At 46.9% G+C, this 235780-nt stretch overlaps 2 protein-coding genes and 1 non-coding gene across 8 annotated transcripts; all 3 read right to left on the minus strand.

The window, feature by feature from the left end:
* Window positions 1–21266: 21266 nt before the first annotated feature.
* Window positions 21267–129969, minus strand: l3mbtl1 (L3MBTL histone methyl-lysine binding protein 1). Of its 6 annotated transcripts, none has more exons than XM_038803447.1 (22): window positions 129817–129933; window positions 105284–105454; window positions 103863–104071; window positions 99665–99815; window positions 82933–83083; window positions 81335–81482; window positions 76497–76614; window positions 72552–72646; window positions 68182–68286; window positions 58955–59090; window positions 56630–56721; window positions 51482–51633; window positions 48621–48697; window positions 40656–40741; window positions 40406–40516; window positions 38780–38894; window positions 37924–38023; window positions 32523–32720; window positions 29042–29103; window positions 23362–23531; window positions 22345–22407; window positions 21267–22011 (listed from the first exon to the last, which is right to left on the minus strand). In XM_038803447.1, exons 2-22 carry the CDS (start codon window positions 105417–105419, stop codon window positions 21877–21879), a joined length of 2610 nt encoding a protein of 869 aa, XP_038659375.1. In that variant the 5' UTR covers window positions 105420–105454; window positions 129817–129933; the 3' UTR covers window positions 21267–21876. The 6 variants fall into 6 exon arrangements, 5 of the variants coding, with proteins under 5 accessions (XP_038659375.1, XP_038659374.1, XP_038659376.1 ...); XM_038803446.1 differs by lacking the exon at window positions 129817–129933 and adding an exon at window positions 129350–129457 and having other exon boundaries at window positions 21844–22011; XM_038803448.1 differs by lacking the exons at window positions 103863–104071; window positions 105284–105454 and having other exon boundaries at window positions 21844–22011; window positions 129817–129969.
* A 2509-nt stretch (window positions 129970–132478) lies between these two features.
* On the minus strand, window positions 132479–147990 carry LOC119969609 (serine/arginine-rich splicing factor 6-like). The gene is made up of 6 exons (XM_038803451.1): window positions 147769–147990; window positions 143405–143586; window positions 142702–142820; window positions 142404–142606; window positions 139240–139335; window positions 132479–133707 (listed from the first exon to the last, which is right to left on the minus strand). The coding sequence occupies exons 1-6, from the start codon at window positions 147873–147875 to the stop codon at window positions 133335–133337; spliced, it is 1080 nt and encodes a 359-aa protein (XP_038659379.1). The 5' UTR covers window positions 147876–147990; the 3' UTR covers window positions 132479–133334.
* A 76074-nt stretch (window positions 147991–224064) lies between these two features.
* Window positions 224065–224136, minus strand: trnag-ccc. Its single transcript has one exon. It is a non-coding gene; the product is annotated as a tRNA-Gly (tRNA).
* Between the last annotated feature and the right edge of the window lie 11644 nt (window positions 224137–235780).

A 235780-nucleotide genomic window follows, 5' to 3' on the forward strand; every position in this document is an offset into this window, starting at 1 on the left:
CTGAAAGTTGCCACCCAGGTTAATAGGGCTGTTAAGAAGGCATATGGTGTGCTAGCCTTTATAAGCAGGGGGATTGAGTTTCGGAACCACAAGGTCATGCTGCAGCTGTACATAACTCTGGTGCGGCCACACCTGGAGTACTGCGTGCAGTTCTGGTCACCACATTATAGAAAGGATGTGGAAGCTTTGGAAAGGGTTCAGAGGAGATTTACTAGGATGTTGCCTGGTATGGAGGGAAGGTCTTACGAGGAAAGGCTCAGGGAATTGAGGTTGTTTTCGTTAGAGAGGAGAAGGCTGAGAGGTGACTTAATAGAGACATATAAGATAGTCAGAGGGTTAGATAGGGTGGACAGTGAGAGTCTTTTTCCTCGGATGGTGATGACCAACACGAGGGGACATAGCTTTAAATTGAGGGGTGAGAGATATAGGACAGATGTCAGAGGCAGTTTCTTTACTCAGAGAGTAGTAGGGGTGTGGAACGCCCTGCCTGCAATAGTAGTAGACTCACCAACTTTAAGGGCATTTAAGTGGTCACTGGATAGACATATGGATGAAAATGGAATAGTGTAGGTCAGATAGGCTTCAGATGGTTTCACAGGACGGCGCAACAGCGAGGGCCGAAGGGCCCGTACTGCGCTGTAGTGTTCTATGTTCTATGTTCTATGTTTTGGAGAGTATTTTAAATTCTCTTGCTCCCGCTCAACAGCCATGACATCCAGGCCCCACTTGGAAATGCTTGCAGCAATTCACGTCCATGTGGCTCCAGCGTGAGAGGAATAATGCTTCGCGGAAGGGCGCAGCATCGCGGAGGGGTGGAGCATCGCAGAGGGGTGGATCATCACGGAGAGGTGGAGCATGCTGTATCCAAGCGGCTAATGAGATTTTAATCATGGCAAATGGCGGTTTTGCATGGGCCGTCCAGCACGGGACGCGAGCTTGACTAACGCCGCCAGCGGGGGATTGGAACATGGCATCAGAATCGGCAAGGCGGGGGTGTGCCGACAGACGGAAGGTGGGAAAACCACAAAAGAGGGAAAATGAAAGCAAAACACAGCTGAAGCCAACGGGGGGACGGGGGACGGGGGTGGGGGGGGGGGGGGGAACGGGGGGGGGGACGCAAGAGGGGGGGCAAAGAGGGGGAGGAGGGTGGGTGGAGGGACCATCGACCAATCCAGAGGGCGGCGAAATGTATATAGGGTCAATTAAAATAAAGACAAAATAAACCTTCCTGTACAATAAAGTAAATTAACGTGGGTAAGAAAAATGCGATGCATATATACAATTGTTTATAAATATGAGAAAAAATATATTTAAAAAAAGAATCGGTAGCAGGAGTAAGTTACAATTTTTTCTTTACCCGCTATTCTCCACCCGACCACAAATCCAGCTGCCAGCATCGGGAGTCAAAGAATTCGGGCCGATGTGTTTTTCAGAGAGAACTGACTGCTTTATCATTTATTTGAACAAGTATCACATTCATGGGTCATCTTTGACCTAAATATTTGCATCATTTCATCTGCTAGTGATTCAGGCAACAATAATTCCATCAAACACTTCAGGAAATGTATATTTTGAACTTCCTCAGAGGAAATGCAACTTCTTCCCTCTTTGATTTGTCTTTTATAATAGACCACAAATGCAGTTTTGTTGTTGCATTTAATAATAATAATTGCTTATTGTCACAATGACAAGGCAGATAATACAGTGGATTTACAATATAAATCTTATAATTACGGTCTGAGGTGCTGAAATAAAATCCGGTGCATAAATCACATATTTTCTCAGAAATTAGTTGCAAAGGAGAAGCATAGCTTATTCCCCCAGTATAAGGCATGTTTTGCCACTTGACCAGATATGCCGTATGGGCGGCATGGTGGCACAGTGGTTAGCACTGCTGCCTCACAGCCCCAGAGACCGGGTTCAATTCCGGCCTCGGTTGACTGTCTGTGTGGAATTTGCACTTTCTCCCCATGTCTGCGTGGGTTTCCTCCGGGTGCTCCGGTTTCCTCTCACAGTCCAAAGATGTGCAGGTAAGATGGATTGGCCATGCTAAATTGCCCCTATGTGTCCAAAAGATAGGTGGGGTTACTGGGTTATGGGGATAGGGTGGAGGTGTGGGTTTAAGTAGGGTGTTTTATCGCAGGGCTGGTGCAGACCGGATGGGCCGAATGGCTTCCTTTTGTAGTGTAAATTCTATGATAAAAGTCATAAGTACAATGTTAAGACAATTGAATGTATCCACCAATTTTTAAAGTATATCTGAATGTTATTCTCATTCATAAACCTGCAATTTTAGTGTAGCCAGGAGAAGTCACTGAGATTCAAATATTTTCTTTGTGACAAAATGATTACAGGAGAATCATAGAATCGCTACAGGGCAGAAGGAGGCCATTCGGCCCATCAAGTCTGCACCGACCCACTGAAAGAACATCCCGACCTAGGCCCAATCCTCCACCCTATCCCCGTATCCCCACCTAGGGACAATTTAGCATAGCCAATCATAATAATAATAATCCACCTAACCTGCACATTTTTGGACTGTGGGAGGAAGCCGGTGCACCCGGAGGAAACCCACAGACACAGGAGAAAGTGCAAACTCCAGAGTCACCCGAGGTCTGAATCGGGCATGGATCCCTGGTGCAGTGGGGCAACAGAGCTAACCACTGTGCCACCATGCCGCCCGAAACAACTTAATTTTGAGATTGCCAGGAGAATGGAGAGAAAGACAACTTCAGCACATAAAGTACCAGGATTAAAGCAGGAAATCTTTATGGTTCATGGAACTGAAGATATGTAACCTAAGAAGGGTTCTAATGCACAAAAATAGTCTCTGTACTTATGGATGTGATATAAAGTCTGACCACATGAAGTCATCAAGTATTTTAGGTAGAATGAGTGTGCTTAGTCACATTGCTAAATGATGGATAAATAAGCTGTTTAACGATTTTAAAAGTCTTTATTAAAAACCCCAAATGGTTACCTCTCGTATCCTTGAAGATTTTCAGTCCCCCGTCTTACCTATCTTTAACATACTATTCCTCAATGATATTATCCATGGTGACATTTGGTAATTGAATCATGCTCTAGCTGCTGTGCCATGGAAATTGAGCTGAGAGTTCTGGCACTGCACAACGGACCCTTGTTCTGAAATAAAAGTTGGACAGCAAATTGGCTGATAACGCGGATGATTTCTTTGCTAACTGGAAAAGAGCCATAGCCAGAAGGTATTGAGGAGATAACCTTGATCACTGTTGACAATGTTGCCTTTATGGTGGAGGCACGTTTCTTTGCAGGAAATGACATAACTGTAAATTTGCCTCCATACTAACTTTTGAGGAAGTAAAGGATATTACATAGAATTACATAGAATCCCATCCCATGAACGAATATAAAAGATGGTGACGCGGTGGCACAGTGGTTAGCACTGTTGCCTCACAGCACCAGGGTGCCCGAGTTCGATTCCGGCCTCCAGTGACTGTGGATCCCCGTGTCCTCATCTGTTTCCTCTGCGTGCTTTGGCTACCTCCCACCATCTAAAGATGTACAAGTTAGGTGGATTGGCCACACTAAATTGCTCCTAAGTGTCCAAAATGTGCAGATTAGGTGGGGCTGCAGGTATAGGGTGGGGGAGTGGGCCAAGATAGCGTCCTCTTTCGGAGAGTTGCTGCAGACTCAATGGGCTGAATGGCCTCCTTCTGCACTGTAGAGATTCTATGGATCTTCTATGGAATTACTAGGAATATACACAACAGAAACATGCCATTCTACCCAACAAGTCTGTGCTGATATTTATACACTTGTTGCAAAGGTATGCTTATGTCCACTCCCCTCCTACCCTGCTGGTGGGTGCCAGATATCACAAAGTAGCAGAGCAAAAAAATTATTCTCAGGATGGAAGGGTGAGTCCTGAGTTTTTCATTGGAAGGCCCCTTCTGACTGGAGTGCGCTCCCATCACAGACCAGGCATCTCACTGCTTCTCTGTCCCTCCCCAGCCCATCCTATCCCTTGGCGACCCACTTACCTTTACCTCCCATGACCTCTTAAAGCATCCTCTATCCTCTCTTCTCCTAAACCCCTGCCACGTACCTTACACCAACTCCTGCACTTCCTCCTGGTCATGGTTTTGCAGTGCCTTGTCTGGCCACTGCAGCGTTGTGTCTGGAGACCTTTGGACCTATCATGTTGGCCAACATCTCTCCAAGGTGAGACTCCCTTCGACGTGCGGACAGAAGTCCCATCAGCTGAAATCACTGTTCATTGGAGCATAAAATAGCAGCAGGCCTGTCAAAATAAGTGGGGATGCATTTCCTGCTGACTTTCCAGATGGCAGGGTGATACGCTTGCCATCCGAAAATTTTAGAACTAGTATTGGAATAAATTAGTTTTTTTTCTGATTGGCAGGCAGTGACTAGTGGGATACCGCGGGGATTTGTGCTAGGACCCCAACTGTTTACATTATATATTAATGATTTGGTCGAGGAAACTAAATGTATTATCTCCAAATTTGGGTGGGAGGGTGAGCCGTGAGGAGGAGGCAGAGATGCTTCAATAGGATTTGGACAGGATGAATGAGTGGGCATATGCATGGCAGATGCAGTTGTTATGGGCCAGGGTTTAGAGAACCCCAAAATATGTTATGGAGTTCACCTAACCCACAACTTTTAATAGATTGTGATTATGGGGAGCACAAGGGCCTGCTTTACAGTTGTGATGCAAACAGAGAGTGAAAGTACTTTCAAATTAAAATAATGTTTATTTTATGAAACCAGTTAACACTTTATAAACCCACAGTAAACATCTTAACAATTATCAACACCAATCATCCCCACAAATACAATATTCTATAAGTAACCCTTAATCTTTCCTTACAACATCCATAAGACAAAGGGCCCTTTTTAACACAGAGATCAGGTTTTAATTCTCTACTGAGAGCGATTATCACTTTGAAATCACTCAAATGATCTGGAGACAGTCTTTAGATTGAAGGGAGATTCTTATACAGCTGCTTGCCTTTCCTGCAGCTATCCAGCTCTCAATATGAAATTAAAAACACCCTGTAGCTGCCTGCTCAAAGCGAAAGTGAAAGACAGACAGCCCAGCTCCACCCACACTCTGACACCACTGCAGCTATTCGATAAATACCCTTTTCTTAAAGGTACATCCATTACAGTTATTTAATAAACACCCAGTTTGTAAAGGTTCTCTCACATGACACAGTGTCATGTGGATAAGTGTGAGGTTATCCACTTCGGTAGCAAAAGTAGGAAGGCAGATTATTATTTGAATGGGTGTAAATAGAGAGAGGGGGATACTCAGAGAGACCTCAGTGTTCTCCTGCATCAATTGCTGAAAGTAAGCATGCAGGTACCAGGCAGTAAAGAAGGCAAATGGTTTGTTGGCCTTCATAGCGAGAGGATTTGAGTATAGGAATAGAGATGTTTTACTGCAGTTGTATAGGGTATTGGTGAGACCACACCTGGAGTATTGTCCTTATCTGAGGAAGGATGTTCATGCTGTGGAGGGAGTGCAACAAAGGTTTACCAGGCTGATTCCTGGGATGGCGGGACTCTCCTATGAGGAGAGACTAAGTTGGTTAGGATTATATTCATTGGAGTTTAGAAGAGTGAGAGGGGGTCTCATAGAAACATATAAAATTCTAACTGGATTAGACAGGATAGATTCAGAAAGAAATTTCCCATGGTGGGGAAGTCCAGAACTAGGGGTCATAATTTGAGGATAAGGGATAAACCTTTTAGGACTGAACTGAGGATAAAGTTCTTCACCCAGAGAACGGTGAATCTGTGGAATTCACGACCACTGAAAGTTATCGAGGGCAAAACGTGTTTTTCAAGAAGGAATTAGATATAGCTCTTGGGACTAACGAGATCAAGGGATATGGTGGGAAGGTGGGGTCAAGGTATTGAACTTGATGATCAGCCATGGTCATAATGAATGGCGGAACAGGTTTGAAGGGCCGAATGGCCTCCTTCTGCTTCTATATTCTATGCTTCTATTGGCTGACTGACAACCACTGTATTAATTTTCAAAAGACTGAGGTAACATTCCAGTGACTTGAAGTCACAGATTCAAAGGTGGCTGAACATTGGCATCACTGTACCCATTAAGTGGAGTCAACTTGTCTGCAGGAACACATCAAATATAATCACCTGAGAAGAATGTGTATGAACCACATCTCCTGAGTCATTCTCATGACATCCAGACTTAATTGGGTGGGAAACAGGCATTAGATATAATTAATTAAGATGAAAGACCGGCTAAGAGCTGAATTTACCCAGCCATAATCTACGTTAAAGCAATGTATTCTGAATCCACTAGCCATCACCATATTGGGGTTTCCGTTCAGTTCACAAGGGAGGATCATGTGACAAGCCAGCTAACCTTCATTCCCGCTCTCTCCAGATCAGACAGAAGCAGAAGGGATGCTGATGTAGCAACACACACTGCGTGGACTTCCCTCTTCCACCATCCAACGTGCAAGTTTCAGCTCAGTCTATTGTTTGATTATCCCATTCCTCACAAGCAAAGATTTTGAAAGCTATCAACTCTGCAACTGCTATGTCCAGAAGAAAAGGTAAATCAATCACCAACATCTTCCAACCACCTTGACACCAAATCCTGAAGGACCGCTGAGCTCAGCCTGGATCCACCCAAGTCATCAACCTACATATTAACTTTAATATTTATTAGACTTCCAAATATCATGTAATTTATCCTCCCACTCTATAATCTACATTGTCTTTGTGCCCCTGGTGCAGGTCTGTGTGAAAGTCGGAGCATTTTGATTATTTCTCTTGGATCGGATTAAGTACAATAAATTTTATTTTTCAAAGAATTGGCGAAAACCTGTCATTTTTGTTTTTTGCAGTCACAGCACGGCAAATATATCCTTTTTATTAAAAAGGTGTTGCAGTCAAAAGAGAAGTGAAAAAAGAGGGAAGCCACCCTACCGATCCTCACCAGCGTCCTCCCATTCCAGATACCCAATCCTGCCCTTTCAGCATATCGTTCTCACGATATTTGTCTCACGTATTTGCTGTGATTCCCTTTGAATGCATCTAAGCTACAGCATTTGTCTCCATGACTTCCTGCGTCCTTGAATTCCACATTCTGGTCGTGCCACGTGTAAAAACATTTCTCTTTGTTTCTCTATTGGATCTATTAGTGACTATCTTGTATTTATGGCCTGTAGTTTTGAGTTCACAGATAGAAGCATTGCCTCAACATTTTAACTGCCAATGGGAGTCAGGCTTGGGTGCATGTCGTGAGTCAAATCCCAAAAACGTTATGTTAGGTCATGCTCCTAATATCACCATTCCCACGTCCCAGTTTCATCCAGGTGAGTTTGCTGACAAATGAGGAGAATTGTCAGGTATGTAGTTTCAATATGCAAATAGGTAACTATCTGCTGTTTTACTCAGACATTCTGACTTTAACCAAAGCATCCTATTTCCCAAATCTCAGCAGGTTGCCAGGGTCAACCAAGCTAGTGCACAGCAGGGAGTGCTTCTTCAGTAAAACTGACAGGCTGGCAAGGATTGAATTGTTGAAGTGAAGAGCTCCAGCCATGGCCAGATGAGAGGCTGGTGTCCATGGTACTTCTGTAAATGTGTTTTCTCTGTTTGACAGGTGATTGACATTATTTTGGAAATCAATTCACCTGCCTTACACTTCACTCACCTCAAGCTGAACATCCCTGCTGTCAGACTTCATCTTAGCACGTGCGCAAGTAATGCAGCTTGTTATAAATGTATGGTTTTGTGAGATGATTACGTTCTGGACTGTCCCTTTAATTTTAGGTAAAATGGCGTAGCAAAAATCAACATGTGACCTGCTGCTATTTCTGCCTGGCGACAAGCTGATGTGACCTGGTTACCATGGACACAGGGGCCCAGGTCAAATGTTTTTGAAATTTACATGCCAGGTTTAAGACCTGAAAACAAAGTCCAGAACATCTGGATGTGACATGGGTAGGCTTACAGACTCTGAGGCAACTACTGTTACTTTGTCCAGTCTCATGGATTCCCAGGCAGTCTGATTTTTTTTTAAACTAGACAGTGAGAGAGGAAGACAGGGAGTCAACAGCTGATGCAAACAGCAGGGAAAAATCTGTTCTCTGCAAGCTACCAGGCAGAATGCAAGAGAAAGTTTGGCCTCTGGGTGAAGTGAAGGGACTTGGGAGAGATTTTTAGTCATTGAAAGATTGGCCCTGGAGATGCTGAGAGAAGGAATCACAGGAATGACCCTTGCTGGTGTTCAGGGATTCTCAGAAGACTAAGGAAAATAGTTTTTGATGAAGGCTGGACATTATGGCTCAGCAAAACAGGGAGAGGTGAGCCCATGATCGCTGCCTCTTCCTAAAGTTCTGCGATATCTTCTCCTGCAAGGACTGAAAGTGGACAGTTAGGAGTGTAAGAAATGGATTCTGTGGGAGGTAGGAAGAACAACATTTGTGGAGAGTGACTATGAGGCATGGGTGCAAAAGGACAATAGGATGAGTTTCGCTGTCCAAATGTAGATGTGGGAAGGAGCCCAGAGAAAGAGGCACGAATAGATCTGCAAAGTCTGTGGTTCTGAGGAGTGTTGTGCATGAAAATGCTGGGAAAGGCAGAATGTAGGGCTTCGTACCTGACATTGCTATGCCACTTATCTTTCCCATCCTTTTGAGGTCCTGATCCTCTAGATGAATTGACTCCAGCGTTGATGACTGCACACCTGCTCCTCACTTCCTTGGCCTCTAATATGCACACCTGCTTGGTTTGAAAGGCTGCCTCTTCCTGACATCCTCAGGAATGATTACTTCAGCCCCTCAGATTCCACAGCAACTCCACAAAGGACAGACGTGATTAACAGCCTTGCCCCTCAGCTTTCTCTCAAAAGGGAGAGCAACCTATGGTCCTCTGGAACTTAGGTAAGAAGTCTCACAACACCAGGTTAAAGTCCAACAGGTTTGTTGCGAATCACTAACTTTCGGAGCACAGCTCCTTCCTCAGGTGAATCATTCACCGGAGGAAGGAGCAGTGCTCTGAAAGCTAGTGATTCAAAACAAACCGGTTGGACTTTAACCTGGTGTTGTAAGACTTCTTACTGTGCTCACCCCAGTCCAACACTGGCATCTCCACATCATGGAACTTTGGTGACATTTACACTGGAGCCAGCCTCAACAAGCTGAGAGTGGGATTTCTGCCTCTTAGAGAAAGGAAGCCCCACGGTCCAGAGCTGCCAACCAATCTGATTGACTGCCAGCAGTGCCAGAACTCAGTAGTGGCCACTGTTGGGACTACAGGCAGTCCCAATGAGACGGTCTGTGGATGCTGGACTGACATGTGAGTCTGGGGTTTTGGTTAGGGCTGGATTAGGGACCCAATGGGAGAGGAGGAAGGGTGGGGGGAGGGATCTGGAGACCTTTGGGGAAAGGCCCAAAGGCCAGGGGAGGGGAAGTAGCATCCGTTTGTGTGCTCCCGATGGGCACATTCCATACTGCCCGGACCCCCCAGTTTCATTTAATAGGATTTGATCTCGGTGTCCATGTACATAGATCCCTGAAAGTTTCCACCCAGGTTGATAGGGTTGTGAAGAAGGTCTATGGTGTGTTGGCCTTTATTGGTAGAGGGATTGAGTTCCGGAGCCATGAGGTCATGTTGCAGTTGTACAAAACTCTAGTACGGCCGCATTTGGAGTATTGCGTACAGTTCTGGTCGCCTCATTATAGGAAGGACGTGGAAGCTTTGGAACGGGTGCAGAGGAGATTTACCAGAATGTTGCCTGGTATGGAGGGAAAATCTTATGAGGAAAGGCTGATGGACTTGAGGTTGTTTTCGTTAGAGAGAAGAAGGTTAAGAGGTGACTTAATAGAGGCATACAAAATGATCAGAGGGTTAGATAGGGTGGACAGCGAGAGCCTTCTCCCGCGGATGGAGGTGGCTAGCACGAGGGGACATAGCCTTAAATTGAGGGGTAATAGATATAGGACAGAGGTCAGAGGTGGGTTTTTTTACGCAAAGAGTGGTGAGGCCGTGGAATGCCCTACCTGCAACAGTAGTGAACACGCCAACATTGAGGGCATTAAAAAATTTATTGGATAAGCATATGGATGATCAGGGCATAGTGTAGGTTAGATGGCCTTTAGATTTTTTCCATGTCGGTGCAACATCGAGGGCCGAAGGGCCTGTACTGCGCTGTATCGTTCTATGTTCCATGTTCTATTATCATTTCTGAAAAACAATTAAAATTCACTGCTTTAATGTACACTTCCACACAAGCTATCTGAACACAGCTAAACAGGGTAATGTGCTAAGTAACATTTTGTAAATTTCTGTCACTCAAAAAATAGCCTAGTTTTTCTCATTACTAATGAGGTGAACTTTGATTCCAGATATTTATTTATTATTTGGATATGCCCAGTCTTAACGCAATCAAATTAAGGAAATAACATTAAAATGACACAGATAAATAATACTTACATTTTAAAACTTACTTTCAGTTTACATTTATATGAAACAAGCACAATTTGTTCCCTGGTATTGCATTTCTTTTCCATTTCTCTTTTGAGACGATCTCAGCCACGAGCTTGCCAAAATGCGCTGGCAATTTGAAGAAAAGTGCAAATCAAGCAAAGGCAGCAGTGCCATTTCTTTGATATAACATGCTATATTCTGAAGATTTAAAGCAGCTCTTAAACTATTCAATGCTTAGAAACAAGCAGCTCAAACAGAGCAGGGTAGAAATACCAGTTTCAGTATTATAACATCAATCTAGATCAATGAGAGATATGCCACACGACATAAACCTAAATGTGAAGAGAAAATAATACTGAATCATTGAACAAATTGTTAAGGAATTAAGGCATGTAATGCAATTTATTACTTTTATCAGTCAGAACTAGAGTTGAATATTTTGCTGCGAAAGAGTTGCACATAGTGAAATAGATCTGCCTCATGCATAAACTGAAGGACAACTAATGATTTAAGAAATATTACATTCCACAACCTTTATCACACTGATACCATTCATTTTGCAGTGGACCCCAATGCATTGTGGCACCATGCTTCAATTATCAAAAGGTTTATAGTCCAGAAAAGGACTTTTCACTCCAAGCAGATAGTGAAGCATTTGCGTAATGGTTCACATATTTATTTAACATCCGCAAAATCAAAATTTCAAAGCAAATTTTGCAATCTTAAACACGTTAAAATCAGAATATGGGGACAAGCCTGCGAGAAGGTGGTTCCTACCACTTCTTATATTTTTCAATGCTGCCCTTGTGTTTCTTTGCAGACAGCCAAACAAGATATCATCGAATTCAGGCACATCTGCATAATGTTAAAGTCACTCTACAGGTGCTGTAAGCAATTATGTTCAGTCCACATTCTTACAACTCATAAAAGGAAAATGTGAATCAGTAGCAGTGCATATAATTTACAACTATCCCCTCCTCAATAATTTTAATTTGTTATTTTTCCTGCCAATGATCCAAACAATATTGTGAACAATTACTTAATTAGATGAGACACATCTCTTACCTTCTAATAGATATGAAACTCAGAAAATAGTATTGTCGTGTCAGTTTTAATTCAGTGGAACGACGTTACCATTTTCAGTTTAAAGAAGACATGATCCAGAAACCTACGCTACCAAACTATGGCTTGCTTGCTTTATAGACGGTATTAAATCTTGGTCTTACTGGCAAAGTTGTTCTGCTGAGCCATTTGGGAATTGGTTTTCCTGGCTCAGGTTGCCCCTGCGTCTTTGTGACATGATAAGCTGGACTAAGGGTTGACTTCTGCCTCATATTGTATTCGTTTCGCAGATCACTTTTTCCTTGGCTGAGCATCATTTCTCTGTGCTACCCTTTTAAGCTCACATTCTGTTATTGAGCTTCTTCCAATTGTTTCTGAAAGACCTCATGTGGTTGAGTGAGAACTTCTATCTTTGCTTGCCATTCTATGGTCCTGATTTTCATCCCAATGTATATTTATTTGGGAATGTAATGTTTTTCCAAGGTTCCTTCCAAAGGTGCGACTCTTTCAGAGGCAGCACGGTAGCACAAGTAGCTAGCACTGTAGCTTCACAGTGCCAGGGTCCCAGGTTTGATTCCCTGCTGCGTCACTGTCTCTGCGGAGTCTGCGCGTTCTTCCGGTGTCTGCGTGGGTTTCCTCCAGGAGCTTCGGTTTCCTCCCACAGTCCGCAGACGTGCTGGTTAGGTGGATTGGCCATGATAAATTGCCCTTTGTGACCAAAAAGGTTAGGAGGGGTTATTGGGTTACGGGGATAGGGTGGAAGTGAGGGCTTAAGTGGGTTGGTGCAGACTCGATGGGCCGAATGGCCTCCTTCTCCACCGTATGTTCTATGTCTATCCTTCAGTGCTGCAGTCTCATTCTTACACCTCTTGGTTTCCTCCGAGAATAATGAACATTCCTGAGACTTCTCTGAATATTGGTGTGTCAGTTCTTTTAAAGTGGCATTAAATTCATTATGTTGCATTTCGTAATGTTCCTGCAATATTTTGACTGAAGTTTTCTTGTAATTTAACAGAGTCTCAATGAGTTTGTTCTACCCTTTTGCTGCTCAGGGTATTTTTATTCTGTCTTGAGGCTAAAGAGTAATGGACTATTTTTGAATCCAATCCTGAATGACAATTAGCTGCACTTTCAATTGTCTATTCTCTTGTTCAGTTCTCGTGTTCTCACTCTGTGTCTTAGTGTGTAGCTTTGTCATTGCTGCTAGCTCCAACACAACTTTTCCTGAAGTAGCATTCAAAGTCTTTTCCAACTTCTCGTATTTCCCCAGGAATAGATATTGAGTTGTCAAAACATCTTTCAAAGCAATGAGCTCTGTGAGTGCCTTCCCTGTTTGCTGCTATGCCTGGGTGTACTCGAGTTCTGTTCTTCCAACCCAGCTTTGATGCGAACATTATCAGATTGTGTTTCTGCTTTTCCTTGCTTGGCTTGGCGCAGGACTTTTTCCTTGTTGTTCACTAGTAGCTGGTGCTACAGTTCCGGAAATGTGCCCATGACTACAAGCGGGAAATCATTTGGGACTTTTCGCTCAGGCTTCTCATCAGAATATACTATTGGGTCTTCTGGAGAATTCTGTGCATCTCAGGCACCTTGTGTGGTTTGTTTGGGTGGTGTCGTTGGCCTTTTCATCCTTTCTTTGTTTTTTTTAAAATGCCTCTTATTACACTTATACTCTGTTCAGTTTGAAGATGAAAATATTCATCAAAGGCTGTTAACAATTCCCGTGGCTGGTTTCAGATTCATCAACGCCTTGCATCAGGTCAGCGTGATTTGCAAGGTCATCAAACCAGTAAAGAACCAGTAAAGAAAAAAAATCTGACCTTCCTCTGATTTTTTTACTGAGGCCTGATGTACCCAAGAAATGTGACAAGTCTCTTTTCATGGATGACAAATGTCTCTGTTGGATTTGGCCTTGGGGTTGGACCAAACTAATCTGCTGAGTTGTATTTTTGATCCATGTTGAAAATTTCAAAAGTGTGGGTACAGCTCCAAGAGCTTACCAGCTTCCACGATGGTGTCACCGTTCACTTCAGAACTCTGGATTTTCCACACTTCCCATTTCGGCGGGCTTCACAAAATGGCGGCAGTGGGTTCAGGTGCTGCAATACATTTTTAAACATGCATTTTTCATCTCTTACAATTAGACAAGGAGGGTTTTTCTGAAATTCTAATGGAAATATTAATACAAATCTGAATACCATATTGCCTAACATTTCTCCAGAAAAACACCTGGGCCACGATTTTGTAAACAGCGTGTCATTTGCATGTTGTGACCAGAACTGTGTCGCACTTCAGCTTTATATTTTTGCCTTTTCCACGCCATTACAATGAAAATTCATTGTGCCAGCGGCATGCATGCAAAGCATGGGCAATTTAGCGGCGGAAAAGCTTTCCATTGGTCAAACCTGCCATCAGTTCGCAATGCTGTATCGACGTTCAGCCTATTAAAGAGTCTTCTGTGCAAACAGGAAGAATCTGTATCATGGTCAAGTGTCTACACTTGTTGAGACTCCATATTGTTTGGAGATATGAGTAGGCACCAAAGCTGATTGGCCCCACCTTTTAGCGATGCTTTCCTGCAGGTTCTCCTTAAGGCCTTCAGGGAAAGGTGGGAGCTGATCTTCCTCAAGAATATCCATAGAATGCACAGAATCCCTATCATGCAGGAGGCCATTTGGTCCAGTGAGTGTGCACCATTCCTCTGAAAGAACACCCTACCTAGGCCCACACCCCTGCTATATCACCGTAACTCCAGAATCCCATTTAACACGAAGGGGAAAATTAGCATGGCTAATCCACCTAAGCAGCACACCTTTGGACTGTGGGAGGAGACCGGAGCACCTGGAGGAAACCCACGCAGACAGGGGGAGAAAGTGCAAACTCCACACAGGCGGTAACCCGAGGCGGAAATCGAACCCGGGTCCCTGGGTGCTGTGAGGCAGCAGTGGTAACCACTGTGCCACCGTGCTGCCCCTAGTGTAGGAAGGTCCCCCTGCCAGACCAAGACGGTCTGTAGAGGGATGGCAGAGGAGGTGAGCCACCAAGTGGACAACCAGACAAATCCAGCCCATAGTGTCCGTGACAAACAAAATAGCAAAAAGAACGGGCTGCTCATTTTAATTCCATTTCCCAGCACCTGGTGCACAGGTTACAGCACTTCAAATACAGGTAACCTTTGAATGAGTTGAGCTTTTCAGCTCCATCAATTTAAGCAGTGAATTCTAGATGCCCACCACTCTCTGGGTGAAAATGTTTTTCCTCGTGTCCTCTCTAATCCGCCTATCAATCACTTTAAACCTGCTTAATGAACCATCAGCTGGGGGAAACAAGTCTTTCCTGTCTACTCTGTTTAGGCTCTTCATAATTTTATGCACATCAATTAGGTCACCCTTTAGCCTCCTCTGTTCTAAGGAAAACAGCCCTAACCTATCCAATCTTTCCTCATTGCTGCAATTTTCAAGCCCTGGCAATGAGCTGCTCTGAGACACAACAGTGACTGTCATATCTTCAACAGGAGTCTTTCTTGGGGTCATCAGTAGTGTGTATGTGTCAGCTACGTCAGATGGCAACTAAAGCCTTATCTTTAGTCTGTGCTTGGATGCAATGTTTGAATGACAGGAACATATGTGAGGTGGGGATGCATGCAGACAAGGTTAGATGTCACATGGCAGGTCACTATCTATGCATTTTGTCACAGCAGGTCTGTAACAACGGGAGAGGAGATGGATAAGAGGAGGGGTGCACTATCTTTGGCTTCTCACACCAGCAGATGAAGATGCATTGGAGCAATAGCTAGCAAGTAGGAAGTGAGATCTTTGGCAAGTAGGAAGGCTTGACAGTCAGGCATAAGGGGGATGAGGTAATCATCTTGCTGGTGGCAAATGGCTACACAGGGTGCATGAAGTGAGATGTTATGTGCTCACACTGTGATGATGATTAATGGGATTATTTTTGTTTTGCACTACAGATGATCATCATCCAAAGATCATGGCTGGGATTCTCCGACCCCGCGTCAGGTCGGAGAAACCCGGAGGGGGGAAGGGCGAGAATCGTGCACCGCCGCCGGCTCGCCGATTCTCTGGCGCCGATTTTCAGGTACCTGCGGGATCACCGCCGCGCCGGTTGGGGGCCATTGAAAGCGGTGCCCCGGCTATTCTCTGGGCCTCGACGGGCAGAGTGCCCGCCGTGTTCAGAAGACTCCCACCGGCGTGGGTTACGTATGGTCCCACCTGGCAGGATCTCGGAGTTCTGTCTGCGGGGGCCGTCCTGGTCGGGTTTAGGGGGATCCGGCCCGGGGGGGGGGGGGGGGGGGGGGGGTGTTGGGCCTCCACGGCGGCCTGGCCCATGATCGGGGCCTACCAATCGGCGGGTGGGCTGGTTCTGTGGGGGGCCTATGTTCCTCCGCACCGGGCCCCAGTAGGGCTCCGCCATATTGCCCGGGGGCTGGCGAGGAGACGGGAACCCTCGTGCATGCGCGCACTCACGCCGGCCGTGGTGCACCAGCTTTCGGGTGCCGGTACTGCAGAGACCACTCCGGCACCGTACTAGCCCCATGGGAAGGGGTGGATAGCTGCCAGGTGAGGCCCGTCGACTAGCTCCATGGGAAGGGGTGGATAGCTGCCAGGTGAGGCCCGTCGACTAGCCCCATGGGAAGGGGTGGATAGCTGTCAGGTCAGGCCCGTCGACTAGCCCCATGGGAAGGGGTGGATAGCTGCCAGGTCAAGCCCGTCGACTAGCCCCATGGGAAGGGGTGGATAGCTGCCAGGTGAGGCCCGTCGACTAGCCCCATGGGAAGGGGTGGATAGCTGCCAGGTGAGGCCCGTCGACTAGCCCCATGGGAAGGGGTGGATAGCTGTCAGGTCAGGCCCGTCGACTAGCCCCATGGGAAGGGGTGGATAGCTGCCAGGTCAGGCCCGTCGACTAGCCCCATGGGAAGGGGTGGATAGCTGCCAGGTGAGGCCCGTCGACTAGCCCCATGGGAAGGGGTGGATAGCTGCCAGGTGAGGCCCGTCGACGCCGGAGTGGCTCGTGCCTCTTTTCACGGCGGCGTCAGAACTTGGCTGCAGGATTGGAGAATCCTGGCCCATGGCTACAGCCAAGGCAGTCTCCTCTGGAGCCAAAGCAGCCAATGTCCCAGAAAGTTCAGCATCATCTGCTTCATCCTTCACTCCAACCAGCTCAGATACATCCATACGGTCTGTGGACGATTTGTGTTAAAGTTCGGGAACACAATCTGTTGAGCACGGCACAGATATCCATGAGGCGGCACAGTGATTAGAACTGATGCCTCACAACTACAGGGATTTGGGTTCAATTCCAGCCGTGGGTGACTGTCTGTGTGGAATTTGTACATTCTCCCAGTGTCTGTGCGAGTTTCCTCCGGGTACTCGGTTTCCTCCCACAGTCCAAAGATGTGCAGTTTAGTTGGATTGGCCATGCTAAATTGCCCCTCAGTGTCCAAAGGTCAGGTGGGGTTACAGAGTTCCGGGGATGGGATGGTTGAATGGAATTTGGTGGAGTGCAATTTGCAAGGTTGGTATGTGCTGGGCCGAATGGCCTTCTTTTGGGCGGCACGGTATCACAGTGGTTAGCACTGTTGCTTCACAGCACCAGGGTCCCAGGTTCGATTCCCGGCTTAGGTCACTGTCTGTGCTGAGTCTGCACGTTTTCCCCGTGTCTACGTGGGTTTCCTCCGGGTGCTCCGGTTTCCTCCCACAAGTTCCGAAAGACGTGCTGTTAGGTAACTTGGACATTCTGAATTCTCCCTCTGTGTACCCGAACAGGCGCCGGAATGTGGCGACTAGGGGCTTTTCACAGTAACTTCATTGCCGGGTTAATATAAGCCTACTTGTGACAACAAAGATTATTATTGCACTGGAGAGATTCTATCATATGATCAAACAGCTGAGGGAGAATGTGATATCTGGGTTCCCAGTTTCGAAGGACTGCTGGGAACCAGGCTCCTCTTGGCCTCTCGTCATGACCACAAGAAGCCTGCTGGACATGTAGCAGAGTTCAGATTAAAAATATGAGAGAATGCCAGGGATATTGGGCAGCTTTGCACAGGGTATGGAGGAGGCCATGCTAGCCATGAGTTCTGCCATGTTCCAGAATTTGAAGCGCATGGCAACCGGCATAGATCGAGCATCCGATCCATATGCACTCAGGTATGCATTCCTTCACTACCCATGAGCTCAGTGGCTAGGCAAGAGGGGGTGAGGCCCCTGGGCCTCCATCCAGGAGCCACTTCCCCTCAGAGGGATGCCTCATGCACCCAGATGGCAGAGGAGCATATGCCACCTGGCCCAAGGCCTTCCTCTCAGGACTCCCTCAAGAGCTTTGACAAACGTTAGATCTTTTCTCTCCCTACAGATGCTGCCAGACCTGCTGAGATTTTCCAGCATTTTCTCTTTGGTTTCAGATTTCAGCATCCGCAGTAATTTGCTTTTATCCCTCAAGAGTCAGTCGCGTCTCCTCATCTCGTCCACCGCTGACTTCAACAGCTTCAGCAGGGAAGGTCAAGATGCTCCTGTGCCAGTGCAACGGACCTCCAGTACGCTGCAGCCCTCAAGGCCCCACACCTCCAGAGGACGGCCAACGCAGTCATCCAAGGCAAGAGGCATCATTGTGAAGCAAACTGCTGCCACCTAGCTGCTGATATCAGGGTAGCACCTAGACATTGTGGTCTGAAAAATTAAAACAATTACAGCACAAAGATGACACAGATTATATTTTTCCATAATATTTGACAAGTATAGGCAAGATTTAATTCATTCTCTGCAATTGTTTGATATAATTAAGATATGTTGTAGCCTCTCACAGTATCAGATGTAACGATCATGGCATGCCACATATTTCAGACAGTGTGATGGTGAGAGAGGAAATAGGGACACCAACAGTATTCCTGATTGACATGAGCTGCATTTTTGCACGCTCTTTATTGAATGTGAATTGTTACTTCTTTGATAAACACTCTGTGGAACATGGCTTTAAATGCAGGCACAGCGGAAGCGCAATTTAAGAAGGAACCAATGAGTGGTGAAGAAGTGCACTTGGATGGTTTTGGTGGAGGAATGAGTTTGATTGAAGCGCTCCTCTGCCTCACTCTGGGGACGTCTCACTCGTGTCGTCAGCCATGTATGCGGTGGATAACCTTTGTCACCAAGGATCCATCCAGAAATTGGACTGGCACTTCAAAAACCTCTAGGTTATGCATGATGCATAGTTAATGACAGCTCCCGTGGAAATTAGTACAGACCTGCATTATTCTCCTGTGGTCGCATGACAGTTGTATGATGATGGAGTGAAACCTTTTACAATTTACAAATGCAGCTGTCTGTTGCCAGGGAGCTTTTGTTGCCACAGCAGTGCTGTTGATTATACCTTGCACGCAAGGAAATTCAGCTATGGCACTGAAAATGGCTGATCTTGCAGTCTGGCTGTCTAATGGGTTGTGAAGTGGATAAAATTATTGGCCTGACGATCCAGGACATCGGTCACCTCCTTTACGTGCCTATGTATGACAGTCTGTGAGATGCCACATATTGCATCCATTGAGCCCTGGAAGTCCCCATGAGAAAGGAATTGAGTGCCGCTGTAACCTGGAAGGCCACTGGCTTGGAGTTCCCGCCAAATCCATGTGGCTGTATTTCTTGATAATCCAACATAATTCGATCACCATTTCCCGGGACATCCTCAGACCGTCTCTGGCATTGCTTCTCAGATATCTGAACATGGCTAGTTCTTGTCTTGCCGATGCCTTCCCTGGATATCTACGGCCAGACCAGCTTCCCCAACCTGCCTTGTCGCCTCACCTGTTGCACAGTAAGGGCTCTCCTTTTTTGCTTTCTCTTTTCCTTCTTCGGAGGTTGCATGAGAATTGGGTGAATGAGACCCATGGTTCTGGAAGTAATGGCACTGTATGAAGAGGGAAGACATAAAGCGCAATCTCATCCAGGATTTTCATTCATTTCACTGTTTATTTGGGAGTCAATACAGTGCAAAATAACATATCCACCCAGAACAACCTGCCTCCCACTTCAAACATCTGGCATTCAGAAAAGCTGAGTTTCACACAGGACCTGGAAAATATTGAGAGTGTTATATTCTACTCCACTATCTTCCACCCTCCCACTTTCCACCCTTCCTTCCCTCCTATGCACCGACCTTCACTTGAACACCACCATCTGTCCACCTTCCTTTCCCTCCTCTGCACCTACCTTCACCCAAACGCCAGCCCTCCAGCACCCTGTGCTACAGGAAATGTGCTTACCTTATGGTCAGCTGCACCAGGCTGAGCAGTGCATATTACCCTCAAACAATCCTGAGCTAGATGCCACGAGAGTAACGTGCGTCGCTGACTTTATCTGAAGGTAGGACTTAATTGTAAACTGTAACACTTTAATGAGTATTCATGGCACGTAAATGTATCACAAATAGGAACCCGACACAGACCGACATAATTTTCAGCACGCCACAAAGATGTCGCTGACTTTATCATTGCACCTGAACCCATCATCAGGAAACCAAAACTTTGCTTCCCGCCTAATTAAGTCACGCTGCATGTTACGCTTCCCACTCATGTGGGCTCCGTAAAATTCCACCCTTAAGCTCCAAATGATTATACCACTCATAAGTGTCACAATTGTCTACAAAGGCTGAAAGGTAATTGTAACAAATTATGCCCCGAACATTATACTTTTCAAATATAAATGATTATAAGTTGTTGCGAACACCATAGCAGAAGCACTGATGATGCTAACTGAAAGCGGGATACTGACTGTGTGAGTATCTTATGTAAAGTGGTAAGAAAGCCAAGAGGGAAAATTTCCTCTGCATTGATAAAGGTCCTATTTGTAACTTCATAATAATAATAATAATATTTGCTTATTCACCACAATATTAACCACATTAATACTTTAAACTTTTGCTAATTTTGTAAGTGATTTATTTTTTATACAGTGCAGCTCACATTTTACTTGAAATACTTTTTACTCGTCCAAATTGGAAAATAAATTATGATACACACTCCAAAGTGAAATTTGAGCTTTAGGAGGTAATTATCAATGCAGTTTTTCTAAGTGAGATGATTTATTCATGACTCTTTAACCCACGTAGACAATCTTTGCAGTAGTTAAGGAATACAGTTGAGAAACCTTAATCGGAAACATGCACTATTCAAACCAAACAAGCACTCTCGCCCAGATATTTACAATGTATTTAAATTAACAAAATGGTGGCCTTAATGCCTCCAGTAGAAATATAAGCACTTGGCATGGAACTGAAGTATCAAGTAACCATCGCCATATTAGCAGGCAATACTTGCCATCCTCATATGGAATGTCTTTATTCCCTAAATTAGCATCAATCTCGTTAACATAAATGGCTAAAAATCTGTTCTAAAACGGAAAGGGTACTAACCTGTGAAGTAGCTGATTGCCCACGATATATCGCCAACAATAAACATCAATGTTATGTTTGTTAAAGAGTAGAACAGAGCTGGAATATATTTTTCTCACAACGTAAGCAATGCTGCTGGTAACATTTACAGGTGAAGAGGGCTGAAATGTAAGTGCATCACCTTACACAGCGACAAAAAAAAAAAACACTTTCGCGGACTAATTGCGGACTTTTAAAAGCTAGTCGGCAAATAATGCCAACAGGGTTAAAGTCCCCTAATATATGCAAATTTTAAACAGAAGGAGACATGACGATTCAAAAAAGCAAAGTTTTCTCAAGCTGCCCACATGTCTCAACGAGGCAAAATACTTTTAATGGATTGATACCAAATGTAAACTCATAAACAATTACAAAAGTTACATTCTGATTTTCTTCATGTAAGGCTTTGCCTTTGAAACATATACAAAATACATCACATTTTCTTTAGAATGGTCACCTGTAATTAAATTAATCCATGATTTGTTCAATGATTCAAAACAGCAATGCAACCAAATATAATTTAAATGCATTTTTTTATCTGTACAGCAGTACTTCCACAACTTTTATTAAAAAAATTACTGATTGTTTCAATAAATTACATTTAAAATGCAAATTTTCACAGTTAAAATCCTTTCACATAATGTCTCACTGGGTTTCATAAATGGGAATATAATTGAAATATTCCATCACTAACCTAGAGATAAATCAAGCAACTTCACATACATACAGTCAACGACTAATACAACTTGTTTTGTTCAATTTCCTTGCCATTTAGCACAAATTTACCAGTGTAAAAGAAACATAAACCATTCATTTTTAACAAAACGCAATTCTCAGTTCTTCTGGAGAAGTTTCATTTTGCTTATACAGGATTGTGTTGCTCTTAACTTCACAGGAATGTCATGTTATAGTATCATCTGCACTTTTGAACACAAGAATTGAGTTATAAATCTTTAATGCTGGACCAAGTTTAATGCTCATGATCTTCACTATGTCCACCTGCGTTAGAAGAAGAAAAGCCTCCCCATCAATCGACTGTAAAATAAAAGTGCAGGAGTTCGTCAATACAGTGCAGGGTACAGAAATGAAAATGTCACATTACATGTCTTATTCCCAGAAATGTTCCTGAGAATAAATTTGAACAGTGAATCATGTTTTGGCTGTTTGAGAAAATAATCATGTTGATATTGAGCTTCGGGATATTAACTGCAAACTACAAACACTTGAAATTCTGCTGGTTTCAATGTCAGTTAGAAGAATTTCAGCCAAGCATTTATAGGCTGGCATCCAATAGCACCATCTCAGGCTTTAATAAAATGACACACTATGGTACAAACTATTGGGCGCACAAAGTATCTTGTCTCCTACCTCTTCTTTGAAGAGCTTTGCCTGTTGCTCGCAACCAGTGAGTGTCTGAATAAAGCTTCCCACCTACAATAAGTAAATAATGTTGCCATGTCAGTAATATACTAAATGAACAAAATATGCACAATGGATTACTTTTATCTTTTATAGAAGTTTATAGACGTTATATAGAAATATAACTAATACCGAAGTTATTTGATTTTGAGTAAGTTTGCATACTTAACTGAGAAACATTGAATATGTATAACAAAATCAGAAAATACTGGACAATCACAGCAGGTCTGACAGCATCTGCGGAGAAAGGAGGGAGCTAACGTTTCGAATCTGGATGACGCTTTGTCAAAAAAAACTCTTTTTGAGACTCTTTTTGACAAAGAGTCATCCAGACTCTAAAACTAATCTGTCTCCACAGATGCTGTCAGATCTGCTGTGATTGTTCAGTATTTTCTGTTTGTATTTCTGATTCCAGCATCTGCAGTAATTTGCTTCATTATTAAATATGTTCACTAGGATTTTCCTTCAGGCTACCTGCCAGACCGAATGCCAGAACCTGGCTGCTGCTTTGCCCCTTTACTCAATGGAAGTTCAGAAACTTCACACCAGTTCAGGAGATCCTTGTCTGAACTGCTCTAATTCTCCACCACCTCTCAACGTCTGATAAACTGTGTTCCCGCTCTAAAGGGGAGTCCACCAATCAGAGCCTGATGTTGTTCTGTTGCCTGCTGATAACTCATTCGAATTTCATGAGCCGATCTGCAAATTCAGAGTTACCAAGCCTCTGATTGGTGTTCCCACCACAACCATCATCTCTCTGTATAGGGCTCCCCCATTGTCCGAGGTCCCTCGCTGTAGTGCTGTGTGTTTCATTGAAAGTCCGCCTCTGTCTATGATTGCGAAACAGATGGTAAATAATTGATAGCAAGGTCACGCAGCTTTAGTTCAGAACAATTCCAGCATTCAAATATACGTTGCATAATTTTTAAACTGCTGCATCTCATCTACTTTTCTTTCACTTCTTACCTCTTCAGTGGTCCATTTGGCCACCCTGTTGGCACTAATTCCAGCTACGCCTGGAAGCAGCTTGCAGTGCTGTTCCCAGCACAAGGACAACGAACGAGCTGGGTGTGGGGACATGGCAGACATAAAGGCTGATCGATGCAAGTCTTGTTGCATACCATCTTTTGGAATGTCTAGAAATACAGCATTAGAAAAACACTAAGGCAATAATGATACATTTGAACCTTACTAAATATCCGTTACATTTATTCGCTCCTTTTAAGGTTAATTTTGCTTTTTTATTACAAGTTATGTAACTTCTATAACTTGCAACTTAACGAAACAATTGGTAAATGCATTAGTACAAAATTAAGCTGGAAGATGTTACACAGAATGACATAAGAGTGCACAACATACAAACCGACCATTCGGTCCAGCATTTCAATGCAATGTTTTTGCTCTTTTCAGGTTTTTACCTATCCTTCCTCATATAATTTTATCCGAATGACCGACTGGTTTCTTCACTCCTGTATACTTATCTTGATTTCCCTTAAATTAGTCTATTCAGTTCACCTCAACACTCCATGTTATGTATTCTTAGCACTCTTTGGGTAAGGAAGTTCCTTCTGAATCCCCTACTGTATTTCTTGGTGACTATGTTATCATGATGGCCTCTGGTTTTGCTCTTTCCCACAAGTGGAAACACATTCTCTCTGTCTACTTTAGCGACCATCCATTTTACTACTTCTCTACTGATTCAGCATATCTTGTATGTCAGCTTGTTAAAGGACTCCTTGCTGTCTTATCACTGACCATGGACGGGTGTTATAACCCTTAAGTACCTTACGGTGTGGGAACAATTCACTTCCCCATGGACAGTGCAGGATACGAACTCCCCCCCCCCGTTAAGGGGGTAGGGGGACTACTAACCAATGTATAGTTGTAGGATATACCAAGCCAGCCAGTTAGGCACCGGCAAGGCAGACACAGATGGAATCTACCGTGTGATATATATATATAATAGTTATTGTAAATAAACGAAGTCTCGTGGAACAGCTGTGTGTGGACTCCTTCGTGGCCTTATAAAAACGGATTCTCCGATCTCGGTTGAAATTCTTCAGAGTAGCCAGTTAGCGGCAGGATTCGCAATGGCCCGCTGAATCCCACGTCGGGCCATAATCGTGATTCACGCCGGCCCCGGCTGTAATGGGTTTCCCAACGTCCCCAACAAAGCGTCCCGCCCAGTCCCGGTGGGAACACGCAAATAGCCCATTGGAGCTGTTATGCATGTAATTTCCGGGTAGGACGCCCAATTCATCTGATTCCTCGGAGGCTCCCACTCCCCAGACGCGAATCCCGCTGGTGTGAATTGGTGTCAGTCCTGGGAAATGTGGACGTAGCGGCTCGCAGTCCGAGAAGTGGCAACTGGGCGAGTACTCTCCCTACGAGTGCCTCCAGGCTGCTGAGGGGGGCCCTGCAAAGGAGGTGGGGGTCAGGGGGGCCTATGCTGGGCTGGAGGAGGTCAGGTCGGGGGTCTTTCCTGGGATGGGGGCTCATTTGGCTGTTCTTCCCATCTGCAACCTTTAAACCCTTTAAACAGTCACTAGCTAAAAATTATGCTCTCTCATTATAAACTGAAAGTGCTGCCATCTGTACCTCTAAACCCTAGTTTAAACAGTCAGTATGCCAAGTTCAAAGATTGGTGAGGTGAAGGTAAAAGTAATCTCTTTAATATGGTGGAAACTTTTCAAGTGATTTTCTCACATGTCAATTTCATTGCCCTTTAAAGTATTAAAGGCTGTTTGTATGCCTGAGGGCTAAAACCTTGGAACTGCATTGTTTACCTTCAATTTCATGCATCCTAAAATTATTTTGATTGATGGGTGGAGGCAGTTTCAAATGGGGATTAAGTTTGTTTATTTGTAGAGCTTGCAGGGATCCATGAACTCAGGGGAGCAGGTGGTTTTCTAACGACAGTTTTTCTTACGAGGCTGCCTCGTTCTTCTCAAGTGCTTCCTATGAAGGACCCCCCCTTGCCACCCAGCAGGCATTTCTAGGGAAGGTACTCACCCCCCTTACCACCTCTCGGACTGCAAACCGCCAGGTTGGCACTGCCAAGCGGCTGGCCTGAACGGGGGAGGGGGGAATAGGGGGGCTGAAGAGGAGACCGGGATTCTCCGATATCTGGCGGGGCGGGCTGTACCGGTGCCAAGTAGCGGCGTGAACCACTCCGGCGTCGGGCCACTCGGAAGTTGTGGAATCCTTTGCACTTTCGGGGGACAGGCCGGCGTGAGTTGGCGCATGCGCAGGAGCGCCAGGGTGTTCCCAGAACCCCTTGTGTGATTCCTGCGCATGCGCAGGGGGTTTCTGCTCCGCGCCGGCCATGGCAGAGCTTTACACAGGCCGGCACGGAGGGAAAGAGTGCCCCACGGCACAGGCCCGCCCGCACATCGGTGGGTCCTGATCATGGGCCAGGCCACCACTCTCCCCCCCCCCCCCCCCCCCCTCCCGGGGGGCCAGATCCCTCCGTGCCACCCCGAGGATTCCGTAGACCGCCCTCAGGGTCAGGTCCCGGCGGTACAGACCTGGTCTAATCCGAGCCGGCGGGACTGGCTGAAAACGGGCGACCGCTCGGCCCATCGGGGACCGGAGAATCGTCGGGGGCGGGGGGGAGGCACTGGCTACGGCCCCCGACCGGCGCGGCATTATCCACGCCCCCGACAAAAAAACGGTGCCAGAGAATTCGGCAGCCGGCGTCGGAGCGGGTTTCATGCCGCCCCCCCGGGGATTCTCTGACCCGGCCGGGGGGGGGGGTCGGAGGTCGGGGGGCCCAAGGTGTGTGAAGGGGATTGAGGATTGAGGAGAAGAGTTCCAGTGCCAGTGATTTGGGGAGGGGTGCTGCAACGGCACTTTGAAATCAGCCGGTCTCGGAGGAGCAGGACCTGTGAGCGAGATTAGATTGAATAGCACTGAAATCCCAATTGAGGATTAAAAGCTTTCAAATGCCATGGAATGGCACGTCAGGGTCGTTCCTAGCACCAACGAAATTCACTCGGGTTTTGGCACTGGCGGAAGCACTTCGTCGCCGATCGGGCGAATGACGCCCCTCTTCTACTGTCGTTCCGCTGCAAGTGAGAATGGAGAATTTGGTGATCCAGCCAAAACTCCATTCACCTTCAGCGGAACCAGAGAATCCTAGCCACAGCGGAGATTTCCGGCACATATTTTCAAGAGCAAAAATATATCAGTGAGTACAATGGAGTTCCTCATACTGAACTTTTTTTGAAAAAATTGTCAACATAAAAACCTTCAGCTTGATAACTTATCGCCTGATTTAGTTGAATAACTAGAGTTGACTGAAAGTTTTTTTTTACAAATTATTTCATTTATGAAATAATAACATTGAATTGCTAAAAAGTTGATCAAAGCCAAAAAGAGGAAGGCAGGTGGTGGATGACCCAAGGGGTGAGGCAAGCAGGAATGGATCATGCAGCAGGGAGAGTGTGCAATGGATAGAGTTTGCAGGGGTTGAAGCGCATGGTGGGTGCAGCACACTGGGTTGGATCATGCTGGGAGTGAAGCTTTGTGGGAGGAGCATTGTGCGCAAGAGATGGAGCAAGCAGAGAGCGAAGTGTGCTGCGGGTGAAACAAGGGTGGTGGAGGAATGGGTGGAGCATGTAGGTTGCCAAGTGCACAGTGGGTGGAGCATGTAGAGAATGGAGCACAATTTGTACCCGCCTGTTAGAGTTGGCCAGTGCTGTCCTGCAGAACTCCAATTGGAGTTCAGGCACCTGAATATGTGCTCAAGGGGTGGCTCAGTGAGAGCTCTTGTTCTTGCAAAGTTGTCTTTATATCTGCAATCAATATCTCTTCCTGGGACCGTGATAGGATTCAAGAGCCAGATGTACGACCTCCAAGGAACCAACCTGACACATACTCATCTCGGTGGAGGTCAGGAGGAATCAAGGACTGGTGTAGGGTAAAGACATTCAGATTACCTGCAAGTAAAGTGGGCATGGAGCAGTATTACTCATTGCCCATGGCCGCTACCTTACGTCAAAGACCAGCTACATACTCAGTGAAACCCATTTCTGGTTCATGATGGGAACATTGTAGAATAATGTTTATACTGTCATTATTGACCTGCACCAGGGAATTGCAACAATGCAGTAAATCTGACAGTTCTTTTCTCTTGATCAGAAATCTGCATTGGGAAGACAATGTATTACTGTCTCCTTGAAAAGAGAGCATTGTCACCTGTTTGATGGTCATATGTAGAGCAAACTGACTGATATTGCTCATCTCTTGTAGCCTAGAATAAACCCATGGAATAGAAATTGAGGACCACTATAACAGTTACTTGTACAAGCAGTGCTGTGTGTGCTCTGGTGTTTTGCTCCAATTCCTGTGGTAATGGGCGACAGGTGACAGGTTTGTGACTGTCGACTTGCTAAAGTGCAGCCTCCCATTCACTGATCCCCTGCAATATTGCGGTAAGACTTCCTGCTGAAAATCATCCTGACGCTCAAAGGTATCCTTTGCTCTTGCCTCCTTTACCATCGTATTTGAGCCTGCGCAGGTCTGTGCTGTCATACTTACTTCTGATGGTAATTCTAACATCTCCCTCTTTCCCTATATTCCTGCAGCCAGTGAAGTGACAAGATTACATCTGCAGCCAAAAGTCAGCAATCCTACAGCTATTTTGCTGGAAAGGTTTTCCAAACAATGAGAAAAGCAGTCACAAAATGGCTACAAAGGTCCCCAACGTCAAGTATCCAGAGATGTACTTAATGGAGATTGGGACCTCTTTAAATATCACTTCTGCTCCTTGCAGTGCAGTGATCTTGCTTCCAAGAGTTGCCTGGCCTATCAGAGGGTCAACTGCGCTTCGGTCCCAGCACCCACACGGGAGTTGAATTCTGCCGAAGTGATGCCTTAACCAATACTGCGGCTGTCACATTTTGTGTACAATTCTCATGATTAGAATGCTTACTTTGTGCCTGACAACTGTGCAAAGCAGAGGCGAATTTCTGGACACCACAGCGCCAAATGTTAAACAACTCACCAGCACAGTTAAGACCAATACTTGGGCTATATGAAAGATTTTGACCTTTTGGTACATTTTTGTTCCATACCCCAGCATCAGTGTCTTCAAAAAGGGGCGGCGAAGAAAACACAGCAAAAAGGCATACATTCTACATTTGTTTTAAAATCAGAGCACAGTTTTGGCTTTTGTGTCATATGTTAAGGATAGTCTGTGTACTTTCTTTCACTGAATTCTCATCATAATTTGTGGGAGTTGAATTCTATATGTTCTGCTCATTTTTCATGAATAGACTACAAAATGGAAGTGAAATTTTCTTACTTGCAGAGTGTAAGGAAATACCCTTTCAAAAGTGCCATTAGAGTGTTCAGAAAACTATCAAGTTACGATCCAGGATGACAAACTTCATTTGAAAATATTAAGTGCCCTCACATTGCCTTGCTGTGTGTGCTATTTTTATTTGAAATGGCAAATGCCTGTATACCATGGAGTGTTTGTTTGTGAAGTTGACTGATTGGAATTTCTACTCTTATAAATAAACTGCTGCTGAGATTTCAGACAGGAAAAATTTAAATTTGTACTAAATCAAATATGAAATATATGATGCATCAAAGCTGCCAGAAATAATCACCGTGCAAGGCACCCTGCATTTCAACTCACTCTGAAAGCTGACTTTTAATTCCTCTTGCTGAAGCTTATGATACTTGGGTGGGCGACCAATCCTGGAAAAAAGCAGAAGAAAATTAATGCAAGATATATCAAACTGATGAGTGAATTCTTACTGATGTGGGGCCGGATTTCACGGCCGATCACGCTGGCCGGTCTCTTACGGTCCCGCCGACAGCCCAGCCCGCTACGGATGCGTCAATGGGAAGCCATGGTGACAATGGCGGGACCAGAAGATCCTGCTGGCAGCCACTGGCAAGCCGCCTTCTACGTCTGAGAAACACGCTGCGGATGAGGAGGAAAATCCCGCCCGTGGTCATTTGTGGCTGTTTCTGTTGCTTCGTTTTCCAGTGCAACGATCAATAATACATTTTTTTGTCGGTCCCACGTGTGTACGTATATTTCTGTGTGTCTCTGCGCGATGATAGACAAATTGAAAATAGACACCATCCTATTCACTAGTTGAAAGAGAGTATCTGATACCATGCTCCCACAAAGTGAGGCACAAAGATTTAAAACATCGATAACCAGCGTTTATTAAAAGAATCAAAGTACGGAGCGCTGTTTTCTTTTGACACTCAAGAGATCCAATGTGCTGCTTGCCAGTGTGGACATTTTAAGTTCATGTTAACTTTGCCTATAAATGAAGACCAACTCTGCATACTATTTTCAGTAAGATGGTTTGTTAATGGACAAGTTTCTAGATGTGGTATCCATGAGGAAATTGTTGACCGTTTCTCTCAATCACTTTATTGTCATGACGCACTTTAATGTTTATGTTATTCCTGAGTTTGGCTTTCTGACTGTGCAGTCAACTTTTATTTTAAAATAAATACAGAACTTTATCCGACTGCAAAATGTATGTGTTGGCGATCTGTGAAAGTACAATAAATACTGCAAAACAGACCAAGAATTTAAGCAGAGCTCAAATATAAGACATTTCATCCAAAAGTTCAAATGTTTACTGACTGTTGACATCTTTACTAAATTCTGAAAATAAAATGTCTGAACTTTGATTTTGCAGCAGAATTCAGAAATTTATGAATCACATTGAGATAAATGTATTTTTGTTAAAGCAACTGCTTTGTGTCAAAGAAAATTGACAGTACGATAAGAATTCCTCTTGTGCAATGATACTGTAAATGTCTGAACATTTCCCATTCGGACACTTCTACGAAAATGTTGAACATTTCATGAGAAAGATTAAACAGAGAAAATATAATGAATGTATTTATACTGTTGCTGCACGTAGCAATCAGAGAACTTTTTAATCCAATATTTTAATAGGAATAAATTTTCTCAGACAATTGTATTAAACCATATGGTCAGTGCCTCATAGCGTGATGGACCAGAGGATGGAATTGTCCCATCCTGCCTGGGGCGGGTTTCCAGGTGCCCACCAGAGTGTGTGGCCATGGAGTGCAGCACTCAGCGCGAACCCGGCAAGACCTGCTGGACCAAGGTCTCTGTGGTGATCACCAACTTTCCCTTGGTGGGTCTGAGGCACTCGCATGTCGGAGCCATGGCATCAAAACAGAAAGGGTTGGACTCCTCCATCATTTGCTCTAGTCTACTGAGTGACTGTTTAATCTCTGCCTGAGGCTAATCCAGAGATCTGCCCCACTGAGGTGTGTGTTTCTGTGCTGGTGGAGATTGTGGTGAGTGCTGTGACGGTTCTTCGAGAGGTTCCTCTTCAGATGTGGTCTGGGAGCTCAGGCTGGGGCTCAGCTGCCTTGTGGGTCTCAAAGTGCTGGTGCCTAGGAAATAGAGAACAGAGTTTCAGTTCAGCACGGTAGCACGGTGGTTAGCACAGTTGCTTCACACCTCCAGGGTCCCAGGTTCGATTCCCGGCTTGGGTCACTGTCTGTGCGGAGTCTACACGTTCTCCACGTGTCTGCGTGGGTTTCCTCCGGGAGCTCCAGTTTCCTCCCACAGTCCAAAGATGTGCAGGTTTGGTGGATTGGCCACACTAAATTGCCCTCCGCTCAGGTAGGGTTACTGGTTTACGGGGATAGGGAGGTGTGGGCTTAAGTGGGGTGCACTTTCCAGGAGCTGGTGCAGACGGGATAGGCCGAATGACCTCCTTCTGCACTGTAAATTCTATGATTAATGAGCATGAGTTATATCAGACTGCATGTGACTCACTGTGATTGTCAAGATGTGATGAGGTGGTGGAGCTGCGATGCATACTTGGTTGTTGGGAGAAGCCAATCTCCCCTTCCCACAGGAGTGATCCCTGGGCTCCCCAGTCAGCTCAGCTGACAGCCTCCTTGAACTCAGTGAGGGCAATGATATTGGTCACCCATCCCCGATCTGTGATGTTTCATGCCTGCTGTGTGTCAACATGGCCTGTGTGAAGACAAAAGATAGGCTCGTGATGAGAAGGGATAGAACAGAGTTTGAGTGAAATGCATGTCCCCTGTGTGTGGTGAGTCCTCCCCAGAAGTCAGAGGATAGAGTGTGAGCAACATGATTAATGGGATGGTGGTGATGTGAGAGTGCCTGTGAGAGAATGGGTGTTGATTTGTGTCCCGCACTAATGGACATGTGAGATCCGTGAAGAGAGTAACCATTTGACTGCATAATGCCATGATGAGAGTTTGATATTGGAGGTAGTTGAAGGGTGACTTACCCTGCTGGAGTGGGCAAGATCATTCCTCTTCCCGCATTGGATGGCATTTCGGGCATGGTTGCCAGCTGTGTTGATCTGTGGCACCCTCTTGAGGCCAGAGATGTGAGGTTTTGTTGGTTCTGGAGCCATCCCTGGGACACAGGACATACCTGTGTGCCCACATTCCTTTGATCAAGGCCTCAAGGGCCCAGTGAGTGAAGCAGGTTGCTGCCTTCTTCCTGAGGCTGTAAGCCTTGTTCTTCTGGCTGCCAGACATCTGTGGTGGTCTCCTGGAGACAGATGGACTGGAGAGAGTGAGATGCATACATTGGACTGGTGTTCAAATATGACGGCCAGATTTTTGACCCTGCCAGCTGACATCGATCAGTTCAATCAGCTCCTGACCCGCCAGGTGATTAAGTCCGATACTTGGCTGTACATAAATGATAAGCTTCCAAGCGAGGTATCGGGTGCGAGTCAAAACTGCCAGCCATTGCACTTGGCCACATGAATGGAAATATCTGCCCATAGAGTTTAAGAGTAAGACCTTTTATCGTGTCACTCTGAAACATGTCATATTCCTGATTGCAATTCCATTATCCAGGGAGGTACCAAACAATAGCTGGATATCTTCCTGAAGCCAATGGAATATCAGAAGACATTCCTGAAAACCTCCTTTGAACATTAATGGGCGATTACCTCCTCACTCCCTGAGCTATGGAATTGTATGGACCCTAAAAGGTTGAGTGAACAAAAACAATTATCTAACCATGATAAACACCAGTCATTAATCAACTTCCTTTGATGCAGTTGTTTGGTTATATCACTTATGTAATTCTAAATTATGGCATTTACCATTATTACCTCCCATGATGTCTAGATTTCTTTCTTCGACCAAAAGACAAGAGATTTCTTTTTTGGGAAGATCCTTCTGCATCTGCCATCTCTGCCTTCATCCTTGCTTGGTTCCTTTCAGCTAATGGACAGCCCGACTGACGATGATGGGCAGTGAACCTCCCAGTAACGTGGCCTGAGCCATCACAGCCTGGGGTTGGGCATTTCCTGAGGCAATCAAAGTGCACAAAACAGTTTCAGTCACTACACTGCGTAAAGCTATTCCAATAAGTCTCAGTGTGGGGTAACATTGATGGAAATGAAAGTTTAAGAAGTATCTGAGCATGGAACATAAAAACATAATGGGTGGGATTCTCTGCTACCTGGCGGGGTGGGCTATACCGGCGGCGAGGAGTGGCGTGACCCACTCTGGCGTCAGGCCGCCCGGAAGGTGCGGAATCCTCCACATCTTCAGGGGCAAGGCCGGCGCGGCGGGGTTGGCGCTGCAACAACCGGTGCCAAAGGGTCTCCGCCAGCCGTAGCGAGTTGGCGCATGCGCAGGAGTGCCAGTGTGTACCTGCGCCATCCCAGCGCATGCGCAGGGGGGTTCTTCTCCACGCTGGCCATTGCAGACCATTACACCGGCCAGCATGGAGGGAAAGAGTGCCCCACGGCACGGGCCCGCCCGCGGATCGGTGGGCCCTGATCGCGGGCCAGGCCACCGTGGGGGCCCCCCGGGGCCAGATCACCCTGCGCCCCCCTGCCCCCCCCCCCCCCCCCCCCCCCCAGGACTCCGCAGGACGCCCGCAGAGCCAGGTCCTGCCGGTACGGACCTGGTTTAATATACGCCGGCGGGACTGGCCGAAAACGGGCGGCCACCCTGCCCATCACGGGGTGGAGAATCGCCGGGGGACCGCTGCCAACGGCCCCAAACCAGCGCAACGCGATTCCAGCCCCCGCCGAAAAACTGGCGCCTGTGAATCCGACAGTCGGCGTCGCGGCGGTGGGGCAGGATTCACGCCACCCCCCCCCCACCCCCGGCGATTCTCCGACCCGGCGGGGGGACGGAGACTGCCGCCTATCGTATCTCTTTCACTGAGTTGGATTCAGAGCAGTAGCTGACTTTGTAAATGATAAAGAAGATTACAAGACACTTGAACTTAAAAAGACACCCGCAGCTGTTCATACCCTTGCTTCCAAGACATTAGAAATTTGACGATTGGGTAGGGAAACATTGCATGTCTGCAAGCATGCAGGAACAAATCTGTCTCCTGGAATTCACAGGACTTCACAAAGAACTCCAGGTGTCCTGAATTAGGACTCTGCCGGGTGTAAAGACAATAATTCCACATTATTCTTTCTGATTGTGTTTTCAGCCACAGTCTCTGGAAAGAGAGTATGGGCATTTCCTCTTGCTCCCTCCTGCAGATCTGCAGCAAGAGCTCCCAAGTGTTATAGGTTACATCGCCTAGGTATGTGCGACTCCTGGTTTGACATCGTAATGAGAGAGTAACCGACTTGGAAAAGACTTTTCACAACCCTAGTACTTGGAGTCAAGTGGAATTTAACTGCAATACATTTTCAAGCTTGGCTTACAAAGTGTCGCTGGTCCTGCACGTGGTAAAATAGCCACAGAGTCTAACAGGATGATGAAGTCAATGTTAACTCAAAGCAGGAGATGAGTGCCAAATGCCCACCCAGCAACCCCAACCAACACACCCACACTCTCTGACCTTGTTAGCGTAAGGTACGGGAAAATCTAATGCCCAGATCTCATCTGCATCCTCTTAGTCAGCTGCTTGCCTGAAACTGCGGCAAAAGGTTCAGTGACAGGTAAAGGGGACTTTGTGTGCCCTCACCAGCGTGTTTTTAGTGGGGAACACACTAAAACAGAGCAGGTGCTCTATCCACTGGTTGTGGGCAGCATTTTTTAAAATAATTTCTTCGAAGGACAGGATGAAAGATAGGGTTTTATCTTCGAGTCTGCCTTATGCCGAGTGGGAAGCATTATCCATCAAAGATAGAACTCCTCCTTTCTTCCTACTCACTCACATACTCCAGCTCCAAACCCCTGCTTGACCAGGCCAAACTTTCCCTGTCCAAGATGTCAGAGTTACCTGTCTCCAGAATTCATGGGCCTCCTTCCTCCTGCTCTTGCAGTCCCAGCAGTGCCTTGCTGCTGCAGGGTCTGTTGAAGCTGCCGGCCAATTGCATTGACCAACAGCTCCCGGGTTCGTGACTTCCTCCAGTGTGAGGGGCAGAGGTCCCACTCACCTCTTATTTAGCCCACCTGCAGCCCATTATAACTGCTCTATGCCGACTATTTTGGGGAGAGGAGGTGGGCTGTCCACTCCCTCATCATATTCAGCCCAGGGTTTCACATTTGGGAGAGGGAAGAATCAAGGAGGCCTCTTGAGATACCCTCAATTACAACTCGAGAGAGATGATTGGTAATACAAAGACTTTAATTAGCAGAGAACCAGACAGCTACCGAGAACTGCCCACTGCACATTACCTTATATATGGCTCCCTGGAGGGTGGAGCCGGAGGCGGAGTCCCCAAGGTTCCAAACCCGGTCTTAAAGGGATCATTACATTAAAGGTGCAGTAATCATTCATCACACCTACATTTTTTGAAAGCATACTTATTTGATGAGGGCCCTCATAGCTGATCGATTATGGATCCTCATTGTACTGTCTTCAGCAGGCAGGAAAGCTTCCCCACTCAGGCAACCATTTGAAATTACAATCAGGTCAGATGATGTTATCAAACCCAAATCAGGATACTTGAAAAACCTGATCAGGATCAGGAAATTGAAGATTGTTACAGAATTTCAAAGGCTTTGTTAGCGGGCCATTTTTAACTGCTTGGCTTTGGACAGTAGGATAGGATTAGAATCACCCTGAAAGATGCAAGAACTATAACTGCACTCTAATCTGTGTTTGGGTTATCTGAGTTAGTAATTGAACCTGTTTCCAAAGCCTCCTCTATGTTATGATTTACTTCACATAATAAAATGACAGCTTTACTGTTTGTATCAGTGTGTTGAATCTTAATGTTTACATGCTTTTTGCATTGTTGACAACACCTAGCTCAAGGTTCATGTTGATATTATAGAGGTAATACTTAGTTCTGGGAAGATTTCTACAGTTTAATTATAGAAAATGGCAACTAAAGCAGTTTGGAGTCAATTTTATTTAAAAGGTTACGGCCATGTTGACTTAAGGGGTTGACAGCTAGAAAGTTAAGATCCTAAGACAGCATGTGGGCTTACGTTGCTAGAGAAGTGGAGACGTCTGCTGCGATTTTGTGCCTCCATTCGATGTGAATGCAAACGGCAGCGTGGGCGCAAAATATTGCAAGACTCAGAAAACGGGAATCTCGCTGGAAAGATCTAATTTTCTGATTTTCCCCACTCCTCGCTAGTGATGTAATGAGGTTTCCATGGACGGGAACCTAACTTCAATGAATTGATATGTAACTAAAGGCCTTCCCCATTATATGGTCTCCTACTTGATCATTTTGTCGGCTTTACGCCATGTTGGCAAGGTTTACATCGGCTCTTCAAAAACAGGAACCAGGCAACGGGAACCCCCCGCCCTCCCCCACCCCGAGGGCGCATAGTTAGGTGCAGTGTCCAGGGGGAGTGCATGCTCGGCAGTACCCTGGGGTGCCAAGGGGCATTGCCAGGGGGTTCCTCAGGGGAGCTACATTGGGGGGAGTTCCCCTTATCTGTGGGGTTTTCCCTTGTGCATGTTGGTGTTCCACTTACCCGTGGTCATGGTGTGGAGATGCCGGCATTGGACTGGGGTGAGCACAGTACACAGAAACACAGACTTACAGCACCAGGTTAAAGTCCAACAGGTTTGTTTTGAATCATAATTGTCCCAAAAGGTACTGATTCAAAACAAACCTGTTGGACTTTAACCCTGTGTTGTAAGACTTGTTACTTATCCGTGATGGGGTGGGGGGGGGGCTATGTTTTTTAAAATCACAGATAAAATTTTGTGCATATGATTTAACGCTGTGGTCTCTGTCCCGCTGATCTGATGGTGTGAGCCATGCCGGGAGATTTCTTGTGTACCAGGTACTGCAAAATGTGGCAAGAAAAGCCACCAATGCAGCCTGCGAGTTGCTCACCGGTTTTCCCTTCTCAGCCAGCACTCTGTGCAGAGAATGGAAAATCCCATGTCTACACTGCTTGCAAAGAAGTGCCGCCCAGAGAGATGTTTTGCTTTGGGGGTTTGATCCAAATTAGTTTAAAAGCTTGCAGTGAACCCTGAAAAGCAGCGTCATCATGGAGGTGGGTGGAGCTTAAGAAGGTTCTCTTGTTTCAATTTCTCCACGTGTCTGCAGCAGGGGAAGAGACCATACTGAAAAGTGTTGCCAGTAGCAGGCCCCTGGCAGTAAGAGCTCAGAAACACCCTGGGATCTGTGCAGTGCAGCTGCAAATTGCAGTTTGGACCTGTAATGGGAGAAGGGTCTGGGAGCTGTTTGGTGCTGTTAGGACAGGGCGGGAAATACTGGGCAGCTGAAAAGTTGATGAAAAGTCGCTGGCTCCTGGGGTCAGAGAAGCTCCATCACCCTTTTAGAGTTCAATGCAGTTCAGAGACTGGAGTTCAGACACCTCAGGTGCAGTGCCAGCTTAGTGAAGCTAGTGGTGTTCGAAAGAGTTGGAATTGTTCCAGTAATTAGAGGTAGGAGTGCAGTTTTCTGAATTCCATGGAACACAGTATCAGGAGAAGAGTTTGAACTATCGGTGAGAGGGTGAGAAGTCATTAACACAGTCCTAAGTTGGAGTGGTTTTTGAGGAAATTCACAGAAAGTGAAGAGTTGAAATCTCTTATGAGAGAGACAGAGTTTTAAAAAACAAATTCTAATTAAGGGGCAATTTGACATGGGCAATCCCCCTACCCTGCATATCTTTGGGATATGGAGGTGAGACCCACGCAAACACGGGGAGAATGAGCAAACTCCACACAGTGACCCAAGGGCCGGGATCGAACCCAGGTCCTCGTGGCGTGAGGCAGCAGTGCCAACCACTGCGCCTCCCTGCCACCCGAGGGAGACAGAGTTTTAACGAGATTTTGCGACTCACAGTAGTCACTCACATCTGGGCAAGTTTCTAAGAAATCCATAGGATCTGTCTTGGTTGCATCTGCCATGCAGTGTGCAGTGCAGAGTGTTCGGCCACAGTTCGCCTGTTAATATTAATTCTAAGGTTTTAAACTTTGTCTACTTTAAACACAATGTAACTGATCTCCAACTGGATTGTAAAAATACACATGCTTTTAATAAAGGAATTATAATTTTTAATCCACTAAACTCATTAACACTGACTGAGATGAACTGGACTGTTAAGTGTGAGTGATGTGGTAGGGCACTGAGAGTCTTTGACCGTCAGCTCTTCCTAAATTTAGCAGGTACTCACCGATGATGGGTGGTGTATTTAGAACCTTTTGAATGACTAACAGGTTTCCACACTGGAGTTGGGCATTCTTCTTGCTCAGGTTCAACTTGAGAATCTCTTACTTTGTAAAAGAAAAGGAAGCATAATATTTAAAGAAAGCTCCTGATCAACATTTTAACAAATATGGCAGTTGTTATTCTGTGATACAATGGTACCTTCCAGTAATCTGAACATGATTTATTGAAAAGGCATGTTTTTTCTTGTCCAGGCATGAGGCACAAAATCAATGTTTCCTCTTGCAGGATAATCTAGAACTAACGGGAGGCCCATTTAAGTCAGAGATGAGGGGAAAAAAACACTCTGAGGGTCCTGAGACTTTGGAAATCTCTTCCCCAAAAGGTGGTTGAGGCAGAGTCTTTGAATATATCTAAGGCAGAAGCAGGTAGATTCTTGATAAGCAAGGGGGCAAAAGGTTACCAAGGGCAGGTGATCCTGTGCAATGTGGAGCAGGTTCACGGGGCCGAGTCGCCGACCTCTGCTCCTAACTCCTATTTACATATGTATGGTATGTATGTATGTTCATATTGGGAAAAATCTGCTGCGCTATACAGCCTAAAGAATAATAGCACCATATAGAAACAATCATTGCTTTAATCTTTGAAAAATACAACACTTCTATAGTTTCCCTTAGAAATGGGTGCGGACCAAATTGCAGAGGTAATCTTAAAATTATTGATATCACCTGAGCCTGCAATGATTTTGGTATAGAACATCATGCAGAATAAAATTCCAAAAACTACCTTTAAATTATACCCTGAAATGAATATGAAGAATTTTGATATTGGGAGCAGTGAGGAAGAAATGCTACTGTACTCACTAATTGGTAGTTGGAGAAAATGTCCTGTTCTGGCACACCACCCTGCAGGATGTATATCTGGATTATCAGTATCTACCCAATAATTGTAAACCTGGTTCGATCCATCAAAACAGATCTGCATAGAAAATAAATTAACAAAAAATAAATAAACTTAAAAGGAAAACTGAAAGTTTAGAATTGTTTTCTTCATTCTTTCACGGGATGTGGGTGTCGATAGCCAGCCCAGCATTTGTTGACCATCCCGAGCTGCCGTTGAGAAGGTGTTGGTGAACTGTCTTCTTGAACTGCTACAGCCCATGTGGTGTAGGTACACCCACAGAGCTGTCAGGAAGCGGGTTCCAGGATTTCGACCCCAGGGACAGTGATGATTCAGAAATTTAGTTCCAAATCAGATTGGTGTGTGATTTGGAATGTAACTTACAACTGGTGGTGCTCGCATGTGCCTGCTGCCCTTGTCCTCCTCTTAAGTGGTAGCGGTCATGGGTTTGGAAGTTGCTGTCAAAAGGGGTTTGGCATGTTACTGCGGTGCATCTTGTAGATGGTGCACCGTGCTGCCACTGTGCAAAGGTGGTGCAGGGAGTAAATGTTGAATGTGGTAGATAGGGTGCTGAACAAATGGGCTGCTTCGTCCTGGATGGCACTGAGCTTCTTCAGTGTTGTTGGAGCAGCACTCACCCAGGCAAGTGTAGAGTATTCCATCACACTCCTGATTTATGCCTTGTGGAGGATGGGAAGATTTTGGGCAGACAGGAAAGGGGTTACTCACCACAAAATTCCCAGCCTCTGATCTTCTCTTGGAGCCACTGTATTTATGGGGCTGGTCCAGTTAAGTTTCTGTTTGGTAATAGTGTGTTGATGGTGTGGAATGCGGCAATGGCAATAACATTAAATACAAAGGGGAGATGGTTAGATTCTCTCTAGTTGGAGATGTTGTTGCCTGGCATTTGTGTGACTTGCCACTTATCAGCTCAAATCTGAATGCTCCCAGGTCTTGGCTTCATGTGAGTATGAACCGCTTCAGTGTCGAAGGAGTTGAGAATGGTACTGCACACTGTGCAATTATCAGCGAACATCTCTACCTGACTTTGTGATGTAGGGAAGGTCATCAATGAAGTAGCTGAAAATGGTTGGGCCTAGGATATTATCTTAAGGAACTCTTGAAGCAATGTCCTGGGGCTGAGGTGATTGGCGTGCGGAACCACAATCATCTTCCTTTTTGTTAGGTATGGCTCCAACCAGTGGGGAATTCTATCCCTGATTCCCATCGACTTCAATTTGGCCAGAGCACGTCGATGCCACATGTGGTCAAATACTGCCTTTATGTACAAGGCAGTCACTCTCACCTCACCTCTGGAATTCGATCTTTTGTCCATATATGGACCAAGCTTGTAATGGGGTCTGAAGATGAGTGGCCCTAGCAGAACCCAAGCCGAGTGTCAGTGAGCAGCTGAGTGCTAAGTAAGCATCATCTTGTAATTTTCCATTTTTACCAGAAAAGAAAGGAACACTGATGTGACGAGATATCGACCCACAATATGTCTTGTAAGACAGAGAAATTCAATCAACTACTAAAACAAGGCATCAATTAAAATTGTGATTACTCCTGAGAAAATGCTTTTTGACTACCTTTAATCTGTGGTCATCAATATCTACAATTGTGGATACACGGATCAGCATTGGATTGCGCCTGTCTACAACTTCCAGCTTCATACTTTTCTGGAAACCATGTGGGGGTCGCTGAAACACAAGGAGAAAAGATCCAACTATGTATGAAACTTCAAAACCATCGTACAAAAAAAAAGTCAAATTTTCTTTGCAAAACTCTTTTTCGAAACACTTCGAGCAAGTTTAGTAAGAAGGAAAATATTCCACTTACATCTTTAAATGCACGAGCAGGAGCAGCAGCAGATTTGGTTTCTTCCAAATATTTATCCCAAGAAAATTCCTCCGGGTGAGGGTAACCTAGGATATCAGAAATTGAACGTGGTGTAGGTTTTCAGGTAGATTTTTATTTCTGAGCCGAATATACATGCCTCCAATCAATTTCCTGCCTGAAATCTACACTAAGTGACAGCTGGCCACACTCGGTTGCTGCCAGGGTCGAAACAAATTGTCCCACCACTTGGTCAGGGCAGAGAGAGGTCGGCTGGGGAGGTCTGAAATTTCTTAGTGGGTCCCCATGTCACTTCCGCCTGCAGAAGGAAAATCCAGAAATCAAACAAGATTTACTTCTCCTTGGCTTTATTGTCTCCTTGACTCTTCTTTCCTCTAAGTAGACCCTGCGCAAAAGCCACATCACTTGCTCACTCGGGCCAGTCTCAGTAATAATCCGAGCTCAATCTGTATATTTATGAGGGCCTCTCTATGGTTTCTGGCAGGTGTTGGTCTCACTTACAGGTTCAGTATGGGATGCTGCCTTACTGATTATTTTTAACTGTCCACATGCCTGCTATCTGCCAAGCAGACAGGTTTAAAAATCATCAAACTAAAGAGCTGGTCATCGACTTCAGGAAGCAAAGTACTGTACACACCCCTGCCAGCATCAATGGGGCTGGGGTGGAGATGGTTAGCAGTTTCAACTTTCTAGGGGTGCACATCACCAAAGATCTGTCCTGGTCCATTCACGTCGACGCTATCACCAAGAACGCACAACAGCGCCTATACTTCCTCAGGAAACTGAGGGAATTCGGCATGTCCACGTTAACCCTTACCAACTTTTACAGATGCACTATAGAAAGCATCCTATCGGGCTGCATCACAGTCTGGTATGGCAATTGCTCTGCCCAGGACCGCTGGAAACTTCAGAGAGTCGTGAATACCGCCCAGTCCATCACACAAACCTGCCTCCCATCCATGGACTCCATCTACACCTCCCGCTGCCGGGGGAAAGTGGACAGCATAATCAAGGATCCCTCCCACCCGGTTTACTCACTTTTCCAACTTCTTCCATCGGGCAGGAGATACAGAAGTCTGAGAACACGCACAAACAGACTCAAAAACAACTTCTTCCCCACTGTTACCAGACTCCTAAATGACCCTCTTATTGACTGACCTCATTAACACTACACCCTGTATGCTTCATCCGATGCCGATTCTTATGTAGTTACATTGTATATCTTGTGTTGCCCTATTATGTATTTTCTTGAATTTTGTTTAATTCCCTTTTGTTCCATGTACTGAATGATCTGTTGAGCTGCTTGCAGAAAAATACTTTTCACTGTACCTCGGTACACGTGACAATAAACAAATCCAATCCAATCCATCAAGGTGGGTGTGTACCGGGAAACTTGACAGAGGCCAATTTAGTATTGGGGCGGGATTCTCCGACCCTCCCGCCGGGTCAGAGAATCGCCTGGGGCCAGCGTCAATCGTCCCTCGCTATGTCCCGAATTCTCCGCCACCAGAGATTCGGCGGGGGTGGGAATCGCACCGCGCTGGTCGGCGCCCCACCCCCGCGATTCTCCGGCCCACGATGGGCCGAAGTCCTTCCGCTGTCAACCCTCCCGCTGGCATGGATCAAACCACCTACCTTACCGGCGGGAGGAGGCGGCGCGAGCGGGATCCGGGGTCCTGGGGGGGCGCGGGGCAATCTGGCCCCGGGGGGTGCCCCTAGGTGACCTGGCCCGCGATCGGGGCCCACCGATCGGTGGGCTGGCCTGTGTCATGGGGGCACTCTTTTTCTTCCGCCTTCGCCATGGTCTTTACCATGGTGAAGGCAGAAGAGACCCCCTCCCCTGCGCATGCGCCGGGATGACGTCAGCAGCCGCTGACGCTCCGGCACATGCATGGACCTACGCCGGACGGCTAAGTCCTTTCGGCCACGGCTGGCGTGGCACCATAGGCCGTCCACGCCAGCCGGCAGAGCGCCAACCACTCCGGCGCGGGCCTTGCCCCTCAAGGTGAGGGCTTCTGCACCTCCGGGTAGGGGAGAATCCCGGCCCAGATTTTTAAAAGTGAGAGAGAGATGATCAAGTTAATTACAGGTCAGTTTGCTTAACACCTATGGTAGGGAAAATGTGAGAGTATTTAATGAAGAACTAAATCATACCTGAATAATGACAAATAGAAACAGCAATTATTGATCTCAAAAATGATACAGAATTCATTGAGGAGTGTGGTAGTATGATTAGAGGTACTACCGTACCTGGGAGTGTGAGCTACTATTGGTGGAGAAGGCTCGCTGCTCATTGACCCAAGTGTTGCTTTCTCATTGGTCAAGACGAAGGTAGCTCCGCCCAATGAGGCGGGGTATAAGAACCCGTGTTTCCCAGCAACCATCGTTCTTTCTGTACTCAAGCTGCTGGGGAAACATCTTGTAGATTAAAGCCTTCAATTCGGACTACTCCTTCGTTTCAGTGGGTATTGATCGCGCATCAATTTAATCTGCAAGTTTTAAAGGATGGAGCTCCGCATCCAGCCGGAGAGTCTGCGACTCAGCCCCCATGCAGCTAATGCAGCAGCCACATTCAAGCACTGGCTGGCTTGTTTTAACAGCTACCTCAGTACGGCGGAAAACGTACCGACGAGGGAGCAGAAGCTGCACATCCTCCACTCGTGCGTCGGCACCGCCATCTACATGCTCATCGAGGACACGACCTACTGCGACGCAGCCATGGAACTGCTCAAAGGACACTTCATCTGGCCGGGAAATCAAGTTTACGCTTGGCACTTACTGGCTACGAGGCAGCAGATCCCTGGTGAGTCGTTGGACGATTTCTACCGTGCACTCCTCGTACTGGGGAGGAACTAAAGTCAGACCATCAACTGGTTTACGCAGCTGGACGCGTACCCTCTCCCCCGTACATCCGACCTGGTCAACAGGATCGCACAGTACAAGTTCTTCTCCATGATGGACCTCAAGTCCGCCTACCACCAGCTCCCCATCCGCGCGAGTGATCGCAAGTACACTGCGTTCGAAGAGGACGGGCGGCTCTACCACTTTTTAAGGGTTCCCTTCGGTGTCACAAACGGGGTCTCGGTCTCCAGAGATGGACCGAATGGTCGACCGATACGGTTTACGGGCAACCTTCCCATATCTCGATAATGTCACCATCTGCAGCCACAAGCAGCAGGACCACGACACCAATCTCCGCAAATTCCTCCAAACCGCAAAACTCCTGAATCTGACTTATAACAAAGACAAATGCATGTTCAGCACCGACCACCTAGCCATCCTCGGCTACGTAGTGCAAAATGGAGTGATAGGCCCCGACCCGGAACGCATGCGCCCCCTGCTGGAGCTCCCCCTCCTCCACTGCTCCAAGGCCCTGAAGCGCTGCCTCGGTTTCTTCTCGTATTAGGCCCAGTGGGTCCCCAACTACGCCGACAAAGCCCGTCCCCTCATCCAAACAGTCACTTTCCCCCTGTCGACGGAGGCCCGCCAGGCCTTCAGCCGCATCAAAGCGGATATAGCAAAGGCCACGATGGGCGCTATCGACGAGTCCCTCCCCTTCCAGGTCGAGAGCGACTCGTCCGACTTAGCTCTGGCAGCCACCCTCAAACAAGCGGGCAGACCCGTGGCCTTCTTCTCCCGTACCCTACATGCTTCCGAAATCCGCCACTCCTCGGTCGAGAAGGAAGCACAGGCCATAGTAGAAGCTGTGCGACATTGGAGGCATTATCTAGCCGGCAGGAGGTTCACCCTCCTCACAGACAAACGGTCGGTGGCTTTCATGTTTGACAATGCACAGAGGGGCAAGATAAAAAACGACAAGATCTTGCGGTGGAGGATCTAGTTATCCACCTCCAACTATGACATCTTGTATCGTCCTGGGAAGCTCAACGAGCCTCCCGATGCCCTGTCCCGCGGCACCTGTGCCAACGCACATGTGGACCGCCTCTGAGCCCTCCACGTGGACCTCTGCCACCCAGGGATCACCCGCTTCTTTCATTTTGTAAAGACCCGCAACCTGCCCTACTCCATCGAGGAGGTCAGGACAGTCACGAGGAACTGCCACATCTGAGCGGAGTGCAAGTGGCACTTCTACCGCCCCGAAAAAGCGCATCTGATAAAGGCTTCCCGTCCCTTTGAATGCCTCAGCATGGACTTCAAAGGTCCCCTCCCCTCTACCAGCCGCAACACGTACTTCCTCAACGTGATTGACGAGTACTCCCGCTTCCCGTTCGCCATCCCCTGCCGGGACATGATCACAACCATCATAAAAGCCCTCCACAGCATTTTCTCCCTGTTCAGATTCCCCGCTTACATACACAGCGATAGGGGAGTCCTCCTTTATGAGTGATGAACTGCGTCAATTCCTGCTCAGCAAGGGCATTGCCTAAAGCAGGACGACCAGTTATAACCCCCGGGGTAACGGACAGGTCGAGAGGGAGAACGGCACAGTCTGGAAGACCGTCCTGCTGGCCCTACGGTCCAGAAATCTCCCAGTCTCCCACTGGCAGGAGGTCCTCCCAGACCCTCTCCACTCCATCCAGTCGCTACTTTGCACGTCTACAAATCAAACGCCTCATGAACACCTTCTTGTCTTCCCCAGGAAGTCTTCCTCAGGGACCCTGCTCCCGACCTGGCTGGCTGTCCCCAGGCCCATCCTGCTCTGGAAACACGTCCGGGCGCACAAATCGTACCCGTTGGTCGAGAGGGTTCAGCTGCTCCACGCTAACCCACAATATGCGTATGTGGAGTACCCCGACAGCCGACAAGACACGGTCTCTCTACGGGACCTGGCGCCCGCCGGATCCCCACCATCGCCCCCGGCACCAGCCCCATCCACCCCCCTCCAGCCGCAACTGCTCCCCGCAGGCACTCCCCTCCCTGGCCCACCAACCCCCTCACCCGCGCTGCCTAGAGGACCAGACGCCCCCCTCTTCCCACGGCCCGGCCCTCACCAGCTCCGTCTAGGGGTGTTGAAACCTCGACGAGGGCCGGATCATCGCTCCCGGAGTCATGGACGCCCGCATCTCCAACATCTCCGATGAAGCTCAGTTGGTCGCAGAGGACGTCCAAGGCCCTCGATCGTCTGATTGGGTCGATATGAACTCTTAATGGACCCCTTTTTTTTCTCTGACTCTGTAAATAATTTGCCGTGTGATAACACAACTCTGTATATAGTTACGGGCCAGTGGGCAGCCGCCGTTGGAGAGGTATAATCCCATATCACTAGTCATACTACCAGTAAATTGTCCCACCTGCACCGGACCACCAGTCCTGGCTGGACGCCCCCCCCCCCCCCCCCCCCGCCGCCCCCTCAATGAGCAGACCCCCCCACCACACCCGGTTCCTTTCTCAACAAGGGGTGAATGTGGTAGTATGACTAGAGGTATTACGGTACCTGGGAGTGTGAGCTACTATTGGTGGAGAAGGCTCGCTGCTCATTGGCCCAAGTGTTGCTTTCTCATTGGTCAAGACGAAGATAGCTCCGCCCAATGAGGCGAAGTATAAGAACCCGTGTTTCCCAGCAGCCATTGTTCTTTCTGTACTCAAGCTGCTGGAGAAACATCTTGTAGATTAAAGCCTTCAATTCGGACTACTCCTTTGTTTCAGTGGTTATTGGTCGTGCATCAAGGAGTTAACATAGTTTTTAGAAAAGTCATGGACAAGGAAACACAGGGAGGGATGGTAGGGCATTCATACAAATGTATGCCTTTGGAGCAGGAGTAGGCCATGTGGCCCTTCAAGCCTGCTCTGCTGTTCAATAAGATCATGGCTGATCGGATTGTGGTCTCAACTCCACATTCCACCTATCCCCAGTAACCTTTGACTCCCTTGTTAATCCAGTATCTATCTACCCCTGCCTTAAAAATATTCAGTAACAGGGAAGAAAGTTTAAACCATTCAAGGCCCTCTGAAAGAAAAAAGTGTCTTCTCATCTCCATCTTACATGGGAGATCCCTTATTTTAAAAATTGTTTAATTTTATCTTATTTTACATAAGCTTGGGGCTGGTTTTGCACAGGGCTAAATCGCTGGCTTTGAAAGCAGACCAAGGCAGGCCAGCAGCACAGTTCAATTCCCGTAACAGTCTCCCTGAACAGGGGCTGGAATGTAGCGACTAGGGGCTTTTCACAGTAACTTCATTTGGAGCCTACTTGTGATTTGTATATAGTTGTATATAACTCTGTATATAGTTATAAGCGATTTTCAGCTTTTTCAGCTTTTTTCAGTTTAAAAGGAAGATTAGCAAACTGGATTGAAGGTTGGATAAAAAGGAGACAACAGAGACCGGGGCGGAATTTTCCATTTTCTGCAGAGCACTGGCTGGGGTGAGAAAACCAGGGTGCAGCTCGCAGACTTCACATCTGGGATTTCCCTCCAATAATCCAGCACTCCGCAGAAAATATCTTCAGGCGTGGCCTATGTTGCCATGCTAGCAAGTCAGGGCCAGAAAAAGCTGGGAATCCCAAAGTAAAAGAGGCCTTTTTACACACAGGAAACCGCCTTGCCCACCCCACACCCACGCACATGGAGATCCCCTTCCCCTACAGGCATGGGGGAATCCTGCCCCCACAGGCACAGGGGACCCCTTTCACGCACATGGCTCCCCCCACCCCTCCCAGCACACAGGTGGAAACCCTCCCAATCGATAAAGGGCATTCCCCCTCCCCAATGGAGCTTCCCAGAGGTAGGCCCAGCAATGCTCCCATCATTGCTCCTGGCAGCTTGGCATTCCCCCCCACCCCCCCACTGCCGGCATTGCCTCTTGGCACTGCCCCAGGTGACAGTGCCAGGGTACTGTCCGGGCATGACCCTCTCCCCTTGGAGGCTGCACTTAACTATGTGTCTCCAGTGGGTTCCCGTGGCTAGGTTCCCGTTTTTGGAAAGCAGTTGTGAAGGGGAGTGTCCCGAGATGGCACAGTAGCATTGTGGATAGCATAATTGCTTCACAGCTCCAAGGTCCCAAATTCGATTCCGGCTTGGGTCACTGTCTGTGCGGAGTCTGCACATCCTCCCCGTGTGTGCGTGGGTTTCCTCCGGGTGCTCCGGTTTCCTCCCACAGCCCAAAGCTGTGCAGGTTAGGTGGATTGGCCATGATAAATTGCCCTTAGTGTCCACAATTGCCCTTATTGTTGGGTAGGGTTACTGGTTATGGGGATAGGGTGGAGGTGTTGACCTTGGGTAGGGTGCTCTTTCCAAGAGCAATGCAGACTCGGTGGGCCGAATGGCCTCCTTCTGCACTGTAAATTCTATGATATCTATGATATGAGACCCCTTAAAACCGGAAAGCTAGGATAACACTAGAATAGTTCAACATAAGTTAGTTTATTGAGGATTGGAACTGATTATAGAAGGTATACCCAGTAATTCTTATTACTGGGTAATAAGTAGTGGCCGCAATGGATGATGGAATTTAAGCTAACTTGACAGAGTTCTCAAAATTAATTGCTCAAGTTAAAATTGACAGCTCCAAGGATTGGATCGAGTCCAACTGGGGTGGGCTATTGGGCAGGTCTTTGTGTTTAGCTGAGCTGTAAGTAATAGGTATCTTGATAGAGGATTGGGTTAAAAAGGGTCAAATGGAATTCAATGTCAGTAATAATGCAGTGACATATTCTGGTGGGAAAAGAAGCAGTAATTATACACTTAATGAAATTAGACTCAATGTTGTGGAAGAACTGAGGGATTTGTGGGCACAACGTTCCAAGGTATTAAAACAATGAACTTCTGCTCTATCTTCTATTTTTGAAACCAGCCCCAATCCAAGGTGCACTTTGTCACTTCCTTGGCTCTGGCGCACAACACTCCCACAAATCCTGCTTCTCTCCATTATTCTCTCACACGATAAATCTTTCTTCACCTGTTTGTGGACTGCCCTCAACTCAGTATTTGGGCCAAGGCTGAAATTGGAATTTTCAAATTCTGTGCTGTTTAGGTTTTCTTCACTTACCTTGTGGAGGTGTCAATGATTTACAATGCTGCTGGCACCAACCTACAGGATGAATGTATGGGCTGCTGGCATCACACCTATTAGAAGAAACTGTGAATTAGATGAAGATTACCAATCCATCTCTTGCTTCGATCTGCTGAAAAAATTGGCGTGCCGTTTTTAAGTAACAACTAGGAAATGATACAATCAAACTTATTAAGTTACAATGACAGCACAAGTTTGATCGGTGATCAAGAGCTGCTGTGTTGGAAACATAGCCGACAAGATACACGTTTTACGAGGGCTGGATTCTCTATTTCTGAGACCAAGGGCTGGATTCTCCGATATGGAGGCTATGTCCAGAGCATGTGTCCAGTCTTACAACCAAAAAGTCGGCGCCACCCCCGCACCGATGCTCCGCCCCGGGTGGGGCTAGCAGCCGCACACATAAAGCCACTGCTGTCATAATATCCACTCATGTATGTAATGAGATGCAGACAGGCAGTGATTGGCACACAGGATGACCAATGAACAAACAACACAGAACAACCAAGATGACGGTGCTCCCGAGGTTTTTGTTCCTGTTCCAGTGCCTCCCCATCCTTATCCCAAAGGCCTTTTTTAGGAGGGTCAACAGGAGTATCACGGGATTTGTGTGGGCGCATGGGACTCCGAGGGTTCGAAGAGTGTTCCTGGAACGAGGCAGGGATAGGGGGGGGCTGGCGTTGCCCAACCTCTGTGGGTACTATTGGGCTGCCAACGCAGCGATGGTGCGTAAGTGGGTAATGGACGAGGAAGGGGCAGCGTGGAAGAGGATGGAGGCGGCGTCTTGTGTGGGCACGAGCTTGGAGGCGCTGGTAACGGCGCCGTTGCCGCTCCCTCCAACGAGGTATACCACGAGCCCGGTGGTGGCGGCTACCCTCAAAATTTGGGGGCAATGGAGACGGCACAGGGGAGAAATGGGTGGCTCGATGGAGGCCCCGATATGGGGGAACCATCGGTTTGTCCCAGGGAGCATTGATGGCGGATTTCTGGGCTGGCACAGGGCAGGGGTTAGGAGGTTGAGGGACCTGTTTGTGGAGGGGAGGTTCGCGAGTTTGGGGGAGTTAGAGGGGAAGTTTGGGCTCCCCCGGGGAACATGTTTCGGTACATGCAGGTTAGGGCATTTGCCAGGTGGCAGATGGAGGGGTTCCCCTTGTTGCCCCCACGTGGGGTACGGGACAGGGTGCTCTCGGGGGTGTGGGTCGGAGGAGGGAGGATTTCGGACATATACCGGGTAATGCAGGAGGTAGACGAGGCCTCGGTGGAGGAACAGAAGGGTAAATGGGAAGAGGAGCTGGGTGAGGAGATTGAGGAGGGGACGTGGGCGGATGCCCTGGAGAGAGTGAATTCCTCCTCTTCCTGTGCGAGGCTTAGCCTCATACAGTTCAAGGTGCTGCATAGGGCCCATATGACTGGGTCGAGGATGAGCAGGTTTTTCGGGGGAGAGGACAGGCGTGCTAGGTGCTCGGGGAACCCAGCGAACCACGCCCATATGTTTTGGGCCTGCCCAACGTTGGGGGAGTTTTGGAAGGGGGTAGCAAGGACGGTGTCGAGGGTGGTGGGATCCAGGGTCGAGCCAGGCTGGGAACTCGCAATCTTTGGGGTTGCAGTGGAGCCGGGAGTGCAGGAGGCGATAGAGGCCGGGGTCCTGGCCTTTGCGTCCCTAGTAGCCCGGCGGAGGATCTTGCTCCAATGGAAGGATGCGAGGCCCCCAAGCGTGGAGGCCTGGATCTCTGATATGGCGGGGTTCATTAAATTGGAGAGGGTGAAATTTGCCCTGAGGGGATCAGTACAAGGCTTTTTCAGGCGGTGGCAGCCTTTTCTGGACTTCCTGGCGGAACCCACAGTGTCAACCCACAGCTGAACATGTACAGCAGTTCATAGTTAAATAAAACAGCATTGGATCATCTCCGGTGTCAGACGTTTGTTTCTAGCTTCCCTGCATCCAGTTGCAGTCGCTGTCGAACCAACCTGCCGAACATATCAACTGCTTGCCGATACGGCCGCAGAATGGCCGGGTCTGTGGCCCTGCATGTGCACGGCAGCGGCCGCACCGTACAACATGGCGCCAGCTGCGTGCAGACCTGGCCTGCCAAAAACTGCCCCCCTGTAACCCCGCTCGCCACCACCGGACCACCCCTGACCAGTTCCCTAGCCCCCGACGAAGCCCCCTGTCAGCAGAACGGCTCCCACCCAAACTGTGGTGGCACTGGACAGTCCGCAGCCGCAATGCGAGGTCCCCGAAAAGTGAGAGGACACCCGCCCCACGCCGTCGGGGACTCAGCCCATCGGGGGCGGAGCATCGGGGGAGGGCCTCAGGTGATGAGAGTGGGAAATAAGCAGCGAGAAATCTCAGGCTCCTCTTCATCACCTGAAGCACCTAATGGCTCAAGCAGTGCATTAACAGAACCTGCTAAGTTTTCCCAGCATTTTCTGTTGTTGTTTCAGATTTCAGCATCCGCTGTATTTTGCTTTTATTATATTAGCAGAGTCTGGGGTACAAGTCAGCTGCCAATCTTTTCCGGTGGGGTAATGTTTAATTATGATGCTTAACCACAGAAAGGCTAAAAAGAACATTTTGTAAAAGGACGAATATGAATAAATAAAACTCCCTCAGCATAATTTAATTAAATATTGCTCATATTTTAGAAGAAAGTTTATCCCACTCATCTGTGCCTACATCCCTTTTCTCAATGTTTAAAAGATCAGTCATGCTCTGGCAGTACTTTTCTTCCATCTATGTTCTTTTCTCCTCCATTTCATAATGCTTTTTCATCCTCCATTTTAATGTATTTTCCATGTTAACATTTCTGGACGCCATGACAAAATGCAAGACCTACCAGTAATCGTATGTGTCATCCCAGTTATCAAAATGCACCAGGAATCTGTTTTCAACTATATCGGTCACTGTAGCAACGCAGATCAGGGATGGATTCATTCTGTCAACTGCTTCCAGTTTCATTCCAACACGGAAACCCAAAGGGGTAACCAACTGAAAAAAAAAATGATCATTAAAACATGGTTAGGTTCAACCCCATTTAGTCCAAGATTAGTTGACTCTGCTGTTTTCCACATTCACCTTTTACCAATCGCATTTCAAGTTTCAAATTTCATTTTTGTCAGCATAAGGACAGGAATCGTGGAAAGGTTAAAATTACATATGTGCTTTTTGATTGTAATTTTTCAAAGTAGGTGCAGGAGGAAGCCACTCAGCCCCTCGAGCCTGCTCCGCCATTCAATAAGACCATGGCTGATCTGATTGTAACCTCAACCTCACATTCCTGCCTACTTCCAATGACCTTTCACCCCCTTGCTAATCAAGAATCTATCTCGCTCTGATTTGAAAATATGCAAAGATTTTACTTCCACTGTATTTTGAGGAAGACTCACAACCTCTGAGAGAAAACAATTCTCCTCATCCCTGTTATAAATGAGCAACCCCATGGGCTGGATTCTCCCAAAATGGGATTATGTCGCTACGCCGGCGTACAAACGTTGGCGTTGTGCTCCCGGGTTTCCTCAAAAAAATAACAGTCGATTCACTCACCTTCAGGGGACTGGCAGGGACCCGGAGTAATTCACGCAGCTTTAGCTGCGACACGGGCCCCCGCACTTCCGGTTTTGAGTCCGCGCATGCACTCGCCGACAGTGGCTCCAGTGGCCGCTACGAGTGCCATTGCGGACTCGGACCACAGAGGCAGTTCCGAAATGTAGGCCCCCCCCCCCCCCCCCCCCCGGATCGGCCACACGCCCTAGCATCAGACCAGCCCAATCTGTGACCCGGCCGCCCGATGCCTGATCCCCCCACCCCCTGCCATCAGGGCGGACGGACTGAATCCGCAGCCGCCATGCAAGGTTCCCGAAGGGCAATAGGTGGTTCGAGCCACGTCATCGGGAACTCAGCTGGCTGGGAGTGGAGGATCGTTGGGCGGGCCTCTGGCAATGCCCCCCACCCCCCACAGAGCAATAGGAGTAATTTGCGAACGCACGGATTTTCAGGGCCCAAGGAATCACCAGACCGCCGCCGGGTCCGGTTTCGTCGTGAAATTTGATTCTCCGACCCCGCGTCAAAACGCGATTTCGGTGCGGCTGTGGAGAATCCAGCCCCATATTTGTAAACAGTGACCCCCTAGTTCTAGATTCTCTGACAAGAGCAATCCTCTCACCATCCATCCTGAGAATACTCCTCAGGATCTTAAAGGTTTTGATCAAGCTGATTCTTACTCTTCTAAACTCTAGTGGGTACAAGCTTCACCTTTCCATCCTTTCATAGGCTGTTTGGAATAACATCAGTCAAATATGCATTAAAACTCCTCCGATTTGTCTCTTCTTCAAAGATATGCCTGGCTCCATTCAATTATTTTTTTTTCAATTTGACTCACCAGCCATCTTCATAGCCTCTCAGAGTAAGATTGTCAAATAACTGCCTACTGGTGCTGAAGCTCCATTCAGCTTTAAGCTCTGCCAGTGAAATAGGTTGTGGTTAAAAAGCTGATTTCTTTTGAATGCTGAGAGACTGGGCAATCTGTGAATTCAGAGGGACCTGGGTGCCCTTTTATATGAATCATGGGAAATTAACGTGTTTGTACAGCAAGACATTGAGAATACAAAAGGGGCGGGGTTCTCCCTCGGCTGACGCCACAATCGGGAAACGCGATTGGGCGGAGAATCAGTTTTGTTGCCGAAATCATACCGGGCGCCAGTTCCTCGTCAAATTGCAATTCTCCAGTGCCTCGACAGCGGCGTCAATGCTTTACAGAATGCATGTACAAAAAGCACCATTGGCATATCATTAGTGGGCCTGATCCAGTATTTTTGGCGCCCTCCGCTATGCTCTGCATCCACTGGGGTAAATTCCCAATGGCAAGGTTTACTTGTGTATTTAAAAATAGTTAAACAGTCGCTGTGGCTGCCAAGGGAGAGAGAGAGGTTACGGAATGTGTTCAACATCACTATAGTTTGCTGGCAGTCGTGCCACTGGCTGGGGAGCTTCTGGCAGGGCAGGGGGAGTAGTGGGTGGTGGCCAGGCAGTGGGCTGTGGAGTTGGGGTGCATGGGCATGCAGCACCATTGCCGCGACCTGCAAGGCAGCCATGCAACTGCGCACACTGCTGACTGACCACTGCGAACTTAGGGCCACAGGTCATATGGGTGTCCCCCCAGGGCAACCCTCCTAGGTGCCCTCTGGCCCCAGTCGACCCATCAGTGGGATGGGTGCGCTCCAGCGCAACCAGTGCCATCTTTTTGGATGGGATGAGTGTTCGTGGGGAATGAAATGTGCATATGCGACTGTAGCTTGTCAGCCTCCCGAGTGTCAATCACGGACCCAGCGAATCTCACACCGTTTCTCATTGGAATCGATTGTGTTCCATGTGGCACCGTTGCTAGCCCCTCAATGGTCACTGAATCGGTCCAGATCTGGCGCCAGGTTTGCTGTCTGGTATTTCAACTTTTGCTATGATGGGATTGGGCCAACACAATTGTACAGCGCATTGATGCCACACCCGGAATACTATGTGCAGTTTTACACTTATTGGGAGCGATTTTCTGCCCACGTTGCGCACGGCACACATTTCACTATTCTGGGCCCCTAAACAGGGCATGTGCCAGGTGGAAAATGGATGCAATGCTGCCAGCCCGTGGCACTGGGTGCAATCTGGCTCCCGCCCTCGCTGGTCATGAACCATATTTGCGTATGTAAATGAGCATTTAAACTAATTTAAATACGCATTTCCGGGTTTGAACTGGAATCTCCCAGCTCCCAGAATTCTCCACCACCGGAGGGAGACCAAATATGATGACCACGGCGGGGGGGGGGGGGGGGGGGGGCACTTGGAGACAACTGAAACCCCTGGTGGTCATAGACAGGGCAGGGCAATGCCCAGCACTGCCCCTGATACTTTGGCACTTTCATGTTGGTACTACCAGGTGTCAGGTTGGCACCATCAAGGTACCAAAGGGCAGTGCCAAGGGGCAGGCTCTGAAAGGGGGCGGCATGACCATTAAGAGGGGTATAAAGAGAGGGCCAAAAGGGTGGCACCTGAAGGGAGAACATGTAGGGGAGAGGGGCTTGATAGGGGAACATGGGGGGGGGGGGGGGGGGCCTTTATGGTTGTCTGGAGATCGGGACACAAGTAGAGCTATGTAAAAAGACCAGGTGCTCTGACTGAGTGCTGCCCCTGCACTTGGTCTTTCTTGGAAGCTCTTCAGAACAAAGAGGCAGCAACTTTAAAAACACTGAGGCTACAAAAACAGCTGCACAAAAGTGGAAGTACTGTTAAGAGAGTTAATGGATCCCTGTCAAGCTATATAAATAAACAATGGTAATTCTTTTTAAACTGTCAATCAAGTGGCTTTTAAAATGGTCCATGAAATTGAATGTAAATAATTCAGTTCAAAGCTTTTATGTTTGTATGCTTGCCCAGAGGCTTCAATAAGTTAAAAGGCAATTAAGTTGACTGAAAACCACTTCAAAGGTTTCCACCATATTATAGGGAATAATTTTACTATCATCTCTCAAATCTTTGAGCTTGACTTTGCTGACAGACTGGTTAAAAGGTTTAAGGCTGCAAATGGGAAGACTTTCAATTTATTCTCACACATCTTTCATCTTGACATGCTGACAGTTTAAAGTGTTTAAAGACTGTGGATGGGAAGACCAGCCAAATGGCCCCCATCCAGGAAAGACCCCCAACCCAGCCCTGCCCAAACTCCCCCAAACCCCACATTCCATGAAGGACCCCCCTTGGCACCCTAGAGGCAATTGTCAGAAGGGTATTCATCTCCTTGCTCCCCCTCACAGTGCAAGGTCCCTGTTTCTCAGGATTGCACCAATTGATGCCAGCGGGACTCCCGGTTGTGGGGCTTCAAGCATCATGCCAGGAGGAAAGTGAATAAGGTGTCCTGCCCACTAATGATATTAAAATTTAAGGTTTAATGAAGTATTTGCATGCTCCCACCATGCAAACTCGTCAGGGCCAGAGGGAACCTTATCGTGGCTGGAGGGGTGGGGGAGACTCGCAACGGGTTTGACACCTGGCGGAAAACCCGTTTTTCACCTTCCACCCGATTCATCGGGCCATCACAATTCCCACCGCTGGCCCAGAGAATCCCCTCCCCTTAATCATTGTTTGGGAGAATTCCACCCATTATCTAGGGAAAGACAGATTTATCCTAAAGGGAGCGAAATGAAGGTTCACTAGTTTGGTTCCAGGGATCAGGGGATTATTCTATGAAGAGAATTGAGTGCACTAGGCCTTTATTCCCTGGGGGTTGGCAGAAAGAAAGGTGATGTTAGGAAGGACACGGGGAGTCCACACTGAGTAAAATATGAATGAAGTTTTATTTACACAAATGATGTATACACTACTTGGTAGATCCCTACTGGGCTCCTTTCTGGTTGGTGCATTTCTGGCTGATATACATTGAGCCATTGAGATACCCTGCTCGTACTCCACAAGGAGGACATGGAAGACAAGCATTCCCACCCCATAGGTCCCATGCAAGATATTACAATGAACATGTAAAACTCTTAAGAGCCTTGGCAGGGTAGAAGCAGAGGATATATTTCCCTTGGCTGGTCTCAAACTCAAGAGTTGGCCATTTAGATCTGAGCTGAGGAGAAATTCCTTCACTCAAAAGGCTGTGAGCTTTTGGGATTCTCTGCCCCATAGAGCTGTGAATGCTCAACCACAGAGTATATTTCAGTCATGTTAGATTGTTGAACACAAAGGGAATCAGGGGGAGTAGGGTGAAACAGACAGGTATAGCTGAGTTGAAGGTCAGCCATGATCTTACTAAATTGTGGAGCTTGAAGGGCAGTAAGGCCTACTCGTGCCCCTGTTTCCTATGATCTTCTGTTAATTTACAGACTACTAAACTGGTTTTAAGTTTAACGATGTAACTGGAAAGCATTATTTTCAATATGAGGAGTAAGCCAATGTTGTTCAAACACCCCAACATCAGAATTTGCTTAAAAACGGTGCTCACGGTATCTTGAACGAGGAAGAGTTGCTTTGGTGCAAATTGGGACTTGGTTATCTTCAGATAGTCTGGCCAGTTGAACTCTTCCTCCTTGTAGCCTGAAAAATTAAAATAATGGCATTATGTATCCAGCTGAACAAATCCTCTACTAAATAACTCCTTCCAGTGAAATAACAACAAACCAAACCCTGAATTCAAATTCATTTTCATGTTTGTTCAGTTGGATTATTTATAATTTGTTTCAGCACCAAAAAATATTGATCGAATTTTGTGTGTTGGTGTGGCGCCATCTGTAGGAAAGTGTATATTTTGGTTGCTGGAGAAGTCTACCCCAAATGCTTTACATGACAGACAGATAACATTACAGTCTAAAAGTTTAATCTTATACAGGAAAACATGAACTATATAGTAGAGGACAGCCAACTTCTTATTTATTAATAGAGCAAATAATAATAGAGCAAATCTGCTAAAATCACATTATTGGTTCTGAATGACACTAATGCTATCTTATGGAATTTATCACAAATGGCTTCAAACAAGATAATCACACTGACTAATGATACTACATAAACTTTTGTCTCATCTGTATTTTCTCGCCAATCTATAATTGCACTTCAGGATGATGTTTATGATTGGCCCAGTAGTTTTGGACCAGGTCATTTTGATTTAACCCGCGCAAAGTTATTGGCCCAGTGGGGTAATAATTAACTCCAAAATCAGTTATGCTGATCATAGAAACGTAGAAAATAAGAGCAGGAGGAAGCCATTCAGCTCTTTGAGCCTGCTCTGCCATTCATTGTGAGCATGGCTGATTATCCAACTCAATAGCCTAATCCCGATTTCAAACCCCCCATAACCTTTGATCCCCTTCGCCTCAAGTGCTATATCTAACTGCTTCTTGAAACCATACAGTGTTTTGGCATCAACTACTTCCACAAGTGGTAACGAATTCCACAGGCTCACCACTCTCTGGGTGAAGGAATTTCTCCTCATCTCAGTCCTAAATGGTCTACCCCGTATCCCCAGACGGGGATATGGTTCTGGACATACCCACTATCGGGAACATCCTTCCTGCATCTACCCTGGCCAGTCCTGTTAGAATTTTGTGGCTTTCTATGAGATCCCCCCTCGTTCTTCTGAACTCCAGCAAATACAATCCTAATCGATTAAATCTCTCCTCATACGTCAGTCCCACCATCCCAAGAGTCAATTTGGTAAACCTGCGCTGCGCCCCCTCGAGTGCACACACATCCTTCCTCAGATAAGGAGACCAAAAATGCACATAATGTTCCAGGTGTGGCCTCACCAAGGTCCTGTATAATTGCAGCAAAATGTCCCTGCACCTGTACTCAAATCCTCGCATAAAGAAGGCCAGCGTCCCATTTGCCTTCTTTTACTGCCTGCTGCGCCGGTGTGTCCCGAGGGTCTTGGCAGCTTGACCACCACGATCGTGTTCGCCACCCTTGTTGCTGCACGTCCAGGTCTCATTGCACAGTCCTCTCTCCTAACTTATGGCCATTCAGATAATAGTCTGCCTTCTCGTTTTTGCTACCAAAGTGGATAACCTTGCATTTATCCAAATTATACTGCATCTTCCATTCATTTCCCCACTCACTCAATTTGTCCAAATCACACTGAAGGATCTCTGCATCCTCCAAACAGCTTACCCTCCCACCCAATTTGGTATCATCTTCCAATCTGGAGAAATTGGCCGTGTTTCTCCGTCCCACCTCACCAGATTTCTGGTGTGACAAAGCCACGGGATTCTCGGTTTCGCCAGCTGGTCAACGGAGTTTCCCATTGTGGGCCAGTCCCACGCCGTCGGGAAACCCCCGGGCTGCCGGCAAAACGGAGAATCCCGACAGCAGAGAATTCAGCCCATTATATTTTGTTTCTTCATCTAAATCATTAATATATATTGTGAATAGCTGGAGTCCCAGCACCGATCCGTGCGCTAGCCCACTAGTCAGTAGCTGCTAATTTGAAAAAGACCCGTTAATTCCTACTCTTGTTTCCTGTCTGCCAAACAGTTTTCTATCCATCTCAATACATTACCCATAATCCCATGCGCTTTAATTTTAATTTTATGCAGGACTTTGTCAAAAGCCTTCTGAAAGTCCAAATATACCACATCCACTGGCTCGCCCTCAACTCTACTACTTAAATCCTCGATGAATTACAGTAGGTTTGCCAAACATAATTTCCCCTTCATAAATCCATGCTGATTCTATCCAGTCCTGCCGCTATTTTCCAAGTGCTCTGCTTTAAAATCTTTGACAATGGATTTTAGAATTTTCCCCACTATCAGATTGATGCCAGAACATCTCTCACCTTTAGGAGGATGCAATTTGTGACCTGTCTTCTCACACCATCCCGAAGGATGGATGTCTGGAGAGTTAACATTCACCCAGAAATCATGGCACTCAGAATAACCATCAAAATGGAGTCGCAAGCGATAACCACAAACCTTCAGGAAACAAGATATTGTTATGATTCTCCAATTATAAGTAGCCTTTCTTGCAGTTTAATAATAGTTACTTACACAAAATCTTCTTGCCCTTTCTGGTAAATTAAATATTACCTTACAAAAACCATGGGCAATGTCAGGCATGCAAACTGGGCAGTTGATCTCATTCAGCCACCACTATTACCACCATCAATAAGTGGCAAACTAGAATTAACTGACAGTCCCAGCATCCATTTTCCTGAGCAAGATTATGGCCTCTCATCTTTTTAAAAAGTCAGAATGAATTGAGTGATAACAACTGAATTTCCAATTGTTATGCATTAGAATAAAAAAGTTAGTCACATGTAGTTAATCACATAATTAGTCGTTCTGCCTCTTTTTAAAGGGCAGTACAGTGGCACAGTGGATAGCACTGCCGCGCCATGCTGCCAGCGACCCGGGTTCAATTCCAGCCTTGGGTCACTGTCTGTGGAGTTTGCACTTTCCCCCTGTTTCAGCGTGAGTTTCCTCCGGGTTCTCCGCAGCCCAAAGATGTGCAGGTTTGGTTGATTGGCCGTGCTAAATTGCTCCTCAGTGTCCAAAGATGTACAGGTTATGGGGATAGGGTGGGGGTGGGGGGGGGGGCTTCCGCAAGGGCTGGGGGGACTGGTCAAAGGGTGTGCTGTGGAGTCGCGGATGGCGGGGTTGGGCTCGCATCCGGCCGGCGCCATGTTGTACAACGCGACCGTTGCAGATCGTCAGCCGTGCACATGCGCGGCCAGGGACCCAGCCATTCTCCGGCCATTTTCGGCGCGGGAGCCATAAGTTTCACCTGGCTAGTTCCTCACTGGACCCGGAATCAGTGGGAATTTCACGCAGAATCTTTGGTCGTGAAAGACCACACATGTTCCGTTGGCGTCAACATTTCATTGCTGAAACGGAGAATCCAGCCCAAGATCTCTCTTCCTCTGAATCCCCTTTCCACCAAACAAAAATAAACATCCTTCACCTGACATCAATTGCGATGAGATAACTTAAATTAGAAAACCAGAGGAACTCAGCAAACATTTCTGTATACCACCACGATCAAGCGTTAGTACTCTAAACAGGTCAGTGGTACGTTTTATTTGTGGTTCCAGATCATTAGCTTTCATAACAGTGCCAATAGCTGGGGCAACAGAAAATATAGCCACATGAGTGCTATTATGTATGAGATCAGAAGATTACACAGATATCATGGGAATTGGAATTTCTCCAATCTCATGGTGACATTGCTTAATTAACCTGTGGGCCACAGCATATAAAATAACCATCTTAATTAATATTTTCCATCAGATTTATATTTATATTAGAGTCATGGGGCTTTGCAGCACATAAAGAGGCCCTTCGGCCCATCATGTCTGTGCTGGCCATTAAGCACCTATCTATTCTAATCCCATTTTCCAGCACTTGGTCATTAACCTTGAATGCTATGGCGCTTCAAGTGCTCATCTAAATGCTTCTTAATGTTGGGAGGGTTCCCGCCTCTGCCACCCTTTCAGACAGTGAGTTCCAGATTCCCACCACGCTCTGGGTGAAAAGGGTTTTCCTCAAATCCCCTCTAAATCTCCTGCCCCTTACCTTAAATCTATCCTCATGTTATTGACCCCTCTACACAGGGGAAAGGTTTCTTCCCATCTACCCTATCTATGTCCCTCATAATATTATACACCTTTGTCATATTTCCCTTCGGTTTTCTGTGCTCTAAGGACAATGAATTCAGCCTGACCAACCTCTCTTCAGAGCTGAAATGCACCAACTAACGCAACATACAGATGAATCTGCTTTGCACCCTTTGAGTGCAATCACACCCTTCTTATAGTGCGGTGACCAAAACTGCACACAATACTCCAGCTTTGGCCGAACAAATATTTTACACAGCCTTCATAATAATCTCCCTGCTCTTATATTCTATGCCTCAGCTAATAAAGTCAAGTATACCATATGCCTTCTTAACCACCTATCTACCTGTCCTGCTGCCTTCAGGTATCTACAGACATTCACCTCAAGGTCCCTCTGGTCCTTTGTACTTCTTAGCATCCTACCATTCATTGTGTATTCCCTTGCCTTATTCGTCCTCCCAAAATGTAGCACCTCACCCTTTTCAGGATTAAATTCCATTTGCCACTGTTGTGCCCATCTGACCAGCCCGTCTATATCATCTGAGGCTTTTCACCACGTATTTACCATACCACCAATTTTTGGGTTAACCTCAAACTTACTGATCAGACCTCCTACTTTCACAGCTATGTCATTAATGTACATTACAAGCAGCAATGGACCCAGCACCAATCTCGGTGGTACACTACTGGACACAGGCTTCCAGTCACAAAAACAAACTACAACTATCACCCTCTGCCCCACTAAGCCAATTTTAGATCCAATTTGCCAAATTGCTCTGGATCCCATGGGCTTTTGCCTTCTTCACAAGTCTCCCATGTGGGACCTTGACAACAGTCTTACTGAAGACTACAACAACTGCCCTGCCATCGACATACCTAGTCAACTCCTCAAAAAATTCAATCAAATTTGTGAGACATCATCTCCCCCTGACAAAGCCATGTTGACTATCCTCTCTCAGTGAATATTAATTCTCCAAAAAATCCTCAGAATTCTTTCCTGTAACTCCATACCACTGATATTAGGCTCACTGGGCTGTAATTACCTGGTTTATCCCTACTTCCTTTCTTGAACAATGGTACCACATTGACTGTCCTCCTGTCCTCTAACACCTCTCCTGTGGTCAGAGAGGATTTGGAAATTAGTATCAGACCCTTTGCAATCTCATACGTCGCCACCCACAGCAGCCTGGGATCCAGCTCATTTGGACGTGGGGGTTAGTCCACCTTTAAGCCCACCAAAACCGCTAATACCTCCTCCCTCTCAATGTTAGTTTGTTCAATTATATAACAGTTCCCTTCCCTGATTACTATATCTACATTGTCCTTCTCCATAGTGGATATTAGCTAAAAAACAAATTAAGAACCTCACCTATATCTTCTGGTTCCACATACGGATTGCTACTTTGGTCCCAAATAGGTTCAACTCTTTCCCTACTCTGGATATGTTCATTATCCGGATATGTCCAGTTACTCTCCTGCCCTTAATATAGTTATCAAACAGCTTGAGACTTCCCCTTTCTTTGTTTCTTCATTGCCCCTCTTCACAATCCCAAATTATTTTTTAAGTACCCCCTGCACTTTCTTTACTCCTCCCAGGCTTCCACTATTTCGAGCTCCCTCTATCTGCCATAAGCCTCCCTCTTTTCTTTATCCGATCTTGTACATCCCTTGCCATCCAGGGTTCTCTGGACTTGTTGGTCCTAGCCTTTACCTTTACATGAAAATGTTGGCCATGTACTCTACTTCCTTTTCGAAGTTTTGACATAGATTTTCCTACAAGTAGCTGCCCCCAGTCCACTTTGGTTATTCATGAATGCCCCGCCTTCTCAACCTTGCCTCTTGCCTGAGGTGTGGTGATCTTCAGGTTAAATCACCACCAGTCAGCTCTCCCCCTCAAAGGGGAAAGCAGCCTAAGGTCATTTGGGACGACAGCGACTTTACTTTACTTTGGCCAGATCCTGCCTTATCCTAATAAAATCAGCTTTCCCCCAAATCAGACCACCATCTTTGTCCTTTTCCATAACTATGTTAAATCTTACTGAGTTTTGGTAACTGTCACCGAAATGTCCCCACCAGTGACACCTCTACCATCTGCCCGACTTAATTCCCTAAAATTAGGTCAAGTACCGCCCCTCTCTAGCAGGACTTTCCATGTGCTGGATCAAAAGATTCTCCTGGATGTAGCTTAAGAATTCTGCCTGCTTTCACACTTTGATTATTCCAATTAATATTGGGAAAGTTGGACTTCCGGTGGTGGCCATGAACTGATCAGTTGCACACAAAGTGGCTCCTACTTGGAGGCTTTGGTTTTGGCCCTTTCTGCCCGGTTAATGGGCGGTTTTGTTGGAGATTGTGCAAAATAAGTGGTAGGAGTTGAATTCTCCACCAAAGTGGAATGTCGGCAGGTTACCACACCCGGAAGAAATTGAATAAGAGTTAACACGAGGATGTTATTAGTGAGTACTAGCTTATTGATATAGCTCAGTAGCGAGTGCAAATTTAATTTAACTAATCGTGATACAATAAATTAGTTTTATTTCAATCTGATGATTGGTGGATTCTTTGTCATCAACTCGACTGACCATTCTGGAACAAAAGACAAAGAACCCGACATAGTACCACCAAGGGTAATATAACATGGTACTGAGCTATCGTTATTAATAAAGTAATATTGAATTTGTCGAGCAGTAATCAATAATCTCGTAGTCACTAATAATATCCTTGTGTTATATCTCTCTAATCTAATACTCTCCTAGTGCTGTTCTCAGATTTTCTCCTTCACTAATACCACCCAGAATTCCCTGAGGTCTGATTTATATACAGAGAAATGGTGGTGCCCTCTAGTGTTTGAATTACACAGAGATGTAATAATTAACTCTTCACTAGCTTGCCTATATACATATCATTACAAGGGAGGTCTGGCGGCATCAGCTAGAGATGTAAGAGGACTGATCCAAGACGATTGAGGGAGCTGTAGACCCTCTTCACAGGACTTGAGAGGATGGAGATGCGCCTGGAATCGCAAGGTGCCACGATCCGTGAAGTGGAAAGGGTGGCAATGGATCACAGAGATTGGATTGTGGAGTTGGAGGTGATGTGGGGACCAGCCTCTGAGGAGTTGAAGGTAAAAGTCGACTATCAGGACAATCAGTCCATGCAGCAGAAATCAAGAATTGTGGGCCTGCAGGAGGGAGTGGAGGGATTGAGGGCCACGGCCTACCTCTTAAAGATGTATATGAAGCTGGTTGATGGAGGGATCTGTGAGAGGGCCCCGGAGGTGGACCAGGCCCACCAATTGCTACGGCAGAGGCCGAGAGCTGGGGAGGTGCTATGGGCGCTGATAGTCCAAATGGATAAATTCCAGGAGAAGGAGGAGATTCTGAGATGGGTGAGAACGAAGCAACACTGCAGTTGGGCGAGTCAACGGATCCAAATATATAGGGTCATTGGGACCAACCTGTCCAAGTGGCCGGCAGGGTTTAACCAGGCCAAAGCGGTGCTCTTTTGGAAAGGTTCGATTTGGGGTGTTGTACCCGGCCAAACTCTGGGTGACTTTGAAGGGGAAGGAACAATATTTTACGAAGTCAGAGGAGGCGAATGACTTTATTAAGGAGCATGGTTTGGAGAAAGGGTAATGGTGGGACTTTCTTAGTTTATGACCTTCTCAGAAAACTGCACAGAGGACTGATCAGCAATACCAGGAAGTGGTCCGAAGCTGAATTTAAAGAAGATTCCACCTCTATCAAATCTCTGGTTAGTTGTTTCGTGGGTGCTTTGGGGCTACATTTTTAGATGTTGTGGCAAGTGGTTCTCCGTGCGATACTTCTATGGAGTGAATTCTGTGGCAGGCAGGAATTGTCTCATGGGATTTTCCTGTTCTCAACTGGTGAACGTGGGAATTCTGTTGAGCTTCACCTGAGGCTGCCGAGTCGGGAGGAGGAGCAGGAGCAGCAAGGAAGACAACATAAACCTGCTCAAGCTGCAAGTGGGCAAAGGAGGCATTGTAGCGCGAGTCTGCAGAAAGAGGACTTCACACCTCAGCCTCACAGAGAAGCAATGTGCAAGGTGGCTGCGTGCATGCAGGAAGAATGTCACCTATTTGTGCCACATGTTGGAGTGAGAATTGGAGCCCAACATTAACACATGCACTGCTATGCTCGTGGCAGTTGAGAGCTCTGTGGCTTGAAACCTTTATGCCTCGGGTTTCTTCAAAACTGCTTCTGGTGATCATACAACAATCTGACAGCAGTGATGTTGCATTTGTGAGGCGTTTAGGTTCCCCACGGTGACTGTCAAGCAGGATGAAAAAGCACTGGTATTTTCTCACATTACTGGCTTCCCTAGGCTATAGGGCATCATAAACTGCTTGGACGCTTGAATCACAAAGCAGGAATGTTTCTCAACGAAGAGAATTTCCATTCATTCCATGTTCAATCTTTTTATGATTCCAAGCAGTTTTTTCTCCAGTTTTTCCAGACAGCAAGCCTTTAACTTGCTCCCCTGCGCACGATTTCCATGGCTTGTTCTTCACGTGGGATCAGCATTTGGAAACGTGACCCTTTCTCCTCTGGTTGCCTGTTCCCTGTTATGGCAAGTGAGTTAGCTCCGCAAATAAGCAAGGAGTGGAACTCCATGTTCCATCAGTGAGTGAACTTGTGGTCTCAAAACAACAGTTACCGCTGTATAGCATCATCGGTACAGGGAATGTTCCAGGTATCTGACAGAGAGAACAAAATAAAAGGAATGGATGGAAGTCAAAGTGGAAATGATGAAATTTTTAAAAAGTTTATTCGTTCATGGGGTGCGGGGTGCATTGGCTCGATCAGCACTTATTGCCCTCCCTAATTGCCCTCGAGAAGGAGGTGATGAGCCCCCTTCATGAACCGCTGCAGTCAATGCGGTGCAGGAATACCTCCTGTGCCCTAAGGAAGGGAATTCCAGAAATATGCAGGATAAAGGACCAATCATTTAGGACTGAGAAGAGGAGAAATTATTTATCTCAAAAGGTTATGAATCGTTGACATTTTCATTCCCAGAAGGTTGTGGATGCTCCATCATTGAATACATTTAAGTCCAGGATAGATATACTTTTGGTCTCTTAGGGAATTAAGGAATGTGGAGAGTGGACAAGAAAATGGAGCTGAAGCCCAAGGTCAGTCATAATCATTTTGAAAGGCAAGGTCAATGCACAAGTCGTCTACTCATGCTCCTATTTCTTGTGCTCCTGCAACAATCAAGGAACGGCGATAAAGTTTCAAGTCAGGATGGTGCGTGGCTTGGAGGGCACCTTGTAGGTGGTCATGTTCCCATATGCCTACTGCCCTTGTCCTTCTAGGTGGTAGAGATCACAGGTTTGAACGGTGCAGTTGAAGAAACCTTGGTAACTTGCTGCATCTTGCGGAAGGTATTCTGCTGTAACTTTCAGTGGTGGAGAGAGTGAATGTTTAAGGTAGTGGATGGGATGCCAATAATGTGTGCTGCTTTATCTTAGATGGTGTCAAACTTCGAGGGTATTTAGAGCTGAACTCATCAGGGCAAGTGGAGAGTATTAGGCCACACTCCTGACTTGTGCCGTGTAGATAGTTGACAGGCTTTGGGGAGTCAGAATTCATTTCCCCTAACCTTCTCTTGTTGTCACAGTATGTATAGGGCTAGTCTAGTTCAGCGTCTGGTCGATGATGACCCTCAGGGAGTTGAAGTAAGTTCATCTAATAATTATTTTTTATTGTCACAAGTATGAAGTTACTGTGAAAAGCCCCTAGTCGCCACATTCTGGCGCCTGTTCGGGTACGCCGGTACAGGAATTGAACCCGCATTGCTGGCCTTGTTCTGTATTATAAACTAGCTGTCTAGCCCACTGAGCTAAACCAGCCCACCTGCAGCTTAAACAAAAAATTGAGATTCAGCAAGAGTTTTAAAGATGAAGCGATAGACAGGTTTAATGTTGGATGCAGCTAAAAGCAGTTTGCACAAGTCAAAATATGGATCAGAATTCTCCAGACATTGCAATTCAATTTTCTCGCCGGTAACGCACCCCCGCCAATGAGTTTCGCAGTGGCCTGGGGTGGTTGCAATGGGAAATCCCATTGGCATTCGGCGGGAAGATAGAATTCCGCCGCCAATGAACAACACGCACCTGAGAAATCCGCCCATGAATGTTCATATTCATGTACAAATTTCATATTTTTTATAGGAAAGAAACCAGCCAAGACATGAATCAGAAAGGTATAAAGGTTATATTTTCTGTAGTCCTCGGCAGTTAGGGTCTCATCTGAATGACACAAATCATTGTATATTCTAACTCACACATCTCCACACCACCCTGTGTGAATTGCTCAAACACGTTCCTCCATTTGCTGTTCACTACCTGTTCACAGTAGCTCGCTGCAAAAACAATTGTTAGCATCTGTCACAAAAAAATGCAATATTTAAGTACTAATAAAGTAAAACTATTACCTACACTCTTGTCACATGCTTGTGTTCTAGTACATATAGATGCACAAATCTATTGTGCTTTTCTAATTTGAGTTTTACTTTCAACAATCCTCAATTGGATCCTTCGCAGGAGGCTCATTTATCAAACAAAATCAACAGGTTGTGGGCAGCACGGTAGCACAAATGTGTGGGCAGCACAGTAGCACAAGTGTGGGCAGCACAGTAGCACAAATGTGTGGGCGGCACAGTAGCACAAGTGAAGTGAGCAGCACAGTAGCACAAGTGATGAGCACTGTGGCTTCACAGCGCCAGGGTCCCAGGTTCGATTCCCTGCTGGGTCACTGTCTGTGCGGAGTCTGCACGTTCGTTTCCTCCGGGTGCTCCGGTTTCCTCCCACAGTCCAAAGATGTGCAGGTTAGGTGGACTGAACATGATAAATTGCCCTTAGTGACCTAAAAAGGTTAGGAGGGTTATTGGGTTACGAGGATAGGGTAGAAGTGAGGCTGAAGTGGGTCGGTGCAGACTTGATGGGCCAAATGGCCTCCTTCTGCACTGTATGTTCTATGTTCTAGGTTATTATCTAAAACTAAAAGCCAGTTATCATATTCATATCTGATACATTTTAGATACTATGTAAAATGTTTTTTCAGGAACTGACAAATTTTCTGCTCGTTTCCTCATTATTTATAACCTGATCCTGTTCTTCCAATGTATCAGTTACTCAAATTTTTTAGTTAAATCAATACATGTAAGGGGCAGCACGGTGGTGCAGTGGTTAGCACCGCTGCCTCAAGGTCCGAGGTCCCAGGTTTGATCGCAGCTCTGGGTCACGGTCCGTGCGGAGTTTGCACATTCTCCCCATGTTTGCGTGGGTTTCGCCCCCACAACCCAAAAGGATGTGCAGGGTAGATGGATTGGCCACGCTAAATTGTCCCTCAATTGGAAAAAATGAATTGGGTACTCTAAATTTTTAAATCAATACATGTATATTAAAAATAAAGTGAAGCTTTCTGTACCTCAAACACGGTGAGTACGAAGTACATCGATGGATGTGTAGGATCAATACCTTCTAATTTCATGCCAGATTTGAACCAATTTTTATTCTGTGGGATTGCCTGATACTGTTAAAAAAGAAGAAAGTTGCAATCACATTATAGAATAGTACAATGTATTACCATTTTAATAAGGACTTCTCCAAAGTCCCGGCCAAGTGTTGACGCCGGCGTAAACACTGGAGTGTTGCACGCCGGCATCAACGGGCCTCTTGGTCCAGTGATTCAGTGGGCCACAGAGGGCCAGCATTGCGCCTGAGTGCTGTGCGCTGCTCCGGTGCCGATACGCGCCCCTGCATTGCCGGCGCGGGTCCACACTTGCACGTGGTGGCCGTTTCCACGCCTGCGCCACGTAACATGGCGGAGCCACACAGCGGGCCCGTGCAGAAGGAGGTAGGCCCCCTCCAAATTGCGCCCGCCGGCCGATCGGTTCCCCCGATCGCATGCCTGGCCGTTGTGCAGGCCCCCCCGCAGTCTGATCCCCCCCCCCCCCCCCCCCCCCGACCAGGACAGCCACCACGGCCGCAGGTCCGTGCTCCCGCTGGGTGGTACCAGGTTGGAACCACGCCGGTGGAACTCGGCGGGTCGACTGCGGGGAATCACCGTGGGGGCCTTTTTCAACAGCCCCCGACCGATGCCGCGTCGACTGCCGCCGATTCTCCGTTCACCACAGGCTCGGAGAATCCCAGCCGGGGAGTCCGCACCTTGTGAAATAAAGAAATAAAGTTTTTATTTACAGCATAGTATACAGCCCGGTAGATTGGTGTCTTACTAACCGACCTTTATACAGAGGTCAATAGAGATCCCCCGCCCCTGTATATCTGAGCTCTCTTATGGACAAATTGTAAAAAGGGAATGTTTGAATTCCCTTGAAGCTGCTGGGGTATTTGCTTTTCCCAATTATAGTTAATTAACATTTGTATGTGCCAGCCACACTGGTACAACCAAGGACAGTCAACCTATCCTTAGCATACTTAACGCCCTTTGGTGCGCTCTCATCTGTACGCACACCCAAGTACACTTTCAGATCTTTGGCCATAACAGGCAGAACACCACTGGCCCGCAGTAAGGAGTCACCAACATTCAGCTGTTTCCATAGGTCTTCATGGCTTCTTTCAAGTCCACTTTGTTTGCATTCTGTTCCCTTTGCAGTTTTCTTTAACTTTACTTCTGGAACCTTTCTCCTATCCCTGCTGTGTCCCACTCAGTGGGCCACCTCCTCTGTAATCGTGGTCCTGTTCAGGTCACCTTGCTGTAGTTTTGTGCCAGTCGGCTGAGACTTGGGCCCTTTGTGGTCTTTTCTTCTGCGCAATGCACGCAGTGCTGTTCTCCAGCAGAAGGAATGATAGAAGACAAACTGGCCGACGCTTGTGCAAACAACCTCAGAGAGGCTGCAGTCTGCCGGGAACTGTACTTCCACAGCAGCCATGGCAAGTTCCTCAGGCTCAGGGGGGAATCACGGGGCTGTTGGGGGTACTGCGAGGCTGTTCAGGGTGAGATCTTCAACCTTATCTCTTGTTGCCATTTAACCGGGTCCTTAAACAGACAATGTTAAATATGTTTTTGGGAGATAATGTTGTTCATTTTTGATTTACAATCTGGCCCAAACGTGGGAAAGTCACTCACGTGGCACAGCCCTGGCCAGCGATGCGTAGTATTTATATGCACCTTTTGCTTAACTCTCAGAGGCACCACTAAACTTGTCCATTCACGACGCCAGTCTTGCATGCTGATAACTAATTCTGCCTTGTAAGATACAAAATTATGTTGGCTAACTTTGTTTTTTCGTCTTTGTTCTCTTAATAAAATGCCACCAAGCTTGGTGATTCTGCTTCTGCAGTCATCTGGTCTTGTGAGACATATGACAGCATCAAAGTAAGAATTAAATTCCAGACCTGCTTACGGAATGCACATAGACCCTGGGTCTATCTTTAGCTAGGGAAGATGTTGCTATCTTTAGCAATGTAAGATTAATGCTTCCTTTGCAGTTAGTTCAATCTAAGGTGAAAGTGTTTGCAAACTGAACTACATGTGCTGGGTCATGATCTGAGGCAGCCATAACACAAATAAATGGCACAATGCTGGTAAAGTACGAGATCAGGAAACACATGTCTCTCCCCTAAGGAACTTGGGCACATACCTGCTTTAATGTATGAGGTCAATCTTTGAATAGAAAGTTAGTCAAGTAACCAGAAATGCGTTCGGGAAAAATGGAACTTTGTCGGCCGTGCAGAAGGAAGTATAGCAAAAAAGAGGTTCAGTTTACACCCCAACAGATTTTCTTTTGCAATGAGAAATTGAATCATACAGGAAATGAATCGAGCTGCTACCCATATTGTGCTGCGACTAAAGTTCAATTTTTCTCTGTTTATCGCCATTCGTGTGGACAACAAATGACTGGGGAAACTTACACTTAAGTATTTGGGCAAAATATGAGTGTTATCGAATCATTACATTGTTTTACATACCCGCACCATCTTTTTCTTTTCCATTGATTTCAATATTTGATTTCAAAATGAAAATCAGGTTGAATGTAAAATTAGCTACTATCCCCATTTTTCTGCCCAATGATAAAGTTGCAAATAGGACAACTGTTTATTGCAATTAACTTTAAATTGCAACTTAGGTATTCTCTGTGTAATTTCAGTGAATAATGCATGTTTGATAATCAATCTCCAAAAATATTGCTGAGGTTAACTGTGATTCATTGACTTACAGCTCTAATATATTTAAATCATTGTCATTTGACAGACATAATGGGTGGGATTCTCCGACCCTCCGCCGGGTCAGAGGATTGCCGAGGGGGGCGACGTGAATCCCGCCCCCGCCGGCCGCCGAACTCTCCGGCACCGGAGATTCGGCGGGGGCGGGAATCGCGCCGCACCGGTCGGCGGCCGCTCACAGCGGCCCCCCCAGCAATTCTCCGGCCCACAATGGGCCGAAGTCCTGCTGGTTCTTTGCCAGTCCGGCCGGCGTAAATTAGACTAGGTTCCTTACCGGCAGGACCTGGCGGCACAGGAAGGCTCTGGGGTCCTGGGGAGGGCGCGGGGCGATCTGGCCCCAAGGGGTGCCCCCCACGGTGGCCTGGTCCACGATCAGGGCCCACCGATCCGCAGGCGGGCCTGTGCCGTGGGGGCACTCTTTTCCTATGCGCCGGCCGTGTCAGCCTCTGCGATGGCCTCCGCGTAGGTGAACCCCCCCCCCCTCCCTCGCGCATGCGCGGGGATGACGTCAGCAGCCGCTGACGCTCACGCGCATGCGCGGACTCGCACCGGCCTGCAGAGTCCCTTCGGCCCTGGCTGGCGTGGCACCAAAGGCCTTCCACACCGGCTGGCGGGCGCAAACCACTCCGCCGCCGGCCTAGTCCCTGAAGGTGCGGAGGATGCCGCACCTCTGGGGCGGGCCGATGCCGGAGTGGTTCATGCCACTTCTTACGCCGGGAGCCCCCAGCCCCGCCGGGTACGGGAGAATCTCGCCCAATGTAATACTGAGATCCTAAAAGGTCACCATGGTCCCAGAATACCATAGGCTGCTTTCCCCTTTGAAGGGCAAGAGCTGACTGCTGGTGGTTTAACCTGAGGATCACCATACATCTGGTGCCAGGCAAGGTTGAGAAGGTGGTGCCTTCATGAATAACCTCAGCCGGTCTGGGAATTGAACCCACACTGCTGGCCTCACCCTGCATCATGAACCAGCTGCCTAGCCAGCTGAGCTAAACCAGCCCCCAATCTAACCATACATACAGCATCCTTGCTGAATAAGCATCATCGAATCACACTGAGCAGAATTCAGCAAAACAATTCTCCCTTAAGGGGATTGTTGAAGGCTGACATAACAAGGCCAAAGACAAGTTTGCTATTGATTTTTTTGGGGGGATGGGGGGCACCTCTCATTTCCTTTACTCCAGTTACCTTCCAAAATACTCTGACACATATTTGGTGATGGTGACCAAAACGTCTGGGAGAAAGGTGAGTCGGTCCATTCTATACAGATATTGAGTCATTTTGATCAAATTTCGTATTTCGGTAAATAATTGGATACTCTAAATCTATTTTAAAAAGGGGCGGCGCAGTGGTTAGCACTGGAACTGCGGGGCAGAGGACCCGGGTTCGAATCCCGGCCCTAGATCACTATCTGTGTGGAGTTTGCACATTCTCCCCGTGTTTGCCCCCACAACCCAAAGATGTGCAGGTTCGGTGGATTGGCCACACTAAATTGCCCCTTAAAAATAATAATTGGGTACTCTAAATTTATAAAATAAAAATAATTGTATTTTGGAAAATACTGAGGCCAATAACCATTTTTTTTAACAAGTAAATGTAAATTATTATTACCTCTTGAAAGAGCTTGACAGGAGCAGCAACAGCCTTTTCAGCTTCTAAGTATGATTCCCAAGACCAAATCTTGTTCTTTCCAATCACAGAAGCAGCTAAAAGCAAATACACTGAAGATTTAAGGGTTCTCATTGTGGTAATATGCATAGCAATGTATATAGTTGGATCTATATGACCGCCGATCAGCAGGTGGCGCTAGAGATCCGCCATGTGACTCCACAGATCAGCAATTGGTAGTGAGTCGTACTAGAGGACAGTCGCACTAGGAGTAGCTCCAGGAGAATTCACTTGTTAGTTACCGTTTGTATTGAAGTTCATCAGTTAACTTTTCACGTGTTCATTTTGCTGATAAACTATCTTACTCATCAAAGAACTAGATGTACATCTTTACCAGGCCACAACACAGAACATAACACTCACTTTACTTATAGACATAGAAACATTTATTTTTCTGAATTCCAAAAGAATATCCAAACATACTGCTTAATGGCCATACAGGATTTCCAATTTTCAAATTCTCTCCTGCGTCTAGTGGTGTGCTAAGGCAAACCTTTGTCTGTTTCCACAGCTAGCAATCCCTGGAACAGGTCGCTAGTCTTTCGGCAGAAGCTTATAGCTTTAGGGGCACCACTCCACATCAAGCTGACCAAGAGTCTCTCCTGCTCTTACCACTAGTCATTGGCACATGTGGAATGAATTGTAGGTTGGCGTTATGAACACACCTTCCTTGGCCATCAAGCCCTGGGGTGGGACTCGAACTCAGAGCTTCTGGCTCAGAGGTAGGGACTCTACCCACTGAGCCACAAGATCAATGGTGTAGCAGTACGGGAATTTATTAGGTCAGAATTGAGTGCTATATATTAAATTCCCTTAAACTATGAACTTAATCCAGGGTCAATTCACTCTAAGAATAATGTCTACACTGTAAAAGCTATCAGTGCAAATATGGGAGCTAGTTGAGACCAGAATGAAATATCACCCAAGGCTTGTGGATTTAACACCACTTCTGAGTTCTTCATCTTTCTGGAACAATGTGACAGTGCTGCACTATGGTAGCTATCCTGAAATTCGTTCACCACCGAGATTATGCCAGCACATTGATTTGCCAATATTTTATCTGGAATACAAACTCCTCATTGGGACAATTTCACACTTGAGCTTCAAGAAAGTACAACAACTCTGCCCCGCATTTTTTTTGTTTGCCCCGTGCATCTTTTCTTATTTGCAGTGCAAGTACTGAAGTTTCAGAGACTTCTGACTCAGGCCCAATTACAACGAAAATGGACTGTGTTGACACACAATGATTGGAGATTATTCCGCAGGCTCTCTATTATTTATGTTGCCAATTGTAGCCTGTTGCAAACTGGAGTAGTGCCTGATTCTACTTGCACTGCTACCCAGAGTAACTCAATGTAGTTTACTGTTGACTGTACTGATGTTTACCAGGCCATAAAATACCACCTCTCTTTCTGGTCACTGAAAGTTTATGGGCCCCAGATCTAAAGGTTTTATAGCACAGCCCATCATTTTATAAATCCTCGTGAGGAAAGGAGGTTCCTTAAAATGATAGCACTCGTACCTCTGATTTAAAAGGATGTGAGTTCCAGCTCCGCTGAAGGAGGTGTTCTAAGGAGTAGAAGAAAGGGTAACACCTCTCACAGGCAGGCTCAACACACTCTTTGGAGCGGCTCATTCTGTATCGTACCTCACCTTCATCCAGCTCTTACCTGTGGCTCAAAGTAGTTGTTGGCATGCGACAGTGGCTTCGTCCTGTAAATCACTTTGCTGGACAGGCCGAATCAAGTCAGGTAGTCAGTGTTCCTGTCCCAACAGCTTAACAATTTGTCTACTGTGGCATGCAAATACTGGGTTCCAGCAGACTGGGTGGGTGAGATCAATCTAACCGCTTTATAATTTCAAAGCAAAACATCAAGATCGACTCTTCTAGATGCTGCAGAGCATGAAATGTCTCAATGTCTCCTCAACCAGGTAGTCATGAAAGAAGCTCTCTCAGCGATATGTGAGAGTCACCTGTGTATAGTCGAAATGGACTCTCACTGCATTGAGGATGACTGGACAATCGTCAGCAGAATGTTGTACTCCACTGCTCTAGAGGTCCCTGATCCCACCTCCGATTAGCATCAGGAAAGCAGACAAACTTCAGTCATATTCAGACCAGAAAGACATGCTCTGAAATCCACCGATGACTCCCAGGCCACTGGTTCATCACCAATCCTCAGTATCTGCGGATCAAAACTCTCACAAAAAATGCCGAAGTTCTGGAAAGATGGGCAGAACACTTTAACCACATTGTCAACTGGCCTTCATCCATCAATGATGATGCAATCAATAGGCCGCCACAGGTTGCCATCAACTAATCTCTTGATGACACTCCCACATTGTTAGAAACAACACCTGTCCAGTGGCAATGCTCCATGAATGGATACTGCCCCAGCTACAAGGATGCAGGCTAATGCCTGGACAAGAGACTCATTGAAGGGAGAGAAAAGAATCATTCTGCCATAATACAAAGATGCCCCTTTGTCCATCTCTACAATCAGAAATGCACTTGCCAATCTTCCGACAATGTTAGATGAATCCCATTCTTGAGATCTTTGCCAGAGGCCTTCTGAACTGCTTAGTGCAACATCTTAATAAGGATCGGCTGCTAATGAGTCAGCGCGGTGGCAGAAAGGGCCAAGGAGCCACTGATATGGTGTTTGCATTTAGACAGCTCCAGGAGAAATGGCAAGAACAGAACGTGGACCTCAACAGCACGTTTGTTAGCTCACGCGACTAATTTCTGGGATGTGGGGGTCATCCTATGAGGGAAGGCTGGACAAGTTGAGCCTGTGTCCATTGGGGTTGAGAAGAATGGGAAGTGGACTTGAAAATGAAAATCGCTTATTGTCACGAGTAGGCTTCAATGAAGTTACTGTGAAAAGCCCCTAGTCGCCACATTCCGCCGCCTGTCCGGGGAGGCTGGTACGGGAATCGAACCGTGCTGCTGGCCTGCCTGGGTCTGCTTTAAAAGCCAGCGATTTAGCCCAGTGAGTTAAACCAGCCCCCTAGCTAAACCAGCCCCCTTTTTATTGAAACATATAAGATTCTGAGGGAACTTGACAGGGTGGATGCTGAAAGGCCACCCACACCCCACCACCCACCACATTCCACCAACCATGCCGCCCACCATGGCCCACTGCCCAGCTCACACAGGTCATGGTGGGCAGCCCCCTGTGATCCCCACATCTGAGTGCCTCACATGGTGCATTAAATGTCCCCGAGGAGAAGGCCGGCCACAACCACAAAGAGAGCCCACTGCCCCTGCATGTACACCTCCCATCTCCCCTCTGGTCCCACCTGCACACTCACCTCCAGTCGTTACCCACCCCCAGCCATTACCCTCAGAACCTGCCCTCTCTCCCCCAGCAAAGCCCCAAATTATTGCACGCCATCTGGCATTCCCTTCCTAAATCTCTCCACGTACCTCTCTTCCTTCAAGACTCTCCTTAGCACCAATCTCAGGAGTGTGATGACCAAATTTTAGTCATTTTCTCCTTCTTTTGTTCAGGATCCATTATTGTAGATTGATGCCTCTGAAGGATATTTGACTACATCAAATGTGCTTGAGAAATGCAAATTGTTCTCACCTGTTTTGTTCTCATGCTAAATCTTATGCACATTTTGACTTGTTAAAGCAGTTGAGAAGTCAGCTGAGGGATCTATGGTCTGCTTGGTTATGACAATTGAATTACTGCCTGGAGTTTTGTCTGGTAGTACTTTGGAGGGTTCTAACAGACTTGAGTAACATTGGACCAGGTAAACAAGGAATAACGACTTGTAAGAAGGCGAAAAGGGTAAACATAAAATAAACTATTTTGCATTTTTCCTCAATTGGATTCATTTGTTTCAAAGGGACACGGGTCATCGAAACTCAGAACATACTCGCTCCACTAACTGTGTCACTGGGTTCATTAAGTCGGCTTTGTGTGGAATCCATGTGACTGTTATCAATCGCGCAGTGATCGCTGGTATTTTTTAAGTCTTCTTTTCTCTTGTCCTGCTGTGGAATTCAAAGAAAAGTCAGATTTAGGTTTTGGCATATTTGGTGAATTTGATGATCAGAATGCAGATATATGTTTTACATTAATGCATGTCATAAGATGCTTTATGTTGACAAAGGTGTGACTTATAATTCAGGAGTCAGCCCCTGATTTGTATGAAATGCACAATGAAGCCAAGCCGAGATGAAACCTCCCTTAGAAAGTCGTGTCACAACAGGTGAAGTAGAACTATGAAATGGGTTAAATAAATACTCAGACAGTTCACTGTCAAACTGTTCAAGAACCTCACAGTCCACCTGTCTGAATTCTGCACCGACATCCTCCTTCTCCAAAGTGAAGACAGATGTGAAGTACTCGTTTAACACCCTACCAGTGTCCTCTGGTCCATGCACAGATTGATGCCTTGGTCCCTAATGGGCCTTACTCTTTTCCTAGTTATCCTCTTCCCCTTAATATACTTATAGAATATCTTGGGATTTTTCCTAGTCTTACATGCCAATGCTTTTTCATGCCTCCTCTTTGCTCTCCTAAATGCCTTTTGGTCCCCCCCCCCCGGCTCCGACACCCCTCCCCTGCATTTTCCAAACGCCACAAGGGCCTCTGTAGATTTTCTCCCTTTACACCTGTTAAAATCCTCTCTTTTCCTTCCTCTCCAGCCCTGAATATTCCTAGACATCCAAGGTTCTCAGGACTTGTTGCTCCTACATTTCGTCCTCAAGGAACCATATTGGACCTGTATTCCCGCCAATTCCATTTTCAACACCCTCCATTGTTCTGATGTGATTTACACCGAAGTAGCTGTTCCCAGTCTACTTTGGCCATATCCTGCCTTATTTTTTAAAAATCAGCCTTCCCATATTCCAAAATTCTTTTTTTGCAGACCATATTTTTCCTTTTCCATGGCAAATTTAAAATGTACAGTGTTGTAGTCGGTATCACTAAAATGCTCCCCCACTGCTACCTGGACTACCTGTTTGGATTCTCAGATCTAGGTCCAGCACTGCACCATCTATTGTTGCACCTTCGACATGTAGATATAAAAAGCTCTCTTGAATACATTTAGAATTATTGAATCACCACCATGCAGACGGAGGCCATTCAGCCCATCGGGTCTGCACCGACCCTCTCAAAGAACACCCCACCTAGGTCCACAACCTACCCTATCCCCATAACCCAATAACCTCACCAAACCTTTTGAATACTAAGGAGTAATTTATCTCAGCCAATACACCTAACCTGCACATCTTTGGACTGTGGGTGGAAACCGGAGCATCCGGAGGAAACCCACGCAGACACAGTGAGAACGTACAAACTCCACACAGACAGTGACCCAAGGTAGAAATTGAACCCGGGTCCCTGGCACTGTGAGGCAGCAGTGCTAACAACTGTGCCACTGTGCCGCCCAAGAAATCTGCTCCCTCTCAACCCTATACAGTGTGGCTATTCCAATTAATGTTGGGGAAGTTGAAATCTCCAAATATAATTACTCTATTACTGTTTTTACACGCCTCAGTGAACTGTCTACAGGGGCGATTCTCCAAAATGGAGGCCAAGTGTTCGCACCATCATGAACGCTGTCTGCCACTCCAGCCTCCGTTCCCAGCGCCAAATGGGCACCGTGCCAACCCACGCATGCGCAGTTGGCCCCCGCCAACCTGCGCATGCGTGGGGGATTTCTTTAGTGCGCCGGCTCCGACTCAACATGGCGTCGGTGTTCAGGGGCCGGGCGTGCAGGAAAGTAGGCCCGGGGGGGGGGGGGGGGGGGGGGGGGGGGGAAGAGGCCGGCCCTGCCGATCGGTGGGCCCGGATCACGGGCCAGACCCCATCGGAGGCCCCCCCCCTACAAATCTGCTCTCCTATTGCCCGCTAACTATTTGGTGGTCAATAATACAAACCGATCACTGTGATTGCCCCCTTTTATTCCTACCCACAAAGCCTCATTGGGAGAACTTCCAATATATTGTCCCTCCTCACTGCAGTAACAGTTGTATTAATTAATAATACAACAGCACCTTCTCTTTTACCCTTTCCCCTGTCCTGCTTGAAGATCCTTTTTCTTGAAATGTTGAGCTGCCAATCCTGCCCCTCCCTCAACCACGTCTCTGTGATAACAACAATATCACAACTCTAGGTGTTAATACACACCCTTAACTCATGTCTTACCTAGGGTACTCCTAGCATTAAAGTAGAGGCCATCCAGCCTCGTCTTACTCCCATAAAACTCAGTACGCTGTGTCCCTGTTGCATTAACACTCTGTGTCACCTCCCCTTGCCGAACTAGTTTAAATCTTTCCCAACAGCACTGGCAAACCCACCTGCAAGGATATTTGCCCCATTCTGGTTCAATTGCAGACCGTCCCACTTGTACAGGTGCCAGAAATGATCCCAATGGTCCAGGAATTTAAAACCCTCCCTCCTGCAACAATTCTTGAGCCATGCATTCATCTGTCCTATTTTCCTATTTCAATACTCGCTAGCACGCAATACTGGGAGCAATCGAGAGATTACAACATTTGAGGTACCATTCTTTAGTCTACTGCCTAGCTCCCTAAATTCTTGATGCAAGACCTCACCCCTCATTCTACCTATATCACTAGCATCAATGTGTGCCACGACCTTTATACTTGGTCCAGTTTAGATTGCAAATTGGTTTAGAACTTCTCCGAGTTACTGCTTCCATGTCACTATACACTATAGTGTTCAGTTTCTTTGTGGCCTGGCAATTCAGTGGACCCATTAATTGGCTCCTCGGGGTCAAGGGAAATGCCAATTGAACGGAATCATAGATTTGAACCTGGGAGGCGGTATGGGAATTTTCAGAGATGGGAGGAGATGGGAGTTAGGGCATTAAAGGATTTGTTTCTGGGAGGCCAGTTTGCGAAATTGGAGGGGCTGGGGGAGGGGCTGGGGGAGAAATATGGGTTGGGACAGGGAGAGATGTTTAGATATATGCAAGTCCGAAATTTTGCCAGGAAGGAAGCATCGAACCTTCCGATTGCACCGGCCCCCACACTGTTGGAAGAGATATTGACGGCGGGCGGATAGGAGAAAGAGGGGGGTGTCGGTGATTTATGGAGTTATTCTGGGAAAAAAATAAGGTATCACAGGATGGGGTTAAGGCTAAGTGGGAGGAAGAGTTGGGGGAGGGCATGGAGCAGGGGTGTGGTGTGAGGTGCCAAGGAGGGTGAATGCATCAACGTCAAGCACGAGGTTGGGGCTGACACAGTTGAAGGCAAGGTATAGAGCGCACATCACAAGGGCGAGGGTGAGCTGACTTTTTGAGGGGATGGAGGATGTTTGTGAACGCTGTGGGTGAGGGCCCAAAATCACATTCATATGTTTTGGTCTTGCCCAAAACTGGAGGGGTATTGGAGGGAGGTCTTTAGGGTAATCTCAAAGGTGGTGCATGTGAGACTCGAATCAGGTCCACTAGAAACCATATTCGGGGTGTCAGATCGGACGCTGCTGGAGGCGGGTGCGGAGGCAGATGTCTTGGCTTCACCTCGCTGATTGCCTGAAGGCAGATTCTGTTGGGGTGGAGGTCGCCTTCTCTGCCCTGTGCCCCGGCGTGGCGGGGGGACCTGCTGTACTTCCTAACACTCGGAAAAGTAATGTTCGAGTTGAGGGGGAGGATGGAAGGGTTCTACAACTCATCAACCTTGTTCATCATGCATTTTCATGAATTGGATGACATCGAACATTGGGGGCGGGGGGGTTGGGAATGTATACACTAATGATGATTCTTTTACGTTGGTATTTTGTATTCAAAATGTTAGGAGATGTTAGAGGGTGGGTGGGATGAGGGGATTGTTGGTTAGGGGTTTGCCATTGTATTTGTTGTTATTGTTAATTATTTGTTATTGAAAATATGATGAAAATGTTAAAAAAGAGAATAAATTTTTTTTTTTTTTAAAACATTAATTGGCTCCCTTTGTAGATTTTTACGAACTAGATTATGGCTTGAATGTCACTTTAAATTTATTAACAGGAGTTTTCTAAGAAATCAGAATACTCTGGAAGCCATCCAAAAATGTAAGTTATTTTCTCTTTGTGCAATGACAATTATGTCAATGATTACTACTGGATTTCTCAAATAGAGCCAGCTAACAGAAAATATTAATGCAGTTGCTATAGTGTGAGGTGGGGGAAGCACAGAAAACATCTGCAGGAGATGTTTGTCAGTACCTGAACAAGAATCAGAATGACAGCTATGAAATATATGCATAACAAGACAACCTTAGAGTGGAGCACATTATGGGATAGATTTGACAAATTTATGCTCTGGGCTCATGTGTACGTGTCAGGAATTCGGGTGTGGAGGTCAGAGTATCCTGTAGGATTTTCCATCCGTTAAATTCAGTGGACGCAAAAACTTGCCATGATCTCACAATGCAATTCTGGCAAGCAAATCTCTTTGTTGAGAGTGTAAAATATATCATCCCAAAATAAAGTGCAGTGTACATATGCCATGTGTTTCCCAAATGTAAGTAAAGAGAAAACTGGCAGAAATATTTTGGAAAAATCGCCATAACTCTATAATGTCAGTTACATGTAGTATGCCGAGAATTTCTCAGATGTATTTTTAATGAGCCGATCTCTAATTGCAGCACAGCACCATGTTTTGCATTTATTCCAAGTATTCCAAAATGCTTTTAAAATATCCGAGGTTTTACATTAAGTCAAATTACATCAGTTAAATATTGCATGAAGCATACCTACCACTTGCTCTGCTTCAATTAATTCCGAATCATATTCTTCGTCTGATTCTGAACTAGGGCTCAGGCACACTTTCCTTTTCCTCTTTTTAACACGTTTTAATATTGCTCCAGCACTCCTCTTGACTGCTGCACTCCCCATTCTGAGTGACCTATTTATTAAGCAAAAGGAATTTGCATATTTTTGTCTCTATCGTATAAACATATGCAGAAGTAAAGAATACATTGAGTTGTTTATCAGCGATTGTTAAAATGGGCAATCATATAACAAAGCAAGTTGATTAACACCGAGAAAGCTTAATATACCTATTCATATTTTAAGTTCTACACGTAACCAGATAGTAATCAACATAATTTTAGCTAGAAGTCCGTTGTGCGTATGCACTGACCTCTGGGGAAAGAATCTGTTAATTTAAGCTTATTAAAAGACCTTGCCACATCTCAAATCTCCTCACATAAAATGAATTACTCGGAATCCATTGAATTATTGTAAAGACAAAAACTACAGCTATTTTCCACAGTAATCCAACAAACAACCAAGTGATTAGCCATTTCATCAATTTTTGGTCATAATGGTTATGAGAGAAGTCCCTATTCAGTTCTGATAAATGCCTTGGGATTTTCAACACCTATCTCAATAGAAACAAACATTCAGTTTAACAACACTTCAGTATTACAGATATGCATCAGTTTAAGCACTCCACTTAGAGATTGATCCTTCAAGAGGCAAGAGGACCGCCAACAATACCAACTGTTAATTCCCTGCTCATTCTGTCTTATTCAATGAGAACAATCGAGGTTTAATGCCTTATTTACCCCCATTGTGCTCCATAGGTCTCAGAAGTTTAAGGATCGGAACTATACAGCCTCTGAATTCCCTTTCCTCCACTGAGATTAGGTTCAGTTTTATGAGTTTCTCCTCAACACTTAAGCTAAAAGGCTGAAATCATCAGTGTTGTCATGGTTACAGCCAGTATTCACTTAAAGAGAGCCACTGCACAGCTGGTTGGCTTATTTTTCAATTGCCAGCAGCTTGCTAGAAAATATTTCAAGTTGGGCTGTGATCTCAGGATGTGAAATTATTCCTGTGTTGTGGACTGTATACTTTCCCATGCAAGTATATAAAAAGCTGGAAATGTTCCAACGATATGAGCTTTTCTTAAAATTTTACAATGGTACATCAAATTTCAATCTTTCCATTATCAACGTCTGTTATTATCAATAAACCAGGCCTTGAAGAGTCAAGACTTCAGGTTGAATGGTATCATTTTGTTCTGGGGTTGTAACCGAAGGCTGGATATTAGAAGTACATTTTGTTCTAAATACACTGAGCTGCACCTTTAGGCAGATTGAGTCAGGGATTCAACGCCTTTTGGTGGCACCGTACCTACATGCAAATAAATGCACTGGTTTGCAACTTCAGGTTGGGCCAGGTTTGTTGTCCGTAAAGGTTGCACTCTGCAATTATCTGGCACTTTCTTTTATCCATCAAGTATAAATGCCCCACCATTATTATGCAAAATTAAGGATTTATTCTAGATAATATTAAAAGTGAAAGATCTGTATATTCGCAATGGGTAACTTTACATGTAAAAATCTTACTTCTCTTTAAACTGCCGCAGGCAAAGCTCACTGCAGAATCTCCTGTTGCTTCTGGCTTCATTCACTGAATAAGAGTGACCACAGTTCACACAGCAGCAGGCACTCTCTCCATTTGGCAGCTCATTCACGTGAGATACACCCGTCCGTTTCGCTGTGGGGGGCAATAGAAAAAATAAAAATATTATTTATTAAAAACATAGTCTTCTGATAAATATATGTGCAAAATTTATCAACAGAACACACTTTCGTTATTAACTGATTAATTGGCATTGATTAAATGAAGGCTGCGTAGATGGCCACACATGTTAAATGGACGGCCAGTGGTGCTACGAGGTCAAGAGACTGAGACAGGAGATCCTGTGGGTTTTACTCTACCTCAAGCATTCTCTGCAACAACTAACATTTAGTTTCCATATTCTCAAAGTTTTATGACTGTTGACTTCTATCTGCTGGTGAGTCAAGATCAAAAAATATTCTCAAGACCACAAATTGTGGGTGGAATCTTCCCTCCTTCCCCCCCCCCCCCCCCCCCCCCCCCCCCCCCCCCCCCACCCCCACCCACATGGCAGTGGAGGCGGCCTGCCTTGGCCAGCAGGAGGTTCTTCCAGTCCTGCCGCTGTCAACAGGTCTTCCTGCTGTTTACACCCTCCACTACCGGGTAACCCACGGCGGGGGCACGCCATCAGCAGGACCGGAGGATCCCGTCAACGGGAACGGCTGGAAAATGTACTATCATTTTCTACAACTATTGCAACAATTGGTTTGCTATCTTCTGTTACTAAGAGAAGCCCCAATGAAGGAGCAGCGCTCCGAAAGCTTGTGATTTCAAATAAACCTGTTGGACATTAACCTGGTGTTGTGAGACTTCTTGCAAAGATGTGCAAGTTGGGTGGATTGGCCATGCTAAATTGCCCCTTCGTGTCCAAAGGCCTGTAGGTTATGTGGGGTTACAGGGATAGGGCAGGAAAGTGGGTCTAGGTAGGGTATTCCTTCAGGGGTCAGTGCAGATGCAATGGGCCAAATGGCCTCCTTCTGCACTGTAGAAATTCTATGGTTCTATGATCTAGAAGGCACAAGTCAGGAGTGTGATGGAATACTCTCCACTTGCCTCGATGAGTACAGTTCTAACAAACCTCATAAATCTGTATACCATCTGAGACAAAGCAGCCCGCTTGATTGGCATCCCATCCACAAACATTCACTCCCTCCACCATCAACACGTAGTGGCAGCAGAGTGTACCATGTATAAAATGCACTGCAGCAACACACCAAGGCTCCTGCAACAGAACCTTCCAAATCTGTGACCTCTACCACCGACAAGAAAGGTTGGAGATGCATGGGAACGCCACCACTTGCCTGCCCCTATACAAGCCACACACCATCCTGACTTGGAACTATATCGCTGTTCCTTCACTGTCACTGGATCAGAAAGCCTAGAAATCCTTTCCTAACAGCACTGTGGTGTACCTACGTGAGGCGGACTGCAGCGACTCAAGAAGGCAGCTCGCCACCACTTTCTCAAGGGCCATTAGGAAGCGTCAACAAATGTTGGACTCAACAGCAACCGCTCACATCCCAAGAAAAGACTAAAAGAATGAAATTAGAATCCAGTAGCTTTGCAACAAAGTAGGAACAATTAGAAACTTTTTGTAGGGCTTTGTGTTAATGTAAGCAACAGAAGAATTCTCCTGCCTTTTCTCACATAAACATCATACCAGAAGACAATCTTAAATATTAGACGGAAGCATGAAGATGTTAGGTCACTTGCATGCTATAGAACAGAACCATACCATTCCTACACTGCAGAAGGAGGCCATTTGGCCATTGAATCTGCGCCAGCCCTCTGAAAGAACACCCAACCAAGGCCCACTCCCTCATCGCATCCCCGTAACCCCATCTAACCTGCACATCTTTGGACACTAAGGGGGAATTGATCAAGGCCAATCCACCTAACCTGCATATTTTTGGACTGTATATAAATGGCAGGTGCTCAATAACTACTGAGTAATGTACGTCTTTTTTCTCCTCAAGAAACAAAATAATAAGTGTTTTACATTGATGGACCATTAGCAGCAGGAGTATAGTTACAAACATCAGGTTAATTATCATTTTTATAGGACCAGAATGGACTACTCTTTTAATTAAAATCACCGAGCTAATTAATTGCAACTATATTAACATAACTATGCATTTATAATTAATTCTCAAAGTTTTTCTAATTAAGCAGAAATGTAATGCTACATAATTAAAAAACATGATTCCAATTAGTTACTTGCTCTTCACTGAATAATTAGTGAACAGATATATTAAAAATTAATTTCTAAATGAGAAGCAAATTTATTTTAATTTCTCTTCATCTCACTCCATCCACCACGGTAGCATTGTGGATAGCACAATCGCTTCACAGCTCCAGGGTCCCAGGTTCGATTCCGGCTTGGGTCACTGTCTGTGCGGAGTCTGCACTTCCTCCCCGTGTCTGCGTGGGTTTCCTCCGGGTGCTCCGGTTTCCTCCCACAGTTCAAAGATGTGCAAGTTAGGTGGATTGGACATGATAAATTGCCCTTAGTGTCCAAAATTGCCCTTAGTGTTGGGTGGGGTTACTGGGTTATGGGGATAGGGTGGAGGTGTTAACCTTGGGTAGGGTGCTCTTTCCAGGAGCTGGTGCAGACTCAATGGGCCGAATGGCCTCCTTCTGCACTGTAAGTTCTATGTAAAATTACAACCCCAACAGCAGAAAGATTCTTTTTGTGCACTGCTTATAACAAAATTGTGAATCCACAATTTTCAGCTACAAACCAAGTGCTGGAAAATGAGGTTATAATGGAATCCATATATAATAAGTTTGGAGTCCAGTGCGAATTTTATTAAATACTATTAAGTAGCAGTAGTCATATCTCTTATCACTAATCCGGCTGCTCCCGTGTCAACCTCCATAAATGTTGGGCGTCCATTCAACCTTATGGTTAATTTAATGCGTTTTGATTTAACCATCGTTACACAATTTAGTTGTTCCTCGTCGGAGGTAGTTGGGGCTTCCAGGATGTGCATTCTCCTGTCCAAGCCTACGGATCCTTCTCGGAAATGTTGGTTTTGGACTTCTGTTTCTTCTGGCTCCGAATTCTGACAACAACTACAATATCTTGCCAGGTGGAAGGCTGCAGGGACTGCCGTCTGTCTGGTCCTAATTTTCCCTTGCTTGGGAGTGGTTCTGCGAGTGGGTTCCTTAGTATCCGAGTTGTTCCTGAGGGCGGCTATGCAGTTGCCTATCCCCCAGTGGTAGTCCCTTAACTCGGTTGCACTGGTTTGGGCGTCTACTTCCATCGGAGTACCCTGTAGCACATGTGCTCCGCTCGGCGCTTTTTTCGAAGGACAAAGCCAGCTGCAATGCTTGTTTGCAATCCAGCTCGTCTCTGCTACCAGACATTTTTATATTGTTAAATTATTTATTCTGCACACCAACCGATCTCGGAGCATCTCATTTAGCATCAGGCCAAATTCGCAAGCCTCTGCTAATTGCCTTAATCTTGTTAAAACATTAGTGACTGACTCCCCTGTGTCTTGGAATGAAACCGGGACCTAAACAGGATCAGAGGTGGCTTAGGGTCATAGTGCTTTTTTACTAACTCCGTCAATTGCAGGAAACATTTTGTGTCCAGTGCCTCTGGAAAAGTGAGACTGTGCATAATGGCAAAAGCTGCCGGCCCACACGCGGTCAGCAGAATGGCCCGTTGCTTTTCATCCGGAACTATATCGTCACTCTGAAAAAGTACTTCATCCGCTCTACATATTGGGCCAAGTCTTGCACAGCAGGGTCAAAAGAATCCAGCTTTCCAAATAAACGCATTTGCCTGTCAATGGCTTACCCTCAATATGTGGCGGTTGATAATGAGCAGGTTCCTTCGGGTCATTCCATTTTCCTCATCGCCACTGTAATAAGGCCACAGAGGTAGAAGTCCCTTCACCAGAATTCCTTTTATTAACAAAACCAACAGCAGTACGACCATGTTCATTCAACTTGCTTTCTACACTGGGAGTGCAGATGATCTGACACTCCCTGTTTTCTATAGAGAAGAGGTTCTCCGATTGGGCCACTAATCAGGCGACTAATCAATTGGCCAATCTCAAAGGCCTCATGTAACTCATTACACCACATAATCCCTACAGTGCAGAAGGAGGCCATTCAGCCCATCAAGTCTGAATTGACGCTCCAAACGAGTACTCTACCACACGCACCGATCATGGTCAATCCACCAAACCTGCACATATTTGGACTGTGGTAGGAAACTGGATCACCGAGAGGAGACCCACACAGGCACGGGGATAACATGCAAACTCCACACAAATTGATAGGTGATTGATGGCTGGCATAGACACGATGAGCCAAAGGCCCTCTTTCTGTACTGCAAGACTCTTTAGAAATGGGTTTATACTATTCTAGCCCATAGCAGAAGTCTCCGCAGGAACTCACAGTGACAGAATAATATGGAGAAATGTACAGCCTAAAATGCATCCTGTAGGACACCAATGTACTTGTGTTCCAGAATTTGCCGTGCCCCTAGCCAAGCTGTTCCAGTACAGCTACAGCACTGGCATCTACCCGGCAATGTGGAAATTGTCCAGGTATGTCCTGTACACAAAAAGCAGGCCAAATGCACCCCAGCCAATTACTGCCCCATCAGTCCACTCTCGATCATCAATCAGGTGATGGAAGGGGTCATCAATATTGCTATCACGCAGTGCTTGCTCAGCAATAAGCTGCTCACTGATGCTCAGTTTGGGTTCTGCCAGTGCCACTCAGATCTGTGTTCTGTAGTCCTGCCACATCCAGCTGTGAATGTTGGTGAATAATTAAACAACTCACTGGAGGAAGAGGCTCCATTGCCACATTACAGCCTTGGCTCGATCATGGACAAAACAGCAGAACTCCAGAAGAGAGATAAGAGTGACTACCCTTGATATCAAGGCCACATTTGACAGAGTGTGGTATCAAGGAGATCTAGCAAAACTGGAGTCAATAGGAATCAGGGGGAAAGTATCTGCTGGTTGGAGTCATACCTAACATAAAGGAAGTTGGTTGTGGTTGTTGGAGGTCAGTCATCTCAGCTCTCAGACACCACCGCAGCGTTCCTCAGGGGACTGTCCTGGGCCGAACCATCTTCAGCTGCTTCATCAATAACCTTCCTTTTATCATAAAGTCAGAAGTAGGATGATTGCTGACGATTGCACAGTATTAAACACCATTCACGACTCCTCAGGTACTGAAGCAGTCCATGTCCAAATGCAGCAAGTTCAGGAAAATATCCAGACTTGGGCTGACAAGTGGCAAGAAATATTCATGTTGACAAGTGCCAAGCAATGAGCCATTTCTAACAAGAGAGAATCTAATTATCACCCCTTGGCATTCAATGGCATAGTCATGACTGAATACCCCACTATCAAGGAGGGGGGGTTTGTGCCTCCCTCCACCACCACCACTGATGCATAGTGGCAGCAATGTGTAACATCGACAAGATGCACTGCAGGAACCCCCAAGGTTCTTGTGATCGTACCTTCCAAACCAATGACCACCACCATCTTGGAAGGACAAGGGCAGCAGATGCTTGGGAATACTATCTCACCTGCAAGGTTCCCTCCAAGTCACTCACCATCCTGACTTGGAACTGTATCGCCTATATCTTTATATCCGTCACTGTTGCTGGGTCAAAACCTTGCCAGTCCTTCCGAACAGCACTCTGGGTGTACCTGCACCACAGAAACTGCAGTGGTTCAAGAAGGCAGCTCACTACCATAACCACTTTGGAAATTACGAAAGAAAGCTAACACAAAATATTAAAAAGGATAGCAAAAGCTTCTATAAGTACATAAAAGGGAAGAGCGTGGCTAAAGTGAATGTTGGTCCCTTGGAAGATGAAACCAGAGAGTTAATAGAGGGAAAAACAGAAATGGCGGAGATGCAAAATCAATATTTTGCCTCAGTTTCCACGGTGGAGTACATTAGTACTATCCCGATAGAAACGGGTAATTTAGAGGTAATAAAAGGGTGGAACTTAGATCAATCAGCATCACTAGGGAGACAGTACTCAACAAACTATTGGGATTGAAGCAGATTAGTCCCAGGACCTGGTGGCCTACATACTAGGATGTTAAAAGAAGTGGCAGTGGAGATAGTGGATCCATTGGTTATAATATTCCAAAATCCCCTGGACACGGGAAAGGTTCCAGTCACATGGAAAAATACTAATGTAAAAGGGAGAGAGGCAGAATGTAGATAATTACAGACCGGTTAGCTTAACATCAGGACATTTGGAAAGTCAAAACGCTGTCCATCAGAGTCAGCATGGTTTTGTGAAGGGTAAATCATGTTTGACTGATTTGCTACAGTTCTTCAAAGGTGTAACAAGCCAAGTGGATAATGGGGATCCTGTAGTTGTGATATATCTGGACTTCCTGTTGACATTTGAGAAGCTGCCACACAGGTTAATACATAAGGTTAGATCATAGAGATTAGGGGTAATTTACGAACTTTGCTCGAAGACATAGGGCGAGATTCTCCGCAAATGCGGAGAATCGTAAAGGCTGCCGTGGGACAGGCCGTGACCCATGGCAGCCTTCACGCCCACTTCCAGGGCCGATTCTCCTCCCCGGGTGGGGCTAGGAGCGTGGCCCCATGCGTCACGGCGGCACGGCCTTGACAATGGTCGTCAAGGCCGCACGTCAAGCATCACACGGGCTGACGCGGCCGATGACGTCGGCTGCGCATGCGCAGGTTGGACAACGTCAACCCGCGCATGCGCAGTTGCCGTCTTTTCCATCAGCCGCCCCTCAAGACATGGCGGCTTGATCTTGCGGGGCGGCGGAGGGAAAAGACATGGCCCCCCTTGGCACGGCCGTGGTACTGCCGAGCCAATCGGGCCCCCAGATGCCCCAAACGGGCATCTGGCGCCCGTTTCTCGACGGCAGCAAGCAGGTGTGTTTGCTGCCGTGTTGAAACGGGCGCGAAGGCCCGGCCGCTCGGCCCATCGGCCTTGGAAAATCGCGATTTGTGGCATGGGTTGGGCGTGGGGCGGGGGGAGAATAGCGGGAGGGCGTGAAAAATGTCGGGAGGCCCTCCCACTATTCTCCCACCCGGCGTGGGGGGCGGAGAATCGCGCCCATAGAGTCGGGATAAATGGGTCTTTTTCTGGATGGCAAGATGCAACTAGTGGGGTGCCACAGGGTTTGGTTCTTAGGTCCCAACTATTTACAATCCATATTAATGACTTGGATACAGGGATAGAAGGTTCTATAGTCAAATTTGCAGATGATACTAAAATAGGTGGGACAGTAAATTGCAAGGAGGAAATAAGAATCTTACACATGGATATAGATAGGTTTTCAATAGGCCAAAATTTGGCAGATGGAGTTTAACGTGGATCAGTGAGAGGTCATCCATTTTGGTCAGAAAAATGGAAAGGCAACTTATTATCGAAATGGGAAGATACCTTGGAGTGCTCCGGTGCAGAGGGATCTGGATGTCCTTGTGCATGAGTCGCATAAACCTAGCATGCAGGTACAGCAGGTAATAAAGAAAGTGAATAGAATGTTGGCATTTATAGCTAAAGGAATAGAGTATAAAGGTAAGGAAGTGTTGTTGCAACTGTATACGGCATTAGTGAGACCGAACCTGGAGTACTGTGCACAGTTTTGGTCCCCATATTTGAGGAAAGTTGTAGTTGCATTGGAGGCAGTTCAGAGGAGGTTCACAAGATTGATTCCAGAGATGAGGGGTTTGTCTTGTGTAGAGAGAACAGTTTATGCTTATACTCTCTAGGCTTTAGAAGAATGAGGAGAGATCAAGTTGAGGTATATAAGATGATAAAAGCTATGGATAAAGTAGGCGTGGAGCGAATGCTTCCTCTCGTGGGCATTCTAGAATGAGCAGTCACAGCCTCTGGATAATAGGTAGTACATTTAAACGGATGAGGAGAAATCACTTCTACAAAAGGGTCGTAAGTCTGTAGAATTCTTGGGGCCTCACGGTAGCATGGTGGTTAGCATTAATGCTTCACAGCTCCAGGGTCCCAGGTTCGATTCCCGGCTGGGTCACTGTCTGTGCGGAGTCTGCACGTCCTCCCCGTGTGCGCGTGGGTTTCCTCCGGGTGCTCCGGTTTCCTCCCACAGTCCAAAGATGTGCGGGTTAGGTGGATTGGCCATGATAAATTGCCCGTAGTGTAAGGTTAATGGGGGGATTGTTGGGTTACGGGTATACCGGTTACGTGGGTTAAGTAGGGTGATCATTGCTCGGCACAACATCGAGGGCCGAAGGGCCTGTTCTGTGCTATGTTCTATGTTCTAATTCGGTACCCCAGAGCGCGGTGAATGTTGGGACAGTGAGTAAATTTAAGGAGAAGTTAGAGAGATTTATAATTAGTAATGGGTTGAAGGGGTTACGGAGAATGGACAGGACAGTGGAGATGAAGCTAGAATGAGATCAGCCGTGATAATATTGAACCGTGGAGCAGGCTCGAAAGGCTAATTTGCCTCCTCCTGCTCCTAGTTCGTATGTTCTGAGAAAGAACTATTCTGTCTAATTCCACCTTCCAGCTGTTGGTTTGTAGCCCTTTAGGTAACAGCGCCTCAAGTACTAATCTGGTGTTCTTGATTAATAAGGGGATTTCTTGATTAATAAGAAGATCAGGACTTATGTAGAGAAGGCAGGAAAATGGGGATGAGGAACATATCAACCATAATCGAATGGCAGAGCAGACCCGATGGGCCGAATGACCTAATTCTGCTCTTATATCTCTGGTCTTATGGTCTCCTCAAGGGCAATTAGGGATGGGTGATTCCTATGCACAAGCAAAATTGTCTACACAGCAAAAATTGTCTACACAGCAGAGACTTTTTGTATCGTTACTCAAGCACTTACGAGTTCGCTAATTATAGCATTCCTAATGTTTATGGCATTATAAACTTAGCTAAAAGACTTCCTCTAATTCCTATGCTTATCATTTTGCTGACACATTTAAACTGTCTGCACTCCACATATTTTAGCCCCAGCTACAACAATACAAAGCAGCGAGAGAAAATTTCCATCCTAGAGTTCAGACAAATAATTTGTTCCCAGGCATCTGCTTTTGCTCCTTGAACCAATGATCAGAACAAGTAGCAGGGGAAGAAGGACAAGTTCAACCTCTTTTCAGGGAACATCGGGGGAAGTACTTCACCACCAATCATGGCCCATGTCAAGGATCATTGAAGAAACATGCATTCTATCAATACATTTTGAATGACAAACACAATGCAAAGAAACAGATTTTAAAAAACTTATTTTTAATTTTATCAATGCACATGTGAACATATGTATTTAAACAAAGATCACAGAGCAATCATAATAATCTCAAAAGCAGAATTAAAAATATATATAATTTCATGGGATGTGGGCAATATGAGCAAGGCCAGCATTTGATGCCCATCCCTCATTGCTCTGGGATAGAATGGTCCGCTCAGCTACTTCAGAGGGTAGTTGCTGTAGGCCTGGAGTCATACATGGATCAGATCATGGAACAATGCCAGATTCCAATTGCCAGGTGGCAATGCCTTCCCTCAAGGACATTAGTGAATGAGATGGGTTTTTACAACAATCAATTGATGGTAGTCTATCAGGATTACCAAGAGGATGGTAGTTTATAGTTTAGGCCATCACTGATCTACTCGGTTTGTAAATCCAGGTTCATTATTTGAATTAAATACCACCAGATATCATGATGGTATTTGAGCCCACATTCTCATAACGTTATTCTTGGCCATGAGATTACTAATCTAGAGACATTACTACTATGCCACCATCTTCCCCCCCCCACCTACCCAAATTAGAACTAGAAGCATAAACTATAGTGCATTGGCAGCACAGAAAGATAGGCCAGAAATGATTAAATCAAGAAACCCACAAAATATTTATTTGCACCAATCCCAAATTTGTCACCATCCCGCTCACTCCACCCACAGATTACAAAGGTTTATATGAAAATATAATCAATGCACTCTGGTCAACTGCACTGCCCAGAATGACCTCATTCATAAATAACTCTGGAAAAGGAGCAGACCATTTGAGCTTGTTCTATCATTCAATGAGAGCATGGCTGATCTGCAGCCTACCTCCATCTGTTGCCTTTGTCTCAAACTCCTTAATATCTCTGGACAACAAAAATCTATCAATCATAGCTTTAAAATGAACACTTGATCTGCATCAATTTCCATTCGTGGAAGAGAGTTTCAAATGTAGAAACGTTTCCTAATTTCACGGTTGGAAAGCCTGGCTCAAATTGTTACACTATTCCATCCAGTACTGGACACCCCACCCACCGGAAGGTTTACTCTCTATGTACCCTATCTGTTTTGCTTAATACCTTGGAGTCTTTGGTCAAACCACTGTTTAGCTTTCTAGATTAATACAACTGTGCAATTTGTGCAATCGTTCCTTGTAAGTTAGACCTTGAAGTATAATTCTGAAAAACCGACACTGCACTCCCTCCAATGCCTATATATCTTTCGGAAGGCATGCACGGTGCCAACAACTCACAGTTGTCCTGGTGTCGACGAACCAGGGTTTTCTTTAGCTGAAGCCTGAGTAGTTTGTTAGGCAATACTTTTTTATACAGTAGATAAAGTTTGAAATCTAAGAGAATAAAGCCACAAAATGGTTTTAAACAAACCAAAAAACTTAACAACACAAAGTCAGAAAAGTCAAACCTTATAATCTAATATTCAGAACTAACATGACGCAATTATGAATTAACAGGCAAACGTTGGTTGAACACATCACACTACACATTAAATTGTGAATGCAACCAAGACAAATTCCTTGGATTTCTCTTAATTCCCTCAAAAGCCCTTCCGACCCAAACAGCCTCTGCGACTGCTGACCTCCCAATGGTTCAATCTCGTCTCTTGAGCATGTGTTACATGGGATTCACAAAACTGTATTCCTGCCTCTAATGTCCAGCACAATTCCAGCTCTTTCACACAGGGCACTGCTCCTGGATTTCCCCAAACTCCAGTCCTCTGACTCCAGCACACTTTAAATAGCACAGAAGGTCTCTTTGAGCCCCTGCGGGCAACATGGTGTCATAGTGGATAGCACTGCTGCCTTACGACACCAGGGACCCGGGATCAATTCTGGCCTTGTCTGTGTGGAGTTTATATGTTCTCCCTGTGTCTGCGTGGGTATCCTCCGGGTGCTCCGGTTTCCTCCTACAGGCCAATGGTAGATTAAGTGGATTGACCATGCTAAATTTCCACTTCATGTCCAAAGATGTTCAGGTTAGGAGGGGTTATGGGGATAGGGCAGGGAAGTGGGGCCAGGGTAGAGTGCTCTTTTGATGTTCGGTGCAGAATTGATGGGCCGAATGGCCTCCTTCTGCACTGTAAGAATTCTATGATTCTAACTGTCCCGGCACAGAACCAGCAACCTCCACCTTCTCAGCTCCCCAGGAATTGTCCTTAGTCCAAACTGCACCAAATGGCTAACAGGATTTCCCGGTGAGCTGCAAACCACAATGAGGTCCAAACTGCAGCCAACAGCAGCACCAAGTGGCTCTCAGGGTTCCTCCAAGCCTGACTGTCTGCAGTCTGTTAAATGCAGCACCTTTTCCGTGTGGAACCTCTTCCCAAACACTCAGACAAATTGAAAGCAGAGAACCTTCTTCAGCTCCACCCAACTCCATGATGATGTAGCCCTTGGGGGATCACAATGCTTTTAAACTTACTGAACTTTAGCTTCTAAAACAAACCATCTCTAGACTGTACTTCTTTGCAAACAAACTGTAGACAGTCTCCAGCTCAGTAAACCCACCTGCAGTTTTATGGCTTTTTCCCTTCTATTCTGAACTGCCATTTTCTTTCAGGTGCCCCAGCAATCTCCAAGGCCCTAAATGTTAGTTACTTTACCTTCACAACAACAATCTTCCCAGAACTAAACACTGCCCCTAAAATATTAACATGAACGACGAACTAGATATTTGTCACATAGTTAAGCTGCATATTTCTAAAAGTCACAAACAGAATGATTATTTTAATATATTTGAACAATGGGGCTTCCATGATTTATAATACAATTATGTAGAAATGATTGCTCATGGAGAAATAAATACTGTGGATCTATTCTCGCAGTAAATTCTCCACCTGGCAAAAACTTTATTTGGGGATATATCTTCGTTTTGCTATGTTTCTTCTCTTCAAACCTTCCACCATATGTCATGAAAATGTATGGAACAAAATGTCAAAGAAAAGATTATCGAGCCCATCAATGTTTATTCTGTCTGTTCTACAATGCAGGTTTCTGCAACCCTCGCCAACTGATTAGAGGAAATGGTTCTCTGCACGCTACTGAAAAGACCAAATAGAACTCCTTATGTTGTACAATGGGCGCAATTCTCCGCACTCACGACGGGGCGGAGAATAGCGGGCGTCGTAAATTTTTACGGCCACGCTGGTCCGACGCCCTCCCGCTATTCTCCCCCCCCCCACCGCCCGCTTCCCGGCACGAATCGCTGCCCGCCGTTTTTTTACGGCGAGCAGCGATTCTCAGCTGGCCGATGGGCCGAGTTCCAAGGCCTTTACGACCGTTTTTATGAACATCAAACACACCTGGTCTGACCGTTCGTAAAAACGGCCGTAAAGTCCCGATCTGGGGAACCATGGCACCGATTGGCACGGCAGTACCACGGCCGTGCCAAGGGTGCCATGGGCCCGCGATCGGTGCCCACCGATCGCGGGCAGCGGGTACTTACCCCGCGCACTCTTTATCCTTCCGCCGCCCCGCTGTATCCATTCGTGGGGCGGCTGAGGGGCATACCAGCCCGCGCATGCGCGGGTTTCACGCAAATGCGTGATGACGTCATCCGCGCATACGTGGGTTGGAGTCGTCCAATCCGCGCATGCGCGGCTGACGTCATCTGACGCGTCAGCCGTCGCTAACTCTGGCTAGCGGGCTTAACGAAATTCGTTAAGCCCGCGATGCCGGAGTTCACGGCCGCGGGATGCTAGCCCCGACTGGGGACCAGAATCGGTTCCCGGTCGGGGGGGCGGAGGCTGGTGTCAAACCCGCCCGTTTTTGACGCCAGCATCACGATTTCTCCCGGGTGCGGAGAATCACGCCCAATGTTTCCGAAGTAAATCTAACAGAAAAATGTTTAAACAGAAACTCTATGATGAATTGTAATGTATTACTTCTGACATGATTCGTAACTTTGTGCAAGTCAAATGTTCTATAAACTGTTTACATACTCTTTTTACTGGCAGTTTAGAAAATTGACTATCTATGGAACTTTAGTGGGAAAGTCCCACAAGGTGACCAATAGGACATCACAAGATTACATAGATTACATAGAATTTACAGTGCAGAAGGAGGCCATTCGGCCCATTGATTCTGCAACGGCCCTTGGAAAGAGCACCACACTTAAGCCCCACACCTCCACCCTATCCCAGTAACCCAGTAACCCCACTTAACCTTATTGGACACGAAGGGCAATTTAGCATGGCCAATCCACCTAATCTGCACATCTTTGGACTGTAGGAGGAAACCGGAGCACCCAGAGGAAACCCACGCAGACACGGGGAGAACGTGCAGACTCCGCACAGACAGAGAATCCGGGAACCGAATCTGGGACCCTGGCCCTGTGAAGCAACTGTGCTGATCACTGTGCTACCTTGCTGCTCTAAAGATGATGTGTCAATGGCTCACTTCAGGGTGATCTGAATGGTGGGTAAAGAAGTTGGCCGGAATTCTCTGGCCACCATGATTTATTTTTCCCATCGGCAGCGCACCCCGCCGGCGGGTTTCCCGGAGGTGTGGGGTGTCTTCAATGGAGAATCCCATTGACAAGCAGCGGGAACAGAGGATCTCGCCACCAGCGAACGGTGCGCCACTGAGAAACATACAGCTGGGGGACTGGGAGAAACCAGCCAAAGATTAGTGAACTCACAGATATAAGTGCAAGCACAGCAAATAGATAAATGGGCTACTGCAATAACTATGCCGCACGATACTACAAAAGTATTTGCTGTGTACAATGTTCCTATATATGTGTTTGAATTTGCAGTGCACCGCAGTGGGTTTAATTAGGTGATTGCATATAGATGGAGTAATACAGCCAAGTTCTTCTTTGGCCTCTTTCACAGAATTGGTACAGGCACAAAGGGCATAGCTGCCTCTTTCCATGCTGTATAACTCTGTGATTCTCCCTTCTGCACATTCTGGGAGTAGGACAAGGGAGGTAAAGGCACAATACCAGTGAACCAATACTACAGTCAACAATCTGCTGCCCACATTTGAGTTTTGAGTTTTAACACCTTCCTCTACTTCTTCATGATGAGCTGCAACGTCAGCCTCCTCTGGAATCATGATGTGATGGGAACCTTGAAGACATGGATGCAGTAGAACAGGGGTTCTCAACCTTTTTTAACCCATGGACCCCTTTTCCTCTTAATTTTTTTTTGTGGACCCCCATAGCCATTCCACAGAAAAAAAGCTTCTTATATGCGTGGCAAACTAATCCTAAAGTCCATCTACCTTACCGTGAGGGTTGGAAACGGATTAGCGGTATTTTCGTACGTTGCCAAACTTATTCTAATATGAAAAGTAATGAAAAAAACTTTTTACTGACTAAATTGAATTAAATTACTCTAAAAATAACCAATTCATATCAAATATACACAGTTTCTAGTGATTACTGTGTTAAATCATTCATTAAACTTGTCAAGGAGAAACGTGGCATAAGTGTCAGGTCAACCGTGGGTATTTAATAAGCTGCTTCTGTCATTAAAGGTCCTCCAGGCTGTTCCTAGGGGACAATAGCCCGGGCAATCTTCAACAACAACTGTCATTAAAGCACAATAAACCCATTTGTCATCAACCGGTATGGATTTTTTTTTCTCAGAATACAGTACCACAAAAATAAACACAGCAAATGCACCTTTTTGGTTCTGAGCCCCTTCAGCCCTCAAGGTAAATTAGATAGATTATAATCTCTCTTTGACCTTTGTCAGTGCGAGAGAGAGAGAGAGAGAGAAAGGTGAATATTCATCATGAAAACAAACATTTTTTTCTTCTACTTGATTCTCAGTAATAACAATTGTTCTGAATTGCTCTATGGACCACTAAAATATCACCGTGGACCCCCAATTCGGTATTTTTTTGTGTGGACCCCCAGTAATGTTACATGGACCCCCAGGGTCCATGTGGACCCCGGTTGAGAACCACTGCAGTAGAATAATGCATGGCGATATGAGGACATGATTTTATTCAAGTGATATTGGACATTCTGCCACGAACTGTGGATTATATCACAAAGAAATTGTCCAAGCAGTGTAAACAGCGTAAGAAGCAAATGGTTCTAGATCACAAATACATGCTTTAAAGGAACTGCATATATATAAAATTGCAGTACGTAATATACAATGTGCAATGATAATGCTTGAGACTGTAATCACAGAACTTGGTTCCAGAAGACCATGAAATATTGACTGGAATCGACAGAGTCTAAGTTGGATCATTGTTTCACAACATGGAATGCTGCAGCTTCACTTCCTTCTCACCAGACTACTTACTGTCCTTTGGTACTTTGGTGTCTGACATTGCCACCCTGACCAAAGTAACTTTTTGTCCAGCTAAATGTTAGATAAATGAAAAAATGAAATGAAAATCACTTATAGTCACAAGTAGGCTTCAAATGAAGTTACTGTGAAAAGCCCCTAGTCGCCACATTCTGGCACCAGTTCGGGGAGGCTATTACGGGAATTGAACCGTGCTGCTGGCCTGCCTTGGTCTGCTTTTAAAGCCAGCGATTTAGCCCTGTGCTAAACATACCCTTTAAACATTCATTCAACCATAAAAATTGCCTTCTGAAACTTTGTTTATACTTCTACAGAAAATGTTTATCTACTCATATGGTAGAATTCTTAATTTGGTTCTTAGGATTAAATGTTTGTCAATTGCATGATCAGAATTTTTAGAGCCACTAGGATTATTTAGGTTTCTCCTTTCTATCTTGTGCCATTCATTTTCTGCTGTGAACCAGTTGTACAGTACAAAGGAATATTCATTTTCACAGATCAAGCAGCTTATTTCTGATCATTAAGTAGGTACTTAAATTAATTATAACTGACTCCAGATTGTATTCATTCTCCGTGGTCTTTGGTGTTGTGACAAACAATATAGCAGGAAATGAGAGCTGGTTCATTGAATTATCCACTGGGGAACTGAGTCATTTTGACTTGGAAAAGGAGTGGTCTCTGGTGGTTGGTCTAGCATTAGGGTGTTACAATCTCCGTACCACTGGGCAAGGAAGGGAAAAATTGCCCACGACTTCCAATCTTTATCCAAGAGCGCCTGCTGGACTTGCAGGCTGGGTGAAGGTACATCTAGATTCAGCCAAAATGTTCCTTTGCGGTACAATGGGCTGCAGATGTTCACTGTTGAGGCACGAACAATAACAATGACACTGTTATGACATTTAGGAGCAAGAAGAAAATTGTGGAAAAAAGTTAAAGGACTGGTGATTTTTCACCTTCCACCTGCAGAAGAGTCTAACATTTGCCTGGAAGACTAACTGAAGAATAATCCCCAAAATGTGTTGCATTCTGTAACACTGTATACTATGATTGAACACAATGGCATTGGTTGCACCACTGCAAAATTGACTTTAAGCTGAAGCCAGAAGCACCAATACAGATCCCAGTAGGTATATCTTACATTGATTGGGAGTGATTGTATTCCAGTCAGCCTCATTGCAAGCATCACTCGCGGCTTTCACTGTCGTCTTTACAGATACCTCTGTCAGTGACTCTGTCACAATGCCTTCTGTGCTGACAACCTCCAGGACGCCAAACTCATTCAATCGGAACTAAAAAGTAAACAATGCATTATTTAATGCTTATCTTAAAAAAACAACGGCACTGAGAAAGAAACAATAAATGGTAGTAATCAAGTAGTATAATTGCACTATGATGTTTTGTTCCATTTAATTCCCTTTGCTCTTAAAGGGAAATTAAAATAGTCTCCAAAATTATATTTTACTTAGGGTTCAAAAAACTCACAGAAAAAGGATAAAATCAGGTTCTTGATTTAATTCCAGCCAGAGAAACAGGGAGACCACACAATTAATGCACATGTAACCAATTTAGTGCAGCTACTTCCTGCTGTTGTCAGTATACATATATATTAACGGAGATCATAGTGTCACGGGAAAGCAGAGGCAGAAGCGGTATTATTGTTGGACTAGTATGCAGTTCCTTCAAATCCTACTATGGCAGGTGCTGGAGTTTGAATGAGATAACAAACATGAACAAGTCTATAACGAGAAGTCTAATGATGGCCATGAAACAATTGTTTCACTAATGTCCCTTCAGAGAAGGAAACCTACTCTCTTTACCTAGAACATAGAACAGTACAGCACAGAACAGGCCCTTCGGCCCTCGATGTTGTGCCGAACAATGATCACCCTACTTTAAACCCACGTAACCCGTATACCCGTAACCCAACAATCCCCCCATTAACCTTACACTACGGGCAATTTAGCATGGCCAATCCACCTAACCCGCACATCTTTGGACTGTGGGAGGAAACCGGAGCACCCGGAGGAAACCCACGCACACACAGGGAGGACGTGCAGACTCCACACAGACAGTGACCCAGCCGGGAATCGAACCTGGGACCCTGGAGCTGTGAAGCATTGATGCTAACCACCATGCTACCGTGAGGCCCCCTAGACTGATCTCCCAGACCACAACAATGTGGTTGACTCTTAGATGCGGAATTAGGGATGGGCAATAAATGCTGGTCAGTGCCACCTACATTCTGTAAATGAACTTTAAAAATACAGCACAGAAGGTGGCACATTCAGCCCAATGTGTCACTGGTTCTTTGATCAGTCCCAATCCTCTTTCTCCATAAGCTTGCTTATTTTCTCTTTTGAGAGTTACTACTGAATCTGCTTCCATCACCCCTTCAAGCTGTGCATTCCAAATTATAGCAACGTAATAATAATAATTCGCTTATTGTCACAAGTAGGCTTCAATGACGTTACTGTGAAAAGCCCCTAGTCGCCACTTCCGACGCCTGTTCGGGGAGGCCAGTACAGGAATTCAACCCGCGCTGCTGGCCTTGTTCTGCATGACAAGCCAGCTGTTTAGCCCACTGTGCTAAACGAGCCCTGAACCAACTTGCGGTGTAAATAAAACTTGTCAATTATTGTATCCTTTGGTTCCAGTGGAAATATTTTAGGCCCATAAAAGCATCAAAAGTATTGGTGATTCTTTTATGCAGAGTAGATTTGGCACTGTGACTCATACATAATCCGCAAAGATCATTCTTACTTTTACAGACAACTCCAGTTTGAGAAAAGCACCTGTAACCCTAATAAACATCATGCAAAGTGAAATCAAACTACCCTGGTAATCATACATCAAAACCATAAAATGGGTTTCACCAATGATTTTTTTTCATTAACAAAACTAAATTTTTAAAAGTGGCTGAGATAAACTTGGTCAGATATTTTGGGCCAATTTTTCTGCATGTTGCTCTTGGACAGTACTTATTCTCCAGGTGCAAAGCATAAGAAAAAGTTTTTATAGCCTTTACAATGCCTGAGGTTTTAAAAGATACCACCCACTGTCATCCTCTCCCCCTAACCAACCCCAGAGACACAACAAGACACCTTCAATAGGCATTTGCCAGGTGCCTCAATGGAAATAAGGTAGGAAGAACGCTTTCTCAGCTACTACTTCAATCTCCTGGCATTGCACGTGCAAAACAAAGGTATTTCAAGAAGTTGACAACAGGAATACCTCCTCCTCAACTCCCTCAAATTAAAGAATTTGAGGAGAATTGGCAACAAAGGAACTTCCGGGGGTGGCACGGCAGCACAGTGGTTAGCACTGCTGCCTCACAATGCCAGGAGGACCCAGGTTCGATTCCGACCTTGGGTGACTGTCCTAAGATGTGCAGGAAAGATGGATTGGTCATGCTAAATTGCCCCCTCAGTGTCATGGGATGTGCAGGTTAGGTGGGCTTGTGGGTTGTGGGATAGGGCAGAGGAGTGGGCCTAGGTGGGGTGCTCTTTCAGAGGATCGGTACAGACTCGATGGGCCGAATGACCTCCTTCTGAACTGCAGGGATTCTATGACCTTTAGGTCTTGTGAACCTCCAGTTTCCACTCTCCAACATCAGAGGAAAGACAAAATGCAGGGTCATTCTTCAAAATCGGTGCTGTCCAGTGAATTTTATATAGCCCTATCAAAAGCAGCACTTTGCACTTAGATCATTTTCATGTTGCTTTAGGTGATCTCCTGTATTAGAAACTCTCCAGTTTCATGCATAAGCAACCATCCCATGGTGCTTTGCGTGAATATGCAATTCGGCAAAGTGGTGACATCATGACATCATTATCTCTAAAATGCTTTCAGAATCCCATCCACAGCTGGTCAAGACATTTATTGAGGTGTCCACAATGCTCCAGTAATCAAAATCAAATTGGAAGGCCAAGTAAAAGTGGGATCTTTGCTCCAATCACATCTGAAAACAAGGGTAATGTTTATTGGGAGAACTGCCAGCAATTTAGGAACATAGGAACAGGATTGTTCTGGCACTCACTGAGGTCCTGGCTGATCTGTGGCCTATCTCCATATACCTGCCATTGGCCCATATCTTTCAATGACTTTGGTGAACAACAATCTATAACAATCTCAGTTTTAAATTGAACGATTGATCCAGCGCCAATTACTATTGGAGGCAGTAAGTTCTAAACTTCTACAACCCTTTTGTGTAGAAGCATTTTTTAACTTCACTACTGAGAGGTCATGCTCTAACTTCTAGGTTGGTGACCCTGGAACTATCGTCGATTGTCATAAAAACCCGTCTGGTTCACTAAAGCCCTGTAGGGAAGGAAATCTGCCCTCCTTGCCTGGTCTGGCCTACATGTGACTCCAGACCCACAACAATATAGCTGACTCTCAACTGCCCTCTGAAATGGCCTTGCCAGCCACTCAATTCAAGACCAATTAGGAATGGGCTGGCCTTGCTGACGATGCCCACAACTCATCAAAGAATAATAACAAAAGAAAAACTGTCCGTGTAATTTTAGTATCATTCTGGTAAATCTGAATGTGGCAGAACCTATGTTCCAGTATTCAGGAATATTGCCCCAATGTAACAGTCTCTTTAGTTTAGTTTCCACATCTTTGGTAAGCAAACTCAGCTGCTGTTTTTCTTCATAGAATCATCGAAACCCTGCAGAGCAGAAGGAGACCATTTGGCCCATCATGTTTGCATCAACCTTCCAAAAGAGCACTCTATCTTGGCCAACTCCCCCACCACGCCGTAACCCCACCTAACCTTTGGACACTAAAAGGCAATTTAGCATGGGCAATTTAACTAACTTGCACATATTTGGACCCTGGCAGGAAACCGGAACGCCCAGAGGAAACTCACGCAGACAAAGGGAGAATGTGCAGACTCCACACAAACAGTCACCTCAGGCCAAAATTCAACCTGGGTCCCTGGCACTGGGAGGCAGCAGTGCTAACCACCGTGTCACCCTGCTATTAGCATCGCCATTACCGCTAATGGAATTCTTAATTTGTGAAATTTGGATCATGTTTATCTCTGCTGGCCACACATCCACACAGCCAGCTGTCACTCATAAGCAGGCTCACACCGACAAGATAACAATCAAAACTGGGAGAGATATTATCCAGCCACTATACTTCCATGGGAGGTGTTGCCTCACAGAGAAGCAAGAGGGGAAAAAAACATCAAAGACTGAGGGAGAAAGGGAAACATTGCTGCAATAGAAAATACTCTATTTGCTTCACCAGCTGTGCCTGCTATTTCACACATTTTGGAGAAAGGACCAAAGAATGAATATCTTGTCATTTCAATCAGGAAAGCTAACCTTCAAGTTGCTCCCAGGTAAGGTGGCAATGCCGTCTTTCCATTCCAAAATACTGGTCACGTCATATTTGTGCACTCCTGTAATCTGTGGACTAATTGCTGCAGTCACTGGCACGGTGTTGTCTGACTGTTCCACTGTGACTGGCAAAGAAACACCTTGGCTTTCTCTGGAGAAGCTCTGAGCTTTTCGATTACTCTCGGCTATATTGACTGGAAGTTATATTTGAAAGAAAGCAGACAAGCAAAATCTGGCAATTTATATATATATTACATTTCACCACCTTATAACAAATGTGCATTCCTTGGCATCTACAAACATATAAAATAAAACTGTAATAACAGCTGTTATACTGAGTGAGTTATACCAATATCATAATTATTTTGTCGTAACAGATTTAGTATCGACTTTACAATAGTTACAAACATGACTGGATTTAAAATGTATTTTGAAAAGCTATTTATCGTTGTTTTGAAACAAACCAATATAATTCAGGTCGCTAATGTTTAAAGGCATTTTTAAGCTTTATACTTGATGGCTGATATAAATATATTTGATTGGGGTATTCAGTTTGCTTTGACCTAGACCAATTCACATCATACTGAACAGGAAATGCTAAATGTTGTTACTTTCCTAACTTGGCAACTCAACACAAGCCTACTGTACACCTCATAGTGTATTTTTCTTATTTTATCCACAGGAACATTTCTCCCAATTGCACGATGGATTCCTCCTGTGCCGATGGAGAGATAACTTATCAACAAAGTTATTCCAGGCTCCCAGTCCCACGTGCAATATGATGTGTAGTCAATTCTTTCTTCACACAATCCTCACAAGTTGATGCCACTTAAGCAACAGCCTAATATTCTCATACTCAGGGAGTCATAGCTTACAGGCAACGTACAGCACCTTCCAAACCCGTGAACATTACCATCTAGAAGGACAAGAGTAGCAGACATATGGGAACACCACCACCTGGAAGTTCCCCTCCGAATTACACACCATCCTGACTTGGAAATATATCGCTGTTCCCTCCCTCACTGTGGCTGGGTCAAAATCCTGGAAGTCCATCCCTAATAGCACGGTGAACGTACCGACGGCAGAGAGATTGCAATGGTTCAAGAAAGCCACTCACCACCACCTTCCCAAGTGCATTCAGGGTTGGGCAATAAATGCTGGCCTGGCCAGCAACACCCACATCGCAAGCATGAATTAAAAAGATCTAGAATATTGGAATGAGTGGAATTCAAAGCTTACAGATCCATATTTGAATAATTTTAATGTGCTCTTTAATAATTTGTCAAATATGGCAGACTGATCCACCTTACGACAATTAAATCAAACAAATATTGTTGAGTTAAATAATTTAATTTTGCAATCCTTTTTATGTACAGATGTCCTTTATTATTCACACAGTAGCATACCTGGAATAATGAAGGCTTTAGTTGACAGGCGATCCTTTTGAGGAGGGCTGTTGCTGGTTACCACGTGTAAGGTGACTTCTCTCTGTGCAGTCACACTGCTAGGCACCAGAACCTCCAAACCCACTCTGTTATTCATTCTACTAATGGTTCACCAGCTGATTGCACCAGATTCTGGAGTGAAGTTTGAAAAGATTCAACAATCAGTCTTGCTCACAAGGTCACAAGTTGGGAATTGGTTGTTCCTTTGTTTGTAGCTTGCTATTGTGATGAATGTACAAATTTAAGATGTTGTACTATGTGTATCTGGTGCAGCAATGGTTAAAAGCCTGGATTAATGTGTGTATGTACCTGCTGCAGTAATATTTTTTTAAATCCTGGTTTAAAAGACAAGCAGACACTGTGACAACAGAAGGGGTAATTAAGGCATCGTAGAAATTAGATCATCCTTATTTCAAAGGGTTGACAAAGGATCATCTGGACTCGAAACGTTAGCCCTTTTCTCTCCCTACAGATGCTGCCAGACCTGCTGAGATTTTCCAGCATTTTCTTTTTGGCTCCTTACTTCAAACCATGCTTATGTGATAAAGGACAAGCCTGATGGATTTTTGTTATGATTTTTGGGGAGTTGATAATTAGAGACATTGGGTGCAATCTAACTAAAAACAAAGTCCATTCTGGACGGTATTAATAGGGTCATTCCCGCCGCCTGTAGCCACCCCGGGAGCAACACAGCTACAAATGGCACTTTGATTTTTTTTTTAGTGCCGTGGTGGGGAATGCACCCCCGAGGTCGCATTCACAGTCATTTCCTGCACTGACGGACTCTGGCGAGCACTACTCCTCTGTGCAGGAATAGAGCGGGACGACATTTGTAAATAGTGTGCCGATCTCTCGAATCCAGGCCCAACACGGACCCCACCCACCTTGTAAGCTATATTTTTTGTGCTGTTAGAGTTTAATACTGTGTTAATAATAGTTTATTTACTATACCATGGTTGGAATACTCTGGTCATCAGGATTCATTTTTCCCACTGCCCCGCCAATGGGTTTCACAGCAGCCTAGGGTGATTTCAATGGGAAATTCCATTGAATTGAGAAACACAGCTGGGGAACCGGAGAATCCCACCCATATCCCTATTTGTGCACGGAGTCCTTCCTCGAGTGAAGTATTTTCTCCTCAGCTTTACAAATTAAAAAAAACATTGAGATTTCTGTCCGGTATCCTTGCCAATTTTGGGGTCTGGTCGAGGGTCGCAATACTATGACTATTTCATTTCTTCACAGCTTCAAAAATCACCGTATCCGAAGATTTCAAAATTCTTTGTGGATAATCACAATTTCCAAAAGACAAGGGCCGGGATTCTCCATACTCAGCGGGGCAGGTGTGTCCAGGCGTGAACCACTCCGGCATCAGGTCGTCCCAAAGGTGCGGAATTCTCCGCACCTTTAGGGGCCAAGCCCTCACATTGAGGGGCTATGCCCGCGCCTGAGTGGTTCCCACTCCGCCGGCTGGCGGAATGGTCTTTGGCGCCACGCCAGCCGGGGCCAAAAGGACTTCGATGGCCGGCGTAAGTCCGCGCATGTGCCGGGGTGTCAGCGACTGCTGACATCATACCGGCGCATGCGCAAGGGAGGGGGTCTCTTCCGCGTCTGCCATGGTGAAGACCATGGCGAAGGCGGAAGAAAAAGAGTGCCCCCACAGTACAGGGCCGCCCGCCGATCGGTGGGCCCCGATCACGGGCAATTCCACCGCGGGGGCACCCCCCCGGGGTCAGATCGCCTCGCCCCTCCACCCCCCCCCTCTCCCCCCCAGGTCCTTGGAGCCTGCCCCCGCCACCAATCCCGCCGGTCAGTTAGGTGGTTTAATCCACGCCGGCGGGAGAGGCCTGTCAGCGGCGGGAATTCGGCCCATCGCAGGCCGCAAAATCGCCACGGGGGGCCCGCCGACCGGAGCAGCACGATTCCCGCCCCCGCCGAATCTCAGGAGGCGGAGGATTCAGGACAGGGCGGGGGCGGGATTGACGCCGGCCCCGGGCCATTCTCCGACCCCACCGCAAAACTCAGGAAGGGTTTCAATTTATTATAAGATTAAAAATGGAAAGTTAAGGAAATGCTCAGCAGGCCTGGCAACACTGGATGAGGGAGAGAACCGGAGCCCTCACTGTCATCAGAGTCAGAATATGGGCTGTGTCATACCTGCAGCAAGGAAGCCGGCTTTGGTGGTGGTCTGTGGAGGAGCTTTTGCGAAGTGAAGCTGTCTGGGAAGAGTGTCTGTCCTGCAGTCAGCATTGCAGTGAAGCAGTCTGGGAAGAGTGTCCTGCAGTCAGCACTGCAGTGAAGCAGGCTGGGAAGAGTCTCCTGCAGTCAGCATTGCAGTGAAGCAGTCTGGGAAGAGTGTCCTGCGGTGAGCATTGCAGTGCAGCAGACTGCGAAGTGTGTCCTACAGTCAGCATCGCGGTGAGGCAGTCAAGAAAGAGTATCCTGCAGTAAACATCACAGTGAAGCAGTCTGGGAAGAGTGTCTTGCAGTCAGCATCACAGTGAAGCAGTCTGAGAAGAGTGTCCTGCAGTCAGCATCACAGTGAAGCAGTCTGAGAAGAGTGTACTGCAGTCAGCATCACAGTGAAGCAGTCTGAGAAGAGTGTCCTGCAGTCAGCATCACATTAAAGCAGTCTGGGAAGAGTGTCCTGCAGTCAGCATTGCAGTCTGGGAAGAGTGTCCTGCAGTCAGCATTGCAGTCTGGGAAGAGTGCCCTGCAGTCAGCATCACATTAAAGCAGGCTGGGAAGAGTGCCTGCAGTCAGCATCACTGTGAAGCAGTCTGGGAAGAGTGTCCTGCAGTCAGCATCACTGTGAAGCAGTTTGGGAAGAGTGTCCTGCAGTCAGCATCACCGTGAAGCAGTCTGGGAAGAGTGCCCTGCAGTCAGCATCGCAGTGAAGCAGGCTGGGAAGAGTGTCCTGCAGTCAGCATCACCGTGAAGCAGTCTGGGAAGAGTGTCCTGCAGTAAACATCGCAGTGAAGCAATCTTGGAATGGTATCCTGCAGTTAACATCGCATTGAAGCAGGCTGGGAAGAATGTCTTGAAGTCAGCATGACAGTGAAGCAGGCTGGGAAGAGTGTCCAGCAGTAAACATCGCATTGAGGCAGGCTGGGAAGAATGTCTTGAAGTCAGCATCACAGTGAAGCAGGCTGGGAAGAGTGTCCAGGAGTAAACATCGCGGTGAAGCAGTCTGGGAAGTGTCCTGCAGTCAGCATCACAGTGAAGCAGTCTGGGAAGAGTTTTCTGCAGTCTGGGATGAGTTTCCTGCAGTCAGCATTGCAGTGAAGCAGTCTTGGAAGATTCTTCTGCAGCCAGCATCACCGTGAAGTAGTTTGGGAAGAGTATCCTGCAGTCAGCATCACAGTGACGCAGGCTGGGAAGAGTGTCCTGCAGTCAACAACAGAGTGACGCAGTCTGGGAAGAGTGTCCTGCAGTCAGCATCACAGTGAAGCAGTCTGGGAAGAGTGTCCTCTAGTCAGCATCACAGTACAGCAGTCTTGGAAGAATGTCATGCAGTCAGCATCGCACTGAAGCAGTCTGGGAAGGGTGTCCTGCAGTCAGCATCACAGTGAAGCAGTCTGGGAAGAGTGTGCTGCAGTCAGCATTGTTGTGAAGTAGTCTGGGAAGAGTGTCCTGCAGTCAGCATCACCGTGAAGCAGTCTGGGAAGAGTGTCCTGCAGTAAACATCACAGTGAAGCAATCTTGGAATGGTATCCTGCAGTTAACATCGCATTGAAGCAGGCTGGGAAGAATGTCTTGAAGTCAGAATCACAGTGAAGCAGGCTGGGAAGAGTGTCCAGCAGTAAACATCGCATTGAGGCAGGCTGGGAAGAATGTCATGTAGTCAGCATCACAGTGAAGCAGGCTGGGAAGAGTGTCCAGGAGTAAACACCGCAGTGAAGCAGTCTGGGAAGAGTGTCCTGCAGTCAGCATCACAGTGAAGCAGTCTGGGAAGAGTGTCCTCCAGTCAGCAACGCAGTGCAGCAGTCTGGGAAGAGTGTACTGCAGTCAGCATCGCAGTGAAGCAGTCTGGGAAGAGTGTCCTGCAGACAGCGTCACAGTGAAGCAGTCTGCGAAGAGTGTCCTCCAGTCAGCATCGCAGTGCAGAAGTCTGGTCAGAATGTCTTGCAGTCAGCATCGCAGTGAAGCAGGCTGGAAAGAGTGTCCTGCAGTCAGCATCAGAGTGACGCATCTGGGAAGAGTGTCTTGAAGTCAGCATCACAGTGAAGCAGTCTGAGAAGAGTGTCCTGCAGTCAGCATCACATTAAAGCAGTCTGGGAAGAGTGTCCTGCAGTCAGCATTGCAGTGAAGCAGTCTGGGAAGAGTGCCCTGCAGTCAGCATCGCAGTGAAGCAGTCTGGGAAGAGTGAAGCAGTCTGAGAAGAGTGTCCTGCAGTCAGCATCACATTAAAGCAGTCTGGGAAGAGTGCCTGCAGTCAGCATCACTGTGAAGCAGTCTGGGAAGAGTGTCCTGCAGTCAGCATCACTGGAAGCAGTCTGGGAAGAGTGTCCTGCAGTCAGCATCATAGTGAAGCAGTCTGGGAAGAGTGCCTGCAGTCAGCATCACTGTGAAGCAGTCTGGGAAGAGTGTCCTGCAGTCAGCATCACTGTGAAGCAGTTTGGGAAGAGTGTCCTGCAGTGAGCATCACCGTGAAGCAGTCTGGGAAGAGTGCCCTGCAGTCAGCATCGCAGTGAAGCAGACTGGGAAGAGTGTCCTGCAGTCAGCATCACCGTGAAGTAGTTTGGGAAGAGTGTCCTGCAGTCAGCATCACCGTGAAGCAGTCTGGGAAGAGTGTCCTGTAGTAAACATCACAGTGAAGCAATCTTGGAATGGTATCCTGCAGTTAACATCGCATTGAAGCAGGCTGGGAAGAATGTCTTGAAGTCAGCATCACAGTGAAGCAGGCTGGGAAGAATGTCCAGCAGTAAACATCGCATTGAGGCAGGCTGGGAAGAATGTCTTGAAGTCAGCATCACAGTGAAGCAGGCTGGGAAGAGTGTCCAGGAGTAAACATCGCAGTGAAGCAGTCTGGGAAGAGTGTCCTGCAGTCAGCATCACAGTGAAGCAGTCTGGGAAGAGTGTCCTCCAGTCAGCATCGCAGTGCAGCAGTCTGGGAAGAATGTCTTGCAGTCAGCATCGCGGTGAAGCAGTCTGGGAAGTGTCCTGCAGTCAGCATCACAGTGAAGCAGTCTGGGAAGAGTTTCCTGCAGTCTGGGATGAGTTTCCTGCAGTCAGCATTGCAGTGAAGTAGTCTTGGAAGATTCTTCTGCAGCCAGCATCACCGTGAAGCAGACTGGGAAGAGTGTCTTGCAGTCAGCATCACCATTAAGCAGCCTTGGAAGAGTATCCTGCAGTCAGCATCACAGTGACGCAGGCTGGGAAGAGTGTCCTGCAGTCAGCATCACAGTGACGCAGGCTGGGAAGAGTGTCCTACAGTCAGCATCAGAGTGACGCAGGCTGGGAAGAGTATCCTGCAGTCAGCATCACAGTGACGCAGGCTGGGAAGAGTGTCCTGCAGTCAACATCAGAGTGACGCAGTCTGGGAAGAGTGTCCTGCAGTCAGCATCACAGTGAAGCAGTCTGGGAAGAGTGTCCTACAGTCAGCATCGCAGTGAAGCAGTCTGGGAAGAGTGTCCTGTAGTCAGCATCACCGTGAAGTAGTCTGGGAAGAGTGGCCTGCAGTCAGCATCACATTGAAGCAATCTTGGAATGGTATCCTGCACTTAACATCGCATTGAAACAGGCTGGGAAGAATGTCTTCAAGTCAGCATCACAGTGAAGCAGGCTCGGAAGAGTGTCCAGGAGTAAACATCGCAGTGAAGCAGTCTGGGAAGAGTGTACTGCAGTCACCATCGCAGTGAAGCAGTCTGGGAAGAGTGTCCTGCAGTCAGCATCACAGTGAAGCAGTCTGGGAAGAGTGTCCTCCAGTCAGCATCACAGTACAGCAGTCTTGGAAGAATGTCATGCAGTCAGCATTGCAGTGAAGCAGTCTGGGAAGAGTGTCCTGCAGTCAGCATTGCAGTGAAGTAGTCTTGGAAGAGTCTCCTGCAGCCAGCATCACCGTGAAGCAGACTGGGAAGAGTGTCTTGCAGTCAGCATCATCATGAAGCAGCCTGGGAAGAGTGTCCCGCAGTCAGCATCGCAGTGAAGCAGTCTGGGAAGAGTGTCCTGCAGTCAGCATCACCGTGGAGCAGTCTGGGAAGAGTGTCCTGCAGTTAGCATCACTGTGAAGCAGTCTGGGTAGAGTGTCCTGTAGTCAGCATCACCGTGAAGCAGGCTGGGAAGAGTGTCCTGCAGTCAGCATCACCGTGAAGCAGTCTGGGAAGAGTGTCCTGCAGTAAACATCACAGTGAAGCAATCTTGGAATGGTATCCTGCACTTAACATCGCATTGAAACAGGCTGGGAAGAATGTCTTCAAGTCAGCATCACAGTGAAGCAGGCTCGGCAGAGTGTCCAGGAGTAAACATCGCAGTGAAGCAGTCTGGGAAGAGTGTCCTCCAGTCAGCATCACAGTACAGCAGTCTTGGAAGAATGTCATGCAGTCAGCATCGCAGTGAAGCAGTCTGGGAAGAGTGTCCTGCAGTCAGCATCACAGTGAAGCAGTCTGGGAATAGTGTGCTGCAGTCAGCATTGCAGTGAAGCAGTCTGGGAAGAGTGTCCTGCAGTCAGCATTGCAGTGAAGCAGTCTTGGAAGAGTCTCCTGCAGCCAGCATCACCGTGAAGCAGACTGGGAAGAGTGGCTTGCAGTCAGCATCACCAAGAAGCAGCCTGGGAAGAGTGTCCTGCAGTCAGCATCGCAGTGAAGCAGTCTGGGAAGAGTGTCCTGCAGTCAGCATCACCGTGAAGCAGTCTGGGAAGAGTGTCCTGCAGTCAGCATCACTGTGAAGCAGTCTGGGAAGAGTGTCCTGCAGTAAACATCACAGTGAAGCAATCTGCGAAGAATGTCCAGGAGTAAACGTCGCAGTGAAGCAGTCTGGGAAGAGTGTACTGCAGTCAGCATCGCAGTGAAGCAGTCTGGGAAGAGTGTCCTGCAGTCAGCATCACAGTGAAGCAGTCTGGGAAGAGTGTCCTCCAGTCAGCATCGCAGTGCAGAGGTCAGGTCAGAATGTCTTGCAGTCAGCATCACAGTGAAGCAGGCTGGAAAGAGGGTCCTGCAGTCAGCATCACAGTGACGCAGGCTGGGAAGAGTGTCCTGCAGTCAGCATCGCAGTGAAGCAGTTTGGGAAGAGTGTCCTGCAGTCAGCATCACTGTGAAGCAGTCTGGGAAGATTGTCCTGCAGTCAATACCACCGTGAAGCAGGCTGGGAAGAGTGTCCTGCAGTAAATACCACCATGAAGCAGTCTGGGAAGAGTGTCCTGCAGTCAGCATCACCGTGAAGCAGTCTGGAAAGAGTGTCCTACAGTCAGCATCACCATGAAGCAGTCTGGGAAGAGTGTCCTGCATTCAGCATCACAGTGAAGTAGTCTGGAAAGAGTGCCCTGCAGTAAACATCACAGTGAAGCAATCTTGGAATGGTATTCTGCAGTTAACATCGCATTGAAGCAGGCTGGGAAGAATGTCTTGAAGTCAGCATCTCAGTGAAGCAGGCTGGGAAGAGTGTCTAGCAGTAAACATCGCAGTGAAGCAGTCTGGGAAGAGTGTCCTGCAGTCAGCATCGCACTGAAGCAGTCTGGGAAGAGTGTCCTGCAGTCAGCATCACAGTGACGCAGTCTGGGCAGAGTGTCCGACAGTCAGCATCGCAGTGCAGCAGTCTGGGCAGAATGTCTTGCAGACAGCATCGCAGTGAAGCAGTCTGGGAGTCTCCTGCAGCCAGCATCACCGTGAAGCAGTCTGGGAAGAGTGTCCTGCAGTCAGCATCACAATGAAGCAGTCTGGGAAGAGTGTCCTGCATTCAGCATCACAGTGAAGTAGTCTGGAAATAGTGCCCTGCAGTCAGCATCACAGTTAAGCAGTCTGGGAAGAGTGTCCTGCAGTCAGCATCGCAGTGCAGAAGTCAGGTCAGAATGTCTTGCAGTCAGCATCACAGTGAAGCAGGCTGGAAAGAAGGTCCTGCAGTCAGCATCACAGTGACGCAGGCTGGGAAGAGTGTCCTGCAGTCAGCATCGCAGTGAAGCAGTTTGGGAAGAGTGTCCTGCAGTCAGCATCAGAGTGACGCATCTGGGAAGAGTGTCTTGAAGTCAGCATCACAGTGAAGCAGTCTGGGAAGAGTGTCCTGCAGTCAGCATCGCAGTGAAGCAGGCTGGGAAGATTGTCCTGCAGTCAGCATCACCGTGAAGCAATTTGGGAAGATTGTCCTGCAGTCAGCATCACCGTGAACCAGTTTGGGAAGAGTGTCCTGCAGTCAATACCACCGTGAAGCAGGCTGGGAAGAGTGTCCTGCAGTCAATACCACCGTGAAGCAGGCTGGGAAGAGTGTCCTGCAGTCAGCATCACCATGAAGCAGTTTGGGAAGAGTGTCCTGCAGTCAATACCACCGTGAAGCAGGCTGGGAAGAGCGTCCTGCAGTCAGCATCACTGTGAAGCAGTCTGGGAAGATTGTCCTGCAGTCAGCTTCACTGTGAAATAGTTTGGGAAGAGTGTCCTGCAGTCAGCTTCACCGTGAAGCAGTCTGGGAAGAGTAACCTGCAGTCAGCATCACCGTGAAGCAGGCTGGGAAGAGTGTCCAGCAGTAAACATCACAGTGAAGCAGTCTGGGAAGAGTGTACTGCGGTCAGCATCGCACTGAAGCAGTCTGGGAAGAGTGTCCTGCAGTCAGCATCACTGTGAAGCAATTTGGGAAGAGTGTCCTGCAGTCAGCATCACAGTGACGCAGTCTGGGAAGAGTGTCCGACAGTCAGCATCGCAGTGCAGCAGTCTGGGAAGAATGTCTTGCCGTCAGCATCGCAGTGAAGCAATCTGGGAAGTATGTCTTGCAGTCAGCATCACTGTGAAGCAGTTTGGGAAGAATGTCCTGCAGTCAGCACCACCATGAAGCAGTCTGGGAAGAGTGTCCTGCAGTCAGCATCACCGTGAAGCAGTCTGGAAAGAGTGTCCTACAGTCAGCATCACCATGAAGCAGTCTGGGAAGAGTGTCCTGCATTCAGCATCACAGTGAAGTAGTCTGGAAAGAGTGCCCTGCAGTAAACATCACAGTGAAGCAATCTTGGTATGGTATTCTGCAGTTAACATCGCATTGAAGCAGGCTGGGAAGAATGTCTTGAAGTCAGCATCTCAGTGAAGCAGGCTGGGAAGAGTGTCTAGCAGTAAACATCGCAGTGAAGCAGTCTGGGAAGTGTCCTGCAGTCAGCATCGCACTGAAGCAGTCTGGGAAGAGTGTCCTGCAGTCAGCATCACAGTGACGCAGTCTGGGCAGAGTGTCCGACAGTCAGCATCGCAGTGCAGCAGTCTGGGCAGAATGTCTTGCAGACAGCATCGCAGTGAAGCAGTCTGGGAGTCTCCTGCAGCCAGCATCACCGTGAAGCAGTCTGGGAAGAGTGTCCTGCAGTCAGCATCACAATGAAGCAGGCTGGGAAGAGTGTCCAGTAGTAAACATCACAGTAAAGCAGTCTAGGAAGAGTGTCCGACAGTCAGCATCGCACTGAAGCAGTCTGGGAAGAGTGTCCTACAGTCAGCATCGCAATGAAGCAGTCTGGGAAGAGTGTCCTGCATTCAGCATCACAGTGAAGTAGTCTGGAAAGAGTGCCCTGCAGTCAGCATCACAGTTAAGCAGTCTGGGAAGAATGTCTTGCATTCAGCATTACAATGAAGCAGTTTGGGAAGATTGTCCTGCAGTCAGCATCACCGTGAAGCAGTCTGGGAAGAGTGTCCTGCAGTCAGCATCACCATGAAGCAGTTTGGGAAGAGTGTCCTGCAGTCAATACCACCGTGAGGCAGGCTGGGAAGAGTGTCCTGCAGTCAGCATCACCGCGAAGCAGGCTGGGAAGAGTGTCCTGCAGTCAGCTTCACCGTGAAGCAGTCTGGGAAGAGTGTCCTGCAGTAAACATCACAGTGAAGCAATCTTGTAATGGTATCCTGCAGTTAACATCGCATTGAAGAAGGCTGGGAAGAATGTCTTGAAGTCAGCATCTCAGTGAAGCAGGCTGGGAAGAGTGTCCTGCAGTCAGCGTTGCACTGAAGCATTCTGGGAAGAGTGTCCTGCAGTCAGCATCACAGTGAAGCAGTCTGGGAAGAGTGTCCGACAGTCAGCATCGCAGTGCAGCAGTCTGGGAAGAATGTCTTGCAGACAGCATCGCTGTGAAGCAGTCTGGGAAGTGTCCTGCAGTCAGCATCACAGTGAAGCAGTCTGGGAAGAGTGTCCTGCAGTCAGCATCACAATGAAGCAGGCTGGGAAGAGTGTCCAGTAGTAAACATCACAGTAAAGCAGTCTGGGAAGAGTGTCCGACAGTCAGCATCGCACTGAAGCAGTCTGGGAAGCGTGTCCTACAGTCAGCATCGCAGTGCAGCAGTCTGGGAAGACTGTCTTGCAGTCAGCACCGCAGTGAAGCAGTCTGGGAAGAGTGTCCTGCAGTCAGCATCGCCGTGAAGCAGCCTGGGAAGAGTGTCCTGCAGTCAGCATCACACTGAAGCAGTCTGGGAAGAGTGTCCTACAGTCAGCATCGTAGTGCAGCAGTCTGGGAAGAATGTCCTGCAGTCAGCATCGCAGTGAAGCAGTCTGGGAAGAGTGCCCTGCAGTGAACATCGTAGTGATGCAGTCTGGGAAGAATGTCCTGCAGTCAGCATCACCAGGAAGCAGTCTGGGAAGAGTGTTCTGCAGTCAGCATTGCAGTGAAGCAGTCTGGGAAGAGTGTCGAGCAGTCAGCATCAAACTGAAGCAGGCAGGGAAGAGTGTCTTGCAGTCAGCATCTCCAGGAAGCAGTCTGGGAAGAGTGTTCTGCAGTCAGCATCACACTGAAGCAGGCTGGGAAGAGTGTCGAGCAGTCAGCATCACCTGAAGCAGGCAGGGAAGAGTGTCTTGCAGTCAGCATCACCAGGAAGCAGTCTGGGAAGTGTGTTCTGCAGTCAGCATCACACTGAAGCAGGCTGGGAAGAGTTTCGAGCAGTCAGCATCACACTGAAGCAGGCTGGGAAGAGTGTCTTGCAGTCAGCATCACAGTGAAGCAGTCTGGGAAGAGTGTCCTGCAGTCAGCGTCGCAGTGAAGCAGTCTGGGAAGGGTGTCTTGCAGTCAGTATCACAGTGAAGCAGTCTGGGAAGAATGTCCTGCAGTCAGCATCGCAGTGAAGCAGTCTGGGAAGAGTGCCCTGCAGTGAACATCGTAGTGATGCAGTCTGGGAAGAATGTCCTGCAGTCAGCATCACCGGGAAGCAGTCTGGGAAGAGTGTTCTGCAGTCAGCATTGCAGTGAAGCAGTCTGGGAAGAGTGTCGAGCAGTCAGCATCAAACTGAAGCAGGCAGGGAAGAGTGTCTTGCAGTCAGCATCTCCAGGAAGCAGTCTGGGAAGAGTGTTCTGCAGTCAGCATCACACTGAAGCAGGCTGGGAAGAGTGTCGAGCAGTCAGCATCACCTGAAGCAGGCAGGGAAGAGTGTCTTGCAGTCAGCATCACCAGGAAGCAGTCTGGGAAGAGTGTTCTGCAGTCAGCATCACACTGAAGCAGGCTGGGAAGAGTTTCGAGCAGTCAGCATCACACTGAAGCAGGCTGGGAAGAGTGTCTTGCAGTCAGCATCACAGTGAAGCAGTCTGGGAAGAGTGTCCTGCAGTCAGCGTCGCAGTGAAGCAGTCTGGGAAGGGTGTCTTGCAGTCAGTACCACAGTGAAGCAGTCTGGGAAGAGTGGCATGCAGTCAGCATCGCAGTGAAGCAGTCTGGGAAGAGTTGTTCAGTCAGCATGCTCAGTTCGAGAAGAAAATCTACAGTGACGTCTCAGGAAAGTGTGAAGCTCATTGGTTGGTGAGTAGCTGACATTAGGAACTGTGACTAAATGGCTGTAACTTAAATTTTTATTTTTTTAAAATAATTTTTATTAAGGTTTTCACAAAATATAAACAACAAAACAATATTAACAGAACCACCATGGTAAAAACCCAAGAACAACACCCACACCACTACAAAAGCAACTACTAAAGCAAAAACAAAAAAAGAGCAAGCAACAAAAAGGAAAGGGATAACACCCGCCACATCCAACAAACCCATGCACACACTTCTCCCTCCCACCAAACCCAATCACCCCCCCCCCCCCCCCCCCCCCGGGTTGCTGCTGCTGCCGGCCTATTTCCCTACCGTTCAGCCAGGAAGTCCAGGAAAGGCTGCTACCGCCTAAAAAACCCCTATACTGATCTCCTCAGGGAAAATTTCACCTTTTCCAATTTGATGAAACCCGCCATGTCATGGATCCAGGCCTCCACGCTTGGGGGCCTCGCATCCTTCCATTGAAGCAAGATCCTCCGCTGGGCTACTAGGGACGCAAAGGCCAAAACACCGGCCTCTTTCGCCTCCTGCACTCCCGGCTCCACTGCAACCCCAAAAATTGCGAGTCCCCAGCCTGGCTTGACCCTAGATCCCACCACCCTCAACACCGTCCTTGTTACCCCCTTCCAAAACTCCCCCAGCGCTGGGCATGCCCAGAACATACGGGCGTGGTTCGCTGGGCTCCCCGAGCACCTAGCACACCTGTCTTCGCCCCCGAGAAACCTACTCACCCTCGTCCCAGTCATATGAGCCCTATGCAGCACCTTGAACTGTCTGAGGCTAAGCCTCGCACAAGAAGAGGAGGAATTTACTCGTTCCAGGGCATCCGCCCACGTCCCCTCCTCAATCTCCTTACCCAGCTCCTCTTCCCATTTACCCTTCAGCTCCTCCACCGAGGCCTCGTCTACCTCCTGCATTACGCGGTATATGTCCGAAATCCTCCCTCCTCCAACCCACACCCCCCGAGAGGGAACCCCTCCACCTGCCGCCTGGCAAACGCCCTAACCTGCATGTACCTAAACATGTTCCCCGGGAGGAGCCCAAACTTCCCCTCTAACTCCCCCAGGCTCGTGAACCTCCCATCAACAAACAGGTCCCTCAACCTCCTAATACCTACTTTGTGCCAGCCCAGAAATCCGCCATCAATGATCCCTGGAACAAACCGGTGGTTCCTCCATATCGGAGACTCCATCAAGCCCCCCACCTCCCCGCTATGCCATCTCCATTGCCCCCAAATTTTGAGGGTAGTCGCCACCACCGGGCTCGTGGTATACCTTGTTGGAGGGAGTGGCAACGGCGCCGTTACCAGCGCCTCTAGGCTCGTGTCCACACGGGACGCCATCTCCATCTTCTTCCATGCTGCACCTTCCCCGTCCATTACCCACTTATGCACCATCGCTGCATTGGCAGCCCAATAGTCCCCACAGAGGTTGGGCAACGCCAGCCTCCCCCTATCCCTGCCCCGCTCCAAGAACACCCTTCTCACCCTCGGAGTCCCATGCGCCCATACAAATCCCGTAATACTCCTGTTAACTCTCCTAAAAAAGGCCTTCGGGATAAGGATTGGAAGGCACTGGAACAAGAACAAAAACCTCGGGAGAGCACCGTCATCTTGACGGACTGCACCCTCCCCGTCAGTGACAGCGGTAACATATCCCACCTTTTGAACTCCTCCAATTGCTCCACCAACTTTGTGAGGTTGAGCTTATGCAGGGCCCCCCAGCTCCTAGCCACCTGGACTCCCAGGTACCTAAAGCTCCTCCCTGCCTGCTTCAGTGGGAGCCTACCAATCTCCCTCTCCTGATCCCCCAGGTGCACCACGAACAGCTCGCACTTACCCAAGCTGTAACTTAAATAACTGAAAAAGACAAAAGTTAGTGAACGAAGCTGGAAAGCTAAATGAGAAGTGAATCTAAAAGCAGAATCGGGAAATCAAAAGATCTGATTGGGTAAGTACATTTATATATTCTACAACAAGGAGCAGAGAAGAAAGGCCAGAGTTAATATCAGTTAATGCTAGTTATATTATTTGATATTAAAATGATAAATTTAACTGAAAGTGTTCGACATGACAGGAGAGCTCCAGGTCACGGTCTGCTCTTCTCTTCTTGCTCCATGTGAGAGGCCAGGAATATTTCCAGTTCCCTGGACTAGCAGGTGTGCCGAACGTGTCTCCAGCTGCAGCTCCTGAAAGCTTAGGGTTTCAGAGCTGGAGCGGCTGCTGGGGACAATATGGAGCACCCGCAATGCGGAGATTATCGTGTATAGCATGTATAGAGAGGTGGTCACACCGCAGGCTCACATTCCACAGGCAGGAAGGGAATGGGTGACCACCAGGCAGAGCAAGAGATCTAGGCAGTGAGCACAGGGATCTCCTGTGGCCATTCCCCTGCAAAACAGATATACCGCTTTGGATACTGTTGAGCGTAATGATCTCTCAGCGGAAAATAGCAGGAGCCAAATTTCTTGCATCGCGGTTGGTTCTGCTGCAGAGGGAAGGAGTCAACAATAGTTATCGGGGGATTCAATTCTAAGGGGAATAAATATGCGTTTCTGTGGCTGCAAACATGGCTCCAGGATGGTGTGCTGCCTCCCTGGAACTAGGGTCAAGGATGTCTCAGAGTGGTGACAAGACATTCTGGAGGAGGATGGTGAACAGCCTGTCGTCATGGTACAGATTGGTACAAGCGACATGGGTAAAAAAATAGGTCCTAAAAGCAGAATATAGTGAGTAAGTCAGCAAGTTGAGAGGTTGGACTTCAAAGGGAGTGATCACAGGATCACTCTCAGTGCCATCAGTGCTAGTCAGAGTAGAAATAGCAGGATATATTGGATGAATACTTGGCTGAAGAGCTTGTGTGGGGGGGAAGGTTTCAGATGCATGGGGCATTGGAACCGGTTCTCAAGAACAAGGAAAATAAAAGACAGCAAGGGAATAAGAAAAGTGTTCGGCAGAGAACTCCAGGACCTGTATCAGATAAGGACATTGTAAAAATTAGTAGGGATGGGACAAGGGATGTTAAAAGGACTCGCCTTAAGGTTTTGTACCTGAACGCTCAGAGCATTCGAATTAAAATGGATGAATTAGTTGCTCGGATAGATGTAAAGAGGTATAACATATTTGGGATTACGGAGATATGGCTCCAAGGTGACCAATCATGGGAACCAGACATATACGACTATTCAATTTTAGGAAGGACAGACAGAAAAGAAAAGGCTGTGGAGTTGCATTGTTGATTAAAGAGGATATTGTTGAGGGGTTCTGGTGTGAGGTGCTCCGGAGGGTGAACGCCTCCACCTCGTGTGTGAGGTTGGGGCTGATACAGCTGAAGGTGGTGTATAGAATGTACCTTACAAGGGCGAGGACGAGCCGGCTCTTTGAGGGGGTAGCAAATGTGTGTGAATGTTGCGGTGGATGCCCCGCAAACCACCTTCATATGTTCTGGTCCTGTCGAAAGCTGGAGGATTACTGGAAGGAGGTGTTTAGGGTAATCTCTAAAGTGGTGCGTGTGAAACTGGACCCAGCCCCTCGGGAGGCCATATTCGGGGTGTCGGACTAGCCAGAGTTGGAAACGGACGTGGAGGCAGATGTTGTAGCCTTCGCCTCATTGTTTTCAGATCAGACATTAAACCAATGCCCCATCTACCTCTCAGGCAGAATTACTTTGAAAAGGAGCAGCAGAGTTATGTCCTGGCCAATATTTATCTCTCAGTCAACATTACAAATTATTGGATCATTGTGGCATTACTGTTTGCAGGAGCTTGCCATACATAAATTAGCTGCTGTGTTTCCCAAATTACCTAATTGACTGTAAAGTGCTTTGGGATATACTCAGATCAAGAAAGGTGCGATACAAATCATAGAGTTTTACAGCATGGAAAGAGACCCTTCATCCCATTGTGCCCACGCCTACCATCAAGCACCTAACTATTCTAATCCCATTTTCCAGCACTTGGTCCATAACCTTGTATGCAATGGCATTTCAAGTGCTGATCTAAATACTTCTTAAATGTTGTGAGGGTTGCAAGGATGAGCCTTATACAGTTCAAGGTGATACACAGGGCCCATTTGACACGGACCTGGATGAGTGGGTTTTTCCGGGAGTGGAGGATGATTGCGAGAGGTGTGAGAGGGCCGGCGATCCACGCTCATAATTTTTCAGGGTGGTGTTTCTGGACGATTTCTGGGAGGTGGTGTTTGAGACTTTGTCAGGGATAGTGAGGGTCTGGATGACGCCATGCCCTTTGGTGGCGATTTTTGGGGTGTTGGATTTGGTGGGGCTGCTGGATGGGAAGGGAGCCTCTCTGATTGCCTGCCGACGGATTTAATTGAGTTGAGTGTCAGCAGCGCCATCGGTGGACGCGATGTGGTTGGGCGATCTGTACTAATTTTCAAGACTGGAAAAGATTAAGTTCGCTCTTAGGGAGTCAGAAGTGGTTGGGTTTTACGTGCAAGGGAGTCCTTTACTGTCCGTGTTTGAAGACCTGTTTGTCGCCAGTGTGTGTGTGCATGGGGAGGAGAGGTTGGGGGAGTTTAGGGGTGAAAAAGGGACAAAAGCAAATTACTGCGGATGCTGGAATCTGAAACGAAAGGGAAAATGCTGGAAAATCTCAGCAAGTCTGGCAGCATCTGTAGGGAGAGAAAAGAGCTAATGTTTTGAGTCCGATGACTCTTTGTCAAAGCTAACAGACAGAGAGAGTGGGAAATATTATACTAATATATATTATATTAAGAAAGACACATTTGTTTTCATTTCATTTTAACTGTCTTTTACCATTTCTTTCTTAATATACATTTAATTTCCGCCCCCCAATCTTATCCACCTTTCCTGCACCTTTCTCCTCTTTGCTTCCCCCTTCCCCTCCCCCCACACCTACAATTCATCCTCTGATGTTAGTTTCCCTGCTGTTTGACCTTTCACATCTTTTGTCCTCTCTGGGGACTGCCATTAACACTCTTTCCCCTTGGTATCTGTGGCCATTAGCACCCAGTTTCCCTTGGTTTCTGTGGCTATGACTCATCTTTCATTCTCATTCCACCGTATAAATATTTCCCACACTCTCTGTCTGTTAGCTATGACAAAGAGTCATCGGACTCGAAACGTTAGCTCTTTTCTCTCCCGACAGATGCTGCCAGGCTTGCTGAGATTTTCCCTTTTGTTCGTGAAAAAAGGACACATTGACAGACTGTGTGTGAGGTGTTTTTTGCTGTTTGTATTTGATTGTGTTTGGAATAAATGTTTTTTAAATAGTTGTGAGGGTTCACGCCTCTGCCACCCTTTCAGATAGATTCCAACCACCCTCTGGGTGAAAAGGCTTTTCCTCACATCTCCTCTAAACCTCATGTCCCTTACCTTAAATCTATGCCCCCTGGTCATTGACCCTCCTCTAAGAGGAAAAGTACCTTCCTGTCACCCTATCTATGTCCCTCAAAATTCAATCAAGTCCCCTCAGTCTTCTCTACTCCGCGAAAAACAATCCCAGCCTATCCAGTCTCTCTTGATAGCTGAAACAATCCAGCCCAGGCAACCTCCTGGTGAATCTTCTCTGCACCCTCTCCAGTGCAATCATTTTATTTCCGTGTGGTGACCAGAACTGTGCACAGTACTCCAGTTGAGGCCTAACCAGTGTTTACACAGCTCCAACATAACCTCCCTGCTCTTATATTTAACCTCTGTTAATAAAAGCAAGAATCCCAAAGGCCTTATTAACCACCTTATCAACCTGCCCTGCTGTCTTCAGAAATCTTGTGAACCTGCACACCAAGGTCTCTTTGATCTTCTGCACTTTCTGTGGTCCGACCAATCGTTGTACATTCCCTTGCCTTGTCAGTCCTACCAAAATGCATTACCTCACACTTTTCATAGTTAAACTCCATTTTCCAGTCTTCTGCCGATCTAACCAGCCCTTATATATCGCCCTATAATCTGAGGCCTTGCTCCTCAGTATTTTCCACACCGCCAATTTTTCCACCAAAAACACTTCATACTTTTCTTTTAACCAATAAGTCACAATGTGAGCTCGAGGAAAATCATCTCACCTTTCAACTGAACCATTCACACCCTTCTAGCCTTCACACGTTGAGTTTAACAACCAGGGATATTACCTGTACTCCAATTATCTCTGAGGCAGCAAGTTGCGAATGGAGGACGGTTGCTTCTGTAACACTAAGTATTGGAAGAAATGTTGGCTGGTATTTGCAGCGGAACATTCCCAGCAGGGTTCACTTCTGGGGTTTACCTGCCTTTCTTCCACCAGATTAAAGCCATGAAAGGCATGTTTCACTCCTCCTAGGTGTTCTTTAATTCACTAATGGTATGTGGGTATCGATAGCTAGGCCAGCATTTATTGCCCCTCCCCATTGTCATTAAGAAGGTGGTTGTGAACTGCGTTCTTGAACTATTGCAGTGCATGTGGTGTGGGTACCCCACAGTGTTGCTTGGGAAAGGTTCCATTTTGACCCAGCGACAGTAACAGAACAATATAGGCACGGTTTAGCGGCCTCGTCACTCCCAACTTGGTATCAGGGCGAACCTCACGAGATCTCGCAATCCGGATCTCGCCGTCACAGTGCAAGATCCAGGTATGCATATTCAAATTAACCATTGGGCTCATTTAAATATACATTTGCTGGATTCTCCCACCGCCTGGAACGTAATGGGTCTCATCTGGGAGACCTCACCAGGGCGTTGTTTCATGCAGGTCCACAAAAACGTGGGCCAGGCATAACGGTACCTGGGGGGGATCTTCCAGGCCATTGGAGACCCCTGTGTGGCCGGGACAGAGCATGGTGGCACCCAGGCACTCCCGCTGGCATTGGGCATCTTTGATGTGGAGATGCCGGCGTTGGACTGGGGTGAGCACAGTAAGAAGTCTTACAACACCAGGTTAAAGTCCAACAGGTTTGTTTCAAACACGAGCTTTCGGAGCACGGCTCCTTCTTCAGGTGAATGGAAAGGCTTGTTCCAGAAATGTTTATATAGACACAGTCAGAGATGCCCCGGAATGCGAGCACCTGCAGGCAATCAAATCATCAAAGATGCAGAGAGAGAGGTAACTCCAGGTTAAAGAGGTGTGAATTGTCCCAAGCCAGTTCAGTCGGTAGGCCTCTGCAAGTCCTTGGGACAATTCACACCTCTTTAACCTGGAGTTACCTCTCATCCGCATCTTTGATGATTTGATTGCCTGCAGGTGCTCGCATTCCGGGGCATCTCTGACTGTGTCTATATAAACATTTCTGGAACAAGCCTTTCCATTCACCTGAAGAAGGAGCCGTGCTCCGAAAGCTCGTGTTTGAAACAAACCTGTTGGACTTTAACCTGGTGTTGCAAGACTTCTTATTGGGCATCTTGGCATTGCCAGCCTGGTACTTTGACATTACCATGCTTGGCACTGCCAGGGTGCTCAGTTGGCATTACCAGGCTAGTAGGGGCACTGCCATAGTACCAGTGCCAGAGTATCCTGCTGTCAGGTTGGCACTGCCAAGGGTCGGGGCCTGAGGGGAGCCACGTCCATAAAAGGGTGGGTGAGGAGGGTTATGAAAGTAGGGGGGTAAACGGTGAGCATGCAGGAGTCTCATAAAGGTTTGGGGGGGGTGAAGGGTGAAGGCCCTGAAAAGTGGAGGGACCCAAAAGGGTGGGGGGGGGGGGGGGGGGGGAGGCCCTCAGAAACCCCATAGCGGGGTGTCCCCACTTGGTGGGCGGGGGGTGGGATGTAAAAATGCCCATGTGTGCTTGGGTGATATTGTCAGTGGGTGGGCAATGTGGCGGACCCTCAAGCACACTTAGAGATAGAAGTGCACTTTTAAAATGGCAGCCCAATCTCTGAGGAGCCGGTCTCACCAGAGAGTTCAGCTCCCCATTGCTGAAAATACTTCTGTGCGCATTTCAACTAAAAGGTTAACAAGGTCCCGTAGCGAGGGTGTTTAGCTGCGTGTTTACGCTAATAAGGGGTCTCAGAGGGGATCACACGTCTGAGGCCACACATAGCCCCGTTTTCAACACTGAACAGCTCTGCTCGCCAGAATTCCTCAGTATAGCAAGAGATCAGGCCATCTTTAAATGGCATCCCAATCTCCGAGGCTTTGAATGCGACCCTCAACCCCCCACAAGCCCAAACGCACTATAGGAGGGTCCCCTGCAGCCCCCCCTCCCCTGCACCCTCCAACAGCCAGACAGGACACCCCCGGCCTGATCGTCAAGAGACACAAAATACCAGCTTGGCAACTTGGCAGTGCCAACCTGGAACCCTGGCAGTGCCCCTGTCTGCTGGCAGCGTCACCTGAGTAGTGCTAGTCTGGCAGTGCCAGGGTGCTAGGCCGGCACCAGCAGTGCCAGAGTGCCACCGTGCGAAAGGGGCATGAACCTGGGGGTCTCAGATCCTCTGGGAGACCTCCACAAGTGCCGTTCCGTCTGATCCCTGTTTGCGCGGACTAGTGGTGAATGGTGTTCGCCCAAGGTTTCCAAGGCGCTTTACATTGCACCGTCTCATGAGACTGCGTTAGCTCTTACAAGATGTTGCGAGCCGGGTAGATCCTGAGAGCAGGGTCTCCCAGCTTCAATCGGCCACTCTGCACCATGCCGAGCCAAGCTGCTTTTCGGGCACAGTGTGGTAGTCGGATCGCACCCTCTAAGTGTGGGCTGGTCCAGGGAGAAACACCCCAAGGCCCAAAAAATGACTAAGGGAATGTGACCAAACGGCACCCACCGAAGTAGGTTTACCCTCCCCAGCGAGGACGAAGCCAGGAGACATTCAGTATTGGTACACACAAACATGGGCCAGGCGGAATGGCATTCAGGGGTCTCGCGGTCCATCGGAGACCCCTGGGTGGCCAGGGACAGTCAGAGTGCCCCCCCCCTTCCCCTGGAACACAGGCACATTGGCACTGTGGCACATTGGTGGGAAACACCCCACCAAACTCACCAAAATGACACTGAGACATTTTTTGGATGAAGTCCGCCCTATATTTCCAAGTTAGGATGGTGAATGGCTTGGAGAGAAACTTCCAAGTGGTGGGGTTCCCATGCACCTGCTGTTCTTGCCATGGGTTTCAGGAACCTTGGTGAGTTCCTACAGTGCATCTTGTAGATGGTACACACAGCTGCCACTGTTCGTCGATGGTGGAGGGAGTGAAAGTTTATGATTGGAGCATCAATCAAGCAGGCTGCTTTGTCCTGGATGGTGTGAGCCTCTGTAGATGGTGGACAGGCTATGGAGATCAGGAGGTGAGTTACTGGCAACGGCATCCTTTCCCTCTAAACTGCTCTTGTAGCCACAGTTTTAAATGGTGAGTCCAGTTCAGATTCTAGTCAATGGTAACCCCCCCAGGATGTTGATAGTAGGGGATTCAGCGATGGTAACATTGTTGAGTATCAAGGGCAATGGTTGAATTTTCTTTCGTCAGATATTACCATTTCCTGGCACCTGTGTGGCACAAATGTCACTTGCCACTTCTCAGCCCAAGTTTGAATGTTGTCCAGGTCTTGCTGCATTGCATGTGGACTGCTTCAGTGTCTGAAGAGTTGTGAATGGTGTTGAACATTGTGCAATCATCAGCAAGCATCCCCACATATGACCTTATGATGCAAGAAAGGTCATTGATGAAACAGCTGAAGATGTCTGGGCTGAGGACACTACCCTGAGGAACCCTTGCAGTGATGTCCCAGGCCAGAGTTGATTGACCTCCAGCAATCACAACCTCCTTCCTTTGTCCGAGGTTGGACTCCAAACAGACAATTTTCCCCCTGATTCTCATTGACTCCAGTTTTGTTCTGGCTCCTTGCTGCTACTCAGTCAGATGTTGCTTTGAAGTCAAGGGTGCTCACTCTCATCTCACCTGTTATTCTTCTTTTAACTACGAACACCCCTCTGGACCCATCATTTGTTTATTTGTCTCACTATTGCCTCATTTTGTCTCAACATTAGCATCACCTTTGCCATTTAATCACTCCACCAACTCTCTCTTTTGCACCTTTCTCTTCGCCTGCATCATTCACAGCTCCAGGGTCCCAGGTTCGATTCCCGGCTGGGTCACTGTCTGTGTGGAGTCTGCACGTCCTCCCCGTGTGTGCGTGGGTTTCCTCCGGGTGCTCCGGTTTCCTCCCACAGTCCAAAGATGTGCGGGTTAGGTGGATTGGCCATGCTAAATTGCCCGTAGTGTCCTAAAAAGTAAGGTTAAGGGGGGGGGGTTGTTGGGTTACTGGTATAGGGTGGATACGTGGGTTTGAGTAGGGTGATCATTGCTCGGCACAACATCGAGGGCCGAAGGGCCTGTTCTGTGCTGTACTGTTCTATTCTATAGAATACCTCCCACAACCACCCAACTTCTTCTGTCCACTCTGCACTTCAACAACAACTTATATTTATATAGAACCTTTAACAAAATAAAACACCCCAAAATACTTCACCTGAACAATTAAAATTTGGGATGCACAAAAACCCAGAATTATAGGACAACATATATCTTAGAGTGTTATTGGGCTGATAGGGATTGCAGACATAGGATGGGACAAGTTCATGGAGGAAGTTGAAAGCAAGGGTAAGAATTTTAAAATCAAGTCCTTGCTTGACCAGGAGCTAATACAAGTCAAATGCACAGTTATAACACGGGAATGGGGCTTGTTCCATAGAATCACTACAGTGCAGAGGGTGGTCATTCAGCCCATCAAGTCTGCACTGATCCTGTGAAAGAGCGCTCGACCTAGGGCCACTCCCCCACCCTATCCTCATAACCCTGTGCATTGATCATGACACTAAGGGGCAATTTAGCATGGCAAATCCACCTAACATGCACATCTTGGACTGTGGGAGGAAACCAGAGCACCCAGAGGAAACCCCCGCAGACACGGAGAGAACGTGCAAACTCCACAAAGTCACTCAAGGCTGGAATCGAACCTAGGTCCCTGGCGCTGTGAGTTCAGACTTGGGCAGCAAAGCTTTGGATGACTTCAAGTTTACGGAGGGTTGAAGTGGAAGACCAGCCAGCAGTGTGTTGGAATACTCAAGTCCAGAGGTAAACAATGACTTGAATGAGGATTTTAGCAGCAGATTGGCTGATACAGGGGCGAAAACAAGCAATATGACAGTGGTGGAAATAGGTGCCCTCAATGATGGCAGAAACAGGCTGCCAGAAGCTTACTCAAAAGCTGCCCAACTCTAATATCTTCTAGTTACGATGCAAGGGTCATCAACCTTAAACGTTTCTTCTACATTGACTTCCTGACCTGCTGAGTGTTTCCAGCATTTTTAAAATTTCAGAATACAAGTGTCCACGTGGTTCTTTTCTTTATTTGTTTTTATATTGTCATACTAGAATAAGATAGCTGATTTATCGATCAAAAAGTAAATATTTGTCAACAGCATAGCCCAGTTAATCGCTAAGTTTACCTTGGTCTCATATCTCTGAAAAGTAAACTACTGATTATTTTTCATTTTGTTTTACACAAGGGGTACTCCATCCCCCATGCCAATGAATTTAAAATCAATTATTCCCTGATTGAATCAACCACCGGGAGAATTTCATTGTTGCAATTAAGGATTTTTAAGCGTATTAAAAATACAGCAATTGAAATACAGCAATTTTTTAAAGCATTATAATAATTCGAGAATTTCCACAATCTGCTAATTTGCTGATTCTGGTATGTGCCTGTATTTAAACCACACATCTCACTGCACTGTGGGATGAGACACGGCATTCAGCAAGCACTAAATCTGCTTCGCTTTTTTTCCCACTGCACAAATAATGCACAACACACGAATTTACTTCAAAATATACCGACTGACAGAAACATAGACTTGCCAATACGTCCCTTCATTCAATGACATAAATGGCTGGAAAAATCAAATATCTCGTGACAGAATTTCTGAAAACGAATGCTAATTGCCTTAAAAATTACATTTACAGATTGCGGGGAGAGGGGGTTAAAGCCAACGATAATTATGTCACTAAAACGTTGCAATTTTAAATGGCAAAAAGGACCCTGTGATGTGATATTTTCCCCCTTTAAACCCTTCGATAAAATCAAGCATTAAATCCAGATATACCTGTGAATGTCATGACCATTCGTTAGGAATTATCACTCACATTTATTGACTACTAAAACCATGCAATGGGTTTTATTTCTTACCAAAATGGCGGAGCTGACGGCGAGCCAGAGAACAGAAGCCACAATAAAATTAAGTGGGATACACTTGGATACATATGAACGCCCTGAATTGAGATTCGAGTGATGGATCTACACTCTGTCGAGCCCCCCCCCCCCCCCCGCAATCTTCTGTCTATTAATTCTCAGCAGGGTTACAGTCAACGAAAAAGTTGCCAGCATTAGAAAGATATCGAATTGCCAGAACCGCGCACACACACATACACTGGAACAAACGTGTGCGGAGCTCCCGTTGATTCCCTGGCCACATGTGTATAAAAAATTAGTTAGAAACTGCCAGCCGCGATGACAATGTAACTGAATGAATCAATTTGGTAGGAATATGGAAACAGACATGGAAAATAAAAGCTGCCGCTATTTGACTGTCTTTCCTCTTAACTGAAGTCTTTTAATGTCATTTTACTAAGAGTGAAATAATTTGCTTTTCTTACCGGCACAATGTTCACTCGCCGCGTCTCAGCTTGCGGGGCTGAGTGCTGATAGGGCGCATGTGCCGTGCTCTCAGCGGCGGAGTCACCCCCTTTCTGCAGATTTTCTTTTGCAAATTTTGGAAGATCGGAAGCTTTCATCCTCAATTCCCATCGCTTCCGTCTTTTTTTGCTCAATTTGGCTTTTTTTTATTAAAGGATTACTTTAAATTTTCAACTCTATTCCTTAAATGCATTGGGAAACCAGGTGTTTATTTTTAACTTTTAAGCCGCCGGCATTTGATTTAATCGCCTGCAATTTTATGATTAACGAATGCACAGAAATTGTATCTGCCAACACCAGATTAAGTTGGATGCTGATAGCCTACCACCGCGCTACAGGATTTGCACCTTGAGTTTCCAGCCCAAAGCTGTGGGTATTCCCAGGGTTGTCAGATTTTTGCACTTTTAAGTTTACAATTTTTGGTGCTGCTGTGTCCAAAGAAAACCTTTCGTGGGCATTGCGCAGTTTTGTTTGATCTATTTGTCTTCGCAAGTTTAATGCAACACTGTACCTTTCCACCGAGCTGAAATGCAATTTAAAAAAAACAATAACACAACATTTCGTGTAATGTGCTGTACCCAAGCATCTCAACTTTCCGAAACAAAATCTTAACTTTTCTCAAAAAATCTCATCTCATACTTTCCAAAACTGATGCGACACACTCAGAACACCCTCGTCAACTTCAGTCACTGGGTTATTTTGTTAACATTCCTTGAAGTACACAAGAACAAAATTCAATTCTTGCAAATCATTTTATGCTAAACTGAGTTATAAAATGAGTCCTTTGATTGCAACTAGCATTTTATATTTGGGGAATTTCTCATGCAATACTTGGCACTATGCTTTTCAGTGTGTGCGAATATTGATTGTTGTGGCGTGGAGGGTATGGCCAGAGCAAACTTGACACTGTATCCAGCCATCTGCTACACTCAGGAATATATGCTCCAAGATTGCCTGCACCATATTGCTGTATTTTACATTTTTTAAATACTGACAAACCAGCTATGTAAGTGCATGGATGACTATGAATATGAAACTGGGCCATGAACTGGTCCCACTTGCAAATCTCAGCTGGGGAAAAGTCTCAAGATTATTCAGGAGCAAATCATATACCCCACCTTGAAAATAAAAAGTAAAGAAATACATTTGAAAATGTGTTGCTCTAATTATGTGCAATTATTAATGCACTTTACATGAAAGCAACTGTCTTCATTCATATTTTGCAACTGCTTAGAACAACCATCCTCGAGACAAACTACCCACTTCTCCTTGATATTCCATTACGCTTACTCTTTCACCAACGCTCAAGATGGCGGTGGGGGTGTTTAGCATCAACCAAATTAGGCTACCCACAAAAATGTACTGGCTAGTAGGGACCAGAAGCTGGGTATTTTAGAGCAAAGTGGGTCACCTTTCGTCTCCCAAGAATCTCTACTGTCCATTTATCTGAATGGAAACAATTGCAACTGGCAAAGATAACACCAGTCAGGACCACATGATCAGTTTAGTCAGCACCTCCTCCACGAGCCCACACATCCACCACTTCAGCACCACCACCTCAACATGTGCCGCCCCCCCCCCCCCCCCCCCCCACATGAAGGATACCATGATCTCCCAAGTCATACATCATCCAGACTTGGACACACCTGTCGGGGAAATTCCTGGAGCTTCCGACCCAACAGTCCTGCGGCTTCTTTACCAGAGACTACAATGTGAGCCTTGACCACTTTCACAAGGACACTTGAATGGACATTAAATACCAACCTTGCCAAACACCCAAATCCCAAGAATGTATTTCAAAATATTTTGCAGAACCATATACTGCAAAAATTTAATTCAATTGTTTAATAATCTCTCACCTTGCGAACTGGTGACTAACAATGCAAGATGCAATGTTTTAAAAAATTAAAATTCAAACCCGAGTTTCAACTGACAAACCTTTTTATTCAAGATAAAAGCTGGTGTAAATAAGGGTTTTCAGATCTTAGTACAAAGCAAGAAGCAAACACTTCATTTTTAAACAGTAAAAATCAAAACTGTTTTCCATCCACTTACAAATCACCTGAGGCCATGCATTATTGCAATTTCAGCTAATGTCTGTTCACCTACGATAAGAAATTAATGCAGGATTCAACTGCTGTTCCAAATTTACAGTAACTACATTAAAGACTAATAAAGTAGGTGGCACTTCTGAATTCTAGACCTCTGCTCAGCCAAATATTGTTCTGCCTGAGAGATGCACTGTATTTTATAATCAATGTTTTGCCAGAAAATGTTCACTCGCAGTGAACATTCCATTTGGAAAAGTGTGCTGTACATTTCATCCTGGATGATGTTGCAATGGGTATGTGGTTATAAGATGGTAACAGCAGTGTGCATGTGTGGTGAAATGGATGCTAATTAACTGTCAGCTGTACCTGTTACTTTCTGAATTTTGCTTTGAAAAAATGGCACTTTTGGAAGCTTCGTCCTAGGAATTCTTAGGTTTTATTATAGTGACTATCATTACTAGATGCTCCAACATGTCATCCCCACTGTGAAAAACTTGAAAATGTTAACTTTAAAGATTGTTATACTGTACTTATTAAACATTTAAGACAAAGCAGTGAAGTCTTCGTGAAATAAAATTACAAAAGTTGCAATCAAATGCTTTATTGAAACCATGCACATTTCAAATATGTTCCAGGTGTAAAAAAAAATCATGCATTTGTAAATGCTGGTCTGCACAAAGATCAACAATCTAAATTAGGATGGTTTACTTTCATTATAAGTGGAGGGTTGCACATATTCAACTGTGAAGAATATGTCCCATACAATATTTGCAATGTTATTCAGAAAAGTCATTTTCGCCTACAAAGCTCTTCACAGCTACATGTAAGTTTGACAAGATTACATTGTTAATATGTATGGTTTAACTACATATACACCAACCACCACAGATTGGGGTACACAAGCCTGACATTAGATACTTAAGGAAGCATGATACACAATTATAACCTTGCCACCTCCATAAAAGTACTTCTATGCCTGCTGCATACAAAGTCATGCCAGTGAGCAGAATCAGTTTATTCAAACTTTTAAAGTTTCAATAGCATTACTTGTATATTTAAAAAGTAGAGTTTGGCACTAAAATAAAGTGCAACTATCAAGATGTTTTGTGATAGTTCTTCATGCACAATATCTTGTGCAATACCCCAGCAATACAATAGGAAAATAAAATGAAAGCTACCCTCAAATATCACATTACATTTTGAAAAGGTTATTAATACAAGAAAAAAAAGCAATGGCCATATTTGCACTTATTGCTTAACAGAAGTCAGTCATGAAAGTTTTATGTACAATCACCCCTATACTGTACTCTACACTAGAAAGAAAGACACCATTTTGAAAAAAATTGCAGTCTCAAAGTTGCATTTACATATACAACTATTTGAAGGAAAACACCCAGCTCAAATTCAGCGGTCGTGAGCAATTGTTGCTAATCCTTAGAGCCTGATCTAGACCGAGACATTGATCTAGATCGGGACCTAGATACTGATCTAGAACAAGAGTTGGGTGGAGATGCATTTTCTGATCCTGGCAATGATTTAACTGGTGACATAGGAAGAGGCACTTCTCTTGATCTTGAGCGGGACTTTGAACGTGAACGCGACATTGATTTAGCATCTCCTTTACCATTTACTTGAGGGGATCTAAGTTTGCTGTGAGATTTATTATTCAATTCAGATTTCGATTTACTTGGAGACCGGGAACGAGAGCTCTTATCAGACATGACTTTGGAGTTACATCTTGATCTAGATTTCCTTTCTGGAGACTTTGATTTGGACCTCGAACGATCCTTGCTATGTGACCTGTAATCAGAAATACGTTATCACTGAATTTTAAAGCATCTGTTTTCTGCATAATAAACTTAGCAAGTCAGACATCTGCAAGATATGAGACAAAAATCAAAACAAAATAGAATGTAAATGACTTGCAATAGTTAAATATAGCAGGTAGAGACTCTGCACAAAGATGTAGATAAGTTAGATGAGTAGGCAAAAATGTGGCAGATGGAGTATAATGTGGAAAACGTGTAATTGTCCACTTTTCAGGAAGAATAGAAAAGTAGCATATTTAAATGGAAGGAAACTGCAGACCTCGGTCGTAGAGGGATCCGGGTGCCTGGTTCGCAAGTCACAAAAAGTATACCGGTACAGCAAGTGATCAGGACGACAAATGGAATGTTGGCATTTATTGAAAGGGTAATGGAATACATAAGTAGGGAAGCTTTACTGTAGCTGCACTGGCATTGGTGAGACAACATCTGGAATACAGCGTACAGTTTTAGTTTCATTATTTGAAAAATATGGAATTGCTTCGGACGCAGTTCAGAGAAGATTCACCCAATTCATTCCTGGGATGAGGGGCTTATCTTGTGTAAAAAGGCTGGACCTAAACCTATTGAAGTTTAGAATGAAAGGTGATCTTATTGAAAAGATCCTGAGAGGACTTGACAGGGTGGATGCAGAGAGGATGTTTCTATTTGTGGGAGAGACTAGAACCAGTTTAAAAATAAGGTCTACCAGTTCGGACGGAGAGAAACTTTTTCTCTCAGATGCATACAATCAGAAAGTGCCTGGTATGTTGAGCCAACTGGTATTTGCTTTAGCATTGGAATTATTCAGCTCCTTCTCCCACACAACTGACCCCCCCCCCCTCACAAAAAGGGCAGTCACCAAAGGTTCCGAGATTTTAAAAAAATAAATTTAGAGGACCCAATTCTTTTTTTCCCAATTAAGGGCAATTTAGCGCGGCCAATTCACCTACCCCGCACATCTTTTTAGGTTGTGGAGGTGACAGACACAGGGAGAACGTGCAAACTCCACTTGGACAGTGACCCAGGGCTGGGATTGAACCCGGGTCCTTGGCACCGTGAACCAAGGGTTCCAAGTTGACTACTATTCAACAGTTCTCACTGGACATATAAAGTACTATACCCGGTAAAGAGGGGGTGAAATTTAGCCCTGAAAGTTACCCCAACATTACTGCTGCTGAACAGTAATAACTATTCAGATAAGCAAGATCCCAAAGGGCACCCAGCAGGTTACATAATACAGCAAAAACCCCAGATGGGAGATTAGGCAAAACATCATAATTGAGCCTAATGAACAGTTGATGTTGTAATTCACAAATGTAGAAGAGAGCAGGAGAAATGCTTGAAGACATCAGAAGTAATAATTTGTTAACTGGAGGAAAAACAAGGCTATTTCCATATTCACTTGTACATGCATACTTTGCACCTGTACCAGTTATAAATGAACCAGCACACATCTACCCAAGTCCACAACAATTACGTTCCCATGCTAACTGTCAAGGTCTAAATCCTCAACCACTCACATTAATTACAAATTAGTTAAAACAAATAAAGGATAGAATAGTGAGACAGAAAGGGCATGCAAAATAGTTTTGTGGCAAACTTCATGTTTGATGCAACATTTGGAATTAAGTATCCTTCTTCTGGTAAGGTATGAAACATCAATTCCACAAATGATTTCTGAATAGATTATTTTATTAAACATGAACACAATCCCAACTGTTCTGGTGTCTTGACTCTCCTGAATAGCTGACAAATTGAGAATACGGACTTATAATTAACTACAAAAATAATCCCACCTCTTCACCTACTGCACCCCAAAAAAGATGAAAAAGTGGAACGCTCAAAGGTCAATGTTAGAAAACGGCCATTGGTACCCCGTTTCCCTGGGTTTCTGTGGCTATGACTCAACTTTAATTCTCACTCCACAGTATAAATATTTCCCACTTTCTGTCCTTAGCTTTGACAAAACGTCATCTGGACTCGAAATGTTAGTTCTTTTTTCTCCCTACAGATGCTGCCAGACCTGCTGAGAATTTCCAGCACTTTCTCTTTTAGAAACCAGCTGTTGATTTTGGACTGCATGGTGTCCAGCCTTGGGCATATTATTTTTATTTGGTAGCCGAACAGGCCTATTCCCTAAGCAACTGTTAAGGACAGAAGGTGCACTGATTACAATGACAGTGCCAAAAACAAAGTGTATAAAATTCAAGAAGGGGCAACCAACAAGATCGCCAGTGAGACTGAGTTTGTTGGATTTTAACAGTCAGACTGCCAGAGTTCAGGGTTGCATGTGATATATCCAATAGAGATTTGCTAGAATTTACTAGAATTCTAGTAAATCTCTATTGGATGTCACATGCATATTGGATTTATTAGAATTCTACTCATGGCCCCAATGTTATGTTCTATTAGATGATCAAAACAGGTTTGCATTATAAAAGCAAATTACTGTGTTGGAAATCTGAAATAAAACCAGAAAATGCTGGAAACACTCAGCAGGTCTGACATTTGAGGAGAAAAATATAAAATTTTGGGTCCTGAACCTATATCAGAAACAAGTTTTTTTTTGGGGGGGGGGGGGGTCACATGACATGAACACAGCAGTGGTTGCATTTTTGTGAACTCTGGCTCTGCTTACCTTTTCATCAGTCTTCCCATCCTTGTACACATTTCGTTTTTGTCTTTTGTTGGTTTACATAGTCCACACTATGACCTGTGAATTGTTGCCCTGTGCTTTTTGCACGGCAGAGCCGAGTTAAAATGTTTTAATCCTCGCTTGTTCATGGCGGCTGGAAGGAGTTAGGGTGGGGCCCTGCCTTTAGTGGCACAGCAGCTTTTGAGCGGGCTCCTGCCCTGACGTTATGGTGTGCAACGACAGATGATGGCTGCCAAAGAAGATGCTGTTTTGGCTGAAAATCTTAGCTTCAAGGTTCAGGTCGTCAAGGCCCAATACAAAGAGGGGCAGGGTATTTTTATGGAGGCACACAAGGAGGTCCTGGTGGGAGCCCTCCATGTTGATGGAGGAGGGAGAGGGGGAAAAACAGGAGAGGAGTACTGCTGAGTCTGGTGCTCGAGGTGAGGCGGTGGAGACGTACCAGCTGAGTTCCAGAATTGGTTGCCATGTCTTGGGTATCTCGACCTCGAGGCTGGGCAGATTTAATTTGATGAGAGTACATCTAACCCAGTCTTTGAGTCCTGCAGTTAGTATGGCCTTCTAACCCCTGGCTCTATTCCAGATGTTGGTCTTGAGAGGTTGGGGATGGCTGAACCGTCGAGTCATACCTCGCCCAGATGTGAGACAGCATGGTGGAAGTAATGGTGTCTCGGTCACTGGAATTCTCGAGAGATCCTGAAGCGTGCTCATTGATCTTGATCCTGCCTCATCCTTGATTTTGGCTTTCTTTGTGCGCAAGTGAAGTAATCTTTATCCTGCGGATTGCCTTGCATTTCTGTATATTGGTTATTATCCTGGACTTTGTTCCCTGTTGATCATATTATCTGCTCGATGTTATTTTTTCCCCCATTTACAGGGAAGTGAATAATGTTGGTGTGATGGCCTGTACTGTTGATTATCCTGATTAAACAAGTTCATATCATGTTAAGCCGAATGTTGGATAAAGGATTTGTCCAGTTTTTATTCTTTATCCTAAATGTTATTGGGCCTTATATCGTCCGACAATCCAATTTTTTCCCCCTCAACTTTTTCTATTCATTTCGATTCAGAACCGTGCATCTTTCTTTTTAGGCCCAGGCAGACTTCATGTGATCCTGACGAGGACTGGGTTATATTTGACTCTTCTTTTGGGTCGAGTCAGTCTTTTCTCCTGAATTGGGTTCCCGTCTTTGGCTGTTTTCGTTGCTGTTAAGGCTTCATTAAGGTCAAGGGTGGCCTTGAGTAACCATTATAGGATGGTAGTTCCCATGATCCGGCTGGGTGTCCCCTCTCCAGGTCTTCTTTTCTCTGGGTAGGTATGTTATTGGTTCTGGTGCGGCATGGCCTGGTGGAGTGGTTGGGGAGAGCCTTGGGAGAAGGGGCTGGCTTTCCCACCCAGGGTACTCATGATTTGGGCATCTTGACGGTTCTTCTTCCTCGGTGCTGAGGTTCCCCATTGGCTACAGCCATTTTGTATGTCCTTTCTTGCTGGGGGGTGCGCCTGCATGTGTGTGTGTGTTGTTGGGGGGGGGGGGGGGGGGGTCTGTGTGTGTGTGGGGGTGTGCTTGTGTGTCTCGGCAGGATGCAAGAGTTGGGGCTGTATGCATGTTCCTGGTGTCAGGTCCTCCTGAGATTCGTTTTGTGACGGTGCTGAACTAGACCAGGCCCAGCACTGTGACCGGTATCCGTTGTCCCAAAGGAATGGGGGTGCTCTGTCTCAGGGCACCCGTAGGAGCCCGGTGTAGCTGGACCTGGCACCCGGGTGGCCAGTGACTTTAGGATGGACCAAGCATTGTGCCCAAGAACCCACTCTCCCAGAGAGGAAAGGGATCCCCTGTGGTTCCGTTAACAGGCTCTCATCCATTTTGGAATACCTCGAGTAGTCAGATTACCTGAGCAATTCGTTCTGATAGCTCTTGTTCTTTCTCTTTATCCTTCTTCTTCCTTCCAAGACACCCCGGAGCTGTGGATTCTGTCATGTCCTTCATTTTGCACTTATTTCCACCCCCCCCCCCCCCCCCCCAACCAACTTGTGATGATGCTAAGATGACGGGCGGGTGTCAATGCCATGGTTAATTGAGTGGGCCTTTTTCTTCAATGGTCCTGGTTGTCAGGGTGGGTTCCCTGGTACTGAGGGGAGGTGGGCTGGCCCTCGTCTCTGGGACAGGGTCCCCCTTTCGGGCTGGAATCTATTGATAGCCTTCTTAACCTTGGGCCTCGTGGCGATTGGCCCAGCGACCTGTTCCTCCTTTAGGCCTGGGATCCGATGGTTGGGGTTTGGTAGCTCGGGTCTGTGTTCCTTACTCTTTGCTTTTTCTTAATTTTCGAAGAGACACCCTGGGTTTGAGATTTCCTTGGAAATGTGGTACCCTGTCCTCTCCTTTCGGTTATATGATGGTTCTCTGCTGTGTCCTGGGCCTGGAAGGGAGTTTGATTGTGTTGTGGATTTCAGTCTAATTCCCCCTTAGTTCTGGGGTTCCCAGGTTTTTTATTCCTCTCACTATGTTTCTTTGAAGCTCTGTGCTGTTGGCTATATCCTGCTTTGGTGCAGACGGATCTTAGATCAATGGACGGACTATCAGTCTTATTTGATCCTATATTTGCAATGACTTCTGTTATGTGCTGTACCTGCTTTGCATTGATACCTATAGCTTTTTTCTCTTTTTCTTTTGTTTTGATGTGATAATTGTAAAAAAAATACTCATTAGTCAATAAACATGCGTTTAAAAATCAGTTTCTACCATGCTGTATCAATAGCAATTGAAAGAACAATTTCTGGAAAGTTAAAAAGCTCGATAGACCCAACATACATAGGATATAGAATTTTCCACGCAACAACAAAATCTAGCCCACAGTCATTCAATAACTTACCGAGAACGGGATCGGCTCTTTGAGGCGCTACCAGATCTGCTTCGACTGCTCCTACGACTTCTACTGCGAGAATGACGACGACTTCGAGACCTAGATCTGTGAATTAAAAGATTACTAGAAAGCAATATGGCTACCCGCAATAACTGGGGTGTCTTTTTTTTTGCCAGCTGTTTTATGTTGAAACATGCACCTCAGCTCAATTTACTCCATAATCATATTTTCTGCTTGAGGACAGAATATTTTGCAAAAATGTTATCCCCACCTTTATACCCAGATCAGTTTAAACATTGAATGGACAAGCGAGCTCAACAAAATGCCACTGAATAGGGCAGCACGGTGGCTCAGTGGGTTAGCCCTATAGCCTCACGGCACCGAGGTCCCAGGTTCGATCCCGGCTCTGGGTCACTGTCCGTGTGGAGTTTGCACATTCTCCCCGTGTTTGCGTGGGTTTCGCCCCCACAACCCAAAAGATGTGCAGGCTAGGCGGATTGGCCACGCTAAATTGCCCCTTAATTGGAAAAAATTAATTGGGTACTCTAAATTTTTTTTTAAATGCCGCTGAAGTATACAGATCTCACAGACCAAAGTTAAACTGGTGTACTGATGTCAAGCCAGTCAACCACAGCTGGAGGCGAGCACCACCATTGACTTCAAGTGCCCAAGAAAGAGGATACATTTTGAAGAGGTACCAGAGCAAATTATTTCCAATGAATATTAATTATTACTTTATGTGGTTTTCTAGCCTTAAAAAGGCTATCCCACTATGAGAAGAAAATGTTTCCAGTGGTAGCCACAGCACCATGAAACAAAATATCCAGACTTGGAGACAAAAGTGTTTAAATGCACAGAGTTGCAATAACATAGTGACTTTAATCATGACCTTAGTTTGAAAAGTGAGTCACTATTGTAATATAGGAAACTCAGTAGCCAATTTTCACAGAGTACGCTGCCACTAACAGCAATGCAATAATGACTAGATAACCAGCTTTTGTGACGCTGGTTTGAGGGATAAATATTGAGCAGGATATTGGCGAGAACTCCCTTACTCTTTGAATATGCCATGTGATCTTTCAATTCTGTGCGAAAAGGCAGGGCTTTGTTTTAACATCCTGTTTGAAATTTTAAACTTCAGACATTTAAACACTATCAATAATGCACTGGCACATCAGATTAATATTGTGCTCAAGTCTCAGGTGGGTTGGTCTGAATCCACCAGTTTTTGACTCAAGACTCGATCATTATACCCATTAAACAGCTGTTTATCTACAGCCACCAAATCCAGAAATTTACATTTCTAATCTAGGCAAGATTTCAATGCAGCATGGGGGCGGGGGGACTGCATTTTTCAGAAGACATTAAAGCAAGACTACTTTCTCAGGTAGACAAAAAAAAGGCACAAGAAACACATCAGTGCCCAAAACAAAATTTCCTCCAACCAAGCAGATTTCCTGGCCATTTAACTCATCTAAAATACTGATGCGTGTAAATTGGCTGCAATTGGCTACAGGATCATGAGGCTGTGAAAGGCACTCGGAATGCAAGTTTCTTCTTTCAACCAGTCCATCTTCACATTTTTTCAATCTCATCTCTATCCTAACTGCAACACCAAGACTGCCATATCAACAATCCTATCTTGCATGGCTGAAACTTCTATTTTACTGCTACAATTAAATATTCTCAGCTCCTTTCTTGCAGGTCCAGCTTCATTCATTTCCTTTCAACGGTCTGCATTTTCACATTATAGGGAGATTTCCATGTTTTTGTGGCTCCAAATGCAATATTCGCACTGTGTACCCGTATTAGCCCCATCATTTTCAATTTCTAAATGCTCCAACATTCCCCTCATCATCTCTCCAAACTGGATTGCCCATTGGCACCACCGTTCTGGATGTAGCTGTTCAGAATCTATCTCTGCTGCTTCTCCAGTAATTAATTTCAGTTTACTTGGTTCAGTATATCATCTATCAGCCAGCGTATTCCGAACTTGACAAACTCTTCAAAGCCATATGCTTGTGATTTTCTCCCCTTCGTCTGAAGTCCCTCATATCTTGCCTTTTCCAAACCTCCTCAACACTGGGAGGAAAAAACATTTAAAAACACGTCACTCGACATCTGTACGGAAACATTATGACTGACTGGGTGTACAGAATTATGAGGGAGCTAGATCGGGTAGATAGGAAGAAACTTTCCCCTTTGTAGAGGGGTCAATAACCAGGAGGCATAGATTTAAGGTAAGGGGCAGAAGATTTAGAGAGGATTTAAGGAAAAACTTTTTCACCCAGAGGGTGGTGGGAATCTGGAATTTGCTGCCTGAAGAGGCAGGAACCCTTAGAACATTTAAGCATTTAGATGAGCACTTCAAACGCCATAGGAAGGGGCTGCATGATATAGCACAGTGGTTAGCACTGTTGCTTCATAGCACCAGGGTCTCGGGTCCGATTCCCACTTGGGAGACTGTGCAGTCTGCTCTCCAGATGCTCCGGTTTCTTCCCACAAGTCCCGAAAGGCATGCTTGTTAGGTGAATTGGGCATTCTGAATTCTCCCTCAGTGTACTCAAACAGGCACTGGAGTGTGGCGACTAGGGGATTTTCACAGTAACTTTATTGCAGTGTTAGTGTTCGCGAACTTGTGACACTCATAATTATTTTTAAAAAATAAACACCATAGCATGCAGACAGGTGCTGGAAAATGGGATTAGGGTAGGTCATCCGTCTAGCAGAGACACGGTGGGCCAGAGGGTCTCTTTATGTGTTGTAAAACTCTATGACTTAGGGTAGAATTCTTCAGATCTCAAAAAAAACTTGTCTTTTCTTTTTAACTGATGTTTCCTGCATCTTGTGTTTTACTCTCAATTCCAGGGACTGATCTTATAATCAGATTTTATAAACTGATTCTCATAAAGCAGTTACTAAAATCTTGATGGGGCAAACTAATTCCAAAGATGCAGACACTTGTAACTTCAGATGTTCCACCGTGTTAACCCAAACTATATAGGTGGCATTACTGTGCACAATGTCTCTTGGATTTTATAAACTGATTCTCATAAAGCAGTTACTAAAATCTTGACGGGGCAAACTAATTCCAAAGATGCAGACACTTGCACCTTCATAGGAAGGTTTATCAAGTAAATACTTAACACACTTGCACAGAAAAGAGCACTCACCGCGATCGACTACCGGAGGAAGAGCGTCGATTGCGAGGCCTGTCTTCAACTAATCGAATCTTTCTTGCATTAATTTCAGTGCCATCCAGCTTGTCCAGAGCCCGTTTCATATCAGAGTAAGACCTGAATTCAATAACTCCTTCATTCATACGCTGCTTATGAGCATCTGCGTAGGTCACTTCTCCCGCTTGTCTCATGAAATCCTCCAAAGTGGAAATAAAAAGGCAATCAGTCTGTGAACAATGGAACTTCAACGTTAAATATTAACTAGAAAATCATCTGTAGTTCCAATACCTACTTTTAGATCTTGCCAGCTGCAACGACTTGAAAGATTTTCAACAATGAGCCTGAACTCTGTTCGGACAGGTGGTCCATATTTCTCCCGTCCATTTCTTCGATATCCATAACCACCACCGCCTTAGAAGGTTTAACAGAAAGTCAGTAATCATTTAATTTACGACAACTCCAATATTTTAACTGAAAATACATTAGAATATTAAGTAAACTCAGTTAATTACAATTTCATACATTTTGTATTTACACTAAATTCTACAATTATGTTACCATGCATGTCTGCATATATTTTTCCAAACATTAAAACTAAATATTACATTATGTACTTACATTCTAGCAGATTTTAGAAGTTTGGTACAACACACATATGGTAACAGGCACCTAGTTCAGATTAACCAGTAATGTCTAACCCTTGGCATCCTCATCACCCAGGGTCTAATGGCAAAGGCAGCTGTCGTCATGGCTTCCATTAGGTCAGCCAAACGCCAAAGGCTACATATTGAAAGGTAAAGCCAAGGTCAATCGGAACGGGCAGACATCTTAGCCTCACTGGATTCTTTCAATTAAAAGATCAAGGTCTCGTTAACAAGGTTTGGATGAACACTTTCATTGTTACACAATTTAAACAATAAAAATACCATAAGAAATTTTTAAAAGCAAATTCAAAAGTTAAACAGTTACACGGAGCAAGATATCAAACCACTCACTGCGACCACCGCCGCCGCCGCCGCCGCCACCACCACCACCATAACCACCGCCATAGCTCCCATCACGACGTGGTCCTCTTGCATGCTCCACGATTATACGCTCACCACAAAGCTCTTTCCCATTCAGTTCATAAACTGCATCATCCGCATCACGTGCATCTTCAAATTCAACAAACCCATACCTGAAGGGAAACAAATCAATTAAAACATGATACAATACTTTCCCATACCAATTTGATGAACAGTAAAATCCGGACTCCATATCAGTCAGCAATTTCTGTACCCTCAAAACGGACTCAGTTTGATAGTTAAAAGTATGTCGATTTAAAATAAGGAATATGAATGAGCATAAAGAGGGCAGTAGCGTTGTCCCAAGTACAACTTAGAAAGTCAGTGAACTTAGGTCAAAATTGCAAATTTAAAATTCTTAACAAGCAATTTTCTTTTAAAATTAGTATCGTGTTAGCTCCCGGACAAGAGGAGCCTAAAATTTACAGCGCAGAAGGAGGCCATTCGGCCCATCGGGTCAGCCCTTGGAAAGAGCACCCCACCAAAGTCCATGCCTCCACCCAATGCCCGTAACCCAGCAACCCCACCTAATCTTTTTTGGACACTGCGGGCAATTTAGCATGGCCAATCCACCTAACCTGCACACCTTTGGACTGTGGGAGGAAACTAGAGCACCCGGAGGAAATCAACATGGACACGAAGAGAACATGCAGAGTCTAGACAGTAACCCAGCGGGGAATTGAACCTAGGACCCTGGAGCTGTGAAGCAACTGTGCTACTGGGAATAGGATCTATTCCCCATCCATTCCCCAAATCCAGATAATCCAAATACCCACTGCCCTTTTAGAAACCAATATGGAATCTGCTTTTCCCACCATCTCTGGTAGGACAGTTCATATTCCATCACTGCAAATACATTTTCCCCAGACATTCCCTTGTTATTTTGACGACTGGATTCTAACTTAAAAATTTGTGCTCTTTAGTCACGGAGTCTAAGCTAGTGAAAACAATTTTCACTATTTTCAGGGGCAGCACGGTAGCAGTGGTCAGCACTATGGATTCATAGCCACAGAGTCGCAGGTTCAATTCCCTGCTTGCGTCACTGTCTGTGCGGAGTCTGCATGTTCTCCCAGTGTCTGCGTGGGTTTCCTCCGGAGGTTCCGGTTTTCTCCCACAAATCTCGAAAGACATGCTATCAGGTAATTTGGACATTCTGAATTCTTCCTCCGTGTACCCAAACAGGCGCCGGAATTTGGTGACTAGGGGCTTTTCACAGTGTTAATGTAAGCCTACTTGTGACAATAAATATTATTATTTCCCCTTACTTAAAAACTCTGCATTATGCACATGCTATAATTTCAATGTTCAGAACTACCTTTGTTTTGCACTTCAGGTCAAAAATGCAAGTTTGAGATTAGTGTGGTTCTGTCCAACCACTTCCATAACCCCAGGTTTTGTAGCTGGTCAAATACTCCACACATTGGGGAATTCCACAAGTTTGAAGACCACAATTTGTTAAAAAAAAAAACCTGTGTAACAGTAAAGGCCAGAATGTAAATAAAAAGTGCCCAATTTTGACAATGGAATCGATCATTATCGTGGCTGCCAAAATCCACGCAGAAGCACAGACCACCGTTTTAATAATTGGCAAATATATTATGAGAAAGTGCTCACAGGCATAAGGTTGAACGCAAAAAAAGTTATTCTATACTTAAGAACAAAAATAGCAGTATACTAAACAAAGAAGAAGAGATGGGCTATTTTTATTGTATTTGTAAGGAAATGCATCAACTGCAATTTTCAATATTAAGGGCAGCATGGTGCCACAATGGTTAGCACTGCTGCTTCATAGCGGCAGGGGTCCAGGTTTGATTCCAGTCTTGGGTGACTATGCATGGAGTTTGCACATTCTCCCGGTGTGTGTGTGGATTTCCTCCGGGTGCTCTAGTTTCCTCCCACAGTCCAATGATGTGCAGGCTAGGTGGATTTACCATGCAGAATTGCCCCTTGTGTCCAATGGTTGAGTGGGGTTACGAGGATAGGGTCAGGGAGTGGGCATAGGTAGGGTGCTCTTTCAGCGGGTCGGTGCACGCGATAGGCTGAATAGTATCCTTCTGCACTACAGGAATTCGATGAAGTCAAACACATTTTACAGTCAAAGCAGAGCAAAAATGGGGCAGCAAGAAAGCCGAAGTTTATGCAGGATTTGACAACAGTTTTGATCTTCACTCAACCCTTGATTCCACATCTCTCTTCCCACCATTTATTCTCGTGCGCTACGGCCCCCCAACTTTGTTCTTGTGCTCTTTTTCTATCTATCCGTCACATGTTCAGACACTCTCAACCCTACCTTGTTCTCACGCTGTCCTCTCCCCCCCCCCCCCCACAAAAACTGGGTCTCGCGCGCTCTCTCTTCCACGTTCGACTCGCACACTCTCTCCCCATCTTCTTTTCACCTGCTCTCCACCCCCACTTTGTTCTCATGCTCTCCCCAACTTGGTTCTCAAGCTCTCTCCCACAACATTGTTCTTGCGCGCTCTCTCCCCCCCCACTTTGCTCTTGCGCTTTCTTCCCATTTTCCTCTTGCGTGCTCTCTTCCCCAAACTTTGTTCTCGCGTCCTCTTCCATCCACTTTCTTCTCGCGTGTTCTCTTCCCCCCACTTTGTTCTTGCACGCTCTTCCCCCCACTTTGCTCTTATGCGCTCTTTCCCCCATTTTGTTCTTGTGAGCTCTTCCCCACTTTGTTCTCTTCCCCCCACTTTGTTCTTGTGAGCACTTCCCCCACTTTGTTCTTGCTTCTCTTTTCACCCCACTTCGTTCTCACGTGCTCTTCCACCCACTTTCTTCTCACGTGTTCTCTTCCCCACACTTTGTTCTGGTGCGCTTACCCCCATTTGTTCTCCACACTCTCCCACACACTTTCTTTTCGCGTGTTCTCTTCTACCCCCCCCCCCCCACTTTGTTCTTGCGTGCTCTCTTCACCCGCACTTTGTTCTCTCTGGCTCTCCCTCATCCCCCCAATCGCTCTTGCGCTCTCTCTCCCCCCCCCCCCCATTCTTGCGCTATCTTCCCCCTTGTTCTCGCTCTCCCCTACCTTGCTCTCGCACTCTTTTCGTCACCTTGTTCTTGCACTCGCTCTTCCCACTTTGCTCTGCCTGCTCCCTCACTCTTGCACACCCTCCCTACCCAGTTCCCTCTCCTCTTCGCCACCTTGTTCTCACACATGCGCTCACCGGCCACCTTGTTCCCACACATGCTCTTCACCCTTGTTCTCGCACTTGCTCTCCCCCACCTTCTTCTCGTACTTGCTCTCCCCCACCTTCTTCTCCCGCATGCTCTCGCCCACCTTGTTCTTGCACACTTGCTTCCCACTTTGCTTGGCCTGCTCTCTGCCCCCTCGCTCTTGCACACACTCCCTACCCACCTTACTCTCTGCCCTCTCCTCTCCCCACCTTGTTCTCACGCATGTTCGCCCCCACCTTGTTCTCACAATCAGTCCCCCCACTTTTTTCTTGCACGCTCTCTTCCCCCTCACTCTTGTGCACACTTCCTACCCAAGTTGCTCTGCCCGCTCCTCTTCCCCACCTCGCTCTCATGCATGGTCTCCCCACCTTCTCCTGCTCTCCCACCCCCACCTACCCTCTACTCTCCACCCCCACCTACCCTTTACTCTCCACCCCCACTGTTCTGTCTCTCATCTCCTTTACTCTTCCTCTCTGATCCCAGCTTTCCCATCTCCTCCCTCTTTACTCTCTCTGATCCCTGCTTTCCCATCTCCTCCTTTACTCTCCCTCTCTGATCCCAGCGTTCCCATCTCCTCCCCTTTACTCTCCCTCTCTGCTCCCAGCTTTCCCATCTGCTCCTTTACTGTCCGTCTCTGATACCAGCTTTCCCATCTCCTCCCTCTTTACTCTCCCTGATTTCCCATCTCCTCCTTTACTCTCCCTCTCTGATCCCAGCGTTCCCATCTCCTCCCCATTTACTCTGACTATCTGATCCCAGCTTTCCCATCTCCTCCCTTCTAACTCTCCGATCCCAGCTTTCCCATTCCGCCCGCCTGCCCATCAGTCTCCAGCCGCTGACTTAACCCCCAATTCGCCACCTCCTGCCGCCATTTTATCCCCAATCCACGCGGCTGCGCCCCTCACACCCCCAGCGGCGGCGAGGTGAAGGGAGTCCGGGATTCCCAAACGGCCCCTTGCAGATCCCGTTAACCCCGGGGCGGGTACTCCCGGCCGCAGCAAGTGTGGAGCGAATGGGAGTGAAGCGTGCGGTGAGGCGGCTGTGGGAGGCCGAGGCCGGGTCTCCGACTCTCTCCGACTCCCTCCTCGGCCGGGCCGCCGTGCATCCCTCACCCGTTCTTCAGATCCACCTCCAGCAGCTTCCCGTAACCCTTGAAGAACCTCTCCAGGTCCTTCTCGCGAACTTGGTAGCTCAGCCTCCCGACGTAAACACGCGGCATCGTGTCTATTGACTAGTTTTATTTAGTCTCCCCTCCTCCTCTCTGCCGATCTCAAAGCCGCCGCCGCCGCCGCCTCCGGCCGCCGCTTTATTTCTCTTTGTGCTTCGTCAGTGACGTGGAACCCCACTCGACTCCCCCCCTCCCCTGGAATTTCGCCGAGTACGTCACCAATAGTTGTGTCTGGCCTTGCCGTACGTCATCACTTTGTGCGCGCTCTGACCTCTGGGTATTGTAGTTCACCCCCACACCTTTTTTGTCGCTTTTCTTTAATTTGACCCACGAAACGTCAGCTCCTTTCTCTCCCTACAGATGCTGCCACACCTGCTGAGATGTTTTAACATTTTCTCTTTGGTTTCAGATTCCAGCATCCGCAGTAATTTGCTTTTATATTTATTGTCACTTTTCTTTTTGCAACTGCGGCCCGCACTGCCACGAAGAAATGGGTAACTGCAGATGCTGGAATCTGAAAAAAAAATCAGAAAATGCTGGATAGCCTCAGCAGGTCTGACAGCATCTGTGGAGAGAGAAGGGAACTAACTGTTCTTTGGAGTCTGGATAACTCCTTGCCAAAGCAATTTGTCGAAGAAATAGGGCTTAGTATTACAATATGAAACTTTTTTAACTTCACACCCACAAAGAACAGCCTACAATTTGCACCTTAAACACTGCTGCTCAATTTCCCATCAAACAACTAGAAAAGAAGGGGCAGCACGGTGGCAGTGGTTAGCACTGCTGCCTCACAGCACTGAGGACCCGGGTTCGATCCCGGCCCCGAGTCACTTCTTCCCGTATCTGCGTGGGTACATAGATACATAGAAGACAGGAGCAGGAGGTGGCCTTTTGGCCCTCCAAGCCTCCTCTGCCATTTATCACAATCATGGCTGATCATCCAACTCAATAGCCTAATCCTGCTTTCTCTCCATAGCATTTGATCCCATTCGCCCCAAGTGCTGTCTCTCGCCACCTCTTGAATATATTCAATGTTTTAGCATCAACTACTTCCTGTGGTAATGAATTCCACAAGCTCACCACTCTTCGGTGAAGATATGTCTCATCTCTGTCCAAAATGGTTTACCCATAATCCTCAAACTGTGACCCTCATTCTGGACACACCCACCATAACCGAAAAAAGATGATAAGGATAGGTGGATTGGCTATGCTAAATTGCCCCTTAATTGGAAAAAAAGAATTGAGTACTCTAAATGCAGATCTCAATCATAAAATCCCTACAGTGCAGAAGGAGACCATTCAGCCCATCAAGTCTGCACCAACCCTTCAAAAGTGCACTCTACCCCATCCACCCTGCCCCACCCCCTGTAACCCCATAACCTAACCTGCATATCTCTGGACACTAAGGGGAAATTCGGCATGGCCATTCCACCTAACCTGCTTATTTTGGATTGTGGGAGGAAACCACAGTACCCGGAGGAATCTCATGCAGGCATGGGGAGAATGTACAAACTCCACACAGTGACCCAAGGCCGGTAATGAATCCGTCCCTGGTGCTGTGAGAGTGAAGAGCTAACCACTGTCCCACCATGCTGCCATATCTGCGTGGGCACAGAGATACACAGAAGATTCTCTCCTCCCCTCCCCCACACTCTTCCCCCACACTCTCCCCCCACTCTCACTCTCTCTCTCTCTCCTCCCTTACAGATCAGAATATAACTCTTCTCTCCAAAGCTACTCCTGAAATCCTCTCTCTAATGCTTTCAAAAATGTCTCTTTGCTTTCCTTGGCTCCAACCAGCAATGGCCTAATTTTCCAAAGCTGAAAAACAATTTATCTCTGCAGACTGCCAAGCACATTAACTCCCCAGGAACTTTCCCAGGCAAGTCACTATGAATTAGCCCAGACTGAAAAACACATCCCTTCGTCAATTACACCTGCTGGCTACTTATACTACCCAGGCCCTGCAGAACAGAATTCTTTTTAAACAAGCACATTCTAACCCCAGGCCTTTAACCCTTAAATTACCGAATACATTTATAACCCAATTATCCTAATATCTTAATCATCACACAATTGGAATATAAAATTATTCATTATCCAATTGGATAGTGCTTGGCAATCAGCCAAACAGCCTTTATTCCCCCTATTTCAATATTTTGATATCTTTGCCATACTCCCTGTATGGCAAGTATATCTTTTAGATAATGAGACCAAAGCTGCATACAAGAGTCAAGGTGTGGTCTCACCAATGCTGTGTGCCGCTGCAGTAAGACATCCTTGCTTATATACTCAGGTGCTCTGGCAATGAATACCAACATACCATTTACCTTCCTAACTGCTTACTGCACCAACATGCTGGCTTTCAATAACTGGTGTACAAGGACACCCAGGTTCCTTTGCACATCAACATTTCCCAAGCTATCACTATTTAAATAATGCTCTTTTATTCTGTCGTGTGAGTGGCCCTTTAAGAAAGGTTTTTGTCTGATCACATGGCTTCAATTATGTCATTTTGTTGGTGGAGGTGGGCTGTGACTGTGAGGTGTTTTGGGTTTCAGTTTTTGATTCAAAGGAAGAACAAAGTGTTTTGTGCTCATCCTAGCCAAATTCAACATAAAGTTATAGGTCAGGTGAATTTCATAATACACTTTGGCATTTCTAAGTTCTGGCCCATGACAAAATTGGGGGCTCGCGGGATAAAATGCTACCTTTCGTGATTGGGTTGGATTAATGAACCTACAGACAGTGAGGGGTAAGCATATTTGTGTTTGCTTTTCAGGTTGTACTCAAGTTTAAATAGGGAGTGTGTTGTGGAGAATGGCTCTTTCAGAGGCTCAGAAGTTTTTTTGGAGTGGAGAAGGTCACGCACAGTATTCTGTAAATGGAGACTAAAACAAAGCTTTTAGAATTGGCAAAAACATTACAATTAACATTGCCTGACAAAGTACGGAAAAAAGGGGTAATTGCGTTGGTAGCTGAGCATTTACACTTGCCTGAGACACCGTCAGAATCATTAGAACTGGCAAGAATTAAATTACCGATGAAACATCTTGAACATGATGCTTGAATTATAGATCAAGGCACAAGAAAAGGAGAGAGAGGAGAAGGAAATAATTGCCCTAGTAGACAAAAAAGAGAGAAAGAGAGGAAAGGGGAAAAGAAAAGGAGAGAGAGGAAAGGGAAAAAAACCAAAGAGAGAGACTTTGAACTTCGGAAACTGGCCATGAAAAGTGAACATCAGTTAAAATTGGCAGAGGTAAAGAGAAAAGTACAGTCTGAGGATAGTGATGAGGATAGTGAGAAAGAGAAAGAGCTTCGTAGTTGAAGTCTGGGTGGGGATCTATTTAAATATGTCCAAGCATTGCCAAGGTTTGACGAGAAGGATGCAGGAGCCTTTTTCATTTCATTTGAGAAGGTGGCTAAACAAATGAAATGGCCACAGGACATATGGGTAATACTGATTCAAACATAGTTGGTAGGTAGAGCTAGTGAAGTGTTGGCATTACTATCAGAGGAGGTAACTGAGAAATATGAGGAGGTGAAATAAATCCATCTTCGGTGCATGTGAACTAGTGCCTGAAGCCTCCAGGCAAAGGTTTAGAAATTTAAGGAAATAACCTGGTCAAACATACATAGAGTTTGAAAGCATCGTACAGAGTAATTGTGATAAGTGAATCAGGGCTTTGAAATAGACCAAACATATGAAGCTCTTAGATAAATTATAATTTTGTAGGAGTTTAAAAATTCAATTCCTGATGTAGTGAGAACTCATGTGGAAGAGCAGAGGGTTAAAACTGCAAATTCAGCAGCAGAAATGGCAGATGATTATGAATTAGTTCATAATTCAAAGTTTGGTTTCCGACATTGGTTTTAGCCTGTGGGGGACAGAAACTAGGGAAAGGAGAAATACTCAAGTGGTAAAGGTAAATGAGACCTGATGGGAGATAGTAAGGATAGTGTACCTCAGATTTAAAAAGAAATCCAGGAGGGTGGAAGAGATATGGAAAGTTTCAGATGTTTTTACTGTAATAAACTAGGCCATGTAAAGTCACAGCGTTAAGGGTTGAAGAAAAGCACTGGGAAGGTTGATGTGGTAAAACAGGATATGCCAGTGGGGTTTGTTAAAGTGGTACAGGAAAGCCCAATTGAAGTGAAGAAGGTGCAAAAGAATGTACAGCCTGATCAAGAGGTGATTGATAAGAAGGTGCCAGATCTCTTTGAAGAATTTACTTGTGTGGGTAAAGTTTATTAATGTGTACCAGGAGGAGTAGGTAAAGAAGTCAGAATTTTAAGAGCCAAGGGAGCTAGTCAATCTTTGATGGTAAGAGATGAGGAGTTATGTAGTTTGGGAGGTGTACTGCAAAAAAAGATGGCAATATGTGGAATCCAGGGCAAGAATAGTAGTGTTCCATTATATAAGGTGAGGTTGGAGAGTCTGGTGAAGAGTGATGAAGTGATAGTAGGAGTAATAAGGAAACTATCTTGTCCAGGAATACAGTTTATCTTGGGGATTGATATAACTGGATTGTATGTGGGAGTGATGCCTACTCTGATTGATCACCAGAGAAAATATTCAACAATTGAAAAGGAGACCTTGAACTTGGTGCTGGCCTTGCAACATTTTAACAGTTATGTTGCCAGTAATTATACTGATCGTCATCCATTAACGTTTTTAGAGAAGTTTAAGAATAAAAATGCCAGACTGTTTCGGTGGAGTTTTTTATTACGGCCATTTAATTTAAAACTTATACATGTGGCAGGACGGGAAAACCTGCTAGCCGATGCTTTGTCACGAATGTGATGAAGAGAAGTAGGTTTGATCGTGGCAGATAAAGAACTAAAATTGATTATATTATTGTAAATGTTTGCCTGTTTTCATGTTTTATAATGTATGTATGTTTATTGTATAGTGTTAGGAATGAGCAAGTGAAAAATGAATCCATCTTTGAATTTGTTGGTTTATTTATTTTCTTGGGGGGGAGGTGCCATATGAGTGTCCCTTGAATGAAGGTTTTTGTTTTATCACATGGCTTCAGTGATGTCATTTTGTGGGTGGAGCTGGGCTGCGGCTATGAGGTATTTTGGGTTTCAGTTTCAGTTTTGGACTCCGAGGAAGAAAGAAGTGTTTTTTTTCGTGTTTTTCTCTATTTTTATTTTTAAAACTGTTCCAGTGAAAAACATTGGCTGTGGCTTCCTGCTTGGTAATTAAAAGATATAGTTTGTTTTCTAGAAGGCGTTTGCATCTGCTGGTTGAGACTGGATCAAAATCTTAGGGAAAGGACCAGTTCCATTCAAGTGAGAATACAGAGTGCTGGACCACACCCTTGAATAGGGATTTGTTTTATTGGATTTTGTTATTGAATTGGAACAGTTATGTTTGTAATTGATAAAAATTCTTGCTGTGCGTTTATGCGTTCATATATATATATACATAAATATATATGTCAACTATATTCTTCGAATAAACCTTGTTTTTCATTAAAGTGTCTAGGGAGTCTGATGGCTCACACCTGAAGTGAAAACTTTTGTGCTCATCCTGGCCAAATTCAATGTAAAAGTTATAGGGCAGGTGAACTTCAGAATATACTTTGGAGTTTCTAAGCCCTGGCCCATAACAATTCTGTTTGGTAACTTCACATTTATGCACATTGTACTGCATCTGCAATGTATTTGCTCACGGACCGCACCAGAGGTTAGTAAAAAACCTGTTTCCTAATTACTTGCAGGACTTATGACTTGTTTCCCGATCCAAAATATATGAAATATTTGATGCTGGTCGACCTAAGAAGGAACATGACAAGGAATATGCACACTCGTCTGAATTATATGTCAATGCTCTTCAATTCAGTTTTTCCTCAAACTCTGAAATTAAATACATTAATTTGTTTATTATAATATTTGAATGTTATTTTCCTAGCCTTGGCTTAGTTTAGCAGCACTCTCATGCTTAAGTAAAAATGTTGAAGGCCCACCCTAGAGACGTGAGCCTATATGTAAGGCTGACACTTCAGTGATGCCCAGCGGGAATGTGGCCTGTAAGAATTTGCCGTCTCCCTATTGTTAATCACATTTCAAAGTGATTAGAATTTTAATTTGTATTCATAGCAATTATTTTTTTTAAGTTTAGAGTACCCAATTATTTTTTTCCAATTAAGGGGCAATTTAGTGTGGCCAATCCACCTAACCTGCACATCTTTGTGTTGTGGGGGTGAAACCCACGCAGGCACAGGGAGAATGTGCAAAATCCACATGGACAGTGACCAGGGGTCACTGGTCCTCAGCACTGATTCATATCAATTATTGGCCAGAACAATGGAAGAAGAAACAATAAGCAGACATGTGCCTACATCCCTCATCTGGTGTGAGTTTCGGGTATTGGACAGAACAAGCGAAGCACCCAAACAGTATCACTTGATTATGTCAAGATCTACCCATCCCTCTTGTGATATTAACAGTTGAACTATCAAAACGGCCATTAAAATCTGGTGATTGAAACTCACTTCAAATTACCTTCTGCATATCATGTGGTATAATTCACAAAGAAAGGGAATGCAAAATATCAGGGAATAGCACCTTGAAGGTGAGAACTCAAAAGAGGGAGGGACAACATCTACAGAGACCAAGTTTGATCACCATGGGTCTACAAGAAACAAGGTTATTACCTAACCAGAATAGTTATTATAGTATACAGATGCATGGGAGCACAATGGTTAGCATTGTTGTTTCACAGTGCCAGAATCCCGGGTTTGGGTCACTGTCTGTGCGGAGTCTGCACATTCTCCCCATGTCTGCATGGGTTTCCTACGGGTGGCTCCGGATTTCTCCCACAATTCACGAATTACATACTGTTAGGTAATTTGGAAGAGTACCCGAACAGGCGCCGGAGTGTGGCGACTAGGGGATTTTCACAGTAACTTCATTGCAGTGTTGATGTACGCCTACTTGTGATAATAATAACGATTATTATTATTGGAGTCTGCGTATTAAAGTTGCACTTAGACAACACACTCGAGTCTGAACCACGAGGAATCATTTAATTGAGTTTATAAGATTTCATATAAAATATTAAACTGATGCATCATTTACCTTTGAGTGAGACAATGGGACATCAATTTGAAGATCAGTGGAGTCCTCTCCAGTTACCTGACCAACATTTAATCCTCATTGAATGTCACATAAATATCTGGTCATTTATATCATTGTTATTTCTGGGGTCATGTTTTGGCTACTCTATCTGCATTCATTACAATGGAAATTTTAAAAATTATTATTTCATGGGATGTGGGCATTTCTGGCAAGACCAGCATTTATTGCCCAGCCCTAATTGCCCTTGAGAAGGTGGTGGTAAGCTGCCTTTTTGAACCACTGCAGTTCATGTGGTGTAGGTGCATACACCGTGCTGTTAGGGAAGGGGTTCCAAGATTTTGACCCAGTGACAAGTGAATGAATGGCAATATAGTTCTAAGTCAGAATTGTAGGTAGCCCAGACAGGATCTTGCCAGTAGTTGCAGCATTTGCTATCCTTGCCCTTCTCGGTGGTAAAGGTCACGGGTTTGGAAGATGCTGTCAAGGGATCCTTAGTGAATTGCTGCAGTTCATTTTGTAGATGAGATGCACTGCTCCTACTGTGCGTCAGTGTGGAGGGAGTAGGCGTTGAAGGTGAAGGATGGTGTGCCAATCAAGCCTGCTGCTTGGCATTGAGCTTCAGGAGGTGAGTTACTCTCAACGAACAAAGAACATTACAGAACAGGAACAGGCCCTTCGGCCCTCCAAGCCTGCGCCAACCATGGTATCTGCCTAAACTAAAACCGTATGCACTTACGGAGTCCGTATCCTTCCATTCCCACCCTATTCATATATTTGTCTAGATGCCCCTTAAATGCCGCTATCATACCTGCTCCCACCACCTTCCCAGGCAGCGCATTCCATATATTTACCACACTCTGTGTAAATAAAACTTGCCTTGCACATCTGTTCTAAACTTTTCCCCACGCACCTTAAACCTATGTCCCCTAGTACTTGACTCTCCTACCCTAGGAAAGAGCATCTGACTATCCACTCTTCCATTCCACTCATAATCTTGTCGACCTCTATCAGGTCGCCTCTCAACCTCCGTCATTCCAGTGAGAACAGACCTAGTTTATCTAACCTCTCCTCATAGCAAATGCCCTCCATACCAGGCAACATCCTAATAAACCACTTCTGTACCGTCTCCAAAGCATCCACATCGTTCTGGTACTTTGGCGACTAGAATTGTACACAATATTCCAAATTAGGCCTAACTAAGGTCCTGTAGAGCTGCAACATGACTTGCCAATTTTTATATTCAATGGCCCAACCGATGAAGGCCAGCATGCTGTATGCCTTCTTGACCACCTTACCCACATGCGTTGCCACTTTCAATGATCGGTGGACATGCAAGCCCAGATCTCTCCGTCTGTCAATACTCACAAGAGTTCTACCATTTACCGTATAATTCCTACATGCATTGGACCTTCCAATGTGCATTACCTGACACTTGTCCAGATTAAATTCCATCTGCCATTTCTCCTCCCAAGACTCCAGCCAGTTTATATCTTGCTGTATTCTTTGACAATCCTCCTCACTATCCACAACTCCACCAATTTTTGCATTGTCTGCGAACTTACTAATCAGACCAGCTACATTTTCTTCCAAATCATTTATGTACACTGCGAACAACAAAGGTCCCAGAACTGATCCCTGTAGAACGCCGCTAGTCACAGCCTTCCATTCAAAAAAGTACCTCTGTCTTCTGTGCCCAAGCCAGTTCTGTATCCAACTTGCCAGCTCTCCTCTGATCCCATGTTACTTCATCTTTAGTACCAGACTACTGTCATGTGAGAGTACCTTTAAGAAATGGGTGTTTATAAATGGGTGTGTATATAAATATATGTAGTGAGAGTACCTTTACGAAATGGGTGTTTATTACTGCAGTGATGTCAGAGAGTGGGTGGACCTGGGCTGTCTGTCAGCTTTTTACTTTCATTTTAGGCTGTTTGCTGCAGGTTATGTTTTAGTTTATTTTACAGTGTTGGAGCTGAAGCCAGACAGAGCAGGTGTATTGTTGATCTCTGTGCCGTGAAAAGACTATCTCTTGATCATTTGGTGAATTCAGAATTACAGATGTTCTCAGTAGTAATGTAAACCTAATGTGCTTCTGTTAAAAAGTGTTTATTTTGTCTTCTGGATGTTTGGGAAGTTATTAAGGATTACTTAGTGTTGTATTCTTTGGGGGTTGTATTTGAATTGATGGTTGCTAAGATGTTCACTGAATGTTTTAAAAAGGTTAACTTGAGTTCATAGAATAAACATTGTTTTGCTTTAAAAAATACTTTTTCATTTCTACTGTACCACACCTGTAGAGTGGGCCGTGTGCTCCCCATACCACAATCTATTAAAAGTTGTGGGTCAGGTGAACTCCATGATACACTTTGGGGTTCTCTAAACCCTGGCGCATAACACTACTACCATGAGGTACCTTGTGAAAGGCTTTACTGAAGTCCATGTATACAACATCTACTGCTTTTTCCTCATCTATCATCTTTGTCACTTTCTCGGAAAACTCGATGAAATTAGTGAGACACGACCTCCCCTTCACAAAACCATGCTGTCCATCACTAATAAGTCCATTTGTTTCCAAATGTGAGTAAATCCTGACTCTAAGAATCTTTTCCAATAATTCCCGTACCACTGACGAAAGGCTCACCAGCCTATAATTTCCTGGATTAACCCTGCTGCCCTTCTTAAACAATGAAACAACATTGGCTACTCTCCAGTCCTCTGGAACCTCACCTGTAGCCAATGAGGATACAAAGATTGCTGTGAAGGTCCCAGCAATTTCCTCCCTTGCCTCCAGTAATGCAACCCCTTTTGAGTCTCCCTCTATCCTTCCTGAAATATCTAAATCCTGGAATGTTTAGTTGCCATTCCTGTCCCTCTTTCAGCCAAGTTTCTGTAATAGCAACACCATCATTATTCCACGCACTAATCCAAGCTCTAAATTAATCTGTTTTACCTGAAATACTCCTCGCATTGAAACTAACGCACTTCAGTCAACCAGCCCTGCTGCGTTGAACAACCAATCCCTGCTCTTCCTCTTAATATGACTGGCCTTAGTCTATAGCTCTCCCTCAGTTATTTCTCCATTCTGACCTACTGCTCTGGTTCCCACCCCCTGCCATACTAGGCAGTTCAATCTGTTTCTCCGCCTTCCACTTTTCTCCTGACTAGCTTTTGTTTCTATCCCCTCTTTGCTACCCTCTGACTTCCTGCATTAGTTCCCCTCCCCTTGCCACATTAGTTTAAACCCTCCCCAACAACTCAGCCAAATTCCCAGTGTCTGAACCTGCGCTTCCGGCCGCAGTATTTATGTGGCTGGTCCAGTTCAGTTTCTGATTAATGGTAACCTCCTGGATGTTAATAGTAGGGGATTTCAGCAATGGTAATGCCATTGAATGTCAAGGGGAGCTCGTTGAATTCTCTCTGGTTGGAAATGGCCATTGCCTACCTTTTGTGTGGCACGCATGTTACTATCAGCCCAAGTCTGAATGTTGTTCAGCTCTTGTTGCTTTTTGGCAACATCTTCCTTTGTGCCTGGTATGACTCCAACCAATGGAGAGATTTCCCCCTGGTTCCCATTGATTCCAGTTTTGCCAGGGTTTCTTGATGCCACACTCAGTCAAATGCTGCTTTGATGTCAAAGACAGTCACCCTCACCACACCTTCAAAGCGCATGCTTCAAAAGTACTTCAATGACATTGAGCCATTTGTTTTCTCCATGTTCTTTATTAATTAAGAACCTAATTTATAAAACAAAAATCTCCATCTCTTAGACCAGGATTCTCTGCTCCCTCACGCTGTGGGCATCATGGTAGGCAGGAGAGGAAAATAACGGGGGCTAGAAAATTGGAATTACGCCCTCATAAAAACTTTTGCACTGCAGCCCTAAATGGTGAACTACGATTCCCCCAAAGCATGTTGGGAACATAATTTCAATGCATTATAAGGACTCCTCACCAGAATTATCTCCCACGTTGGGTCACCGGGGCATATCGGCAACTAGAATGACGGGTTTCAGAAAGGTGTAGAAGCGAAATGCATCTGGCAAATTACACTTTCCTCCAGGCTTAAAGGTTCGTTGCCAACCATGCATCGTGCAGCATTCGCGGTTATCATTGCCAGGATTCGCAGACAGCACCATATCACTTTAAGGAGGGTGTCACAAGCATGTTGCTTCCGATCAAACCTGCGGTAAGGCAGGAGCGGCTTTTAATGGCTCTACTGGGGGGTAAGAGTGGGGAAGGTTGCACTCAGCCACATAACTGGGTGGAGGGTGTGGGGAGAAAGTATTGACAGATTGACATAAGCCACTTGGGGCTGAGTGAAGAAGCACCTCAGTTTACAATGGTGAGTTTGCAAAGACTGTCCTTTCCCAGTCCAGGGAGATGGAGAGCGTGTCAGGCCAGTCTCAGTCATGTCCAGCATGTTGTGTGCAGGCTAGTATCATAACATCACGCACCTCGGTCCGTGGGGTTTCTGGCATCATACTGGGATGTAGATGGCACACTCATTTTGACGAGGCATCTGTAGCCTACAGATGTGGAAAAGATTATGATGGCATCCAAAGGCATGGGAGGGCCCTATGTTAAATATGTTAGTGGCCTTAAGATGGAGAGGTACATGGTCCACAGGGCATAGACACATCCACCTCAAAATGTCCAGGGGCTAACAAACAATATCCACCACAATCACAATGGGATCAAGGAATGCAGTGGTAGGATGGACAGGTATGTGAGGGAGGGAAACCTGAACATTAAGCTATTTTAGTACGATGGGAGGGTTTCCACACTCACACTCCAGGGAGGCTCAGCAACACCATTCTCCAACCTGTAGCAATGGCACAGTACAAAATTAAAATGAGGAGAGGCTCTGCTGGTGGGGGCTTTGAGGCTAGAAGGTTCATGCACGGGGGGGGGGGGGGGGGGGGGGGCAGCAATTAAAGGGGTACCCAACTGAATTGTTCATTCCTAAATAAGGAGAAAAACACAGCTGAGACATTTTAGGAACATTTCAATGACAATACAGGGAATCAGGTAAATAAAACACATTCATGCAAGACTAGTGCAGAAAGTGACATTGTCAATGTCTCTGAAAGTAATGGCAACACTGAGCTTTTATGCCAGTGGTTCTTTTGAGGGCTCCGCTTGGGACCTCTGTGGGATCTCTCAAGCATGGGTAGCACAAGTGATAAACGCTGTGGCTTCACAGCTCCAGGGTCCCAGGTTCGATTCCCTGCTGGATCACTGTCTGTGCGAAGTGTGCACGTTCTCCCCCTGTCTGTGTGGGTTTCCTCTGGGTGCTCCGGTTTCCTCCCACAGTCCAAAGATGTGCAGGCTATGTGGATTGGCCATGATAAATTGCCCTTAGTGACCAAAAAGGTGAGGAGGGATAATTGGGTTACGGGGATAGGGTGGAAGTGAGGGCTTAAGTGGGTCGGTGCAGACTCGATGGGCCGAATGGCCTCCTTCTGCACTGTATGTTCTATGTTTATAATGTTCAAGTTATCCATGCACAAATGCATACATGAGTTAATAGATGCCTTTTTTTTGCCAAGGCCAACAATTACATCAACTTTGATAGAGGTCAAGCAAGCCAGATTGCGAGACCACTGGGCTGTTCTGAGACTTTCAGTTTCGCACAGGTGCGGGGTGTCATTGACTGTACTCATGTGGCTAGAAAAGCTCCCTGGTAATATGCACCCCAATATATAAACAGGAAAGGCTATCAATTGCTTAATGTACTGCTGCTCTGTGACCATAAGAAGCTTAAGATTCAGATTTGCACAAGATACCCGGAAAGCCTCCACGATTCAGACATCCTGAGTCGATTACAGATCCCAGACATCCTCAGAGGATCACACATGATCCAGGACTGAATCCTCAGTTACAAACAGCACTCACAAAGGACATGGCTGCTGATACCCCAGTGGTGGCCACAGAATCCTGCAGAGAGAAGGTACAATGAAGCTCATGCCGCGACCCGAACATTGGTGGAGTATACCATAGGCATCTTAAAAATGTGATTCTGATTCCAAGATGCTGCACAACCTGATGCTGCAAATGGGTGAGGACTTGCCAGTTACCAACATGGAGGAGATGCATGTCTCCTTCAATGAGAAACAGATCGATGGGGTTGAAAGCACTGCGTTCGAGGAAGCTGATGCTACAGGAGAAGAGACCATAGCATGGACTAGAGGAGGGAGGCCTGCGTGTGAGACCCTCATAGCCACCAGATTCCATGAGGAGGATGACAAGTTGCAGTGAGTACCCACTTTGACAAGTGCTCTCCATCATGGGCCAACATGAACACCAACTTTGTTATTCCTCTCGTGCCAACCTTGTACTTTATATGAGAGTGAATTGTTCTGACCCTTTGAAGGATGATGAAGCCTCAGGAGCTGGTGTTCCTGCTGTAATGAGGCGCTAACTGGAGGAAAGAGTCTTGTGCAGCATCAGACGTCAGAAGGTGCTGTCTCTTCAAGCATATCTCCAGCATCCCAGTTGCAATGGCAGCCTATAAGAGACAGGAGCTGTTCCACTCTCCTCAGTGGGCTCGTAGCTGTACACCTTCAATCTGATAAAGTTCCTTGAGGAGACCCATCTGTAGGAGCGTTTCCAAGACCTGAGTATTGAGTGATCATTTACGTGGGGTTCCTCCCTCATAATTATGGCTTAGCTTAATACACAGCTCAGCAGACACACACCAACCTGATTAAGACAGCTTTATTACTCCAAGCTTGGTCATGTACATGGTGAAAGATCTGGATAAATGCCACAATCAATCTGGCTAACACTGATTAAAAACACACCAATTATGGCATTTCCAAAAATCAATAGCCCACCCGAGTTGGACTTGATCCAATCCTTGGAAATGTCACTTCTAAATTATCTAGTAAAATTTTGTTTAAGCAAAAGGATGACTTGTGATCAGCTCATGATTTAATCCCACCCGGTCATCTGTTGTTTACCAGGATCTTGTATCCATTCTAAAGTTTCTTTTCTGACATTCCCATCCTATGTATCGCAGTCAGTTCCTGTCCACCTCATTGTTCATCCAGGGGCAGGATGCCAAAGCTGGTTTCCTCTTTACTCCATGGATTGTTTGTGACAGGATATTGGGGCCACTGATAAGAACCGTTTACTGAGTTGACTGTGTTATTTGCTGACCACTCAATCTCGTTTGTCTCAAAAACATGGGCAAGTTAGCTAGCTTAAACCCAATCATGTATTGTGGCCAATGCTTGTAGCAAGAGTTTAAATGCTTATTACTGCTCTGTCCTAACAATACAGGTTTAATGGTTAATAATGATTACTGGGTATAGTTTCTATGATTAATCTCAATCCTTAATATACTAATTCATGTAGAGCTATTCTAGCGTTATCCTAGCTATTGGGTTTTAAGAGGTCTCATCTCTGGACACCCCCTTCACCATTTTCAGCAAGGGGACAATGCATTCTGAGTTACCTCGATGGTGAGACGGATAGGTGACATTTAGGCTAAGATAGCCAAGGACATTCCATAGGTGTGAATCTGTTCAGAGATGACTCAATCATCTGTGCCATCTTCTTCTCTATCACATTAATATCCATCACTCTTAGTTAGGGGTGCTGGCCTACTTTTATTCTCAGCTGACTCTGCATGCGGATCATCTCAGAATGACAATGTTCAACTGTTTGTACACAAGATATTAAAATGTTTCCTCTTTAAGACACCCATTGTGCCCTCATGACCAGCCCTGGCTCTCGCGAGCTCCAACATTTTCAAACACCCATGAATCCCTCAAAGTCACAGGTCCTTGCTAATAAAGAGCACACTTCAGCTTCAGTACATCCTTACTCATATCACTTTGCTCCTCTCAACATTATCTAAAGCTATGATGTGCATTTCCAGAGCATGCTCAAAGGTTCCATTGAACGCCAAATATCACCATTTGCAATTTGCATCACCTGTCTCGGTGACTGTCCAGATGATGGGTTGAACAGCGATGCATCCCAACTTTGTGATGCGACACATTCTCCCCATGTCTTCATGGGTCTCACCCCCACAACCCAAAGATGTGCAGGGTGGGATGATAGGCCACACTAAATTGCCCCTTAATTGGAAAAAAGAATTGGGTACTCTAAATTTGTGTTTTAAACTTTATGATGAGAGCCTTGTGGCTGCAATATAGACAATTACAGGTTGAGAAACACTCAAGGTTGTAGGTTTGAACACCAGGGCAATAATGGGATTGAGGCACAGAGCTTCGGCATCTTTAAGTGGCAAGGTGTTCCCACTTATTGGTGTTTTCGCCAGATGTACACTAGCTTGACAGGCAGGAGCGCACATGAGCTCTGAGTATGGTCTCATAGCCTGAAAATCCTGCTAAAAGACCAAGAGTACATAGAGGTGCATATAAAATGACCTTTCTTCATGGATAAACACATCTTTCCTGTACATTACACCATCACCTTTCAGGAATGCAGATGAGATAGGAGAACACCTCTGCCTCAATCTTACGCAGCCAAAAATAAACATGCCATGACCCTGCAAAGTATGTGAACGAGGTTCTTTCCACAAGTACATTTTACATTAAGGTCAAGGGCATCTCTGATGTTGAGAATTACCTGTAAAAGGGCCCCACACTGTGGTGATATGGGAGTAGACTAAACAGACTAGAGATCTATGTTTGCGACATGTGTGATAAATAGGGGGAGGGGACCATGGTATCACACCGGGTTGACAGCAACACAGCTCATCATATACAGGAGGCATACACAAGTGAATACATTTGTGAGTACCATAAATATGTGTGAACACCCATGCTACCATTATGCTCCTAAATCTTTTAAATTTCCTAACCCTGTAACTATGACTGGGTGAACCCCCGATCCTCAGTGGATTTGGAAGCAGCCTGCTGATTGCTAGGCCTTGTTGTCTGTAATGACCTTGGCTGGTGTTCTCTGGAGTGTTGAGACCTGGAGGGCTCTGGCCTGCTTTGGGTGTCCTGCTTTGAGGCGGGTGCACCCTCTTCGGCCTGTGGAGCTGGAGGTGATGGATCACAGGAAAAGCAGAGTGAGATTGGCTGGGCTGTCGTGGAGTCACCTGGCTGATGGCCTCAGGATGACCAGCTGCTGGTCTTAGAGTCATAGGGCTTTACAACACAGTAAGAGGCCCTTTTGCCCATCGTGCCCGTGCCAGCCATCAAGAGCCTATTGATTCTAATCCTATTTTCCAAGACTTAGTCCATAGCCTTATATGTTTTCAAAGAGAAAATGCTGGAAAATTTCAGCAGGTCTGGCAGCATTTGTAGGGAGAGAAAAGAGCTAACGTTTCGAGGCCAGGTGACCGTTTGGCAAAACTTTGTCAAAGCCTTATATGTTTTGGCATTTTAAGTGCTCATCTAAATGCTTCTTAAATGTTGTGAGGGTTCCCACTCTTTAAGGCAGTAAGTTCCAGATTCCCACCACCCTCTGGATGAAAAAGCTTTTCCTTAAATCCCCTCTAAATCTCCTGCCCCTTACCTTAAATCTATATGCCATGGTTATTAACCCATCTGTTCAGGGGAAAGTTCCTTTCTATCTACCCGATCAATGTCCTTCATAATTTTGTACACCTCGTTTAAGAGCCCCTCAGCCTTCTCTGCTCCAAGGAAAACAACCCCAGCCCAACTAGTCTCTCTTCATAGCTGAAACATTCTAGCCCAGGCAACATCCTGGTGAATCTCCTTTGCACCCTCTCTCATGCAATCATGTCCTTCCTATAGCGTGATGACCAGAACTGCACAGAGTATTCTAGCTGTGGTCTAACGAGCGTTTTATGCAGCTCCACCATAACCTCCCTCCTCTTGTATTCTATCCCTCGGCTAATAAAGGCAAGTATGCCATATACCTTTTAACCACCTTATCTACCTGTCCTGCTGCCTTCAGGGTGGACATGCACACCAAGGTCCTTTTGGTCCTCTCTACTTCCTAGCATCCTACTGTACATTGTGTGTCTCCTTGCTTTGTTAGTCCTCCCAAAATGCACCACTTTTCAGGGTTAAATTCCATTTGCCATTGTTCTGCCCGTCTGAAAAGCCCATCTACATCGTCCTGTAATCTAACACTTTCAATAATTAATGTGTTAATGGGCAGCACGGTAGCATGGTGGTTAGCATAAATGCTTCACAGCACCAGGGTCCCAGGTTCGATTCCCGGCTGGGTCACTGTCTGTGTGGAGTCTGCACGTCCTCCCCGTGTGTGCGTGGGTTTCCTCCGGGTGCTCCGGTTTCCTCCCACAGTCCAAAGATGTGCGGGTTAGGTGGATTGGCCATGCTAAATTGCCCGTAGTGTCCTAAAAAGTAAGGTTAAGGGGGGGGGTTGTTGGGTTACGGGTATAGGGTAGATACGTGGGTTTGAGTAGGGTGATCATTGCTCGGCACAACATCGAGGGCCGAAGGGCCTGTTCTGTGCTGTACTGTTCTATGTTCTATGTTCTAATGTATTAATGTACAAACATCAAGGGACCCAGTACTGATCCCTGTGGTATTCCACTGGACACAGGCTTCCAGTCGCATAAACAGCTTCAACCATTACCCTCTGCCTCCTCCCACTAAGCCAATTTTCAGTCCAATATGCAAATTGCTCTGGATCTCATGGGCTCTTACCTTCTTGATTAATCTCCTATGCAAGACCTGGTCAAAAGCCTTAGTGAGGTCCATGTAGACTACATCAACTGTGCTGCCCTTATCTACAAACCTGGTCACCGCCTCCAAAAATGCAATCAAATTTGTTAGGCATGATCTCCCCCTGTGAAAGCCATGTTTGCAATCCTTGATTAATCCTTGCCTCTCCAAGTGGAGATTCATTCTCTCCCTCAGAATAGTTTTCAATAATTTTGCTACCACTAATGTTAGACTCACTGGCCTCCTCCCTATGGGTGCCTGAGTCCCCTGGCTGACTCCTTGAGGAGAGGAGCAATTGAAGTGAGTTCTAGGTGCTCCACCACCCTCTTGTGCAGCCACGGAGGTGTCATTGGGACTCGAGCTAAGGTCCTGTTTTGTGGATGCCCTCAGGCACTTGGCAGCGGTACCTATGAAAGAAAGAAGAGATAGTGAGTGCATGGCAGGTAACTCTAAAAGAGGACAATACACTCACAGCATTGTTGTCGAGGGACGAGCTGCAGCAGGATCCTCATGTAGGTGTGCGCTACCGACCTCACCATCTACACCCCCAACGGCCAGCTTTATGGCTTTGTTCTCAAAGGCAATGAGAACCTTGAGTTCTGGCATTCCACCCCCAATTTGGAATCTCTCCCTGCAATTGTGTGTGAACCAGTGCTGCATAAAGACAGATGGAGAACGTGAGCAGGACCCATGCCAGTGCAGATGATAAGGATGTATGGCACGCGTGGATGGTGAGTGGAGCCATGGACGGGGTGAGGATGCTGTTATATTATGTAATATGTTGTTACTCTTTGCTTTATCCTTCCAGAATAGTCTGATGGTGTGATTCTAAAGAAACACCCAATCTTCAACTCAAAGCAAAATAGATTTAATGAATAACAAATTAAATAATGTTGAGTTTGTTCACTCTTACAGACTGATAAAGTAATTCCGAATAAAGTAACAGGTGATAAAGTAATTCCAAATAAAGTATTAACTATATTTAACTACACGTGCTAACTCTGCTATTATCTCTCTTTAATACAACTGCAGTCTAGTCACTCCTGGTTCGAAAAGACCCAAGATCCTTTGAGTTCACATATTTATACATTGTAGCCATCTGGGATGGCCACTTACAACTAGGGACAGAGAAACTCGCAAAGCTTAGCGGGTAAAATGGACAGGGCAAGACTCAGGCAGGCTCAGAGCGTGGAATGTATACAACAGTGAAAGTAGGGAGTCCATAGACATAGTCGTGGAACTTCAATATGCTTGTTAATAGTCCCGGACATTCTTTCTCGATTTGAGCATATTGACATTCTGTTGGTGTCATTGCTCTGGGTGCACATGCAACTAATAGAAATGAGGTTATGACAGGTGATGACCTTGAGAGGATTGTTATCACTAAGAAGGTAGTGATGGGCAAGCTAATGGGGCTAAATGTAGACAAGTCTCCTGGCCCTGATGGAATGCATCCCAGAGTGCTAAAAGAGATGGCTAGGGAAATTGCAGATGGACTAGTGATGATTTACCAAAATTCACTAGACTCTGGGGTGGTCCCGGTGGATTGGAAATTAGCAAACATGACACCACTGTTTAAAAAAGGAGGTAGGCAGAGAGCAGGAAATTATAGGCCAGTGAGCTCAACGTCGGTAGTAGGGAAGATGCTGGAATCTATCATCAAGGAAGAAATAGCAAGGCATCTGGATAGAAATTGTCCCATTGGGCAGACGCAGCATGGGTTCATAAAGGGCAGGTCGTGCCTAACTAATTTAGTGGAATTTTTTGAGGACATTACCAGTGCAGTGGATAACGGGGAGCCAATGGATGTGATATATCTGGATTTCCAGAAAGCTTTCGACAAGGTGCCACACAAAAGGCTGCTGCATAAGATAAAGATGCATGGCATTAACGGTAAAGTAGTAGCATGGATAGAGGATTGGTTAATTAGTAGAAAGCAAAGAATGGGGATTAATGGGTGCTTCTCTGGTTGGCGATCAGTAGATAGTGGTGTCCCTCAGGGATCCGTGTTGGGCCCACAATTGTTCACAATCTACATAGATGATTTGGAGTTGGGGACCAAGGGCAATGTGTCCAAGTTTGCAGATGACACTAAGATGAGTGGTAAAGCGAAAAGTGCAGAGGATACTGGAAGTCTGCAGAGGGATTTGGATAGGTTAAGTGAATGGGCTAGGGTCTGGCAAATGGAATACAATGTTGACAAATGTGAGGTTATCCATTTTGGTAGGAATAACAGCAAACGGGATTATTATTTAAACAATAAAATATTAAAGCATGCAGCTGTGCAGAGAGACCTGGGTGTGCTAGTGCATGAGTCACAGAAAGTTGGTTTACAGGTGCAACAGGTGATTAAGAAGGCAAATGGAATTTTGTCCTTCATTGCTAGAGGGATGGAGTTTAAGACTAGGGAGGTTATGCTGCAATTTTATAAGGTGTTAGTGAGGCCACACCTGGAGTATTGCGTTCAGTTTTGGTCTCCTTACTTGAGAAAGGACATACTGGCATTGGAGGGTGTGCAGAGGAGATTCACAAGGTTAATCCCAGAGCTGAACGGGTTGGATTATGAGGAGAGGTTGAGTAGACTGGGACTGTACTCGTTTGAATTTAAAAGGATGAGGGGGGATCTTATCGAAACATATAAAATTATGAAGGGAATAGATAGGATAGATGAGGACAGGTTGTTTCCACTGGCGGGTGAAAGCAGAACTAGGGGGCATAGCCTCAAAATAAGGGGAAGTAGATTTAGGACTGAGTTTAGGAGGAACTTCTTCACCCAAAGGGTTGTGAATCTATGGAATTCCTTGCCCTGTGAAGCAGTTGAGGCTCCTTCATTAAATGTTTTTAAGGTAAAGATAGATAGTTTTTTGAAGAAAAAAGGGATTAAGGGTTATGGTTTTCGGGCCGGAAAGTGGAGCTGAGTCCACAAAAGATCAGCCATGATCTCATTGAATGGCGGAGCAGGCTCGAGGGGCCAGATGGCCTAGTCCTGCTCCTAGTTCTTATGTTCTTATGTTCTTATGAACTCATAATGAGCTGTCGTCTCTTTAAAAGAGTACGGCTCCTATCCCATCCTGACTTACATCAGTGGATATTTTTGCCTCCCTATTAGGATCAAAAAAGGCTAATATCGGTGCAGTTGTTAGTTGAACTTTTAAATCTTGCCACTCTTTTTGATGGACTTGGGTCCACTCAAAAGGTGTAGGTTTCTTGATTAAGTGTCTCAGAGCTGTTGTTCCTGTTGACATATTGGGTATGAATTTGCCTAAGAAGTTGACAACGCCGAAAAATCGTAGTATTGCTTTTTTATGTTCAGGTACTTTCATGTCTTGAATGGCTGAAATGTTCTCATCTTCTGGTTGCATATCATATTTAGATATCTTATCACCCAAAAACTTGAGCGTAGAAGTTCTAAAAGTGCATTTGGATCGGTTTAATTTGAGGCCGTATTGTTTATGTGCTTAAACACTTGTCTTAGTCTCTCAATATGCTCTTCTTTAGTCAATGAGCATATTATTTTGTCATCTACGTATACCCTAACATATTCTATTCCTTCCGTCATTTGTTCCATGGAATATTTCAGATGCCGATATTATTCCGAAAGGCATATGATTGAAACAAAATCTTCCAAAAGGTGTAGTAAGTGTGCAGAGTTGGCTGCTTGAGTCATCCAGAAACCTTGTGAGGCATCTAATTTTGTGAAGATGCACGCATTTGCCATCTTGCTGGTAATCTCCTCTCGTTTTGGAATGGGATAGTGTTCCCGCATTATATTTTTATTGAGATCCTTGGGATCAATACAGATACGTAGATCACCTGACAGTTTCTTCACATAGACCATCGAACTGACCCAGTCAGTCGGTTTAGTGACTCTTGAAATTATCTCTTGGTTCTGAAATCGCTCTGATTCTTGCTTCAATCTTTCTCGTCATGGAGCAGGAATTCTCCTGGGAGGATGTACCACAGGTTTGGCATCCTTCCTTAACAGATCTTAAACTGAATGGCAGTGTACCCATGCTTTTAAAAACATCTGGATATTGATTTAAAATGCTCTGCATATCATTATTCAGTATGGGTTGAGAAGTAGTTGCAGCATAAATTTGCTGTATTAGGTGTAATCCTTGCAGGCTTGTGCACCTAAGAGTGATGATTTATCTGTCTTGACAATCTGAAATCTTAGTTTTGTGACAATATTTTTGTTGGAGGCTTTTAAATGGCATGACCCAATCGAAGAAATCAAATTTCATTGCAGTCCTTCAGTCTACAGGCTGCTGGAAGAATCTCAGGTGCGTGTTTAAGCTGGTTGAGATCCAGCTGTGAGAGCAAGTTCTCTGAAGCGCCAGTATCCAATTTAAATTGAATTGGACAGTTATTAACTTCAACAATTTGTTGAAGGTTCTTTGTTACTTCATTGGTTTCTTCACATTTCTCTATTATCCCAACAAATTATGAGTTTTCCAGTGTGTATGTTTCTGTATCGGATGAAAAATTCTCTTCTTCTTTTGATTCCACACTCCAACATTAATCGGTCTAGAAACGTGTTCAGCAAATTTAAATGTGAGTGAAGATCTGCTCTGAGTAGCAAAATGGTTTAATTCGCCGTATTGTGAGCATTCTTTTCCTTTGGCAGGAATTCTTTTTGGAAGTGGGAGTTTCCACACCTTGAACACGTCATTATGTTGACGTCATTTTGCACGACACTTCGTCGAGCATGCGCAGATCGGCTCTCATCCATCTCGCATTTTTTCATGAAGTGCGCATGTGTAGGGTTTTAGTGCGCGCCCGCAAGCTGGCTGCCATCTGAGATGTGCATCTTCTTCAACTGCAAACCGTTTTTACACACTCAACCTTGTGGTGGTTTTTCGCGCCTTTTTCACGGAGGTAATACTCTTGGTACTGATTCTTACATTGCTAATGAGCAAGGCATTTTCAATGGCTATTTCTAACGTTAAATCCTTTTGTCTCAGTAATCTTTCCCTGAGGTGCTCATCATTGATACCAAACACTATTTGGTCCTGAATTAAAGAATCATGCAGTGCTGAAAAATTACAGGATTGTGCTAGCAGTCTGTGATCTGCTACAAAGGTATTAAACGATTCCCTTGTTTTGCAATCTTTTATGAAAAATGAATTGTTCAAATGTCTCATTTGTCTGGATCTTACAGTGGTTGTCGAATTTTTTTTTTTTAACAAACAATTTTATTGAGGTATTTTAGGCATATAGAAAAAGTGACATTGTACAATACAAACAAAAAGAAGTCAGGACACAGATTAAACATAGTGCAAACCACGGCTCTGTTCACGCACGGACCTGTCTCAATATCCCCCTACTCTACTCTATTCTACCCTTGCACCCCCTCCTCCCCCCTCTTCCCCCCCCCCCCCCCCCCCCCCTGCTGACGCTTACTCCTCTGCGAAGAAGTCAATAAATGGATGCCACTTTCGGGCGAACCCTAATAGCGAACCTTTCAAGGCAAACTTGGCTTTCTCCAGGCCAAGAAAGCTCGCCATGTCCGATAGCCATACCTCAGCCCTCGGGGGCTTTGAGTCCCTCCATGCTAACAATATTCATCGCCGGGCTACCAGGGAAGCAAAGGCCAGAACGTCGGCCTCTCTCTCTTCCTGGACTCCCGGGTCCTCCGAAACCCCAAATATTGCCACCTCAGGGCTCACTACCACCCCAGTTTTCAATACCCGGGACATGACATCTGCGAATCCCTGCCAATACCCCCTGAGTTTAGGGCATGACCAGAACATGTGTACGTGGTCAGCCGGCCCTCTGGCGCATCTAGCACACTTGTCCTCCAGCCTGAAGAATCTGCTCATCCGGGCCCCCGTCATGTGGGCCCGGTGCACGACCTTGAACTGGATCAGGCTGAGCCTGGCGCATGTTGCGGTCGTGTTCACTCTGCTCAGGGCTTCTGTCCAGATACCGTCCTCCATCTCCCCCTCGAGCTCCTCTTCCCACTTAAGCTTCAGGTCCTCGGTCTGCGTATCCTCAGCTCCCATTAGTTCCTTGTAGACGTCTGAGACTCTACCCTCTCCCACCTCTCCCCTAGAAACGACCCTGTCCTGCCTCCCCATCGACGGGAGACGTGGGAAGGACGGCACCAGTCTGCGTACAAAATCCCGCACCTGTAAGTATCTAAAGTAATTCCCTCTCGCCAGCCCAAACTTCTCCTCCAACGCCCTCATGCTCGGAAAGCTCCCTTCCAGGAACAGATCCCCCATCCTCACAATCCCCGTCCTCCTGCACAGTCGATACTCCCCGTCCATATTCCCCGGGGAAAATCAGTGGTTGCCGCAGATCGGGGTCTACACCGATGCTCTTACCTCCCCTACATGCCTCCTCCACTGGCCCCAGATCCGAAGAACCGCCACCACTATTGGGCTGGTGGAGTACCGTGCCGGCAGAAGTGGCAGAGGTGCTGTGACCAGGGCTGCTAAGCTAGTGCCCTTGCACGAAGCAGCCTCCATCCGCTTCCAAACCGACCCCACAACCACCATCCATTTCCTTATCATCGCTTTGTTGGCCGCCCAGTAATAGTTGCTGAAGTTCAGCAACGCCAGCCCCCCTTCTCCTCTGTTCCTTTTAAGCATCACCCTCTTCACCCGCGGGGACTTCCCTGCCCATACAAATCCCAGAATAATTTTATTCAGCCTCTTAAAGAAGGATCGCGGGATAAAGATGGGGAGACACTGAAAAACAAACAAGAACCGCGGGAGAATTGTCATCTTAACAGTCTGCACCCTCCCTGCCAATGACAGCGGGAGCGCATCCCACCTCCGGACCTCCTCCCTCACTCGTTCCACCAGTCGGGACATGTTGAGCTTATGCAACTTTCCCCAGTCCCGTGCCACCTGAATCCCCAAATATCAGAAACTCTCCACCACTAGCCTGAACGGCAACCCCTTCAGCCTACTCTCCTGCACCCTCGCCTGAATTACAAACATCTCGCTCTTAGCCATGTTCAATTTATATCCTGAGAACCGGCCAAATTCCTTCAGGATTTCCATAATACCGTCCATCCCTACCATTGGGTCCGCTTTATATAACAGCATATCGTCTGCGTATAACGAGACTCTATGTTCCATTCCCCCCGGACTAGCCCTTTCCAGCCCCTAGAAGCTCTCAGTGCAATTGCCAACGGCTCTATGGCCAGTGCAAACAGCAAAGGGGAGAGAGGGCAGCCCTGTCTTGTCCCACGGTGCAGTCTAAAGTAGTCCGATGTTGTCCTGTTCGTCCTTACACTCGCCTCCGGGGCCTGATATAATAGCCTAACCCAGTCGATGAACCCCGCCCCGAACCCGAACCGTCCTAGTACCTCCCACAGATAATCCCACTCGACCCAGTCAAAAGTCTTTTCAGCATCCATGGCTACCACTATCTCTACCTCCCTACTCTCTGGGGCATCATAATCACATTGAGCAGCCTTCTTAGGTTGGCCACCAGCTGCCTCCCCTTTACAAACCCGGTTTGGTCCTCCACAATTACATCCGGTACACAGTCCTCAATTCTGGTCGCCAAGATCTTGGCCAGTAACTTGGCAGCTACGTTGATCAAAGAGATCGGCCTGTCTGACCCACAAGCCTCTGGGTCCTGATCCCGTTTCAGAATAAGCGAGATGGTGGCCTGCGACATCGTCGGGGGTAAACTCCTCTGTCTCTTGCCTTGTTAAAGACCCTGACCAGCACCGGCCCCACTATCTCGGCAATTTTTTTGTAAAACTCCACCGGATACCCGTCCGGCCCCGGGGCTTTGCCCGACTGCATGACCTTCAGGCTTTCCAATACCTCTTTGATCCTGACCAGGGACCCCAGTCTGACAACCAACCCCCTCCCCACTCTCGGGAAGGTCAATTCATCCAGGAATCGCCTCATTCCCCCCCTTGCCCCCCCCCCCCCCCACCTTTCCTGGTCCCCCGGGGGGTTCCGTAGTGTACAGCTTCCTATAAAGTCTCTAAAAACCTTGTTCAGCCCTGCCGGGTCACCCACTAGAGTTGTAAATTTCTATTGCAAGTTGACCAGCCATAGTTAATAGCAGTGCAATTTTGCGAGCATCTGTTGCATTAGTTAAATCTGATGCTTCCAGATAAATTTGAAATTGCTGTTTAAACAACCACCAGTTTGCATTCAAATTACTGGTTATCCTCAGGTATCGAGGAGCTTGAGCTTTGTCCATCGAGTCGTTTGTCTTCGAAGACTTTGTTTGCTGCGATGCTTCTCAAGTCGAATAGCTGCTAAGGCTATCTTCTTTTTCTGAGCATACTATATTACTCTAGCTAGTTTACTGAAGCCAAATCCTGGTACCATCTTATATTACTTGTTTGTAATATGTCGTTATTCTTTGCTTTATCCTTCCAGAATGGTCTGAGGGTGTGATTCTAAAGAAACACTCAATCTTCAACTCAAAGCAAAATAGATTTAATGAATAACAAATTAAATAATGTTGAGTTTTTTCACTCTGACAGAACTATAACTGGTGATAAAGTAATTCACAATAAAGTATTAACTATAATTAACTGCACGTGTGAACTCTGCTATTAGCTCTCTCTCTAACACAACTGATGTCTAGTCACTCCTGGTTCGAAGAGACCCAAGATCCTTTGAGTTCACATATTTATACATATATCTAGTGGTTGACTTGCTCTATAATGTATTCATTAACCCTTTATATTTCTTCATATATACATATCACTACAGATGCAAGCTCCAGAGGAGATGGATCCAGGTAGAGGTGTGAAAGTGTGAGTGAGAATGAGTGGTAATGTCCCTTGAGCTGACAGCATATGAGATGCCAGTATATATGTGATGTGCTGGTGAATGTATGCATTTCGAGTGATTGACTTACCTTGGCAGCATTGATGAGCTTGTTCAGCCTCTTTCTGCAGTGGGTAGCTGATCCCGTCTGTGCTGCGTTGGCGCTGACCGCCACTGTCACCGTCCCCCAAGTCAGACTGGTGAGGTTGATGGACCTCCTTGGACAATCGTGGCTGACCTCGACCGCATGCAGCAGGCATTCCAGTGAGGTGTCACCGGATTTTGGAGCATCATGGTTCTTCCCTTTGGGAGGCATGTGTTCTGTGGAGCAGTTCTGGGCTGCAGACATTGAGAATGCTACGCATGGGTGCCGTTTAAATATGACACCCGGCGTGAGGAAGCAGTAAGCTTATGGCGGGGTGGGCAAATCAGAGGCCGCCCTCCTGCAATCCGGCATGTTTCCTGTGCATGCATAATGAATGCAGCAGGAAGTGAACAATGTAGCGCAAAAGCCCGCCACTGCCGCCAGTGTGTCCCCCAATGGCCCCCCACTGCACTTTGTGCACAGAGGAGTAAATGTTTTTGCATTAAGCAGGTTCATTGAAGATTATTCAACAAAGAACTCTGCTGAAAGATCATCTGCGGGATTCTCCGTTGGTGGAAACCGCTGTTCCGTCGGCAACACACCAACGCCCGCGCGTTTTCCGACGGCGTGGGGCAGCCCACAATGGGAAGCCCCATTGGCCAGCTGCTGGAACGGAGACTCCCGCTGAAGGCGGGGGAATGCCGCACCGGAAAACAGGGCTGTCGGAACAGAAAATCCTGCCCAAAGACCTGAAACATTAACTCTGTGTTTATTTCCACTAATACTGCCTGAGCTACTAAGTATTTCCAATATTTTCTGTATTCATTGGTAATTTCTAAACCCTGTATGGGTTTGGCTCTGTTCTCTTGAATTATGTGCCATCTTGCTGAGAAAAGAAGACAATTAATCTTGACATTATTGCAAGTTCAAGGTGCACCACGTCAGAAGAAGTAACTAATCAGCAGCCACCCTAGGTGTCAGTGAGTGATCATGCAGCTACATTGTGTTACAAAGATTTTATCTGTCAAAACTTTCAAAAGATTTGAGTATGTCTAGGCTTTCGATTGCAGCTTGCATGTTTGCCTTGACGAAATAGATTATTCATGATAAGGACTGCAAAAAAACTGAATTTGTGTAAGGGCGTGACACAGACCAATGATGATCATGCATCAGGTTAATTAGTAACAGGTTTTGCCACACATACTTGGATCATCTACTTTGTGAATGGTACTGCTGTCATTACTCCTCATAAGCATTGATAGTTTGCTATGTTATGCCACCCTGGGAAAGTGTGTGGTCAATTCCAGCCCTGCATAGCCCGGAGTCACAAGACAAGTGAATTGTAGAATCGTAGAATTAGTGCAGTGTAGAAGGAGGCCATTTGGCCCATCGAGTCACCACCGACCCTCCAAAAGAGCACCCAACCTCAACACGCAGCCCAACCATATCCCCATTGCCCCACATAACCTTCTCAAAAGGAAGGGACAATATGGTGTGGCCAATCCACCTAACCTGTCCATTTTTGGACTGTGTGAGGAAACCCACGCAGACGAGGGGAGAAAGTGCAAACTCCAAACAGTCACCCGAGGCTGGAATTGAGCCCGGGTCCCTGGCGCTTTGAGGCAGCAGTGCCAACACTGTGTCACCGTGCTGCCCTGCGGCAATTATTAATCAATAATTCTTATAGAAATTCCCAAAGTTTTTGTTCCTTGGCTGCCCAATAAATTCATTCACCAGATTTGTCAGTTGAAACACATTTACAGTTTATTTATAACGAGAAAAATGCTGAAATATGCAGTAAATGCAGCTGAATAAGAAGCTAACCTACTGGCCCCTTTCACTGCCCCACCCGCTACCCACACACACGATGATGAGTTTAAAGGTCAAAAGATAAGAGTCTTTGCTTCCAATGGTGGTTCTGTCGCAAGCTTTCCTCACCGCACGTTAGTTGATCAAAGCCTCTGGTTTTCAGCTGGTAACGGTATTCTTTGCTGTGTCACTCATTCAACACAATACTTACAGGCAGCAGGCTTTCTGGAGATTTGCTTTAGTTCTTATCAAACTGGGCCTTCAGCTCGAGGTTCACACACATGCCTATTTCTTTTTTGAGACACTTCATCTCACATCAAATTCTGCTTGCAGCTCATGGTTTGACTTCAGCCTTTGCAGCCTCGAGAAAATGACACCTCGACCTACTGGAGAGAGAATCAACCCCCATAGTGGCCTTAGGGAGAATGTTCAGTTTGATTTTTATGGAGATAATTCATTAGAACCCTTCATCCCAGCTGCAGAAACAAAAGTGAAACGAAAAACAAGCTTTGTGTCTCTGAAAGACATATCAGCTAGATCAGATCCAATCTGTTACCAGGCAGAGCACATCCCTTTTGGTCAATTCATTGACTGTCAGCCAAATCAATCAAACTGAGACTCAGCCAATCTCAGTCATTTGTGAAGGTCAGTCCACAATTCTGGATCAAACCAGTAAAGGCTTCTGCTCGAATAAAAGGCACTCTCCACTTTCCTTAAAGACACACGCCCATAAATCATCATGGAATCGGACTTCCGGTTGCGGCTATGACTAGCTAAGCCGCACATTTGGAAGCTCCTGCGACAAAGGTGTTTTTGGGCCAATTGGAGGGCCCCAACGGTGCTGAAAAGACGAATCCCGGTGGGGGAAGGTCCCCGGAGGAGAACTAGACCGATTTTATGGTCGGTACCCGGAGTGGAGCGGCAAGAAAAACGGCAGCAGCTCCCCAAAAAAAGCGGGGGAAGAAAATCAATATGGCGGCCGGCGGCGCATCGGAGGAGTGGAAGAAATGGGCGGAGGAGCAGCAAGCCGCTCTCCTCCGTTTTTTCACGGAGATGAAAGTGGAGCTCTTAGAGTCCATGAACGCGACGGCCACCAGGTTGGTGGGAGCCCAGGCGATCCAAGAGGCGTCGATTAAAGAGCTGCAGCAGGAGATGACCGCGAGGGAGGAGGAGGCCACAGTCATCGGGGCAAAGGTGGAGGTGCACGAGGCACTCCACATGAAGTGGCAGAGCCGCTTCGAGGAGCTGGACACTCGGATGAGGAGGAAAAATTTGAGGATCCTGGGCCTGGAAGAAGGCCTGGAGGGGTCGGATCTCCCGGGATATGTGGCGGAGATGTTGAGCTCCCTGATGGGGGAAGGGGCCGGTCCGGCGCCCCTGGAATTGGAAGAGGCATACCGGGTCATGGCCAGGAGGCCTAGGGCAAACGAGCCCCCGAGGGCGGTGCTGGTGCGGTTCCAGCGGCTAAGTGATCGAGAGAAAGTCCTGAGGTGGGCAAAAAGGGAGAAAAGCAGCAAGTGGCAGAACTCGACGGTAAGGGTGTACCAGGACTGGAGTGCGGAGGTGGCAAAGCGGCGGGCCCGGTACAACCGGACAAAGGCGGTGCTACACGCGAAAAAGATCAAATTTGGAATGCTGCAGCCGGCGCGCTTGTGGGTCACCTACAAGGACCAACATCATTATTTCGAGTCCCCAGAGGAGGCCTGGACCTTTGTACAAGAGGAAAAGTTGGACACGAACTAAAACCTGGGAGCACCGGCGGTCGTAGCCGCCTGGGGACTCTTGATTGAGCAAGTGGCCCTTTTCTTTTTCAGGCCAGGTCGGAACTGGGTAACAGTTTCGTGGATTGTTTGGGGTGTTTTTTCTCGAACGGTTGACTTTTCTGAATATCTTGAAGGTTTCGAGTTGTTGGGTGTTTCTGTATATTTGTACTGTTGAAATCTCTATTGTGGGTCGTTGGCTTCTTATGGGGTGTTTCTTCCTGTTTCCAATTTCCCTTAGTTATTTACCCCTCTTACCCTTTTCCTTTGGGTGCTTGGGGGGGTTTTTTGTTCTTTTTTTCTTTTCGGGTTATGGTTATCTGCGGTTATTTATGCTGTTTGATGGAGGGTGATGGTTGGGCACACTGTTAGTTGATAGCTAGTTAATTATTTTGTTATTTAAGTATGTAGTTAAGTATTTATGTATTTAGTTGCCATTGGGTATTTATATCGTTAAGTTGGGGAGACGGGACGGGGGGGAGCGGGTTGATTATGCGGGTCTTTCTCTGGGGTTTTAAGGGGATCTTTCACGGGCGCAGATGGGGTGAACCGGGAGGAGTCGGAATGGGGCAGGAGCAGCCGGGTCAGTGGAGACCAGCTGACTCTCGGGAGTACGATGTTGGGTACATCGCGGCTAGGAGGGGTCCTAGCCGGGGGGGGGGGGGGGGGGGGGGGGGGAAGGGGGGGGGCTGGGGGGGGACACCGGGTTGCTGCTGGAAAGACCAGGGACGAGAAGGGGAGAGCCGGGGGGGTGGGGGTGGGGGGGGGGGGGGGGGGCCATCGCTATGGGAAGCGGGTCAGAAAAGGAGGGATGACCCGGGGCGAGCAAGGGACAAGACATGGCTAATCGACAGGGAGTAGGGACGGGTCGTTCTGCGATCCGATTGATCACGTGGAACGTAAGGGGGCTGAATGGGCCGGTCAAAAGATCAAGGGTCTTCTCACACCTGAAGGGACTGAAGGCTGATGTAGCAATGCTGCAGGAGACTCATTTGAGGGTAGCAGATCAGGTCCGCCTGAGAAGGGGGTGGGTGGGACAGGTGTTCCACTCAGGCTTGGATATCAAGAACCGGGGGGTGGCGATTTTGGTGGGAAAGAGGGTGTCGTTTGTGGCGGCAGAGGTGGTGGCAGACAAGGAGGGCAGGTACGTGATGGTGAGGGGTAGGTTGCAGGGAGAGAATGTGGTACTGGTAAATGTGTATGCCCCGAACTGGGATGACGCGGGTTTTATGAGGCGCCTGCTGGGCCTCATCCCGGGACTGGAGGCAGGGGGCCTGATCATGGGAGGGGACTTTAATACGGTGTTAGACCCTGGGCTGGATAGATCGAGTTCCAGGACGAATAGGAGGCCGGCAGCGGCAGAGGTGTTAAGGGGGTTCATGGAGCAGATGGGAGGGGTAGACCCATGGAGATTTGGTAGGCCTAGGGCGAGGGAGTATTCTTTTTTCTCCCACGTCCACAGAGTGTACTCTAGGATCGATTTTTTCGTATTGAACAGGGGGCTGATACCGAGAGTGCAGGACACGGAGTACTCGGCCATTGCGATATCGGACCATGCACCACATTGGGTGGACGTGGACATGGGGGAGGCGCGGGATCAACGCCCGTTGTGGCGCCTGGATGTAGGGCTGTTGGCGGACGAAGAGGTGTGCAGAAGGGTGAGAACGGGCATTGAGAACTATCTGGGTACGAATGACACAGGTGAGGTGCAGGTGGGGACGGTCTGGGAGGCCTTGAAAGCAGTGATTAGAGGAGAGCTGATCTCCATAAGGGCACACAGAGAGAGGAAGGAGAGGCAGGAAAGGGAGAGGCTGGTGGGGGAGCTCCTAGAAGTAGATAGGAAATATGCGGCGGCACCAGAGGAGGGGCTATTAAGGGAGCGGCGTAGCTTGCAGGCCAGGTTCGACCTACTGACCACTAGGAAGGCGGAAATGCAGTGGAGAAGGGCGCAGGGTGCGGCGTATGAGTACGGGGAAAAGGCGAGCAGGATGCTGGCACACCAGCTTCGTAAGCGAGATGCAGCCAGAGAGATTGGGGGAGTGAGAGAGAGGGGTGGGGACGTAGTGCAGAAGGGGCAAGAGGTGAATAGGGTCTTTAGGGACTTCTATAGGGAATTGTATAGGTCTGAACCGCCGAAGAGGAGAGGGGGAATGAAGAACTTTCTCGACAAATTGGGGTTCCCAAAGGTACAGGAGGAGCTGGTAGAAAGGTTGGGGGCGCCGATAGAGCTGCAGGAGCTAATTAAAGGGATAGGCCAGATGCAGGCGGGGAAGGCGCCGGGGCCGGATGGGTTCCCGGTGGAGTTTAACAGGAAATTTGTGGACTTGGTGGGTCCAGTGCTGGTGCGAGCCTTTAATGAGGCGCGCGAGGGGGGGGTTCTGCCCCCAACAATGTCGCAGGCCCTGATCTCCTTGATTTTGAAGCGGGACAAGGACCCGGTCCAGTGCGGGTCCTACAGGCCCATCTCCCTCCTGAATGTTGACGCCAAGCTGTTAGCAAAGGTCCTGGCAACCAGGATAGAGGACTGTGTGCCAGGGGTAGTCCATGAAGACCAGACGGGGTTCGTGAAGGGACGCCAACTTAACACAAATGTCCGGAGATTGTTAAATGTGATTATGATGCCAGCAGTGGAAGGGGAGGCGGAGATAGTGGTAGCGTTGGACGCGGAGAAGGCATTTGACAGGGTGGAGTGGGAATACTTGTGGGAGACGTTGGAAAGGTTTGGGTTTGGGGAGGGATTTATCAAGTGGGTAAAACTGCTCTATTCAGCTCCGATGGCAAGTGTGGTAACAAACGGGAGGAGGTCAGAATATTTTGGGCTCCATCGAGGTACTAGGCAGGGATGTCCCCTATCCCCCTTACTCTTTGCATTAGCGATTGAGCCGTTGGCGATGGCACTGAGGGGTTCAGGGGGGTGGAGAGGACTGACAAGGGGAGGGGAGGAACATCGGGTCTCGCTCTATGCGGATGATTTGTTGTTGTATGTGGCAGACCCGGAGGGGGGAATGCCGGAGGTAATGGGGATACTAGCGGAGTTCGGGGACTTTTCGGGGTATAAATTAAATCTGGGGAAAAGTGAGGTCTTTGTAATACACCCGGGAGACCAAGGGGAGGGAATTGGGAGGCTCCCCTTCAAAAGAGCAGTTAAAAGTTTTAGGTATTTGGGGGTGCAGGTGGCAAAGAACTGGGGGACTCTCCACAAGTTGAACTTTTCCAGACTGGTGGAACAGATGGAGGAGGAGTTTAAGAGGTGGGACATGGTGCCGCTGTCGCTGGCAGGGAGGGTGCAGTCAGTTAAAATGACGGTCCTCCCGAGGTTCTTGTTTTTGTTCCAGTGTCTGCCCATCTTCCTCCCCAGGGCCTTTTTCAAGAAGGTAACGAGTAGTATCATGGGGTATGTGTGGGCACATGGCACCCCGAGAGTTAGAAGGGTCTTTTTGGAGCGGAGTAGGGATAGTGGAGGGCTGGCGTTACCCAACCTTTCAGGATATTACTGGGCGGCAAATACATCGATGGTACGAAAGTGGATGATGGAAGGCGAGGGGGCAGCCTGGAAGCGCATGGAGAGGGCGTCCTGCGGCAACATAAGCTTAGGGGCACTGGTAACGGCACCATGGCCGCTCCCTCCCACGAGGTATACCACGAGCCCGGTGGTGGCGGCCACCCTCAAGATCTGGGGGCAGTGGAGGCGACACAGGGGGGAAGTGGGAGGTCTGATAGGGGCACCACTAAGAGGGAACCACAGATTTGCGCCGGGAAACACAGGAGGGGGATTCCAGAGCTGGCAGAGGGCGGGTATTAGACAACTGAGGGACTTGTTTATAGAGGGGAGGTTTGCGAGCCTGGGAGAGCTGGAGGAGAAATTTGGGCTCCCCCCGGGGAACACGTTCAGGTACCTCCAAGTGAAGGCATTTGCCAGACGACAGGTAGAGGGGTTCCCCGCGCTCCCCGACAGGGGGGTGAGTGATAGGGTGCTATCAGGGGTCTGGGTCGGGGAGGGGAAGATCTCGGACATCTATAAGATTATGCAGGAGGTGGAGGAGGTACCAGTAGTGGAGCTGAAAGATAAGTGGGAGTTAGAGCTGGGGGAACAGATAGAGGACGGGACATGGGCAGACGCCCTGGAGAGGGTCAACTCGTCGTCGTCATGTGCGAGACTAAGTCTCATTCAATTTAAGGTACTGCATAGAGCCCACATGACGGGGACAAGGATGAGTCGGTTTTTCGGGGGGGAAGACAGGTGTATTAGATGTTCGGGAAGCCCTGCGAATCATGCACATATGTTTTGGGCATGTCCGGCACTGGAGGAGTTCTGGAAGGGGGTGGCAGGGACGGTGTCGAGAGTGGTGGGGTCCAGGGTCAAGCCAGGATGGGGACTTGCGATCTTCGGGGTTGGGGTGGAACCGGGGGTACAGGAGGCGAGGGAGGCTGGAATATTAGCCTTTGCGTCCTTGGTGGCTCGGAGGAGGATCTTGATTCAGTGGAGGGACGAAAGGCCTCCGAGTGTTAACACCTGGTTAAACGACATGGCAAACTTCATCCAATTGGAAAGGATCAAATTCGCCCTGAGAGGGTCGGTGCAGGGGTTTTTCAGGCGATGGCAACCCTTCCTGGACCTCTTGGATCAGAGATAGAAACTGAGGTCGTGACAGCAGCAACCCGGGAGGGGAGGGGAGGGCGGGAGGGCGGGGGGGGGGGGGGGGGGAGGGGGGACAAAGACGAAGGAAGTACGGTAGCGGTGGTGGCACGGGCAAGGCCTGCCCGAGGACGCTGCTAGAAATGATAAGTTGGTCTGACTGTCGGTTCGCCGGCGGGGGGGGGGGGGGGGGGGGGGGGACGCGCGAGTAGGGGGGGGGGACTTTTTTCTTTTTTTTTTGTTAAGTAGGGGGGTTTGACTTTGTTTTGTTATAATTTAAATGTAAATGTAGGGGGGGTTAAAATGTTTGTATTTTGAAAAATTTCTTCAATAAAAATTATTTTTAAAAAAATAAATAAATAAATAAATCATCATGGAATCATAGACTCTTTACAGTGCAGACAGAGGCCATTCGGCCCATTGAGACTACAACGACCTTTGGAAAGAGAACCCTACCTAGGCCCACTCCCTGGCCCTATCCTTGCAACCCCACTAAGGGGCAATTTGGCATGGCCACTCCATCTAACCTGTACAATGTTGGACTGTGGAAGGAAATTGGAGCACCCAGAGGAAACCCATGCAGTCATGGGGAGAAAGTGCAAATTCCACACAGACAGTCACCCAAGGCCAGAATTGAACCTGGGTCCCTGGCACTGTGAGGCAGCAGTGCAAACCACTGTGCCACCATGCAGCCCCAAAGAGCACCCTTCCTAGACCTCGTCGTAACCCTACTTAACACTTTGACACTTGGGGCAATTCTGCATGGCCAATCCACCTAACCTGCACATCTTTGGTCCATGGGAGGAAACTGGTCACCTGGAGGAAATCGATGCAGGCATGGGGAGAATGTGCAAACACCTCACTGTGGAATCAAACCCGTGTTCCTCGCGCTGTGAGGCAGCAGTGATAACCACTGTGCCACCATGGATCAAAAACGTAACAGAAAAAATAAAAGAAAGCAAAAATAAGGGAATAAACAGGGAATAAACAGGAGCAAACAGGAAGGACCCTTACAGCTACCAGTCCCTTTAGAGTGCTCTCACTGATAGAAACAATACAGGGCAGGATTTTGCTGTGTATTTGTATTCCGAATTGACAGGAAATGCAAACTATTGGCCATAGAAAGCTTAATCAACCTCAGAGTTTGCTGAAGGCAAGTCCATCATTTCAACACTAAGACCAGTAAATGATTCCTATAAAAATACCCGCACACAATGTTGCCCTTTGACTTTTAAAAAAATGTATTCATGCACAGGACCTGGGTGTCCTGACCCAACCCTAATTACCCTCAGGAATGTGGCAGTGAGCCAATTTCTTGAACCACTGCAGTCCAGCATAATTGTTCGTGAGATAGCTGAGTGGCTTACTCGGCTATGTCGGAGGACTGTTCAGGGTCAACCACATTGCTGCGGGCCTGGAGTCACGTATGGGCCAGAATATGGCAGGCTTCATTTCCTAAAAGATATTGGTGAGCCAAATAGATTTTTTTTAACAACAATCCAGTAGTTTCATGACCACCATTACTGATACCAGCCTTTCATTCCAGATTTATGTAATTAACTGCATTCATGTTTCCCAGCTGCCACAGTGGGAAACAAACTAAAATCTATAAGTTATTAGACCAGGCTTTTGAGTCTGTGGTCCCTTCATAGAAGCACTATGTCACCATACACAGTTCCATGTCTCTGGACTGGCACTAGCTCTGATTTGCATCAAAGTATTAGTTATTTGTTCGCAAAAGAAAGGGAGCACTAATAGATAATCTGATTCAGACGAAGAAGGAAGGAATAACAGACTGCGATGAGCTGAAAATATGAAATAGAGAGTGCAGGCTCACGCACTACTGAGTTTTTGAACTCAACTGTGTGGCTATGTGGAAGGGCTGAGCAGATGGCAGGCGCTTCTCCAGAGGATGAGAATAGATTGAGCCAACAAAGGCTACTGCCAGATATTTCTTGCCCGTTGGCATGGAGTGCTGGTGGCAGAGAGCTGGGAACAAGGAAGTTGAAAACTCAGCTCTGGTTGGTGCATGTCAGATAGAGTACCATGTAAGAAAGAAAAGAGAAATTAACATGAAGAGGCAGTGGGCCTCTGATTGAATCCTTTAACTTATTTTGTACTTTGAACATTTGCCGTGATTAATACATTTAGTAATTTAGTAGTCTTTGATGAAATGCATTATATATGTTTCAGCTATGTCATTTGAAAAGTTGCCAACATTAAGACATGCTCATATTGATTAAAAGATCTTTGCTCTTTGGTTTCACTGTGCACATCATTGTGCTCATCGCCAGCTGTGAAAACCAAATTGGGTCATCTGTTAATTCCACATCAGTGTATGATTTTATCATTTGTTCATCCAAATTGATTCACTTCCAAAAAATTAAGTTGGATTGAGATCTTTATTAATACAACGACTGGATTCAAGTTGTAAATCTTTCATTTTGCACAAACATCCCTTTAATTCCAGCACAATTAATTTCCAGTGGTTACCTTTTCTGCCACTAGGTTCACAAAGATTTGATCAAGATTAATCGTTGTATCGAAGGAACTAATCAGATCACATGGAGGTACGCATGCACAGCATTGATTAGAAAAGTGAACTTATCATTCACCTTATTTTTGGTGATTAATAAACTGCTTGTTCCATTGCTCGCAGCAGACTGTTGTCAGAATCTGTCAAGTAATTATATCTAACTAGTAACATCTTTTCCTTTTTATGTTTAGACGCTATGTTGTTTTGTTGAAGGATCCATTCACATTATTGTGCAACTTTGGCATTCCCCATCTCAGAGGTTGTTGTTACTCCAATGTTAAAAAAAGAGTGGCATTGTTGCCTCACACTGCCAGGGACCCATGTTCAATTTTGACTTTGGGTGACTGTGTGGAATCTGCACATTCTCCCCGTGTCTGCGTGGGCTTCCTCCTGGTGCTCTGGTTTCCTCCCACAGGCTAGGTGGATTGGCCATGCTAAATTGCCCTTAGTGTCCAAAGGTTAGGTGGCATTACGGGGATAGGCGGGGGAGTGGGCCGATGTGGGTTGCTCTTTCCAAAGGTCATGCAATCTAGAAGGCCGAATGGCCTCCTACTGCACTGTAGGAATTATATGATTCTGTGATGATGTAAGCTCCCCTGGTAATACACCAGATCAACACACGGTACAGAATCTAGCGAACAAAACGTATCTGTTTGGGATTGTAAAACAGTGAGAAAGGATCGACAATTGGCTTGCCCTCGGTTACCCAATGGCTTCTGCAGAGGAGGAGCAATTTGGAAAGCTTTATTCTTTGTGTCAGTCAGAGTGAACATGTAAACCTATTTTTAAAGGTGGATTTACACTTGTGCAGTATCTGGTGCACAGAGTAAATGTTTTGCCTTATGTAACAACAGCTTAGCTATGACACTCCATTGTGTGCTACAGTATTTGATGTTCACTGTCTAACAATATATTGGGATTAGAATTTTTCCTCACCAAGAATCAAAGTCTTTAGCAAAGAGAAAACTGTATACATATGAAAATCGCTTATTGTCACAAGTAGGCTTCAAATGAAGTTACTGTGAAAAGCCCCGAGTCGCCACATTCCGGCACCTGTTCGGGGAGGCTGGTACATATAGAAGCCGTACTACCTTAGCTTTTTTAAACTCTTTGGCATGAGAGTCATTTCATATCAAAGCATCCTGTGTCACCATTGATGAATCCAAAGGTTCATCAAAAAATCCATTCTGTGAGTGGCAAACCCTCTGGTAGGGCATGTGTTTTATGGCTTGAAGTAGGATAATTGTACCACTATTCCTAGAGTTCAAACATTATTGCTAATATGAATTCCGACTCAGAAATGATTGCACGTGACTTTGTGCAGTAGAGGAGTTTTAATTAGATTATTTTAAAAGGTCAGAAGAAATGTTGTTTACCTTTGGCGAGGAGTAATTATGGCTGCAGGATTAACTGTAGTACTATGTTATGGACAGGAGGGGGGGGGTTTAATTCAAACAGCATTGATTTCATCCCTCACCACTTTTAAATGAACGGAAAGGTGTTTTCACTTATTTCCCCCTTTTGTAAGTATGTCCGAACCTTTCAGTTTTGGTGTGATCCAATTTCTATTAAAAGCCCTACCAAAAGTACACGATAGGATGACCTCAAAAGATTAGTTTATTTGCACACACTTAAAACGGCAGAGGGGGATCGCAATGTAGCCCACTGTGCACACATACAGTAAAAGATGGATAGAGAGACAAAAGATATACAGGGCAACAACCACAGAGAAAAAAACAATTGTTTCACAAGGATCCAAAGTCCAATGAGTTATTCCTTCGTTGAACTCAACAGACTGAAAACCGATGCTGCATAATTCACTTTACCCGTTGAGTTGACTTCACACAATGAGCTAGGCCGGCAGAGATGAATCAGTGTTTTAAACAATGGTACAGAAGTTCCAATAGAAACAGTGTAGGAGGGTCTGATATTCAGTCTGGGAAGAGCCCCTTTTATGTGCTGCTGCTGGTTAGATGGCAACATGCCAGACTGTGTTTGTAGTACAACAAGGCAACATAACTGGCACAAATGGCATGTGGTTCACATCAAATGATTCCCACCTCTTCATATTGTCTTTGAGAAAGCGTGTGTATCCCTCATGTAGGTTCCTGAGTGGTTAAGTGTTCCAACCATAAAAAATGAAACGAAGATTGTGGGTTCCTTTGACCTAGCAGACATATAGGCTGGGATTCTCCGAAATCCCGCCCAAGTGTTGAGGCCGCGTCAAAACCGGCGCAAGCGGCGCCCGTGTCAACGGGACTCCGGGTACATGCATTCATCCCTTCATCAGGGGCTAGAATGGCGCTAGAGTGCTGTGCCCTGCTCCGGCGCCGAAAGCTGGCGCGGCACGGCCGGCGCGGGTCCGCACATGCTGTCTCCGCGCCGGCCCCCGGGCAATATGGCAGAGCCCTACAGGGGCCCGGCGCAGAGGAACATAGGCCCCCCCCCCCACACTGAGCCCGCCCGTTGATCAGTTGCCCCCAATCGACGACCTGCAGTGCCACCCTGGCATTTGGGCACCCTTGTACTGGCACGCTGGCACACATGCATTGCTCCTGCTGGCCTGGCAGTGCCGGGTATTTTGGTAGTGCCAGGGTGGCAGTGCCAAGGTGCCAACTGGGCAGGTGCCAAGATGCCCACATTCCGGGGGAGGGCCGGGGGCCACCCTGAACTTATTCTGACTACCTTGGGGTCTCTGATGGCCAAGAAGGACCCCCCCCCCTTCCGCCCGCGGGTGCCGTTCCACGTGGTCAATGTTTGTGTGGACCAGCATTGATCGGCGGCCGGCTGCAGCCTCCCTGGAGAGGCCGGTGAATTGATGGAGGCCGGTGAACCCCAGGTGAGAAGGTCGTAAGTAGGTTTGAGTCCTACTTCCAGGAGCAGCGTTTGGTCACGCCCATTTGGGGCGGAGTTCCTACATTTCGTGGGACTCCGGTGAATCCTGCAGGCCTCTCCCGGCATTCTCCGGCCGTGTCGTGCTCTCGCTCGAGCACAGCGTGGCCAGAGAACCGCGCCCTATGTCTATTTTTTAAAAAACAGGGTGAAATCTTAGTCTCTTCACAAATAAAACAAAATATCACAATCCCAAATTTGTATGGACTAGGCCATGATAGATTTCTTGGGGGAAACACTCAATGCTCTCCATGGGCCAGACTCTAACTCAGTGGGTGGGGGTGGGAGAGTTTTCAAAATCAGGCAACAATTATATATTTTGGCATATTCCTCCATCAAAATAGGTTGCATCACCTTCATCAAGTCTTTTGGGTGCTTCTGTTTCAGTGGACTATCATTTGGTATCCATAAAATCCATAGAATCCCTACAGTGCAGAAGGAGGCCATTTGGCCCATCAAGATGCACCAACCCTCCAAACATACACTCCACCTAGGCCCACTCCCCTGCCCTACCCCATAACCCCATGCATGCACATCTTTGGACACTTTGGAGCAATTTAGCACGGAAATCCACCTAACCTGCACATCTTTGGACTGTGGGAAGAAATCGGAGAATCCAGAGGAAACCCACGCAGACATGGGGAGAATGTGCAAACTCCACCTAGACAGTCACCTAAGGCTGGAATTGAACCCGGGTACCTGGCGCTGTGAGGCAGCGGTGTTAAACACTCAGCAGTGTTATCCACTCAGCTTTCGGTAAGCTAGAGGATTCTGCTTGTTGAAATAGGTGGTGAAATAGATTTTGAGCAGTGGCAGTTATCAGTGGCAGCAACCGCCCAGGAGTCACCTTGCAAGAGGGTTTGGCCTTCTCCCAACTCTGCTGAAGATGACAGCGATGTGGACGTTAAAAATACTATTGAAAGGCTTTCACATTGCAGCTGAAGACATGGAGGAATCCTCCACTAGGCTATGTTGTTCTATGAAAGCTATCCTGGTGAGTGTCACCACCACCCGTGGATGCTGCAGCTGAGTTTTCACAACAGGAGTCAATGTTCATAACTGTTGCACATTTTATTAAAACTCAAAGAACTGTGATGCAAACTGTGAGCCTGAAACTGCGCATCACCTAGAAGAGGCAGATATTCTGCTTCGAGAAACAAATGTGCAAATGAATGAGGGATTTGAAGGTGACATCGCCTGCAGTCCGCTCTCCCCCAGGTTAATGGGAAATGCTGGGCTCCGGCACCTTGGGAGTGGCAGAGGGGCAGAAAAAAACGGCACCTGGTTTCCTCTCTCAGGAAGTTAGCAAATCTGCTCTCTCGCCTGCTCTTCAACCAATATCGAACACAATGCCAGAAAACTCCTGGGTCAGACTGCCCTGGCACCAACTGAAATGCTGCTGTCTGGGATCCTCATATCCTCAAGATGTCAATGGTTATCAGCGACAAACAGTTTAAGGATCACCATGTGAGCAGCAGCAACCTACCGTCAACTCTGCTGAAGCCAGTGGAAGGCAATTCATAGAAGTAGTACAATCGGTAAAATAGTACGCTTCAGTAAACCTTCCAAGTGATGCACAATAGGTTGATCAGAGGGCGGCACGGTAGCACAATGGTTAGCACTGCTGCCTCACAGCGCTGAGGACCCGGATATGATCCCTGCTCTGGGTCACTGTCCATTTGCACATTCTTCCCGTGTCTGCGTGAGTCTCATCCCACAACCCAAAGGTGTGCCGGGTAGGTGGATTGGCCACGTCAAATTGGTTCTTAATTGGAAAAAAAACCAATAGATTGATCACTTGGGTGACAAAATAAATATTTGGGGGAATTTTAACGCTCCCCAGGAGAGGCAGGAGGTGGGGGGGGGGGGGGGATGAGGATCAGAAATCAAAAAAATTTTAGTCGAACCCCAAACAGTCACACCTCATTTTGGGTTTTAACGGAGATAGTTTGGCCAGCGACTAATCTGGTCTTCAGAGAGAGTTTTTTTTTTAATGAAACTGTCCCAAATTTTAGCAGTTTTACTCAAAATGCTGGTAAATCAAGTTTCTCAGGTATTAGAAAGCCCAGCAACTGAAGGGAAGTGAGAATGGCTGGAGTGATCAGCTATGTGCCTTTATGGCACTACTTGTGAGCCAGGAGGAACATCCCCTGGCTAACCTGTTTCCCTCCCCATGAACAGAACCCACTCCCAGCATGTGATGGGAGCCCTTAGGCCAGTCCAAACCACCCCCCCCCCCCCCCCCCCCACCCCCCTCTCCCGATCTACTCACAGACCACAATCTCCTTTCTGGCCTGCCTAAAACCTACAGCCACGATCCCTTCTCTGCTCACAGAATCACAGAACGTACAGTGCAGAAGCAGGCCATTTGGCCCATCGAGTCTGCACCGGCCCTTGGTAAGAGCATCCCACTCACTCAAGCCCACACCTCTCCCCTATCCCCGTAACCCAGTAACCCCACCCAACCTTTTTTGGTCAATCCACCTCACCTGCACATCCTTGGACTGTGGGAGGAAACCGAAGCACCCGGAAAAAACCCACGCAGATACGGTGAGAAAGTGCAGACTCCGCACAGACAGTAACCCAAGCTGGGAATGGAACCTGGGACTCTGGAGCTGTGAAGCAACTGTGCTAACCACTGTGCTACCATGTTGCCCTATCACCCCTCATGCCCTCTCCAGCTCACACAATATTTTTCCAGGTCCTCCACTATATCTGCCCAGCCCATTATCTCGCCCTCCCTTCCTCCTTTCCTACATTCTCTTTACTTCCCAGCTGCTGACCTTCCCACTTGACAATGAGCCAGCCTCTTAATCTGCCAAGCTGCCGCAGGAAATGGGGTCAAAATATTTAGCTGATGTCCTGCCGTTAAGTTCAAGAGCCCCTCCTGGAATCTTGCATTTACAGATATACAAGCCATTGCATCTCGATCCCCTTGATGCCTTTACTCCCCCACCTCCTGTTACATATCAGGACCATTGTGAGTGGAATTAAAATCAACACTTTTATTACATTTGATACTTTTGGTCTGTAGTTTCTTTTCTCTCTCATCACAGCTTCTTAATTTACATTGTCAACATTTCATTGAATTAGTTTAATGATTTCAATATTGCTGAAAAAATAGATACTCTGTTGAAGCTTTTCGTCTTGCACTTATCAGCTTCCTCGCCAAAAGGTGATAGATGGCCAGAAGTTGCTGCTGAGATTGGTGGTTGAAGCAGAAACCATTAACTAATTTAAAAGTCACGATGTGGAGATGCCGGCATTGGATTGGGATGAGCACAGTAAGAAGTCTTACAACACCAGGTTAAAGTCCAACAGGTTTGTTTCAAATCACTAGCTTTCGGAGCATTGCTCCTTCCTCAGGTGAATGAAGAGGTAGGTTCCAGAAATATTTATATGGACAAAGTCAAAGATGCTAGACAATACTTTGAATGCGAGCATTTGCAGCTAATTAAGTCTTTACAGATCTAGAGAGAGGGGTAACCCCAGGTTAAAGAGGTGTGAATTTTCTCAAGCCATGACAGTTGGTAGGATTTCTCAAGCCCAGGCCAGATGGTGGGGGGGTGAATGGAATGCGACATGAATCCAAGGTCCCGGTTGAGGCCGTACTCATGTGTGCGGAACTTGGCTATAAGTTTTTGCTCGGCGATTCTGCGTTGTCCCGCGTCCTGAAGGCAACCTTGGAGAACGCTTACCCGAAGATCAGAGGCTGCCCTCAACTGCTGAAGAGTTCCCCAACTGGAAGGGAACATTCCTGCCTGGTGATTGTTGTGCGATGTCCGTTCATCCGTTGTCGCAGCGTCTGCATAGTCTCGCCAATGTACCACGCTTTGGAACATCCTTTCTTGCAGCGTATGAGGTATGTACGGGTATGTACCGCGTACCTGGTGGGTGGTGTTCTCGCGTGTAATGGTGGTATCCGTGTCAATGATCTGGCACCTCTTGCAGAGATTGCTATGGCAGGGTTGTGTGGTGTCGTGGTCGCTGTTCTGAAGGCTGGGTAGTTTGCTGCTACCCAGCAAACTACATGTTTGGAATCCAAGCACATGGCGAGACCATGCAGACGCTGCATTTTAACATTGAATATCCAATTAAATTTTCCAGTTAAGGGGAAATTTTGCGTGGCCAATCCACCTACCCTGCACATCTTAAATAATAAGAAAGATTTTAGTTTACTTAACAGGGGAAAATTATTTTCACTTTTGTTCAGAGTTCTCTGTCCAAAGGCGGGTCCGACCCACAGCTCCACGATGTCCACCACAGGTAGGGCAATGAAGTCAGGTCCCAAAATCACTCCAGCCGCAATAAGGGATCAAACCCCGTGCTGCTGGCAACAATCTGATCCACACTGGTTGTCCAGGCAACTGAGCCATCCGGCCTCCCAGAGAGCCTGAGTTGCTGTGACAACATATATTTACATTCTTTTCATGCATGTTTTACATGGAGCTGTGGATAGTGATGGGAAAGGCGTCAACTTTTTTTCCATCACACGTCTAACCAAGAATCTCTCCCACTCTTACTGCCTGCCATTGGCTTATGCTGGAAGGGTGTAGACGTTGATGCTCAACCTGTATGGCCACCTTAAGGACACACCTTCCTTGGCCATCAAGTTCTGAACCCAGAGCTTCTGGCTCGGAGGCAATGTGATATCCACTGCTTCACAGGACCACAGCTCACAGTAATGAGAGAGGATCAATTTACCGTCAATACTACAAGAACAAAATGAGAAGTTAGTGAAAGTACATTTTTGAAGAAGTAGAGAGTGCTGTGTTTTTATACTGACATAAAGTCACCAACCACTCATGAGGGATTGGGTAAACGTATTGTGCATTCATTTATTAAGACAAGGCACACAAAAACATATATGTGAGGATAGAAAGCTTGAAGGCATCATCTGCAGAGCTGTGTGCACTGTTTCCTGCTTGCAAGCCAAAGTGAAACTGAGACTGGATCACATGACACACTTCCCCTCAAGTGATGGTATGCCGCTATCCCTAAAAGGGAAGTTATAACAGACAGAACATGGAATGCCCTGCCAGAAACAGTGGAATTAGTATCTATTGAAACTATAAAATGGAAGATAAATAAATATTTGTAAGTGAATGAAAAATCTATATGGGAAAAGGTCAGGAAAATAATATTAAATCAACAGCTCTTTGTGAGAACTGTTGTAAAAAGATTAATGGCTTCAATTTGTGCGTAGAATTATACAATTCTTTGATTCTATTTATGTGCACTGCTTGGGAATTGGCAACAATGTGGATGTTTTTTTATTCCCCTGGGTTAGGGTTATACAGCAGAACATGTTCCACACTGACAAGTCTGCGGCAGCGTTTCAATTCTTCCAGCTTTCTTTCATCTCATTTGTTTAGATAGTTCAAGCTGATTTGTGGCTCCTTTTTCATCCCCTTGACACTATTTGGATTGAACATTATTAGGCAGTGAGCACCTTGCCTGCAGCTGCACCAGCTTCAAATTAATCTGGCCTTGTTCAGCATGACTTCAGTCAGAAGGAATCCCAAATCCTGCTGCCTGAAATGGGCTTTACTACTTTTCTTGGGGGGCCATTACTGCTGGATCTGCGCATTTAGGGCGGAATTCTCCGCTCCCGAGAAAAATCGGGAGGGCCGTCATGAACTCGGCCGAGTTTCACGACGGCCTCGGAGGCCGCTCCTCGCCCCCTATTCTCCCCTCCCGGCGGGGCTAGGAGCGGCGCTCCGTAATTCTCGGCCGCGGGTGCATCGCGCCAAGAATGACGCGGCCGGCGCGCCTAATGACGTCAGCCACGCATGTGCAGGTTGGCCGTCTCCAACCCGCGCATGCGCGGCTGACGTCATGATGCTGACGGCACGAACACGCGCATGCGCGGTGGCTGTCTTTCCCCTCAGCTGCCCCGCAAGATGTGGCGGCTTGATCTTGCGGGGCGGCGGAGGGGAAATAGTGCGTCCGATTTGGACGCCGGCCCGAAGATCGGTGGGCATCGGTGGGCCCCTCCCGAGCACAGTCGTGGTGCTCTTTCCTTGCTAGGCCACCTACAAGTGCCAAACGGGCTTCTCACTCCCGTTTCACGACGCCAGGGAGAATCGCGGGGTGCGCCGGGGGGGTGAAAATTGTCGGGGGGCCCTCCCGCGATTCTCCCACCCAGCGTGGGGAGCAGAGAATCGCGCCTTTAGTGTTTGCAGCTCCACACGGCAAATTTAAATGCAAAGCATTTCAAGGCTGACTCAAATCGTAGACCGGGTTTCTTAATAGACAGATGCTTCACTGCAAGCCGCTTGGACAGGAATATTACAAATACTTCATAAGTATACACTGTACGCTGTGTGGATCCAGCAAACTAACAGCAATAAGCCAGATGATTTCATTGATCTTTTTTATTCACATGCACGGTAGGGCTCTGCTGTCCTATCCAGCAGAGGGCAGCAGAGTGGAGCTACTGATTGGCTGTTCCGGGGAGATTTGCATACGTGTAGTGTGGTCAGCCTAATTTGAAGGTGGTTTGTGAAGGTTGCTGTTGTCAAGGTCGAAAACGAGACTCCCGAATGGTATGTTGCCTCCCGAGTGCTCGGGCCAGGGATGTCTCCGATCGGCTGCAGGACATACTGAAGGGGGAGGGTGAACAGCCAGTTGTCGTGGTGCATATAGGCACCAACGATATAGGTAAAAAAAGGTACGAGACAATAAACTCAATGTGACTAAGGGGAAGAGTAGACAGGGAAGAGATGATGAACACAAAGGTGGTCTGAGGTGCATTTGTTTTAATGCGAGAAGTGTAGCAGGTAAGGCAGATGAACTTAGGGCTTGGATCAGTACCTGGGAATATGATGCTATTGGTATTACTGAGACTTGGTTGAGGGAAGGGCAGGACTGGTAACTGAATATCCCAGGGTATAGATGCTTCAGGGGGGATAGAGAGGGAGGTAGAAGGGGTGGAGGAGTTGTATTACTCGTCAGAGATGATATCACAGCTGTGATTAAGGAGGGCACGATGGAGGATTCGAGCACTGAGGCAATATGGGTGGAGCTGAGAAATAGGAAGGGTGCAGTAACATTGTTGTGACTTTACTACAGGCCTCCCAAAAGCGAGCATGAAGTAGAGGCACAAATATGCAGACAGATTATAGAAAAATGTAGGAGCAATAGGGTGGTTGTGATGGGAGATTTTAACTTCCCCAACATTGAATGGGATTCGTGTAGTGTTGGAGGCGTAGATGGAGCAGAGTTTGTAAGGAGCATCCAGGAGAGTTTTTTTAGAGCAGTATGTAAATAGTCCAACTCGGAAAGGGGCCATACTGGACCTGGTATTGGGGAATGATCCCGGCCAGGTGGTTGATGTTTCAGTCGGTGATTACTTTGGGAATAGCGATCACAATTCCGTAAGTTTTAGAATACTCATGGACAAGGACAGGAGGGGTCCGAAAGGAAGAGTGCTAAATTGGGGAAAGGCAGAGTATAACAAAATTCGGCAGGAGCTAGGGAATGTGGATTGGGAGCAGCTGTTTAAGGGTAAATCCACATTTGAAATGTGGAAGTCTTTTAAGGAAAGGTTGATTAGAGTGCAGGACAGACATGTTCCTGTGAAAATGAAAGATAGAAATGGCAAGATTAGGGAACCATGGATGACGGGTGAAATTGTGAGACTAGCTAAGATGAAAAAGGAAGCATACATAGGATCGAGGCAACTCAAAACTGATGAAGCTTTGGAGGAATATCGGGAAAGTAGGACGAATCTCAAACGCGCAATAAAGAGGGCTAAAAGGGGTCATGAAATATCTTGGCTAACAGGGTTAAGGAAAATCCCAAAGCATTTTATTTGTATGTAAGGAGCAAGAGGGTAACTAGAGAAAGGATTGGCCCACTTAAAGACAAAAGAGGAAATTTATGCGTGGACTCAGAGGAAATGGGTGAGATTCTTAATGAGTACTTTACATCGGTATTCACAAAGGAGAGGGACAAGACAGATGTTGAGGCTAGGGATGGATGTTTAAATACTCTCGGTCAAGTTGTCATACGGAAGGGGGAAGTTTTGGGTATTCTAAAAGACATTAAGGTGGACAAGTCCCCGGGACCGGATGGGATCTATCCCAGGTTACTGAGGGAAGCGAGGGTCGAAATAGCTGGGGCCTTAACAGATATCTTTGTAGCATCCTTGAGCACGGGTGAGGTCCCGGAGGACTGGAGAATTGCTAATGTTGTCCCTTTGTTTAAGAAGGGTAGCAGGGATAATCCAGGGAATTAAGACCTGTGAGCTTGACGTCAGTGGTAGGCAAACTGTTGGAGAAGATACTGAGGGATAGGATCTATTCACATCTGGAAGAAAATAGACTTATCAGTGATAGGCAGCATGGTTTTGTGCAGGGAAGGTCATGTCTTACAAACCTAATAGAATTCTTTGAGGAAGTGACAAAGTTAATTGGTGAGCGAAGGGCTGTAGATGTTGTATACATTGACTTTAGTAAGGCGTTTGATAAGGTTTCCCATGGCAGGTTGATGGAAAAAGTGAAGTCGTATGGGGTTCAGGGTGTACTAGCTAGATGGATAAAGAACTGGCTGGGCAACAGGAGACAGAGAGTAGTGGTGGAAGGGAGTGTCTCAAAATGGAGAAGGGTGGCTAGTGGTGTTCCACAGGGATCCGTGCTCAGACCACTGTTGTTTGTGATCTACATAAATGACCTGGAGGAAGGTATAGGTGGTCTGATTAGCAAGTTTGCAGATGATACTAAGATTGGTGGAGTTGCAGATAGCGAGGAGGACTGTCAGAGAATACAACAAAATATAGATAGATTGGAGAGTTGGGCAGAGAAATGGCAGATGGAGTTCAGGTCCATTGTACCCTGAAGGTGGCAACGCAGGTTGATAGTGGTCAAGAAGGCATACAGCATGCTTGCCTTCATCGGATGGTGTATTGAGTACAAGAGTTGGCAGGTCATGTTACAGTTGTATAGGACTTTAGTTCGGCCACATTTGGAATACTGCGTGCAGTTCTGGTCGCCACATTACCAGAAGGGCGTGGATGCCTTGGAGAGGGTGCAGAGGAGGTTCACCAGGATGTTGCCTGGTATGGAGGGTGCTAGTTATGAAGAAAGGTTGAGTAGATTAGGATTGTTTTCGTTGGAAAGACGGAGGTTGAGGAGGGACCTGATTGAGGTCTACAAAATTATGAGAGGTATGGACAGGGTGGATAGCAACAAGCTTTTCCCAAGAATGGGGTGTCAGTTACAAGGGGTCACGATTTCAAAGTGAGAGGGGGAAAGTTTAAGGGAGATGTGCATGGAAAGTTTTTTACGCAGAGGGTGGTGGGTGCCTGGAACACTTTACCAGCGGAGGTGGTAGAGGCGGGCACAATGGCATCATTTAAGAAGCATCTAGACAGGTATATGAATGGACGGGAACAGAGGGAAGTAGACCTTGGAAAATAGGAGACAGGTTTAGATAAAGGATCTGGATCGGCGCAGGCTGGGAGGGCCGAAGGGCCTGTTCCTGTGCTGTAATTTTTTTCTTTGTGCTTTGTTCTTTTGTTCTTCTATTCAAATCTATAGATCGTCTCCAAATGCCCAAACTGCACTATTAATGATGGCAGAATTTTGGTCTTAAGGAGGGCCAGGGTGCAAAGGAGCCCCCCCCCCCCCCCCCCCCCCCTCCCCGTCATGCCCAATACCAGTGCAGGAAGTAAAAGCTGCAAGGCTACCCATCTGGCATGGGACGCCCATTGCTGTGGGTAAAATATCAGTGGGCCTGTCGTGGGATGAATCAATTGAGAGCCTCAGCCTGATGCCTCTCCTGCCCCAGCAAAATATGGGAGACCGGTCAGGTGGGTAGGAAAGTATCAGGTAGGCCACCCTCGGCCATCAAATCCACAACCAGGGAACCCTTGAAAAAACGGATCAAATTCTTACATTCTTCTTATTCTGAGCAGTTTGCCCCCAAAAATGGCGAAGTGTCGGGTTCAGTTAGAAAAGCGGTGCGTTTCTCCCCAGAGAAATAGACAGGTTTCCCGATGAGACTTTCCCAAACTTTGCCATTGTTTTGAAGGGGGGCATAGTTTGCTACGCCATTGGGAGGGGCAGAGCTTAATCATGCCTACAATCCTGGCACAACAAAGATGAGGGCACCCTTTTGAAACACCACCCCAAATCAAAGTGAAATTAAAGATCTTTCTTCACCCCCCACCACGGACATCAGGACCCCCCCCCCCCCCCCCCCCCCATTGATGGCATGTTTCCCCCCATGCTGAACATTGATTGCCTGCCTAATATCCCCATCCGCAAATATTAATTGCCAGCATTGGGGCATCAGGGCCTTCCTAATGGGCCACACCTCATGCCCTCTGCCCTTCAGGCCATGCCCCCTGACATGGCCCACTGGCAGTGCCAACCTGGCAGTGCCAGGGTGCCAGCGGTCATACCAGGGCATTGCCCTGCCATATCCCTGACTACCTGAGGATAAAATGGTCACCGAACCCCCCCCCCCCCCCCCCATCGGCATGGTCATCACATCTGGTCTCCACTTGTGGGGATCAGTAGTGATTCTCACCGGCACCACGTAACGCCAATGGGTGGGAACATAGCACATTCCCAGAAGTTTCAGCACCAAGCTGACTTTGCATATTATAGTCTATTTAAATGCATGGCAATCAAATTGACGCCCTCGCTGGGCATGAATCTGATTACATAGGCTGGGATAGCCCGGGAACATTTGCGAACTGTTTGGCGTCCGCCGCAAGTCCCGTTTCAGGGCTGTCCCAGCGTTTTCCCGACATAATGGGATTAGTGCCGGGCGCATTACCTTGCTTATTCTCTTTTCAAGATAAAGAGACTTCTCCACCATTACAATTGACAACAAACTTCATAAAATTACACCCCTGACCTGGAGTTCAACTTACCAGGGATGTACGTTGTCACATCCTGAAAACAGGAAATGAAATATAATTTATGTCAATCAGGCTATGTTCTAAAATCATGGTTGTGTTTTAAAAAGGCTTTAAACTGACATGCCTGACTCGCCAAGACTCATACCAAAGGAATTTTTAGCCTTCATCAAACCAGCAGGGGCCTTGGGTGGGATACTCCGACTGCCTCTGCTCTGTGACTGGAAATTCCTGTCAATGGACTTTTACATGGTCCACGCCCCACCTGTGGTGACCTTGCGGCAGGCAGGGTGGAGGTATCCAGCCCCTCGTTATCTGTGTGGCACTAATGCCCTCTGTGACTGCAGGAAATCAAATTCCAAGGAAATGCACCACCACCTTTTACGTTTCTACGCCAGGGCTCTGGCCAATGGGGACGGGATGGCTGCAAGGACAAAAGTGATCCTAACCCATCTATTAAACCTCTCAAAATTCCAGACGTGGACAAATACAACCTTGTCCAGTACCCAGGAGGAGCAGTGGGAGGTGTGTCACATGATCTCCCCAAGCTGCTAAAACCTGTAATATTGCCGCATGGAACTGAACTCAGGCGGCACGGTGGCATCGTGTTTAGCACGGCTTACAGCGCCAGAGACCCAGGTTCCATTTCAACTTTGGGTGACTGTCTGTGTGGAGTTTGCATGTTCTCCTCGTGTGTGCGTGGGTTTTACTCTGGGTGCACTGGTTTCCTCCCACAGTCTAAAGATGTGCAGGATAGGTGGATTGGCCATACTAAATTTTCCCTTTGTGTCTAAAGATGTGAAGGTTTACTAGGGTTACGGGGTCAGGACGTAGGAGTTGGCGTAGGTAGGGTGCTCTTTCGGAGGGTCAGTGCAGTCTCGATGGCCTGAATGGCCTTCTTCTGCACTGTCGTGGTTATATGACTTCTATGACTTGAACTGAGGTAGTCGACCCATTTTGCCATCCAACAGGTAGCAGCAGAAAAAGCTCTCTCCAGGAAAATTGCCTGACCCTCATCTACACTGTGTGCCACTGGACAGATCAGAACTTCCTGTATCAGTGCTTCTAAGACTAATTTATCTCTGCGTGCCTTCTCCCATCATGGTAGCACTCATTTCTGGAGATATGGATCACCCTGCAACAGTCAGTACGCAAACCTCTGAATGGATACACCGTTGGATTTTTGATACTGGACTCTGGACTCACGTGAAATCATAACTCGTATTTTATCATGGTCTGGCCCTGGTCCCCTTTCTTTTTCTTATCCCTCTTTTTACTTCATGAGCGCAAAAGAAGGGCAGCACAGTGGCACAGTGGGTTAGCCCTGCTGCCTCACAGCGCCGAGTTCCCAGGTTCGATCCCGGCTCTGGGTCACTGTCCGTGTGGAGTTTGCACATTCTCCCCGTGTTTGCGTGGGTTTCGCCCCCACAATCCAAAGGTGTGCAGGCTAGGTGGATTGGCCACGCTAAATTGCCCCTTAATTGGAAAAAATGAATTGGGTACTCTAAATTGAAAACAAAAAAAGAAAGAAAAGAGCGCAAAAGGGGTGGATGTTGCAAAACCCGTTCTCGCATTTTGTGCGTGCGCAAATTAAACGGGCCCTCTTATTTTGCCATATCTCAGGGTTGTTGGGGGGGTTACTGATAGAGAATAAGATCACTCCAAACTGAAGGGTTGGGGGAAATGCCTCAACACTTTTCTATTCACAGACGGGCAGTGAGAGGACAAATCAGGGCTGTTTAAATCAATCCTCCTCTTGCCTGTATCAACGTTAGAAAATCTTGTGAGCCTGCAATTAATTCCTATTTATCTTTCCTCTTTAGCAAGTCTGTCCACCAGCAAGGTTAAGCAATTAACAAAGAAAACAGAATCCGAAGATATGGAGTCATAGCCTTTTACAGCACAAAAAGGAGCCCATCGGCCCATTGTGTCTGTGCCGGCCATCAAGCACCTATCTATTCTAATCCCATTTTCCAGCACTTGGTCTGTATACTTGTATGCTCTGGTATTTCAAGTGCTCATCTAAATGCTTCCTAAATGTACTAAATCACTGGAGTACCGAAAGGTGTTCTATCAGTCGGTAGCTTGCATACTGCACTTCATTCTCACTACTGTAACAAAATTAAAACTTGCGGAAGTCTTTACCTTGCCTTTAGAAGAACTAAAGCTGACTGGTGGTGATTTAACCTGAGGATTACCACACCTCAGGCAAGGTTGAGAAGGCGGGGCCTTAGAACTATGACAATCTTCATTATCACTTGTATATCGAGAACTTCCTTTAACAGAACTTTTTTTTAAATTTCCCGTCTGTCGCAATTAACTATATATCTTTTCATCTGACATTATTGTCTCTGTGACAGCTTTTGGCTATGTTTTCCTCGTTATTTAGCTGTTTTATCAAATTGATTGCATTCCCAATTCTCAACCTTGTATCATCTGGTCAATTTGTATTGCTTTTCTGAATTGAGGCAATTTATGAGCATAAGAAACATTTTGATACATTTTGGTGGGAAGAATGCAGAGGGAGATGCCAAATGATAAAATTTTCATGCAATCAAAATTTACAGCACAGAAGTGGGCCGTTCCGCTCATCAGGTTTGTGCTGATCGTAAAACAGCAATCCAGCCTTAACCCACTTTCCAGCGTTTGTAGGTTCATAACTTTGTAGTTTAGAGCACTTCAAATGCATATCCACTGTTAAAACACCCACAGGGACCACGGATAAACCATTATTGATCTCCCCTTAGGACTCGTGCTGTGCGGGCCTCCCAAATAGAGGGAGGTGGCCACCCAGCTGGAGCGTGTTACAAACTAACGTAGAAGCCAGCCAAAGCAGGGCCTGGTGTGGTTAGTTATCCCAGCAAGGATTGTACCGGGAGCGAGTTGCTGCCTTGAGCAGAATATTGTATGTAGTTAAATAAACCTCTGTTCTGGGACTTCTGATGGCAGCCGTGGCGTGAATGGTCGCACACAGGGCAGCTCCGGCTTGACGCAGTTGGTCTGGGCACTTTATGCCTGTTAGTGGGGTAGCTCCAGCAGGGAAGTTGTGCAGAAGGGGTAGAGGGAGAGGTTCTCCCCAAGATTGGCATGTCTACTGGCTACCAGACCCGCAAAAAACAGTTAAAGTCCCGGCTGAGGAGTTGGAGGGGTCCTGTGGCGCAGCAACAATTGTGGAGCGGAAAGGGTCGTTGCCAGTGGGAAAGCCCCAGATGAAATGAAATGAAAATGAAAATCGCTTATTGTCACGAGTAGGCTTCAATGAAGTTACTGTGAAAAGCCCCTAGTCGCCACATTCCGGCGCCTGTCCGGGGAGGCTGGACCGTGCTGCTGGCCTCCTTGATCGGCTTTAAAAGCCAGCGATTTAGCCCAGTGAGCTAAACCAGCCCCTGGAGCAGCTAATGGCCTTCATCAAAGACGAATTTCGCCAGCAAAGGTTGGAGATGCATGGCGACTGGTTGAAGGCCATAAAGGAAGCTGTAGCATCTCTGTGAGGATCGATGGATCATGTGGAGAAGTGCCTTAAGGCACAAGGGGCGACGATACGCGTGGTGGAGAAGGTGGGGCGGAATTCTCCGCAACGGCCGACGCCGTCGTGAAACCTGGAGTGTTTCACGACGGTGTTGGAGGCTGCTCCTTGCCCCCTATTCTCTCCCCCCCCCCCCTCCCCCCCCCCCCCCCCCCCGGGGGGCTAGGAGCGGCGTTTTGTGAAGGCGGTGCGCCGATAATGACGTGGCCGGCAGCGCCTTAGTGACACATGCGCGGTTGCCATCTTCCCCTCCGCTGCCCCGCAAGACATGGCAGCTTGATCTTGTGGGGCGGCGGAGGGGAAAGAGTGCGTCTCTTGGAGACGCCGGCCCGCCAATCGGTGGGCACCGATCGCGGGCCAGTCCCCTCCCGAGCACGGCCATGGTGCTCAATCCCCTCTCCACCCCCCCACAGGCCCCAAACTCACCTTTCGCGCGATGTTCACAGCGGCAGCGACCAGGTGTGGTTGCACCGGCGTGAACCCGTCGGGGTCATCAGGCCGCTCGGCCCATCCGGGCTGGAGAATCGCCGGTCACCGGGAAAAATGGCGAGCGTCGATTCTCCGAGCGGGGGTGGGAGAATCGCGGGGGGTGCCAGAGCGGCCCTCCCGCGATTCTCCCACCCGGCGTGGGAGTGGAGAAACGCGCCCATGGTGTCTGATCAAAGCGATCGATCGTGTCTCTGGAGGTGGAGGTAGGGATCCTGGGGGATCTATGCATGTCGCTGAGAGTGAAATCCAAGAAGCTGGAGAACAGGTCCAGGCAGCGGAACCTGCGAACTGTGGAGCTGCCAGAGGGTATGGAAGGAACAAGTGCCACAAAATATGTGTTGAGGATGCTGGCCAGGTTGGTGGAGGCGAGGGTGCTGGACAAGTCCCCAGAAGTGGACAGGGCCCACAGGTCAGGTGTCTAAGGCAGAAGCCGACAACGGGGAAGCCGCCACAGGTGGTGATTGTGTGGTTGCACAAGTTTGTGGAAAAGGAGAAGATCCTGCGGTGGGCCAGGGAGAAGTGAGACTGTGAATGGGAGGAGAATCGTGTCCGAATATACCAGGTCATTGGTGCAGGGCCGGCACAGAGGCGTGCTGGATTAAACATGGCCAAGGCAGTGCTGTACTGAAGGAGATTTGGTTTGGGGGTGCTGTACCCGGCGAAACTGTGGGTCACATTTGAAGGCCATGAGTATTATTTTGAAACACCAGAAGAGACCAATGACTTTATAAGGGACCATAAATTGGGGGAGAACTGAGAGTCAGTGTGAGATGGATGAGCTATATCTGCAAAGGTTGGATGTTAAGACTGCTGTGTATTGCCAGAGGGCGGGAGGTTTTTTCTTTGGGCAGTTGTAACGGAGTAATCACCACCACCCTAACCCCTCTGCTGTTTTGTGTTGTTTTTCTTTTTGGAAGGGGAGATTTGTGATTTTGGGTGTTTTTCCTTTACGGGTAAGGAGTGTGTATAGTGGGGCCCATTGGGTGGGGTTGACGATAGAGGGGCATTCAAGTGGGTTGGGAGGGACATTTGCTCAGGTGGGGAGAGGGTCAGAGGTAGCGTGGGACATGCCTCCAGGTTTTATTTCTTTTCAGTGCTGGACAATATAGAACATAGAACAGTACAGCACAGAACAGGCCCTTCGGCCCTCGATGTTGTGCCGAGCAATGATCACCCTACTCAAACCCACGTATCCATCCTGTACCCGTAACCCAACAACCACCTCCCTAACCTTACTTTTTTAGGACACTACGGGCAATTTAGCATGGCCAATCCACCTAACCCGCACATCTTTGGACTGTGGGAGGAAACCGGAGCACCCGGAGGAAACCCACGCACACACGGGGAGGACATGCAGACTCCGCACAGACAGTGACCCAGCCGGGAACCGAACCTGGGACCCTGGAGCTGTGAAGCATTTATGCTAACCACCATGCTACCATGCTGCCCCTGTGAGAAAAGCCAGCCATGCAGCCAGAGTGCTGCACACTTCTTGTCTCTCTTGGTCCAGCACTAGAAAAAAAATTGGAAAAATAATAATCTTTATTATTATTGTCACAAGTAGGCTTCCATTAACTCTGCAATGAAGTTACTCGCACGCGCAAACACATGTACATGCATACACAGAGAGACTCAGATACATGCGCACACACAACAAGCACACACTCAGACATGCGTACACTCAGACATGCGCACGCACAGACACATGCAGGCACAACCATACACACAGACACACATACAGTAGTTGTCACACATGCAGACACCCACCCATGCACACACGGGCACACACACATACTCATGTGCCACACATGCACACACGTATGCACACACCGAGTACCACACTTGGAGGCACACACACAGTGCACTCACACATACACACGCAAACACAGACACAAACACACAGACATGGAGACACACAAATGCACATGCACACACACAACACACACACACAGATAAACATGCATACAGTGACACACACAATCACACAGAGATGTGCATACACAGACATGCACAAATAGATACGTGCACAGACATACAAAATCAGCTGCACAGAGACACAAATGCAAACACACATTTACAAATACACACACACTCACACACACACTTACACATTCACAAATGCACACACACTCATACAGAGATACAAACACACACAGAAACACACATAGTCACAAATACACACACAGAAACATAAACGCACACGCACACTCACACACACACTTACACATTCACAAATGCACACACTCACATATTCAAAAATTCACACAGAAACAGTCACAAACACACACACACACACACACACAGACACAAAAGTACTCGCACCCACACAGAGACACAAATTCACTCACACTCACACAGAGGCACAAACACACACACTCACACAGTGCCACAAATGCACATTCATTTGCACACACACTCACAGAGACACAAATGCACGTGCACTTACACACACACTCACACAGAGACACAAACGCACACATACATACACCCACAGAGACACAAATGCACCCAGACTTAAACACACACTCATGCAGAGACACAAAGGCACGTGTACTTAGACACACACTCCCAAAGGGACACAAATGCACACACACAGACACAAATTGAGACGCACTTACACACACACTCACAGAGACACAAATGCACACACACATAGAGACACAAATGCACACACAGGTACACATACACTCACACAGAGTCACCAAATCTCACACACTCACACCATCTCACACACACTCACAGAGACACAAATGCACAAACTCATAGAGACACAAATGCATACACACAGACACAAAGGCACACACACTTACACATACTCACTGAGACATCAATGCACACACACACATGCACAGAAATACAGGGACACAAACTCACACACAGACACACATATGCATATTTAAACACACGTGCACATACATACATGCATGCACACACACATGCATGTGTGTGCACGTGTGTTTAAGTATGCAGGCGTGCACACAACCACAAACACATATAGACACACACATGCAGGTACACACTCGGATGTACATAGATATATTTACACATATCTACAGCACACACATGCACACAGGCACACATAGAGACGCACACACAGGCACACACAGACACAAACACAAGACACAACACATGTGCACACATAGGCATAGACACAGACACAGACATGCGCATATGTAGGCACAGGCACACACACACACACAGACACATGTGCACGCACAGACACATGCACACAAGAGAGATGTACACAGACACACACACACAGACACTCACAGAGACATGCACACACATGCGCACACACAGGCACAAACAGACAGACACATCCACACATCTGCAAGCACACAAAAACACACACAGGTACACACACAAATGCACATACGCGCGTGCGTACATGGAGCGCGCACACACACGCATATATGCACCGGTATCAGAAATAAGGGGAGTGTGGTGATCTACCACTGTATATATATGTGTGTGCTTGCATTAGGGGATGTACGACAGTACCTGTATTACAGGTTTTCCGGTAAGCCCCTGTCGGCTAGCTCCGCCCACAGGGAGCAGTATAAATATTTATAAGTTTCCCTGAGATGCCATTCTACAGCTGCAGCCGAAGGAATAGCATCTCACTGTAATAAAGCCTCTCTTGTACCGATTTGAGTCTTTGTGTGCAATTGTTAGCGCCACAATTTATTACAGTGAGATTTTCCAACATCATGGACATCAGAATTAAGCCCGATCACCTACAGCTGGATCCGCAGTCGCCGCACGCCAGGAAAGACTTTAACTACTGGCTGGCTATTTTCGAGGCCTACATCACCTCAGCGGACCCTACACCATCGGAGGCTCAGAAGGTACAACTCCTATATTCAAGGTTGAGCTCCAGCGTGTTCCCGCTGATTCAGGACGCGCCTAACTATGCCCGTGCCATGGAACCTCTCAAAGGGAATTACGCCCAATCGATGAACACTCTGTTTGTGAGACATGTACTCGCCACTCGTGTTCAGCAACTGGGTGAGTCGATTGAGGACTTCTGGCGAGCCCTTATCCCTCTAGTACGGGACTGCGACTGCCAGGCCGTCTCGGCCACGGAACATTCGAATCTCCTCATGTGGGATGCCTTTGTGACGGGTATTGCATCGGACCCCATCCGGCAACGACTGCTGGAAGGGGCCGCTCTCGACCTTGCGGCAACAAAGGCTTTAGCGCTCTCAATGACGGCCGCTTCCCGTAATGTGCACACACACTCACATATTCAAAAATGCACACAGAAACAGTCACAAACACACACACACTCACACAGAGACACAAACGTACTCGCACCCACACAGAGACACAAATTCACTCACACTCACACAGAGGCACAAACACGCACACACTCACACAGAGACACAAATGCACGTGCACTTACACACACACTCACACAGAGACACAAATGCACACATACATACACCCACAGAGACACAAATGTACCCACACCCGCCCGCCGCACGGCCCACCCATCTTACCCCTCGTGGACCCCGCAATCGACCCCCCCAACTGGGGATGCTCCCGCGCAGTATGCCTGCGCTGCTCACCACACCGCGCACCCTGGGGGTCCCCGCTGCTACTTCTGCGGTCAACAGAAGCACCCCCGCCAGCGCTACCCAGCGTGCACCGCGACCTGCAAATCCTGTGGCAAGAAAGGCCACTGTGCAGCAGTGTGTTAGGCCCGCGCAGTTGCCGCTATCGCGCCCGAACTCTCTCCCTCGCCTCAGCCGATCGCACAATGGGCCCTGCCGTCCGCTGCTCCCGGGGCCACGTGCAATCAGTGGGCGCCGCCATCTTCCTTCCCCGACTCCACGTGCGACCAGTGGGCGGCACCATCTTTCGCCACCCCGCCATGTACGCACCATGGGCGCCGCCATCTTCATCCTCGGACTCGATGTGCGTTCCATGGTCGCCGCCATCTTGCCCCGCCCCCACAACGTGCGCTCCATGGTCAGCGCCATCTTGCCCTGCCCCCGCAACGTGCGCTGCATGGGCGCCGCCATCTTCTTCCCCGCAGGTACTCCAGACACCGCCATTTTGTCCTCCCCTCTGAACTGGACCACGGGACCCGGGTCGCTGCCGCTACTCATTGGACTTGTCGGTCGATCGCCCGCTACTCGCCTCCATGACGCTCGACCAATCCCGTCCTCGCAACCTGGCCACCGCTTCTACGACGGTGCTTATCAACGGCCACGCGACCTCCTGCCTCATCGACTCTGGGAGCACGGACAGTTTCATCCATCCGGACACGGTAAGGCGCTGCTCCCTCGCGGTCCATTCCGCCAACCAGCGGATCTCCCTGGCCTCCGGATCCTACTCTGTCCCGATCCGGGGCTTCTGTCTGATCAAACTCACCGTACAGGGCGTTGAATTCAACCGTTTCCACCTGTACGTTCTCCCCAACCTCTGTGCGACACTTTTACTGGGCCTGGACTTCCAATGTAACCTCCAGAGCCTCACCCTCAAATTCGGCGGACCCCTACCTCCCCTCACCGTTTGCGACCTCACAACCCTCAAGGTTGACCCTCCCTCCCTCTTTTCCAATCTGACTGCAGATTGCAAGCCCATCGCCACCAGGAGCAGACGGCACAGAACCCAGGACAAGACCTTCATCAGGTCCGAGGTCCAGCGGCTGCTTTGGGAGGGTATTATGGAGGCCAGCAACAGTCCCTGGAGAGCCCAAGTGGTGGTGGTTAAAACTGGAGAGAAACTGTCACAGGATGGTCGTGGACTACAGGCAGACCATCAACCGGTACACGCAGCTCAACGCGTACCCCCTCCCTCGCATATCTGATATGGTCAATCAGATTGCACAGTACCGGGTCTTCTCAACAATTGACCTGAAATCCGCCTACCACCAGCTCCCCATCCGTAAATTGGACCGTCCCTACACTGCCTTCGAGGCGGACGGTCGACTGTATCAAGTTCTTCGGGTTCCCTTCGGCATCACTAATGAGGTCTCGGTATTTCAGCGAGAAATGGACCGAATGGTTGACCAGTACGGACTACGGGCCACGTTTCCGTACTTAGACAATGTCACCATCTGCGGCCATGACCAGCAGGACCATGACGCCAACCTTGCAAAATTTCTCCACACTGCATCTCTCCTCAATCTCACTTATAACAAGGAGAAACGTGTTTAGCACAGACCGCTTAGCCATCCTCGGCTACGTAGTCCAAAACGGACTACTGGGGCCCGATCCCGACCGCATGCGCACCCTCATGGAGCTCCCCCTCCCCCACTGCCCCAAGGCTCTCAAATTATGCCTGGGGTTCTTTTCTCACTACGCCCAGTGGGTTCCACAATACGCGGACAAGGCCCGCCCACTGATCCAGTCCACACAATTTCCCCTCACGGCCGAGGCACAACAGGCCTTCGCTCGTATTCGCTCAGACATAGCCAAGGCCAGGACGCACGCAGTAGACGAGACACTGCCCTTCCAAGTAGAGAGCGACGCTTCAGATGTTGCCCTTGCCGCCACTCTAAACCAGGCTGGCAGACCCGTGGCATTCTTTTCCCACACCCTCCATGCCTCCGAAATCCGACATTCCTCTGTTGAAAAGGAGGCCCAGGCAATCGTTGAAGCGGTGCGGCACTGGAGGCATTACCTGGCCGGCAGGAGATTCACTCTCCTCACTGACCAACAGTCGGTAGCCTTCATGTTTAACAACACGCAGCGGGGCAAGATCAAAAACGACAAAATCTTGTGGTGGAGAATCGAGCTCTCCACCTATAATTACGAGATCTTGTATCGCCCCGGCAAGCTCAACGAGCCCCCAGAAGCCCTCTCCCGAGGTACATGTGCCAGCGCACAAGTAAACCAGCTCCGTGCCTTGCACGAGAGCCTTTTCCATCCGGGGGTCACTCGGTTGTACGATCTGGTCAAAGTCCGCAATCTGCCCTACTCTGTCGAGGAAGTATGGACAGTCACCAGAGACTGCCAGGTCTGTGCGGAGTGCAAGCCGCATTTCTACTGGCCAGACCGCGCGCGCCTGGTGAAAGCGTCCCGCCCCTTTGAACGCCTCAGTGTAGATTTCTAAGGGCCCCTCCCCTCCACCGACCGCAACATCTACATCCTTAGTGTGGTCGATTAATTCTCTAGGTTCCCCTTCGCCATCCCATGCCCGGATATGACGTCTGCCACCGTCATCAAGGCCCTTGATTCCCCGACTTTATCCCGAGCGACAGGGGATCCTCATTCATGAGTGATGAGCTGCATCAGTTCCTGCTCAGCAGGGGTATCGCCTCCAGCAGGACGACCAGCTATAACCCCCGGGGAAATGGGCAGGTAGAAAGGGCAGCACGGTAGCATGGTGGTTAGCATAAATGCTTCACAGCTCCAAGGTCCCAGGTTCGATTCCCGGCTGGGTCACTGACTGTGCGGAGTCTGCACGTCCTCCCCGTGTGTGCGTGGGTTTCCTCCGGGTGCTCCGGTTTCCTCCCATAGTCCAAAGATGTGCGGGTTAGGTGGATTGGCCATGCTAAATTGCCCGTAGCGTCCTAAAAAAAGTAAGGTTAGGCGGGGGGGGTTGTTGGGTTAAGGGTATAGGGTGGATACGTGGGTTTGAGTAGGGTGCTCATGGCTCGGCACAACATCGAGGGCCTGTTCTGTGCTGTACTGTTCTATGTTCTAAAGGGAGAACGGGATGATATGGAGGGCCGTCCAGCTGGCCCTACGGTCTAGGAACCTCCCAGCCGCTCGCTGGCAGCAGGTCCTCCCTGATGGGCTCCATTCCATTCGGTCACTGCTGTGCACCACAACTAACAACACACCCCATGAACGTGCTTTTGCCTTCCCTAGGAAGTCTACATCCGGGGTGTCGCTCCCGACTTGGCTCGCAGCTCAGGGGCCGGTCCTTCTTTGTAGGCATGTCAGGCTCCACAAGGCAGACCGCCTGGTGGACAAGGTACGCCTGCTCCACGCGAACGCCCAATATGCATACGTGGAGTTCCCCGACGGCCACCAGGATATAGTCTCGCTCAGGGACCTGGCTCTCTCGGGTGCCAATCCCATTCCCACACTCCTCCCTACCCACGCGCCACCCTCCTTTTCCCCGGCGCCCCCGACTTCAGCCCCACCAGGTCCATCCCTCGTTCCCCTGCCCACACTAGAGGACATGGGAGATTTTGGCTCGCTCCCGGAGTCATCCAGCCACTGGCCAGAACCAACACCGCCAGCACCAACACCGCCGGCACCTACGCCATCGACGCCGACACCACCTGTGCAGACGTCGCCACCACTGCTGCGTCGCTCACAACAGAACGTCCGACCGCCGGACCGACACAACCTGTGACGGGCACAGGGTGCCCGATGGACACTTGGTTCTTTTCTTTCCCCCTCTGTAAATAGATCACGTTTATGTATTATAGTTTCACGTCACCCCCGCCAGACTCCTTTTTACAGGGGGTGAATGTGGTGATCTACCACTGTATATATATATATATATATGTGTGTGTGTGTGTGTGCTTGCATTAGGGGATGTACGACAGTACCTGTATTACAGGATTTCCGGTAAGCCCCTGCCGGCTAGCTCCGCCCACAGGGCACAGTATAAATATTCATAATTTTCCTGAGATGCCATTCTACAGCTGCAGCCGAAGGAATAGCATCTCGCTGCAATAAAGCCTCTCTTGTACCGATTCGAGTCTTTGTGTGCAATTGTTAGCGCAACAGGGAGTTAGAGTCCAATGGAAAAAAAGGTATGAAAAGATACAGCTAAGTGTCCTTTGATGTCCTTGAGGCATAGATTTTTAGGCTTAGGTCGATTTATATTAGTTGGTTTTTTGGATGCAGTCAGATGTAGAAGATATTGCAATTAGTATGAGATCTCAGTTCACTGGTGGAGTTGGCTTCTCGAACCAAGCAATACTGTTTCTTTCCCAAAAGAGAGAGAGAGCAGTCTTGAGTCGTTTCCTCTGCTGAACAGCGACTGCATCACTTGCAATTTCTCTCGAGAGGATGAGCAACCTTACCTTGAAATATTTTTATCACTATGTATTCAGATACTCAAGAGGTTTTGGGTGCGTCTGTCTGTGGCAGCCATTGTTTCAATATCCAATACTTTACATTTTTAATGCCTATTCCTCAGACAGTTATGAGTTTCAATGGATGTTTGGATGAGAAGAAATGTCTCTCTTCACACTCCCTTGGATGATGGTGATTTGTTTGTTTCTCATCTTCACCTTGCAATGTGGCCCTGCATTTTAAGCAGTTTGTTCTGTCTCAGTTCAAACTACAAAATTTCCGGTCAGTTGAAAGAACATGGGCAGGATTCCCCATCGGCTAACGCTGAAATCGGGAAACACAATCTGGCGGAGAATAGGTTCCGATGCCAAAATGGCAGCAGGCGCAGAATTGATGCCAAATTGCAATTCCCCGTCGCCTCGACAGCCGCGTCAGTGTGGTCCACATCGCACGTACAGTAAACACTGTTTGCATATCATTAGTGGGCCTGACCCAGTATCCTCCGGGGCCTCCGTGACTCCCCGCCTCCGATGGGCCAAGTTCCCAACTTTGCGGTTCACTTGTGCTTTTAATAATCGTGAAACTGGCTCTGTGGCTGAGGAAGGAGAGATGGGAGGTAGGAATAGGTAGGGGCAAGCGTGGGTTGCTGGGCCAGACACTGGCTGTGCTAGCTGGGGTGGCGAGTGGTCCTGCCACTGTATTACAGGTTTTCCGGTAAGCCCCTGCAGTGGCGGGGGGGGGGGGGGGGGGGGGGGGGAGCTGACAGAGGAACAGGCCGAGTGACCATGGTGACCCATCACGGGACTGGGGTGATGTTGAGTCATGGACCGCCATTGCCAAGGCCAGCAAGGCAGCCATCTTGCAGCGCACCCACTGACCACCCACCTTGGCCCCTGGTTCTGCAGAGTGACACCAGCCGTATGTGTGCCCCACAGACCCTCACCCCTGCAACCGGCCCACCATCATATCTGCCCACCCAGTTCGACGCATGAAACCCAAGGGTGGGTAGCTGGTGGCCTCAGTGGCCAGGGCACTCGGCCATGGTGGCCATGGGGCGGCACAGCAGCACGGTAGTTAGCAATGTTGCTTCACAGCTCCAGGGTACCAGGTTCAATTCCCAGCTTGGGTCACTGTCTGTGTGGAGTCTGCACGTTCTCCCCGTATCTGCGTCGGTTTCCTCTGGTTGCTCCAGTTTCCTCCCACAGTCCAAAGATGTGTAGGTTAGGTGAAGTGGCCATGCTAAATTTCCCTTATTGTCCAAAAAAAGGTTACTTGGGGTTAATGGGTCACGGGAATAGGGTGGAGGTGTGGGCTTAAGTTGTGTGCTCTTTCCAAGGGACGGTGCAGACTTAATGGGCTGAATGGCCTCCTTCTGCACTGCAAATTCTATGATTCAAGATTCTATGATATATCTCCCTGAATGTGGTGCAGAGTGAGGGTCCAGCCACCCTCCGGGTTGTGGGTGGGGTTATGGGTGTGTTGAACACGGTTAGTGTCAGGGGCACTCTGCTGCGCACTCACCCTGGCTGCCCTGAAGAGGTCGTGCAGTTTTTTCAGGCACTGCCGGCCGGTCTGGACAGTGTTGCTGGTGGCGCTGACCGCCTCTGCCACCTGCGCCCAGGCACGGCGGATGGCAGTGGCTGGCAGCCTCCTTCCTGGGCCGGGATACAGGGTCAACCGCCTCTCCTTCACCGCATCCAGGAGGGTCTCCAGCTCGGTGTCCCGGGGTGCCACTCTCCTTGCTGTCATCATGTTGGCTGGGATGAGTGTGTGTGGGGAGTGCAGCGTGTATGCGCTGCTACAGCTTGTCAGCCTCCTGAGTCTTCATCGCGAAACTGGCGAATCCGGCATCGTTTCTCATGAGAATCGACTGTGTTCCACATGGCGCTGGTGCCAGACACTTCACCGTTGCTGAATCATAGATCATAGAATTTACAGTGCAGAAGGAGGCCATTTGGCCCATCGAGTCTGCAACGGCCCTTGGAAAGAGAACCCTACCCAAGGTCAACACCTCCACCCTATTCCCATAACCCAGTAACCCCACCCAACACTAAGGGCAATTTTGGACACTAAGGGCGATTTATCATGGCCAATCCACCTAACCGGCACATCTTTGGACTGTGGGAGGAAACCGGAGCACCCGGAGGAAACCCACGCACACACGGGGACGATGTGCAGACTCCGCACAGACAGTGACCCAAGCTGGAATCAAACCTGGGACCCTGGAGCTGTGAAGCAATTGTGCTATCCACAATGCTACCGTGCTGACCTAACGGTCTAGGTACGGCGCCAGTTTTGCTGTCGTGGAACTCCATGAATCCTGCACTGGCGTCAGCACTTAGGCCGCGATTCTCCGCAACCACGATGGGTGAGAGAATAGCAGGAGGTCCGCTCCCGTACCTCCTGATATTCTCCCACCCGCACCCCCCCCCAAAATGGCGTGTCCGGTTTTCCGACACGCCGCTCGGAGAAACGCGGGCCGCTGTTTTTCACGGCGGCCCGCAATTCTCTGACCCGGATGGGCCGAGCGGCCTGCCGTTCCCGACCTGTTCACGACGGCGGCAACCACACCTGGTCGCTGCCGTCATGAACATGGCACGCCAGGTAAGTGTGGTGCCTGGGGGGGCGGATCAGGGATCGAGCACCACGACCGTGCTTGGGAGGGGCATGGCCCGCGATCGGTGCCCACCGATCGTCGGGCCGGCATCTCAAGGGGACGCACTCTTTCCCCCCGCCACCCCGCAAGATCAAGCCGCCACGTCTTGCGGGGCGGCTGAGGGGAAAGACGGCAACCGCGCATGCGCGGGTTTGAGCTCTCCAACCCGCGCATGCGCGGCAGACGTCATTCGGCTGCACCGCGGCGTCATTCTTGGCGCGCCGGGCTTTGAAGCCAGGGACAAGGCCCGGCCGCCAAGTTTCCCGGTACGGCCCGCCTATCCCCCCGGGTAGGGGAGAATAGGGGGCCGGGAGAGGCTTCCGACGCCGTCGTGAACCTCTCCGGGTTTCACGATGGCGTCGGGCCTTGCGGAGAATTCCGCCCTTAGTCTCAGAAATGGAGATCCAGCCCTATATTTTCAAAAAAAGGGTGTCATTGACTTGTGACAACCCTGATTCATGTGACCACATAGATTTCCTTTGCATCCTCTCTTATGCAATTTAAAGGTGGTATAAGAAAATAATGTTACCATCGCTGTAGAAACCAATAACTTTTAAAAAGAAAGTCCGGCTTCCAGTTAATGGTTGAAAGGATGACACAATAAGGTTTTACATTTTCAGATCTTTACTGTGACAAAATACTGAAAGCACTTTGACTGAGAACAACCTTTGTTGGCAATTTATATATTAAACTACAGAAAATAAAAGCCTACCCGCTTTTTATTTTTAGGACAACCAAACAAACACATTTTACATGTATGTTTCACACCGTCCTTCAAGTGGACATTCAATTCTCCCAGAATCAGTCCAACTCGATTCTTGGCTCCTTGAGGTTCACTTCTGTTCTTTCTTAGCCCGGATACCTCTTACCCCAGAACTGGCCTTCATGGAGAGAGTATTACTGGAGTTCCTTCCTCTAGCAAAAGCTAGACCAATCTTCCAGCTTCAATTTAACTCCTCATGAATTTAATCTTTTCAATCTGGGTGTAAGCTTCCATCGACTTCCAGAGACCATCAAGATTTTTGGCTTTAAGCTGCTTGCTCTGTCTTGTACTGTGGCAGACTTACCTTGCATGTAATATTCAGTGTAAGTTTGAAGAAAACCTGTAAAGCAAACCACAGTGGCTTTCCTTCTGGCAAAACCATCCCATCTCAAAGTCAATGATGATAGAAAAATGAATCACGTGGGCCTTGTATTCAGGTAGAGATGCTGATCAGCTATCTTTGAGAACTCAACTTTCTTTTATCTTGGAAGTAAATGGACAGTTTAAGAACAACTATTTACAACCTAACGTTCCCAACATTTTTCTGGGATATTCATTGGAAACTCATTGCCTATCCACTGTTTGCAAACAGGCTGCTGACATTGTCTCCAGGTATAAATACCTTGCACCTTCTTCCCAATAAAACAAGGCCCTCTGTAACCTCTAACAACCAAACCACCCGGGTTTGCTCTCAGGCAGATTTCAGAAAAAAATCACATACTCCTCTTCAGTTCCCCCTAAATTTAAAGCACAATCTCAAAACATAACAGTCTCATGAATCTCATAATCGTAACAAGATATCTGGTGCAGTTTGTGCACAAATCTTTGAAGACATTAAGGGTTTGATTCAGAGACCCTGTTGTGCACGGCGAGCATCTAGTAGCAGATGAATCGTGCACGAGCCCCAAATCGATTCCAGCTAGGCCAATCACAAGTCACCCGATTCGTTCCACCTGGCGCGATCTGAATCTTGCCCTCATTGGGTGTGATCCAGATCTGAATAACTTCCCATTTAAATACCCAAATGTTGGATTCACCTGGCCACTTCTGGGAACCTTACCAGGGTGCCATTTAGTACTGGTCCAGACACACATAGACCAGGTATAATGGCTCCTGGGGGGGGGGGGTCTCCAAGGCCATTGGAGACCCCGAGTGGTCTGGACAGGGAAGGTGGCATCATGGCACTCCCGTGGCACCTTGACATTGTTAGCATGGCACTTTAAGAGACATTTGGGCACCCTGGCAACCAGGGTAGCACTGCAAGGGTGCCAGTCTGGAAGTGATAGACTACCCAGGTGCCAGGTTGACACTGTTTGGAATTGGGCGGTGGGGGGGGGGAGGCTTGCCACGTAGAAAGGGGTTGGCGGGGTTCCTGGGGGCCTCCCCAAGATGCCAATGAAGCAAGGGGACCTGAAAGTGGAGTTGGGGGGGGGAGATCGGGGCTTCCGAGAATGGCACCCTGATCTAAGCTCACCCGCAGGAAATGCCTCTAAATACAACCTCGGCAGGAAGAGACTCACCGAGGCCCAAAAAAATAGCAAAGTGCCTTTGATAGCGGGATATTTATCGGCGCTACAGCCGCCAAGAAACACCCCACTAATTGTGCACGACAGCGGACATTAACTTCAGTCCCCTGAATCGCACCCTAAATCTTTGGCAGGGCAGGTTAACAAAGCAGTTAATGAAGAATATGAGATACCGGACTTTATAAATAGATGTGTAGAGTACAAAAGTCAGGATGTTATGCAAAATCTATATAAAACAGTAGCTTGGTCCTAGCTGGTGTATTGTGTGGAACTTAATGAGTACGATAGGAGTCCCATCCACCAGTTAGTACATCAGTGGGAGCTCTGCATCATCTTTCTGTCCTCCTGCAAATACCAGCTAATCAGGCACTTACCTTGACAACGTTGGGCCTCCTACTCAATTAAACCCTCTGATGGAACCATCAATTCACCAGACACGTGTTTCCGATGTGAATCTAGGCTTTAATCGACTTACTTCAGAGCCAGCCTGTTACCTGTCGATGAACTCGTAGTGAACTCAGGCTGACTCTGGACACGGGTATTTATACAGCTGCACTAGGGGGAGGAGTCGTGGGCGGAGCAAAGGGTGGAGCCCAGTACAAGTTCCTGAGTGCTCCCAGCGCTACTCCCCCTAGTGGTAGGATAGCGCTACTGCTCTTACAAAGAAAGTGTGAATTAGCATATATACATCTATATTACATTCACCACATCCTCCTTCCAATTAAATCCTGCCTCCCTAGAACTGCTGGCCATTCAGAGGCCTGCTGCTCTCCAGTACTAGCAGTGCCAGTGGGAGTGGTGGCCATTACCATTACTGCACCCTGGCCTGCGGGCGGGATTGGCCATGGACTCTGGATAAAAATGAGTGTGGATGGAATGAAATTTGTGGGGAGGTAGTGGTCAGGAACCAAAGGTAGGGGGGATGGCTTTCAGCAGCCACCCAGTTTCCAATGCTGGGCCCCTTGATCAAGTACTGAATGGGACTTGAGGGACCTTCTGCTTAGTTGCTAGAAAATGCAATAGGTGGCAGGACGAGGCCCTCAAGTGACCCCTTAAGGACTTCAAATGTTCTCTGTGAAGGAAGGTGGAAGGCAGAAGAGACTCCACCCAGAACACTGCTGCCTGACCAAATGGCATTCCCCTCCAACACATTTGAACACGGCCTGAGGCAGGGTTGACCTTCAAATTCCATCCATTCTGGGCACCATATTTTAAGAAAGAAATGAAGGTTTGCAAGTCGTACAGAAGAGATTTATTAGATGGGATGCGTGCTCAGTTCCTTGGTTGGACTGGAGAAGCTAGTATAATTCTCCTCATGAGACGAGAAGGCTCAGGGGAGATTTGAAAGAGATATGTAAAATTCTGAATGGTTTATCACGTCAATAAAGATAAACCGTTTCCAAATCCTGAAGGATAAATTACTGGAGGGTACAGATTTAAGGCGGTTGGCAAAAGAACTGTCATGAAATGCACTCATGCACATGATGAGATACAGACAGGCAGTGACAGACACCCAGTACAGCCAATCAACACACAGGACAGAACACAACCAATCACCAGGCAGAACACTAGAAGGTCGTCTCCCACTATAAAACCCACGAGGCATCAACACTCTGCCTCTTTCCACTGGTGACAACTGTAGTGACAGTCTAGTCTGGTCTAGTTAGTTATAGGAAGCACATTTAGATTAGTAGAGTGTCAAACCCACAGCGAACCTTGTGCACTGCTTAATAAGTTCAATAGAGGAATTGAACTGACATCAAGTTTGGAGTCTACTTTCAAGTACAACAGCATTCAGTTGCAGTCCGTGTTACCCCAGGGTGATTAAGGTGACAAGAACCAGAGGTGACATGAAGAAAAGTGTACTTTTTATGCAACAAGTGGTTGAAATTTGGAGTGTACTGCCTGACAGGGCAATGGATACAATTTCAAGAAGAGCCTTCAAAAGGAATTGGATAAATAGATAAGGAGAAAAATTGCATTGATGAGCAGAAAAAATGGGGAGTGGGAATAATAGAGCTTGATCAGTCTCAATGGACTGTGAATGGTGTCATCCTGTTTTGTACTGTTCCATGATTCCAAACAATAACTAAAATAACAAAATAAGTGAATAAAGAAATGCATTTCTCTCATCTAACACTACTTCTCAAAATTACATCTCCTCATGTCATTTCCTTATCAAGCTTGGAGTTTCATCCTGGATATTAACTGCCTTCAACTTGTATATTTTATGGGGTGGGAATGATTATTGTCCCATGGTCCTTGCAGAATACAAGCTCCCTCACTGAGTGCGTGGTGGGGGGGAACTCTAATTAACCAATGTATAAAAGATCAGGCATCAACCAGAGAGAGGAATCCAATTGGGAGCTACCAGGCAGTGTATATACCATACTGTGAATAAATCTAGTTATTTTTATCAGAATAACCGTAAATTAGGAGAGGGGAATGTGCATTGAGACCTGGGTGTCCTCGTACACCAGTCGCTGAAGGTAAGCATGCAGGTGCAGCAGGCGGTAAAGAAGGCAAATGGTCTGTTGGCCTTGATAGTGAGAGGATTCGAGTACAGCGGCTGGGATGTCTGGCTGCAATTATCCAGAGTCATGGTGAGGCCACACCTAGAATATTTTGTGCAGTTTTGGTCACCTTATCTGCGGAAAGATGTTCTTGCTCTCGAGGGAGTGCAGCGAAGGTTTACCAGACCGATTCCTGGATGGCAGCACTGACGTATGAGAAGAGATTGATTCGGTTAGGATTGTATTCGATGGAGTTCGAAAGAATGAGGGGAGATTTCATAGAAACCTATAAAATTCTAACATGACTGGACAGGATAGATGCAGGAAGGAAGTTCCTGATGGTGGGTGTGTCCAGAACTAGGGCTCACAGTCTGAATAAACTGAGTAGACCATTTAGAACAGAGATGAGGAGAAATGTCTTCACCCAGAGAGTGGTGACACTGTGGAATTCGTTACCACAGGAAGTAGTTGAGGCCAAAATATTGCATGTTTTCAAGATGCAGTTAGATGTAGCACTTAGGACGAAGAGGATCAAAGGATATTGGGGGAAAGTGGGATTAGACTATTGAGTTGGATGATCAGCCATGATCATAATGAATGTTGGAGCAGGCTTGAAGGCCTCTATGGCCTCCTCCTCCTCCAATTTTCTATGTTCTGTGTTTACGTTATGCGATGTGGACGCCCTATGTCCTTATTAAACAGTTATGCTTTATAATACCTCTCTATTTGCAAGGTGACTACATTTAATCTAGAATGCACCTTCCAGAAACTTTTCTTGTGTAGTATTGTGAAATGTAGCCAAGTTGGTTGTCAAGCTCAGTTTTTTCTCTTGACATTTCATGTATATGTATTGCTCCAGGATACTTCACAGATCTAGAAGAACCTACATCATACACATCAATCTTGATTATGATCCCATCATTTCCACAATCCTGACTGTAGTGTTACCCACAGTTACCAATTCTGGAAATAATTTATTTCTTTATCTGTCCTATCTTGTAGATTGAAGCCTATTCCGTCACCCCAAACTCCCACTTAACCAATGTTCCCTCTCACCTTCTGTCAAAGAATCTGACAGCATCTCACTCAATCTCTCATTGCTCAAATTGTCTTTTACTGAGAGTCTAACTTACTTTTTGTTCACAAGATCCCGCCTGATGAGTTACTCAGGAATTCCCAGTCTGGGATTTGCTCACTTCCTTGGGAAGGATTGTTTACTTTGCCCTGAGGCACACCATTTTGTGATGTGCGGAGTCCACTGACTTCCGGGATTCTGCTAAAAAATCAGTGAGTTTGCAATAGGTGTGGCATTTCAACAGTGAAATTTCTCTTCCTCTGCTCAGTATCCCGTGACAGAAACAAAACATCACTACAGACTGAGAAAAATGCCTTTGATATAATAGTAAGAAGTCTTACAACACCAGGTTAAAGTCGAACAGGTTTGTTTCGAATCACTAGCTTTCGGAGCACAGTTCCTTCCTCAGCTGGTCCAATTAATTGCAGCTGAGGAAGGAACTGTGCTCCGAAAGCTCGTGTTTGAAACAAACCTTTTGGACTTCAACCTGGTGTTGTAAGACTTCTTACTGTGCTCACCCCAGTCCAACGACGGCATCTCCACATTTTGAATATAATGTAATAAGAATTCTCAATACTGACATATTGCATTTCTACATAAGTCTTCACGTTTAATAGATATAAAACTGCTTCTGGCATGGAAATTAGTTTGTGATTGCTTTCCAAACTATAATGCAAGGCAAAAAAGAAATCCTATTGACCTACAGCTATACTCTGGAGATTTCATTTGCTGGCCCAATTAATCGCAGCCCTGCACAATTGCAGACAAATTTATTGGCAGTGAAAAATGCTGCACAATGAGTTTGATACTGACATTAGCAGAATAACACATTATTCATTTTGCTGACACTGTTTTACCTCACGGCTTTAGATTCTTTTTAACTCTGGAACTAAAAGATTCTTCAGAAATCTTTCTTTGTCAAGAAGGTAAGATACATTTTTAAAACGTTTTTGGTGGACTACTCTCCAACTGATGCCTTTAGTAGCCCATGGTAGAAGCAGCACTGAAAATAAAACGAAAATAGCAAAACCGACCGCTCGAGGCAGAAATCACCAAAATAATGTTTTTCCTCCCCGATCTCCACTCGTGCCATTATACCCATGGGAATGGGCAAAAGGGTGATGGCAAAGAGTTCATCTAGATTATTCTGGACTGTTCGAAGGATTAACGTTTTTCATTGTGGTGGACGTGCACTCGAAATGGCCTGAAGTCGCCATTATGTCCTTGGAGAGAACAATAGAAAGACTGGGTGAAATGTTTGCAAGATCCGGTTACCCTGAACAACTTGTTAGTGACAATGGACTACAGTTCATTTTGCAAGAATTCGCAAATTATCGAAAGGAGAACGGAATCCAACACATCCGATCCTCCTCCTCATCATCCTGCCACAAATGGGCTGGTTGAAAGGTTTGTTCAGGCAATGAGTCAACCTGTGAACATGACGTCGACTCCGGTAGCGACAACTGCGGATAATGTTCAAACTAAACAAAAAACACCAGAGGTTTCAGTCAACACGAAAACATGGATACCTGAGGTCCACCGACAGCCACACAGAATTCAACTTCCTCCGAAATGTCTAACCTTTTGACTGTTGTGTTTATTAATTGATCATATTGTAAATTTTGCTTGTTCCATTGCAGGAACCTCTCGTGTAAAGGGGGAGGAAAGCATTGTGTATTCATGTTTGTTCCTAGTTGGATCAGGTCACATTGAGAGTCAGATCACGCGATGTATATTGATAACATGATCGGCTGTTTGAGCAGGCAAATGGGCAGTCTACCTTTACCGCCTATTGAGTAAACACCTTTCCAATACAACTCTTGTTTGTTTGTACCTTCATAGTCTGGGAGCCTACCTTTTAAAAACACCACACTTCTGTCAGGTGTTATTATTTCTATGCCTGTTAATTTTATAAGAATTCTATAATTGAAGAACACGATTACTTACACTTGCAATTTCTCTCTTAAAATAACAGGCAATGCTACAGAATTATGATGGTGTATCGTGAAAGTTCCGATAGCTTTGAGCAGCAAGTATTTAAAACTAACTTTGAACAAATGAAAGCCTGTTCATGCAGTAGCATGAGTTTGGATCCTAGTGGCAACATTGGGCTAACTATGAACTGCTCAAGAGTTGCATGTGGACAGTTGCTTATTTATTGCATTTATGTTCCTGGTTAATTATCGCTTTATATCAGGAGAAGGTAACTATGGCCCAAACAATGAAAACATTTTTCTGATTCTGGAAGTCTTCTCCTCAATTTCGCTATCAAGCCCTCACCACCAAACATAGCTTCTGGCTATCACCTTCATCCTTATGACCCCATGTTGGATTAGGACATGTTCCCTCAACACTGTTGAAATGATGACCCTCATTCCCAGGAGGAGCCAACCAGCCTGTGCGGATAGTTTGAGACTTTGGGTAAAATATGGCTTCAACTGTGGGTTTGATCCCGCGGTCTTGCCATGAAGTGCCATGTCCATAACTTTTGACAGTAATGGATTATTTCTGGTATACTTCTAGTCCTGTGGTTACATGAATGTTATTGACTTCTTCGAATTAGAAAATATTACCACTCGAAATATTCATTGACGACTCGTTAGGTAAAGGTAATGTAGAGAATTCATCAGCCTTCCCATGGAGATTTGATTCATGATATGTTATCGTATATGTTATGTGCTGACAACAGCAATGCCCATCTCTGCATCTGGCTCGCTGCCAGAGATAGAACACCGGCGTCCAGCCCAAGTATTGTTGTCAATGGTCGATGATCTGTAAGGAAAGTAAATTTCCATCCATATAGGGATTAGTGAAAACGTTTGATTACAAAAATGGTGCCTCGAGCTTCCTTCTCTATCTGTGCAAAGTTCATTTCTGCTTTATTCAAATGCTATTGGCTTCTCACCATTGGGCATTAAGTGAGAAAACCCTGCTCCCACCCCATAAGATAATGCATCAGAAGCAATGGTAACTTTGGATCAAAGTGTGTCAGGACCTCTGACTTTAGCAATGCCTCAGTTAAGGCTTTTACTTTTGAAGGCGATTTGTGATTTGGACTGCATTGATAGTGACAGTAAAATTGCCACATATGGGGACTTCCGGTGGTATTATGTAGCGGGGGGATGTGCACAAGGCGGCTCCTGCTACAGCACTGAATTTATTGCCCTTTTCTTTTAGTTCCAGGGATATTTTCATTTGAAAACCCAAATATTTGATGCATTAAGGATCCTATATAGGTGAAATGTCCAGAAACGGCAGGGGGAAAAAGGGAGAAGAGAATCATAGACTTTACAGTGCAGAAGGAGGCCATTTGGCCCATCAAGTCTGCACCGGCCCTTGGAAAGAACACCTTACTCAAGCCCACACCACCACCCTATTCCCATAACCCAGGAACACCACTTAACCTTATCGGGCATGAAGGGCAATTTAGCACGACCAATCCACCTAACCAGCACATCTTTGGACTGTGGGAGGAAGCCGGAGCACCCAGAGGAAACCCACGCAGGCATGGGGAAAACATGCAGACTCCGCACAGACAGTGACCCAAGCCAGGAATCGACCCTGGGACCCTGGAGCTGTGAAGCAATTGTGCTAACCACTGTGCTGCCGTGCTGTCCACAAAGCAGTTTCTTCCCTGACCGGGAATCGAACCAGGGTCACGGCGGTGGGAGCGCCAAATCCTAACCACTAGACCACCAGGGAGAACAAACAGGGAGAACAGAGGAAAGTTGGTCGCGAGAGTTGGTGGCCTCTCGGGGCTCGTCAGCAGAAAAGATGGCAGAGGCAGCCTCCAGGGATCCGGCCACTCCACTAACGGTTGAGATGCTTATGAGCACCTTGGCAACAGAATTTGACAAACACTGGCGGGTTGTGTCGGCGGACCTCCGCAAATCGATGGATGAGGCCTTGATTCCCATCTGAAAGACTTTGGAGAGGACCAACAAAATGATGAGGGCCCATGGAGCCACGATAAAAGGCATGGAGGTATTCGTTTTAAGGCATAGTGACCAGATCACCTCACTGGAAGCCAAGATATCTCTGGTGGCCAAGGTGAATAAACCGCTGAAGGCCAAAATGATTGTTTTGGAGAATTGTACCAGCAGGGAAAACTTCCAGATTGTGGGGCTGCCGTGGAGAATGGAAGGTCCAACTCTCACAGAGTATTTTGCGGAGATGTTCAGGAAGATGGTGGAGGAGGATGGATTCACGTCCCCGCCTGAGTTGGACTGAGTCCACCGTACACTTCTGCAGAAGCCTCAACCTGAAGAACCACCGCAAGCAGTAATCAGGACGTTTCATGGCTTCAAAGAAAAGGAGTGGGTCCCCACATGTGTCATGGGAATGTCCCTTTAAGGACTTCCAGTGGCGGCTACGGAGTGAATGGTCGCACATTTGGCAGCTCCCGCTCTTGGTGGTCTTTTTGTGGATTTTAAGCTGGATTTCCACTGCAATTTTTCAAAATAAAGGTGTAAAAGTGAGAGGAGAGGTGGTGACCCCTAGCTTATGGAACTGCGCCCGAGGAAATATCGGAAAAGGAGAAATCAAAAGTTGGCTGGAAGTGAGGACCAGAGTTTGAAGGAGGCAATGGCGGGGAAGCAGGGTTTGGCCTTCTTGACCCATCTCTGCGTCCTAGTGCAGTCATGTAACTATGACTCGACGGCTGATTCCATGATCCGCGATCAGATCATTTTCGGGGTACACTCCGACTCCCTTCGGCAGCAGCTCCTGAAAGTCAAACAGTTGACCCTCCCTGTCGCTATCGAGATGCGTATTGTCCACGAGCATGCTAAGAATTGTTACTCCCACATCAGGGCGGCAGAGACTATGAAGCTGGCCTCCCACGAGGCGGAATGGGTGCAGGCCATCACACAGATGCAGGGCCTGAGCATCAAGGAGAGTGGCCATTTTGCGTGCTTTTCCCGGTTCCCTGCGCTTGCGCGCCACGACCGAGTGGACGACGAGACCGACAACCCGACTGTGCAGGTGCGTACGTCGACCGACCGCACTGCGCATGCGCGATGGCGCATGGAACACACTGACGTCAGCGTCATGACGTGTCCAAATTGTGGCTCCGCCTACTTAAAGTGGCAATGTCCGGCAAAAGGACGCCGGTGTCTACAGTGTGGCAAGCTTGGCCACTACGCAGCCCTTTGCAGATCTGCAGATTTGCAGTGCCTCAAGTCCCCATACCGGGTGGGCATCATAACGACACATGCGCTGCCTTCCGCCACAACGGCGAAACGCCTCTCCATCCTCAGTGTGGATCCCGACGACGGGTGGTGTGCTGTCCTCACAGTTAACAAGGCTCGCATCCGATTTAAACTGGACACCGGCGCATCGGCGAACCTCATCTCAAAATCCGACCTCGACACCATCTGCACCAGACCAAACATTCTTCCACCGATCTACCAGCAATCCTGCCGGCCACACAACTGTGGCAGCGATCCCGCCTATCCAAGTGCAGGCGGCTCCTGATCCACCTCTGTGGCGATCGACAAGAATTCGTCGCCCACCACAAAGACTAAATCTATAGACTGAACTCTTGTACATTTTGTGACTTCATCGATTTAACCTCTGTAAGTATTGTTTAGTTTGCCATGTATCTGCACTATCGATGCCTTCCTATGTAAATACATTCATCTAGACACCTTTTGTATATAGTCAGGCATATATACACTCACACACCCTAGTATTTATTTATCTAAAAAAAAGGGGGGAGATGTTCATAATATCCACTCTTGTATATAATGAGGTGCAGACAGGCAGTGATTGACATACAGGACGACCAATAAGCACACAACACAGTGCAGCCAATCACCAGACAGGACACTACCACTATAAAGCCAGAGGGCACTAGGTGTCCCGCCCTCTCTGGACCCAGCCACTGAGACAGTCAGAGTCCACGAGCTAGCCAGTGCAAACACCATACGGTAGCTAGTAAGTCTGGTCAGGCTACTACTAGGTCTCCAGTCAGTTCAGTATAGTGTCGACCCACAGCTGAACATGTATCGTTGAATAAAACAGTGTTGGATTTTCTCCAGTGTTAGACGTCTGCTTCTAGCTTCCCTGCATCAAGTGCAGTCCACATCGAACCAGCCTGCCTAACACATCAATGCGGAGTCTCCGGATGAGGAGTTCCTGAAGGAGTGTCAGAGATTCCAAATGGAATTTGGGCTCCTGTCCACGGGTAAGGCAGACGGCAGTTGAGGAGGGTTAAAGGGGCAATATACGAATATGGGGAGAAAGCTAGTAGGATGTTAGCACATCAACTGAGGAAGCAGGAGGAGGTGAGAGAAATTGGGAAAGTAAAGGATATGAGGGGGAAGGTAGTGGTGGACCTGGAGCCGATAAATGATATGTTTCGCGAATTCTATAGTCAATTCTATGAATCAGAACACCCAACTGGGGAGGAGGTATTAAGCAATTTTTGGAGAGGCTAGAGTTCCTGAAGGTAGATGAGGAGCTGGTGGAATGCCTGGGTGCCCAATTGGGCTCGAGGGGGTGATAGACAGGTTGGGGCAATGCGATTGGGTAAGGCACTGGGATCTGATGGATACCCTGTGGAGTTTTATAAGAAGTTTTCTGGGTTTCTGGGGCTGCTTCTGGTTAAGGTTTTTAATGAGTCTAAGGAGCTGGGTGTGCTCCCTCCAGCAGTATCACAGGCATCGATCTCTCATCTTGAAGCGGGACAAAGACCCGGAGAGCTGTGGATCGTACAGGCCGATTTTCCTTTTGAACATAGACGCTAAATTGCTGGCAAAGATCTTGGCTACATGTATCAAAGATTGTGTCCTGGAGGTAATCTGGGAAGACCAGACGAGATTTGTGAAGGGTAGGCACCTGACGTCCAGCATTAGATGGCTCCTGTATGTTCTAATGATGCCAGCGGAGGGACGCGAGGTTGAGGTGATAGTAGATATGGATGCAGAAAGGGCCTTTGACCGATTGGAGTGGAAGTACCTATGGGATATTTTAGGCAGGTTCGGGTTTGGGCAGGGAATTGTGGATTGTGTCCGGTTACTATACCGGCGAATGTAAGAACCAACCGGGTCTGGTCAGAATATTTTCATCTCTGTAGGGGGACAACGCAGGGGTGCCCGCTCTCCCCATTACTGTTTGCCCTGGCCATAGAGCCCTTGGCACTGGCCCTTAGGTCATTGAATGTTTGGCGGGCGATAGTGAGAGGGGGGGGTAGAGCACAGGGTTTCACTCTATGCAGGCGATTCACTGCTTTATATCACAGACCATTGGGGGGGGGGGGGGGGGGGGGGATGGCTGGAATTATGGAGACACTGGAAGAATTTAGGCGGTTTGCAGGCTGCAGGTTAAACATGGGAAAGAGCAAGGTGTTTGCGTTTCAGGCACAGGGGCAGGAAAGGAGACTGAGGGAGTTACCTTTTAAGCTGGTGGGGTGGAGCTTTAGGTCTCTGGGTAGCTAAGGATTGGGGACAGCTCCACAAGTTAAATCTGGGTAAAGCTGTCGATTAGGTGAAATGAGATTTCCGCAGGTGGGACATGCTCCTGCTGACACTGCCGGGGAGGGTGCAGACGGTGAAGTTGACAGTCCTCCCAAGGCTGCTGTTTTTTTTTAATGTCTCCCGATTTTTGTCCCAAAGGCCTTTTTTAGGAAAATGAATGCGGCGATCTCGGGTTTTGTGCGGGCTGGTAAAACCCCAAGGGTGAAGAAGGCAATCCTGGATTGGGCCCGTGGGGTGGAGAGCTTGGCCCTCCCGAGTTTTATTAATTATTACTGGGCGGCCAACAAATCGATGGTCAGGAAGTGGGTAGCGGGCAAGGGGTCAGTTTGGGAGCGAGTAGAGGCGGCATCCTGTAAGGGTACGATTTAGAGGCTTTATTGATGGCCGTTCTCGCTGGCTCAGTACTCAACAAGCCTAGTGGTAGTGGCAGCCCAGAGGGTGCGTGTCCAATGTGTCATAATATCTACTCATGTATATAATGAGATGCAGACAGGCAGTGATTGACACATAGGATGACCAATGAACACACAACACAGAACAACCAATCACCAGACAAGACACCACCATTATAAAGCTCACAGGGCATTAAGACTCCCGTTCTTTTCGGGACCGAGACACTGAGACAGTCAGAGTGCACAAGTCAGTGGACATTATTGCCATGTGGTAGCTAGTAAGTCTGGTCGAGCCAGTAAGAGGTCGTCAGTAGGATTAGTAGAGTGTCAACCTACAGCTGAACATGTACAGCCGTTCATAGTTTAAATAAAACCGTGATGGATCATCTCCGGTGTTAGACATTTGTTTCTAGATTCCCTGCATCCAGTTGCAGTCAACATCAAACCAACCCGCCTAACACATCACAATGGAGATAGCACATGAGATTAGAGGGGGCGTCAGTGTGGTCACCGATCTGTGACAATCACCGTATTGTTCCGGGGGGGCTGGATGGGGGCTTTAGGCGGTGGCAGTGTGCAGGGATCGAGAGATTTGGGGATCTCTTCACTCAGGAGGGATTCCCGAACCTGGAGGCATTAGAGGAGGAGTTTGAGTTGCCGGGTGGGAATGGGTTTCCGTACCTGCAGGTACAGGACTTTGTCCAGAGGCAGGTTCCAAGCTTTCCTCGCCTCCCCCTGAGGGAACTACAGGATAAGGTAATGTCAAAACGGGGGTTGGGGAGGGGATGGTCTCGGAGATATGTAAGGAGTTAATGGAGTGGGAAAAAGTCCCTCTTGAGGAGGTGAAGAGGAATTGGGAAGAGGAGCTGGGAGGAGAGTTGGAACTCGAATTATGGGAAAAGGCTTTGAAGAGAGTTAATTCATCCTCGTTTTGTGCCAGACGTAGCCTGATCCAGTTCAAGGTGGTTCATATGGCCCACATGACGGTAGCCCGGATGAGCAGATTTTTTGAGGAAGTGGAGGATAGGTGTGGATGCTGTGGGGGAAGCCCGGCATATCATGTATATATGTTCTGGACGTGTCCGAAGTTGAGGGGATTCTGGCAGGGATTTGCGGACGTTATGTCAGCGGTCCTGGTAGGGAGGGTGACTCCAAGTCCAGGATTGGCAATATTTGGGGTATCGGAAGATCCGGGGGCCAAGGAGGGGAGGGGAGGCCGATGTCCTTGCCTTCTCCTCCCTGGTGTCCTGGAGACAGATTTTGCTGGGATGGAGAGACTCATAACCCCCATAGTCAGGAGTGTGGATCAGCGACATGGCGGGGTTTCTCAGGCTGGAAAAGGTTAAGTTTGCCTTGAGAGGATCAATTCATGGGTTCGCCCAGAGGTGGCAGCTGTTCATCGACTTCTTCAAGGAAAATTAAACGTCAGCAGTAAGGGGAGGAAGGGAAAAGGGGAGGGGGAAATGGGAGACATGGTAGTGTATGACAAGGACAGGGAATTTAGTACAAGGGTAAATAGGAAATTGGCAGGGGTAGTAGGGGACGTTGTTTTTAGTTTTTTTGCGTGGGTCGGCCCGCGCGGTTGTTTAGGGAATGTTAAAGTGTTAAACCGTAAACTCTGAAAATGACAAATGCTTAATAAAATATTTTCTTTAAAAAAAGGGAATGTGCCTTGAAGAAAGGTTTTGTCTTATCACATGGCTTCAGTAATGTCATTGTGTGGGTGGAGCTGGATGGTGGCTCTGTGCGCTGTTTTTGTTTTCGCTTTCACATTTGACTGCTGTGGACTCAGACAGTGAACAGAAGTATTTTGGCCTGCCTCTCTCTCTAGTTTCATTTTAAATATCTGTTCCAGTAAAAATCACCTTTATGGTGGCTTTTAAGATATAGTTTGCTTTCCAGAGGAGGCTTAAATCTGCTGACGAGATGGTGTCAGAATCTCAGGGAAATCCAGTCTCATTCAAGTGAGAATGCAGAGTGCTGGGCCACGCCCTTGAAAAGGGATTTTTGTTTTATGGGATTTTGTTTTTGAATTGGAACAGTTAAGGGGGAATTCATTAAGTGTTATACATAGATTACTGTAGCTGTGGGGTATCTTTATGTTTGTAATTGATACACAAATTCTTGCTGTTTGTTTATGTAAATGTTAACTAAGTTCTTAGAATAAAGCTTATTTTGATTGAAGTGTCTAAGAAGACTGTTGAATCTCACCTGAAGGGTATGCTCTTGTGCTCACCCTAGCCAAATTCAACATAAAAGTTATAGGTCGGGTGAACTCCATAATATAGTTTGGAGTTTTTAAACCCTTGCCCATAACACATGAATGAGGGAGCATTGCAACTACAAATGAGAAGACCACACCATCAGGTCCTACCAGGATGTGGGAGCGGAGCTGGCAAAGAAGAGGGCTGCATTCAACAAAGCCAAGGCTTCTGTGTACAAAAATGGAGTCCAGTTTTAGGTGGTGTACTCGCCGCAGCTAAGAGTGATTTTTGAGAGAAAGGAGTATTATTTTGATGCACCGGGAGAGGCGACTCCTTTGTAAAGAAACATGGGTTGGATGCAGGGTGATTGAGTTTTTTGGGTATTGGGGTTGGGCATGTTGAATTGTTGACTTGTTGAGGTTCTATTTTCATGGCTGCTTTTTACTGTTCTTGTTTGGGCTGAATATTTTACATTTTGGACTTAGGTTTGGGATTTAGTTTTATGTGGGGTTCTGTTCTAATTGTTTTGAAAATATATAGCTCTCCGTTGGAGTACAATGTTTTAAGGAGTTTTTGTACCTATTTTTAATATTTTTTTTTTAACTGAAGAGTCAGCTGATGGGAGTGGCGTTGAGGGGTTGAATGCAGTTCATTACAGTAATTCTGTTTTCGATAATGAGCTTAGTTTCTTGTTTTGTTTAGGTTTAGTAGAAGTAGCTATTAGTTGTTTATGTTCGCCTTGCTGTTTTCTGTATGCGTATTTGGATGTGGCAGTGTCTGTGGGCGAGGATGAGGTGGGGTGGGGGTAGTTAATTGACGGTGACTGCAGATTTTTCATTGTTTAGTCATATGAGTGGGTTTGGTGGCCATCTTGGGTGGGCCTGGTCGCTGTATCTTCTGTGTGTCAGTTGGATAATCCCTCTTGGTGGAAATGGCTGACTCCAGACTGAGGGGGCTATGTAAGTCTTCCAATTTGTTTGGTCACCTGGAATGTCAGGGGGTTGAATGGCCCAGTGAAAAGGTCGAGGGCATTCTCTCACCATTAGAGTTTGAACTCCGACGTGGTGTAGCTGCAAGAGACTCACATGCGGGTCAGAGACCAGACAAGGTTGCAGAAAGGGTAGGTGGTACGAGTTTGTCTTTCGAGCTTTGGTAAGGCCCAGGGTGTGGCAATATTAATCAATAAAAGGGTTCAATTTTCTGCCACTAAGATCTGGGCTGCTCCCTTTGGTCGGCATGTTATTGCCTTTGGTGGGCACCTCGATGGTTCTGGTTAATACCTTTGCTGCAAACTGGGACGATAAGGATTTTATTTATTTATTTTTAAAATTTAGAGTAGCCAATTATTTTTCTTTTCCAATTAAGGGGCAAGTTAGCGTGGCCAATCCACCTAACCAGCACATCTTTGGATGGTGGGGGTGAAACCCACGCAGGAGAATGTGCAAACTCCAAACAGACAGTGACCCAGAGCCGGGATTTGAACCCGGGAACTCAGCGCCGCAGTCCCAGTTCTAACCACTGTGCCACATACCGCCTCTGTAAGGATTTTATTAAAATTCTGCTGGCCTCCACCCCCAATTTGGATTAGCATCAGCTTATTTTGGGTGGTGGCATAAATAGTTTTCTGGATCCCAGTCTGAATCAGTCCAAGCCTAAAACTCTGACTCCGTCAGGGGTGGCCAGAGCGATGTTGTTTTCAGGAAGGCGGGGTGGGGACGGAGTAGTGGTGGTGTGAGTGCATATCTGTGGAGCTTTTTCCGCCTTGTTGATAAAGCTTTTTAGTTTTTCTCCTATGTGCACCAGATACGCTCACGTATTTACTTTTTTGCGGTGGATAGGTCTCTTCTCCCTTTGATGATACTCAACGATTGTGATTTCGGTCCATGCCCCACACTTTGTTGATTTGGCACTAGAATCAGGTCCACCTCAGCATCAGCCATGGAGTCTGGATACAGCATTATTAGTGGACAAGAGATTCTGTGAATGCATGCCCGCTGCATTTGGAGAATATATCAAATTTAATAAAAGTGAATCTATCTTACCTTCCACGCTGTGGGAAGACCGGAAGGTGGTTACCAGGGGGAGATAATTTCCTGCAAGTGCACATGGTAAAGACAGTGAGGGCAGAACAGCAGAGGCTGGTGGACTCCATTGTTGAGGTGGATCACCAGTACTCTCCTGCCCCCACCAGGTGTTGGCAAGTAGGAAAAAGCTGCAGACACAATTTGAACTATTGCCAACAGATAGGGCGGTAGGCCAGTTGCGATGCTCGACGGGTATGTTTTATGAATACGGGGAGAAGGCCAGTCACCTCTTAGCTCACCAGCTGAGGCGACAGGCGGCTTCCCAAGAGATAGTACAGGTACTTGATTCAAAAGGCAGCCTGGTTTCCGTCCCTGCTCAGGTCAATGCGTTTTTTAAATCACACTATCGGGGTCTCTGTAGATTGTAGCTTCTGGCTGAGGGTTCAGTCATGACTGATTTTTTTAGATAGGTGATCCATCCCAGCTATAGAGGGGAGGAGGCGTAAGGAGTTGGAATCCCCATTGGGCCCAGAGGAAATTATGAAATGCATTGGGTTAATGTGGATGTTAAGCTCCTATCCGAAGTGCTAGCCCTGCGGTTGGAATCTTGCCTTCCAGAGATGATCTCGGAAGACTAGACAGGCTTTGTTAAGGGTCGGCAATTATCAGTCAATATACATCATCTGCTCAATGTTATCCTTTCCCCTCCTCGGTGTCAAAACCACAGTTGATTGTTTCCCTAGGTGCCAAAAAGGCATTTGATAGAGTGAAGTGGGAATATCTTTTTGAAATTCTTGGGAGGTTTGGATTTGGACAAAAGTTTCTATCCTATTTGTTTACCCGCATTTGGGCCCGCACTGTTAGTATACACACTAATGCTTTGAATTCTGGCTACTTCCAGCTGAATAGGGGCATGAGGCAGGGATGTCTATTGTCTCTGCTCCTGTTTACTTTGGCAATAGAACTGCTCTCCATAGCGCTGAGATCTTCTGTTAAGTGGAGGGGGATAAATCGGGGAGGGGTGGAGCATAGGGCATCCATGTACGCGGATGACCTGCTTCTTTACATTACGGACCCAGTATCCACTATGGACGGGATAATGAAGCTGTTTGAGAGTTTTGGCTCCTTCTCTGGGTGCAATTGAACTTGGATAAGAGCAAATGGATCCAGATTAGATGTTGAAGAGGGTTTTCTTTGGCTGGGTCCGGTGGGGGGGACTACTTTGTGCGTACACGATCAGATCTGATCAACGGAGTCAGCTTTGTTGAATGTGCTGAAGGTGAAATAGAAGGGTGAGTTGGGTCCTATTCTGGATGTTGAGGTATGGAGTGAGTCCCTTCACAGGGTCAACTCCATGTCCTCATGTGCTTGGCATAGTTTGATCCAATTCAAAGTGGTGCACAGAGCACATCTGACGAAAGCGAGGATGATCAGATTCGTCTCTGGGGTGGAGGCTAAGTGTGAGTGTTGCTCCTGGGGGACGGTCAACTACACTCATATGTTCTGATCTTGTCCCAAGTTAGTAAGCTTTTGGGTCTCTTTCTTCAACACCATATCAGGGATACTAAATGTTGATTGTGATGGCGGATGTCTTTGCCTGTGCCTTGTTAATTGCCCGGAGTGGGTGGGTGGAGGTCTCCTACTTTGCCCAGTGTCTCTACTTGGTTGGGTGACCTCATGTCATTCTTACATTTGGAGAGGGTCAAGTACACCACTAGGGGGTCAGTAGAAGGGTTCTACCAAAGATGGCAGCCAATCATTTCCTTTTTAAAAGAGCAAGTTGCCATCAGTTGTTAAGGGGTTCAGTTTAGTTTTTGTTGGGGTTAAGTTAACAAGTTTTCTTGTTAATCTTGTTTTGTGCTTATTGTGTAACCATGGTTAGTTCTTTTGCAATAATTTTGTTTCTTATGAAAATTTTTTAAATTGTTTTTTAAATCACCACATATGCATACCGAACCATCTTTCTTCATCACGGGTACTATTGCCGTTGCCCAATCACTTACATTGACGTGTTCAAGGACATCTGTCTTAACCAGCCTCTCTAATTCTGCCTTGACCTAGGGCCCGGTAGCGGACGGCACTGACTTAGCCTTTAAGCATCTTGCTTAGCTATCGTCCTTAGTCTTTAGCTCGACTGAGATATCTTTTTTTAAGTGAAAATTTTTATTGGCATTTTACCATTTAGAAAAATATAAAACTTTACAGAAAAAAGAAAGAAAATACAGGAAAATCAATGATAATAATCAACACAATAGTATCGACAACACATGGGCCCCAAGCTGTCACTGTGCCCGCGACAAGGGTCCTAGTTCTATCCTACTTTATTTACATTAGTGTTTGTGCATATTATACAATTTTTTGAAGGTTTTTTTACTGGGACTCTTACTGCTTAGTGGCAAGAGTTACACCCAGCTTTACCCGGATATTTAGATTCGTTGCCAAGTCCCTTTACCTTGCTCGGACCCCCTTATCGCAAATTTTATTTTCTCCAGTCTCAGGAACTCATTCCATACCTCATCATTCAGATCAGCGAATCATTCTGAGGCCCTGGGTTCCATTGCCCATTTCCAACTTCGCAGAGGTCTCGACAGGTCTCTTTCATGCTTCCCCACCCTCCATTAAAGACTATGGCTCGTTTCTTTACCTGCTTCGGATTCCGACATGTGATTCACCTCGAATCGTCATGTGTGCCCTATGCCCTATCTTGAACTGGATAAGGCTGAGCCTCGCACACTACGAGGACGCCTTCACCCTCCTCAGGGCCTCCTCCCACATCCCAGCCTCCATTTCTCCCCCAGTTCCTCCTCCCATTTCCATTTGACTTCCCCCATCGGGTCTCCCCCCCCCACTCCATTATTTCCTTATAAATCTCAGATTCCTTACCCTCACCCACTCCTTCCCTCGATAGCACCTTATCCTGTAATCCCAAAGACGGCAAATAGGGAAAAGACGGCACCTGCTTCCTCACAAAGTCTAAAACCCGTAAGTATCTAAACTTGTTCCCACTGGGCAGCTCATATTCCTCCACCAGGTCCTCTGAGCTCGTGAAGCAAACCCCCACAAACAGGTCCCCAAACCGCTCGATCCCTGCCCGTCGCCACTCTGAAACCTTGCGCCCAAACCCCTGGTGCAAACCTGAGATTGTTGTAAATTGGTGCCCACACCGAGGCACCTTCCAACCTCAAATGTTGCCGCCACCACCACTGGGCTCGTGGAGTACCTAGCCGGCAAGAACAGCAGAGTCGCCG

The sequence above is a fragment of the Scyliorhinus canicula genome, chromosome 7 (genome assembly GCF_902713615.1).
Source record: "Scyliorhinus canicula chromosome 7, sScyCan1.1, whole genome shotgun sequence".
Taxonomy (NCBI): Eukaryota; Metazoa; Chordata; class Chondrichthyes; order Carcharhiniformes; family Scyliorhinidae; genus Scyliorhinus; species Scyliorhinus canicula.

Excerpts from the sequence above, each read along its gene's own strand:
- l3mbtl1 (XM_038803447.1), bottom strand. The coding sequence starts at position 105,419 with ATGAATAACAGAGTGGGTTTGGAGGTTCTGGTGCCTAGCAGTGTGACT. Across the intron at positions 83,084-99,664 it reads TACAATCACTCCCAATCAAT|CGAAACGGACGGGTGTATCT; the intron begins GTAAGATATACC and ends TGCCCCCCACAG. Across the intron at positions 76,615-81,334 it reads TAATTGAAGCAGAGCAAGTG|CAGGACAAGAGAAAAGAAGA; the intron begins GTAGGTATGCTT and ends TGAATTCCACAG.
- LOC119969609 (XM_038803451.1), bottom strand. The coding sequence starts at position 147,875 with ATGCCGCGTGTTTACGTCGGGAGGCTGAGCTACCAAGTTCGCGAGAAG. Across the intron at positions 143,587-147,768 it reads GAGGTGGATCTGAAGAACGG|GTATGGGTTTGTTGAATTTG; the intron begins GTGAGGGATGCA and ends GTTTCCCTTCAG. Across the intron at positions 133,708-139,239 it reads AAGAGCCGATCCCGTTCTCG|GTCACATAGCAAGGATCGTT; the intron begins GTAAGTTATTGA and ends TTCTGATTACAG.